Source organism: Panthera pardus, unplaced genomic scaffold, assembly GCF_024362965.1.
Source record: "Panthera pardus isolate Hobbes unplaced genomic scaffold, ASM2436296v1 HiC_scaffold_6, whole genome shotgun sequence".
Classification (NCBI taxonomy): domain Eukaryota; kingdom Metazoa; phylum Chordata; class Mammalia; order Carnivora; family Felidae; genus Panthera; species Panthera pardus.
Genome location: NW_026526991.1, coordinates 61,968,347 through 62,244,986, shown reverse-complemented (window position 1 = coordinate 62,244,986; position 276,640 = coordinate 61,968,347). Strand labels below are relative to the sequence as shown.

The following is a 276,640-nucleotide window of genomic DNA, read 5'->3' as shown; positions in this document are numbered from 1 at the left end:
TTCCCAAGTTCAACCCAAGCAACCTTCATGGAGCACCTCCCAAGGACCTGCCCTGGGAGCTAGAGAGATGACGGCCAGACCCCCTCCCTGTCTTTAAGGCACTACCAGTCTTGGGGAGGGGGGAGACAGACATGCATGCAAACGCCCCCAAAGAGCACCCCCCCACGCTGGGGGTGAGCCTCAGAGGGCTCTGTAGCCCCAGGGGGTCTGTATTTGCATGTCCCCTACCTCACCCTAAGTAGGGCTTAGGAAGCAGTAAAAAGAAAAGGATCAAAGATCTGCAGGTTCTGCAACAGTATTTCCTTCTGGTAAAACTGTTGTTAATTCTATGAGTGGTATAAGGATCAAATCTCAGTAAAAAGTTCAAATGCATGTAAAGGGACCGTCCTTCCCTACTACTCTCTCAACCCCAGACCGGAACTAAGGGTTTTCACAGGTTTGAGAGAGTCCCTCTAGAGCATTTGCCATGCATTCACCCCCACATGTCTATAAGAACCAAGAAGCGGTGTGTAGAAAGTTTATATAAATAAGATATTCACTGTACTTCTTGATTTCATTCCTTAACAACCTATCTTCCTATCTCAGAGATCTTTCCAGGTCAGCCCACTGTTCTTAACGACTGTGGTCTGGAGGTGCCAGTCTTTTGCTCATTTGGTCCTTTACCAAGGGACACTTAGGTTGTTTCCAACTTTTCACCATTACAAGCCAAACACTCTTAACCTAAGCAAACAAAACACCTAACGACCTGCTTTCCACTAACTTGCGTCTGCAGCGACAGACGTTCCAAAAGAACAAAACTGACAAAAATCAAAGTTAAACTCTGAAAACCTCATATTCTAATGCCCACGGCATACAAAGTTCTGAGCCCTTCTGCAACACCGCAAAATTCAGAGGGCTCTAAAGGTCATTTGTAAGCAAACCCATCCCACGATCCAGTCTTTTCCAGCGACGCCCTGTGCTAGAAGTTTGGGACAATAGAGGTGCCATCTTGAACACCTTCAGATATGGGGAGCTGGAAACTCGGGCAAAATGCCTCAGTTTATTTCCCAAGAGTTCTGACTGCACAGGGAGGGGACAAAGTCGGGCCACACATTTGTCTACCTTGTCTCTTCCTCTCTACTCCAAGGCTGATGCTGGAGTTTGACCTACTGATCTTCAGCTTTGGACAGCTGCCCTTGGCGCTGATGACGTGGGTCCCCATGTTCCTGTCCACTCTGCTGGTGCCCTACCAGGCCCTGAGGCTGTGGGCGAGGCCCCGGGCAAGAGGGGCCTGGATGCTGGGGGTGGGCCTGGGCTGCATGCTGCTGGCTGCCCACACCACCGTGCTCTGGGTCCTCCCCGTCCACGTGGCCTTGAAGTATCAGCTCCCGCCTGCCTCCCGCTGTATCCTGGTCTTTGAGCAGGTAGGTGATGGGGTGATGGGCAGGCGAGGCTGGGGTAGGGCCCCTGTGGGGAAGGGGACTTGATACTACAGTATTGGTGGAGGCGGAGCTAGTTACTAGGGGCGGAGTCCATCTGGAAGGATTTGAGGGCACCAGCAGGAACCAAGGATATTTGCTGTTATGCAAAAGTAATCGGATTTTGCAAGGAGTCAGGGGGGTTGGCTGGTTGGAGGCTCCGCCCTGGGGTTTCCTGTACATCTTTACTCCTGATTCATCCCAGCAGCTACCTGTGTTAGGTTAAAAGACTATCCGACAAAAAAATAAAGTATGGGCTTTGATCGTACAGATTTTGCAATCCGCCGGCCTCTCTCTTCGGTAAACAAGTGCACAGAGATGTTAAGTGATTTGCTCAAAGCCACACAGCAACTTAACCTCCCTTCCATTCCTTCTCAGGTCAGGCTCCTGATGAAGAGCTACTCCTTCTTGAGAGAGGCTGTGCCTGGAACCCTTTGTGCCAGAGGAGGTGAGGCACTGCTTTGAACTCAGTCATTTTGGCTGTTTGAATGAAGCCAGCCATACCAGGATTCTCATAAAAGCTCTGACTTCCTAAGCCTGTGTTGCTCCCAAGGCAGAATTCTGACCTCCAACTAGACTCTGTGGGCTTTAGTCATTAGGCATCCTCCGGTCCCACCTCTGAGATATGGTACCTCTGTGGCCCAGGACTTCTGGCGCTTTCCAATTTCCAGGCTTAGTCTGGAAAGACCCAGAGTATGAGAGCCTCATATTAGCAAGTCAGGAGGTACCAGGATGACGGAGTGGTTAAGTGTTGGACTTAAGATCTGATGGACGTATATCCTGGCTCTGTCGGCAGAGCATGTGACTCTTGATCTCAGGGTCATGGGTTCGAGCCCCACGTTGGGTGTACAAATTACTTAAAAATAAAATCTTTTTTAAAACGTGGTGGGGGAGTCAGAGCAGAAGGAGAGAAAGAATGGGCGGTGGAGCTTATAAATGCCAAATGAAACTCTGGCCACAGCAGGTGCTGCACCAGAAAGTTGGGTTCCTAGAATGGAAGCAAAAGAAGGGCAATCAAAGAGCAGCTTCAGCTCCTGCCTAGTTTCACCTTCCCGACTGGACCTCCAGACCCAGTGTCAGGCCCCTCCCACTCCACCCTCCTCCCCCCCCCCCCCACCTCTGCCCCATCCAGGCCTCCACCCACCAGTCCCAGCCTCCACTCCCCCTGCCCTCTCTCCTTCCCCACTTCACTGATCCAAGCCCTCTCCTTCCTCCCCAGGTGAGGGCATGCGGGCCCCCAGTTTCTCCAGCTACCTCTACTTCCTCTTCTGCCCCACACTAATCTACAGGGAGACTTACCCCAGGTAAGACCCTGCTCCTCTTTCCCAAATGCCCAGACCCATCAGGGACCTTGCCTTCTACTTTCCATTCTCTGAGGCCTTTAGCCTCAGGCACTGACCACGTTCTCAGGAAGCATCCCATAATAAAAATGGGAAATAGGTGTCAGACAGACTACGCCTTCTCCAAGCCTTCTCCAAGCACAACCCACAAGGGTGGCCAACTGTCCTGGGTTGGCCCTGGGCTGTCCCAGTGTTAGCACTGAAAATCCTGCACCCTGGGAAACCCATCGGTCTGGAGCAACCTCCCGATGGTTGCACTTTAGTTGACCTTCAAGTTAAAAATCCATTTGCCATGTCTATTGGGGAAGGTCCAAAGTGTTCTAGACCCTTACCTGCCTAGATAATCCTCCCAGGCCCGAGCAATTGAGGGAGCTTCAGAGAGAGGGCCCTAGAACCTGTGTACCAGTGGGTATGGAACAAGCTAAAAGATAAAAAGACTAAAAACATATTGTCCCCATTGCTGCTGCAGGACACCCAACGTCAGGTGGAATTACGTGGCCAAAAACTTTGCCCAGGTCAGAAGATGGGGTAGAAGTGTGACTTGTGGTGATTGAGTGGGGCATTTCTGGAAGTGGGGTCCGGGAGGCCTGGGGAGGAGGTCAGAGGGTGGGGCTAAGGTAAGAGGAGGCAGGTGCTGGGCCAGAATCCAACTCCAGAGTTGAGGGGGCAGCTGCTAGTGACCCCTGTCAAAGTTATGTACCCCCCACCCACCGCCCCCCAGGCTCTGGGCTGCGTACTCTATGCCTGCTTCATCCTGGGCCGCCTCTGCGTTCCCGTCTTTGCCAACATGAGCCGGGAGCCCTTCAGTACCCGGGCTCTGGTGCTGTCTATCATGCACGCCACCTTGCCAGGTATGCCCACCGAAGGCAGGGCTGGGGAGGGCTGCACCCTGGGAAGTCTTAGCGGGGGGCTCCTCCCTCCCCTCACTCCTTTTCTTCAGTCAGATTCAACACCTCCTGCCTCAGAAACCTCTCCCACATGTGTCCCCCGCCTCCTCATTGTTCCATTGCCAGGGTCTCAGTTCATTCAGATGGCCACTCCACTCCCTCTTTCCACATCGGCCTCCTCGCCTGCCTGCTTTCCCTCTCAATCTTCCCACCTTCCCCTGACACTACTCCCCGGTTGAACTTCCCTCCTACAGGTTAATCATTCCCTACTCTGCTTCCAAAACTCCAGTCACTCCCCATTGCTGGCATCTCCAGATAAGATTTGACCCCTTGGCCTGGCATTCAAGACCCCTTCCCCGACAGCCTAGCCTATCTTCTCGTCCTGCCACAAGCTCAGCCATTCCTTGAAAGACATGTACTTTCATGCCTCCGGGCCTTTGCTCATACTGGTGTCTCAGCTTGGAATGACCTTTCCCCATTTTCCAGCTGTAAACTCCAGTCTGTTTCTGGAGGCCCATAACAGAGATGCCCCCTCCTCTAGGAAGCCTGTCAGTTTTAGCCATCAGTCACTATGACCCACCCCTTGCTCTGCATTCCCAAGCACCTCAATGGCCACCCGTGCTTAGCTCCCAGCACATTTGACCTTGACGCATGGTTGGACATGTCTCTGTCCCGATCTCTGCCTCTGTCTCTCTCTCTTTCTCTCTCTCCAACCACTCTGTGAACTGCCAATGGCCAGGGCTTTGAGATTCATCTGTGCATCCCCGACATGTGGCTTGGAGTTCATGAGCAGATGGATGGATTAATGAATGTAAGAATTTGTGAGTGACAAATAATTGGCTGGAAGGAGTTGGGGCCCTGGTTGCTGATGAGGGCCCCTCAGGGCTTCCCAAGGGAGCCAGGTGGGCAGTCTGACATGCAGCCCTTGTCCCCACTCACCAGGCATCTTCATGCTGCTGCTCATCTTCTTTGCCTTCCTCCACTGCTGGCTCAACGCCTTCGCAGAGATGCTACGGTTTGGAGACAGAATGTTCTATCGGGTGGGGCCTGGACCTGGCCACTTGGGAGCTGGGTGCAGGGAGGTCTGGGGAGTGATCTGGGGAGGATGATGGCTCCATTGGATGTCACCTCAGCCGTGCTGTCAAGCTCTCACGTGAGAAATGCGCTCCTCTGGGTGTGGCTCTAATGCCACCTGTCCACCTCTTGACTAGCCAGGGCTAACTGCTTCTGTGCGCATGGTACACTGGAACCATCTTCTCCTGAGAGGGGATGAAGGAGGGAGTGCGGGCCTCAGGTCCTGAAGAGACTGCAGGGAAAGTTCTTGCTGTCCCTCTTCGGCCAGGGCCCAGCCCCTTGTGGGAGAACATTGGGATAGGGTGCAGGGAGCAAGCCACTGGGGCATGGGAAAGTCAGGGCCCTGATGCTCACTTCCTTCCCCTAACCCTGACCCCACTCTTCCCCAGGACTGGTGGAATTCGACGTCCTTCTCCAACTACTACCGCACTTGGAACGTGGTGGTCCATGACTGGCTGTACAGCTACGTCTATCAAGATGGGCTGTGGGTATGGGCTCTGCAGACCCCTTCAGCTCCCACAGTTAATGTAGCCTCCCCAGAACATTCTCCTTCCCTTCCTCTGCATTATCCGCCTTTTCCAGACCTAGGGGCCCCCTGGACTTTCATCTGCTCCTTTCTACCCAACCTAGTGGGCAGAAAATCCTTCTTAGGATCTAACTTCCTTCCCTCTTTACTCTTAACCCCACCCCTCCACAGAGCATTTCTCTCCTCCTTAGACTTCTAAGAAACATGCATGTAGCAATTCTCAGTTACCAAGGCTTTTCACATATATACTCTGCACTGTAATCCTGAGAAGTAAGTATTATTATGTCCCCTTTAAAAAATTGCATGTAAGGCCCAAAGAACTTAAGTAGGACGTATCACCCCTTGAGACCCCCAAATCTCATATTCTTTCCATTGTACTGTATACTTTCTGGCTTCCTTAAGGAGGGGACTCTTTGTGGAAGAGTCTTAGAGAGACTCATTCCACCCTTCTCCCCCGTCCCCTGCCAGCTTCTCGGTGGCCGGGCCCGAGGGGCAGCCATGCTGGGTGTGTTCCTGGTTTCTGCAGTGGTCCATGAGTACATCTTCTGCTTTGTCCTGGGATTCTTCTACCCGGTCATGCTCATGCTCTTCCTTGTCTTTGGAGGTGAGCTTGGCCTCTGTGTGCCACTGGAGGGGGAGCCATCCAGAGGGAGGAAGCCAGGAGTCCTGCTCCTGCAGATTCCAGATGGATGGGGGAGGCCACATACCCTTCTGGGAAGAGGCATGAAAGTTGGGGTGGGGAGGAACTTGGGAACAGGGAGGGAAGCAGCAGGAGGTATCCTGGGGGATGTGAGAGAAGATTTCTGGCTGGAGTGGAGCATCTGAGCAGGGCACACATAGAGGGAGACAAAGGAGAGAAAACTGGCATGAGGCTGGGAGGTTTAGTATGAGATCCAGGATATTGATGTGTAAACTGAGGAATCCTGGTTTTACATGAGCCGCTTGAGACCTCCATGGGTTGCCAGAGCTGGGCTCAAGATCTTCCTCAATGATGCCTTCCTGTTCCATCTCTTCCCAGTACCCTGGGATGGGGGGATGGGGGGCATCCAGGGAGACAAGGCACTGGAATTGGGGTAACAACATTTCCTCCTGCATCAGGGCTGCTGAACTTCATGATGCATGACCGGCACACAGGCCCAGCATGGAATGTGCTAATGTGGACCTTGCTCTTTCTGGGCCAAGGCATCCAAGTCAGCCTGTACTGCCAGGAATGGTATGCACGGCGACACTGCCCCCTACCCCAGGTAAGGGACCACCGCCCTCCCTCAGCTCCCCATCCAGAAGGACACACCTCCCCTCTCCAAGAGCCAGCCCCCTGTTCTTGCCCAATTCAATAGCCATGGTCAGGGGCTAGGCCTGGTTTGGGGGTGATGGGCTCCCATGTCTTGGATGCGTAGGGTGGGGACAGGAAGGAACTCACGCATAACTCACCTTTCTCTGGTACAGACAACCTTCTGGGGGCTGGTGACACCTCGATCTTGGTCCTGCCATACCTAGAAGTCAGAGCACTGTCACTGCCCAGAGGACGCCACCAAGTCCTTCTCTGCCTGCAAAGCCTCGGACCAGAGCACCTCTCCCTGCATTCCTAGATCTAGCTCCAAGTCAAGGGGGCCTGGCAGGCATGACCCCAGCAGGGAATGCCAGGGACTGAGATCTGAGGACCTGTAGAACCGCTAAGCACAAACTCACTGTGGTGGTGGCTCTTGAGCCGCCAAGCCCCACGGATTGGGCATAGAGCCCCCTCCTACCTCATCACTGTCCAGACTTGGGGATACTTGAAGGATCTTATAGATTTGGTGAATGTGGGGTGACTTAGAGAAATGAGGGCCATCAAGGTCTGAGAAAGGTTTGACTCTTTGTACTGCTTCCAATACAATAATAAAGTTTGTATCCCTTTTTATTCATTCATTTGTTTATTCCTCCCTTCATTATTTGTTGAAGGCCCACATTGGACAGGCATGATTGAAGAGTTGTGTCTACAGCAGCAAGACTTTGTGCTGGCAGGGGCTGAGGGTCTTAGGTGGCATCTTGCCTCGCCTTTCTGGTGCCTTGTCCCTCCCCAAAACCCAACCTCGCCTTCCTCCCACCTCTTCCTTCCTCAGTTCATGTTTCCACACCCCTTAATCCTTCTACTCCTGTCAACCTCTAGCACATTTGGAAAGGGCACATAGCAGGCCTCCTTTCCCTCCACAGACCCAGGAGAGGAACTGTCCGTATAGACCTTACACAAGTATTTTCATTTCGTGAGCCACAGTATCCACTGCTATAAAGTGGACCTTAAAATGAAGAGTGTCCTGACTGTATGGGTTCAGAAGGTCAAAATATTCACATTCACAACCATCCCAGAAGCCAGACTTTGTAGTCACTCTAAGGAGAGGATCTTTTTTTCTAATTTTTAAATTAAATTTAATTTTTAAAATGATAGCCTGAGGTGTTTTTTTTTTTAATGCTTATTTACTTATTTTAGAGAGAGAGAGAGAGAGAGAGAAGGAGAGAGAGAATCCCAAGCAGGCTCCATGCTGCTAGTGCAGAGCCCAACATAGGGCTTGAACTCATGAAACCTCGAGATCATGACCTGAGCCAAAACTAGAGTTGTATGCTTAACCGACTGAGCCACCCAGGCGCCACTTGGTTTCATTTCTTATATCATCTTGTATGTTCTTTTTTTAAAATTTTTTTAACATTTATTTATTTTTGAGAGACAGACCATGAGGGAGGGAGGGACAGAGAGAGAAGGGGGGGACACAGAATCCAAAGCAGGCTCCAGGATCTGAGCTGTCAACAGAGCCCGGACTCATGGACCATGAGATCATGACCTGAGCCAAAGCCGGACGTTCAACCGACTGAGCCACCCAGGCGCCCCTTGTCTTGTATGCTCTTTAATCATTCCATAGCAAGTTGCTATCCGTTCCCCTTTCCCTGCTCCCTTGTTATTTTGGAAGTTCTACTAAACCTTTCCATTCCCTTGATAGTTACCTTCTTTCCCAGCACTGATGATCCAATACCTACTTCATTACCATCATTTTTAATATGCCAATTGTTTCTTCCATTAAAATGTTTTATTTCTTGCCAGATGTTTTATTTTCTACCCCAGTAAGAGAGACCTTTAGAATGCTTTTACTGATCTTTCTTATTGTGCTTCCAATTCCTAGGTTTGGCTGAGGTAGCACAGTACTTATGTTCCTAGATATAATTAGGTGTCTGTCAAGCTCCATGAACATTTAACAGTATGATATTTTGCCAACTTTCTTGCTCACTGCAGGGTTTTCTCCTCCCCTTCATCTTCCTCTACCTTGACTTCTCTATTCCCTAACCAAATTTTTTCTTAAGTATTTTCCTCAGGTGAGACAGGAGATTGATATACTCTTTGAATCCTCTATAGCTCCAAATATCTTTCTTTTGCTCTGACAAGTGAAAGCTTTCCAGCTGGGGATGAGGTCCCTGGGCAACCGTCCTTTTCTTTCACTGTCTCCACGTTAGTTAGCTTCCAGTGCTGCCGATGAAGAGTCCCCGGTCAATTGGATTCTTTTCCCTTTGTACAGAACTTGCTCTTTCTGTCTAGAAACTTGAAAATGTTTTTCTTTAATGTTGGAATTCAGGAATTTCATGCTTCGATGTCTGTCTTTTCTTTCTTTTCTTTTTCTTTTCTTTTTTCTTTTTTTGGTCTTCCTGTGCCCTTTCGGTCTACAAGCGCAGATCTTTCTTTCAAGTCACTGAAATATTCTTCTATTTTTAAATTATTGCCTCTCTTCCATCTATGCCTTTTCACTCTTTTGGAGCTAATATATTTGAATGTTAGGACTACTGGATCTGTTCTCCAAGTCTCATGTTTTCCTCGCTATTTCCATCTCTTCGTATTATTTTCTCCATGCTTTGAAATATTTTTTCCACTTCTTCTTCCAAGCCACTAATTTGAGTCTCAGAAGTGACCAGACTTCTCTCTTTCAATACATATACTGACTTTGTTTTGTTGAAAAAATGTTTCTTTAGTTCCAGAAAGGTTTTTGTTTTTTTGTTTTTGTTTTTTGTTTTTGTTTTTGTTTTTGTTTTTTGGTACACTACTTGAATCTCTTTAAGTGCTCCTGATATTTTCTTAAGTTGTCTTATAACTCTTCAGTGGTCCCTATGCTGTCTGGTAGGCAGGAAAACCACCTATGATGACCTCATCCCTGTAAAGTCAAGGCCCTCTGAGTCATGTTCTTTCAAGATCGCCCATGGTCCTGACCTCAGCACAGGGGCTCTCCAAAGCCAGTCTCCAGACTCCTGTGTGGTGAAAATGAAGAAGCTCCTCGCCAGGTCTCCCCACATTAGGCCTTCATTTCACTAACTTGAACTTCAAGCCCTCACTTGCACATCTTGCCCCTGGGCCCAGCAGCAAGATGGCTTAGGAGAGGCATGTGTTTGGAGATGGGAGTGGAAATTCCCTTAGAACTGGAGCATACATTAGAATCACCTCCAGAACTTGCTAGTAGAGACAGTTGAGCCCGGCCGCAGAAGTTTCTGATTCATTCATCCAGGTGGCCTAAGAGTTAGCACTGCTAACCGATCCCCAAGGAGTGTTGGCGCTGCTGGTCTGGGAACCACACTTTGAGAAACACTGCATTAGCGTACACCAAACCAGGGGCATCTGGGTGGCTCAGTCGGTTGAGTGTCCAACCTCAGCTCAGGTCATGATCTTGCAGTTCATGAGTTCGAGCCCTGTGTCAGGCTCTGTGCTGACAGCTCAGAGCCGGGAGCCTGCTCTGGATTCTGTGTCTCCCTCTCTCTCTGCTCCTCCCCCATTCGTGCTCTCTCTCAAAAGTAAATAAACATTAAAATTTTTTTTTAGAATACACCAAACCGAGCTGTCCTTCTTCTTCAAAATTACAGCTTTTGTTTACGGTAAGGAAATTAATCCAATGTCAGGGAGGTATTGTCTACTCACTTTGCGTTGGGTTCTTCAACTTAGTCCTAGTACTAAGGCTTGTATACAATGGGGCTCCATCCAGGACCCCCTGTCCACCAAAGCCCTTGTTGGTGCTTTGCTGCCCTGACTCCTGGCACAAGAACAGGGCAGTGGCACCTAGAGCAGAACACTTTTAGGCTGAACTGAAGTTGAGTAGAAGTGAGTCAGACCAGAAAGTCTCTCCTTTGCACAGGCTCCGGAGCCCTCATGGTACCCTTGTTTTACCCTGGTGCACAGAGGGTGGGAGCAGCACTGCCCCAGCCCTCCCTCTAGGATGTCAGTGGGGGTGGGAAGTGCCTGGAGTGGGGGTATGCATGTGAGGCAGGGGAGAGCTCTGCGGCCACCTTCCCGCCCAGCAGGGCTCTCCTCCTGGGCTAGAAACCACCTTGTTCCTAGAAAGGGTCTCCTCTCTTCTCCCCTATCTGTGTCCCTCAAACTCTGTGCCCATCCTCTGCCTCAAACACCTTCCCTTCACCTCTGTGATTTTGTCCAGTCTTTTATCCAAATCTCCTTGCCTGTCTTGGGACCTCCATATAACACCCACCTTCTCCTGTGGTCCCCTCCCCAGTCTGTGTTGGCCCAGTGGCCTGCGGCCTCCATAACTGCCCTAGCTGGAGTTTCTCCCTCCCATATCGCTCCTCCCTTGCTCTATTGCTTGGAGCCCTCCTCCTATAACACACACTCCGCAATTCTGAAACACAGACCTCAAATGGGCATTTCAGCAATGTCCAATGATCTTCCAATTAATCTGGAGGACTCCCTTCCCACTTGCCAAAACAATTTCATTTCTTCTCTCCCCACCATCCATTTCCAAGTCTACGATCCCCCCAAAACATACAAACATACACTCAGCTTTTCCTCACTCCAAGTCCCTCCTATGAGCTGCAGGAATTCGCCCTCTTTCCATCACAGACCATTCTCTTGCCTCTCACCATCTCCAACACTAAGTCCCTTTTATGAATTCCCGGTGTCAACCCCCTCCTTTCTCCTCTCTACCAAATGGTTCCCATAAGCATCCAGATATGTTCCTCCACTATGTCCCATCTCTAACTTTCTCCCTCTTAGCCCCACATCCTCATGAAGCTCCTACTTCTCAGCTTCCTTCTGGAAAAAGTTGTCTGGGCTCACTGTGGCTGTTTTCTCACCTCCATTCACTTTTGTGTTAATCCTGGGTCTACAAAGGTGTCTCTTCATAGTTTAGTATGGCTTATTACTCCAGTACCCATCCCTTCCTGTCATCTCCTTTTGTGCCAGACAGATTCACTCTAATACATGACACATCTCTATGTATGCTTGAAAAATAGAGTGTTGTACTCTACCTTTTTAATTTATATGAAATAATTTATGCCATAATTCTCATCCCATTCATATTCATCGCTGTTTGAGATACATAAATGGTGCTACATTCAAATATGTACATTTCTGCTGATACCTGTGTAGCATTCTATATATGCACACACTGATTTTTTATGTATGCCTTAACCTAGTAGTGGACATTTAGTGTGGGCTTAAGGAAACAGGGATTCTCTCTAGGATTTCCTAGGAACTAATTTTTAAGATATGTTTAATTCCACTAAAAACTGCCAGATAGTCTCCAAAATGGCTACACCAGGAACCATCTACTTTTTTTTTTTTTTTTTTTTTTTTTTTTTACCAGAAGTGCATGAGGTTTTCAGTTTCCTCACATTTTCAGAGCATGAGGTATTTAGCTAATTTTGCTTACAAACAGCCAATTGTACCACAACCATTTGTCAAAAAGCCTATTCTTCACTGAATTGCCTTTGCACATTTGTTAAAAATCAATTGATCATATATATGTGGATCTATTTCTGGACCCATTTCTGTTCCATTGATCTATTTGTCTCGCACCCTGTCTTGATCACTAAAACTCTCTTTAGGTCTCAAAATCAGGGGTGCCTGGGTGGTTCAGTTGGTTAAGCATCCAACTTCAGTTCAGGTTATGATCTCACAGTTCGTGGGTTTGAGCCCCCAGGTCGGGCTCTGTGCTGACAGCTCAGAGCCGGGAGCCTACCTCAGATTCTGTCTCTCTCTCTCTCTCTCTTTGTCCCTCCCCCACTCATGCTTTCTCTCTTTCTCTCAAAAAATAAACATTAAAAAAAAAGTCTCAAAATCAGGTAGCGTAACTACTACAACTTTTTTCGTTCTTAAATTTGGTTTTGGCTATTCTAGATCACTTGCATTTCCATATGGATTTTATATTATTATTTTTTAAAACAACACCAGTTTAGGGCGCCTGGGTGGCTCAATCGGTTAAGCGTCTGACTTTGGCTCAGGTCATGACCTCACGGTTTGAGTTCGAGCCCCATGTTGGGCTCTGTGCTGACAGCTCAGAGCCTGGAGCCTGCTTCAGATTCTGTGTCTCATTCTCTCTCTGCCCCTCCCCCACTTGTGCTCTGTCTCTCAAAAATAAATGTAAAAAAAAAAAATTAATAAAACGACACTAGTTTATAAAATTTAATTAATTTTTTTAATGTTTATTTATTTTTGAGACAGACAGAGCAAGTGGGGGATGGGCAGAGAGAGAGCAAGACACAGAATCTGAAGCAGGCTCCAGGCTCTGAGCTGTCAGCACAGAGCCCGATGTGGGGCTTGAACTCATGAGCTGTGAGATCATGACCTGAGCCAAAACAGGATGCTTAACCGACTGAGCCACCCAGGTGTCCCTCCATATGGATTTTAGGATCAACTGTCAATTTCTATAAAACCATGCTGGGATTTCTATTGAGATTACAGTCAATCTATAAATCAGTTTGGGGAGAACTGGTGTCTCAGCAATATTAGGTCTTTCAACCCATAAACATTGCATATTTCTCCACATAAGACTTATTTAATTTCTCTTACCAATGTTTTTCGTTTTCAATGTACTGGATTTGCACATCTTTCATCAGAGTTGTCCATACATATTTCTCTCTTCTTTTTTGATGATATTGTACATGATATTGCCTTTTAATTTCAACTTCCAATAGTTTGTTGCTGGTGTACAGAAGTACAATTAATTTTTGTATATTGATCTTATATCTTGCAACCTTGCTGAACTAGGTCTAGTAGCATTTTTGTAGACTCATTAGAATTTTCTACATAGATGATCATGTCACCTGCAAATAAAAACAATTTTACTTTTTCCTTTCCAATTTTTATGTTTTTTTTTCCTCTTGCCTTATTACCTAGCTAGAACTTCTAGTACAATATTAAATAGAAAGAGGGAGTGTGGACCTATCTTGTTCCTGGTTTTAGAGGGAAAGATATATACATATGTAGTATATCACCTTTATTCAAGTATATATACTTTAGCGTTACTCAAATGTAATTTATAAACCATTCAATTCACAAGTCAATGGTCTTAATATATTCACAGATTTGTGTACATTTAATTAATCATAAGTTAATTATGTAAATCACATAAAATTAATCACAATTTTAGTACATTTTCATCACTACTCTCTAAAATCTTATACCCATTAGAAATCACTTTCCATTTTCTTCAACACCCCCCCCCCCCCCCCCCGCAGCTTTGGGCAGTCATAAATCCACTTTCTATTCTGGATATTTCATGAAAATGGAAACATACCATACAGGGTCTTCTAAGATTGGCTTCTTTTTTTAGCATAACGTTTTCAAAATTAAACCATGTTGTAACATATACCAGCTCTTCATTCCTTTGTATGGTCAAATAACATTCCATTGTATGGATATACTACATTTTATTTACTCATTCATGAGCTGATGAATATGACAGTTAATTTTTTGTTCCCACTCGACTAGGCTAAGGGATGCCCAGAGAGTTGAAAAAAAATTTTTTTTCTGGAAGAGTCTGTGGTGGTATTCTAGAAGAGATTAGCATTTGATTTAGTAGACTGAGTAGAGAGATCCTGTCTCGCCAATGTGGGCGAGCATCATCTAATCTTTTAAGGGCCCAAATGGAACAAAAAGGCAAGGGAGGCTGGGCGGCTCAGTTGGCTGAGTGTTCCACTCTTGATTTCAGCTCAGGTCATGATCTCCTGGTTGGCGAAATAGAGCCCTAAGTTGGGCTCCTCACTGACAATGCAGAGCCTGCCTAGGATTCTCTCTCTCTTCCTTCTGCCCCTCCCTCGCTCATGCGGTCTCTCAAAATAAATAAACTTAAAAAAAAAAAAAAAAGGCAAGGGAAGGACAAACTCTCTTCTTGAGCTGAACACCTATCTTTTCCTATCCTCAGAGATCAGAGCTCCTGGTTCTTGGGCCTGCAGCCTCCTGCTAGGAGTGACATCAGTGGCTCCCTGGTTCTCAGGCCTATGGACTCAGAATGTGTTACACTGCTGGCTTTTCTGGCTCTCCAGCTTGCGGATGGCAGATTGTAGAACTTGGTCAACCTTCATAACCAGGTGAGCCAATTACTACAATAAATCTCCTCTTATAGATATCTATATATAGCCTACTGGTTCTATTTCTCTGGAGAACCCTGACTAAAACAATGAACACTTGGATTGTTTCCAGTTTGGGGCTATTATGAATAATGCTGCCATGAACATTTGTGTGCACGATTTTGTGTGGAGGTATGTTTTCATTTCTCTTAAGTACATACCTGGGAGTGGAATCCCTGGGTCGTATGATAACTCTGTATTTAACCCTTGGGGAACTGCCAGACTGTTTTTCAAAGTGGCTGCACAAGTTTACAATTCCACCAGCAGTGTATGAGAGTTCCACATTCTTTACATCCTCATCAACATGTGTTATTCCTCTTTTTTGTTATAACCATTTCAGTGGATACGAAGTGGTATCTTATTGTGGCTTTGATTTCCCTGAGGACTCACGATGTTGGGCATCTTGTTAGGTGTTTATTGGCCATATGTGTATCTTCTTTGGGGAAATGTCTATTCAGATCCCTGGCCCGCTTTTTAAATTGGATAATTTGTCTTTTATTATTGAGCTGTAAGAGGTCTTCATCTATTTTAGATATAACTCCCTTATCAGATATATAACTTGTGGATATCTTCCTCCATTCTGTACATTGTCTTTTCACATTCTGGATAGTGTCCTTTGAAGCACAATTTTTACATTTCGATGCGGCCCAGTTTATCTATTTTTTCCCTTTGGTTGCTTGTGCTTTTGGTAACATATGTAAGGAGGCTTTGTCTGACCCAAGCTCACTAACATTTACTCCTCTATTGTCTTCCAAGAACTTTATGGTTTTAGCTCTTATATTTAGATCTATAATTTATTATGAGTTAATTTTTGTGTATGATGTGATAAAGGGGTTCAACTACATTCTTTTGCATATGACTATCCAGTTGTCCCAGCACCATTTGTTGAGAAGATTATTCTTTCCCCCAGTGAACTGTCTTAACATCCTTGTTAAAAATCAATTGACTGGAAATGTGAGGGCTTATTTCTGGATTCTCAATCTATTAATTTGGTCTATATGTCTATACTGTAGACCACAGTGTCTTGATTACTGTAGTTTTGTAGTAAGCAAAGCTTTCATTGTCCTCAGGACACGTTACTCTTTCGTCATCAACATGTGACAGTATGCACTGAATATGGCCAATCTGGAAAACTCACTTGGATAAAGATTAGAGCAGAAATCAATGAAAAGTAGAAAAACAATTAAGAAACTCAGTAACACCAAAGCTGGTTCTTTAAGAAGGTCAATAGCAATAAACCTCTAACTAAACTGAACAAGAAAAAAAGAGAGGAGACACAAATCATCAGTATCAGGAATGGGAGGTAACAATACTACAGATTCTACAGATATTAAAAAGATAATTAGGGGTGCCTGGATGGCTCAGTTGGTTGAGCATCCGACTCCAGCTCAGGTCATGATCTCGCAGTTTGTGGGTTCGAGCCTTATGTCAGGCTCTGTGCTGACAGCTCAGAGCCTGGAGCCTGCTTCAGATTCTGTGTGTGTGTCTCTCTCTGTCCTTCCCCCACTTGCTCTCTCTCTCAAAAAATAAACATTAAAGGGGCGCCTGGGTGGCGCAGTCGGTTAAGCGTCCGACTTCAGCCAGGTCACGATCTCGCAGCCCGCGAGTTCGAGCCCCGCGTCAGGCTCTGGGCTGATGGCTCGGAGCCTGGAGCCTGTTTCCGATTCTGTGTCTCCCTCTCTCTCTGCCCCTCCCCCGTTCATGCTCTGTCTCTCTCTGTCCCAAAAATAAATAAAAAACGTTGAAAAAAAAAATTTAATAAAAAAAAAATAAACATTAAAAATTTTTAAAAATAATAAGATAATAATAATAATAATTTATATCAATAAATCCTGCAACTTAGATGAAAATAGGCCATTTTTTGGAAGACAAAACTACCAAAGCTTGCTCAAGAAGACACAACCCTCAATAGCCCTCATCTATTAAAGAAATTGACTATGTGGTTTAAAATCTTCCCCCAAAGAAATCCCAGTATCAATACCTGATATATATAACCCTCAAGTCTATCTTTTCTGGCAGAAGGGAACAGCACCAAAACACCTCCGGTTGACGTAAAAACACTTAAACTTCTTATCCAACTTTCTTGGTTACAAGAAAAAAACTAAAAATAACACACTACAAACTAAGGAAATGTGCAAGCTAATTATGTTGGCACCAGAGAATTTGCTAAAAATGAACTTCAGGAATTTTTCAAAACTAGGCCATCAGACCACTGAATTCCTCTAACATGTGGAAACTGGATCTCAACAACTGACAAACTATCAGTCTAGAAAAGAAAGCACAGAATTATTGCTTTGGGGGGATAATATTAAAGAGATGGTGACTTTTACAAACAAATGGAATTCCTTTTCAGAATAAACTATATCTTCTGCTTAAGAGACACTTTTGTGACTTTGTCAAGAACCTTAGCTTTGCTCAGCCTCAGCAGCTGTATTTGTAAAATACAGTGTAAAAAAATCTGCCTTAAGGCCAAGGTTGTATCAAGCGAGTACCTATGGAGGCCTTTCAACTCCAAGACCTATTATTCTATGAAACTTGTAATGACAATGCTAAACCAAGGGTTGCCTTCTTTGTACAAAACCCAACAAGGCACTCTTAACATTAAAGAGTTAAGGTACCACTTAACATTAAAAAACCTCTCTAAAGAGAGACACAGAGAGAGAGAGAGAGAGAGAGAGAAGAATGAAGCACCACAACTCTGTGTTCTGGATTCTCCCCCCACCCCCCACCCCCACCATGCTTGGTTATCAATCCATTTTCTCTGCTGCCCCTGCGATATCTTCCAGGGAAATATCACTCCCCTCTTTAAAGCTCTGGCCTTTTGTTTCCCTTAGCACAGTTAAGATGGGTTGGGAGATCCAAAAGGATGTTAGTTTAAATTTTAGAAGTCCCTAAAATCTACCCAGGAACTATGAACACACCTGGTGCCTAGATTGTGGTGTCTAAATGTTATTCTCCACTAAAAGGAATTAGGGTTCCTTGAAGACATGGCTGATTCCAAGTGGAGCAGAGAAGGCACAAGATAAGCCTGGAACATTTTTGTTGTACCAGGAACAAAGGCAGTGCTTTAAAAACAAAACAAAACAAAACAAAACAAAACAAAACAATCATGCCAAAAGGACATAGGAGCCAGATTAAAGGGGCTTCTCATGGCTAAAAGTGGTACAGTTTGAGCACATTAAAATAAGTAAGCATTGGGTGCCTGGGTGGCTCAGTTGGTTGAGTGACCAACTCTTGATTTTGGCTCAGGTCATGATCCCAGGGTCCTGGGGTTGGGCCCTGCCACGGGCCCGGAATTGGGTTCTGTGCTGTACATGGAGCCTGCTTGGGATTCCCTCTCTCTCTCTCTCTCTCTCTCTCTCTCTCTCTCTCTCTCTCTTCTCTTTCTGCCCCTCTCCCCAGCTCACAAGGACTCTCTCTCTCTCACTTAAATAAATAAATAAATAAATAAATAAATAAATAAATAAATAAAAATAAACAGTAAAATAAGTAAGGATAGAAATGGATTATAACTTATTGAATAAAACAAAGTCCCATATTGATAGTAAATAGATGAACGAATGAATGAGTGAATGAATGAGTGAATTTATAAGGAGAAAGGAGGGTTCTTCTTTGTAACTGAATGCCACATGATAAAAGTGGAGGGAATGTTGGGATTAGAAAATCATCATTTTGCAGCCATTATGATGAAAGTTGGCTTGGGCAAGGATCATGAGTGGATACTAAATCTAGCTGGGGAAGTACAAGCAGAAGAGGATATTGTGTAATCTCAGAATGACTCCACATAGATTGTTTATCAGTTGCAAAGGGGAAAATAGTGACTGTACTGTGTAGAAACCAGACAACATCTTGATCAAATGACATCACCAATAAGCAGATGGACATTGTGGACCTTGGAGAGTACTTCCTTGAAAAGAACATACATGATTTATATCACATTCCAACTCAGAAAGCATAACCTGAATCCAGTTGAGAGGAAACATCAGGAAAAACAAACAGATGAACATTCTTTAAAATGACTGGCCTGTATGCTTTTAAAATGTCAATGCCATTAATGACAAAGAAGGCTGAGGAACTATTTCAATTAAGCTTAGTTCACTTTAGTTTAAGGAAACAGAAATATAACACCAAATGTGATACATGATCCTAGCCTGGGATCTTGTACTGGAGAGGGGAAATGCCACCGTGAGCACTATTGGGACAATTGACAATTTTGGAATATGGACTTTAAAGTATAATGTCAATGTTAAACTTCCTGCATTTGATAATTGTACTATGGCTACTTAAGATAATATTTTTGTTCTTAGGAAATATGCACCAGAGTATTAAGAGATAAAGGGGCATATTGTATAAAACCCATTCTCAGATGGTTCAGGAAAAAAATGTTATAGTATGTATATAAAAGAATGATAAAGAAAATTTGTCAAAATGTGAAAAATTAATACATTTAGGTAAAGAGCATATTGGGGCGCCTGGGTGGCTCAGTCGGTTGAGTGGCCGACTTCGGCTCAGGTCATGATCTCACAGTTTGTGAGTTCGAGCCCCGCATTGGGCTCTGTGCTGACAGCTCGGAACCTGGAGCCTGCTTCCGATTCTGGGTCTCCCTCTCTCTCTGCCCCACCCCCCTCATGCTCTGTCTCTCTCTGTCTCAGAAATAAATAAACATTAACAAGTTTTTTTTTAAATAAAAAAAGAGCATATTGAAGTTCTATGTAACTATTCATGCAGATTTTCTGTAAGTTTCAAATTATTTCAAAATGAAAAGGTTGTTTTTTGTTTGTTTTTTTTTTTTAAGGTACATAAACAGAAGAGAACCAGCCAGATAAGGACCTAAGGTACATAAGAAAAGTTCCAAGTATTGAGTCAAATTCTGACCTTACTGTAGCTTGCTCCTTTTTGTCTACTTTCTTAAAAAGGCTCTTACCATCAACCTCAAGAGCTACCATTTCATAGGTGCCCCACACAGCTTTTAGCCCCTCGGCCCATGACCTCCCTGTGAAGGTACCACTTTTCTTCCCTAGCTGTGTGGAGTCTGGCCGCTTGAACATTTAGACTGCTTTAAACCAAAACCAAAACCAAAACCAAAACCAAAACCAAAACCAAACCAAAACCAAACAAAACCTATTCCAACATTGCAACCCACCCAGGTAGGTATTCTCAACATCCTTATTTGCTGTTTGATGCAAAATACAATTTCTCCAGGCCAAGGACAAGATGGATGTCCGAACCTGTGCATGACTTCCTTCTTCCCACAAGCAGTAAATTCACAGCATATAATTAGTAAAACGGCCCTAACACCCTCACACCTGTGATTTATGTACACACGACAACAGAAGCAGGCTAGGTCCGTGGTGAAGAACCGAAGAAAGATGGCCTGAATTTGGCTTTGACTCCACCACTTAGAAGTTACGTGACTGAGAGCAAGTCGACTACTACCTGGAGCTCATGAGGCATCTGGTAAGTATCAGACTCCATTTTAGGAAGCAGCTCCCAGAGCTTACATTCTAGTCGGATGAGACAGAAAAAAAAAATAAATAAATATATTGATAGAAGATAGATAGATAGATAGATAGACAGACAGATAGATAGATAAACTGAAATATAGACCATGCCAGATACTGACCCATGCCATGGAGAAACATAAGGCAGGTAACAGAATAGCAGATGCAAGAACAGAAGGTGAAAATGTAATTTTTTAGCAGAATATTCAAGCAAAACTTCCTGAAGGAGATGACAACTGAACACAAATCTAAAGTCCACGAGGGTGCAAACCGCGTAGAAAGATGAATTTTGAGGCAAAACGGGATAGCAGGTGCAAAGGCCTGGGGCAGTGACATGCCTCGGGTGAGGGATGACTTCTTAAGTCTCAAGCTCTTTGAAGGCAGCAAAAGGAATTACACATAGCAGGAGCTCTGTATAAATGGTGACGGGAGAGAGAGAGAGCAGGAGGGAGACTGCCATATTGTATCCAGAGATTTAGAGGCTGAATTTCTTTTTTCGTGAACAAATCTAAGTTATTTATTTAAGCCATCTCCTGCCATAAGCAAAGGGATGAAAGATCGGTGTACGGGTCATCATTTGATACAAGTAAGGAAGGTGAGCTAAAGGTACCATATACTATTCTGGTCCGTGTGCAGAGTCATGGTCTGAACCAGGGCTGTGGTCCTCACTGGGTAGGGGTCCTCTTCACAGCAGGTCAGAAGTGGATTCACGTGAGAGTTATGGAATAGAGAGTACAATTACCATCTCCCCATGGAAAGGGCTTGGACCTGATATGGAGATGGGGGTAGGCGACGAACTGGGGTCTCTCGTGTCCTCTGTGATGCGACTTCAGGAAGATGTTCAGCCTGCTCACCCTCATGCCAGGAAGAGCTATGAAGTAGGTGAGGGCTTCCACGTTCAAGCTGAGCCCTCCTCGCCATGGGTGTCCCTCGACATGTACCAACCTAGCAGCACCCCCCAAAAAAGGTTGAATTTTTAAAAAATATGTATTTTTCAGAGGGAGGAAGGGCAGGAGGGGAGAGGATCTGAAGCAGGCTGTGCACTGACAGCACAGAGCCTCATGTGGGGCTTGAACTCAACAGGTGGAATCATGACCTGAGCGGAAGTCACAGGCTTAACCAACTGAGCCACTGAGGTTGAATTTTGGGAATAGGAAAGTAGGGGCACCTGGCTGGTTCAGTGGGTGGAACATGTGACTCCTGATCTCAGGGTTGTTAGTTCAAGCCCGCGTTGAGTATTCTGCTTACTTCAAAAAAAAAAAAAGAGTAGAAGCATTAGCTTATAAAGCTAGTGGAGAAAACCCAGTGACCAACTGATTCTAGGTCTTATCTTTCCAACCTTCTCTTAAAAATATTTCTCAAATGGAAATGATTTAAGGATTTTGAAGTCTTTGTTTTTGCTTTCTAGCTTTGTTTTGAGTTGAAAATAAGGATTTTTTTTTTAGTCTGTCTTTTTTACTAAGTTTAAGACATTTTGCAGATATGTAGAACTCTTTAAGAATAGGGCTTAGAGGGGCATCTGGGTGGCTCAGTCAGTTAAGCCTCCGACTTTGGTTCAGGTCATGATCTCCCAGTTTGTGGGTTCAAGCCCCACATTGGGCTCTCTGCTGTCAGCACAGAGCCCACTTTGGGTCCTCTGTCCCCCACCCCAACCCCACCTCTTGGCCTCTCCTGCACGCTCTCTCTCAAAAATAAATAAACATTTAAAGAAAAAAAAAAAAGAATAGGGCTTAGAGTTCAAATTATTATTTTTTTAACGTTTTATTTATTTTTGAGACAGGGAGAGACAGAGCATGAACGGGGGAGGGTCAGAGAGAGAGGGAGACACAGAATCCGAAACAGGCTCTAGGTTCTGAGCAGTAAGCACAGAGCCCGATGCAGGGCTTGAACTCATGAACAGTGAGATGGTGACCTGAGCCGAAGTCAGACGCTTAGCTGACTGAGCCACCCAGGCGCCCGAGTTCAAATTATTAATACTCTCAAGCAACTTTATTATTTGGAAGAAGTTAAATACCATTTATAGAGTAACAAGTTTATAAGGGAATTATTAGTAATTTCTGAATAGAAAGGCTTTTTCCCCAGGCCAAATTGTCAAGAGAATTGGGTCTGCGATTTGGATGTTCTTTTGCTATGGTTTGTACCATCCGTATTTGCCTCTTCAAATAACTTTGGATGATTTTTACATGACCACATTATTGTTCTCATAAACGGTATTTTTAGGAACTGGAAATCTGTCACTCGTCCTTAATAATTTGGGTAGCGCTGTTTCCTCTTTTACCCAACCTGCCAACATGGGCCGCGTTGGCACCAAAGCCGTGAAGAAGGCAGCCCAGGTCGTCACGGAGAAGTACGACACGGGTAGCTACGTCCGCACCAGCAACCGCATGTGCAAGGAGATGGCCACTATTCCCAGCAAGAGCTCTGCAACAAGAGAGCAGGCTGTCACGCATCAGAAGGAGCACATTCAGAGAGGCCCAGTGAGACGGCTCTCTGTCAAGCTGTTGAGAGAAAAGAGAGAAAATTATGGTCCTGAGGTCTCAGCCCCGGATCAGGAGAGCAGGGAGGTAGATCCTCACACCAGGGAAATATTGAAACCCTTGCACTTTGCCAGTCTGTCCGACCTGCAGGTCACTTGGCCTATGGTTGGGATGCGTTTCAAAACACCACGTGGAGGGGCGCATGGGTGGCTCAGTCGGTTAAGCGTCCAACTTCAGCTCAGGTCACGATCTCACGGTCCGTGAGTTCGAGCCCCGCGTCCGGCTCTGGGCTGATGGCTCAGAGCCTGGAGCCTGCTTCCGGTTCTGTGTCTCCCTCTCTCTCTGCCCCTCCCCCGTTCATGCTCTGTCTCTCTCTGTCTCAAAAATAAATAAACGTTAAAAAAAATTAAAAAAAAAAAAACAACAAAAAACGCCACGTGGAGCCCTTTGAATCTTTCTGCTGGGCTGTGAGATCTTCAATAAACCTTGGACAACAAAAACAAAACAACTTATGTAGCTAATTTGTCTCTTTCCCGAAAAGTGACTGAAAAGCAACAATAGTCCAGGATTGTAAGTGTGAGATGGATGTTTTGTTGCTGGGTTCTTCCTTTCTTTTTCTTTTCTTTTTTTTAAAAAAAAAATTTTTTTTTAATGTTTTTATTTTATTTTTGAGACAGAGAAAGACAGAGCATGAGCAGGGGAGGGGCAGAGAGAGAGGGAGACACAGAATCTGAAGCAGGCTCCAGGCTCTGAGCTGTCAGCACAGAGCGCGACGCAGGGCTCAAACCCACTAACTGTGAGATCATGACCTGAGCTGAAGTTGGACGCTTAGCCAGCTGAGCCACCCAGGCGCCCCTCTTACACCTGCCTTTAGAAAAAAAATTCCCATTCTCTATTATCTGGTTGAAAAGTAACAAACTTCAAAACATACCAAAAAATATAGTTGAAGTTTTAACTTTATTATTTCCCTATTATAAAAGTAATGCATATTCATTATATAATAAAAGGGGGGAGCACAAAAGGTATAAAGAATTGAATTATAAATTACCTATAATCCCATCCCAGGGAAAACTATTAACATTTGGCATATTTTATTTTATCAGTTTTTTCCCTATGTGTGTTTGAACATAGCTCAGCTATCACTATATATAAAGTCCTGTATCCAGCTTTTTCAATATAACATTAAATTAAAATCATTTTTTCTCATATCAATAAAAATCATTTGTAAACATAATTTTAGTGACAGAGTAACATTCCATCATGTGGATGTACTGTAGTTTAAATAGTCTCCTAATACATATATATATATATTTTTTTTTTTTTGTTTATTTATTTTGAGAGAAAGAGCATGAGCAGGGGAGGGGCAGAGAGAGAGAGGGAGAGAGAGAATCCCAAGAAGGCTCCGCACTGTCCGCGTGGAGCCCAGTGCAGGGCTCAAACTCATAAACCATGAGATCATGACCTGAGCCAAAATCAAGAGTCAGATGCTTAACTGACTGAGCCACCCAGGCATCCCAACAGCAAATATTTCATAGAAGAGTCAGTGGGTCAACACATATAAACATTGTTAAGATCACTCTGCTCTTGGTAACACAGGAAGGGAATACACACAGACAGTGAGGGTGAGGGGGGGTGTCGAGGCCAGCAGCAAGGAGGAGTCTCAGAGGTCCTGGCCTAGCCGTTCCAGCTCATTGAGAAGGAAGTCCATATCGGCCCGGGTCAGTGCAGGGTTGGCCACAACCATACGGAAGAAGTTGCCCCGGGTCCCATGGGGCTGGTAGCCAATCATCATGGAGCCCTCCTTCACCATGCGCTCCTTGAGTACTGGGGCCACCTGTGGAAGGGGTGAAGGGAACTTCCAGCTACAGCCTCAGGTCAGGCTCCCCGAGATGTCTTTCCCTCTCACTCAACCACCTTCCAGAGGGAGTCCTCATTGCTCAGCTCCTGACCTTGGCCCCAGTTCACCTCTTCCACTGCATCCAACCTGCTTGGTCTTCTCTAGCTTCTGTATCATTTCCTACCTTACCTATCTCCAAGTTGTCACACAGGCCATTTTCTGCCAAATCCTGATTGTTCCCTGACTCCCAACACTGCTTTAGTCCAACATCTAGCCTTCATCATCTTTAACACCTTCTTCTCCACTCTCTGAATTCCCGGAATGGTTGTGATCTGTACCTTGTGATCTACTGTGTAATTTACAAGATTGCATCAAACATATTGGTTTCAAATAGGCAACTCTAATTTTCGAAATAACTCCTCAAAGGCAAGAACATTCTTGTCCTTTCAGACCATCTGCAGCATCTAGTACCAATCTATCCTTAGGGACCAGGACATGACATATCTCCTTTCCTCTAGGAGGCCTGTCTGGACTGGCCTTATAGAGTTGTTCTGCCCCCAGCATCAGTGAATAAGGCCTCAAGCATCTGTCCTGGGCCTGAGCACCCAGCAGAACTCCCACAGACTACGTACCGCACACTGGTGACTTCTCCCAGAACATCTCTCTCTGTCTTCCTTTTGCCTTCCAAAAACATACCTTATTCCCCATCCCCACCCCCACAGAAATGAGGACAAGCTGGTGCCCTTTTACAGTTCATGTCCCCACCTCAGGAGCAAACTAGCAAAGGGACGTGCTATGCCATTCACAGCCAGCAGGGGGCAGACACACACCAGATGCGTCACCATTCCCTCAACTGGGCTAACCAGAGCCAGAAAAGAGAGACCCTACCTTAGCCAGCCTTTCACTGTAATCTGGGTTCTCCTGCTTCCCCCGCAGGCTGGGGGGCACGAACCAGAAACACACGTTGACAAACTCAGGCTGGGAGGAATGAGGGAGGAGAAGGTGTGGGCTGTGGAAGGGGGGATGATCCCCTCTCACTGCCCCTCTTCTGCATCAGGGCTTTTTGTGTGGGACAGACTGAGGTGGGGAGGGCGGGGGGGGGGGGGGGGGGGGGGGGAGGGGCAGAAGGATGCCAAAGAGCAGACTTGGTCATACCTCTATAACCAACTCAAATCCTTCTCGCTTTTTCAATTCCTCCACCAGGTACCTGGAAACAGAGAGGGAGAAATCACAAATGGAGGAGGAAAAAGCAGCAGAGATACAGGAACAGAAGAGACCCAGAGAATGGGCCAAGAGACCCTGAGGGCAAGAAAAATGTGAGGTGCAGGGGTGAAGGCGTGGGAGCGGGGGTGGGACAGGACAGGACTGGACAGGGACCCCGGGAGAGAGGAACTCAGACTGCCGCCACTCCTACCAGGCAAGGGCAAAGGCCCGGTCCACACGCCGCTCCAGCCCCTGCCCGCCCTGCGCCTTCCACATGAGCCACAGCTTCAGACAGTCCACACGGCGGCCGCACTGCACCACCTTGTCTCCGGTGTCCAGAGCCACGTCGTAGAACTTGTCCTGCTGGAAGAGGTAGCTGGCCTGCGAGCCGTGGCAGCGCCTGAGCAGGTTCTGTCGGTGGGGAGAGCAGGGGGGAGGACTGTCAGACCCCACCCTCCCTACCAAGGCTCCCTCTGGAGCCGCACAGGGGGGCTTCTTAGCTCAGCCCACCCCTTCTGTCCCTGGCACCAGGCAGAACTCCTGAGATGGCTGCCAGCTGACTCAGGCCCCTTTCTCCGGGTGTTCTCCCAACACCCGGAGTTCTCCCCACACTCGGCCCAGGAGCCCTTCAATTACAACCTCAAGCTGGACACATTTTCCTTTGCATGAAGATGCGCCGCAGTGGGGGCGGGGGTGGGGAAGCACTACAGGGGATTCGGGTGGTCGAAGCTACTCAGCTTCAGACGGGACGGTGAGAAGGACACAGCAAGGCCACGACCCTCTCTGACTTGGGACAGGGAGGAAGACAGAGGTCCAGGGTGAGAGGTAGGGTGAGGACAGGGGCAGGGCAGACCCACCGAGGTATCACGGAGAAGAAGAGCTGAGCACTGCAGGCCTGCCGCGAGGAGTTTGTGGGGATTCCAGGCCACGGAGTCAGCCCTGGGGTGGGCACAGCAAAGCCAGATCAGCCGGCTCCTCCTCAAGCTGCCCAACCAGAGCCCCCCCCCCCCCCCCGCCGCTCCCCCCACTCTTCCACATCTCCGGTAAAGGGGCTTTAGTCTCATGCCAGCCCAGCAGTCTGCTCTCCAATCCCCCTTCCCCCAACCCCCTTCCCTCACTCCCATCGGAAGCTCCCTAGTCCAGGACTAGTCTCTGGAGCAAGGATTTGAACGGTGGGATTCAGGAAGTAGGTGGCCGTATGCACCTCTGGATCCCATCCAGGAGATGTCTATGTGTCTGTGACAACAGGACGCTCCCACCCCAGGCAGCCTGTGGAGCAAAAGGAATAACATGGGCCTTGGCCTTGGCTCGGCCCACCCCACCCTCAGGCCTCAGTCCCACTCACATCCACGTGGAGCCACAGCCCATGACGCTGGCACACATCAGCAATTGCCTCCAGGGGGTCAAAGGCCCCCAGCACAGTAGTGCCAGAGGTAGCACTAACCAGGAATGGCACAGAGCCCTGTGGCAGAAAAACAGGGGGGAAAGAGGCTGTGAAGGTATCGCAAAACCTTCCAGAGGGGCGCCTGGGTGGCTCAGTCGGTCAAGCATCCAACCCTTGATACAGGCTCAGGTCGTGATCTCCTGGTTTGTGAGATGGAGCCCCTTGTCCAGCTCTGTGCTGACAGTGTGGAGCCTGCTTGGGGTTCTCTCTCCCTCTCTCTCTGCCCCTTCCCCCACACTCTCTCTCTCTCAAAATAAATAAATAAAAACATTTTTAAAAATTGGGGCGCCTGGGTGGCTCAGTCAGTTAAGTGTCCAGTTTCGGCTCAGGTCATGATCTCACAGCTTTTGAGTTCAAGCCCCGTGTCAGGCTCTGTGCTGACAGCTCGGAACCTGGAGCCTGCTTTGGATTTTGTGACTCCTTCTCTTTCTCTCTGCCCCTCACCTGCTTGTGCTCTCTCTCTCTCTCTCAAAAATAAATAAACATTAAGAGAAAAAAAAAAAGCTACCCAGAGCCTGGTGACGAGGCCATCTCGAAACTCTTATTGCAATGCCTGACCTAGGCAGCCTGTGGAGCAAAATGTTACTGTCTTCCTTAATTTGCAAGTGAGGACACCGAGATCCAGAGCTGTTAAGAAATTTACCCCCAAGCTGAAGCTCCAGAGATGGAATTCAATCCTAGGTCTATCTGCTGGTCTATTTCCAAAGCTCATATGCTTTCAGAAAATGTTAATGTCTTACTGGAAGATCAAAATGATATTTATAAAATTCTAACACTACAAAAGTTCGTGAAGAAATTGAATTTCTATAAAAAAAAAATATTTTTTTAACGTTTATTCATTTTTGAGGGACAGAGCATGAGCGGGGAAGAGGCAGAGAGAGAGGGAGACACAGAATCCAAAGCAGGCTCCAGGCTCTGAGCTGTCAACACAGAGCTCGACGCGGGGCTCAAACTCACAGACCGCGAGATCATGACTTGAGCCGAAGTTGGACACTCAACCGATTGAGCCATCTAGGCACCCCTGAATTTCTATTTTAAAAAAATACCACCAAGAAAAGCCCAGGCCTATATGGCTTCACTGATGAATTCTATAAAACATCTGAAAAAGAACTGATACCAGTTCTTCACAAAAAGTCCAAAAAACAGAAGAGGAACACTTCTGAATTCATCCTGTTACCAAAACCAGATAAAACATCACAAGAAAACCACAGGTGATATCTCTTTGAATATAGACACAAGAACTACAAAACACTAGCTAATCAAAATCAGCAATGTATAAGGGGCACCTGGGTGGTTCAGTCAGTCAGGCATCTGACTCTTGATTTCAGGTCGGATCATGATCTTGCAGTTCATGAGTTCGAGCCTCACATGAGGCTCTCTGCCATCGGCACGGAGCCTGCTTTGGATCCTTGGTCTCCCTCTCTCTCTGCCCCTCCCACGCACTCTCTCTCCCAAAAATAAATTTAAAAACATTAAAAAAATCAGCAACCTATAAAAAATTATACATTATGACAAAATTGATTTGTCCCAGGAGTGCAAGCTCAGAGTAGCACCCAAAAACCAATTAATGTAATACAAGTATCAACAAAATAAAGGAAAAAAATACATCTCAATAGACACAGAAAAACATTCGGCAAAATCCAACACTCCTGCTTGATAAAATTACTCAACAAACTAGAAGGTGATGGGAATGTTCTCAACCTAATAGAGGGCAACTACAAAAAAACCCCAGCTAACATCGTACTCAATGCTAAAAGACTGAAAGCCTTCCCCCCATGATCAGGAACAAGACAAGGATGTCCACTCTCCCCAATTCTATTCAACATTATACTGAGGGTCTAGCAGGGCAATTAGGTAAGAAAATAAAGTAAAAAGCATCCAGATTAGAAGGGAAAAAAGCAAAACTATCTCTACTTACAAATAACATAATATTTATCTAGAAAGTCCTAAGGAATCCACTAAAAAAAACTATTAATAAATGAATTCAGCAAGTTTTCAGGGTATCAATATTAAAAAGTCAACTGTAGGGGCGCTTGGGTGGCTAGTTGGTTAAGCGTCCGACTTCAGCTCAGGTCATGATCTCACGGTCTGTGAGTTTGAGCCCCGTGTCGGGCTCTGGGCTGATGGCTCAGAGCCTGGAGCCTGCTTCGGATTCTGTGTCTCCCTTTCTCTCTGACCCTCCCCCGTTCATGCTCTGTCTCTCTCTGTCTCAAAAATAAATAAACGTTGGGGCGCCTGGGGGGCTTGGTCAGTTAACCGTCCGACTTCAGCTCAGGTCATGATCTCACGGTCCGTGGGTTCGAGCCCCGCGTCAGGCTCTGTGCTGACAGCTCAGAGCCTGGAGCCTGTTTCAGATTCTGTGTCTCCCTCTCTCTCTGCCCCCTCCCCCCCCCGTTCATGCTCTGTCTCTCTCTGTCTTAAAAATAAATAAACGTTAAAAAAAAAATTTAATAAAAAATAAATAAATAAATAAACGTTAAAAAAAAATTTAAAAAAAATAAAAAGTCAACTGTATTTTTATATATTTTCAATGAACAATCAGAAAATAAAATTAAGAAAGCAATTTCACTTATAACACTAAAAGGAAAAAATACTTAGGAATAAATTTTAAAAATTAGTACAAAACATATACTCTGAAAACTACAAAGCATTGTTGAAAGAAACCAAAGAATATCTAAATGGAAAGATATCCCATGTTCATAGATCTACCAATTGAACATAATCCCTATCAAAATCCCAGTTTGCTTCTTAGCATAAATTGACAAGCTGATCCTAAAATGCATGTGGAAATTTAAGGGACCCAGAATAGCCAAAACCATCTGGAAAAAGAACAAAGTTGGAGGGCTCACCCATCTTCATTTCAAAACTTACTACAAAGCCACGTCAGTCAAGGCAATGTGGTCTATAGTATAGACGTGCAGATCAATGGAACAGAACTGAGAATCTGGAAATACCACCTCACATTTACTAAGGTCAACTGATTTTCATCAAGGATGTCAAGATACTGAGTTGGGAAAAAAATATTCTTTTCAACAAATGATGCTGGGACAACTGGATATCCACATGCAAAAGAAATTGTTGTCATACATAAAAATTAACTCATAATAAATTATAGAACTAAATGTAAAAGTTAAAAATATAAAACTCTTGGGGTGCCTGGCTGGCTCAGCCAGTAGCGCACGCATCTCTTGATCAAGGTCATGAGTTCAAGCCCCACATTGGGTGGAGAACTTACATAAAAAAAAAAAAAAAAAAAAACAAAAACTTGAGGCGCCTGGATGGCTCTGTCAGTTAAGCGTCCATCTTCGGTTCAGGTCATCATCTCACCGTTCCTGAGTTTGAGCCCTGCGTCAGACTCTGTGCTGACAGCTCTGAGCCTGGAATCCACTTCAAATTCTGGGTCTCCCTCTCTCTCCGCCCCTCCCCCACTTGCTCTCTCTGTCTCCCTCTTTTTTAAAAATAAATAAACATTTTAAAAGTGTTTTTAAAATCTTAAAAAATGTAAAACTCAGGTGGGCATGCCAAAAATAAAAACAAATTTATAACTCTTAGATGAAAATATAGGAATAACTCTTCATGAGCTTGGGTTAGACAAAGCTTTTGTATACATGACACCAAAAGCACAAGCAACCAAAGAAAAATTAGATAAACTGGACCCCATCAAAATCTAAAACTTCTGGCTTCAAAGGACACCATCAAGGAGGTGACAAGAGGGGCGCCTGGGTGGCGCAGTCGGTTAAGCGTCCGACTTCAGCCAGGTCACGATCTCGCGGTCCGTGAGTTCGAGCCCCGCGTCAGGCTCTGGGCTGATGGCTCGGAGCCTGGAGCCTGTTTCCGATTCTGTGTCTCCCTCTCTCTCTGCCCCTCCCCCGTTCATGCTCTGTCTCTCTCTGTCCCAAAAATAAATAAAAAATGTTGAAAAAAAAAATTAAAAAAAAAAAAAAAAAAAAGGAGGTGACAAGATAACCCACAAGATGGAAGAAGCTATTTGCAAGTCACATATCTGATAAGGGACTTCTATCTAGAACAGATGAAGAATGCTTACAACTGAAAAACAAAAGACAACCTAATTAAAAACTGAGCAAAGGATACAAATAGACACTTCTCCAAAGAAGTTCTACAAATGGCCAATAAGTATGTGGCAAAATGCTCAACATCATTAGTCATCAGGGAAATGCAAATCAAAACCACAGGGAGATAACACTTCACACCCACTAAAATCAAAAAGAGAAAGTAAAAAATAAAAAACAAACAAACAAATAAACCAATTAAATAATGGGCAAGGGTGCCTGGGTAGCTCAGTCTGTGGAGTGTCTGACTTCAGCTTAGGTCATGATCTCATGGGTTGTGGGTTTGAGCCCCACATTGGGCTCACTGCTGTCAGCTCAGAGCTTGCTTGGGATTCTCTCTCTCTCTCTCTCTCTCTCTCTCTCTCTTTCTGCCTCTCCCCTGCACATGCTTTCTCTCTCTCAAAAAAAAAAAAAAAAAAAACAGTAATAATAATAAACATTATAAAGAACTTTTTTTTTTTTTTTAAACGGGCAGTGGGGCACCTGGCTGGCTAAGTCAGTGGAGCATGCAATTCTTGATCTAGGGGTTGTAAGTTCAAGCCCCACATTGGGTGTAGAGAGTACTTAGAAATGAAATCATAGAGGTGCCTGGGCAGCTCAGTCAGTTGAGTGTTCAACTCTTGAGATTTCCATTCGGGTCATGATCCCAGGGCCGTGGGATCAAGCCCCACATCGGGTTCTGCACTAAGCATGGAGCCTGTTTAGGATCCTCTTTCTCCCTCTGCCTCTGCCCTTTCCCCCACCACTGCACTTGCGCGCTCTCTCTAAATAAACATCATAATAATAATAATAATAATAATAATAATAATTAATTAAATTACATTTGGGCAGAGGACCTGAATGGACATTTTTTTCAAAGAAGACAAGCAGATGGCCAACAGACACATGAAAAGATGCTTAACATCATAAATCATCAGGTAAATGCAAATAAAAACCACAATGAGATACCACTCATACCTCTCAGAAAGGCTAGAATCAAAAAGATACATAGAGATCTTGCCATTAGCAACAATGTGGATGGATGTAGAATGCTAAGTGAAATAAGTCAGATAGAAAAGACAAATACCATATGATTTCATTTATATGTGGGATCTAAAAAAAAAAAAACACCAAAAGAAAGAAAAGAAGAGAAAAGAAGAGAAAAGAAAAGAAAAGAAAAGAAAAGAAAAGAAAAGAAAAGAAAAGAAAAGAAAAAAGAAAAAAAGGAAAGGAAAGGAAAGGAAAGGAAAGGAAAGGAAAGGAAAGAAAGGGGCGCCTGGGTGGCTCAGTTGGTTGAGCATCTGACTTCGGCACAGGTCATGATCTCGCAGTTTGACAAGTTTGAGCCCCGCATCGGACTCTGTGCTGACAGCTGAGAACCTGGAGCCTGTTTCAGGTTCTGTGTCTCCCTCTCTCTCTCTGTGCCCCTCCCCCGCTCATGCTCTGTCTCTCTCTACCTCAAAAATAAATAAAACATTAAAAAAAATTTTTTTTAAATAAAGAAAAGAAAAGAGAAAAAAGAAAAGCAAACCAAAGAAGAGAAGAGAAAAGAAAGGGACTCTTAAATACAGAAAACAAACTGGTGGTGGCCAGAAGGAAGGTGGGTGGAGACATGGGTGAAATAGATAAAGGGGATTCGGAGGTACAAACTTCCAGTAATAAAATAAAGAAGTCATGGAGATGAAAACACAGCATAGGCAATACAGTCAACAATATTGTAATAACGCATGGTGACAGATGGTGACTGCACTTATTGTTGTAAGCACTGAGTAATGTATAGAATTGTTGAATCACTACGTTGTACACCTCAAAGTAATATAACGCTGTTAATTATACTTAAATTTAAACAAATGAGGCAAAAAAAGAGAGAAATAACAAGTGTTGTTGAGGATGTGGAGAAACTGGAACACTCACACCCTGCTGGTAGGACAGCTGGTGTAGCCACTTTGAAAAACTGGTGTAGCCACTTTGAAAAACAGTCTGGCGGCTCCTCAAAAGTTAAATACAGAGTTACTGTATGACTCAGCAATTCTGCTCCCGGTACATAACCGAGAGAAATGTAAACGTATGTTCATGCAAAAACTTGTACACAAATGTTCCGAGCAGGATTACTCGTAATAGCCAAAAAGTGGAAACAACCCAAGTGTCCATCAACTGATGAGCAGATAAGCGAAATGTGGTCTATTCCATACAATGGAATATTATCCAGCAATAAAAAGAATGAAGTACTGACACACGCCACAACAAGGATGAACCTTGAAGACGGGGTGCCAAGTAAAAGAAGTTCATCACAAAAGACCGTGCATAGTGTAAGTCCATTTCCATGAGAAATCCAGAACAGGCAAATGCACAGAGACACAGAGTAGCTTAGTGTTGCCTAGTAGGAGGTTTGGGGAAAACGGGATTGATGGCTAAAGGGGGCGAGGTTTCTTTTTAGGGTGATGAAAATGTGCTAACATCTATTGTAGTGATGGTTGCACAACTCTGTTAAAAACCATTGAATTGCAGGGGTGCCTGGGTGGCTCAGTCAGTTAAGCGTCTGACTTCGAGTCAGATCATGATCTCACCATCCTTGAGTTCAAGCCTTGCGTCAGGCTCTGTGCTGACAGCTCGGCCCGTGGAGCTGGTTGCAGATTCTGTGTCTCCCTCGCTCTCTGCCCTTCCCCCACTCACATTTGTGTGTGTGTCTCTCTCTTTTTTAAAAATATTTTTAAATTAAAAAAAATTTTTAATAAAAAATAAAATATAACAAAATTTGTAGAGATAGTGCCACAAGGCAGAGCATAGGGAATCTAGTCAATGACACTGTAATAGCGTTGTTACGGTGACAGATGGTAGCTACACTTGTGAGTACAGCCTAACACAAACTCGTCAAATCACTGCGTCGTACACTTAAAACGAGTGGAACATTGTGTGTCACCTATACTCAATTAAAAAATATATATATATGTCCATGCATGGGCAAAGCGTTTGAACGCTCAACTTACCAAGAAGCTATAAAGAGAGCAAAGAAGCACTTTAAAAGATACTCAACGTCATTAATTCTTAAGGAAACTCGATCACAAAATGATATCACTACGTAGTTATTAGAATAGAAAACCAACAAAAACAAAATTAAAAACCCCTCCAAATAAAAAAAAAAAAAATTTTTATAGAAAGTGCCAAAATGCCCTCCAAGGTGGCTGCAGTGATTCACACGGGCCCCCAGTCAGTGGGGAGTGCTGGGGCCTCCACGGTTCCCACTGCTTGGAGCTGGCACAAGCCTCACCGCTGGTCGCCACAGCTTCCTGGGCTTCTCCCTGCACAGAGCCTCCCAGCTCACAGAAACCTTCCACGCTGCACTTAGGTCCCCAGCATCTTCCTTCTGGTGTCACCCTGGAAACTCCACTCAGTGACTCAGGTCTGCTCCTGTCTCTTCGGGTCCAGTCCTGCCTATGGGTCTCGGCAAAGTCCCTGAGAGCAGCACAGAGTGTCCTCACTCCCACTGATCACTTTAGCCCATGGGGGAGATGGGCACCAAGGTCAAGAAGAGGAAACAACAGGGGCGCCTGGGTGGCTTGGTCGGTTAAGCGTCCGACTCCGGCTCAGGTCATGATCTCACGGTCCGTGAGTTCGAGCCCCGCGTCGGGCTCTGTGCTGACAGCTCAGAGCCTGGAGCCTGTTTCAGATTCTGTGTCTCCCTCTCTCTCTGCCCCTCCCCTGTTCATGCTCTGTCTCTCTCTGTCTCAAAAATAAATAAACATTAAAAAAAAACTTAAAAAAAAAAAAAAAGAAGAAGAGGAAAGAACAGTGCCTTCAGTAGGGAGAGCCCAGAGAACCTTCCAAGAAAAGACCAAGGGGTTCTGCTCCACTGTCCCAGTGCCCCTTACTCACTCACCTCAGCCTCAGCCAGACTGATCTGCCTCTCCAGATCCTCAGGCATCATTTTCCCTCTGGAAAAGAAAACTGAGTGGGTAAAGAAGTATTGGGTTTTCTCAGCTAGGAGGCAGACCTGTTGAGAACAGGGTAATGTGGGGTTCACTATGCAGAGGCCACAATGTTGATCTTTCCCTAAGGGGAGTGAGAGGATCTCAGGGGACAGGGCTAGAGACACTGGTAGACAGAAGTGGCAATTCTGTAGGAACAGTGGGGAGAAAAGCCCACTTGGGGCATGGGCCTGAGCCCAGAACTTCTGGCAGCAGGAAGGTACACTGTGCCACGCTGGGTCTGAGCCATGTGAACGGAAGGACCTTCACCTCTCATCTGTCTTGACTATCCAGACACTGTCGGTGCCAAGTCCCAGAAAAGCAGCTCCCTTCTTAATGGAGTAATGACACTGTGGAGAAAGGCAGAGGGCGGATTAGGCTGGGGGCAAGAGGGCAGGGAGGATGGGAAAGGGAGAGACTGGTAAATGTGCGAGCCCCAGTAAATGAGACCCCGTAGACTGGGGCTTCTCAAAAGTTCCTGTGCCCACAGATCACCAGGATGTCTGGTTCCAATGCAGATTCAGATTCAGTATGTCTGGGCTGGGGCCTGAGATCCGGCATTTCGGACAAGCTCCCAGGTGATCCTGATGCTGCTGGTCCACAGACCACACTCTGAGTAGAAAGGGTGTGGACTATGTCCGCTGCACTCATTGTCCCTTCGCTACCTTCAGACAGAAGGCAAGGTGAACGGAAGCCTTTACTCAGCCCCTTGATTGGAAGGGAGCACCTCTGCCTGGGGGCAGGCTGGCCCCAGAAGAGATGGGTCTGGGCAGGCTGACTCAGCTGGCTGAAGATTAGAATCAGGAGGCCCAGGGTAGGTCTGGACCTCTTCCCACCTCCTTTGATGTGAAGAGCGCCAGGGGTGGCAGTCCCCGGAGGCCCCTCTGCTTGCAATCTGGGTAGCGCTGATAGCGGGCCAGGTTCATGGCATACATGTTGGAGATGGAGCCACCTGTCACGGGGAGAGTGGCAAGAGGGAGGAGCAGTGGGTCAAAACTGGAGCTTGCTGCCCCTGACCTCTCCACCCAGGAGAACTGATCAAAGAAGCACGAGACACTGGCTCCCAGGGCTCTGCAAATGGCCTGCTGACAACACAGAACAGCCCCAGGATCTGCAGATCCCCCTGACTACTCCCCTCCACGTCCTGGGCTGACCCAGGATGGTGCCTCCCCTCCCCAGAGCAGGCACTGGAGTGCTGATCCCATGGACTGCTTGGCAAACATGAGGATACAGAGGACTGGGCAGCTTCTCTCTGGTTTGGCCCAAGCCCAGCTGGAGAGGAAACAAGGAGGAGTCACCCCTCCCTGCACAGAACATGAGAATAGTGGGAGAGGAGGAACCCTCAAAAAGGCCAGAGAGAGGCTTCCTCCTTCTCACATACCAGGACAGAAGACCCCATCCCCAGAGCTCCAGCCCACCAGGGCCCGGAGTTTCTTCAGCACCTCTTCTTCCATGAGTACGAACACCGGGGCAATTTCATAAGTGTACCTGCCAGGAGAGGGAGGGATGAGAAGGGAAAAGAGGAGGGAGGGCTGGCCAGGTCAGACTCTCAGTGGAGTAGAAAAAGGAGGTGGAGACACTGAGTGAGGAAAGGTCCAAAGGGAGGAATGAGCTGGTGACAAAGAGCCAGAGAAGCAAGAATGAAGAAAAACTGGGGTCAGGAGGCATGCGAAAGCTGGGAGAAAGGGAGCCCAAAGGGTACAAGGAGAAAAACTGCCAGTAGAGATGCCAGAAAACAGGGGGCAGGGGGTGGGGAGCAAAACCATTCTCCTCCTTCCCCCAGGGCTATGTCTCCCCGAAACCCAATCCTTTGGAAGGTGGGGGAAGGGGCCTTGGGAAGACTCACTGGCTGGTGTTGAGGCTCTCAGTGATAACGCGCCCGGCCAGAGAGTGGGGATCCAACCCTGAGAAGAGCTGGTTGAAGAAGTGCGGGTGACCTGGACAAGGGGGGCGGGGAGCTCAGAGTGGAGTTGCCGGGGCAAACTCCGGCCACTCCTCCCGCCACGACCCAGGACCCACAGGTCTTCACGCTATAGCGGATCACCGCCCGGCACCGCGCCAGGATCTGCTCTGGTGCCTCGCCCTGGCTGCGCAACTCCAGATCCAGAAGCCGCTTCAGCTCCTCTGGCTCCTTCCACTCGCAGACCTAGCAAGAGAAGCAGGGGATTCTGGGGGCCCGTGGACACTCCACCGACTGGCTGCCCAAGCCACATCTCAACTTGCACTGAAAACGAGTTAGAAATATTTCCAAAGCAACTCATGAACCAGGGTAAAGACGGCGTGACCCAGGATAGAATCCCTGAGGCACCCAGTGAGACAGTGATGAATTCTGGGGAGAAGCCTGGTGGGAGGAGGACAGTTCTGAGCCAGGTGTGATGCACGGCAGGAGGAGGGGGAAAGGACCCACCTTCTCTGAAGCACTGGTCCCTTTCCGAATGACCTCATCCACCACAATCCCAAACACATCCCGGAGCAAGGCTTCGGCAGCCACCGGGTCCCCATCAAGGGAGAAGAGTGGTTTCGAGTCAGCCATCAGGATAAAATCTGTGAGCAAAGCAGGAGTTATTCCCTACTCAGCCTGTGTACTCCACCTGGAACTGACCAGCAAGAATCCCAACCCCTATAACAAGCCTATGGCCCCAGTCCTGCAGTCCAGTCCCAGCCTTCACTGTACAGACAAGGGCAAGTGAGGGCCCAGGGAGAAAGTCAGTAGCAACAGCAGGAAAGTTCGTGGTGGGCAGGTGGAAACTCGTGGCCACTGCCCACGCAAGGCAAAGACGAGAGGCGTACCTTTCCACTCAGGTCTCCGTTCAAGTGAGCCAGAGGCAGGGCACACAACTAACTTTGAGAGTGTTAGGACCAGGACAGCAGAGGGGGTGAGGTATAGGCAGCACTCACATGACCATGAGATCACTCTCATGACCCTTGCCCCAAAGAGAACTTACAGATTTGGGACAGGGACAGCGGGTTAAGTCCCTGAATAATCATTAGCTAACATGAAGAAGGGGGAGATGAGATGACAGGCAAAAACATTAACATCAGGGTTTAAGAGAACAGCCAGAAGGACTAGAGAATGAGAGGGCTGAAGTGGGGCCTGGCTGCGACCACGACCACAGGGAGGACATGGGGAATGTTCAGCAGGGACATGAGGGCAGCCGGGGCAGGAAACTGCCGCAGGTGACCCTGGAGACCGAGGGGGAGGGAGCCTGAGAGAGAGAGACAGGTGGAGGTGAAATGGTTTATCTCTTTGCATCCCAACCCCCAGAGGCTTTTCAGACCCATCCTGATTTCCAAAGTCCTCTCCTAGAGCGGGAAGAAAAAGGGGTTATGTTGAGTAAGCATTTTGTTAAACAAGTGTCATCCTGTGCCCCGCAGGCTGAGGGTGCTCAATACACAGAAAGCCGTTGTTTGAAGTGAGCACCAACTGTGTTCACGACAGGGTGCTGGGGACTGAGAAAGTCCCCCTGTCTGCTGGGAGGACACAGATGCACCTGCAACAGTCACAGCCCAGGGCAGTCTGGATGCGGCCCCCAAGGGCTATTGAGGAAAAGAGGAGATGGGTGGCGGCTGAAGGCTGGGGAAGATGTGTAGTGGGACTGGGGCTGAATCTTGAAAGCGGGCAGGAGAAACGGGATTGGCGAAAGTGGGGGATGGGGGGTGGGGAGAGGCATTCGGGGACAGGGGGCTGCCATGAGCTAACATGGGAAAAGAGTATGGAAGGTCAGTGAAGGCGCCAGGCTGGCTGGAGGGAGGTCTGCAAAGATGATATGGGAGCAAAGGCAGGGTGGGCAGGGCTGCATGATTATGGGGAGGCTTGAGTGCCACCTAGGCCCAAGGATCTGGATTTTATCCTGCAGAAAACAGGAGGCCATTGAAAGACTCTGTGGCATGGAATAATGTGATGAAAGTGACGCTCAGAAGACCAGTATATGGCACAGGGTTGCAGAATTAACAGGGCGTTCCTGTAAACCAGGCAAGAAGTGATCCACATTTGAATAAGGGTGGCGTGGGTAGGAAAGGATAGAGGACTGAGGAGGTCAGCCCAAAGTTCTGATGAACTGCTAGAACAGAAAGCAGATTCAAGAGTCAGGGTACAGCTAAAGCCTTGTGATGGGCTCCATTCCCCATGGGAGAGAATGTTCGGAGAGATGGTCAAGGAGAGAGGGGAAATCCAAGGCTTAGGAACCCTCGCCCCAAATGAGGGGGCGAGAGGATCCAGGAAACATGAAGAGGAACCTTCCTCAAAGTGGGCTGCTCTGATATAATCTGTCAACAGCTGCTGGAACCCCATGCTAGTTGAAAACACAGGTTCAAGGGACCGTAGTGGTCCCACCCTTAAACTTTCCCTCAGCAGACTGGGTTTGGGGAAAATAGGAGAGCTGACCCAGGCCTTGCGAATGAAAGAGTCAATCCTTCATCAATGTCACTTTAGCTCTCCTGACAGGTGGCAGCTGTGGGGTGTTTGGGTGGAGAGACTTGAGGGAGAGAAGCAGAGAAAGACAGCACTTACTATATGCCACACTCTGTACTTAATATGTATTATCATCATCTTTGCAACTGTTTAGGGTAAGTTTATTACCCACATTTAAGGTTTTTTTTAATGTTTATTTTTGAGAGGGGGGTAGGGACAGAGAGAGAGAAGGAGACACAGAATCCGAAGCAGGCTTCAGGCTCTGAGCTGTCAACACAGAGCCTGACACAGGGCTCAAACCCACAAGCAGTGAGATCATGGCCTGAGCCAAAATCAGACCCTTGACCAAATGAGACACCCAGGTGCCCCTATTACCAACATTTAAAGGTGAGGAAGAGGTACCTCTAAGATTCCAGAGGTACTATGTATATCACTTGTTGAGATCACGCAGCCGGCATGTGGCCAAGCTGGGTCTGAACCCACGTGTGTCAGGCTCTGAGGCCCCTGCTCCTAACCATTATGCTCGATTGCCTCTCACGCGGCTCTCTCGGGCACTGAGTTTGCTGTGGTGCAAAGACCACTGGGCCAGAAGTGAGAATGCTTCAGGGCCTCAGTTTCTGTAAAATAAGGGGTTTTCAAGAGAGAACCCCCAAGGCATCTACTGGTGTTCACAGGAGCTCAGTGTGGGTAGAAAACAGGTTGCCAGGTTTGTAAGGAGGGAACAGCTGGTGAGCAACGAGAGACCCCTGCCAGGAGGGAGGCTTTTCCCAAAGCTCGGAAGAGAGGGTCTACAGGGAAGACTGTGTGTGGCCGCCTTCCCAGCACCTGCTTTACCCATTCCACCTCAGTCATGGCTCAGAAATGAAAACTGGAGGTGAGGGCTCTAGCACTCCCAGTGTCCTCCAGGGATAAACGGGGAGATGAGACATCACTACCCTTGTTCCCCATACGCAATCCTGCCCTGGGAACCTTAGAGAGGGAAGGGCCCCTGCCTGCAAAGAGTTTTTCTTTTTAAAAGGAAGAAGGACAAAAGCAAAGAAACATGAATGGAGTTAGGAATAGGGCCTTAGCCCCTAGCTGAGAAGATGGTGGTAGGAACAAGTAGCATTTGTTAAAAAATTCACAAGTTTCTTCCAATTTCATGGGATCTCTAGTCCATCGACTCCTCTAACCATCAACTCCCACACCTGTATTCCTTTCACTTTTGCAACCCAGATTGTATGTTCTGTCGTTTCAACCACTCTTTGTGCAAAATCCTCAACTCCCTGGCCCTTTGGTGCTTCCACCAAATCCACCCGGTGAAACCCCAATCCAATTGGCCAGTCCTTCTCTTACCAAATCCACCAGGACTACTGGATTCTGCTAGTAAAAGCCACCCAACCATTCAAATCAACATCGCTACAAATTCAAGGTCTCCGTGCTCATTCCAATTAAACACAGCAGGTTAAACACCTACGTTTACCACTCTTCCTTCCTGAAACTGCTAAAATTGCATCAGTGAAATTTTAAAGCCGGGAGAATAAAGCAAATGAGAAGAGAGACAAGAGGTGAGAGATGTCATTAATCATAGATGATAGAAAGCAGATGAGAAGTGGTAACTGGTTTAGCAAATGGCAGAAAGTCAAACCAGTGTGTCCGCAGAAGGCCATGCCAATGGGAAACGAGCTGGTTCTTGGGGCAGAAGCCCAGAAGGGCTCAGGAATTAAAAACACCAGCCATCTTGGAAGGCAGGAAGGAGTTGTGTAAGTTTGTGTACCGAACAGTTAAACCCGCACTCTCCTCCCCAACCTGTTCAGCCAGGAAACTCTCCTTCTTTCCCCCGACTTCCAAAGAAAGCAAGAGATTTGTTTTCTAGAGAAAATGAAACAGGTAGGGTGGGACTTAGGGAGGCCAGGGAACCACAGCAGGTGAGTATGAGGCATTGCACTGAGTGGAGGAGGGTGAGAAGGAAGTGACTATCACATCAGCTCCTTTCTTCTAACCAGCATTCAGAACCAGTGGCCAGAGGTGAGCCTTCTAGGGCCAGGAGACTAGAGGATTCCTCTCCAGAGAAACTGACCTTGATAGCCCCAGAGAAAAGACCTCCTGATGCTCTTATCTCAGTCTTCACCTGATCACCTGGTCAGTGGTGCCCACAAGTCAATATGGCCTACCCATGCACTTGGGCCTTCTAATACGCCTGAGTGCCTCCCTCTTCGATGGGAGCGGCCAGCCAGCCAGAGTTACCAGACCCTTGAGAAAAGCCCCTAACCTGAACCACAGACGTAAAAAGACAAACTGAAAAAAGGCATTTGGTGGAAGAAGAGAAATGCAGGGAGAAGAAAGCCTCAAAATTTCAAGAAGATACTGCATTCATTAAAAAATAGGTCGCCCTCAAAAAGGAATACTCAGAGAACATGAAGAAGCTCTAGGATTTTAAAAATATGACAACCGAAATGAAAAATTAGAAATAAAAGGAAGCCAAGAAAATCACACAGAAAGATAAAAATATAAAGAGATGGATAAAGAAAAGAACTTTAGATCAATCCAGAAGGCCCAATAGTCGAGTAATAAAAGTTTCAGAAATAGACGGGGGGAGAAAAGGAGGAAGGAAATCAAAGACATCTGTAAAGAACAGAAAGATTAAATTTTTTTTTTACATTTATTTATTTTTGAGAAAGAAAGTGAGACAAAGCATGAGCAGGGAAGGGATAGAGAGACAGAAGGAGACGCAGAAGCTGAAGCAGGCTCCAGGCTCTGAGCAAGTGGTCAGCACAGAGCCTGATGCGGGGCACGAACCCACAAACTGTGAGATCATGACCTGAGCTGAAGTCAGATGCTCAATCGACTAAGCCACCCAGGTGCCCCAAAACAGAAAGATAGATTAAAAGAATCCACTGAATGACCAAAACAAAGACAGATTATAATATTATTTTAGAACAACGGGGGATCTGAAGACTTCCAGAGATAAAACAAAACAAACAAATACACCAAAACCAGGTCATAGACAAAAGACAGGAGAATCAGACCAAATCAAATACCTCCAACACAGGAGAGAGGTGAAGGGAATCCCAGGGACTGTAATGAAGGCAGTAACCATATTCAGAGGATAAAAGCACTCAGTTTTGTGTTATCTGCCCTCTGGATACCCCCCCCCCCCCACCGCCTCCAACTTCCTCCTTCTCTTCCTCCCTTCCTTCTTTCAGTATTTGTTCAGTATCTAGTACATGCCAAGCACTTTGGTGGCCCCTAGAGGTACAATAGAGAGCAAAAGACCATAGCCCTAGGGGAACCTGGCTGGCTCAGTCAGTGAGTTCAAGTCCCATGTTGGGCATAGTGCTTACTTAATTAAAAGGGTGGGGGATGGAAATGCCATAGCTCTGTCATGAAGCTCACAGTCTAAGCAAGGTCACTGGTGAGCCAACTCTCATGCACAGAGGTGGTTTTGTTTGGTTTGTACAGTATGTTTTGTTTGTTTACATAATCTCTAGGCCCAATGTGGGGCTCGAATTCACGACCCCAAGATCAAGAGCCACATGCTCTGCCAACTGAGCCAGCCAGGTGCCCCTGTTTTAAAACTTTGAAAAGTGATTGACAATACTATAACTTCCAGCTCCTCGTGAAAAAAATCAGAAGGCCTGGCAATCATCTGTAGTTGGAGTTGACCCTTTATTATTATTGCAGTTTTGCATTCATTATGCTTTCTTTCCGATTTTTATTTTTGAGTAAGCACTATATTCAGGTAGTTCAAAAATCAAAATATATAAAAAATATTAATAGTGAAGAGTCTAATCCCCAACCATTCCATGTGCCCCATTCCTCCTTCCACTCCCACAGGTAACCATTTTTAATAGTTTCTTGGGTAATCTTTCAGAGTTTTTACTGTAAATACTAACAAATGTGACTATGTATTCTTACTTTCTCTCTTTTCACACAAATGATAGCATATAATCACTGATTTGTACCTTGTTTTCTTTCAGTTAACAATATATAGGTGACCTTTTATCAGCATATATAGAACTTCTATATTCTTTTTTTAAGTTTATTTATTTTGAGAGAGAGAGAGAGAGAGAGACAGTGCAAGTGGGGGAGGGGTGGAGAGAGTGATAGAGAGGGAGAGAGAGAAGATCTCAAGCAGGCTCTGCACTGTCAGTGCAAGCCCAATGCAGGGCTCAAACTCTCATATCACGAGATCATGACCTGAGCCAAAGTCGGATGCTTAACCGACTGAGCCACCCAGGCGCCCTATTCTTTTTTAAATAGAACAGCTTTATTGAGATATAATTTACATGTCACAAAACAAACCCCTTTACATTGTGCATTTCAGTGGTGTTTTTTATATATACGGTAACAAAATTGTGCAGCCACCATCACTAATTCTAGAACATTTTCATCACCCCAAAAAGAAACTCATCAGTGGTCACTCCTCATTCTCCATTTCCCGCCCCCTTATACCTCCAGCCACCACTAACCTATTTTCTGCCTCTACACACTTGCTTATTCCAGACATTTCATATAAATAGACGCATACAATATATGATCTTCTGTGACTGGCTTCTGTTACTGAACATAATGTTTTCAAGGTTCGTTCATTTTTGTAGCACATAGCGGCTACATATCGGAACTTCATTCCCTTTTACAGCCAAATAATCCATCACATGGATATACCACGTTTTATTTATCTATTCACCAACTTACGGACCTTTGGGTTGTGTCTACTTTTTGGCTATTGTGAACAGCGCTGCTGTGAACATAAATGTACAGGTTTTTGTGTGGGCACATGTTTTCAATTCTCCTGGGTACGTAGCTGGTAGTGGAATCGCTGGGTCGTATGGTAACTCTGTGTTTCACTTTTTGAGGAACTACCAAACTGCGTTCCAAAGTGCCAGCACCATCCTACATTCCCATCAGTATTGGACAAGGGTTCCAATTTCTCCAAATCCTTGTCAGACTTACTATTATCTCTTTTATTTATTTTTTATTTTTTATTTTTATTTAAAAAAAAAAATTTTTTAAGGTTTATTCATTTCTCAGAGACAGAGAGACACAGGGTGAGTGGGGGAGGGGCAGAGAGAGAGAGGGAGACACAGAATCTGAAACAGGCTTCAGGCTCTGAGCTGTCAGCACAGATCCTGATGCGGGGCTTGAACTCGTGAACCACGAGACCATGACCTGAGCCAAAGTCGGACGCCCAACTGACTGAGCCACCCAGGTGCCCCTATTATCTCTTTTATTACAGCCATCTGCATTTGTTATTTTGATAAGGATTGCCAACTTCCGGAGGGTACCAGTATACGAAAGTGCCCGTGATCTTGGCCTCGGTGGCAGAGTATGCCTATCAAACTTCTGAATCTTTTTAATTTGAGTACAATATGATATCTTAGAATGGTTTCATTTTAGTTGAACATCTGCATTAGTCAATTTTGCTGTGGTAACTAACGGCTTCAAAATCCCACGGGCTTGCAACAACAGAAGTTTATTTCTCTTTCATGGTTTACATTGGTGGTGGGGTTGGCTCTAGTCCTGACCCACGTGCCTTTATTCCATGACCCAGGCTGAAGGAACAGCCCCTATCTGGGACACGATGTTCTCGTGGCAGAAGGAAAGGAACAAAAGGCAGAGAAAACCACGCAACGACTCTTAAAAATTCTGCTCATACCTGGCATATGGCACATCCGCTCATATCCCATTGACCAAGGCAAACCCCAGGGCAGCGGGGTGAGGATGTATGTTCCTCTCACAGGGGGGTGCTGCAAAGCTCATGGCGATGGGTGAAGATGTAATCTCTCATCACAAGGTCATGAGACATAGGCCCTTAAAATTTTGCATTCTGTTTCACCTCAGTCCACACCAACCCACCTCACTCATCTACATTACCTGCCTGGCCCTATAGATATCCAAGTTGAAACCACTGGTCTAAATGCTTCCTCTCCTTTTCCCTCAAGGATACCCTCTCGGTTATCCCCTCACTTCTTCAACTCTCCTTCCTACTACTTCTTTCTCACAGCATTTTAAATAGCTTAAACCAAGGGGCGCCTGGGTGGCTCAGTGGGTTAAGTGTCTGACTTTGGCTCAGGTCATGATCGCATGGTTTATGGGTTCAAGCCCCGCGTCAGGCCCTGTGCTGACAGCTCAGAGCCTGGAGCCTGCTTCGGATTCTGTGTCTCCCTCTCTTTCTGCCCCTCCCCCACTCGTGCTATCTCAAAAATAAACATTAAAAAATAAATAAATAAATAAATAAATAAATAGTTTAAACCTCACACATTCCCACTCCAGCTGCCCCCTACCTTCCTAAAAGGGCTGTCCCCACTCCATCTTCATTTTCTCTCCTCTCACGCTTTCCTCAGCCCACCACATAGCTTCCACCTTCAAAGCCACCAAGAACTTCCAAATCCAATGGGCACATATCACCCTTATCCGAGCAACATTTTCTTTCACTGGCTCCATTGGATTACCACCAACTGTTTCTCAGTTCCTTTTGCATTTTCACCTCCCCCTGGCCCTCCCTGAAATGCTGGAGTCCCTCAGGGCTCTGTCCCAATACTTCTTTTACCTGTAATCTGCACCACTCCCTAGACAACTGCATCTGTGCTTTGGGCTACCTCCTGGTAGCTCCTCCATTCCAGACCTCTCTCCTGAGTCCACGTCCAGGAAGCCGCCTGCCCAACTTAGAAGTCTCATGGGCACTTCATACTCAGTACCTCCAAAACTGAACTCAACATCAGCCCTCTCAAATACACTCTTCTTAGGTGTCCTGGTTTGATGAATGGCAACCATCTTCCACTGGTTACTCAAATCTAGATTCTGACTGATCTGCCTCCTCATCCTCGACTGATTTTTTTTTTCTTTTTCATTTAATCCTCAAATATTGTCACATCTTTCTCTCATTCAAAAACATCAGCATCACAGTAAAACCTGGATAAAGCTTCACTTTTTTCCTATGGGCTATGTTGCAAAATTCCTTTCCTTAAAAAAAAAAAACACTTTAAGGGGAAAATGGTGACTTTCTAGTGGAGAAACCTGGTGGACCACCTTACCCAAGATTCAAGGCAACATCACCAATAATGGGACAGACTGACATACCAGCCCTTCTGATGTGAGGCATTGAGAAGCACTCAACATCACTCATGTCACATTTCTGCCAAAAATGCATAACCTGAATTTAACAGGCATATCTAAATTGAGTGTAATTCTACAAAATAACTAACTTGTTATTTTCTCTTTTTTTTTTCATGTTTTTATTTTTGAGAGAGACAGAACATGAGTAGGGGAGGGGCAGAGAGAGAGGGAGACACAGAATCTGAAGCAGGCTCCAGGCTCTGAGCTGTCAGTACAGAGTCTGACATCGGGCTCGAACTCACGAACTGTGAGATCATGACCTGAGCCCAAGTCAGACGCTTAACTGACTGAGCCACCCAAGCACCCCAGTAACTTGTTATTTTCAAAAATGTCAACATCGTGAAAATCAAAGAAATATTGAGGAAATGTTCCAGAAATAGAGACATTACAATCAAAAGGAATGTTTGAGGGGCACCTGGGTGGCTCAGTCGGTTAAGCGGTTAAGTGTCTGACTCCTGATTTCAGTTCAGGTCATGATCTCTTGGTCATGAAATCAAGGGCCATGTCGGGCTTAGCACAGAGCTCCGAGCCTGCTTGGGATTCTCTCTCTCTCTCTCTCTCTCTCTCTCTCTCTCTCTCTCTCTCAAAAAAAAAAAAAAAAAAAAAAATTAAAAAGGAATGTGTGAACTTAAATCGGCTCCTGGATAAGGAAGAAAAAACCTGCCACAAAGACCATTATTGGAACAACTGGTGGAAACTAACTGTGCATGGCATCATAAATATTAGTATTCGGTCAGTGTTAAATTTCCTGAATTTGATCACTGGATTGTGGTTATGTAAGAGAATATTCTTACATATGCGGAAACATTTAGCAGAAAAGGAGCATGATATCTGCAACTTGCTCTCAGGTCAGAAAAAGGCAACACTGTATGTATCTATAAACATTTTTAGAAGAATAACAGCTTTATTAAGATATGACTCACATGGGGCACCTGGGTGGCTCAGTCGGTTAAGCGTCCGACTTCGGCTCAGGTCACGATCTCGCGGTCCGTGAGTTTGAGCCCCGAGTCGGGCTCTGGGCTGATGGCTCAGAGCCTGGAGCCTGCTTCCGATTCTGTGTCTCCCTCTCTCTCTGCCCCTCCCCCGTTCGTGCTCTGTCTCTCTCTGTCTCAAAAATAATAAAATAAACATTAAAAAAAATTTTTTTTAAAAAGATATGACTCACATACCAGGAAGTTCACCCTTTTAAATTGTACAATTCAGTGGGTTGTTGTTTTTTTTTTAGGATATTCACAAAGTTGTACGTCGTTCACACTTTTTAATCCCAGAACATTTTCATCACCCCAAAGAGAAACCCCATACCTGTTAGCAGTCATTCCCCATGCATTTTTAAAAGACTTTAAAAAGATGGAAAAAGCCTTCAAAATATTAATAAGTTATTCCTGGATATTGGAATTATAGATTATTTTCATTTTCTTTTCTAAATTTTTTTCATGTTATTTTGAGAGACAAGAGAGCATGCATGCACAACGGAGGAGGGGCAGAGAGAGAGGGAGAGAGAATCCCAAGCAGGCTCCCACAATGTCAGCACAGAGCCTGACATGGGGCTCGATCTCACGAACCGTGTGATCATGACCTGAGCCAAAATCAAGAGGAGACAAGCTTAACTGACTGAGCCACCCAGGTGCCCCTATTTTGATTTTCTTATACACCTATACTTTTAAAACTTTATATGATAACTTCATATTACATGTGTAATTAAAATAAAGGTTATTATTTTTTTTAATGTTTATTTATTTCTGAGACAGAGGAAGACAGAGCACGAGTGGGGGAGGGGCAGAGAGAGAGAGGAAGACACGAAATCTGAAACAGGCTCCAGGCTCTGAGCTGTCAGCACAGAGCCCGATGCGGGGCTCGAACCCACGAACCGTGAGATCATGACCTGAGCCAAAGTTGGACGCTCAACCGACTGAGCCACCCAGGCGCCCCGTAAAATAAAGGTTATTTTTAATCAACAAGAAAAATTAAGGAATTTAAGGAGCAGTAAGAACTCTAAAATATAAAAAATCACCAGGCTCAAGAATGGCCTTAGTACATCACATGGTTTCCCAACTCCTTGATCCACTATCATTAAAAAGGTCTAACTGGTCACAAAGGTAGCCAGCTATATAGTGCTCATTCTATTACACAACCCAAAAGGCTCTCAGAGAGAGGAACGGGCTCAGCTAGTTCAGCAAACACTGACTCAGTATCTGCTTGGGGGGCTGTGTCTGCCCTGTGAGCTCCAGCTGACAGACCGGTAGGGAGGTGAACAGGTAAAATAAAGGCTCACTTGCCACAACAGAATGGAATGCTCACAAGGAAAGGCAGAGCTGGTTAATTCTGCTCAGATTGGCCCAGGGCAGTCTTCAAAGGGAAAACATTCAGGTCTTAAAGGTGATAAAGAGCTGGTGCAGGAAAAGACTAATCAGGAATCTGTTAGGATACTATTTGAATAACTGATAGGGTGGGCCTGAGCGAAGAGCAGCGCCAAAGAAGTTAGGGAAGTCACGCAGGAGGAGGCCTGCCTGTGGGCAAAAAAGACCAGGGCAGTTTCTTAAAGCACTTTTTGCCAGGCTAATTGTTAGAAAGTGACAACACCAACCTCTGTACTGTCCACCTGCTAACAAATCCCATGGACTCAATACCCACATCCATAAAGGCACCAATTCTCCTTATATGTACAGTGATTTCTCTGCTTCTAGATTGTAAAGTCATGGGGGGTTAAGGTCTTATCTTTAAGGAAAGCACTAAATACAAAACAGGCACTCAAAAAAAAAAAAAAAAAAGATAGTTTTCATCTTCCCAACTCTCCACTCCCTTCCCCCAAGGTCTTGCACAAAGGCACTCAATAAACATTTGGATGAATAGACCAACTATTACCTGATACTGAGGAATAATGCTGCATTCCACTTACATTTTATTTGCATAGACCAAAAATCTGTATTAATGATAACTTAGAAAATTTGCAAAGGGTTTTCTTCTTTCTCAAAGCCTTCTCATCTATGACCTCATTTGATCCTGGCAGTAGAGCCAGAAATTAGCCTGAAAGGTATTTATTTATTCGCCCCAGCTTTCAAGATGAGGACTCTCAGTCCAGAGTTAATTTGTCCAAGATTACAAAGGAGACACAACAGCAAGCCTAGATCTCTGATTGTCTGAATTCTAGGCTAGTACCTCTCCCACTACAGTATTGGTTACTTTTAGGTCTGGCATTTCTAACTACCTCTTACCATACACAAAAATAAATTGCAGCAGAGAGAAAGACAAAAGCTGAAAATATACAACTATAAGAATGTCAGAAGGAACTATGGGGAGAGACTTTTTTTTGTAATGTTTATTTTTGAGAGAGAGACAGAGTACAAGTAGAGGAGGAGCAGAGAGAGAGAGGGAGATACAGAATCCAAAGCAGGCTCCAAGCCGTCAGCACAGAGCCCAATGTGGGGCTCGAACCCACACACCAAGAGATCATGACCTGAGCCAAAGTCGGACACTTAACCAAGTAAGCCACCCAGGTGCCCCAAAGAGACTCTTAACAATAGAGAACAAACTGAGGGTTGACAGAGGGAAGTGTGTGGAGGATGGGCTAGATGGGTGATAGGTATTAAGGAGGGCACTTTTTACGATGGGCACTGGGTGTTGTATGTACATGATGAATCACTGAGTTCTACTCCTGAAACCAATATTGCACTACATGTTAACTGACTAAATTAAAAAAAAGAAAAGAAAAAGAAGGAACTACAGGGAAATATTTTTTTAATCTTGAGATAGCATCAGAGAAACCCAAAAGCCACAGGCAGATTTGACTATGGATAACTTCTAAAATTCTGTATAGAGAAAGACACCATTAAAGTGGTTAAAGATAACGCATGGCTTTATCCACCCCCCCCTCGTTATTTTACCCACTCCATGTTTTCCAAAACAATTTTTGCTCTCTTTGCAATTATTCTTTTCCATCAAAAATTTAAAATCAGATTAAGTTCCATGCAAAGTCCTGTTTTAATTAGAACTTAACTTAATCTAAGGCAAAAACTTATGCCGTTACACAAGCGTTTCTATTCACAGACATGGTAAAACTCTTCATTTAACTAAGACCTTTTTGTCTTTCACTAAGATAGTCTGGTTTTCTTAGTATATGACTTGTAGTTTTCTGTTAAATTTATTTCTAGAAATGTAATATTCTTGGGGGCACCTGGGTGGCTCAGTCGGTCAAGCATCCGACTTCTGCTCAGGTCTCACAGTTTGTGAGTTCAAGCCCTGAGTCTGGCTCCGTGCTGACAGCTCAGAGCCTGGAGCCTGCCTCAGATTCTGTCTCTCCCTCTCTCTCTGCCCCTCCCCTACTCATGCTCTGTCTCCCTCTCTCAAAAAGAAACATTAAAAAATTTTTAGAAATGTAATATTCTTACTGTGAGATTATTTCATTTTTATGATGTTGTTGTTCTTATATTTGATATATACAATTTTTGTTTGTTAACCTCATATCTGGCCATGCTGCTAAGCTCACTAGTTTTAGTATTTTGTCAATTAATTCCCTTTCTAGATGAATATACCACATGAAAATAATGAGACTTCTCAATGGCCAGGAGCTCCAGTACAATATTAGCTTTGATGGTAAACATTCCTGTCTTATTCTTATTTTTGATAGGAGATTTCAAATATTTTCACATAAAGCATAACTTGCTCTAAAAAAGGGGGGGGGCTGAAAGACAACTGAAAAACTAAGAGAAAGGATTTTAAATGCATATAACAAGTAAAAAGTTAATATAACTTAGAAAAGAAGCAACAGAAGTTGTCAACTCCAACATTAGTGACATGCAAGTTTAAACGATGAAATTACTATTTTTCATCTATCAAATTGGCAACTGCACTGAAAATTCATAGTATCCAGTATTGCTATGTTGTAGGAAATGGAGACATTCACACGTGGTTCTGAGTGAGCATGTAAATTGTTACAAACTGAAATTCAATTTTACAGAATTAAAATTTCAAATGCACATATCCTATCTACAAATCCATAAGCACAAAAGGATACCTATATAAAGATATTCCTTATGGCACTGTTTATAAAACAAAATAATGGAACTAACCTAAATGTTCATCAGGATGAGTCTAGACAAATCAAAGTACCAATATAAGTTTCAATTTTATGCAACAACTGTTAAAATGTTAAAGAACTTAGATGTCTACAATGTAGCACTTGTGTCTTGCACTGTAGGTGCTCAATAAATATACTCTGGATGAAAAAAAAAAAGAGAGAAGAAAAGTTTTGTATGAACATAGAAAAAAGCCTGGAGCGCCTGGGTGGATCAGTCCGTTAAGCGTCCCACTTTGGCTCAGGTCATGATCTCACTGTCCACATGTTTGAGCCCCGCGTCGGGCTCTGTGCTGACAGCTCAGAGCCTGGAACCTGCTTCGAATTCTGTGTCTCCCTCTCTCTCTGCCCCTCCCCATTCATGCTCTGTCCCTCTCTGTCTCAAAAATAAATAAACATTTTTAAAAATTATAAAGAAAGAAAAAGAAAAAAGCCTGGAGGTGTATTTGCCAAACTGATAAAAGTGACTATCTCCAGGAGCATAGGATAGAAGAGGAAACTTAACATTTTTTGCCTTTTATTCTTTTGTGTGTGTGGACTTGCCAAAATAAATATGAGCTAATTTTTTTTTTAAATTAAAGACTCATTTCTGATGACGTTTCTCTATGTTATCTCAATTTTACAAGTCTAAGAGCACCAAGGTTTGCGGTCAATGGCTCAAAACATGAATTGCTCAGGGAAATGAAACCTGTATTATACAAATAGTTGGGAATTCCTTTCTTCTTTCGTAATTTTTTTTCTTTTGATATCTCAATTAATTCTTCTAAACACACAACCTGATGGCACCTACAGCAGAAGCTGGGACCTAAATCGAATTGACATTTCCTTCCATTAAGTACACTTGACATAGTCCATCTTTAGTGGGACCTCTCCCGAATAGCTAAAGTTGGGAGATTTTGAAGACAGGCTCCAGTTTCCATTTTCCTAACGCCGGGCCCAGGGGCCACCCTGCATCACCAAGTCTCTAACGAACTAGTCTACTGAGGGGAGTCCTATGGCTTCTTCCTCCAGACGAGGAGACTAGTGTCAGAAGCTGGAAAGTCTGGAATGAAAGAATAAGCGGTATAAGGTAACAAGACTGGCCTCGGGGTGCGCGGTGTGTGTACACGGCAGACCCGTGCAAAGTTAACTCTTCTCCCAGCTGACTGGGCGCCCCCCAAATCTGCCGAGCTGGGCCTGATAGAAAACTCAGATAAGAGGACCTCGGAGCTGGGCCTGATAGAAAACTCAGATAAAGAGGATCTCGGCCGAGTTACGTGAAAAGGCTGGGTACAAACTATTCAGGCTCTATTTGGGGCTCCAGGCTGAGAAGCGACACGGCAAACGTCCGCGAAGAAGGGAGACAGATGGCGCTTTTTCAAGGAGCCCTACTTAACCAGCCCACCTAGCAGAACCCATCAAACAGCTCCCGGAGAACGTCACTTCACTGTCTTCGTTCCTGCCCTCAGCCAAGATGGCCGCCGAGGCGCGCCCGTACCATGGCGCACGCGCCGTACAGCCGGTCTTCCCTCTTCCCGTCCTTCCGCGCGCCGGCACCGCCCACTCACCAGCTGCACCCCCTCCCAGCGTCCTCAGCCTCACCCCCTTTCTGGCTGCTCCCGCCGGTCCAGGCTCCGAGCCCGGAAGTGGATATTGCGGCTCGGCTAAGAGGACGAGGGGGAGGGGGAAGTACTTCCGGGGAAACGGGCCCCGGGTTGGTGTTTGTAAACTTGCCTCGGTCCCGGCAGGGCAGCGACGGCCACGGGGTTGGCACGGTGCGCTGGGACCTGGAGGAGGCGCCGCGCGGCGGGGGAGACTGCGAGAGGCCGCGCCTGGCAGGTAAAAGCACGCCTCAGGGAGCGCAGCGTCGTCCGGGCCGGCGGCAGCGCCTCAGCAGCTCGCAGGCCGTGGGGCGCCGCGCGGGAAGGGGGAGGGGAAGGGAGGAGGGGCGCGTGGCGAAGGGAGGGGGCCGGAGAGGGGAAGGGGCCGCGCGCGCGCGCGTACCGCCCCCCAGGCCCGCCAGTCCGGCCGCGTCGCCCGCCCGGCGGAGGGGGCTTGCTTGGCGGGGACGCGGGCGCGAGCACGCACCTCGCGCGCTTCTCGGCGCTCTCCTCCGGCTTCTTGCGGTGGGGCGCTGCGGCTGGGTGGCTGGCTGGCAGGCTGGAGGAGGAGGAGGGAGGGAACGCGCAGCGCCGGCGTCCGTCCGCCTGCCTGCCTTCCACCTCCGCAGCGAGTTTCCGTACCTTCGGGCGGAATCGGAGAACGTGCACGTGTGGGCCGGCCCGGCGCGCACTGCCAGTCCGGTTGCTGCCTGCCGCTCAAGCGTCCAGCGATAGCCCTCGAGCTGTCCTCTACCCCAGTTCTGGCCTCCTTAATAGAGTGCGAGGTTCGCGGGCCGGCCCACTGGGCACAAAAGCCCCGAGGGGCCTCCGCCCCCTTCTATTCCTAAGATGGCAAATCCAAGCAGTTGGCCCGTTGCGGCTCCTCTATGAGAGGCCCCAATTACTTTTACTCCTGTTGGCAGCTCCTCTTTGCCCAGGAGACCAGTTTCTACTCCTGACCTAGAAAGAAAACTCTGCTTGACTAATGTCCTCTTTCTGAGGTTCACGGAAAGCGCCCAGCAAAAAAAAAAAAAAAAAAAGTTCAACCTACCACAGGTCGTATGTCCTGAGAATGTTGCACCTAACAGCCCTATTTCCTTTCTGGTTTCAGGTTTCTGAAACAGATCGTGAACTTCAACGAGAGGATTCAGTTGGAAAATCAAGACTGGCAAGCTTTTTCTTCAGACCATAGGCAGGATCCAGGCAGAGTCCAGGGATTCTTGGAACACCCATCTTCCCCTTGGAGGACACTAAGCTCTGTCTGAAGACAAAGGCAATTCAATATGGCAGCAGGACTGAAGGGACATGAAGGAGTTGTTACAGTGATTTGGTGACAGTTCTTCAAACAACAGTGTCTTAGGAAAGGTGGATTGAGAAACTCCTGAACTTTTGGGTTGCATAAGTGAGAAATCAGCATGGCTCAGGTAAAAAGCTATAGAATCCTCCTCCTTCAAGATCACTGGGAAGCGTGTTTGCAGTTTCACTCTTGAATGCTGTCCTAGTCAACATATTGACCAACCCAGTGAGCCAAGCTCTGTATTAAGCACCAGGGGGAGATCTAGAGGAAGGAAAGGAGACAGGCCACAGCCCCTGCCTTCAGGGAGCTTCCAGTCAAATGAAGGAGGTAGGCTATTCTGCATCACAGGCACTGATGGGACATTGCAAAACAACTACTCAGCTTACACTTGGTACATTAAGTGCTGAGGGGCATGAGGGAGTGAACAGTCTGGTGAATGCTTCATTTGTTTTTTTTTTTCAACAGGAATTAATTGAACTCCTGTTACATGCAAGGCATTGTGCTGGGGATACAAAGATGAATAAGATTGTCCCTGTCCCCAGCAAGCTTCCAGGCTAGTCGGGGTGGGGCGGGGGGCGGGAAATGAAGAAACAGTCTATTATTTATCTTTATATTCACAATACCTTGCATGGTGGTTGGCTAGCAATCAATGAATCTGTTGATTGAAGGAACATGCAAAAATAGAGGTATGTACGCTGCAGAGGAGAGAAGGGTACCTCTGCCTGGATGGAAAAAAGCGGATGGAGCTTGAAGGATACAGAGGATTTTCCTAGGTAGACAAGCAGAACAGGGCAGTCAGATAAGGAGAACTGCATGGGCAGAGGCCTAGAGGCATGGGAGAATGTGATGAGGTTAGGAGTACTACAGGGTTTGCTGGTTAAGGAGGAAAAGATTCAAATGGGTGAGGGGGATAGGATAGGTAATGCTAGAGGGAAAAGTTAGGGTGAGGGAGTTGTTTCCTAGAGAAGTAAGAGTATAATCCCAGGGCTTTTTATGCCTTGCTAAGGAATTAGACTTTATTCTGTAAGGAATGGGAACTCTCTGAAGAATGTTAAGTAGCAGAGTGATGTCAGGTCAGTGTATTTAGAAAGTAATTGTCACTGTGAGGGTACAGGATGGATTGGAGAGACAGGATGATGTAATAGGTTGTTGTAAGTCTGGATAGCAAAGCCATGTGCAGGCACCCCCAGAGCTGCTCCCAGCTTTCTTCCAGGGACCCTCCCCTACCAGTCTCACCAGGATGGCAGCCTGATTACAGTATAATTGGCTTCCTTCCAGCTGCATGCATAGCTTCCTCCTTTCCATGCAGATTGGGAGCCCTTCAGTTTCTTCTTTCTTTATTTGCAACCCACTTCACAGCATCATGTTCACTCTTGTTTTGAGAACACTGCCTTTCACTAATCACTAACTGGGCCCTGCTAGACATTTATACCTTAGTTTCATTCCCATCAACCATGTGAGAGTAGATACTCTCATAAACATTTTGCATTTAAGGAAACTGAGGCCCAAAGAGGTAGAGTAATTTGCCCAAGATTGTACAGTGTAAATGGCAGAGCTAAGCTTTTCACCTGTAGACTTTTCTATCCAAAGCCCTTGAAGGAGAGAGAAGGGATCCTAGGATATACTAAAAGGAATTTCTTTCTTTCTTTCTTTTTTTAATGTTTATTTATATTGGAGAGAGAGAAAGAGCACAAGCTGGGGAGGGGCAGAGAGAGAGAAGGAGACACAGAATCCAAAACAGGCTCCAGGCTCTGAACTGTCAGCACAGAGCCTGATATGAGGCTCGAACTTGGGACTGGTGAGATCATGACCCGAGCTGAAGTCGGATGCTCAACCAACTGAACCACCCAGGTGCCCCTAAAAGGAATTTCTAAGAGGAATTTTTGTAATAAGTCACTTGTGGAAGTTTGCTGACCGACTATTTTTTTGAAGTGTTTCTTCCTCCTCACCACCCCCCCCCCCCAAAAAAAGGTATTTCTTCAGTAAAAAGAGTAAATTCTCTAGTGCTGGCTAGACTAAGTCAGTTGGAAGAAGGTAGCCATAAAAAAGAAATATTCTTAATCATCCTTTGTTTAAGTATTGTCTAAAGTGTATATAGAACAAAGGATGTGAAAATATATGGATATGCACACAGCTAAATGACTGTGGGAGTCAAGAGAAAGTGATAATTCAATCCTAAAATCCTTCCAAGTGATTTAATTTTTATATCTCTTACAATTGACGGCACATGGGGAGTTTAAAATCCAAAGGGAGAAATGACCTGATTTTACTGATAAACATGTTTGTAGAACCTGATAGAATATATATGTGGCACCAGTGAGGTCTGCCAATCATAAGTGGGCTCTGAATCTGCTGTTGAGAGAAGAAGGAGGCAAGGTCTGCTAGAAATCTCCCCTTTCAGTGAGTCAGCAGGGCAGACACTCATGCCCATTCACAAGGCCTAGAAAACCTAGTAACACGCAGACACACCACACGCTATACCTAGCACTCTATTAATGCCAAAAGTGTTGATAATACCTGGTTATTCACTTGATGTATACCTAAATGCTGATAAGTGACAAAATAAGTAACTTGTTCCTGGTGAGGTGAGTTAGGGAGGACTCTTGAAGGAAGCAGAGTTTCGCAGTAAGAGGGACACTCCCTAGAGAAGCACTTTGTTTGTGGCTGGGTGGAAAAGGTAGTTCTATAGAAGATGGCAGCGTGTTTTTGCCCTGCCCTGCCAGGTGACCTGACACCTCATCTCCTTTCAACTTAGGCAAGTCTCCTGGCTTGTGAAGGCCTAGCAGGTGTGAGTTTGGTTCCCACTGCAGCCAGCAAGAAGATGATGCTGAGCCAGATTGCCAGCAAGCAGGCCGAGAATGGAGAGCGGGCAGGTAGCCCTGATGTGCTGAGGTGCTCGAGTCAGGTACAGCATTTGAGTCTGTTGTGGCACCTGGGGATTGGGTGGCCCAAGCTCTCTGCCAGGAGATGTCGAGTTTTGATTCCTCGGTGCTTCTGTTTAGGGAACTGGGGAAAAAAGGATCCAGCTGGGGAATGAATGAATATGGGTATTTTAGAGAGCTAAGGAAGGTCTTTTCTATACCTACAACCCTTAACACCATAGTACTTGGAGAGGAAATGGATGGATGAGTACCTTCTCTAAACCTTTGGGGCAGGTCGTTATTCTCATTTATAACTTGTCTGAAAGCAGACAAGTTTGGTTTCCTATCTTGTATTCTGAGATAGACTGTGAGTTTAGATTTGATTTGTTTTCAAAGGGCCACCGAAAAGACAGCGATAAGTCCCGTAGTCGCAAAGATGATGACAGCTTGGCTGAGGCCTCTCATTCAAAGAAGACTGTTAAAAAGGCAGGTAATGGGGTAATCCCCAAGTTGGTACTGTTTTGTAATGGGGTAATCCTCCTCTTCTTCCCTCTGTGGTTCAACCTGAAACTTTCCCTAGATGTTTTGGTCACTTAATAGCCAGTGAGTGTGTTGCTCAGATTTCATCCATAGGTCACTTTGGTATTTGATGTCTGCCCTCTCTGGAACATCCTTCGTGAGGGAAGGAGGGTCAGGGAAGCATGGGATCCTGTGCCAAAGAGGCAGGTAGACATTCAGAGTGTTGAGCTTGATGGGGGCAGACAGCTTACCCGCACCCACCTTCTTCCTCAGAGGGTCTCTTAGTAAGCAGTGTGGGAGATGACAGCATCAGAGAGATTATTTTGTCCGGCAACTGGAAATTGACCCAGATTAGAATGGAGGCAAAAAGGAGGCAGAGGGATACCCTTATGACATGCCTGATTGTTGCCCCCAGGTGGTGGTAGTGGAACAAAATGGTTCTTTTCAAGTAAAGATTCCCAAAAATTTTATTTGTGAACACTGCTTTGGAGCCTTTAGGAGCAGTTACCACCTCAAGAGGCACATCCTAATTCATACTGGTAAGTCTTTTGCTCGTATTTTCTGAGGAGAATAGTCTATGGTTTGTATTGTGTGTGTGTGTGTAGCTCTTGTTGGGTTTGTTTTAAAGGCTGGGTATTAGAAATAGAGGAGGAAGGTGAGTGAGTGAGCTAGAGAAATCACATGGCTCTGTTACAATCTAGTGTCACTGAGAACAGCAGCTTTGAGGACCTTTCCCATTAGGTGTCTGCACATTGCTAAAATTTAAAATTTCTGGAAAAATACCTGAAATGAAATCCCTTTCATGTGTACCTCCTTATATTAATTTCTCTCTCCACCTGGGCCAGGTGAGAAGCCATTTGAGTGTGATATATGTGATATGCGCTTCATCCAGAAATACCACCTGGAGCGTCACAAGCGTGTGCACAGTGGCGAAAAGCCCTACCAGTGTGAACGGTGTCATCAGGTAAGCTCACATGTCATCCATCCACCCCACACGTGGATTTTGCCTTCACCAAGAACCAGGGCCAGTTCCCATCCCCTGCCCGACAAGGGACCATCTAGTATTCCTGGCCATGAGAGAGTTAGTACCTCAGTGGGAGGTGTATCTCTCTGGCCTTACTGCTGATTGTAGGGAGGGGCCATAAGACTAATTGTAATAACAATAGCAGCATTTCTTGAGGACTTATTTTGTGCCAGGCACTGTGAGAGCATATTTGACATAGATTATTTTATTTAATCTTCATGTTAACTCCATAAACTAGCTGTGTTCCTGTCATGTCACATGTGGGGAAATTGAGATTTAAAGAGGTTAAGTTTCCTAAGGATACAGCAGATCAAGGGTAGAGCTAAGATTCAGTCAAACTTTGGAGCTGGTGCTCCTGGAAGGAGAAATACAATCTCTGCCCTCGGGGTCATATCTGATCTGATGAGAATGTAAGAGCTTGGACCAAAACAAGACAAGAACAAAACATGAGAAATGATAACAGCTAACATTTCCTGGTTGCTTTGCTCCACCCTCTTAAACTGAATCTCAAAATACTAGAATAAAAACTCCATGAGGCAGAGAATTTGCCCCTCTGGTTCTCCACTCTATCCTCAGCCCCAAGAACTGTACCTGCCTTGAGACAGACATTCAATAAATATTGGATGAATAAAGCAGCCATTCTGTGAGTAGGTACTTTTAGTCCCATTGCAGATGAATGTACCGATTAAGTACTGTTAGATACCATGTCCAAGGTTGCACAGCTACTAATTGGTAGAGCCAGGATTCGGACTTCAGAGCTTGTGTTCTTAACCACTGTGTGCTCCTGCCTTCTGTGTACATGCTGAGGGCATATGGAATGGGACCTGTGCCTCCCGTGTGGGGAAGACAACTAGCCAACAGGTAGCTGAGTTTCTCCTCTCAAGCACTTAATCCTTCCTTTCTTCTCAGTGTTTTTCTCGGACAGATCGATTACTCAGACACAAACGGATGTGCCAAGGGTGCCAGTCCAAGACTTCCGACGGGCAGTTTTCTCTATAGGCGCAAGGGGTCCTGGGTGGTGGGAGTGATCAGAAGAATTTACCGAAGAGCGCACCCCCTCTGGTCTGATGGTCCCACCACCACCCCGTCTGTACCTGTCCCCCTCCTGGAGGAGTGGACCCAGGAGACCAGAAGAGTGCATCAGGGGACAGCAGCCTCAGAGCCTCAGCTCTGTAAATAATCTGAGACTATGAGTATCTCGGGGAAGTTCCTACAGCATTCCTGGGTAGGGAAGCTAGTCCCTGGACCCTTGGCTGAGGTTATAGGTGGGGACTCAAGGTACAGGACCAAGACTGGTGTGGCTCCCACAACCTTGGACTCCAGCTGGCAGCTGAAATGGAAAGGATTGGGGAGAGGGATTTGTTTGTTTGTTCTATTCTTGTTTTTGTTTATTCAAAAGCAATTTTAGCAGGTACACTGTGGATAAAGGTAATATGGAGGCATAGAGCCCTGGTCAAAGCAGGGACTATGGCTGGTCCAGCCCTCCCCAAAACTGAGTTTTTAGTTGCAGTTGATCCTCAGTGTTCTGCAGCCCTGCACCTCACCTCCTGTTTGAAGGAGAGTAGGATCAGGGATGGCAGCTGAGCTTACTTTGGCCTCCTTATACACTGTAGGGACAGAAGGAAGAATGGTGAGAGGAGCAGACGAGGGCTGGGTCCAACCGGAGTGGACAGGTACCTCTGATTTCCTTCGGGAAAGAGCAAGAATTGTGCCCAGGGCTGATGTAATGGCCCAGGCCACACTGGTACCTAATGGGGTCAGCTCAAGTGCCTTTTGGAGGAAACTTGGGTGAGAGTGGCCCATGAAGCCCTTCCGTGCCCCTTTTGGGCACTCGATCTTGGACATGGTTTGTGGCTACCTCGCTGCCATTGACTCCTGAGCCAGACAAAGGTGTCGAGCAGGTAGTCATGGATATCAAAGTGGGCTCTCTCTCCTTGTGCCCTCTTAGGAACAACCCGAGACTAGTCCCAAGTTGGGCAACAACTGTTCAAGAAACAAAGGAGTTTGGTGTCCCCTAACATGACTGTTGAGCAGTGTGAGCTGCTTTCCCTGCCCAGTCCTATCACTGTATTCAGGTAAAGGAGATAGGGGTGTGGCTTTTGGTCCCAAAGAACAAGATCTTGACTTCCTTCTTAATGGCCATCCCTACCCGACAAAGAATGCATGGGAGGGAGGTGCTGCAGAGAAAGGACTGAGGAGGAAACCTTTTGTGGGTTTTATTGTTAACTGTATTCTTTGCTCCTCTCTGCCCCAACACCACCACCTTATCTGCCCCCAAAAAAGTGATCAGGGGTGTATGTGTGTGTGCGCGCGCACGTGTGCATGAGTGTGTTCATTCACATGTGTGCTTGTGTTTGTATGCTTGGAGATGGCATATTATTGAGCCAAACCCTTTTCTGGCCCTCAACTCAGGGGAGGATGACATAAAGCAGCCCCCACCACCACCACCATGAAGGGTGCTTGGGGTCCCAGCAAGAGCTGAGGAACTCGGTTTAGGGGACTGAAGGGCTTTGTTTTGGAGGGAGTTTTTTAGATTGATTTAACAGGCTGGTTAGGGTGTTTAACCCAAGCCAGAGCTTGTGAACATGAATTTTCTAAAGTGAAATAAGAAACCCTTTTCCTGCTATGGAAGGTTCAGGGGGTTGATTGACCCCCACTGTGGCCTGCCCTGACCTGTTGGGGGAGTAATCATGGCGTAATCCTGGATGCTTGGTGAACCTGACCAAGGTGTCAGTGGGGATCTGAGATGGCAACTCCGGGAAGTGTGATTTCATTTCCTCCAAAATGTAGTGAACAGCAGCAGAAAATTCCTAGCTGTTACCTAATCAGGAGGAGATTGGGGCGGGGCGGGGGGGGGGGGTGAAGCGGGGGGCGTCCATACCTCTGAAATGTGAGGATTCCAGGGAAAAAGAAAGGTGTGGCACCTTTCAGATTTTCCCTGATGGCACCTGAGATCCTTTGGGAGAGACACTAGGGAATGTGTTTGCCACCTGTGCTCTTCTAGCTTTATGCCGGCACTTCCATTTGATAGGGTCCAGAACCTAGACCTCGGTCCTTGGAGCTGCCCTGTTGTCCCTGCAAGCAGGTTATCTTCCTCTGTGTGAGTGAGCCCCTTTCCTGTTAGAGGGCTCTGCTGGGGCCAGAGTTGATCATTCACATCTGGCAGTGTATTCTCAGAAGGAGGCTACATTCAGAAAACAGTTGTCCCATGAGCACTTTTGAAAATAGGAGGCTTTGTTCACTGTCACTTGCAGCTAATCTGTGTAGAGTTGGGGTGTGGGTGGCTGGAGTCCCAGGAGTGACCTATGCGCCTACGTGTATGGACGTGTGCTTAGGTCAGAATGTGCCCTGGCCCCCCACAGCCTCAGCCTTTTGCCTGGGTGGGTGGGAGAGAGGGAATGTGTGAGCAGATGTGTGAAGAACCGTACCAGAAGCACCCCTGCCAAGGATTGGGTGTGGGGGAAACTCAGGAGCAGGTGGTTCGTTCAGTTGTCCAGGTGTTGAGGATCTGGGGCCAGTGATGTGTGAGGAGAAAGGAGCAAAGAGGTGAAAAGGAGTGATTCAGCCCCCCCCCCCCCAGAGGGTCCAGGAGCCCCACTTACACCCCAGGGAAACCACAGCCTAAGAGCGCTTGCAGAGGCTCCTGGGCCCAACACCCCAGCCCTCCTTAGCTGGTGGGGCCTAGCACTGGACAGATGCCTCAGGTGCAGGTGGAGTGAAGGGAAAGGGAGATAGGGCAGGCTCTCAGAGACCAGGACATGGAATTTGGGGACCTGGGAAAGAGAGTAGCACCCGTTCCAGGTGGGCCACTGTACCAGGCCCTACTAGCCCTGCCCTGCACCCATCTCTTCTCCGTCCACCCCCCTACAGCCTTTCATCACTTAGCTACTGATTGTGCCCCATGGCTTGACATTGGAGGGTTAAATGAGACATGGGGTCCCACCACAACTTCTAACCCTCTCCCCAGATGCTCTTTGCCTCTGCTGCAGTCCTGGGGCTTTTATCTTAACAATCCCTCCTACTCTTCCTCTTTCCCTCCCACCTTCCCTCCCTCCCCCCCCCAACCCTTTTTTTTTTTTTTTTTTAATATACTTATTTTGCTATTGGGGGAGGGGAATATCAAATGAACAAGATCACTTTTAAATGGTAGTTTTTATAAGATGTTATAAACTTGTATCTTTTTACCATTAAAGTGCAGTGTATGTTCCTTCGTGATATATTTAGGATATTTAAATAAAAAGAAAATGGGGCTTTTCTACATACTCTTTTTTGGGAAACCTTTTCTTTGGGGCCAAAGTGGTTATCCTTTTTTCCCCCAAATATAACCACCCCAGATGTCCTGCATCCGAGAAACCACCATGTAAAACTCCACAGAAGCAACAAGTAGAAGTGAAAACAGGATATCACTTCTGAATAAGAGAAAAAACATGCACAGCAGAACGAAATAAGGTCAGGTACCAGCTGTGTTTCTCCAAGTGTGGTTCTGTAGTCCTACAAATGCATGACCGGAGGATTCACTAGCCCACCCTGACCAGCCACTTCCCAGGCAGCCACATACTGAATCTCCTGCACACCAGGTTAGAGGACCTCTCCCCACCCTCAGGTGGCAGGAGGAGGAATGAGCAAGTTTTCCCGAGGCCCAGGCTCCACAGCCTGCTTTGGCCTTGGGTGAAGCAAGATGACAGCTGTGCTCTGAGGTAAGACTCTTTATTATATACAGGGAGCGGGGGAACTAAGCCCACACTCCTTGTGAGGTAGGGAAGCAAGGTTGCAGTGGGAGGCCGCCCTCGACTGTCACTCTGAGAAGTAGGTGGTGACCATTCCTCAGCAGTGCCCTACTGGGCTGTTGAGAAAAAGAAGAGTCCTGGGATGAGTGTGCCTCTTCCCCCTTCAGAGAAAGGGACTTCTTGCCTCCTGAAAGCGGGGATTGACCGTGGTTGTGATGGCACTTCTGTAGAGAGGATTGCTGTCCTGGGGAAGAAGATGGGAAATGAGGAAAAACCTCCCGACTGCTCCTTTACCTAGTCCTAAGAGGCCAGCCTGGAACTTGAGCAGCACCCCCAGAGCTGATGGAAGTTAGCAGAGGGGTGGGGCAGAGGACGCACAGACCAAAGTGAGGGGGATGAGCTAGGTCGGAGGAGTCCAGGTTGGGGGTGAGGCAGGGAAGCGGAGACCAGCGGTCTTAACCAGAGAAAGCGAGCAAAACCCAGCCCAGTGGGGTAGGACACAGTCTCCCTACCTGCTTCCAGTTGAGCTGCTGCCGCTCCTTCTCAAAGCGGTTATATTCTTGGCGGTCATAGATTTCCACAGAAAGCCGGTAAGCCAGGACCAGCCCCAGTCCCACTGCCACGATGCCCCCCACGCAGCCCAGCACGATGGCTAGGGTGTGATTTACTCCTGTGGGGAAGAAACAACACAGACTTCTGGGGGTTGGGGCATAGGGGTTGATCAACGGTTGCCCACAATGTGTCCAGCTTCCCTAGCCCTGCCTGTCATTGAAAACAAAGGGAACCCAGCGGGGTCCGAGGTTATCTCTGTGGTGCCCAGGGCCTTAGCTTTGTCCACTTGGTCCATCACTTCTGCTTTTGCCTGGACTCACTGCTCTGCTTCAAACCCTACCTGGTTTCCCATTATCTTCACCTGCCCAAGCCCAGAGTTCTGAAGCCCCACCCATCAAACTTGCGGGGCTCCCTCTGGCACGTCTGCAGCATCTCTGCCCACTTACTCTCTTGGGCTCTCACTCTCAGTATGACCCTGCCTCTGGCTTCCTCCTCCACCAGGAAGAAGAACAGCTGGTTGTCCAAGGTCCTCTCTTTGCACCAGCCATCATCCGGGATAGGGTCCAAAACCAGGGTCACGTTGGCATCAGCACAAGCGATACTGCAATTGGTAGCCAGGGGACCGGTCCCAAAGGCCCCACACTCTGCACAGTCCCTGTCCAGTGGACACCAAGAGGTTACCAGCTGGGCAGCTGTGCTCCCCACACCACACGGCAGAAAGAGGTGGGCAGGTGGGAGTGGCTCCGCGACCCCCGCCGTGCCCCTGTTCCCAAGTTGCAAGACGGGAGGCCTCACCTGTGTCTCTCACATGACGTCTTGCAGCCTGGGCACTGCTCACACAGGGCACCGTAGTAGCCATCCAGGCACTGGCAGCGGTTGCACGTGCAGCGTCCATGCCCACTGCAGAGCACTCCCTCAGGACTGACACAGCTGTCCGTGTCCCCACTGCACTCACACGCTCTGCCCGTGCGATTGGCATGACAGTGACACGTTCCACAAAGGCAGCGGCCAAAGCCTGGGACAGAATCACGCTCAGGGTGACAGCCATTCTCCTCACACACAATGGACATCACATGCCACCACGGGATGCCTAGAGCTGAAGTGTTCTGTGCGTCCAATTCCCTCTCAAGTGTGCCAGATAGCTGCAACTCCTACACCAAAGTCTGATACTTGCCCTTAGTGCCATGATGTTCCCAGAGCCGAAATATCCTGGGAGCCACTCTGACCCCACCCTTCCCCCAAAGTCTGCAGGTACCTCCACAGAGGATGCCCTCATGTCGTTCACAGCTGGCATCATCACACTCGCACAGGGGCCCGGAGCTCTGTCCACTGCAGCTGCAGCGTCCACACTGACACCGTCCCTTCCCGCTGCACAAGGGCCCTGTCCCATTGGGGGCCCGGCACCCAGATTCCAGATCTGGGGAGGACAGTTCAGCCTCAGAGCATTCACAGAGTCGACCCAGACGGCCAGAGTTACAGCTGGGAGGGGAAGACAGAGCCAGAGGAGGGAAAGGTGGGTCAGAGAGTTTGACCATCCCTTGACCTATCTTTCCCAGGATCCTCTAAACCTAAGCTCTCAAAAGAACTGGAGAGAGATGAGTGGCTGAACGGATGCCAGTGTATAGTTGAGCACCAAGGAGCAAGAGAGCAGAGGGAGTTCGGGGGGAGGGGAGGGTCCTGGCACATCTGGGAAGGTGCACATGAAAATCAGGGTGGAGTCTTGGGACATCTGGCAAAAGAGGTCTGGAGATGGCCAGTGGGAGGACAGAAGGCAGAGGAGGGATACCGGGGCTGGTCATGTGTGGACAGTCACATGGGTGAAAGGAAGCAGGAATCCTCACCTGCACACCCCGCATTGCAGCAGCCCCTGGCCATCACTGCAGTGGGGAGCCCGGGGCTGGGTGTCACTGCAGTTACAGTCACACAGTGTGTGCAACTCCACGGTCAGCTCCTCTGAGAAGCCAAGGGCTCGGAGCCTCAGAAGATGGGGCTCTGAGAGGCAATGAGTAGCTTGGAGAGTAACCAAAAAATTCACCTGAGGACAGTGCAGGCAGAAATCAGACAAGATCCTGCACCCACATGTGCACATGACACCAAACCCATTGATCATCCAGAAACCTATTCCTTAGGAAATTAAGGGATAAGCCCATGCTAACACCCATCTCGTAGAAGCCTGCTGGAGGAAGCTGCTCATTAAAGCCTTTTAGAAAGGATGGATGGAGAACTACCCCACGCTTTTGCATTGTTCTGTGTCTGCCCCCCATCTTTTCCTGCCTGCTTCAATTTCCCACCCCCACCCCCACTTCCTTCCTTCTGCCTATCTCGGCTGGCTCTCACCGTCTGGTTGATTCGGACCTCGTTGCACTGGCCCCGGTCCCCAGCCTCACGCTCCCTCTCCTCAGGACCCCCACACTGAGATTCATAAGAGATGTGGACCCCAGGAGGGAGTGGAGAGTGTTCGAGGGTCACAGTGGATGATAGGCTCTGTGGAAGAGAGCAAGTAACCACGTGAAGGCAGGACTCCAAACCCCACCTCGTGTCCTCTCCAGCCTTTCCAAATTCTGCCATGACCTGCCCCAGCCTGCTTTGGGGACCCCTTGCATTCTGCCCAGTCAAGAGGCATTTCTGCAGGAAGGGCACTGTGAGAACTTTGGGTGCATCACACAGGAGCTAGAGGCCTCTCGGTTAGCATTTCACTGCGGCTGCAGCAAGGGCCCCACTGTGGAGGGGGGGGGGGCCCTGTCAATGTGCGGTGGCTGCTTCTCAAACCCCAAATGACGACACATAACCTGTGTGCATAAAGGGCAGAGTCTTTAAATCGAGTTTGCCCCGGGAAATTTGGTACCATCTCAAATTTTCTCACCATGGGTTTAGGACATGGTGGTCCCTGTTCTAAGAAGCCTAGAGCATGGTTAGAGATAGGACCTAAACCCAAGAAGCACTTAAGAATCTCTGTGGTTCCCTCTACCTGTAAAACTCTATGGTTCCTGTGAAGAACATCTCTGAATTATTTGTAAGCTTAGTGAAAGTAGGCTCTAGATGTCACATTCTTTCTGTACAGATTGACTGGGGCACGAATGCCAGCCCTTCCGTCCATTAACTATGTGACCTCGGGCAAGTCATTCAGGGACCTGTGTCTGTATCCCCACCTATGAAATAGGGATGATAATAGCAACCAGGGGTTTAGCAGAGTTAAATGAGACGGCAAACAGTATGTGCACTTAGGACAGTGGTTGGCATGAAAGACAAGCTCAGTGAGTGTTCCTTCCCTTCCTTGCCCAGTGCAGGGCTCCATGCTCGGCCCAAACCAGACACTTCAGATTTGAGAATGTAAGATTGAGCAGATGAACTAGGAATGACAGCCACAGGCAAACCGTAGGTAGTTGCTAAAAGTGATCAGTCCCTGGGGCGCCTGGGTGGCTCAGTCGGTTGAGCGTCCGACTTCAGCTCAGGTCACGATCTCGCGGTCCGTGGGTTCGGGCCCCGCATCGGGCTCTGGGCTGATGGCTCAGAGCCTGGAGCCTGCTTCCGATTCTGTGTCTCCCTCTCTCTCTGCCCCTCCCCCGTTCATGCTCTGTCTCTCTCTGTCTCAAAAATAAATAAAAAACGTTAAAAAAAAATTTAAAAAAAAATACTAAAAAAATAAAAAAATAAAAATAAAAAAAATAAAAGTGATCAGTCCCTGATAATTCTGCTGCCCCCCACCTGAGGCCCCTTCCCAGTGCCCGCCCTCTCCATGCTCCCCCGGTCCCAGCCCCTCACATTATAGGCGTCCATGATGAGCTGTACCACGTTGCTGGAGTCCTCACTCAACTCCCCAACTGCGGACTTAGGAATCAGCTTACTCAGCTCCTGAGTTAAGAGGAGTCCAGGGAAATGGTGGGTCACAGCTCTAGGGAAATGGGCTTCTGCAGGTCTTGAAGGAGGGCATATGGGGGGAGTGGTGGAGAATGGGGTCTTTGAGGAAGTTGAGAAAAGCTTGAAGTGGGAAGGTCTGGCATTCAGCCAGCTCTCACCTGGTAGACAGGCAGTGTGGCACTGGTGACGGCAAAGATGGGCTGGATGTTTGCTGCAGAGAGGGCCTGGGCTACCTGACCCACAGAGGGGTAGTCCTGGGCAGGGAGCGGGGAAAGGTGAGCACCACAGGTCTCCCCCATAACATCCAAGGTGCCCTCAGCCCAGGAAATCCAGGAACCAGGGCTCCACCAGCTAGAGGAACCCTGGAGGCTCGGGAAGGCAGAAGGGGCTAGGGAGTGGGGTGGCACAGGGTTCTGTCTGAGCAGTGGGGGCACATGGAGCGAGGAGCTGGTGGGAAAGATGGCAGGGTGGTCACTGGTAAGGACAAGGAGGCTGGGGAGAGGGGGGTCTGGGAGTAGAGGAGGTGTGGCTCGGATGGGGAGGGGTGGAGCCAGGGTGGGGACTCACAAACTCTGGGCTGCGACTATAGAGGCCATTACTGTCCAAGTGGCAGTGCCCGTCGCTGGGCATGAAAATGCCACCCAACTTCCCATCCCCAGCTGTGTGGAATGTGTCATCTGAAGTGAACACCAGCAGTCGGGACACATTTCTCCAGCCAATCTGCTCCTGGAATCGGGGTGGGGGTGGGGGTGGAGGTAGGCTGTGCACCTGGGCTCCATGAGCCAAGGATTGCCAGCCTCATTCTGAGTCACTTTGTCTATCTCCATACCCAGACCCCCCCCTCCGCCATCCCACCCCCCCCCCATTTCCAGCTCCCTGCTTCCCCCCAATCCCCCAGACAGGGCTGCTGCTAGCGGAGGCCTTCTTATGAATTAGAAAAACATGCCTCTTCCTCAAGATATTTTACTCCAATCCACCAGGAAATTATTAAAATAAATATGCAAACTCCAGTGACTATGGTACAAAGAGCACCCCCAGAACCAGGCACTGCATGACCCTAGGTGGCAGTCTTGGCCCCAAAGGGTTCTTCAGACTCAGATCCCCTCCTCGCCTCCTCACCTGGCAGAGCGCAGCCTGGAGAATGGCATCAAAGCCACCTTCAGGAGAGTCCAGGTTGCCAGACACGCTCTGGCGTCCCACCTCCCGCTCGAAGGCCTTAGCATCCGAGGTCAGGGACAGCACGTGGCGAAAGCTGAAGGGAGGCTGGCAGCGCTCCAGCCGGGTAGGGCAGGGGTGGTGAAGTTTGGAGGGCACTGTGCTCACAAAGGGCAGCACCGTTTTGTCCACGAAGGAGCCAAAGCCTGGGGCGGGGGGGGGGGGGGGGGGGGGGGGAGAATGGCGAAGGTTGTCCCCAAAGTCACTGGCCAGCAGCAGGGTGGAAGGTCTGCTGCTGAGGACTCAGAAGGCAAAGGTCCATGGGAAGTGGGGGGTTAGGGGGACAGTCAGAGAGGAGCAGAGGAGATCAAGAGAGCGGGTGCTCCTAGAGCACAGGGACTGAGTACCTGGCAGGGACAAAGGGTTTAGGCCACTGACTCAGGGCAGTGGGGGATGGAGGAGATTAAGAGGAGGATGAGGGGAGGGTCAGGCAGGATCTCTCTCTCCCGAGGAAGAAGGAGAGGGTGTAGGGTGTAGTAGCAGCATGAGGCAAAGGAGGGGATCTTGAATAGGGCAGTTGTGAGTGTGGAAGCCGCAGCCAGGGACAGGGACATTTAGACCTTTTCCTAGAGACACAGACAGGGCTGAGAAAGTGGCATCAGGGCAGTATCTGGGTTGGCAGGTCCAGAGTGTGCTGTCTGACCCCTGGGAGCTGTCTGAACGCGGTCTGGCCAGACTCTGGGCCTCGCTTACCCCCACCCGTAGTCTCTTAAATCCCCTCCAGTTCTGTCCTAGAAGGTGGATGTTCTGGGAGAGAGACGCCAGAAACCCGGGGCCTGGCCAGGTCTGTTAAGAACCGGGAGAGGGCAGGCAGGGCCCCTGTGCGCCCAGGACGCTGGCAGAGACAGAAGCGGCTTTTGCAGGTAGAGGCCGAGCTCACCGATGCGCACGGAGTGGGTGACCTCCTGCAGCCGCGCCAGCAGGTCTTGTCCGAGCTGGCGCACGCGCTCCAGGTCGTCCTTCATGGAGTAGCTCAGGTCCATAAGGTAGTACAGGTCGACGGGGTAGCCCTCTGCCCGGAGGAAGCGCACCCGGAGCTGCTGGGGCTCCCCTGGGGAAGCGGGGTGGGGGATGGCGCGGGTCAGCGAGCGCCATCGAATCTCAGCCCGGACCTCCAGCCCAGCCCGCCGCCCCCTGACTCACCCGGCCGCAGCGTGACCCGGACCTGCTGCGGCGCCAGCTGGATGGCCCCCTCGCCGCGATCGCCCTGGCCGAGCGGCTGGTCCTGCAGCACCTCCTGCCAGCCGCGGGGCTCCTCCAGCTCCCCTGGGGGGCAGCCTTGGGCCAGCAGCTCCTGTCGCTGGCCGCAGCGCCGCGCCTCCGCCACCCCCGACGCGGTGAAGTTCTGCGCCCAAGGGGAGGCGCGTCGGGGACTCTAGTCCTCCACACCACCACCCCCAGCCCTGTTCCCAGACCACCTCTCCCCCACCTCCCCCCGACCCCCCGGGATGCCGGCCGCTCCTAACCCTCCCCTCGCGGTCAGTTCCCTGAGCCCTTAGGATGCCCTCCCTTCCCGGTCCCCCCAACAGCCACCTCGTCCTGTCTTTGTCAGAGCCCGCTTCCTCTAGCACCCCACCAGCCCCCACCTTATCTAGACAACCCCCTTTCCCTAGCCACCTACCTTTCTCCTCCCCCTAGGGCCACAGACTTCCTGTTGAGATCTCAGGGACCTCACTACCACAAGAAAAAGAGGAGCCTGGCCTCCTAGTCCAACCTCCCCTGCATGCTTAGGCCCAAACTGGAAGGGGGTCAGGCTGAGACCCAGGCTAAATTCCTGGGAAGGGGAAGGACAGGGACAGAAGAGGAGACACCCCCTCCCCCCAGTTGGCTGGCACCCCTGGGACTGGCTGGGAAGTGGCAGAGGAAGGAAATAGTTACAATGGCTTCTCAACTGGCCCTGGTGCCAGACTCAGGTCCAGAGATTGAAGGAGGCAGACACATATCTGACTGTCCCCAAAGCCCCTGCCTGGCACCTCTGTTCTCTGCCTCCTGCTGACTCTGAGTCTCCTCTTCCGGTCCTCCCAGATTCCTGGGCTGGCTCAGCTTCTGCTCAGTCACTGTGGCTGTGCCTTCTCCTTCTGGTGAGTTTGCCCTCATCTCTCATCTAACTCTCCCTCTTCCTTTGAGGGAGACAGTTCTGTTCTCACCCTCGCCCCCAACTCAGTTACCTGCCATGCTCTGTCACTCCATGAGCCCTGTCTCTTTAAGGCATAAAGCAAAGAACAGCCTTGTTTGACCAGCCAGGGAGACACCTGCTCCCCAGCATCCTTCCTGGCCACTTAGGCAGATCAAGCCTTTCCCCAAGGTGTACACACTTCTAACTCCTTCCCTTCTACTCCCCCAGCCACAGGCTGCTACATACCTTAGGAACATTATGAGGTACACACACCCCCAACACAGACTCAGAAACCCAGTCACACACTTTCTGCTAAAGACTAACCCCCAGTGTGATGGCATTTGGAGATGGAGCCTTTGGGAAGAAATTAGGGTTAGATGAGATCATGAGGGTAGAACCCTCATGATGAGATTAATGCCCTTGTAAGAAGAGGCACCAGAGAGCTTGTCTACAGCCTGCCTGCAAGCCAAGAAGAGGGTTGCCACCAGAAACCAAATTGGCTGGCATGTTGATCTTGGACTCCCAGCCTCCAGAACAATGAGAAATAAATTCCTGTTGCTTAAGCCACCCAGTTTTGTTATGGCTGCCCAGGCTGACAAACGCACTTCCTCACATGCATACACGTACCACAGGTCCCTCTCCCTGTACACAAGCATGAGTTCCAGCACAGACACACTTCCTCCAAATTTATGGTTACAAGTCTTTTCCGTATATACACAAACGCACAGGTACACAAACATATACACACAGGAAACTTGCATGCTTGAGTATGCACACACACACAACCACACACAGGAGTCCTATGTGCACAAACTCAGTCACGCACAGGACTGCAGAGAGCACCCGGAAAACCACGCAGTTGCAAACCTATCTCCGTCCTGCACATACACATACACAGGGTTCAAAGGCCACAGAGCCATCTTTACCAGTTGCTTGCACCAGGCACAGCTTGGGTGTGAGAGGATGCATTTCTGGCAGGTGGGGGCCGGCTGGCAGGACCCCGGCAGGGACAGATCAGGATCCCCCCATTCTGTGACCTTCTCTGGGGATGAGATCTTGGCATCCAATTCACTCTCACCTCGGCTCAGAGCCAGCAGGAAAACAAGGACCATTGACAAAGCCACCATGGCCTGCAATACGATACAAAGGGGGACACATGGGTCCTTAGGGAGGACCTCCAGGTTCTCAGTCCTCTAAAATTAGTCTGTGGTTGGGGCACCTGGGTGGCTCAGTGGGTTGAGTGTCCGACTTAGGTTCAGGTCATAATCTCAGGGTTTGTGAGTTCTAGCCCCACATCAGGCTTGCTGCTGTCAGCGCGGAGCCTGCTTAGGATCCTCTGTCCCCCTCTCTGCCCTTCCCCCACTTGCTCTCTCTCTCTCAAAAATAAATAAACATTTTTTAATAAAATAAAGTAAGTCAAGGGGCGCCTGGGTGGCTCAGTCGGTTAAGCATCCGACTTCGGCTCAGGTCGTGATCTTCCGGTTTGTGAGTTTGAGCCCCGCATGGGGCTCTGTGCTGGCAGCTCGGAGCCTGCTTCGGATTCTGTGTCTCCTTCTCTTTCTGCCCTCCACAACTTGTGCTCTGTCTCTCTATGTCTCTCAAAAAGTAAATAAATGTAAAAAATAAAAAAAGAATAAAAAATACAAAATAAAATAAAGTGAGTCTGTGGTTGTCACTCTCAAAACTCTACCCCAGGGGTGCCTGGCTGGCTTAGTCGGTAGAGCGCGAGTCTTGTTCATAGGGTCATGAGTTCAAACCCAACCTTGGGTGTAGAGCTTACTCAAGAAAAAAAATAAAAAACCTCTACCCCAAATCTTTATCTCCCTTCATAGTTTCACTTTCCCCTGTGGATTCAGCAGTTTCTTCAAAATGTTGGGAAGGGGCAGGTCCCAGGCCTGGGTAGGAGCCTCAGACAAACCCTGTCCCTCCTGTGTGCAGACTTCCCTAGGGCCAACGTGGGCAAAATGGCCTAACAAGAGTCTGGGGAGTAGGCCTGGAAGCACTAAGGTCTACATCCGCCCAGGTCTATTCACCAAGATTGCAAGCCACAGTGGAATCAGAACCGAACAGGAAACAGACCGGGTTCTGGTCCTGCTTCAGTCCCTCACTGGCTGTATGGCAAATCAGACTTTTTCTCTGGGCCTTAGTTTCCACATCTGTAAAGAGAGAGAGTTGAATAAATAATCTGGCAGTCCTTGCAGCTTTCATAATCTTGGATTCTAAGTACAGGAAGAAGGTCAAGGATTCTAAATAAAGGAGGAAGGTCGGGGAATAGGAATGAGAGGAAGGAAGGCTGGAGCTGATGAAGAAGTGTGTGAAAGAAGCAGGGAAGAGTAGCCGACACGGTAGCAAGAGGAACGAAAATTAGACCATAAGAAAACTTTCTAAAGGTCTGGGATAACGGAGGAAGGCAGGCCATGGTTGACAAAATTTTCTTTTTCCTGTCCTTTGCACAAAGCAAATATAGACTGGAGAAAGAGCCTGTGGCAGGGTAATTCCTGGAATGACCTCTAGGCAAATTTCTGATCTTAAAAAACATATTAATTTTAAAAAATGTATTAATTAAAATTTTGAATAAGCAATCCATAACCATACTTCAAAACTCAAAAAGTTAAATCACAATGGCCTTTTTTTTAGAGGTGGGAAAGCTGATCCTATACGGATCCATTATATGGATTGATTCAATTATATGGAATTGTGGGGTGTCTGGGTGGCTCAGTTGGTTAAGCGTCCAACTTTGGCTCAGGTCATGATCTCGGAGTTTATAAGTTCGAGCCCCAGGTCGGGCTCTGTGCTGACAGCTCTGAGCCTGGAGCCTGCTTTGGTTCTGTGTCTCCCTCTCTCTGTGCCCCTCCCCCTCCTCAAAATAAACATTAAAAAAAAAAAAATCTTGAAAAAGAATGAAATGGGAGGACTCTCACTTCTCACTTGCAAAACTCACTAGAAAGCTATAGTAATCAAGACAACGTGATACTGGCATAAAGATAGGCATATAGATCAATGAAATAGAATGGAGAGTCCAGAAATAAATCCATCCATTTATAGCCAATCGATTTTCAGCAAGGGTGCCAAATTATTTGATGGGGAGAGAACAGTCTCCAACAAATGGTGCTGGGATAACTAGATATCCACATGTAAAAGAATCAAGTTCATTCCCTACCTCACAACATATGCAAAAATTAAGTGAAAATGGACCAAAGGCCTAAATGTAAGCCCTCGAACTATAAACTCTTAGAAGAAAATGTCAGGGTAAATCTTTGTGATCTTGGCCTTGACAGTGGATTCCTAGCTATGACATCAAAAGCGCAAGCAACAAAAGAAAAAAATAGATAAACTGGACTTCATAAAAATATAAAACTCTTGTGCATCAAAGAGCACTATGAAATGAAAAGACAGGCTACAGAAAGGGAGGAAATATTTGCAAATCATGTATCTGATAAGTATCCAGAATATATAGAGAACTCTTACAATTTGACAACAAAAAGGCAAACCACCCAGTTTTTGAACAGCAGAGGACTTAAATAGACATTTCTTTGAAGAAGATAGACAAATAACCAACAAGCACATAAAAAGATTTTCAACACCATTAGTCATCAAGGAAATGCAAATCAAATACCACAGTGAAATACCACCACACACCCAGCAGAATGGCTAGAATAAAATAAAATAAAATAAAATAAAATAAAATAAAATAAAATAAAACAGAAAATAAGTGTTGGTGAGGATGTGGAGAAAATGGAACCATCATACGTTGCTGGTGGCACGGCACTGTGGGGAACAATTTGATAATTCCTCAGTAAATTAAAACAAAAACTGGTACGTGACTGTTCAAAGCAGTGTTATTCACAGTGGCCTAAAGGTAGAAACAGCGCAAACGTCCATCAACTGATGAATAGCTAAACAAAATGTGATCCATCCATACGGTGAAGTATTATTTGGCCCTAAAAAGGAGCGAAGTGCTGATTCAGGCTACAACATCGATGACCTTGAAAACACTAGGCTAAGTGAACGAAACCAGTCACAAAAGACCACATCTTGTCGGATGCCTTTTATGTGAAGTATTCTGATTCCCCAAATCCACAGAGACAGAAAGTGGATGCCAGGGGTTGGGGAGGGAGGGGAGGATGAGGAATAACTTCTTGATGGGCAGTCTTCTTTTGGAGTGAAGAAAAAGTTCCAGAACTAGATGGTGGTGATGGTCGCACAACATCATAAATGTACTTAAGGCCACTGAACTGTACACTTTAAAAATGGGCTAAATGATCAATTTTATGTGTATCTTATCAAAAATCAAAACATTGAGATAGTGAGAAATCTCCCATGCCCATCCTCCTCCTCCCATTTCCACACCTCACCCTAAATGAATAACTGTCATTTTAAGTTATCTTTTGTTGCTGATAATCCTTCTAGAGATTGTTTTATGCATACACAAACTAATGTGAAAAAACATATTCTCTCCAAATGGTAGAATCACATGACAGAAGTCTACAATCACAATTCTAGAATACATGCGGGTTTGTCCCCCTTTTTTCTTTTTTTAAAAGATTTTTTTAATGTTTTTTTTTTTTTTAATTAATTTTGAGAGAGAGAGAGAGAGAGTACAAGCAGGGAAGGGGCAGAGAGACGAGGGAGAGAGAGAATCCCAAGCAGGCTCCGTGCTGTCATCGCAGAGCCCGATGTGGGGCTCGAATCCATGAACCGTGAGATCATGGCCTCAGCCGAAATCGAGACATTTAACTGACTTGAGTCACCTAGGTGCCCCTTTTTTTCTTTTAATTGCTTTTCTTGGAGATCCTGCTACTCAAGAAAATAAAGATCTTCCTTGTTCATTTTCACAGCGGTATACATTTCCGTGGCATGGATGTATCATATCCCAGTTAGTCTCTCAATGGGATTTAAATTGTTTCTAATTGCTCACTGTTAAAACTAATGCTGGGGGCGCCTGGATGGCTCAGTCTGTTAAGCATCTGACTTTTGGTTTCCGCTCAGGTCGTGATCTCACAGTTTGTGGATTCGAGCCCTGCACTGGGTTCTGTGCTGTCTCTGCTGAGCCTGCTTGGGATTCTCTTTCTCTCTCTGCCTTCTGCCCCCTCTCAAAATAAATAAATAAAACTATTGCAGTGAAAACCCATGCATTTATCATTTCACATGTGTGCAAGTGAATCCGGAGGATAAATCCTGGGAAGAGGATTTGTAGGGTCAATAAATTGGCATCATTTGTAATGCTGGCGAGTGATTGCTGACGCAACCGCCTTCGCAACTATGCCAGTTTATATTCCTATTGGCGGTGTGTGTATGAGAAAGGCCAACTAACTCCTTGTCCCAAAACGTCTGCATCCGCCCCAGCCTGGGCTTAGATTCAGAATGGGGAAGGGGTGGGGTGACCTCAGCTGTCCTGCTCCCCACTGTGCACCATTTGGGACCTCAGGTGTAGTATATATATGTATTGGAACCTCCACCCCCATGCGAGGCCGGTTCAGGCTCAGCCTCACTGTAACCTCAGCCCCGCTTGCTCTGCACGCCTGTGGTCGAGGAGGCCTGAGATGCTGTAGCACAAAGCCCAGTTTTGACTCATGTGTTACAGGTGGGGCCCCCAGGATAAGACAAACCAGAGACCTCAAGCCCACTCATGTCCCCCAAAGGGAGCCCCTGGGACTCTCTGGACAGCGTTACCCCACCCCCTTCTCCCAATTGTCCCCCTCATTTCTTACTTGGGGATACATGGCCTGCCACTTGTTAATTTCCCTCTCTCTGTCTCCTTCTCTCTCCCCCACCACCCTCCTGTTCAAAAGTTTGATGACATCCCTCTGCTGCGTTTCTCTTCTCCGCGTCTTTACGGTTCTTTGTTTTACTTCCTTTTCCTCTCCTATCCTAACCAAAGGAAGGCAGAGCTGTCTAACTCAATCCCCTCTTACAAATGGAAACCTGAATCCCAGAGTGATAAGTGACTTGCCCACAGTCACACAATGAACAGGGATGAAGACAGGTCGGGACTCGGTCTGTTTGCCACTTTCCTCGCCTCCAACCCAGGCACCATCATCATCAAAAGCCGTGCCTTCTCCCTTCCAGTTCCAGTGGGCTCCACCTAATCCCCTTTCTCTTCCCTTGATGGGTCCTCTTCAGTCAGTCTTCTTTCCCCCCTGTGGTTGTTCCCTTTTCCTGGGCTCTATCCTGGACTCCAACACCCTAACACCCCCTTCAGCACCTGAGAAACAGAGCATTTTCCCAACCTATCCAGATCTTCCAAATCAAGTGGAATCCTCTGCTGCCCACTCAGTGTCCCAAGGAGGGAAGAGAACCGAGCCACGCTGCCACAGTCTCCCAGGACACCATAGCCAAGGTGCCACTGGCAGATCTGAGCTGAGCACCAGGCACTAGGCAGCAGGGATAGCAGCTGGGGAGTCCTCTTGGGAGAGCCCTACCATGACATAACCCTTGGCACATGGCAGGCACTCAGATGATAGCAGTCATACATCCCCTTCCTTCTTTGCCTCCCTCCAGGCCCACTTTTGGGAAACACATGCAGGAGAGAGAGGTGAGGAGGGTACGGGGTGTGGGGGGGGGGGGCGGGGAGAGAGAGCTTGAGAAGCTGGAGGGAACAGGGATGAGGATCTCAGGAATGCAGAAAGGACTTCAGAGCCTTTCTCGAGTCTCACCTGAACCCTGGGTGTCTTGGGGTCAGAGCCCAGCGTCCTCTTCCCGGGAGATTGGGAGCAGGGGTAGGGGCTGGGCTAGTAAGGAGAGGAGGCTGGAGGGCTGGTGCCCTGGTACTCACAGGTGCGTGCAAAGCAGCCCTTCCTCCAGCCGCGGCGGCCTTTGTGTACTGATCTGGGAGGCTGCAGAGGAGGAAGTGACACACCCTGGGGTGGGGTGGGGGAGATTTCGGGGTGGTGGGGTAACTGATCTAGAAGGTGGGGCCCAGAGGGGTGGAACTGGGCCAAGGGGGTTGACAATACAGGGATCTGAAAGGAAGCACGGAGGCTCGTCTGTCTACTGAGCACCTACTACATGCCGGGCATATCACAATATTGTCATTAATCCTTGCAACAACTTCATGACATATCCATATGTTAATGTCCCCCCGGGGTCAAATTTTACAGATGTAGAGGCTAAGAGGGAAAGGTGGACGTTGAGGCTCAGAGGTAAGAAATAAAAATCCTTGCCCAAGGCCACATAGTAATAACTAACTGGTCTGGGTTTTCAACCCTGGTCTGCCTGCCTGGCAAATCGATGGGACCCTTCCACTTCTTCACACAAGAACACGATAGCAAGGAAGAAATATGGAGGTAGTAAGTCCTGGAATGAGGGGGAAATCAGTGGCGACAGGCTCTAATTTTGAAAAACGAGTGCCCACTGTATGATGGTGGATGCTTAACTCCATGGGCTCTGGAGCCAAACTGCCTGAGCTCCAATCCTGGCTCTATCACTTACAGCGGTGGGAACTTACGTAGTTGCTTAACCTTCCTGTGGCTTCTTCTCATCTGTCAAGTGGCACTCAGGATTGTTGCGGGAATCAAATGAGGTGACTCCTACCAATTGCTTACAAGAGAGCCTGGCACAACCTAAGGGCTTGAAAATAGACTCAGTAACACGGTGAGAAGCGGAGAGGCTGAGAAATCCAAGGTTGGGGCACTGGGAACTTGGAGAAAGACACAGGGCCGGGCTCAGAGAATGAGACTGGGAGGCCACTGCGCAGAGACAGCAGTGGCGGCTGGGAAAGGCGTAGAGGAGGCAGAGAGTGCGGTAATGGCAAGGATGAAGCCTGTCTGGAGAAGAGGGTGTGGAAAATACCTGGCCCTGGCCCACACTTGACCACAGGGAACTCAGAAGGAACTGGATGTGAGATCTGTCACAGGTCTGTCTTATCTGCCCGAAGGGGCACTCTGGGCAGCAGGGACTGACAAGCGAGGCACCGAGCCAGGTGCCCATCTCTTAGTGGGTGCACAGGGAGCATCAGGTGGGTCTTAGGAGTGTAGCCGCTGGAAGGAGCAACTGGGGACAGGGGTGGGGGGAGGTGGGCTTCTTCGGCTGGCCTCAGGCTACCGGACCTTATACCCTTCCCCCACAACCAGGGGTTACCATGGTGATGACCCCTTCTTCCCCACAGGCCCTGTGGTTTCCTCTAGAGCTTCTTTCACTTTCTTCTTCTGCTTTTCCTCAATCTTCTCTCTCCCCTACTCCCACATCCTCAACCCCTCTCTCTCCCACAAGCACAGGTCATTCTTGAAGGTGGCAAGGTACAAGGTAGGCAGGGTGCTGTCCCAGGGAAGAAGGTGGGCCCCAGGGTGGGGGGAGGGCAGCGTGGAGGGGGAGTCACAGAGGGAGGGGGGAGAGTCCAGGGGCACAGTGGGAAGGCCTGAGCGGGCTGAGGATGGGAGCTGTTGCGGAGGGGAGGCATGGAGGGGCAAGGATGTTAGTACAGAGGGTAACAGTGGGGTCATGGGGATGAGGTCACGGGGTGGGGTGGGGTCAGAAGGGGCAGCGGGAGTAATTTGTAAGGTGAGAGTGGGGTCGTAGAGTCAGGGAGCTCATTAAGTAAAGGGAGGGGTGGTGTAAAACAGAAACACTGTAACTTAGATGCAGGCTGCAGTTCTTTTCTTCTGGGGCCAGAGACCCTCACGAGAACCAAGTGCAGCTTCCATGAACCCCTTCCCCAGAGATGGGCAGATATGCACATACACATAACTGGGGGTGGGGACAACTTAAAAGACCTCCGGGCCCATTCACACCTCCCCAGAGGCCCACCGCATCCAGTCTAAGAACACACACACCTGGTGGCTGCGGAAGGCCCAGACACCCGCCTCCCGGGGTAAGCTCCTGGGGGCTCCCTTTACCCCACTTTCCCACCACCGCCATCCAGGCACATTTCATCCAATTTCCTTGGTTTCCATAAGAAAGCTGCAAAATCCGGTAGATTGGGAGCTCACCTTCCTCACCCAGTCCCTCTCCAGGTCAGCTAGTCATGTCCCCTGCCACTTCCCAGAGGGAGCCACATGCCATGAGTTTCCATCACTTTATTTTGCAAAAATAGAAAACTCAGCAATATGCGATACAGCGGGGAAGGGGAGATGTAAACAGAGGGGAGGGAACAGCACCCTGACCCCCCAGAGAAAAAGGGGAGCCAGTGGGAATCTTATTTGGCAGCTAAATACAAACTGGGGATTGGAGGAAGAAGGGAGGGGTCACAGGGGCCCTGGGCTCCCCCTCCCAAGACCCCTGGAGGAAGGGGTCAAGTCCAGGGTGTAAACAAAAGCTAATAAATAAATAGAGGTTTCCTCTGGGTCAGGGAAGGACCAGCTAAGCAGCGCCCACCCCCCACTCCCTGGGCCAAGCTGCTCTGGAGATCAAGGGGGGTAAGGCACTAGGGGGAGAGGGATCCCCTGGCCCCTCTGTAGTGTAGGAGCGTCCCTGCCCCGGTGGCTGAGATGGGAGGCAGGGGAAGCCCAAGGCACATGACAGGGCTCGGGGAGGGGCTTATAACGGAGGGCACAAGGTCAACTCTGGGCCCAAGCAAAGAGGTGCCGAATGTACGTGCATCTGTCCCTTTCACCCTCTGGCCCTCCACAGAAATGCAGGGCCCAGCCTGCCCCAACCTGACCTGGCACGAGGATGGGGCACAGAGGGCAGTGTGAGCCCGGCAGGTGCATTACGCAGCATGAGGCACCAAGGGCAGGGGCAAGAGGGTGGGCTCAGCCCTCCCCCTGCGCCCCTTTTTTGGTCTCTAGTGTTCCTGTTTGCTCCCAGAGGCCTAAGCACCTGGCAGAGAAAGGGGCTTTGGAACTGGCAGGGTCTTCCTCCTGCCCTGGGGAGCCTGGGACCCTGGTGTCTGAGGGGCAGCGCCGAGATTTTAGAGTCCAAACCCAGGCTCACCCCTCTGCCCTCTTTCCTGGTGGGAGAAGGGCAGGCCCCGAGACAGGAAAGGGAGCCAGTTAGAACAAGAAGGGGATGAACACAGAGGCACCCCTGGAAACTTTGGCAAAAACAAGGAGCTCACTGGAAGGGGTGGAGAGAGGGCAGAGCTCGTCCTCCCCCAGTCACTGGTGGTGTCTGGGAGATGGTCAGTCTGCTGCCTGGAGCCCCAACCCCCACGGCAGGGGAAGTCAGGGGCCCTGGTCAGGCTGGGGGCTGCAGGCCCCTTTGCCCTGACCCCGGGGAACCTCATCCTCGCTAGAGGCCTTGGGATGGGGACCAGGCTGCGAGGAGTCGTCCTCAAACATTTCAGGGTTCTCCAGCATTTCTCGGATTAGGGGAGGCATCGGGCCTGGAATCTCCATCTTCAGGGTAATGGCCCTTTCTGCTCCTGCAACAGAGGAACAAAGGTTCAGGGGGACAGAGGCCCATGCCCCTTGAGGCCAACTCGCTAACCTTTCTTGGCCTTCCAGGGGCTCCCAGCACAAGCCTGCCACTTGTCTGTCTCAGATTCACCCTCTCCCTTCTGCAGAGTTCCTGGGGGCCACTCCTCTGCCTGCAGCTTCTACCTGCCTTCTCTGCCAAGCCCGTTGCCATTCTTTCAAGCCATCCCATTTTTCAGACCATCTCCTCAAAGATCACACCGAGTCCAACTGTCACCTCCACTCCCCAGGCACTCCATCCTCCCATGTCCGCGACTCGCCAATTGTTGCTAGGCCTGTTCTTACTCACATTCATAACAATAGCTAGTATTTATTGAACACCTACTATCTGCCAGGCACCCTTCTGAACCATCAATGTCCAACAGAACTTTCTGCGATGATGGCATTATCTGCTTCGTCCAGTACAGTCATCACTAGCCACTGAGCACTTGAAATGCAGCTACCGCAACTGGGGAATGGCATCGTTAATTCAGGGCGGTTCTAAGCCCGTTGTGTTAACTCGTTTAGCCTTCTCGATAGCTTATGAGGTAGATGTAAGTATAGCCCGGTTTACAAACATGAAAACAAGGTACCAAAAGTAAAGGAATTTGCCCAGAGTCTCCCCACGAGCCCGTGGCAGAGCTAGGATTCCAGAGCGTAGGCCGCCCGGTTCGCACCCACTCTGTTCTTGTCTCTGCTTGTCTGCCTGCCTGTGCTGGGAGACCAACAGCTCCAGGGAGAGAGAGGGGAGGTTCCCTCATGACTAACCCTTGGTGCTGATGCCCCGGAGGTCAGTGATCTTCATGAGCATCCTTGGGAACATGTAGGGCTGGCTGGGCCGCCGCCGGCGGGCATAGAGCCTCAGGGCTTCCAGCAGTGGCTCCTGCAGCTTGTCTACTTTTTCAGGTTCCTCCAGGTCCATGCGGTCTACAGGAACAAGCACAGTGCAGTGAAAGAGAAAGAAATGGGGGACACAGTGACAAGTGACTGATCCCCAGCTGTCCCTGACCTATGGCACTCCAAGCCCCAAACTCTGTCCTATCAGCCCTTTGCCTTATTGTTCCTGGGCCTACCCAGGCCACTTCCCCTGCTCCACGCCCTGTACCTTCTCCCCTCTGGTAAATCACTCCTGCCCACACCCCTCTCTCAGCACCAGTATCTGGGACCTCCTCAGCTCTCTCTGGCTCCTCTCTCCTTTTTGTTCTATGCTCCAAGGTGCTAGAGGGCCTGTCCTGGGTCTGAGAAGTCTGTGGATGGGGCAGGTGCAACAATCCCAGGGAGAGGGACCAAGGTCTCCTGCCGGGTCAGAGATCAGGTGTGGGCTGTGGTGGGAAAGGAGTCTGAGCAAACGCCAGGGGGCGCCCCTGCACCTCCGCAGATGAGGCAGATGGCGCTGAGCAGTCCTGTCTCGGTGTCATCCATCTCCAGTGGCAGGAGCTGCCCAGCAAAGGCAAAGACGAGGTCTGTGAGGGGCCCAAAGCCGGCGTTGTGCATCTGTGTCCGGTTCAGAGTCAGCCCATCAGAGAAGGTCATGGTGTCCTGCTCCGGGGTGTACCTTGTGCAGATCCGCAGCATCTGGAGGTGGGCAAGGGGGAGGGTTAGTGCTGTTTCTGGGGAGGACCACATGTCCGGTGGGGAGAAGAGGCAATGGGATGTACGTGGAAGGTGAGGAGGTTAAGTCCAGAAAGAGGGCAACCTGCAGCAGGCATGGGGAGGAAGGCAGAGGTGGAGAATCTGAAGTCTGGGGAGGGAAGGGGAGTCAGAAGGAGGCAGAGCATCCAGAAGCGTAGGATCAGGTCTTGGGGAGGGGAGTTAAGACGAAAAAAAAAAAAGCTTGGGTTTAAAGGCGATCTGGGGAGTCCCAGAATGGAGGGGGAAGGAGAGATAATGAAATCTTTGTGGTAAACCAACTCCTTGGCCTCACATGAGGGTCAGGCCTAGTGGGAGACATGCCACAGGGCTTAACTTACCAGGATGTCTAGGCAGGCAGCCTTGAGCAGAGTGATCTGGTCAGCAATGCTGAGCCCTGTAAAGCCAGGCAGCCGCTTGGCAAACTCCACGATCTTGATGATGCACTTGGTGGCCAGCTCACTGAACTTGTCCCACAGCCCCAGATCCAGCTGCACCCGGTGGTCTGCACTGGAGTTCTACAGGGAGGGCAGGTTGGAATGCAAGCTAAGCCCCGCCCTGGGGGCTATCTTCCTTCCACCCAAACCCCCAGCTCCCCCCTCTGCATTCTGTTGCCTTTCCTTGTCCCTCAGCACCAGACCATGGCCTCAATACAACCCGTATCTAGTCCCCAAAGCGAACAATCCCCTGACCTCACTGGACTCACCGTGGTATATTTGCCCAGCTGGCAGAGTGAGGGGAAGGTCTCCTGATGAGCTTTGCTGACCTTGGTGATGAGCTCTTCTAACTGAGGGCTCAGCTCATAGCTGTCAAGCGACCCTTCTTCCTTCACCTCTTTCTTCTTCTTATTCCGGTCATTCCGCACAGCTTGGGGGCAAAGGCACGGGAGGGTCGGGACCCTCAGAACCTCCCTCTGGGTATCCCCTCTCATCCTAATATCATGCGCTCAGTCCTTATCATGAACATCTATTCCCCGGGACCCTAACCACTGCCTCAGTTTCCCTAGCTCCTACATTAGCTCCCATTCCCAGGCTGGCTCTCTCCAGCCCCACCCAGGGCCTGCAGCCCCTGCTCCCTTCCAGAGCCATTCGGCTCCATCCTGCCCTTCCTGTCACCCCTCAGGAGCTAGGGAGGGGGGGCAGGATATGCGGGCGGCAGGATATCCACTTATAGCCTTGGCAGCACAATGGCGCAGGGGAGGGGACTGGCAAGGCCCCCCCCCCCCCCACAACCTCCCCATAAAACAGGGCAAAGTGAGCCGGTAGGTAACCCCCACTCACTCATTCAGAGGAAGGATTAAGCTCTGAGAGGGGAGAATGGCAAGGGGTGGGGCCTCCTAGGTGAATGGCACTAACCAAACAGGACTGGCCAGGGAGGAGGCAGCATCCCAGGGCAGGCCAGGTCTCAGAGGTCAGAGAAGTGGGGGTGGCCAGTGGGAAGAGGGCAGCAATGACAGGGGAGGGCGGGAGGGCTCCTGCTCAGGCCAGCGCTAGGGACCTACCTTCTTTGGACATGCCCACTTCGAAGCACTTCTGGAGCCGGCAGTACTGGCAGCGATTCCGCGTCACCTTGTTGATGATACAGTTTTTGTCGCGGTGACACGTGTACACCATGTTCTTCTGGATGCTGCGGCGGAAGAAGCCCTGGAGTTGGGGGTGGGGGGTGGGCAGTGAAGCAGGATGCTGGGAGTACCAGCCTCTCTCACAGGCCCTTCGGGTCGCCCCAGGCTGGACCCAGCCTGCGAGCCATGTGTGTGCAAAGCAGCTCCTCCCCACTCCGCGGGAATGGCCACCCACGCACAGCGTCCTGCCCCTCTGGTCTGGACCCGGAGGCCCAGCGCGCCCCACCCCCACTATGCACACACCTTGCAGCCTTCACAGGAGCTGACCCCATAGTGGTAGCCAGAGGACTTGTCATTGCACACGAAGCACGGCTTGTAGACCCGAGGAGGTGGAGGGGGCGAGGGCGAGCTGGGCACCATCTCCTCTGAGCTAGTGCTCTGCGTCTCCACCGCTGAGGGGGAAAGCAATGACATGAGGGTCGGGGGAAAAGGACCCCTCAGATCTCCCCGGCATCCTCACTACACAGGCACACCCCATTCCCACTTGTCCCTCCAGCTCAGAGATGACAACACCATCATCACCACAGCGGCTTAAAGTCCCAACAACCACGCACAGCCCCATAGTAAACACTTCCAGAAAGCCCCGAACGACGGCTACCAGTGCACCTCCCGCCGCAGTCTGGCCGTCTCCCTGCACAACAGTGCCAGCCCGAGCCCTCAGATACTGCCAGCCCTCATGACACTGCGAGGTTCCTCAAATTCCAGGCCAAGTCCATCTTGGAAGTTAACTTCTGGGCCTCAGTCTCCCCAGCTGTGAAGTGGGTAGGTGGAGGGATTATGGGCTGTGGCTCTGCACCCTTCAGTCACTCTCTGTCACATCGGTACACCTTGCTGGGTTATCTACTTCCCATCATCCTCCTCTTCCTGAGGCAATAGATTTGGGGCTGGGTAGGCAAGCACCAGCCACCTGTAGCTCGCGCCTGGATAAATGACTCAGTACCCCAGGTACCCCGAGGTCAAAGAGGACCTTGTTCTCTCTCAAGTAGTACGGGGTAAATAATCCTCCAACTTCTCCCTCTCATACCCGCACCCCCCCCCCCCCGCCCCAGATAACGGCCAATGTGCTTTTTCCCAGAAACCACTGAGGCAGTGGAGCAAAGGGGACACAGGTATCAAGAAAAGTAGGTTAGCAGATATGCAACAGCCTGATTTTACACCTGAAGGAACTGAGGCCAAGGGGGGGAAGTGACCAGCCCAGGGACACACTGCCAATTGATGGTGGAGCCCAGGCTCTCAGGTTCTCTGACTAGACCTAAGTGGCCAGGCAGGGAGTCTGAGAAGTCAAAAAGTCGGGGAAGGAGAGACTGAGGTATTTGCTCAGAGCCTCAGGTTGAGAAGCGGTTGGGGGTGTAGCAAAGCGGGAAAAGTCAGGTGACAGTGGGTAAACAGGGCTCCTGGGGGAGGGGGAGGGGAGCTATCTCTGGACCCTCTCTGAGCCTATGTCTTCACTCCTAAACTTTCCCCACAAATACCCAATCGCAGCTCAAAGGGGGCCTCGGCCCACGCCACACAGAAGGGGTGGGAGTGGGCACCCTCTGTTCAGGAGGCTGCTCAGTAAACCTTTTTCGGTGTTGGCGGGGGGGGGGGGGGGGGTTGGGGTCTGTGGTTCATCTTCAGAGGCAGAAAAACCTAGAAATTATTCAACCTGTAGGACCCGCTGCCCAAACCTAGAGGGCCCAAGTTAACGCAAGAAAACGCTAAGACCCTCCCTAAGGAGAGTCCCACGCACCCACCTCAAGAGCACCTTCTTCCTTCTAACCCGCTGCAGCCCACCTGGTCAAAAGTCCGCCCCATACAGCCAGAAGGGCAGAAGGAATGCCCAGGATGCCGGGGTTCCGGGCTAGCTCCACCCACCCCACAGGAGGGAAGCCCTCCCCACCCCCCAACACACACCGACACGATTAGCATAAGAATCCTGCTGGAGTGAGATTCCCCAATGGAAAAGGGCAGAGAAGAGGGGAGGAAAGAAGGTGCCTCGAGTCTATTCAGGCCCCAGGGCGGGAGACTCCAGGAGGGGCACTGAGAGACGTGGGGCTGGCTGGAATGCCTTTCAGGACCCCTCCTGGAGTCCTAGGAGGGCACACGTGCTGCCCGCAGGCCAGTGCGTGGGGTGGTGCTCACTCAGGCGCTGACGCCCTCCCTGCCCGCAGAGCGCTGCCTCATTTCCTCTCTTGCGAAAGGGCCCTGGGTGCGGTCAGACTGGCATAGGGCAGTGCCAGGCAATTATAAAGACTGGGGGCCACAAGGAGACAGGCCTGGGGACAGCTTTTCCTGTCTGAGTGGTACTGTCACCCCTTCTGGGCACCCTTCTGGCACAACTCGGCCCCCTGAACCCTCGAGTGCGCCCCAGTGGCTCTGGTCAATCTGAGGGTGAAGGGCACAAGAAGGCTAATTGGGTCAAGCCTGCTCAGATTCCCTTCTTCAGCCCTGGGCTGAGACCCCACTATCGGGATGCTGCTCCCAGGCTAGGCAGGGGCCCCTGCTGGGGAGGAGGGGGGTGGGCTCTGGGTTTTTCTCCTTTTAAAGCCCAAATTGCTGAAATTGAGGAAATTCCTGGCCAGGCTGAGCGGAGCTTCAAACAAACTCTTTATAACCGGCTGTAAACGCTCCCAGCTGCGAGGCGCAGGACTGAGAAGCCCAGACTCACAATCTGATACACACCTCCTTGGAGACACTCTCACACATCAACAACAGTCAGGGCACAAAAGTAGACATACTACCAATGGCTTCCTATATCCCAACAGGCCCCTGGCACCGAAGAGCACACAGGCGGGCGTAAAGGCACACTCACTCCAGCCACACTGTGGAAGTGAATGCACAAATCATAAAGCTGCCCCCCAACATCCAGCTTCCCATTTGCAAGACAGCAGCTCAGCTACCAGACAAACACCCGGGCCTGCCAGCACAGCACCAGGACACCGCCAAACACCCGCAAACACACCATGTGGCCCTCCCCTCAAGGGACCTCTTTCCTTCCCTGCTTTAGACACAGGTCTCAACTACTTTCTAAAAGTGTGTGGAGCAGGCCTGAAGCCCACAGAGACCCTAGAGGCCAAATTAATTGGTCCAAATTGAAATGCAAAACCATACTGCCAGCCAAGTGGGGGGGGGGGGGAGGGGCTGCCATGCTCCTGGAAAGGGCTGGATCCCTACCCAGCCCCCACAAAAAGCCCTCCTGAGAGTCTCTCCACCTCAGCACCCCTCCCAACATACCCCAATTCCCCTTTCTATTGGACAGTGAAAGGAAGGTTAAGAATTCACCAGGATTTGGTGCAAAGCAAGAACAGTTCCATGCTTTCTCCACCCTATAAATGCCACACTTTTACTTCTTGCCGCACCCCACCCCAAAGTACGTCTCCTGTTTGCCACCTCCCTCCTTCAGTCTCGGAGTTGTTAAATCTGAGCAGCTCTGCCCTGGAACCAAAAAAAAAAAAAAAAAGAAAAAGAAAAAAAAGAAAGATAGAAAGAAAAAGAAAAGAAGAAAAGAAGAAAAGAAAGAAGGAGAGAAAAAGAAAAAAAAAAAAAAAAAGCCGAACTCGTAAACAGCGCTGCCGAGTGCCAAGCAGCGAGGCGCGTTGGCGGGGGCTCGGTGACCCCGCGAGCGCACTCCCCCAGCGCCCGCCGCCCCGCCCGCCACCCGCCCCTTCCCAGCTGCCCCCAAGCCCCTCGCGCCGGCGTCCGCACCGGGCTACCAGCGCGGTCCCAGCCCGGGGTAAATTTGGGGGGTGTTCCAGGCTCCCCTCTCGGCTCCTCCCTACGCCCACCCCCGCCAGGCACTTCGGCCCAGGCTTCAAAGCCGCCTCTCATCTGGACTTCATTTTTACTGCCTCTCAGTCCCCAGCTTTTTATTACCGCTCTGGAAAGGGGTTCCAGGGCCCCAGGCCTGGCATCTCCCATTTCACAGAGAGGGGAAGATGGATATTTGGGGACCCAGTAGTCTTACTCTCCGTGCCGCTGCCTCCTCCAGGCCACCGCCCCCCACCATAAACAGGTTTTGCTTTAAACTTTACGCTTCCTACTGAAGTTGTGTGTGTTGGAGCCCTAGGAAAAAGTCATCTCTCTGCATACAATCCTATACACATTACCACACAGTGCTTTTTAAGATGGGGGAGGGGGCGCCAGAGCCGAGCCTTCTCCTGGTTGTGTGCACAACCCGGTGCACCCCGCACGAAGAACACACAGGATGAACTCTCGAACGCAGCACTTTCCAAAACCGCCCCCGCAGCCACGCAGGGGCACCCGCCTTCCCGGCCTCACGCCACAAACATCCCTACTTAGGGCCGTGCGGAGGACCTGCCAACGCTGTCGGAGGGCGACACTGCGTGGAGAGACCCCCTACCCTCACACCCACACCGCCGACGCCAGGCGCCGCACACTCCAGGGATTCACACGCTCTGCAAATATTTTTTACGCTCTCAACTTCCCACATGGACCCTACTAATGCCACCCACGGCCCTGGGTGCTGTATCTCTCCGGGGCCACGGACCTGAGGGCACAAGCTACCAATAACACCTCGGTTTCTCCCTATCCCCAGGAATTCTGGAGTGGCATCAACCACAGCTCCTACCTAAACACCCACCATAAAAACCACACACACTCCAAACACTAATGCACACACCCAAAGGAGTCGCTGAAGTCCCACGTTTAAAGGGCCAGTACCTCTCTTTCGTACACACCCGCCCCTCACATAGAGAGGGTGAGAATCTCCGCTTGCACCCCAGTTCCACCTTCTACACACGGAAAGAGTGAGCCGCTGCTTCTCCTGCACCCCACCCCCCACCCCTGGGCTCTGGTACCTACATTGCAGGCTGGCGGGTTGCGGCCAGGCAAAAGACTCAAATCCGGCGAAACAGGAGCTGCCCGTGGCTCTGCGCAGCAAGCCGGCCCCGGGCCCCGACGCCCCGTACAGCCGTCGCGGACCCGGGGCAAATGTTTCCATGCAGTCGTACATCGCGACCCGGCTTGGAGGGAAGCTGGGTGCTAGGAACACCAAGGACCCGCAGCCGATTCCCCCTCCTCCCCCGGCGGCGCCCCGCTCCTGGAGGGGGGGAGGGGGAGGGCTAGCATAGGGCGCCAGGCTGCATGGGGGGTAAGGGGTGGGCGGGGAAGAGGGGGATCCCCAGCAGGGGAAAGGGACTGGGCGGGGCGCAAAGCCAGGGCCGCCGCTTCGGCCGCGGGCCGGCTCGCTCTGGGCGCCTCCGCGGCTAACACTGGGGAGACCTTTTGTAAAAGCGAAGCCCGGAGGGGTGGGGGGTGGGGCTTGGAGAGCGAAGGGGGCCGGGCACTAAGACGAGCTGAGCTGGGAGTGGAGCGCACACTTACACACACTCGCACCCGGCGCGCGCGCTTGCTTAGACACATACCCGTGCATGCATTTATCTAGGCAGGCGCCGCATATTTGCAAATATGCAATAGTGCGCATGCATTTTTTCTGCACGCACATAAAATCACAGAGGCACACAGACATTTATGCAAGCACATATTTGTGCAAGCACATCTGGCTCGGGAAAATGCTTGCAAGCATTCTCTCTCCACAGCCCCGAGGCTTTGCACGCATTTGCACTTCGGCGCGTGCCCTGGTCCGGGATGGGGGGAAGGAATAGAGGAACCAAGCACACGCATTTCCTTTTGAGGTTTCCCCCTATCCCTCCCAACACTCTTTGCACACCAGTCATTACAGGCTGGGGTGTCAGGGAAGACGGAGGAGAGGGGAACATGCAGGTTCCCAGCGCGGGGCAGTTCTCCCGGGCCCGGGGACCTGCACTACCTCCACCCCCTCATTCCCAGGCCTGGCTCCTCCCTCTCCCTCCGCGCGCGCGCTTCGAGGCCGAACCGTACATTCCTGCGGCTCGGCGCGCGCGGCCTCCTCCTTCCTTCCCGTTCTCCCCACCCCCGGTCGAAGGGCCGGAGCGCGCTCCCGCCGTGAACTCTCCGGGAACCCCCCTCGGGGCGGGTGGCCGGGCGCGCTCACCTCCTCCTGACCCGGCCCCGCCCCACCCCGCCCAGGCCGTCGCCAGCGCCGCCGCGGAGTCCCCCGCCCCCTCCTGCGCTGCCTGGAGTCTACTCCTCCTAGCCCGAGCTGTCCTCCCTCCGCCGCGGCCCGGGCTGCCTCCCTCCCCAGTCCCCGTAGCCCCGTCGCGCGACCGACGCTCCCCAGGCGCTCCACCGCGTCTCTCACTGCCCCTTTCTCGAACCTGACTTCACTTTCAGAGCACAAAACTCCCACCCCAAACTGCCCCTACGGTGCCAACCGCGCCTCCGACGAAGCTGCCCTGCTGAGTGCCAACTCCCCTCCCCCAGGCTTTCTACCGTGCCAGTTGCCCCAAACTGCCAAGGGCCCCTCTCGGCTGTAACTGCGGGTCCGGTCGTCAACTGTTCTCACAGCCATTACACATCCCCCCCCCTATTGGCAATAACAGCCCCTTCTCCCCTTCAGTGCCACACTGAGTGCCCTTCAGATCTCAGAGGGCCGCCTCGCTGTCCCCTCGGTAGCCCCTTCCGGGCACTGAGCGCCCTCGCCCGGCGGAGCAGGGGGTGAGGGGGGCGGGGGGTTGGCCACGTCAAGAGTTTGCCCTAGCCGCCCGGCCGAATCGGGGACCCTGGCCCCGGGACAGCTCCAGCGGCGGCGACTCCCGGAAACCGCCCCCTCCCCCGCGCCCCGCCCGCCCGGCCGCCCGGCCGCCCGGCGGGCCGGCCCAGCCGGCTCTGTCAGCGCGGCTCACACGGGGAGCGCCGGGGGAGCGGGAGAGGCGCCCGGCCGGCCCCTTCCCCCGCCTGGCGGCTGTGGCTGGGCCAGGGCGGGGCGCGCTTTTCTAAGAATCTGTTGTACCGGGTGGGGGGCGCACTGGGGGTGCTGCAGGAGTGGGGCGCCAGTTTGGAAGAATAAAAAGCAGGAAGGGGTGCCAGAGTAGGCAGGGAAGGGAAGGCGGGCGCGGAGGAGGGGCCGGGGTGGCGGCCGGGTACGGGGAGGGGGGGGGGGCAGGGCTGGGAAGGAGGGCCAGGCTTGTGGATGCGGGGGGCGGCGCGGGGTGCCAGGCCTGATTGGGGGGCTCGAAGTAGGGATGAAGCGGGACTGCGGTGTTCTTTCCAACCCAGTGTGAGCTCCCTGCTGTTGCCCCCAACCTGAAATACCCCATTTCTGAAGCCAGTTCCCCCACCCCCAAAAAAGGGGGGGATGATAGATTTCTGAATCAGAATCTGGGCAGTGGTAAAAAAAAAAAAAAAAAAAAAAAAAAGTTAGGTACAAAATGGGAAATACCCCCCAACCAGGGGGAAAGAGCCCTGATTAGTCAACTCCAGGCTGTCAGTACCCCCCCTCTCCTCCCAAATCTGAAAGGTCCCAATTAAGTCAAGCCTGCCTGGTTGGTAATTAGAACCAGAAGTGGCCAGGCCACAGGGAGGGGGGTTGGGAGTGGGGCACAGGAGGGGGGTGGAGGGCTCCAGGAAGTCATGAGTCCTCAATAGCCCCCCCTTTCTCTTCACCAGATGCACCCCACTCCTCATCACCCCATCTGTGGTGCTTCCCAGGCATTGCAGGGAGAGGGGGCCTTTAAGGGACAAGGCATTAGAGTGCCAGGCCCACCCTTCCCGTCAACCCCAACCCCCCATTCTAGGCAGTCTTAGTACAGCCTTGAGGAGAAGGTAAGAGGATGGGGGGGATCTAGTGCCCCCTCTTATCCCCAAAGTCCCCCCAGCCCTTATTGCAGCAATTAGACCCATTAGCCTTCTAGCATTTCATGGGAACCAGATGTTCTCCACCAGCCTGCTGGGAGTATGAGGGGGGGTTGCTGCCTGACTCACCCCTGTCCCCATCTATGATCCCCACCATCACAGTGCACCCCTCCCCGCTAGAGCCCCACAAAGTCAAGACCCCGGAGGCAAAGAGAAGCATACCCCTCCCCCACTAACAAGGCCATTAGCACTGAGAGTCTTGTATGGTCACCCCTCAGAGCCTCTACAACCCTGGCAAGGATGAGTTTGGCCAACGAGGGACTGTGGAGGGAGGAACAGCTAACTCCTTATGCACCCCTCCTTTTCCCCCCCTCCTGCCACCTTCTGGATGGGGCTGGAGGATAACTGGCTCTGAATTCCTCCCACTAAATTCTCCTTTTCTTCCAAAACCTTCCCTCAAAAAGGTGAAGAGGGGGCATTTCAAAGCAAGAAGCCCCGCCCCAAGGGTAAGTCCTAACTTAGGAGTCCCACCTGAAGGGCGGTGGGGAGGGGTCTCTGGAGGAGGGGGCAGCAGAAGAGAGAAGGGAGGTGTGAATGGGGGACGGGGCCCAAAGCAGGGGTGTAAGGAGCGCTGGGCAGGATGGGGGCTGGGACTGGGTAGGGGGCCAGGAGAGGGGGGTGCAGCCTGGGCCCCAGCGGCGGCGGCTTGCCCAGCTCCCCCCGCCAGAGAGGTTTCCTGTTGCAATCAAAGCCCCGTTTGTGTAGGCCTGGAGTTGGAGCCCGAGCCTGAGCGGTGGAGACCGGGGAGGGGAGGGGAAGGGAAGGAGGCAGTCGGCTGGGGTTTTTTCCTGGAGGAGGCCTCACTGCCGCCTGCTTGCCACCCTTACCCGCCTGCTTGTTCTGCTGGCCTCTCCCAGCGTCTGGGTTCTCTCTGTGTCTGTGCCTTTTGGCCTGTGTAGTGCTCTGTCACCTTGCTTAGGTCTCTGAGTCTCTCTTTTTCAGTTGCTTTTAAGTAGAACTCTTTTTCTTCCTGTGCCAGCCTGCCCTCAGTTTCTCCATGTGACTTAGTGTGGTGCCGCCTGGGCTCCTTGCCCCAGGGACACCGTCACCAAGTTCAGAGGATAAACAGGGCTAGGTCCTCACCACCACAGACATCTCCTCGAGAGGGGGAAGAGGGAAGTGGGTCCTTCCCGACCCACTCTGTTCCCTGTAGTCTTGTCAAAGCAAACAGAACACATCAGTGTTCATAAGCACGGAGATACAAAGAGACACGGACCCCAGGGTTTCATGCACACGTGTGAGCACACGCACGTGCACACACATACACACCTCTGCTCTCCCATGCACACAGGCCTGTGCTTGTCTCTGCAGCACATGCCCCTCCTCCTGCCGTCCCTCCTCTCCTCCACCACAGGGTTCTGAGATGCCTGCCTTACCCACTCAGGCCCCTGGAGAACCCCAAGGGGTGGGGCAAGATTTCCCTTCTCAACGTGGATGTCTCCAAGGTGCTAGGGACCCAGCAGTAGGATCCTGGAGGCAGCCTCAGGGAGAAGTTGCAGGTTCCCTCATGGACCACCCTCCCTCCCATAGACTAAGAGAGAGACACAGACTCAAGGTGAGTGTGGCTTTGGCATCAGACTTAGGCCTCCAATCCCCCTCCATTGGGTGGCTCCAGGCAAAAAAGGGACAGCAGGTCAGAGAAATGAGAGACTAGACCTTTTCACCCCTCAGCTTCTCTCCCACTGTGGGAGGTCTCCCAGACTCCAGGATCCCTTCCTCTCCCCTCTGCCTCCTCATTTACCACTGGGTGCTGCATGCCCCACTCTCGTGCAGGCTGTCTGGACCCAAGCCTTCCCCTCCTCCCCACCCCACCAACATCTCTCTGCCCGGGCCTGTCTCCTGCTGCCAGCCGCACCCTCCCCAGCTACCTGCCTTGGTTCTGGCTCCTCCCTTGGATTTCTCCTTTTGGCCCCCACCCCCTCCTTCAGGGCAGCCTTGGGGGATAGAGCCCAGGGTGACCCCTTCCCCAGTCTTGACCTTACTTTGATCCCTGACCTTGATCTCCATGCGTCCAGGGCACAGGGGCCCAAGGAGAGCTTCCCTGGGGGCTTGGCCACTGGCTCTCAGCATTCCCCCACTACCATTCTTTTTCTCCTCTCCCACCTTCCTCCCTCTGCTTTAGTGGCTTCTCCCACAACCTGAGAAACTCAAGTCCCAAGGGACCGAGTTGTGTGGTTCTCTGCAAGAAGTGCATTCATGTGGGAGGATGGTTTCTTCCTACCTCCCCAGGCCCTGGGACAGATTCATGGGGTGTAAATGAGGTAGGGGAAGCCCAGCTGAGGTTTCCAAAAAGGGGGGCTTTGTGCTCTCCTGTTCACCTGCATGCCACCCAAATAACCCCTGTTGGGCTACAGACATGCCACTGGCAGGTCTCACCAAACACCAGACACACCGTCAGCAGCCCTATTAAATACCGCCTCACTCCTCACACTGACTCTTTGTTGCACACACTGGAATTTTGTATATGAGCAGAGTCTCGGGGACATGCTGTGCACACACAACTGCATGTGGTCTACACACACACACACACACACACACACACACACACACACACACGCCTTCTCCAGATGAGCACAGTCTTTCCACTAAAGCTGCCAGCCCCATCTAGTCACCCCTTTCTTTGCACATACACACGACCCTCCAACTGCCCCTCCTGAAGGCAGGGCCCCTTTCTCCCACCTCCCTCTCCCTGAGCTTGCGGAACTTATAAAGGATGTCTTTATCTTTTTGTCTTTTTTTCTCCATCTCTGTTTCTGTGCCTCTGGAGCTGCCCTTCTCTGTGTCTCTCCTCCCATCACCTCTCTTTGTTTCCAGGTGAGGGCTTCTCACATGTTCACCCTTTACCCCACTGAACCCGGCGGTCCAGCCCTCCAGCTCATGGGCACCCACGCCTGTAATGGCTTGGTCAAGAAGACCAACTACCAAGTGGGAGGAAAGGAGATCCAGAGGGAAGAGGAGAGGCCTAAGGCTTGTCTGCTGTCAGCACTCAAAAGCTTAACCCAAAGAGGGCAGGCCTGAGGGACAAGTAGGGATCTGCAGCACGTGGGCACCATGCCAGACCTAGAGGGAGGGGAGGCATCCAGAACACACATGGCTGGAGGAGAGGATGCTTCTGGAAACACCCCCTCCACCTCCCTGGATTACTTATGGTGCAAGAGCCACCTTCTTTGCAACTGATTCCACCCTCCCTAGCACCAACAAGAGACTTTCCTGACCCCACACATCTTTGGGCACCTGGCTCCATTTCATTTCCTTTTTGTGCTGCCTGCCCCTAATTCAGAACAATATCACCTCTCTATCACAGTCAGCTGGTTGGCCTTCCAGACTCCTCCATTCCCCAGGGTGCTTCCTGGTACCCACCAATGCATGCAGGCAGAAGCCTCAGACTTCACCAGACCCAGCCTTGGCTGCCCATGCAAAGTGTTTCCCACTGCCGGTTGACTCAGGAGGCGATTGTAGACCCCAACATTCTAGACATCTTGGGCAAGAGAACTCTCATTTGCAAACAATGCCATTTGCTCCACATCCAAACTCCCTCCTGTCATGGCCACCCCTGTCATCTACTCCATTAGATCAAACCCCCATCCCTGACAGTCTCGCTAACTAGGGTGCCAATTTTCTATAGCACCCACCCTCCAAACGTCTTCCTACTGCCACCTGCCCTCATCCCCCAAGGCCCCTGAGACTCACACAGAGAGGCCATCTCCTTGGGGAGGTCAGGCTGGCCCAGGCCCCGGAAGCTAGGACTCAGCATCTCGAAAGGTGGAGACCCCCTGAGAGCCCCTGGGAAGGCAAAGGGGAAGCCAGCCCCTGGGTAGCCAGATCCAGGCCCCAGGACACCAGCCGCTGTAAAGAGTCGTTCCTTATTGGTGGCCATGGCAGCTGCGCTGAGGGAGGCTGAATCCCCTGGGGTCTGCAGTGGGCAGGGGAGGTCTTCAGCCACAGCCCCCGCCCATGCCCACTGCCCCAGCCTGGGAGGCTCCGTGCCCGCCCTTCCTGGCCTGCCCACTGGGTCTCCAAGAGTCCTAGGGAGAAAGAGAGGAAAGGGAGGGATGAGAGAATGATCACCCTAAGGTTCCAAGCCCCATGGCCCTCTCTCACTTGGAGCCTTTTCCCAGTATGCTTCCAGGGTCTGTACTGCCCTGCCTCAGGGCCCTCTACCACATGGTAGAGGGCAGGGCAGGAGCTAATACAGGTTGAGAAAAACTCCCCAGGTAAAGGTAGACTGGTTTCCAAAGTGAATAATGGTCTTAGGACTCCTGGCAGAGAGGACTCCCAAGCTGAGAAGGGACCATTAAGCACCAGTGGGCTAGACACTTGATTCAACCTTCACATTAACCCTGTGAAGTAGGAATTATGATTCCCATTTCACAGAGGAGGAAACTGAAGTTAAGTGACTGGCTTAAGGTCCCATGGCTGTAAGTGGTGGAGCCAGGATCCAAACTCTCAGGGCGCGTGGCTGGCTTAGTGGTGGAACATGCAACTCTGGATCCTGGTGTCGTGAGTTCAAGCCCCATGTTGGGTGTAGACCTTACTTTATTTAAAAAAAAAAAAATATATATATATACACACACACACACACACACACACACACACACACATACATGTGTGTCTATACACATATATATGTGTGTGTGTGTGTATGTATATATATTCAAATTCTCTATTACCCCAGGAAAAGCAAACATCTCTGTTGTAAATTTGGGGCCCTACACCTCTCTGAAGAGGAGTTGCAGTCCGGTGAGTAGGAACACTGACTCTGGAGCCAGGTGCCCTGAGTTGGTCCCACCACTTGTTAGCCGGACCTTGGGCGTGTTACTTAATCTCTCTTTGCTGAATTTAGTTTCCTCATTTGTCAACAGGGAATAATAATAGGGCCCACTTCATAAGGCTGTTGCGAGGATTAAATGATTTAACATATGTAAAGTGTTTTGAATGATATAGGGCAAATATTACATGCTGTGTGTCTCATGTTATTTCTCTTTGTACCTTCTCTTCCTCAATACCTCTCTTGTAATTAGCATTTCCTTCTGTCTCTGTCTTCCTCAATACTCCTCTCCCAGTTTCCTCTCCCAGTTCTCTGTCTCCAGTTACCCCTCCCTCACTCCCTAACCGGTCTTGCATTCTCTCCTTCAAATCCATAGATGCTGATGGCCACTGTGTGCCAGGTATGATGCCAGGGAGTTCCTCTCCTTGTCCTCTCCTTACTTTGCTTCTCCATCTCCTTTTCTCTGTCTTCTCTGAGCCCTCTGCTTCCAGGAAGACCTCCCTACATCCTATCCTCCCTCCAATGTAGCCTGCCCCTTGAGATTTTAAACCCGAGCTCAAGGGAGGGAGAAAGGAAGGAGGAAGAGAGGAAATGGGAATCCTAGTGCTAGGCAGGTGGTTTCTCTCCTGCTGTTCTGATAAGGGAAACGTTGGCTTTCTCAGGAGCCCCAGAACCACCCTCTAGGGAGTGAGGGGTTGGGGAAAGAAAGTCACCCCAGTCTCGGTAACTCCTCTATCAGCCAGAACCATAATGGATTGAGATGCAGGACAGAGAAGGACTAAGAATGAAACATAGAGACCATGGCATGGGCAGGCCCAGAGGTAGGTGATAAGCATTTCTGTATCTCCTTTTATTAGTCTTTGCTTCTAGAATCAATATATCTCAGTCTTTGTACCTCTGCTTTCCTTTCTCTCCCTTCCATCCTCTTTTCTTTTTTCTTTTCTTTTCTTTTCTTTTCTTTTCTTTTCTTTTCTTTTCTTTTCTTCCTCCCTCCCTTCCTTCCTTCCTTCCTTCCTTCCTTTTCTTCCTTTTCTTCCTTTCCTTTCTTTTCTATCTCTCATCTACTTTGGCCTTCAAACTCCTGAGGGTAAACTATCAAGGAGGTTACAGGAACTCAGACTCCAATCCCACCACGCTTCACTCAGTCCCCATGTATGAAGCTACCCCTGTTCCTCACCGGGCATCACCCATATCCCCAGCACCCTCAGACTCCTTACCCCAGTCTCTCCCTAGGCCCTGAAAGTCTGAGCCCCAAGCCCCCAGGGTCCTTCTCCTTTTCCTTCCTCTATTCCCTCAAGTCCTCATCCCTGGTTAAGCCCAGGTGGAGCCAGGAGTCCGGGCCCCAGAGGCCCCTGGGCCATAGCTCAACAGGCTGGGCCACATTCCAGGTGGATTAACCCCTCCAATGCCAAGGGTGAGAAGCTACTAAAGTCCCCCCATCTTTTTCAGACTGCCTTAGACAGGACCTGGGATCTGTCTCCAGCACCCACTGTCTTTGCTTCTCACTTACGGGTGGGAAACAGAGACCTGAGGGTGGGGTGGGAGGACTTCGGGGTCCCAGAGAGGGATGCTCAGACTCCTGGTCCTTACCAGAGAATGAGGCTGTAATGAGTGAAGGGCAGCCCAGCTCTCCCCCAGACTTCCTCCTAATTTCCCTCAGAGAAGGGACTTGAGAGTAGAGTGGAGAGGGGAAGGAGACAGAGAGGCATCCCATTTCTGAGCCTTGCTTCCTATCTGCCCTGGCTGGGAAGGGAAGGGGAGGGTCTTAAGTCCTGGGTGGAGGAAGGGACCAAGGGATTGAAGACAGTGGTACAGAGAGTAAAAGGCAACCCTACACTAGGGACCCAGATGCCTTGGTTCTTTGGGGAACCTGTGGAAGGAAGAGAATCCTTCTTTCCTCCCAAGATGCCACCTCAGATGGAGGTGGGGCTGACTAGGGGAAAGGGGCCCTTACAAAGCTGCTTCTCTTAGGGCTGAGGTGGAGTTGAGGGAGGGCATGGATGAAGGGGGCTGCCGGATGGGGGGGGGGCGCGTCTCCCTGCTGCCCTGCCTGCTCTAGAGCCTGGAACAAAGCTGCTCTTGTCGGCTGCTCTCCACCCGCTGCCCCCCTCCCCTCTGTATAAACACGACCACCTTTTTCCATGACCCCATCTCCAGCCTGGGCGGAGAACCCAGGCATCCTCTGCTCTAGCCTGGGCCCCCAGCCTGCTCCCCAGGAGGCAGCGGTGGCCTGGGTTTCCCTGGCCTTGTGCCACCCTTGGGGGAGTCCAGACCCTTGAGCTCTCCACCTCTCATCCCCAGGTGCCCTCCCTCCACCCCACTGGCCCCAGGGAGGGGCAGTGCCCAGGAGGCAGGCAGGCAGGCAATGCCAGTGGAATGTGTGTGGGCAATGGAGGGCACGGGCAGGGTGGGGCAGAGGGGGGAACTGGAGGTGCCAGTTAGGTGGCTTTCTGAGCCAGGGGTGGGGGTGTGCCGGGGCGGGGGTGTGTGCCCTATGCTGCCTACCAGACTTTAAGCTATAGCGTGCATGTGTATGGGTGCGTGCACGCGTGGGCATGTACGTGTGCATGTGTATGTCCATTTGGGATACCCAAGCTCCAGGAGCCCTGCATACACTGCCCCCTGCCCCCTCTTCCTTCCTCTCTTTTCTTGCCTCAAGGGTATGGGACCCTGCCTATGGTCCTCAACCCCAACTCAGCATCTGAGGAGTAACAGTAAGGGCAGGAGTCTCAGACCTGATCTGGGATTGCAGCTGTCCTGGACATGCCCTGCCCCCTTCAGGGGGCACAGTCATCTCAGCTTCTTGCCTTACAGACACCTCCTCAGGCTCCCCTGCCCCCCCCCCCCCACACACACCCATGCATACTCTTACCCTCTGGCCACCTGCAGAGATCCCCTCCTACATACTGGGTCAGGCTGAGGGGACTGGGCTGTAACTGCTGAAGACAGAGAGGCATGTCAATGGGGCTCCCAGACTACAACTCCTAGGTCTTCCTGCCCTTCCTTTGTTCCCTTTGGGCTCCCCTCCTGAATACTCCTGAGGAGCCCCCATCCTTGGCTGGAAGGAACCAAGACTCACCCCCTACCTGGGGACAAGTGAGAGGGAATACAGAATTGAAGGTTTAAGGGACCTTCACAGACCCCTACCCTATCCACTTGTCTCTGCAAATTTCTGGACCCAGAGGGCTAGGAGCGCTTGCCTCTGGATGCTTTCCTTGCTTTTCTGATGTCCAAACTGGGCCATTCCACTGGGGAAAGAGGAACTTGGACCAGTTTGGACCAGAAGGCCACCCCTCAGACTCCCCTGGGGGAAGCCTGACCAAGGGCTGGCCAAGGTCTTTCCACACGGGAGGGAACCCTGGCTTCCCTCACACTCCAAAGCACAAAAGTAGGCTAGAACCCCTCTGGCTGAAGACTCGTCCCCAAGTGCTCTCCCCACTATTCACCGAAATGCAGCTTTGCTGAAGCCCAGCCCAGCCTCAGCCTGTCTAAATCTTCCCCAATCCCTCCGGCATCGGGGCTGACCCCCAAGTCGGGCAGGAAGCCCCTCCAGCCTTGTGGACCGCCCGAGCAGCCCCGGCAGGGACTGAGCGGCGTCGCTCCCCAGCGCCCCCGCCCCCAGCCCACCTCGGCGGGGACCCAGGCGTCCGCGGGCGGCGGCGAGCCTGCTTCCCCGCCTGACTCACCTGGAGGGGAGGGAGGGGGAAGGGAGGCCGCTGAGCCCCAGGTCCCGGCGTCGGGCGGTCGCGAGGATGCGGCGTCGCGGTGTCAGGGGCTCACGGCAATGGGGGGCTCTGGGCGGGGGGGGGGCACGGGCTCTAGGCTGGGACTGTCCCGGGGCCTCTCGGAGCCCGCCCGCCCACGTGACCGCCCCAAAATATCCGACACATTTTCTCCCAAACCGCACACTGACTCTGCAGGCGGGGACACGGAAAATATTTTCTTTCTTTTTCTCCCTCCCCACCCCCCCCACCTCCCTCCCAGCCCGGCTCCCTCCTCCCCCTCCCGCCCTCGCTCCTCCCTCCCCTGCCGCCTGCCCCTGCCCGGCTCCCTCCTCGGTGCCCTGGGGCTGGGGGGCGGGGGTGGGTGGGAGGGGGACTGGGCGGGGCAGCCCAGGACGCCTGGGTCTCTGCCCCTCCCATTTGCTGGGCTTCCGTGGCTCCATCCCCAGGAGGCCGGGCAAGGCTGGCAGACGAGGTCAGTGTCCTGGGCCCATGATGCCACCCTTTCTCTTTGGCACTTTTCCTCTTCCTGCCATTTAGGGGGACTGGTTGAGTTCTCTGGCCAGGCTGTGTGGTTCAGTGTGGCCAGTGTCTGCTACCTCCCGAAGGGAGGCGATGGGAGCTGTAGTCTCACCATCCCCCGGGTGGAATGATGGGGCAGGGGTATGACAGAGCAAACGCCACAGTCTTTACCCTTTGCTTCGCCTCCACCTGCAGGTCAAAGTAGTCTCTACTTCCCCTGGCCTATCCCAGATGGTCCTTTGGTCCCAGGAACAAACTGGTTTAACTAGTGGGATTGGAGGGTGGCGGTGCTGAGGCCCCCTGCCTGGAAGACCTCGTCATCTCACCCTGCCTTGAGTAAGCTCAGGACTTAGGGTGCCTGGGTCCCTGGCTGCCAAAGTTGTCCCCACCTTTGGGCTTGGATCTGGAGAGGGAGAGACTGGCGAGCAGGGAAGGAGGAACCTTAGCTGGGAGTGGGAGGGGCCTCTGGCTGGGTGTGAGGGAGAAAGCCCAAGCAGAGGGTGTGTGTCTGCCTTAACCAGCGCCTGCTTGCCTGGTAGATGCGCCACGAATGTTGTTGACTCTGGGTGTGTGTGTGTGTGTGTGTGTGTGTGCACGCGCGCGCATGCCCAGAGTCAGTGTCAGTGTCTGATGGGGAACACTCTCTGACTTCAACATGACCACCAAAGACTGTTAGCCCTAGAGTGGGAACCCAGGGGTTTATTTCCATTCTACTGAAGACAGAAGGGAAACGGTAGCAGGACGGGGCTGGACGGGGCTGGAGAGATGCGCCCAAAGGACCTTCCCCCAGCAACAATCCCAGGGTGGCCAGCATTGGGGATGCGGACTCCTGATCACATCATCACATTTTCCATACAGAAATTACTCTGCTCTGTCCTCACTGCCACCCTGAGGCCCAGGTGTCCTCCCTCTTAGGAAAGGCCACTTTTGGTTAACCAGAGTCAGCTGATAGAGAGGGCAGAAGAAGGGGCATGCTGTGGCTATCTCTGGAGAACAGAAGGCGTCGATGGGGGTGCAGACAAGGACCTCTCTTTCACTCCAGGGGTGGAAAGAGCTGGGAATAGGTACTCCAGGGTCCCGTCCCCAGGTGGCCTGGCTGCTGTTGACTTTGCTTGGTTACCCTGGGAGCAGCTCTCAGCAGCGTGGGAGGGGCAAGTGTCAGGGAGTTGGACCCAGGCATCCAGGCTGGGGTGGGATAGCACCCGCCTGTGTGGCAGGGATCCTGCCAGGAGGCTGCAGAATTAACCCCTCCAGCCCTGCTGCTGGTGGCTGGTGCAAGGAGGGCAGGCCCAACTGCGGTTTGTGAATGTGGCCCTAATTCCTCCTCCCTGTCCCAGCACATCTGTACTTGGTTTACAGTGAATGAGTCTCCTGTCCTCATGACCGGGCAAGGGCACCACTCCCTCCCTAGCCCTTGGCTGGGCATCCTGACACAGAACCAGGCACCACCCCCGTGACACTCTCCCTGCTGGGTATCTCCTCTCTCAACTCCCCCCCCCCCCCAAGTCCTTAAGGGGGCTCAGGGACTGGTCCCCAGGCCAAGAGCTAGAGCTCTGAGACTGTGCAGCTTGAGTGGCAGATGGGAACAGGGAAGCTAAACAGGGGACCAAACACTTGTGGTAAACTGGAAAGAGCAGATCTAGAATTCTCTCCCTCTCTGCCCTTCTCTTTGTTTTGGTTTGTCTGTCTGTCTGCCCCTGTCTTTGTCTCTGGTGGGTGTTTGTCCATCCATCCGTCTTTGGTAACTGTGGCTCCTCCCTTCTGGTGGCCTGCTGCGTCCCCAGCCGAGGACGGCAGCCAGGGGGCGATGCCCAGGAAGCCCCGCCCAGTGCTGGCCCCTCCCCTCAGGGTTGCCGCGCCTCCGCCCCCGCCCCTCCCGGGGACCCAATGACTGGGGTCTGTTTGGAAGTCAAACCAAACCGCCAGGCCGACTGGGGATCGGGGAAGTGGAACATTGTGAGGGGTTCAGGTTCTTCTCTCCCTCTTGCAGTAGAACCGGTGTTCTGTCCAGGGATTCCAGGAGGAAGCTTGGAAAGAGGGCCTTCTATTCTGGAAGCTGGTGGAGAGAGCTCCCCTCATTTCTCCTTCCCTTCTGTCATCCCTGTTTCTAGCCTTTACCCTGTTTGTGATTGTTCCACTGGGTCACCCGGGGCAACTTGGAGAAATCATTTCTTGGGGGCCCTAGGCCCATACCAGGCTTCCTTGGCTTTCCTCATCACAAAGACCAAAAGGAGAGATTGTGAGGACAGGACATCTGACCCACCTGCCCTGACTGTGCTATTTTGCACCACCCCCCCACCATTGTCACCCTCACCCCCTCCCCACCAGAAGGAGGACATTGAGTAGGTGATTGTCCCATGCCCACTCTGGTGCTGGGGAGAATGCCCTATGCCGCTCTCGGAGGTGGCTGGCAGATGTCTGTGGGAGGTGGGAGAGCTGTGTTACAGCCCCCAAGGACATCATTAAGGCACCAAAGTGCCATGGGAGCTTGGAGCCCAGGGCACCCAGGGAGAGTGTGATGAAAACATGTTTTGTACAACACGTGTCTTCTCTTTTCCTTTCCTCTTCTCCTCTCTCACCTCCTCCCCCTCTGCCTCCTCCGTGCCAAGGTTGGTGCCAGCCCTGCCCCAGGTGCTTGCTCAATTCCACCCCTTTGACCAGGCCTATTTTCACTTTTTTTTCTTTAAGTTTATTTATTTATTTTAGGAGAGACAGAGACAACATGAGTGGGGGAGGGACAGAGAAAGAGAGAGAGAGAGAGAGAGAGAGAGAGAATCCCGAGCAGGCTCTGCACTGTCCAACACAGAGCCTGACGTGGAGCTCGAACTCAGGAACTGTGAGATCATGACCTGAGCCAAAACTGACTGAGCCACGCAGGTGCCCCAATGACCAGGGCTATTTTGCCACTTGCCCGTTTGTTGGCTTTCCTAGTGAATGAATTTGTGTGTAGAAGGTCCTCACCAGCCTCGGTACCACCTAGATCCCCATATAGAAAAAGGCCTTGATTTTGAAACACAGGATTTGGGGACTAGCCTAAACAATCCTAGGAGTTTCTTCCCTGAACATCCATTATTCATTATCTCAACAAATCTTTTTTAAGTATCCACTGTGTGCCAAGCAAGTACTAGACCCTGGGAATGAATACCCAGGTATGGTTCCTGCCCCTGCAGGCTCAAAGTCTGGGGGAGGAGTCTGATGTTAACCAAATAATCCACAAAATTGCAAGTGATCACTAGTATACAGACACATAAGGTATACAATGAGAATGGATAATAGGAAGATTTTTCCTCCAGCCAAGGAGATCAGGAAAGGCTTCTGGGAAAAACTGAGGAGGAGAGTAAAGAGAAAGGAGGGCAACAAAAGAATATGTGCAAAGGTCCTGTGGAATCAGGGCCCTGTTTCCCAGCCACCCTGCTCCCCTCAGAAAGAAGAGGATCCCCCGCCATGTCTGTTCCCCTCCTGGATTTTTATATGGTACAAGGGAGAGGTGATAAGCACCTCATAATGGCCAAAGGGGGACCCTGGGACACCTGGTGACCCCACCTTGAAATGATTCCAGCCATTCCTTCATTTCCTCCTCCGGAAAGGGAAATAGAGGCACAGATAGGGAAGAGGAAACCACAGGCTTAGGCCTCAGATTATACACAGAAAACAAGGCCCCACGTTGTTGGCAAGTCCCCCAGAGTGCGGGATTCCTACGTTTGCCTAGCTGGAGCTGGAGCTGGAGCTGGAGCCTCACCAGACAGAAAAGCCTTCTCCTAAGAGCTGTTCTGCCATGCACCTTCCCCCTTCCTGGTCCAGCCCTGACCTGTCCCACTCCCTGGAACTAGGAGCATGTCTGCCTCCACGGTTGCCTGGAGTATGTGTGAGGTGAGAGCTCCAGGTGTCTGCCAGTCGTCACGTGGGTGGGTGTAGCAGTGTTTAGTACAGAACCTCAGTCCAGGGGTTAAAGGGTTGTCTCTCCTCGGTCCACTGGGGGGCTTCCACTTCCTCTAGCCCAGACACCTAGGTGCCAATGTTCTTCCTTTCTGAGAAAAGGAATCGAAGGCCCTTTGGAGCAGGGAGCAGGCTTCTTTGTGGCTTTGCCGCCTCTGGAGCTGGCAAAGAGGTCATGGGACCAATGGAGTTAAGTTCCAGCCCTGCTCTGACCCACTTTCCTCCCTGTGTCCACATCCCCTGGAGCAAGGGTGTTGGGTGGGGCCAGCCTGGCACCCCCGCACCCACACCTGGGACTTCCCCTGGATGGAAACTCCCAGAACCTTGGTGTCCTACCTCATCTGCCAACTCCCACCAATTGCCTGGGATCCGTTCAGCTTCAGTTGGATCTCGCCGTCTGCCAGCTCTCTACCAGACTACAGTTCCACTTTAGCCTCAGGGGCCTCCCCCAAAGATGTTGTCCCACCCTCTGGGCCCATCTTTGAAGTCTGGCTGCCCCTTCCAGCAGACTCCTTTGAAGAAAAGATGTGGGGCTGGGGCCAGGGGGTTGGGAAGCTATCCTTGGTTGAGCACTTACTGTGTTCCAGGCACTGTGCTACGCATGTACCTTACTCAATCCACAAAGCAGTGCAGAGAGGTAGCAGTTATCGCCCCATTTCACAGAAGAGGGAGCTGAGAACCAGAGTGGTTAACAGCAACGTGCCCAAATCACACAGCTAGGAAGTGCCAAAGCTGAGATGGGAACCCAGGTCTTGGTGGTCCCGAGGGCTCTTTGCCATAGCCAGCTCCCTCCTCTTCTGTAGCTTCCCCTCTCTCTATGGGATGAGAGACTTGGGAAATTCAATTCAGTCCAATTCAGCAAACATTTATTATCTGCCTCATGCCAGGCATGGAGAGATGCCAAAAATACAAGGAAGGTGGCTGTCCTTGAGATCTGGTTGGAAAAGTCAGGTATAGGAGACTAGGCAGTATCTAACTTCAGCATAACGATCTGAGCAAGGTGGCGTGGACCAGAGGGAAAAAAGCAGTACTTTATTTTCTCTTTCTATACAGAATATATAAATATGTTATGAACAGTGTATGAATAAGCTGGAATACAGCAAATACCTATTTAACTGCCGGGCAAGTCAAGAAGTAGTATTTCCTGCACTCCAGAAGCTCCCATGTGTTCTTCCCATAATTCCCTGCCTCCCCTAAGAAGTAACCACCATCCTGACTGTTGTGATCACTATTTTCTGGTTTTTCTTTATAGTTTTAGACCTATGTATGCACCCCTAAATACTATTGCTTAATCTTGCCTGCTTTTGTAAAATAAATGTTGCTTTTGTTTTATTTTATTTTTTTCAGAGAGAGAGAGAGAACAGGGGAGAGAGGCAGAGGGAGAGAGAGAATCCACACTCAGCGCGGAGCCGGGTGCAGGGCTCCATCCCACAACTCTGGGATCATGACCTGAGCTGAAATCAACAGTTGCATGCTCCACTGAGCCACCCAGGCACCCTAATCTTGCCTGCTTTTGAGGTTTATGTAAATGCAATGATACTGTATTACTCTTTCGTGTCCTCTTTTGTTCAACTTCCTGTTTGTGAGACACATCCAAGTTTTCGCATATTAACTGCCTTTTTATTGTTTCATGGTATGCATGAATATATCACAATTTATGATTGACGTTTTTATTCTGTTGGTAGATGTTTGAGTTGTTTTCAGTATGCCTACCATAAACAATGGTGCTAAGAACATTCTTGTACATGTTTCCCAGTACATACATGCAAGAGTTCTTCCAGGCTATATAACTAAGAGTTATGGGGCGCCTGGCTGGCTTAGTCTGGAGAGCATGGGACTCTTGATCTCGAGGTTGTGAGTTCGAGCCCCACACCGGGCATAGAGCTTAGTTTAAAAAGGGATGGGGCAGGGGCGCCTGGGTGGCTCAGTCGGTTGAGCGTCCGACTTCAGCCCAGGTCACGATCTCGCGGTCTGTGAGTTGGAGCGCCCCCCGCCCCGTCCGTGAGTTCGAGCCCCGCGTGGGGCTCTGGGCTGATGGCTCAGAGCCTGGAGCCTGCTTCCGATTCTGTGTCTCCCTCTCTCTCTGCCCCTCCCCCGTTCGTGCTCTGTCTCTCTCTGTCTCAAAAATAAATAAACGTTAAAAAAAAAAAAGGGGGGGGGATGGGGCACTTGGGTAGTTCAGTCAGGTGAGCGTTCACCTCTTGATTTAGGTTCAGGTCATGATCTCACAGTTCTTGAGCTTAAGCCCTATATACTCTGCACTGACAGTGCGAACCCTGCTTGGGACTTTCTCTCTTCCTCTCTCTGCCCCTCCCCTTCACTCTCTCTCTCTCTCTCTCTCTCTCTCTCTCTCTCTCTCAAAATAAATAAACCTTAAAAAATATATTTAAAAAATTAAAAATAAAAGGGGGACGCTTAGGTGGCTCAATTGGTTAAAGCATCTGATTCTTGATCTCAGCTCAGGGTTTTTTTTAATATATAATTTTTTAAATGTTTATTTTTGAGAGAGAGACAGAGAGAGAGAGAGAGAGAGAGAGACAGGGTGTGAACAGGGGAGAGGCAAAAAGAGAGGGAGACACAGAATCTGAAGCAGGCTCCAGGCTCTGAGCTGTCAGCACAGGGCCCAACTCAGGGCTTGAACACACGAACATGAGATCATGACCTGAGCTGAAGTCAAACGCTTACCCGACTGAGCCACCCAGGTGCCCCTCAGCTTATGTCTTGATCTCAGCTCAGGGCTTGATCTTGGTCATGAGTTCAAAGCCCCATATTAGGCTCCATGTGGGGCATGGAGCCTACTTAAAAAATACAAAAAACGGGCACCTGAGTGGCTCAGTCGGTTGAGTGTCTGACTTTGGCTCAGGTTATGATCTCACGGTCTGTGAGTTTGAGCCCTCAGCATTGTCAGGCTCTGTGCTGGCATCCTGGAGCCTGGAGCCTGCTGTGAATTCTGTGTCTCCCTTGGGACGCCTGGGTGGCTCAGCTGGTTGAGCGTCTGACTTCTGCTCAGGTCGTGATCTCATGGTCCGTGAGTTCGAGCCCCACGTCGGGCTCTGTGCTGACAGCTCAGAGCCTGGAGCCTGCCTCGGATTCTGTGTCTCCCTCTCTCTGCCCTTCCCTGCTCATGCTCTGTCTCTCTCTCTGTCAAAAATAAGTAAACATTAAAAAAAAATTTTTTTAAAGAAATAATGGATTCTGTATCTCCCTCTCTCTGCCTCTCTCCCACTCACACGCTCTCTCTCTCTCTAAAGAATAAAATAAAAACATTAAAAAAAAAACAAAAAACCTAACAGTCAAAGTGTATGTACAGGCAATTTCAATTTATCAAATAATGCCTGACTGTTTTCCAAAGTGCAGTTTTCCAATTATGCAGGAAGAAGAACATTCTAAACAGGGGCAGGCGTAGGACCAAGAAGAACTGTACACTCTGTTGCCTAAAACCCTCAGCGTTTTTCCCTTTTACTGGAACAAGATCCAAGCCCCTGCTGTGAGTGCCAGGGCCTTGCATGTTGAGGCCCCTGCCCTGCTCTCTACCGGTGCCATTATGACTCTGCCCCTCACCCCCAGTCCCATGGTCATGTGTGACTGCTTAACCCCACCTCTGCCCCAGTGTTCTTCCACTAGACATCTCCACAGCTCTTTCCCTCATTTCCTTCAGATCTTTGCTAAAATATCCCTTCTCAGTGACACTTTCTCTGACCACCCAGTTTTAGATGGCAACCTCCCACATTCCTTACCCCCTCCTCAGCTTTGCTTGTCTCCACAGCCTGGCCACCTGGGTTCCATTCAGTCTCAGGCAGCTCTCCCCTGGTCTGCTAGGACTTGACACTTTATCTCCCCCCAAGCCTTAAGTGCCAGCATACCTGACTGTTGGGGGCTGGCTACCTGGCCCTGCTGATGGACTGGCCTCTCGGAGCCACTTTTGATCCGGGCAGCCTGCGTTTCTCACAGTCGTTCTCATGCTCTGAAAAAAAGCTCATGTATTTTGTTTATTTACCTGTTTGGTTTTGGTCCCCACCCTGCCCGAGCCCTCACTTTTATGGGAGCTCTAGAAAAGAGGCAACCTCGCTGCCTTATTCACTACCCGATATATGATAAGTCCTCAAACAATAACTGTCCAGGCTGGTTGTCAATCTCCCAGAGACATCTGAGCACCCCTACACCCACACCTGGGAATTGCCCTGTGTGGAAATCCCCAGAACACAGGCATCCTCCCTCCACTGCCAGCTCCCGCCAACTTCCCTGGTTCGGTGTCAGACAGCTTCTGCTGGGGGCTGCTGCTGCTGCTGCTGCTTCCCTAAATCCCCTCTGGAGACTGTCTGGGAGCTCTGGCTGCAGCTTTTCTGGCCATCAGGGCACAAGGGTGATGGGCAGGGGTCCTTAAACAGGCAGGGGTCAGGTGCCTGGAGCTCGAGAAAAACATTTTGATGGAATAAAGTGGAAGACTTCAGAGATGAGAGGACCTCACCAGGTGGAGAAAAGAAAAGGGCACGCTGAGCAGAGCAGAAGGAACAGTGGGAACAAAGGACTGGAGGCATGAGAGCGCATGTCGTATTTGAAGAACACGTTCTGGTCTGGTGCAGCTGGAGGGTTTTAGGTGGAAGGGAGCGTGGCAGGAGAGCATCCCTGGGCTGGCCTGGAGGGGGAGGGCTGGCTGGGGAGGTCTGAGCTCCCAGCAGGATCAGCAAAGGCTCAGCAGTGTCTTAGGTTTAATCCTGCCCCCACCCCTGCCTCTGTCAGTCTGCCCCTCCTACTTCACCCCTGCCCTTCCCTTCACCCAACCCCCAGCCTGGCCGCTCCTGAAGCTGAATGGACTTCTCCCTCGGCCTACGCTTGGGGCCTCGGAACAAGAAGGCCACCCACCAACAGCCCCCTACACCCTCCGGGCACGCCGCACCAGCTGCCGCCCCTTGTCTGTCCTGTCCCCCCTCCGCCTGTTTTTGCCCCTGCCCTAGCTGTCGTCCTCCCACCTGCTCCTGCACTGCCTATCCTTCTCATGCAGCTACCTGTCCCTCCTGCCCCAGTCTTCCTGGCCCACCCTGTACCTGCTCCTGCCCCCCCTGCCCTGCCTGTCCTCCCCTGACTTGTCCCCACAGCTCCTGTGTCTTGTGCGCTGGTCCGCACGTGACCTGCTGCCACCCCTCACCTTGCCCAATTTACCCTTGCTCCAGAGGCCGAGCTGCCTGTCCCAGCTCCTGCCTGGGCTGCAGTGACAGCTGTGGCTGTGGCCCAGGGGCTCCTCCAGGCTCCGCTGGCCGCTGCAACCGCTGCTTCCGGGGACAACGCACCTCTCAGAGGCACTGTCTCATAGTCTAGCTGGACTGCTGCCCCGCTGAGAGGTTGTCAGTCTGGTCTCCCGGAGCACTTCTGCCAGCTGCTTCCTCTGGGGGGAGGCAGAAGCTCTGGAGTGAGGAGAGGCATCAGCTAAACCCCTCACCCAGACAGGTAGAGGCAGAAGACTGCTCAGAGCCCCCGCGCATCCCCCATAGTCCCTGAGAGCAGGGCATCTGCTTTGATGTTATTTTCTGGGCCTGCTCCCGCTGTTTCCAGAACCTCCTCTTCTGCAACTTCTGAAATGGAAAGCATGCTTCTCAGAGCCTCCCTCAAGGCCTCAGAAGGTGAGGAAGTTGGCCATTTTCTTCCTGTAGTCAGCCTCTGCTGGACATCCTTCTTGGCTCATCTTCTCTGCAGTTCTCATGGATAAGGTACATTCCTCCTCTAGAGGCAGTAGGGGGCCCTTTGTCCAGGGGTTGCCTCTTGCCACTTGGGCCTCCACCCGTATCCCTTACTGACTCAAAAGTCTGTGGACCCCTTACCTCTCATCTTGAGTTAGGCAAAGAAGGTCAGTGGCTCTTAGACCAGAGGAGAAGGCTGAACAGAGGGTTCTTGGCTCTTCCCTCCCCTTGGATATCATGACATCCTTCATGGTCCTTTGCTTCTAGGAACCTGGCGTTCTCTGCCTGGATGTCTTGTCTTTCAAATCTCGGAGTGCTCGCGCAGTGTCATGACCTCAATCTTCCAGCAATAATCCCCTCTGTTACATCCATGCTCATCTGGCATGGGGATAAGGGAAGCTGGGAAGTCTGGTCTCAGTGATCCCATCCATATAGCTAAGTCAAAATACCCTGTCCCTGTGGATAGGACCTGAGTTTGGAGAAGCCACCAAGAGGAAGCTGGAAGTAAGAGCCCCAGGTATCTGCTCAGGACTGGACCCTAAGCTAAAAGCCCCTAAGCATCCCTCCACACTCAAGTCCTCTGACATCAGTCTGTTTCAATGTTCTCTTTCTCGGCCTCCTTCTCTGGGACTCTTTTGAGCTTTCCTTTCTATCTGTTTATCTTTCTGTGTACCCTTCCTTCTGTCTTTCTACATCACTCTCTCCATTTCTATTTCCTTCTTTCTGTCATTGGGAGGTCCTACCTTCACTTAACTTTGCCTCCACATCAGCCTTCCTCATTTTCTATCCTTCTATTTCTCCCTCCTTCTATTTCCCCATCTAATGTAAAGTCTATTTAACATATATGTCTTTTTCTTTCCCCCTTCCCTGTCTCAGTTTGTGTCTTCACCTCTATTTTCTTCCTTGGTCTTTCGATCCACCTTCTCTTTCTCTTTTTCTAAGCAAGCTCTACGCCCAACATGGGGCTCGAACTCAGGACCCAGAGATCAAGAGTCGCACGCTCCACTGACAGAGCCAGCCAAGCTCCCCTCTCTCTGCTTTTCTATCCTGTTCTGCTTCTGGTGCATTTCATTCTCAGTCTCTTCCATTTCAATTTCCCTTTCTGTGCTTGCCTCCCTTCCAATCTTCTGGGTCTAGCTGTGTATTCATTTCCTATCTCTTTCTGCCTCCCCCAAATCTGGCTTTCTCTCTCTCTCCCTGGGTCCTGCAGGTGCCTCTACACCATGCCTGTGTCATGCCCATCTCATTACTGCACAAGGTCCAGGACACTGAGTCCTCTGATGTCTGTCTGTCTCACACACACCCCATGCCCTGGAGTGAGCAGAGCTGGACACAGCTACCAGAATTGTCCTTCCTTTCCCCACCATCTAGGCCATCCATCTCAACTCAGCTCCAAGCCCAAACTTTTTAAAAATGATGCTTCTCCCAATTTCTTATTCTGAAAATTGGCAATTAAAAAGAAAAAGAATTGGGGTGCTTGGCTGGCTCAGTTGGTGGAGTGTGTGACTCTTGATCTTGGGGTTGTAGGCTCAAGCCCCACGTTGGGTATACAGATTATGTAAAAATAAAATCTTTGGGAAAAAAAACCAATTAGGTATTTATGCTGCCTGTGCTGTATAAACTATATTTCAGGGTAGCCAAATAGCTCTTAAGAAGAATTCCAGCTAATGTGGAAGGAATACGGAATTAGAAAAATCATTGTGCAGCCCTTGATCAAATAATTGATCAAAGCAAGAATCATGAATGGATGAAACCAAAGATGATGGTTGATGGTGAACTTTACAATGGAGGAATCAAGCCGTGACCACCTCACCCCACTGAGGAATCTTATCATCACTAAAAGGGATATAACCCCTCTACTGTGTACCTCCTGGGGTGATGCAATCTGAAGCACTCAGCGCCACCCATGAAAGACTCTTGCCAAACAAAGGAACAAACACACATCACAAAACTGAACATGATTCTAATCAAACCTCTAGAACCAACCTCCATTTAACAGGAAATATAAGGAATGGAGGAACAATTTAAATGACACAACGAGGAAGTAAGAAGACACATCCAGAGAGTGGGAACTTTTCAAGGAAATGTGGCTCAATTTCTTCAACTAGTCAATGGCTAGGGGGGAAAATTGAGAGGGGACATAAAAGAACTACTATTATATGGGGCATGTGGACTTTTTTGGTTCCTGATTGGACAACCCAATTGTAAAAAGACAGTTTCAGACAGTTGGAGCCTTTTACTTATGGACTGGAGAATGCCAAGGAGTCAGTATTGATTTTGTTAGACATAAAATGGCTTCGGGGTTTTGTAAGAAAAGGGCCTTATTTCCTAGGGGTGCATATTGAAGTATGGAGTGAAGTGACATACTTACTTTTAAATATTTGGGCAGATAAAAAAGGACGGAATTAAAGGAATAGAAGCAACAAAGTGACAGAATTATATTATTGAATGAACTATGTAGGGGTTCATAGAACTCTGCTCTCTACCTGTGTGTATGTTTAAACATTTTCATAATAAAAGTTTTAAATGTTGCTCCTCTGGTAAGCACAGTTCCTCAATATTCCCAGACCACCCTCCCACCTTCCCTGAAAACTAGGACTTCCCCTGTGCCTCCCCAATACACAGACCTCAGCCCTCCCTGCAGTCTGCTAGAAGCATCTTCTAGAGATATGTTGTATTCACAGGCTGCCTTTTATCCCCTCCAGTCTTCTGCTGGCACCTTTCCCATGTTTAGGAACTTTCCCAGCTGTTTTTCACAGTTCTGAGGGGACAGAGAAGCCTTAAGACTAAACATATTTTGGGGGCGGTTGGTTGGCTCAGTTGGGTAAGCATCTGATTCTTGGCTTTACCTCAGGTCATGATCTCATGGTTCGTGAGTTTGAGCCCCACATCAGGCTCTGTGTTGACAGCACAGAACCTGCTTGGGATTCTCTCTCCCTCTCTCTCTGCCCCTCCCTTGCTTGCTTGCTTTCTCTCTCTCTCAAAAATAAATTTAAAAACTTTAAACCATTTTTTAATGTTTATTATTTTTGAGAGAGAGGGAGAGAAAGAGAGAGAGCCTAGGAAGGGCAGAGAGACAGGGAGACACAGAATCCAAAGCAGGCTCCAGGCTCCAAGCTGTCGGCACAGAGCCCAATGCGGGGCTTGAACCCACAAACCGTGAGATCATGACCTGAGCCAAAGTTGGACACTCAACTGAGCCACCCAGGTGCCCCAAATTTTAAAAACTTTTAAAAGTTAAAAAAAAAGACTACCCATATTTTGGGGGTGTCTGCCTGGGTGGCTAAGTCAGTTAAGCATCAGACTCTTGATTTTGGCTCAGATCATGATCTCACAGTTCGTGGGTTCAAGTCCCACACTGGGATCCCTGCTTGGGATTCTCTCTCTCCCTCTCTCTCTGCCCCTTCCCCCACCCTCAAAAATAAATAAATAAACTTAAAAAAAAAAAAAGAGTAAACATACTTTGGGGCCCCTGGGTGGCTCAGTCAGTTGAGCGACCAACTTCAGTCCAGGTCATGATCTCACGGTCCATAGGTTCCAGCCCCACATCAGGCTCTGTGCTGACAGCTCAGAGCCTGGAGCCTGCTTCAGATTCTGTGTCTCATTCTCTTTCTGCCCCTCCCCTCCTCACTCTCTCTCTCTCTCTCTCTCTCTTTCAAAAATCAATAAAAAACATTTAAAAAAGACTAAACATATATATATATATTTTTAAATGACATGCTTATTTTTTTTTTTCCAACGTTTTTTTTTAATTTTATTTTATTTTTGGGACAGAGAGAGACAGAGCATGAACGGGGGAGGGGCAGAGAGAGAGGGAGACACAGAATCGGAAACAGGCTCCAGGCTCCGAGCCATCAGCCCAGAGCCTGACGCGGGGCTTGAACTCACGGACCGCGAGATCGTGACCTGGCTGAAGTCAGACGCTTAACCGACTGCGCCACCCAGGCGCCCCTAGACTAAACATATTTTTAATATGTCCCACAATAAACAAAAATAATCCAAAATAATGTAATCTTGCTGTAAGTCTCTTCCTGCCAGGTGCTTCTGAGCAAAATGCGATTCAACAATGGGGGAAAACTGGCCTCCCTCCTGGAAAACAGAAGGCCAGGAATGCAAGGCCATCCTGTCCCATTCCTGCCTTCATTCAGGATGACCTCCACCCCCAAAAGAAATGGGTGACATGAGTCCAAGGAGCTTCAGTCCGGGAATGGGATGGAGAGCATTTGGGTTGCCTTTGCCCTCACTCACTGAATGACCTTGGAGAAATCATGGTTTTTGAGGCTTTGTGTTTCTAGATGAATGCATGGGAACCACTTCCCCTAGGAAGCCCATGGGGGAAGCCCTGGGTTCCCTGTGGGAACCACCCTCTGTAGGAGGGTGCCAGTTAGGAATAAAGGCACTTTGGAACTTGTAGATATAAATCTTTGCTGTTTACCTTATCGTAAGAAAGTATTTCTCAAGATATGATCCCAGACTCTCCCACCCTCTACCCTCCAAACTTTAGTATAAAGGAAACCAACACTTGCCAATCACCTGTGCAAGTGAGTGAACTCATTTAATCTTCTCAGAAACTATGAGTGTGGAATTGGAAAGATCTGGGTCCCAGTTCTAACCCTACCTCTTATCACGTGACTCTGGGCACATTATTTAACCTTGCCAACTCTCAAGGATAATAATAGTACCTACCTCATGGGTTGTTTGTGACAGTTAAATAATTCATCTGCAGCAGACAGCCCAGGAATTCTTAAAACAGAGCTTAGGTACATGATAACTGTTTGATGACTGTTCCCAGCTAATATGGGCCAATACTTTTTAGAGTAACTTATCTGGATTAACTTATTCAGTCATCAAATATTTACTGAATCCTTTGTACTTACCAATAACTGTTTCTTAACTTTCTTAATTTTTTTAATGTTTATTTATTTTTGAGAAAGAGACAGCGTGCAGGAGAGGGAGGGGCAGGGAGAGAGATAGAGATACAGAATCCGAAGCAGGCTCCAGGCTCTGAGCTGTCAGCACAGAGCCCGACCTGGGGCTCAAACCGACAAACCGTGAGATCATGACGTGAGCCGAAGTCGGACGCTTAACCAGCTGAGCCACCCAGGAGCCCCACTTTATTTCTTTTTTATAGTAATCTCTACACCCAACTTGGGGCTCAAACTCACGACCACATGTTCTTCCAGATGAGCCAGCCAGGCACCTCCCCAATAACTGTTTTAACTACTGGGAATACAAGTGAACAAATAGATAAAAATTTGTAAGGAGAAGAGACGGTAAATCAGTAAAACACATAGTGTGCCAGATGGTGTGAAGTATGGGGAAAATGCAGCAAAGGTGAATAGAGGCTGGAAGGATAGCAGGTGGATTGCTGTGGTGGATGTGGTGGTGTTGCTATTTTAAGCAGGATGGCTCAGGAAGGCCTGATAAGGTGACATGTGAACAGAGAACTGGAGAGGCCGAGGGAGGGAACCATGTGGGTATTTGGGAGAAGAACCAGAACCTTGCAGGCCACAGTGTGCAAAGGCCTGGGAGGTAGCCAGTATAGACAGAGTAGAAAGACTCTAAAGGGAGAATTGTAGATGAAATCAGAGAAGTAGCAGAGGAACAGAGGATAGAAGGTTTTGTAGGTCATTATAAAGATTCTGACTTTTACAGTTAATGAGATGGGAAGCCACTGGAAATAACAGTAGGACAGGAGACGGGTTAAATAATCTTTCCAATGTAACACAGCTTAGGTAAGTGGCAGAAGGTGGGCGTTCAGCACCAAGGCTGAACTTGAGCCTTTTTAATTTGTGCACTGCTCTCCTGTGACTGCAGACAAAGGAATTGGGACACTGAGAAGTAATGTGGCTTGCCCGAGGCCACGCAGTGATAAGTGACAGGGGTGCGATTTGAGCCTTAGCCCGGCTGCAAGCCCGAGTCCAAAGTCCTTTACACCACACTGCCTCCCTCAGGTGTCTGGGCCATACTGACGTCGGGCCTGGCGGTCGCTACTGTGAGAAAGAGGGAAACCGAGGAGCCGGCTCGGCTCGGGGTAGCGACATTTCTTAGGAAGCGCCAGCCCGCGAGTCTGCGGGACTGCGGGCATTCTCCATGTTGCGGAGGGAGAGAAAAAATGGATCCTTATTTCAGGGCGGCCCCACAGTCACCCGGGAGTCGAAGAAGCGGGTGTCACGGGAAAACAGCGAAGGGGGCAGGAGCGACAGTAGCAACTACTACTGCCTCTACTCTTTACTGCGGGCGTCGAGAGTTGGGATCCTAGCAGAGGTTGGGGGGGCAGAAGGCGGAGCAGGGGCGGAGCTTGAGCGCCGCGCCCCGTCACGTGAGGGGGCTATCATGGCGGCGGCCAGCGGCCTACCCGGCTCCCGGAAGCAGGCTGAGAGGCGGGCAAGCTGCTGGAACCCGAACCGGAGCCGGAGGTAGAGCGGGCAGGGCGTCCGGGCGGCCTGGAGCCGGACGTGTCCGGGGCGTCCCCGTAGACCGGGGCAGCAGGTGAGACGGGGTCTGGGCGAGGCGCGAGTGGGTGTGGCGGCGACGGGGCGCTGGGCGGGGGCTAGGGGGCGCAGGGGGTTGCCTAAGACCTGGAGGAGGGGGAACCCGAGATGCACGCGCGTGACCCTGAAGCAAATCGGGAGGACCGCGCGGGCGGGAGGGATGCCCTGGACAGATGGAAAGACTTTGAGGGCTAAAACGAGCTCTCCAGAGGGAATGGGAGGTAATAGAAGTATGCAGAAGCTGTCGTGGAAGAAGAGGGCAGCATCCCTTTAACTCGTGGGGCCGGAATTATTGTATTGAAGGGACTCCCTCTTTGCTATGCCAGGCAAGGGTGGGGCGAGTGCTCAGTCTTCTCCCCTCTCCTCTTACCCCTCCTTGCCCCACCGTGTCCTAGGAGACGGCTCTGGCGGGCCACTCCTCCCACCCACCCAACTGGTCCCTCCGGTCTGAGCTCTAGAGGAGTGGAGTTGAGGGGTGGGGAAATGCAGTTGGCAGGGGGGGGTTGGGTGGAACTGCCTTCTGCTTAGACACCCAGCCCCTTGACAGTGCTACCTGGGCAATGGATGTGACTCTAACCCCACCCCCACCCCTCCTTCTCTAGGTCGTCCGGGGGGCCCGCCATGCTGGTGACTGCTTACCTTGCCTTTGTGGTCCTCCTGGCCTCCTGCCTAGGATTGGAATTGTCAAGATGCCAGGCTAAGCCCCCTGGAAGGGCCTGCAGCAACCCCTCCTTCCTTCGGTTTCAACTGGACTTCTATCAGGTCTACTTCCTGGCCCTGGCAGCTGACTGGCTCCAGGCCCCCTACCTCTATAAACTGTATCAGCATTACCACTTCCTGGAGGGTCAGATTGCCATCCTCTATGTCTGTGGCCTTGCCTCCACAGTCCTTTTTGGACTGGTGGCCTCCTCCCTTGTGGATTGGCTGGGTCGCAAGAAGTCTTGTGTCCTCTTCTCCCTCACTTACTCTCTATGCTGCTTAACCAAACTCTCTTGGGACTACTTTGTGCTGCTGATGGGCCGAGCACTTGGTGGGCTGTCCACCGCCCTGCTCTTCTCTGCCTTTGAGGCTTGGTACATCCATGAACACGTGGAGCGCCATGACTTCCCTGCTGAGTGGATCCCAGCTACCTTTGCCCGAGCTGCCTTCTGGAACCATGTGCTGGCTGTAGTGGCAGGCGTGGCAGCTGAGGCTGTGGCCTGCTGGATGGGGCTGGGGCCTGTAGCGCCCTTCGTGGCTGCCATCCCTCTTTTGGCTCTGGCTGGGGCCTTGGCCCTTCATAACTGGGGAGAGAACTATGATCGGCAGCGTGCCTTTTCAAGGACTTGTGCCGGAGGCCTACGCTGTCTCCTGTCAGACCGCCGCGTGCTACTGCTAGGCACCATACAAGCCCTGTTTGAGAGTGTCATCTTCATCTTTGTCTTCCTCTGGACACCTGTGCTGGACCCACATGGGGCCCCGCTGGGCATCGTCTTCTCCAGTTTCATGGCAGCCAGCCTGCTTGGCTCTTCCCTGTACCGCATCGCTACCTCCAAGAGGTACCACCTTCAGCCCATGCACCTACTCTCCCTTGCTGTCCTCATCGTAGTCTTCTCCCTTTTCATGTTGACTTTCTCCACCAGCCCAGGCCAGGAGAATCCAGTGGAGTCCTTCATAGCCTTCCTACTTATCGAATTGGCCTGCGGGCTATACTTTCCCAGCATGAGCTTCCTGCGGAGAAAGGTGATCCCTGAGACAGAGCAAGCTGGCGTACTCAACTGGTTCCGGGTGCCCTTGCACTTACTGGCCTGCCTGGGGCTCCTAGTCCTCCATGACAGCGATCACAAAACGGGCACTCGGAACATGTTCAGCATCTGCTCTGCCGTCATGGTGATGGCCCTGCTAGCGGTGGTGGGGCTCTTCACCGTGGTAAGGCACAATGCTGAGCTGCGAGTGCCCTCGCCCACCGGAGAGCCCTATGCCCCTGAGCTCTAGCCCTGCTCCAGGACGAGGAGGCTGGGAAGGACTCTTGAATCCCACCTCTCTAGAATTGTACAGATCTCTCTGTGACTGACTTCGCAGCTGTTTGGGCCCTCAGCCTGTCCCGGGGCCCCTCCCTCCAGTGCTTTGAGCTGGAGAGCACGTGGGAGTGATGGCTTGGAAGGAAGATGCCAGAAGTTGCCTCTGTGTTACTCCCTTTCCATTTAAAAATAAACACTTTTAATTGATCATTGATTAGATTCACTTACCCTCACCTGTACCCACGTCAGTAGTTTCTGGTGAGTAGGCAGCTGGAGAGTTTGAGGATAGAGATGGGGTTGCCAGCAGACGGTATTTGTATTTCTAGCCTCTCTAAGACTGTCTCCAGTTTAAACTGAGAGCCGTAGCATTGCCTCGTAGCAGAAATGGGTGGGAAATGCTTGAGGCCTCTAGATCTTCTAGATCTTGTTGCCCTGGAGACAGGTACCCTTTCTAGTTGCCCAGCAAGACCCTTGCTCCACATCCAGGGTGAGACCGTGTCTGGAGGATGTGGGGTGAGTGCCCACATCACTGAACAAAGATTCCAGAGGTTTGAGTTGCTTCTATGACCACCCCCTTGGGACAATCTGGGACCTTCCTGCAGAAACAACTTGGAGCTCAGCCCGTGTACGCTACCTGGCAGAATGCACCATTTGTCCAGCACCACCGGGGCTCACCAGGTCCTCTGTCCTGTATCCTTGCATGCAACCTAGTGAAGGGCATGCCAAGGGGAGAGAACAGTGAATGGCTGAGGGACTGGGACATCTTGTCTGTACCTGACTCTTCCCCACCCAGCCTGAGTGAGGGTGAGGAAGCCATCAGGGCAGGAAACAGTACCAGTGGGAACACCAGTTTGGTGGGCCCCTCCCTGCCTCACCTGATGGTATCTGCCTTTCCTCCTCCCACCAAAACCCAGGCTTCTCAGAGGAAGCAGAGCCAGCTTTTAAAAAGGTGGGGATGAAGGGAGGGTAGGCTCAAGGTTATGTCCTGGAATGTGCTTGAGCCAGGCATGGGGGACCCACCCGTTTTGGAAAGGGATTGACAAAATGTCCCTGGGTCCCAGACTGCTTTCCAGACAGGAAGATGCAAGATGGACCAAGACCTGCAAGTTCCGACCTGTGCGGAGAGATAACATCAGCTGGTGCTGTAGGAATTCGGCATAGATGGGCTTCTGCAGGGTGAGGCTGAGGGGGGAGGAATGGGTGGTGGTCTCAGGTCCCTATTCGGTAAAGAAGAAGAAGAAAAAACAAGTTCCCTCACCCAGACTGCAGGGAACAGAGGTTAGGTACAGAAAAACAGATATCTTTTCCGTCCCCTATCTTGAAGCAAAGACAGAATCTCTTGCAAAACTCCACTTCCTCTTTCTGCCCTGTTGAGCTGGGCCTACATATATTTTATAGGTATTTGTAGACTTTCCGTCCCTCTCCACCGTAGTATGGTCTCCTTGAGGACAGGCACAAGTTGTGGCTTACTTGCCTTCGCGTCCTCCGTATATACACACCAGTGGGTGCTTTGCCCGTGGCTGTGCTTAGTATGTATCTGGAGAGGAAACAGGCTAGCCCAACCTGGCTTTTTAAGAGCTGCCCATTTGGGAAGTCTACGAGACTAGAATCCAGAGCCTAGTCAATGATTGGTTGTTTTGGATAGCAGTAATTTTTTTTACTGATGGAAGCACGAGGAGGTCTCACATTCCTAAGTGATCAGGAAATAGGGAGGAAGAGGAGACCGACTAATGAGGTTCCTAGCTTTGTCCCCGTTGAGCTTTCTCCAAAGGTGCTGGTAAAAAACTTTTTTTACGCATGAGGGAAGTCCACTTGAAAAGCACGTAGCACGTGAATGGCAAAACCAAAGCCAAACTGCTTCTTGCTGCCTGCCCAGTGCCTCCTCTATGCCATGGACTGCCTGTGTCCCCTGCCTTTCCCCCTCTAGCCTGGCTCCCTCATCCCAAGCCCTGTCCTGGGAGACGGGCAAGCGACCGGGAGTGTTTAGCCTTGGCCATCCGGTCCACTTTTTGGTATCTGCCCATCTAAGTCAAAGGAGGGATGGATTCACCAGGTGCGCACTGCCTGCAAAACACTGCTTTTGATGCTCTGCTGAGGGGCAGCGTAGGGAACTGGTTAAGAGGATGGTGCCAGAGCCTGACTGCCTGGGTTCAAATGTGTGCCTTAGTTTTCTCATCTGTAAAATAGGGATGATAGAGTCATTCCTACCCCCATAGGGCTCCTTTGAGGATTAAAAACATTATTGTATATAAGGGCTTGGAACGGCACTTGGCCCACAGTGTAAGCACTACAGTGGTGTTTGCTTTTATGTTTTATTTTAAAATTCTTCCAATCCAGCTGAGCTGAACCAGATTTGGGTGTGAGAATGAATGGATAGGGCTGTAATGGGGGTATAGAACTTTCCAACGCATCCCAGTGGCTGGGTGATTCCCAGAAGTGTTTATCCTTGGTCCCGGCCCAGATGGAAGCATCAAGCAATTGAGAGGCCTTCTGCTCTGGGGTATGTGAGCAGCTGAGTAGGGTGTCAGTGTGTTCCACTTGAACTCATTTCCTCTTCCTCAAGTGGGAAGGTCAGCTTGGTGTCAGACTCGATACACACCACTATCTTTCACTAAGAGGCTCCTGATTTTCTGACTTCCCCTCCAGCTGGACACATGATTATTTGATTTGGAACTTTGAAGTGATCCTGAGGAGAGCAGAAACATCCCAAGGAACCAGGAGCCAGTGGACAAGAAGGCAGGAGAATTGGAACATGAGGTCAGCACTGGGTTCTGAGACCTGGAGGACTATCTCTTCCTGGAAATTCAGTCCCTGCTCAGGGAGAGGGGGAGCTTTTCCCAGCTAATGGCCATGGCCCTTTGGCTACGTCTAGGTTCCACTCCCCATCACTGTTCCCCTAACCCCAACCCTGTGGTTCTCTCCGTCCCTTTTATTATTTTTTGCCACCACTTCCTCACAGAACCACAGAAGAGAATTATCTAACAAAAATTTGTCATGCTTGGGATTAGATCTAATGTAAAAATACTTCATGTTTGCTTTAAGGTGTGTGTGTGTGTGTGTTTTTACAATAAATTAAATGAGCTCATTGTAAGATCATCAAAGGCAAATACATATATATGTAAATGTATTTGTATATATACATATATATATGTATATATACATATATATGTATGTATTTGTATATATACATATATATGGAGAGAGAGGGAGAGGCTCCCTAAATCCCACTCTTCATACTGCTGTTTGGAGTCTAATCCACAGATTTAATATTAGTTGGGGTTTGTCATTTTTTATTTTTTTTATAAATGGGTAGGGCCCCATTTGTTTTTCAAAGTTTATTTGTTTATTTTGAGAGGGAGAGTCGGGGAGGAGCAGAGAGAGAGAGAGAGAGAGAGAATCCCAAGCAGGCTCTGCACTGTCAGTGCTGAGCCCCACATGGGGCTCAAACTCATAAACCGTGAGATCACAACCTGAACCGAAACCAAGATTCGAATGCTGTTTGGTTTTTTTAAAGTAAACTCTATGCCCAACATGGGGCTTAAACTCATGACCTTGAGATCAAGAGTCCCATGTTCTACCGATTGAACCAGTCAGGTGCCCCAGTTGGTTTTTGTTTTGTCTTTTAATAAAAATTGAATCAACGTGTTGAATCATGCTGTTCTGCAACCTTTTTTTACCTAACAGTAATCTCGTTTTTCACTCTTTAAAACCATTGAAATCCTCAGGAAGACTATAACAGTCATCCATATGTCTCTGACATCTTTATATGGCAATACATATAAAATGTCTATGTAACATTGTTAGGGCCTTTGGAAATCATTTCAAGGCTATTCTATTTGAGGCTGGCAGAACCCCTGGGAAGTAGTGAGGCTTGATGCTTCTATCCCCGTTTCACAGATTAATAATACAATGAACTGGGACTAGAATCCAGTTTCTCTGTCTAGACTCAAAGTGCTTTCCACTATCCTGTGCTTTCTCTTTAGAAGCTGGGCATTCAAATGAGGGATTGAAATTTGTGACTAAGGTTCATAAATGGTCAGAATTTATCAATCTCTTAGTACTTCAGGAACTTCCTATTTCTTGTAAGAAGTAGATGAGGAATAAAAAGGGGTGCCTGTGTGGCATAGTCAGTTAAGCACCCAACTCTTGATTTCGGCTCAGGTCATTATCTCATGGTTCGTGAGATTGAGCCCCGAGTCAAGCTCTGTGCTGACAGTGTGGAGCCTGCTTGGGATTTTCTCTCTCTCTCTTTCTTTGCCCCTCCCCTGCTCACAAGTGTCACGCTCTCTCTCTCTAAAAATAAACATTAAAAAAAAAGAAGGGTGCCTTCTGACACCAGTTGAGCATCTGACTCTTGATTTTGGCTTAGGTCATGATCCCAAGGTCATAGGATTGAGCTTTGCATCGGGCTCTGAGTTGAATGTGGAGCCTGCTTCAGATTCTCTTTCTCCCTCTGCTCCTCCCTGGCTTGTGCAGGGGTGTGAGCTTGCTCTCTCTCTCTCTCTCTCTCTCTCAAAAAAAAATTTTTTGAAAAAAATTTTTTGAATGTTTTTATTTATTTTTGAGACAGAGAGAGACAGAACATGAGCAGGGTAGGGGCAGAAAGAGAGGGAGACACAGAATCTGAAGCAGGCTCCAGGCTCTGAGCTGTCAGCACAGAGCCCAGACGTGGGGCTTGAACTCACGGAGTGTGAGATCATGACCTGAGGTAAAGTCAGACGCTTAACTGACTGAGCCACCCCGGCGCCCCCCCCCCAAAAAATTTTTTTTAAAAAGAAGAGGAGGCGGCCTGGATGGCTCAGTGGGTTAAGCATCCAACTTTGGCTCAGGTAATGATCTCATGGTTTGTGAGTTCGAGCCCCACACTGGGCTTTGCGCTGACAGTGCATGGAGCCTGACTGGGATTCTCTCTCCCTCTCTCTATGCCCCTCTCTCGTGCTCTCTCTCTCAAAATAAACTTTAAAAAAGATATATATATAGATAGATATAGATATATATATAATTATAGATATATATAATTATAGATATATATATAGATATATATAGATATATATAGAAGAATAAAAAGGACAAATTCTCTCCCCTTGAGTTTAGAATCAAGTAGATGTAACAAAACACAGGAAAATAGTTCTACAACACTTGCTACACAACATGTAAATAAATGAGTAGTGATTGCTAAGATGTAAGCAAGAGGAAATGAGCAGTATGAGAGTTGATACGTTCACTGATCATTTACAAACACCTCTGTTGGGTCCTCTACCCTACAAGAGATATGTATGTAATGTCTACAACATATACTTAGCAGCTACATTAATATTATCATTCCAACACTGAGATTCTTTGGAGATGTTCTCGTTCTTGTCTTTGTTTTTAAAAATAGTCTCTGCTAGAATCTCAGCTCCTAAAAGAGGTGGATGATGATGAAGAAAGACGATGATGATAAGGGCACCTCGCTGGCTCAGTCAGAAGAAGATGCCACTCTTGATCTCAGTGTCCTGAGTTTGAACCCTGCACTGGGTGTAGAGATTACTTACATAAATAACACCTAGAAAGAAAGAAAGAAAGAAAGAAAGAAAGAAAGAAAGAAAGAAAGAAAGAAAGAAAGAAAGAAAGAAAGAAAGAAAGAAAGAAAAAGAAATTAAGAAAGAAAAAGAAGAAGAAAGAGAAAGGAGATAGATAAGGATGAGTTATCCAATAGAATTCATCAGAGAAAAGCTAACTGGAAGACCAGAATTTTGAACTGAATTCTTTGGTGGAGGAAGGAAAGAGAAACAGAACCAATTGAATCTGCACGTTTGGGGATGTAGTTAGTACTTAGCAAACGTTAAGCCATTAATGACTGTGAAATATCCCAGTGAAGTGAGTTTTCCTGGTTCTTCCCTTAACCCTCCCCTCTACCCTCTACACCCCATCAAGGAGCATTAGATCCTCTGTCTTCCTCATACAATCCAGTTGATGCCGTTTATGTAAAGAGCAAGGTTGGGGGCGCCTGGGTGGCTCAGTCGGTTAAGCATCCGACTTCAGCTCAGGTCACGATCTCGCGGTCCGGCTCTGGGCTGATGGCTCAGAGTCTGGAGCCTGCTTCCGATTCTGTGTCTCCCTCTCTCTCTGCCCCTCCCCCGTTCATGCTCTGTCTCTCTCTGTCTCAAAAATAAATAAAACGTTTAAAAAAAAAAAGAGCAAGGTTGGAAGGCCGAGGGAGGGAGAGAGAGAGAGAGGGAGAGCTGGAAGTCATGGTACTCCTGTCAGTGCCCTCAGAAAATTACATTTTTAAAGAACTCCAGGAAAGGCTACGCCCTATTTTCCCAGTAACCCAAACCGCGTGAGTTTCCAAGTAAGTTCTTTTTGTTGTCTACCCTATTTCTCTTCTCTTGAAATTTAAACTCTGAGCGCTGAAGATAAAGGGGAGAAGGAGGCAGAGGCCTGGCTCTCCCGATAGCGACTAAGCAACGGGTAGCTAAGGATCTCCGTCTTGCCGTAAATGGGGAAACCCGCGCCCCCAAGAGGCCTTAACGCCCACAGCAGCTCGACCCCGCCGCTGGTATCACGTGATGGTGCGGCGCGGCGGGTAGACTACAACTCCCACTGTGCCGCGCGGCACGCCGGCGTTACAAAGCTCTCGCTCATTGGTCGCTGGAGATATTTGAAAGGGGGGGCTGGCGCGGAAAACGAAGGTTGAGTCTTGGGTTTTTGCAGAGCTCTTCTTCTGGCGAGTAAGTCCTGGACCTGGTGGGGAGGCGACCTCTGGGGCGATAAAGCCCAGAGGAACTCGTGAACGTGTGTACGTGCCAAGGTGAGGTGGGGTCCCGGCGCTGACTTGAGGGGAGGGGCGGCTCTGCGAAGGAAGGTTGGGAGACCTCCGGATGTCCTGGTGAGCTCCGAACTCAGTGGAGGCCTCCCGGTATGGAGCGTTGGGGTGGTGGAATGGGTAGTGAGGCTCCGGATCCCCCGAGAGGAAGGAGAAGCAGAAGCGTCCGTTTATAACGGGAGCCTGCTGTCCTGACATGGGCGTTTTTCCCGAATAGGGTTTCTTTCTTTCTGTCTGTCTGTTTTTCTTTCTTTCTCCTTCCCTTCCCTTCCCTTTACCTTCCCTTTACCTTCCCTTCCCTTCCCTTTTCTTGTAATCTCGTAATCTCTACAAAGTGGAACTGGAAGTGACGACCCGGAGATCAAGAATCCCACAGCTCCAATGACTGAGCCAGCCAGGCGCCCCTCCCGATAGGATTTCTCATGGGATTCTTTGCAAACACCACCCCCCCCCCCCCCACCGCCCCTCACTTCTGCAGCCTTCAAGCCCTTCTCCTGCCCTCCATTATGAATCTTCTCCGCCTACTCTAATCCTTCTCCTTTTCCCTAGCCCTCCAACGCCATGAGGAGCTTCAAAGGAATCAACTTTGGGACCTTGCTAAGCAGCGTGAAGGAAGCTGAAGAGTTGCTGCCTGACTTGAAGGTAGGATTGTGTCTGGCTCTGGATACACCTGGCTTTCCAAGATGAGCTGGGGGTTTTTGTCTTATATGAAGAGATAGGCTAATAGGGGATCCTCTCCTGAGAAGCCCCCTTTCTAGTTATCTTTCCCTACTTTGGTGGTCCCAATCACATCTTCCTCTCCTCTTAGGAGTTCCTGTCCAAGCTTCCAGCTGGTTCATCCAGCTGCCGATCTGATGCCGAGAGGAGACAAGCTTGTGATGCCATCTTGAGGGCTTGCAACCAGCAGCTGACTGCCAAGCTGGCTTGCCCTAGGCACCTGGAGAGCCTGCTGGAACTGGCGGAGCTGGCTTACAATGGCTACTTGATGTCTACCCCCCAGCGCCCACCCCTGTACCTGGAACGAATTCTCTTCATCTTTTTGCGGAACATTGCCACACAGGGAATCCCAGAGGCCACACTCCGATTCGCAAAACCCCTTCATGCCTGTTTGGTGCATTGCTCTCGCCAAACTGCTCCCCAGGATTATGATGCTGTGGTGCGAGGCAGCTTTTCTCTGCTTTGGAAGGCAGCAGAAACCCTGGAGGAGCGGCGAGCTGCATTATCAACTCGGCTGAAGGCCTTGAGCTTTCTTGTACTCTTGGAGGATGAAAGTACCCCTTGTGAGGTTCCCCACTTTGCTTCTCCAACAGCCTGTCGAGTGGTAGCTGCCCATCAGCTATTTGATGCCACCGGGCACAGTCTGAATGAAGCCGATGCTGATTTCCTAGATGACCTGCTCTCCAGGCATGTGATCAAAGTTTTGGTGGGTGAGGGAGGGGGTTCTCCTGGTCCTCTTTCTCCCCAGAGGGCCCTCTGTCTCTTGGAACTCACCCTGGAACGTTGCCGTCGCCTCTGCTGGAGTGGCCACCATGCCAAGGCCACAAGAGTAGTGGAGAAGACCCATGATTACCTAAGGAACACCAGTCTGGCCCCCAGCCTCCAGTTATGCCAACTTGGAGTTGAACTGCTACAGGCTGGGGAGGGAGGATCCCAGGCACTGGCCGAGCTTCTGATCAAGGCATCAGCTGTCCTGAACAGCAGTGTGGAGGCACCATCACCCCCATTGCGGGCATTATGTGACAGCTGCCAGTTCTTCCTCTCAGGACTGGAGCGAGGCATCAAGAGACGCTATGGACTGGATGCTGTTCTGGGCCTCTTTGCTTTTCTTGGCGGGTACTGCTCTCTCATCCGGCAGCTGCAGGATGGTGTGAGTTAAGAACCTAGAGGTAGGGTGGGAATGTGGTTCTGCAGACTATCAGGCTAAGGTCTTTGGTAAGATCTGGAAGCCCTGGCTCCCTCCTCAGTCAGCTGCTCTCTGGATTATGCCTAGTGCAGCCACCAGCAGCCTAGTCTACTCTGGGAGGGCCATGGCCCCTCCTAATGCCCTTCTTCCTACTCCCTGGGCTGAGTCAGCTCTCCAGGACTCTGGACCAGTCTTCAGTTTGGAGCTCATCCTGTATCTCTGCCTCTCAACCCAACCTTCCCCTTCCTTCCTCAGGTCTGTGGGGATTCCTCCAAGCAGCAGCAGTCTCTGGTTCAGATGCACTTTCAGGGACTTCACCTCTACACTGTGGTGGTTTATGACTTTGCGCAAAGCTGTCAGGTACAGTCTGGGAATCAAAAGACCTGGACAGGTCCTGGGGTCTGGGGTTGCTGGACTGCCCTGGTAGAGCTTTGGAGTTGCTTTGGGTTTGGGGTGGGGTAGATGTCACCTTGGACCTATTATGTCTCTTCTCACTCTCAAGACCTTCTTGTCCCTTTAGGTAGCTGATTTGGCTGACCTGGCCCAGCTGGTGGAAAGTTGCATATCTACTGTGGTCTGGATGCTGGAGGCCTTACAGAGCCTGTCAGGCCAAGAGCTGACTGACTACCTGGGCATGACTGGTTAGTGCCCTGGGGCCCAGATGCAGGGGGGAAGGTCATCACTCACTAGGCAGACAAATAGCACTTGCTGGATGGTTCTGACCACCTTGGGGGCTCCTTATGGTTTAAGGAGGCAGTGAAAAAAATGTTCTTAAGTGACCCTCATCACTTGTACTTATAAACATTTACAGGGGTGCCTGGGTGCTCAGTTGGTTAAGCGTCCACCTTTGGCTCAGGTCATGATCTCGTGTTCATGGGTTCGAGCCCCATGTTGGGCTCTGTGCTGACAGCTCAGAACCTGGAGTCTGCTTCGTGGATTCTGTCTCCCTCTCTCTCTGCCTGCTGCCCCCCGCCCCCACCGCTTGTACTCTGTCTCTCTGTCTCTCACAAAAATAAATAAAACATTAAAAAACATTTTTTTAAACATTTATAGGGGCGCCTGGGTGGCTCAGTTGGTTAAGCGGCCGACTTCGGCTCAGGTCATGATCTCACGGTCCGTGAGTTCGAGCCCCGCGTCAGGCTCTGTGCTGACAGCTCAGAGCCTGGAGCCTGTTTCAGATTCTGTGTCTCCCTCTCTCTGACCCTCCCCCGTTCATGCTCTGTCTCTCTCTGTCTCAAAAATAAATAAAACGTTAAAAAATTAAAAAAAAAAACTTTTATAGTAGTAGAGAAGTGATAAGGCTAACTTATGATAGCAGACACAAGTTTTTTGTCATTGACTTTGAAACATGATTTGGTGTTTCTTTCATGAAAATGTTTGTACCTGATATGCAACTTTATGACCTTTTTTTTTTTAAATGTTTTTTTATTATTTATTTTTGAGAGAGAGACAGAGTGCAAGCAGGGGAGGGGCAGAGAGAGAGGGAGACACAGAATCCGAAGCAGGCTCCAGGCTCTGAGCTGTCAGCACAGAGACCAATGTGGGGCTTGAACTCACAAACCACGAGATCATGACCTGAGCCAAAGTCGGATGCTTAACCAACTGAGCCACCCAGGCGCCCCTATGACCTTTCTATAAGTTTTATTTTTTTTAATGTTTACTTTTAATGCTTATTTTTACTTTTGAGAGAGAGAATCAGAGAAAGAGGGAGACACACAGAATCCGAAGCAGGCTCCAGGCTCTGAGCTGTCAGCGCAGAGCCCGACATGGGGCTCGAACCCACGAACCATGAGATCATGACCTAAGCCGAAGTCAGACACTTAACCCACTGAGCCACCCAGGCACCCCAAGTTTTAAAGAATATTTATAACTTAAAATTTTTTTTTAGAAACCAGGTAAAAATGCTTCAACAATCAAATTGCGCATAAAGGCATGTAGTCTAAAGTCTCTCTCTCCTAATCCTGGTCACAAAGTTCCCCTCTACTGAGACAACTAATACGATCAATTTCTTACGTATCATTCTGGAGATGTACTATGTATAAATAAATTTGCATATATACTTCTCCACACCCTTTCAGTTGAAACGTGCATACAGAAAAGTACAAAGTACAAAGTGAACATACTTTTTAGCCAACGTCTAGGTCAAGTAAGAGCATGATTTAGACCTTGGGGAAACCCCTCCTTCTGCCCCCCTCCTAGTAACCCCCCTCCTCAAAGCAACCATTATCCTAACAGCATACTTTAGTTTTGTCTATTTTTGTATTTTATAATACGTTTTCCCTTCAGTTTATAAAAAGGATGGCCCCATTAAATTATACAAACCCAATGAGTTCAGTCACTGAAAAGTTTTGGAGAACTTTTTTTTTCTTTTTCTTTTTTTTATGTTTTTCTTTTATTTTTGAGACACACACACACACAGTGAGAGCAGGGGATGGGGGAGAGAGAGAGAGAGAGACAGAATCTGAAGCAGGCTCCAGGCTCTGAGCTGTCAGCGCAGAGCCCCACATGGGGCTTGAACTCACAGACTGCAAGATCATGACCTGAGCCGAAGTCAGATGCCCAACCAACTGAGCCACCCAGGTGCCCCAGAACTTTTCATATTTATATATTCAGTAGTTGAACCTACCCATTGAGATGAAAATATCATCAGCAGTCACAAAAATTACTAGTTTGAAAATTCTTCCCGGAATATTGAAGCCTGACTTAATTTTTTCCAGCCATCTGTGTGGATAGCCAAAAAGCTGCATAAACTAGAGTTTAGGGCAAATTTTGTTCATTCAACAAATATCTATTGAGCACCTACCATGTGCCAAGCACTATTGTGAGGACTTGGGTATATCAGTAAACGAAACAAAGATCCCTGCCCTCACGGAGCCACAGTCTGGTTAGGGGAGAATGATAATAAGCAACAGAATAATTGAATTATCAATATGTTAGAAAGTGATAAGAAATGTGGGGGTGGGGGGGAAGGAATATAGAGCAGGATAAGAAAGGGAAGTAGGAGTTCAGGGTGGGTGAGGGGGCAAGTTACCACTTAAAATAGAGTCAGGATAGGCCTGCTTGGGAGGGTGACATGAGCAAAACTTGGAGGATGTGATGAAGTTGGCCATGTAGACACCTGCGAAAGGACATCCTTGGCAGAAGAAACAGTCAAGGCCAAGGCCCTAAGGCAGGAACTATCCTGGCGTGTTCAAGAAACAGCAAGGAGGCTCCTAGTGTGGCTTTCGTGGAATGAGAGAAGGAGGAGATAAGGGATAGGCCAGAGCGTTAACCCCAAAATGCTGCCCTTCGGAGGAAGATGAAGGCAAAAATTGGCATGTGAGGAAATGGGCCCTGTGTAGGAGTGAAGACTCAGCTTGCACTTGTAAAACAAGTGCAAAGGAGCCGCTGGTGTGGGTGTGCCTTGTAGGAATGGACGTCATGGGCTGAGTTGGAGCAGGTAGGGGAGAGCTGCCCCTATCTCATTCCCTAGCAGTAAGGCTTCCTGTCTGATCTGGAAGGTACTGAGCCGGCCACAGGTTGAGCTTCTCTCTACTGCCTCTCCAACAGGAGAGCGGCAGTGGGAACTATTTCCGCTATCAACTATTCTCTCTCTCACTTGCAGCCTCTTACACCAGTAACTTGGCCTACAGCTTCTATAGTCACAAGTTGTATGCCGAGGCCTGTGCCATCTCTGAGCCCCTCTGTCAGCACCTGGGATTGGTGAAGCCGGACACCTATCCTGAGGTGCCTCCTGAGAAGGTACGAGGGCAGGAAGGGAGGTTATGTTGGAGGCCTGAGTAGCATGAAAGGGCCTGGCCAGGACCCTGCCCTGCAGTAGCGTGTTAAGAGCCACGTACCTGGGACGGTGTCTTCCACACCTCACTTGTACTATTACTATTTTTTTTTTTTTTTTTTTTTATGGTCTCACTTTTTATATTTAGCCACGTTCAAGCTGGTGGTTCTCAACCTGGTTGCACGTTAGAATCCCCTGAATGTACTTAAAAAAATTCATTCTGATGCCTGGCCCAAGCTGATTGCATCAGAATCCCTGGTGCTAGAGCCCACGTATCTGGTTATTTTAAAAGTTCCCCGAGGAGGCCCTTTAAGTAACCAGAGTGAGAACCATCGCAAGGAGACCCATGAAATGATGGGTTGGCTGGAGTGGCAGGTGAGATGGGTTGTAGAGGGCTTTGGTTTTCATCTTGAGTGAGGCAGATGAGCCTCTCAAAGGAAGGCATGACATCATCTTGGCATTTTGAGTTTCTCTGGCATCACTATGGTGAATGAACAAGATACCAGGACAACAGTGGGCACCCCCACTGCTCTTGTAGCCTGGGCCAGAAAGGGTGGGTATCTGAACTGAAGTAGCGTCTTGCGGGATGGGAAGAAGGGAATGGGTGTAAGAAGCCCAGGATTAATTTGTTAAGTGACTGGCTGTGATGGGGTGGGGGGGTGGGGTGCGGAGGGAAGGTCAAGGATGGCCTGGCATTTCGGACTGAGAAGATGCCGACTTGTGAGAGAGGGGTTACAGGAGGAGAAACGGGTTTCTAGGGCTGTGGACATAAATATGTGGGTGGGGTGGATTGAAGCCTCAGATTGAGAACCCCTGGGGTGTTTAGTGCTTTGGTGTCTTCTGCCTTGGGGCAGGCTTGGGGGCTGGCGGACCACCTGGTGGTGTATGTACCTGTGTGGCATGTACTCCCCCACTATTACGGACTCGGTGGTTCCTCTCTGCAGTTTGGTCTCTGCTTTCTATGGTCAGTTGCACAGGTGCTTCCGGCTGCATGGAGAGTGTTTGAAGAAACTGGGTAAACAGGCCCAGGGTTGTGAGATGGTGACTTTGTGGCTGACAGCCCTGCAGCCCTGTGGCCCCCAACACATGGCTGAGCCTGTCACCTTCTGGGTTCGGATCAAGATGGATGCAGCCAGAGCAGGAGACAAGGAGCTACAGCTGAGGTGAGTTGGCGGGGAGGGAGACAACCATGTTTGCTCCCTGGCTAGGGCTAGCTTTTGGTACTGGTGGTCTCATGTATCCTTCTGTCTGAAAAAAGGCACTGATTCCTCTGTTCGTTGTTATTTATCAAATGCCTACTATATGACAGTCACTGTGCTAGGTATAGGGGAGCAGTGGGGACAGGCAATGCCCTTGCTTTAACGACGGGGAAGTCAGTGACCTCTCAGCAAGCCAAGGCTGGGACTCCTTGGCACGGGGCAGAAGCTCCATGCTTCACGGACTCCCTGACATGGCGTTGGGCCTGCCTTCTCTTAGGACTCTGCGAGACAGCCTGAGTGGCTGGGACCCAGAGACCCTGGTCTTCCTGCTGAGGGAGGAGCTGCAGGCCTATAAGGCTGTGCGAGCGGACACAGGGCAGGAACGGTTCAATGTCATCTGTGACCTGCTGGAGCTGAGCCCTGAGGAGACACCGGCTGGGGCCTGGGCTCGAGCCACCCACCTGGTGGAACTGGCTCAGGTGCTCTGCTACCATGACTTTGCCCAGCAGACCAACTGGTGAGGAAGAATAGCTGGGGAGGCCACTCTTGCTTCTCACCCTAGGTCGTCTTACCCTTTTCAGAGGCCGTTTCCCTCTCCCAAGTCCCTGAGCACCCACTTCAGTTTGTGGCCATGGGCCCTCATTCAAAGGGTGGGGCCGGCTATCCTGCAGAAGGTCCTTCCCAGGGCACTATGGCAGGTACTCGTCATGGGCCCAGCTTAAGTCCATCCTCTCCCTTCAGCTCTGCCCTGGATGCTATCCAGGAAGCCCTACAGCTTCTGGAGTCTGTGAGGCCTGAGACCCAGGCCAAGGATCGGCTTCTGGATGATAAAGCACAGGCCCTCCTATGGTTCTACATTTGTACCCTGGAGACCAAAATGCAGGAAGTAAGTGTGGCTTCTGTGGGGCTCAGCAGAACTGGATTATTTCCCCCAGGCCCACAGTAAGCTGGTGCCAGCCCTGTTTTTTATCCTGATCCCCCCCCCCCCCGCCATCTAGGGTATCGAGCGGGATCGGAGAGCCCAGGCCCCTAATAACCTGGAGGAATTTGAAGTCAATGACCTGAACTATGAAGATAAACTCCAAGAAGATCGTTTCCTATACAGTAACATTGCCTTCAACCTGGCTGCAGATGCTGGTGAGGGTTGTGAATGTAGTGTGCTAGATGGGGTCTCCTCTGTGTCTTCCTAAGAGCAGAATGGGGACCCCAGGTAGGGGAAAGGAAGTAGGGTGGGAGGTGGGCACAGAGGGCAGAGGGCGTTACGAAGAAGGCTGCATTGTCCCCAGATGGCCCACACTGAGAGAATGGCCGGTCCCTTTCTTCTGACTTCTAGCTCAGTCCAAATGCCTGGACCAAGCACTGGCCCTTTGGAAGGAGGTGCTTACAAAGGCACAAGCCCCCGCTGTACGGTGTCTCCAGCAGACAGCAGCCTCACTGCAGACCCTAGCAGCCCTCTATCAGCTGACGGCAAAGGTAATGGGGCAGGGCGTTAACACACACCAGAAGCCCACTCTTTCCTCTTCTTTGGCCGGTGTATCTGCTAAGAAGCCATGTAGCCTGTTGTGGCCTCTATCACCAGGCTTCCTAAGTTGAAATACAAGCTTCGTCCTTTATTTTAACTCACCTTGGCAAGTGACGTAACTTCCTAAGCCCAGGTTTCCTTGTGTCTAAAATGAGGACAGTAATAGCACTACCTCATGGTGTCCTTAAGTGGCATATTCAAATGTCAGATATAGTTATTATTAATTCTTAGGTAATTTGAGCTGTGTATATTCTGAAACATACATAGATGCTTATAGGTTTAATTTTACATTTTTACATGCAACATCAGGACATTTCACAGACTCCCTGAAGCTCTTCCCTGGACCCCACATTAGGAACCTCCGAAAAAGAACATGGTACATAAAAAAGATCTTTGTTGCTGTGGCCATTAGGCCATATTTCTAGCATGAGAATTGAGGGAAGCTGCCTCAGCACTAGGTCTGAGTCTTGGCTCTCCCCCGTACCTGTGATGTGAATTTGGGCAAGCAACTTAACTTGCGTGAGTCTTAAGCCTCTTAGTCTATAGTCATCTGTAAAATTGGGGTTAGAGTCACTATGAAAGATTAAAAGAGCTGATGCACATGAACACCCTCTTTTTGACAATTTGATATTTTTATTATGACTTTTGAAGTTTCACTTCAAATTTTATTTTTCAGTAATCTCTACACACAATGTGGGGCTCAAACTCACAACTTTGTATGCCCCCCTCACTGAACCAGCCAGGTGTTCCTTCAATTTTTTTTTTTTTTTTAGATCTATGAATTCTTTTTTTTTTTAAGTGTATTTTTATTTATTTTGAGAGAGAGAGAGAGAGAGAGAGCAAGCAGGGTAGGGGCAGAGAGACAGGGAGACAGAATCCCAAGCGGGCCCCGTGCTATCAGCGCAGAACCCCATGTGGGGCTTGAACCAACTGGGTGGCTCAGTCGGTTGAGCGTCCCAACTTCTGCTCAGGTCATGATCTCACAGTTCAGGGCTTTGAGCCCCACATCAGGCTCGTTGCTGTCAGCACAGGGCCCGCTTCAGATCCTCTGTCTCCTCTCTCTTTCTGTCCCTCTCCTGCTCAGGCTTTCTCTCTCTCAAAAGTAAGTAAACATTAAAAGGAATTGAAGTATGGTTGACACACAATATTATATTAGTTTTAGGCGTGCAACATAGTGATTTGGCAATAGCGTGCGTTACTCAGTGCTCACCATGGTGAGGGAAGTCACCATACATTATTATCACAATGTTATTGACTGTACCCTCTGTGCTGTACTTTTTCAGCCCCGCGACTTACTTATTTTATAACTGGAAGTTTGTACCTCTTGATCCTCTTGCCTGTCTCGCCCATCCCCCTGCCCTGATGTAAACCTCTCAGCACAGTGCCTGGCCCATAGTAAGCTTTCGGTAACTCCCAGCTGTCGATGCTGACTGGTACCTAAGCTTTCACGCGGGAGGCTGGATGGTGGTAGGCTCCCTCTCTGCTCTTATCTCAGGCTTCTTGAGGATGGCAGGTGGTGGCCTTGTCTGTAGCCACACCTCATCCAGGCTCTGAAGTCAGACCAAGGTCTCAAAGGGCTGAGGAGCAGAGGGTAGAAAGGGAGGTTCGAGCAGGAGCTGGGTAAACTTCCTGCTCCTGGCTGACCAGCCCCTGCAGGCTCTGGAGGTCCTCCTGCTCGTACGGATCGTCTCCCAGAGACTGGAGGACCACGCGAAGGCAGCCGGCTCCTCCTGCCACGCCAGCCAGCTGCTCCTGATGCTCGGCTGTCCCAGCTACGCCCAGGTGAGTGCCCAGCCAGCCAAGCCCGGAGCTGCGGGGGGACCTGGCTTTAGTGACCCATCTTTTCTCTGAGAAGACAAGATACTGAAGGGGCATCTTCCCTGCCTTCTACTGCCACATCCTGCTGGAGAGTCGTAAAGTGTGGAGTGGTTGGGAGGCAGCTGTGGGAAGAGGAAGCGTCTTTCCTTCTCACTGCAAAACCATTGTTTCCTAAGTCTTATAGATCCTGCACCAGAAATACACCACTAATCCTGTATTTCCCCACCATTTGCCCTAGTCGCCCTTTCTCCACTCACTTAGGACTGCTCCAACACCACCTAGCTGGTCTCCCTGCCTCCAGCAGGGAGGCCCCTTTTGTCTTCTAACATGATCTTTTAAGGCACAGATCTGATCTCATCTTTTTTCCTGCTTAAAGGATTTCATTGGTTTCTTCATTACCTGTAGGATGATACTGTCTAAACACTTTACTTGGTATTGCACACCTTCTATATCCTGGCTCATGCTTTTTCTTGCCACTCCCCACCATGGAACTTCTGTCCATCCACGCCAGTTACTTTAGAGCCTTGTATGTGCCTCCCTCCCTTTGGTTCTGTTAGCCCCTCCACCCTAAATACACCTCCTCCACCCACCTTTTTTCTACTTTCTTTTCAAGGCCTAGCTCAATTGTCCTCTCCCTCATGAAGTATTTTATACATCTTCTTCTTCAAGGGCAGAATCACCTACTTTCCCTGGGTCCCCATACCACTAATGGCATTGTGTCACGATTACACAGGTGTGTCTGCACCCCCACTGCATTGCAAGCTATTGGATGGAAAGTCTTGCTTATTCCTTATTCAGCTATGTCTTTCTAACATAGCGGTTAACTGAAAGATATTAAATGAACATTTTAGCAAGTGATTGAATAACTCTCATGTTGTAGATTATAATATATGAAATAATTGAATACTTAGTTGGAGGTGTTCTGCATTTTACTTGCAAGTGTTTTAATCCACTTTAATTTGAAAAGTCTGGCTGCCTTTCCTCACCAGCATGTTCAGGAATCCCATGATTGTTTTCTTAGCTATACCTGGAAGAGGCAGACTCAAGCCTGAAGCTTCTGGATCACAATACTGACACGTACCTGCTCCTTTCGCTGACCTGTAACCTACTTCGAAGTCAACTCTACTGTGTTCACCAGAAGGTATTTCTCACTTTCTTAACCCCTAAAGTTCCCAGGTATTGGAAGGATTTTTAGGATTTTCGGGATATTTTTCAGGCTTCTGAGATTTCCCTGGAGCTAGGAAGAGTATTCCCGACCGTGAGAAGCAGTGCTGTTTCCCAGCCTTGTCCTTTCTATTCTTTCCCAGTTGCCTCAGTCACACTGTCCTGTGACTAGAGACTGAGATGACATTGATCCCAGGAAGGCAATGGAGCCCAAATTGGAAATCAAGTGAGATGCAGAAAACCTGAGTTTTCTCACAGCCTAACTGTGTGACTTGTCTGCGTCTTGTGCCCTCTCAGGCTGCCGTTTTCTCCACAGCTTTTATCATTCTCAAAAGCAGGGGCTGGGCCAGATGATCTTTAGGGGCATCCTAAGCTCTGAATCGCTGCTCTGACCTCACTCACCACTCTTCTCTGGCCCTCCCTGTCTCCCAGGTGGCTGAGGGTGCCTCTCTGTTGCTGTCTGTGCTTCGGGACCCTGCCCTCCAGAGATCATCCAAGGCCTGGTACTTGCTGCGTGTCCAGGCCTTGCAGGTGGTGGCATCATACCTCAGCCTCTCATCAGACAGCCTCTCAGCCTCCCTGCGGGAGCAGCTCTGTGCCCAAGGTGAAAGAATAGGGTGGATGATGGCCCTTTGTGGTCAAATGGTGTGGATCGTCCACTCTCAGCTCTTCTCAAGCCCTTGTCCCCTCTGCTGTCCCAACTGTGTGGACTAGCCCACTGAGAGGCTGCACAGAGTAGGCCTGGGATAGCATATGAGTCTCTGTTTGTCTGCCGCCTGATTGATTGCTTAGTACCTGGCTGGAATGCTATACTAACAAGGGTTCTGAGGCCCCACGTGGTCTGAGGGAAAGAGTTCTGTGATTGATTCGCTCTGTCTGCCTTAGGCACAGAAGAACAGCGGCAGCACGTTTTGCATTTGCTATCTTAGTAGGTGAAGGTGGTGGCAGTTCTGGCGGCATCATCTCCCTTCTTGTCCCCCCGCCACTCCCTGCACAGGCTGGCAGACGCCTGAGATTGCACTCGTCGACTCCCATAAGCTCCTCCGAAGCATTATCCTCCTGCTCCTGGGCAGTGACGTGCTCTCGATTCAGAAGGCGGCTGTGGAGACCCCATTTCTGGACTATGGTGAGTCTGAGGAAGAGAGCGAGGCCCAGTGGGAATGAACAGGCCAGATGGTGGGGCTGCCAGCTTTGCCTCCAGAGGATCCAGGCTGTGACTGAGTGACGGTGGTCTCGTCTCTCTCCTTTGTACCAGGTGAAAATCTGGTACAAAAATGGCAGGTTCTGACAGAGGTGCTGAGCTGCTCAGAGAAGCTGGTCTCCCGCCTGGGCCATCTGGGTTGTGTGAGCGAAGCCAAGGCCTTTTGCTTGGATGCCCTGAAACTTACGACGAAACTGCAGCTACCACACCAGTGAGTACAGGCCAGAGGAGGCCATTCCAGAACCTGAGTGCCCACATCCTGGACTCTGGGGTCCCAAACTCTTCCACAGATTTACGTGTTATGTTTGGAGGGGTTGGGAGAACGTATCCCATGGCTCAGTAAGTAGGAAATGCCGACTTAACCAAGCTTAGACATTTTTATTTCCTGTAGGACTTCTCACATCCTTCAGTACACCGATCCACATTGTAACTCTCCAAAAGGGAGAGCTGGTGTTCCATGTTTCCCTAAGTCCCTTTGCCCACAGGATCTTTTTTCTTTGGGTGGGAATGTGGTTTGGGAAATCCTGTCCTCATGCACAAAGATGACTGGGGATGAGGGAGAAGTGTAGAGAGTTTTCCCAGGGTAGACTTGAAGTCAACTCGAGAGAGTAGAGGTCCTCCAGAGGCTAGGAGCCTGCCCCAGTGCTGCCAGTGAAAGGGACAGGAAGATGGACTCAGGAACACAAAGACTTGCACGAGTTGCTTGTCATCTCCTCTCCCAACAAGGTGTGCCCTGTTCCTGGTGCTGAAGGCGGAGCTGGAGCTGGCACGCACTGACATTGACCTCTGTGAGTCGGACCTGCAGCAGGTTCTGTTCTTACTGGAGTCTTGCACAGGTGAGCAGCCATGCCCCCACACCCACGGACAGTGGCGGGAGTGGCACACAAACACTACGACACATCTTTGTATGTGAAAGTATGGGTTCCTTCTAAATCAGGGACCTTTTTTTTTTTTAATTTTTTTTAATGTTTTAGAGAGAGAGAGACAGACAGAGACAGAGTGCGAGCAGGGGAGGGGCAGACAGAGAGGGAGACACAGAATCTAAAGCAGGTTCCAGGCTCTGAGCTGTCAGCACAGAGCCCAATGCAGGGCTCGAACTCACAGATCGCGAGATCATGACCTGAGCCGAAGTCGAACGCTTAACCGACTGAGCCACCCAGGCGCCCCTAAATCAGGGACTTCTAACTCTTCTGCTTCAATCAGACCACTGGTGTCCCTCCTTCAGATGGCTTGCCCATCTGACTAACCCAATGTGGCTCTACTTTTCAGCACTGCCTAATACATTTTGGCTATTTAAATCTAAATAAAATTTACAATTCATTCCTCAGTCACTTGCCACATTTCATGTGCTCAATAGCCACATTATGGCTTAGTGGCCACTCTATTGGACAGCACAAATGTCGTGTCCTCAGGAGGGCTTAAATTAATAATAAAATAGTGTATTTATGGTACATTTTTTCTTATCAACCACTTTTCCCTCTCGTATTTCCTTTGACCCACACAAAACCCTGGAAAGTCAGGTGGACACGTGGATTTTTTTTCTCACTTGTAAAATGAGGAAGTTGAGAAATTCAGTGTTTTGGACCAGGATCATGGGCCTAGTTGGGGCCCAGAGCCAGGATAAAGACGTGGGCCTCCTGGTGCCCACCTGCTTTCCTGAGCTATGCAGCCGTCTCAGGTGCAGGTATGGGGGTTTTGCGGGTTGGGTTTATCTATTATGGGATGGGAAGAAACATTAGGGATTTTACTGAAAACAAAAATAAGCCATATTAATATTTAGTCCGATCAGACAGTAATCCGTACAAGCAGTAAGTAAATAACACCTATATTAAGGAGTTGGGCCCTGGGGTAGCTCAGGAAGCACTTGGTATCACTTCTCCCAGTTTTGTAATTCTGGCTCCACTCTCCCCAGAGTTTGGCGGGCTAGCCCAGCACCTGGACTCCGTGAAGAAAGTCCACCTGCAGAAGGGCAAGCAGCAGACCCGGGTCCATCGTCCTCCAGAGCTCCCTGAAGAGGAGCCCTTCCTAAGAGGCCCTGCCCTGGAGCTGGTAGCCACTGTGGCCAAGGAGCCAGGTCCTGTGGCACCTTCTACTAACTCCTCCCCTGTCCTGAAAGCGAAGCCCCAGCCCAGCCCCGGCTTCCTGACCCACCTGCCCACGTGTGACTGCTTGCTCTGTGCCAGCCCCGTGCTCTCGGCAGTCTGTCTGCGCTGGGCATTGGTCACAGCGGGGGTGAGGCTGGCTTTGGGCCATCAGGCCCAGGGTCTGGATCTGCTGCAGGTCGTGCTAAAGGGTTGCCCTGCAGCCACTGAGCGCCTCACCCAAGCTCTACAAACTACCCTGAATCACAAAGCACTTCCCTCCCCTGTCCCGAGCCTCTTGGATGAGATCTTGGCTCAGGCCTACACACAGCTGGCACTGGAGGGGCTGAGCCGGCCATCACACAAGAGTCTGGGGAAGGTCCTGGAGTCGGGGCTGAAGTTTGTGGCAGCACGAGTACCCCACCTGGAGCCCTGGCGAGCCAGCCTGCTCTTGATTCGGGCCCTTGCAAAGCTGGCCGGCCTCAACTGCTGCACTACCCAACTTTTTGCAAGCTCCTGGGGCTGGCAGCCACCATCAGTAAAACCCTCCCCAGGCTCAGAGCCCTCTAAGCCGCGAAGCCAAAAACTTTCTGGAAGGGGGCGTCAGCGGGCAGCCTCATCTACCCAGCCCCTCCATAATACCTCTCTGAAAAGTCTGGAAGGTGGAGGACTGCCCTGTACACCGAAGCCTCCAGGCCAGGTCAGGCCAGCAGGCACTCGAGTCCCTTTTACTGTGTTTGAGGAAGTCCTCCCTACAAAGAGCAAGCCTGAGGTTCCCAAGGCCCCTAGAGTACAACAGAGGGTCCAGACGCGCCTCAAGGTGAGGTGGGACTGCGGCTGGGTGGTGTTGGTGTCAGGTGGGGTGGTTCTGGAGAATTCTGCAGAATAGGTGCCTTTCCCAGGGCCTGGTGGGGCCTTCAGCTCTACTGTTAACCTGCACAGAAAGACAATTCTATCTTTGTTTCAAACAGAAGGTGCTTTCCTTTACTCTGTGGTTCCTCTTCCTTTTCATCCTTTGTCCTTTTGTTCCTCCCTTCTCTCCCTCCTTCCACACCCAAGAGTCCTGGCCCTTGATTGAGCTGCCTCAATTGGAGAGGTTAATTTTTAAATCTTCCCCCAAAGGCCTCTGAGAGTGTGCCTCTGCAGCACCACCTGCTGGCAGATGTCTTATCACTGAAGGCCCCTTGGCCCTTCTCCCTTTCCCACCCATCCCAGGTGAACTTCAGTGATGACAGTGATTTGGAAGACCCTGTCTCAATTGAGGCACAGCCTGCAGAGGGGCCCAAGAGACGGGGCACTGCTTCCCGGGGCCGGGGCCGGGGCCAGGCCAGGAAGAACCCGACCCTGAAGACAGTTGCAGTGGCAGCCTCAAGTAGTGCCCCTGGGCTCCCAGGCCTGGGTGGTAGGAGCCGGAGGGCCAAGAAGGTGACATCAGGACACTGTGAGGAGCTGGGCTCTGAGATCATGAGGACCATCCCTGAGGAGGAAATGACTGAAAACCAGATGGAAATGAGCTTTGAGATCCTCAGGGGCTCTGACGGGGAAGACTCAGCCTCAGGTAAGATGGTAACGGTGGGAGGTAGAAGGTGCATACATCTTTGGGGGTTGGGGTTGCCCTGGGACCAAAGCACAAGAAATAACTGATGCCAAAGACAGTACAGAAATACAACTTTGTTCCTGGCTCCGGGACTGGATCCTAGAAAGAACAAAGGAGACGACAGGAGGAAGAAACTACAGAAAGTCACGTTCTCTCCCTAGGTGGGAAGGCACCAGCTCCAGGACCTGATACAGCCATAGGAGAATGTGAAGTGTTGAGACGTGATTCCAGTAAAGAGGAGCTGCCGGTCCCATGCCCAGACAAGGAGAGAGACAAGGGTCTTGGTCCTCGGCTCCGACTCTCCTCTGCCCCTGTAGCCATTGGTGAGGCTAACCACTGAGGTCTGGTCACTAGGAGAGGTTGCTTGATCTGATGACCTTGTGGCCTGCCCATGGTTCTGTCTTCGGATCCTCATCTAGATCTGGTCGCCTTTGAACCTGGGTTTGAATCCCATCACTCTCTTCACTAGATGTGTGCAAGTTACTCAGCCTCTCTGAGCCTTTATTTACTTACCTATAAAATGGGGTTAGGGGGGATGGGGTGAGTTGAGGTAAGTTGCATAGCATCCCACCTGGCACATTGCCCTGCATTAATGGTAGCTTTTTTTATCCAAGTGGGAGATGAGATAGAACCTTGGAAACTTGGAACTTTCCATAAAAGTTTTATGAAAAGTTGGGACTTTTATGGAAAGTTCCATCAGCTAAACAGTATGGGACTCATCTATAGCAAGTATCTTCACCTTCCTCTAGGTCTCTCTACCCTGGATTCCATCTGTGACTTACTGACCATTGCTTTCCGTGGGGTTAGTCATTGCCCTCCTAGTGGACTTTATGCTTACCTCTGCCGCCTCCTGGCTTTGTGCTTGGGCCACCGGGATCCCTATGCCACAGCCTGCCTTGTCACTGAGTCTGTGTCCATCACCTGTCGCCACCAGCTGCTCACCCACCTCCACAGGCAGCTCAGGTGAGTTTCCCCAAGGCCCATGCAGGGGACAGACTGGAAGGAAGGTCTAGATTTTGAAGGAGGGAGAACTCACCCCTACTTATGTTATCTGCAGCAAGGCCCAGAAGCACCGGGGATCACTCGAAATGGCAGACCAGGTGCAGAGGCTGAGCCTGCAGGACAGGCCTGGAGATGTCCCCCTGGCCCGCATCCAGCACCTCTTTTCCTTCAGGGCTTCAGGATCTGGTCAATTCCCTGAGCCTGAGAAGGAGAGTTTCCAGGAGCGCCTGGCTCTGATCCCCAGCGGTATGGCAGCAGACTTCAGCTGGCTCTCCTGTCCTTTTTTGTATCTTCTTACTAAGGAGTTAGGGGAAGGAGTTTAAGGCATTAGTTAACGTAGATTTATGACCCTATGGAAGAACATATCCTCCCTTTTCACTGATTGTCATTTTGTTACTCTCACCAAAGAGAAATACCCTAAATTTGGAAGTCTTGTGCTTTTTTTTTTAACCTCCACTCTGCGTTACTAGCAGATTCAGTGTCTTTTTTCAGGGGTAGGTTCAGATGTCCAGAGTCTCCCTGCACTAACACAAAACACATTAACAGATGATTTGAGTGCCTCCCTCTGTCCAGGAACTTTTGTTAGTTTCTGTGAGGGACACATCGAAGTACAAGATGTGGTCTCTCTCCACAGGGGGCTGTTCCGGGAGAGCAGCTTGAACTCCAGTGAGCAGAGAAGATTTTTTAGAATTGTCTTGAGTGATGGGTAGGATTGAGTGCAGAAGATGGGGAAGGGAGTTCCTTGTAAGAGCTGAAATGATTCTGGGTATGCTCTGTGTGTCAGGGGTGACTGTGTGTGTGTTAGCTCTGGCCACGCTTCAGCCTGGAACCGTGGGCAACACCCTCTTGCTGACCCGGCTGGAAAAAGACAATCCCCCAGTCACTGTGCAGATCCCCACCGCCCAGAGCAAGGTAGGTTTCCTGGGCCAGCAAGCAAAGTTGGGCTGGGGTAGGCTTCTGGTCAAGCTGCTCATATCCCGCGGCTGGGGGGATGGAGAGGTGGTGATCACGTGGACAAGCAGAAAGCTCACAGTCCCATCTCCCAAAGCTTCCTCTGAGTTCGGCCCTGAAAGAGTTTGACACCATCCAGAAGGAACAGAAAGAGAACAGCAGCTGTACTGACAAGCGAGAATGGTGGACAGGACGGCTAGAACTGGACCATAGGATGGAGGTGTGTGCTCCCAAGGTGGGGTGGGGTCAGGCCTACCCTGGGAGTGACCCTGTGTGTCACTGTCCTCTCTCTCAGGAGTCCCGGCTAGTGCCGAGTTACCTCAAGTCCTTTCTGGAAGCATAGCCTAAATAAAAAATGATGTTACTTGAGAACGACTTCAAAAAAGAGCTAAAAACTTAAAGGGGTGATGCCAACAGAATGTTTGAGGATACATACAAGAAAAAAGATTTAAGCCCAAGTATCAGCTTCCCAGGTTTAGCTTTCATTGCCCACCTGTTTGTATTTGTCAAGACATAGTGATATGTGATAAATCATCTTATCTGTACTCCCCCAGAGTCTCAGCAAATGAAGTCTCTAGCTTCTTGCCTTTTTAACTGGCGGGAAAATGTGTAAAACAAATATATACGTTGGAAAACCCATTTCCTCAGCTCCTCTCTGACCGAACATTCTATTCTTCCTCATTCAGGCTCTCATCATTTCCCTAGAGAAGCATGTATTGGGCTGCTGGAGGGGACTGTTGCTGCCATCCAGTGAGGACCCTGGCCCTGCCCAGGAGGCCTCCCGCCTACAAAAGTTGCTGCAGGAATGTGGCTGGGAATATCCTGATGCAGCTCTGCTGAAAGTGAGTTGAGAAATCTGGGAGGGGGAAGAAGCTGGACTTAATTCTTACCCCACTGCCATTGTGAGTAGAGATGGGAGCAATGGCCCTCACTGACCACTGTTCCCCTGCAGACCATGCTCAGTAGTGCCAGTACCCTCACCCCTCAGGACATTGAGACCTTGGCCTATGGGCTGTGCCCAGCCCGGCCAGAACGAGCCCAAGAGCTTCTGAGTGAGGCAGTACGACGTCTTCAGGGTCAGACAGTACCAAGCAATAGGCATCTTGTCTTAGTGCTAGACAAGGTAAGGAGCTGGGGGCTGGAGGGACCGTATCTGGTGGGCAGTGGGCACCAGGTCACCCCTCTGCCCCCTTCTGATGCTTGTGGATGCCTGGCTGGGGATGGTAATCCCTGCGTGCTTTTTGTCCAGGACCTGCAAAAGCTGCCATGGGAGAGCATCCCCAGTCTCCGGGCACTGCCTGTCACTCGGCTGCCCTCCTTCCACTTCTTGCTCAGCTATTCCATCATCAGAGAGGTGGGTTTCAGGGAGTGGGGGAATGATTAGTAATTGAGGGAGATCTGGGAAGACAGGAGAGGGTCTTAGGGATGGGATGGTTCAGTCGTGGAAAGGGGTTTGGAGTTTGTTGAAGCTTGGGCTCTCTGGCCAGACCAGGATCCTGATCACCAGTGTCTTCTCCTCAGTCGGGGGCCTCGGCAGTGCTAAGCCAAGGGGTGGATCCACGCAATACCTTCTACGTCCTGAACCCTCACAATAACCTGTCAAGCACAGAGGAGCAATTTCGAGCCAATTTTAGCAGGTCAGGGGGAGAAGAGTACGAAAGGGGGTGGGGGAGGGTAGAGAGGGGCAACATGTCCTTTTCCCCTGAATCAAAGCTTGCAGCCCACCTTCTGCCTAGTATTCCCTCTGCCCTCTTTACCAGCTGACCCCAGTTCTTACTCCTACCTTTTCCCTGCAGTGAAGCTGGCTGGAAAGGGGTGGTTGGGGAGGTGCCGAGCCCAGAACAAGTGCAAGCAGCCTTGACAGAGCATGACTTATATATGTGAGTGCTCAGGGCAGGGAAGTGGGGAGGTGGGGTGGGTATCACCATAGTTTGTTTTGTGGCTTTCAAGCCACTGGCTGACTCAGGACGCCCCTGGAGACACGGCAGAGGCTGGCTACTGCTGGGTCAGATTCATCTCACATCCTTTTGCCTTAGCTATGCAGGGCACGGGGCGGGTGCCCGCTTCCTGGATGGACAGGCCGTCCTGCGGCTCGGCTGCCGGGCAGTGGCCCTGCTGTTTGGCTGCAGCAGCGCAGCCCTGGCTGTGCATGGAAACCTGGAGGGGGCTGGCATCGTGCTCAAGTATATCATGGCTGGCTGGTGAGTCTCGAGGGCCTAACCTAGGTCCCCACCCCAGGTTCTTTCCCAGGTCTGAACACTAAATCCTTCCTCATGTATTTTGTTTTAGAGCCCTCACTTTGTAGTTCTTTTTTTTCCCCAGTCCCCTGTTTCTGGGTAACCTCTGGGATGTGACTGACCGTGACATTGACCGCTACACGGAGGCTCTGCTGCAGGGTTGGCTTGGAGCAGGCCCAGGAGCCCCTCTTCTCTACTATGTCAACCAGGCGCGCCAGGCTCCCCGACTCAAGTATCTTATTGGGGCTGCACCTGTGGCATATGGCTTGCCTGTCTCCCTGCGGTGATCCCTTGGAGCTGTCCTATCACAGATAGAAGCCATGTGACTGTTCTACCTCCTGTTCTTAGATTTAACCCTTAGGATAAATATTTTAAATGACTTTTCCGGTGTTTTATATGAAATATTTCCTTTTGATTTAACCTTAATATAATAAAGATGTAACATTTAAACCCTGTGTTTTGTGTGGTTCATCTGAGAACATTTGAAGACAAATTATTGCTCCCTCCCACTATATGGTACTGTAAAGAGGTGAGAATAGCTTGCAGGAGTCCAAGTCTGAGAGTGTTAGGAAGAAAGGAAAACCACAGGACAAAGGTGGGCTTGGCTTGGCCTCAGCAGACAAAGCTGAAGGGTATCAAAATGCTCTTAAGTTGGGGGTGCCTGAGTGGCTCAGTTGGTTGAGCATCTGACCTTTGATTTTGGCTCAGGTCATGATCCCAGGGTCATGGGTGGAGCCCCAAGTCAGGCTCCACACTGAGCATGGAATCTGCTTGTGAGTCAGTCTCTCTGTCTCTCTCTCTCTCCTTCCCCCTCCCCTCCCTCTTTCTCTCTCCTCCCACCCCCCACCTCCCCCGAAAATGCTCTAAGTGGATACAAAGGCTTCAGGAAGGATAGAGATAGACCCATTGAGAGTGTCTTGGCCAGGTCCCATCATGTCTGTCTTGTCTTCCTGTGCTCAGGTATCCTGGGAGTAACACTAGCTTTAATGCCTCAGCTGCCGTGCCCTGCTCCAACGTGGGTGCTAGAGGCTCTTGTTCTCTCCCCCACATACACCTGTTACACTTGTCAGGACCGTACACGTCAGCAGTAGATTCTCTGGAATTCTATTTACATATGTTTTTTCTCTCACCAACTAGATTGTTAAATTCCTCAGAAGCACATTATCTTACACTCTTGTGTATCCCTCACATCTAACACATGGTAAAACGTCATTTTGATTAATAAACCTTGTACTGTACTTATTGGTTGATAACATGTCTCCTTATTCTCTCCATCACCAGACTCTTGGTGATCCCAAAGCACCGCGTTTGCGATGCTATTGACCCGCGAACTTCCCAGGCTTCTTGCTTGCCTGTCATTCACTATGTTTATACGACCCACGTGGAGTAGCATACATTGCTTTGCAATATTGTTATGAACTGGATATTTTTAAGATTTTTATAAGTTCCTTGAGGGTAGGAAGCCTGTTTGCTACAACTTTGTTATGCCAGGCGGGCGAGGTTTTGTGAAAATCACGAGACGCTCTACAATCCAAGTTAAAGACTCCAGTCCTTCTTTCTCTTCCGGGATGGAGGATCATAGAGATGTTCGGCGCAGCGAGGCCTCCAGGCGCATCCATCGAGATGCGCAGAGGGCGGCTAGAGCGTTGCTCGCCGAGGCGGCTTCCGCTTCGTTAGTCCTCCTTCCCAACATGGCGCAGTCAGTTAACATCACCGAGCTGAACCTGCCACAGCTAGAGATGCTCAAGAACCAGCTGGACCAGGTGAGGACGGGCGGCTGACATCCCTTTCCCGCCTCACATCCCTTTTGCCCACGCGTACTCCCTCGCCCCCGTTCCTCCCCGCTTTGGGATGCTTGCCTTCCCCTGCGAAACCCCCACACCATCCCAGGACGAGCCCCCTCTCCGTCAGTGCTTCCCCTCTTTCTCCAGCTCCCAGACTGACCCTGTCTACCGTCCTCCCTAGGAAGTGGAGTTCTTGTCCACGTCCATTGCCCAGCTCAAGGTGGTACAGACCAAGTATGTGGAAGCCAAGGACTGTCTGAACGTGCTGAACAAGAACAACGAGGGTATGGGGTAGGCGCGTGAAGGCGACATGGGGGATGTGGTGAGCCGGCTACTCTCGCCCCGCCTTCTAATCCAGTTGTCCTTACCTGAGAAGAGAAAGCAATCCACTACGTATTGTATGCCGCTACGTGAGCCCTTTGCATGTTGCCTGCCTAGAATTGAAACGTACAGGACATTCCTCTGCTCCTGTTGTCCCTGTTTCCGTCCTTTTCTTACTATCTCTGTGCTGTGCCTATTGGAACTCCCTTTAACGTCTTAACCTTCCCTGCGTGTTTGTCTTAATTGCTTTCACAGGGAAAGAATTACTCGTCCCACTGACGAGTTCTGTATCCTTTCGACAGAAACTGCTACCCTGCTGTCTCTTTTTCTCTCTCACCTGTCTCTCTCGAGGAAAAAAAAAAAAAAAAAAAAAAAGGTGGGATTAGTTTTGATTACTGCAGAGTGTACCCATGATTCTGAGAACACTCTTATTGTACACACTTTATACCTCTCCTAGCCTGGGGCCAATATCCAGCTAATGCTTTGTGAGCACAAAGGCATATATAGAATTGAGGTGTGATTATTTCCCTTTGCTGTTTGAGAATATCCTCTAATATGAAGACAAAACAGGTGTGTTTACACTTTTACTAATAACTTAGAAGACATAAACGATAGAAGGATAGGATATAGAAACAAGGGGGTCGGCTCTGTGTGTGAATCCTCAATTTTGGTTTAACAGTGGCTATTTCCAAACTGTTGTTACTAAGAAATCTGGATTGTTTTACTTGAATGAGTGAGTTGTGACAGTAGGGCACCTGGAAGCTGAGAACTGACAGGCTGAAAAGAAAACAACAGAAGTAGTGTCATAGGGATTGGCCACTTAGCATTAAGTCCGTCGGGAATTAGCTAGTGATTTTGTGATTGGGGCTGTTGAGGGAAAGTGGTCTGGCTATTTTTTTTTTAATGTTTTTTTTTTTTTTTTATTTTTGAGAGAGAGAGAGAGTCTGAGCAGGGGAGGGGCAGAGAGAGAGAAGGAAACAGAATCCGAAGCAGGCTCCAGGTTTGAGCTGTCAGCACAGAGTCTGACGCAGGGGCTCGAACCCATGAACTGTGAGATCAAAACCTGAGTGGAAGTTGGACCTTTAACTGACTGAACCACCCAGGTGCCCTGAGGCTGGCTTTTCACTTTTACTACTCCACAGCAGTAGGAAAACACTGTATGTAGTCCTTCTAGAGGGGCTAGTGGGAAGAATTATAAGAACTGCTTGGAGAATGGGAGGGCCAGAGAGTGTTTCCAGCATATGTCCTTTCTCCATAAGGCACCGAGTTCTCTGTCCCTCCCCATCTGGAGTGTATAGGTATAGTTCTAAGGCCTCCAGATCCTTCAGTCCTTGTGCCTTGTAGCTTTTTAGAAAAGGCCAAGCAGGTTAGCTGACAGGGAATCATGACTCCTGCTGGGCTAGTTTTCCCTTAATCCTTACTTCTCAGATGTATGTCCCGGGGAAGCTACATGATGTGGAACATGTCCTCATCGATGTGGGAACAGGCTACTATGTAGAAAAGGTGAGTGGAAGTAACCACATGGATGCCTCTCTGAGCAGGGAAAGGAAGTTTAGGGGACGAGCTAGAGTGCAGCATGGGGTCTTTTCTTAGCCCTTCATTCACCTCTGGCCTTGCAGACAGCTGAGGATGCCAAGGACTTTTTCAAGAGGAAGATAGACTTCCTCACCAAGCAAATGGAGAAAATCCAGCCAGCTCTGCAGGAGAAGCATGCCATGAAACAGGGTAAGGTTGGCCTGGAGCATCTCTTCACTCTTTCTACCTCCATGATAAAGAACGTGGATTCCAGTGTGAACTGGGGACATCCCCTTTGCTAGACTAAAGCCATGTCTTTCTGTTTGATGTCTAGATGTGTTATTGTCTAGATTCTGTGCATTAAAGATTCACTATTTGTGGATTCCTGGGTTGGGTGCTTGAGAATTTTAGAAGAAGGAAATTATATCTTTGTTCTTGAAGAGTTCCTATCTAATGGGATGGAATGGGGGAAATGATATGTGTAAATGAACACACAGGAAAGAAATACAGCCCTAACTAAGGACTAGCCGTTGCAACCCTGGTTACACATTAGAATCACCCAGGAAGTTTAAAAAGGAAGCCCGAGTCTGATCCAAACCAATTAAATCAACCGGAGGGTGGGGGAGTTCTGGGGGTCAGTGTTTGTTTAAAAGCTCCCCAGGTAATTCCGTTACACAGAATTGAGAAGCACTGTTCTAAAGGCAAAACTCTCGTCCACAGTATAATTTTCTGGTTATGTTTCAATCATTTAGGACTGTATTTTGTTCATTTTTATGTCCCAGTGGTTATCATATTTAGACACATTGTAGACTCTAAATTTGTGTGTGTCCCCAAGTGAATCACTGTGTTAAAAGTTTTATTAACTGTACTTGATTGTCCACCTGTCCTTAATTTTTTTCTCACTTCCTGAACTCTGGGTTCTCCCCTCTAGCTCCAGACCAGGGTCTGAACGCTTCTTTTTTTCCACAGCTGTCATGGAGATGATGAGCCAGAAGATTCAGCAGCTCACAGCCCTGGGGGCAACTCAGGCTACTGCCAAGGCCTGAGAACTTGTATCAGAAATGGGACAGAGGGACCCTGCTTCAAGGAGCCTGGGACTTTGTGGGCGTGGCTTCCTGGGGTCAAGGAAGGGAAGGGTCTTATTCATGTTAATAAATGTGCCAGCTGGGCAGAATGTTGGTCTTTTCTTGCATTAAGCAAAGGACTGGTGGTGAGACCGGAGGGCGGTGGTCGAGACGCTGTGCCCCTCCCTAGAGCCTGCTCTGTAGGGATGGGGCGGTGCTTATCTCGGAGGCTCCACCCTGAGCCTCGGGGAGTTGGGGAGAAGTGCCGAGCGGACCTGGTCTTTGCGGATGGTTGCCATGGGAACCGTCCAGCGGAAATGGAACTGAGCGGGCTCTTCCTCTTCCGGGTCGGCGACCAGCCTCCCCACGGCGGGGAGGCTGCATGGGCCACCGCTCCCTGCGTGGTCTTCTTCCTCTGCTGCTGCTACGGCCGCCACCCTCCCGGGCCGGGCCCCGAACGCTCAGCCTGGAGTCCGTCCCGCCGTCCAAGCGACCCCGCGGCAGCCGCATGGCACCGCCCCGGATCGGGACGCACAACGGCACTTTCCACTGCGATGAGGCCCTGGCGTGCGCCTTGCTGCGCCTCCTGCCCGAGTACCGGGTACGGTGGGCCGAACGTGCCTCCGGGGCGGGCCGCGCCCGTGCGCCCCTCCTCCCTCGCGACCCCGGCCGCCCCCTCACCTCCTGTGTCCCCTGCAGGACGCAGAGATCGTGCGGACCCGGGACCCCGAAAAACTGGCCGCCTGTGACATCGTGGTAGACGTGGGTGGCGAGTACGACCCGCAGAGACACCGATATGACCATCACCAGAGGTGAGCTCCCAGATACCATTTCTTGAACTCCTTTGACTTCGGCTCTCCTCCGCTCCGAGGCAGCCGTCCGTCGCGGTGGTCTGGCCCGCGTCAGCGAAGGGGACCGCCTCATCCTTGAAAGCCAACCCCCGAGTCCCGCGGGACGGCAGCCCGCCAGCCCTCCGCCCTCTCTGCACCCGTCCATCCTGCTTCGGGCCTCCCTTGGCTCCCGGGCCGGCCTCTGGCCCCTCGCGACCGGCTGCCTTCCTCCGCTCAGCCAGGCTTTCCTCCCACTGGCGCCGTCCTCGCCCCCGTCAGCACCCCAGCCCAGGGTCGTCCTTTCACGTGTCCGTGCCGCTTCAGACAGCTGGGCCCACGCGGTGGCGGTGGTTGGTGGCCGCTCAGACGTGTGTGGTCTTCCGCTTCGTTTATACTCTTCCACTGGGAAGTCTTTTCCGAGGCCAGCCCATCGTCCGCAGGACCGTTCCAGCCCTTTTCCCCTCTCAAGGCCCTGCCTCCTCCAGCTCCCCCGGGAAAAGCTCTCCCACTTTTCCAAGGAAATTGAGCCTCTGCGGGCACACCCTCAGATTCCCACTCCCAGGCATCCTCAGCTCCCTCCGTCCTGTTCAGGAAACTCATTCCCTTCTCTTCACCCCTTTCCAGATGTTATTACTTTTAACTCTGGGGGCTCACACCGCCATTCTCCAGAACCCCAGCCCTTCTGCTGCTTTTTGCCCACCCCTCCCCTCTCCCGCCTGGAAATCAAAGGAGTAACCGAAAAACAAAACCCTCCTTCATATACACCACACTGTTGAAAGTGGTGATCTCCGAGAGATTATGAGGATGTTTTATTTTAATTCTAAGTATTTCTCTCCCTCGCTTCCTTCCCAAGTGTACATATTACATTCATAAATGATGTGGTGTGGGAACCCTCTATTTATAGCCTCATCTCCTCCCCTCCCTTCAAACCTGTCTTCAAAAGAAAAGCGGACCCTGGCTCCACCTCCCTTCCAGTTCATTCCATTCATTCATTTAGCTGGTCCTCTCCCAATCTCTCCACTGGCAGTACTCATGGAAGGGGCACCGGTGACCTCACCACCAAACTCAGTTTGCTGGCTGAAGGTCTCACTTCAGTTGACCTCTTTGGGACATTTGACAGTTTTGACTAATTTCCTTTTTTCTCATGATTTTATGTACTTTTTTAAAAATTATGCAGCATTTGATACATAAAAGAATGTACGTTTTCGGAATATAAAACCTGTAATGAACACCTAAGAACCAATCTCCCAACCTAAGAACTAGAACATTACCATTACCTTTGCATCTGTGCCAAGTACTTCTTCCCTGTCCCATCCTCCTGTGTCCCCAGAAGTAAGCAGTATCCTTAATTTTGTGTCCATCATGCCCTTTATCTGCCGTGTGGTTCAGCACATGTCTGTTTTCCATCAACAATTTAGTTTTGCTTCTTTTTAAACTTTTATCTGAGGGAGTTACTATGTTAGTCTTTATACCTTATGGACATTTTATAAATATTTTTGTACTAATAATAACACTAAAACAAAAAATGAGCTCCCTAGGGGATTATGATGGACTGGTGGTTAGAAATTATAGCTGTGGTTGGTTTCTGTTTCCCTGAGAACTGCCGTACCTTTTCCCTATTCTCTGTGCCACTGAGAATTCAAATTTCTGCCTTCCTCACTCACCTACACCGCTGCAGGTAATCTTGCTTTTTTTTTTTTTTTTTTTTTTTTTTTTTTTGGTATGCCAGCCAGCACAGTGCTCTAACAGGCACTTATCCACTAAAGTCTCTCAGTGGCTCCCCACTATGTATACATCAAGTCCAAGCTCCAAAATACAGCGGAAGGGCCTCCCATGATTTGGTCCCTGCTGACCCTTCCAGCTTTATTTTTTGCCACTCCTCGCATCCAAGCTTGCCTTTCTTGCAGTTCCATGAAAAGATCTCTTAGCCATCGTACATGTTGTTCCATCTGCCTGGAACGCCTTTTCTCCTTCACTCTTTGGCTGGCGACACCTACTGATTCATCTTTTGGCCTGAACGCACTCCCTCCCCCTTCCCTCCTTATCTTTGTTTATAACCTAGCTAGAGCATTCACTTGGTCGTTTGTGTGTTTGTCTACCTTTTTTTTTTTTTTTTTAATTTTTTTTAACGTTTATTTATTTTTGAGACAGAGAGGGACAGAGCATGAACGAGGGAGGGTCAGAAAGAGGGAGACACAGAATCTGAAACAGGCTCCAGGCTCTGAGCGGTCAGCACAGAGCCCGACGCGGGCCTCGAACTCACGGTCTGCGAGATCATGACCTGAGCTGAAGTCGGCCACTTAACTGACTGAGCCACCCAGGCGCCCCGCTTGTCTACCTTTAATAGATGAACTTGAAGGCAGGGACATTGTCTTAGGTCTTTTTTTTTTTTTTTTTTTTTTTTTTTTGTAATCCCTAACGTCTAAAACACAAAGCCTGGCATGTAGTAAGCATTCAATAAACCATTGTTGAATGCGTGTATGAATGGGGACTCCAAGCTGACGTCCATGTTGAACCCCAAGGAAAAGCTGAAGCCTTCACAGCTGGGCTTCCTCCTCCCAACTCCTGACTATTCTCCAGCGTCCTCACCCACTCGTGTGTGCACATGCACACGCACACTGTGGGTTTCCTGGGGCAGCTCTGCCTCAGCCCCACCTCCCTGTGCTCCTCAGATCTTTCACAGAGACCATGAGCTCCCTGTCTCCTGGGAAGCCGTGGCAGACCAAGCTGAGCAGTGCGGGACTCATCTATCTGCACTTCGGGCACAAGCTGCTGGCCCAGTTGCTGGGCACTAACGAAGAGGACAGCATGGTGGGCACCATCTATGACAAGGTGGGGACCCGAGGACAGAGATGACCCGTATATGCATCTCCACCAGCTGGGAGTGGGCCTCACACAGGACTGGGCCTCAGGTCAGGATTCCTGGCCCAGAGCTAGCTGAGCACCCTCTCCCTCAAGCTCATCTTCTCACAAGGAGATGGTCAGTCTCTCTCATCTCTGTCCTGGGGCAGTTGTGAGAAGTGGATGAGGTGGTGTTTGGAGAAGGGCTTTGAAAACCGTAAAGCAGCATTTCCTGGTCCTTTTCTTGACCTGACATGCATTAACAACTTGGTAATAGAGGTGGCTGCTTACGTTTGGAAGCATTAAGGCTTAGAGGTTCTGGCTGCCCTGAAGGGGGGTCGGGGGCAGATCTCGGACGCACGGATTGGGAAGCTCAGCTGGGAAGGGTTTGATTATGAAAACATCTGCAGGTTCCATCAGCACCCCCTGCCAGCGGCTCAACATGTTCCTGCCGTGGGGAGGGGATGGGGCCACTCACCCTGGCACACGTGTCACATCAAACAGGGATTCTGAGGACACCTACTTGACCCCACTCCTATGAAGCTCACAAGTCAAACTTCAGGAGTGCCTGGGTGGCTCAGTCGGGTGGGCGGCAGACTCTTGATTTTGGCTCAGGTCATGATCTCACGGTTCATGAGATTGAACGCCGAGTCGAGTTCTGTGCTGAGCTTGGAGCCTGCCTGGGATTCTCTTCCTCTCTGCCTGTCCCCTACTCGTGCATGTGCACTCTCTCTCTCAAAATAAGTACATTTAAAAACATAAGTCAAACTTCAGATTTAGTCAGCTCTGGTCGTTGCAGAGGCCGTTGAGTTCATTTCTGTCTCCTCTTGCCTGTCATCTGCCCCTGTGACACAGGAGGAGTATGATCCAAAGAAGTGAAGAAATATAAATGGTTGAACTGGAGTTTTTGGAATACTAAGGTTTTTAGACTGCTGGAGTCCGTTTTCCCTTTTGCTGAGGGGTTTCTAAGCAATTAAAGGAGGTTGTACCAAGTTTTAACTGAGCATCATGTTGGGGTCCAGACCAAGAGGTGCTGGGCACAGAGGAGTATATCGGCTCTCCCCAAGAACAGCACTTTTCTGCAAACCGCAGACATAGTGATATAGTAGGCCTGTGTGTCGGGCAGTTTTGCTTTAAACATTGATATCGCATATCATTTCTACCCCCCAGGCTCTCGAGGCCCTGCCCTGCCATTTCTGCAGGCTCAAGAGGTACAGCACATGGCACATTCTGGGCTTCCCTGGGACCACATCCCAGCTTGTGTCTCCTCCAGCCGTCTCTCTACCTGACTCGTATTTGGCCAGACCCCTCTGTACCTCATTCACCAGGTCACTGAAGAGCCCATTCGGCCTCCCTGGAGACTCACCCACTCTCAGCCAGAGATCCATCCACTTCCACAGAGCCCCTCATGGAACTTGTTCTGAAGTCAGCAGCCCCCACCCCACACACACTGGCCTTGACTCAGGCTCCACACAGTAGTGGAGGGAGTGCTGGATTAGAAGTCAGGTGATCAGAATTCCAGCCCCAGCACTGTTAGCTTGACCTTAAGCCGCTGAACGCCCCAGTTCCCCCTTTCCTCGTCCAATGAATGCCGAGAGGCTTCACAGGACTGTCGTGAAGATTCAATGAAAGAGTATGTGTGTGCATACTTTGAAACCTAGACAACTATATGCGAGTGGTAGGTACCCTCAAGAGCATTTCTCCCGCTGCTGCCTTAGATGTACGAGAACTTCGTGGAGGAGGTGGATGCAGTGGACAATGGGATCTCCCAGTGGGAGGAGGGAGAGCCTAGATATGTGCTGACCACCACACTGAGCGCCCGGGTTGCTCGGCTTAATCCTACCTGGAACCAGCCCAACCAAGACACCGAGGTAAGGAGAGGTCCAGGGGAAGGGACTGTGAGGCACGTAAGTGCTTCGGGGGAGGAAATGAGAGTGGTTGCCTCTTCCAGTCTTAGCAAAGTCAAAAGTTGGGGCCGGCACCATGGTTCTGATTCCCACGATTCCCAGGCCGGTTTCAAGCGTGCAATGGATCTAGTTCGAGAGGAGTTTCTGCAGAGAGTGGGCTTCTACCAGCACAGCTGGCTGCCAGCCCGGGCCTTGGTGGAAGAGGCCCTGGCCCAGCGATTCCAGGTACAGGCCTGGGAGGAGGCACTGTGGTTCACGAATTGGTGACTACTGGTAGGCTGCCGGTCGGCAGGGGCTCCCGCTTTCATCCTGAACCTTCCAACCATGCTTTCCTTTCAGGTGGACCCAAGTGGGGAGATAGTAGAACTGGCCAAAGGTGGATGCCCCTGGAAGGAGCACCTCTACCACCTGGAATCTGGGCTGTCCCCTCCGGTGACCATCGCCTTTGTTATCTACACTGACCAGGCTGGACAGTGGCGGGTACAGTGTGTGCCCAAGGAGCCCCACTCATTCCAGAGCCGGTAAGACCCTTAGAGGACCGCCCTGCAGACCTTCAGGTCTGTTTCAGCCCTTTATCAGAGGGAGCCACTAACCTTGGCCTCTTCTGTGCTCCCTCTCTCTCTTTCTCAAGGCCTCCATTTGCTCCCACCAACTTCCTCTTTCTGCTCACTTGTAGGCTGCCCCTGCCAGAGCCATGGCGGGGACTTCGGGATGAGGCCCTGGACCAGGTCAGTGGGATTCCTGGCTGCATCTTTGTCCACACCAGCGGCTTCATTGGTGGGCACCACACCCGAGAGGGTGCCTTGAGCATGGCCCGTGCCACCCTGGCCCAGCGCCCAGTGCCGATGCGTCCCACAAGTCCCCTACCCTAATAAAATGCCATCTGTCTCATATTGATCAAGTCCTTGCTCCATTATTGCCCTGCACCCTTTTGGGAACCTGCTGAAATTTGGGAAAAGTGAAATGTTTATTATATGCCAAAGTCCATGGTAGGTACTTTCTCAGCTTTGCTTTCCAAAGCATTTGAAAACCACCCAGTTCTTAAAGTTAAATAATCTGACCCAATTCATGAAAAGTGACACAGCCATCTTAACCCAAAGTCCACACCTTCTTTTCTTCACTAAACCCCAGCGCAACTCTCTGGAAAAAAGTCTCATAACTGAGTGGAAAACAAAGAAGGGAATTTATTATTATTATTATTAGAAGTGGGAGTGAGGGGAGTGGGGCTGGGCAGGCGGTGGCCCAGGGAGAGGGTCCCATGGAGCAGAGATTGGGGATGTCTCAGTAAAGAGGGGCAGATCATGAATAGAGCCTCCGCCCCCAGCTGGGGGCTCCTGGGTTCGGCCAAACACTGGGCTGAAACGTGGAAACTGGGCATTGACAAAGTACAGAGGGATGTGGGCAATTCGGCCTGTGGACCAGCACTGCAGAGAGGGACAAAAAAAGTCTATCAGAGCCTAGGCCCAAAGAAGGCCACACAGCAGCCAAAGCCCTGGGTTCTTCCGCCCCGCTCCCGAAGAGCCCAGTAGCCTGGCCTACTCACCACACTGAGCAGAGCCCCTTTGTTGAAGGAAGGATGGAAAGCGATGAGCTGTGCCTGGGCCCCGGGCTCCCCCTGGATAACGCCACTAGGGGGAGAAGGTGAGCAGGCATCTGGAGCCGGGCAGTGGAGTAGGATGTGGGTTCGGTGTGGGAAAGCTGGTGGGCGTCCAGACCTGATGGGCCTACCTGGCACTTACCAAGGAAGCAGCTCAAACACGGGGCTGTTTCGAGTGCGAAAAAGGAGGATGACTGGTTTACCATCCTGGACGCGTGGATTTCCTGTAAGAAATGGATGTGACAGGAAGGCCCCCTGTAGGCAGAATCCCAGGGCAGGGGGGAGACCTGCAGCCAGGACGTGGACACCCTCCATTAATGGAAGATGGCTGTAGCCGAACAAAGTCCTTCCTCCCCAACTCTTACCTTTCATAAGCACAGCCAGACGTTCCCCACTGGGGTCCCAGACCATGGAGTGAGCCTCTCCCCCAAGTCTATGGGTCAGAACAGTAGGTTGGGAGGGCTCAGCATGGCCCCTCCACCTTTTGACTGCCCCTCCCTCACCAATCAGCTCACCTTTCCTCTCCATCTGGTGTCTGTACTGTTGTCTCAGACAGATCCGCCACAATGGTGGCTGACTTTGCACCTCCAACGCGCCCCTTTCCCTCCCCTGCAAGAAGGGCAGAGGCTCTGAAGTACAGGAAAGGGCCTCTCACTGGTCTCCTGCCTCCCACCTATTGTAAGCATCAACACCTCTCAAGTCTCCCAAGTTTTACTTCCCTTTATCCTTCAGAGTAGCATATTCCAGGGGGTTCTTGCCTTCCTCTGACTGCCCCAGATATTCTGCATCCGGAGCCATTTCCCCTGACTCACCGCAACGTTCTGGGAATGACAAGGAGTAAATGAGTGGTTCCCCCAATACAGTGAACAGCAGTCGGTTTCCATCTGGGCTCCAGCAGCCAGCCTGGGGTCAAGGAACAAAAGGTAGAGGAACACTGGTCTGTAGGGGGACACAGGGAGACAAGCTGGGACAATCTGGGGCCCACCTGCTCCCTGGCTGTCTGAATCACAGTCGCCTCTTACCTGACACCGCCCTGACAGAGTAGGCCACCTCTCGCACGTCCACATCTGGGCCTCCCAGACTCTGCACCGGAAAGAGTCAGGTCACAGCTTAGGACCTCTAGGTTCCAAAACTTGTACTTCCCTCCCTCTGCCGGTCTCAGGGCCAGGTCAGAGAATGGTCACAGAACTTCCTGCTGGAAGTTCCAGGAGCCAAGTGCCTTTCTCTGGGTCATTCCTGTCCTTACCCCTTCCCCTGCTCTCCTCCCACTCACCGAAAGACAGCTGAAGGAGTGGTAGCCAGAACTTTGCTGCCATCCGGAGACCAGAGCAGATTGGTAACCCCACCGCCACGAAACCAGGGAAGGGGAACACAGGTCTCCGTTGAAACATCCCATACCTAGGCAGAAGGAGCAGGAGTGAGAGGAAACTCCAGCATCCCCAACCTGTTACGGGGGCTGCCCTTCTTCTAGGTAGAAAGACACAGAAAGGGGAGGAAGCAAGAGAGGGGCTGTTAAAACAGGAGAATAGGTTTATACGTACAGGGATAGCAAGCAGAACTTTATTTATTTTGAGACAGAGAGCAAGCAGGGGAGGGTGCAGAGAGAAAAGGAGAGAGAATCCCAAGCAGGCTCCACAATGTCAGTGGAGCCCCCAGGATATTGTCCACCACCAGAGAAGAATGCTCTTGCCTCACGTCTGAGGGGGCTCAAATGGCCAAAGGAGGGGTGGGGATCACTCACCAGGATAGCAGCATCCACAGGTGAAGCTGAGAGCAGTCGTCCCCCACTGGGTGCCCAGGCCAAGCTGGTGACAGGTGTGTGCCCAGGGTGAGAGAGCACTTGTGCACAGCCAGAAGAGGGTCTGCCGAGGGGAAACGGTATCAAGTCAGAAGGCGACAAAAGGAATGCCCCCGACTCTACTTCCTTGCCTTCCACTAAAACTTCCAAACCCAATGGCCCCTCAAATCCAAGTTAGGAGACATGAATAAGGGTCAGGGAAGTTAAGGAAGGAAGGGAAGGAAGGGAAGGAAGGGAAGGAAGGGAAGGAAGGGAAGGAAGGGAAGGAAGGGAAGGAAGGGAAGGAAGGGAAGGAAGGGAAGGAAGGAAGGAAGGAAGGAAGAAAGGGCAGAGTCGCCACCATGAGGTCCATGGATGAAAGTGCATGAAAGGGAGGAAGCTTGTATCATGGGCCTCCAGGAGGCAAGAACTGACCAGCAAAGCTGGATGGTGCTGAGCAGGGGAGAGGCCGCGCTCTGCCCCAGACCAGAGCCCTCTCCCCGCCACATCGCCCGGCCTGGGGCCTGGGATCATCTATGACTCTACCTCAGGGTTGCAAGTTCTCTTCCAGAAATATCTGCTGCTGCTCCCCAGAACTCATCCCGTGCTGCAAACCCTGTCTTTCTGTCTTTCCTTGTCAGAATTAGTCTTCCTGTCTGTGCTCCCGCATTGTTTTCTGCTTGTCACAAAGGTGCTGCATGTGAGGTCATCCTCCACCACGAGGCTGTGACTTCGTCAGCTCTGTACATCCAGAACCACATACTTGGCCTGGCGGGTGCAGGCTGTGACCTGAATCAATGCCATCCTCTCCCTTTTCCACCAAACTGTAACTACCTCTAGTGCCAGTGAGATCCTAGATCATAGAACACAACTTATTCTTGAACTTTACATTAAGTCAGTTATCTTTTCAGGTCCGTTCACAGAGATCCATCTCATTCTTTTCAGTGGCTCCACTGTCTCCGTTCCCCTGAACAGATAAACTGTAATTCATTCACTCATGCCTCCACCAATGGAGATTTCACAATTGTTTACAATGTAGGGTTTTTTTTAAGTTTCTTTATTTATTTTGAGAGAAAGAGAGCACACACGTGACCAGGGGAGGGGCAGAGAGAGGGAGAGAGAGAATCCCAAGCTCCATGCCGTCAGCACAGAGCCTGACACAGGACTCAATCTCATGAACCGTGAAATCATGACCAGAGCCGAAGTCGGACGTTTAATCAACTGAGCCACCCAGGCACCCCCGGAATGTTTTATTACAAACAATGCGGAAAAAAAATTCTCTGTATCGATATCCTTATATACTCACGTTACTATGAGTTCAGAATTTGGGGGTAAAAAAGGCTGGCACTTTTTAAGAAATAGGGGCGCCTGGGTGGCTTAGTCAGTTAAGTGTCCAACTCTTGGTTTCAGCTCAGGTCATGATCTCACAGTGTGTGAAATCCGGCTCCTTGCTGAGAGTGTGGAGCCTGCCTGGGATTCTCTCTCCCCTCCCCTGCTCACTCTGTCTCTCTCTCAAAAATTAACTAAGTAAATATAAATACACCAACAAATTATTTCGTGAAAAGTTTGTACAATATAGTCTTCTCACGAGAAAAAAAAAGTATCCACTTTCCTGGTCTTGCTAGTACTGGATATTATCAAACATTTTAATTTTAATAATATCATTCTGAATAAGAAATATTCTGTATTTTCTTCTAGTCCCTTATTTCTATGTTTAGTTTTTTAGTCTGCTTGGAATTTACTTGTAAAGTATAAAGCAAAGACTACCTTTATGATTTCCCAAAAGGATATAGCCAGTTATCCCAACACTACTAAACTACTAAAACACACACACACACACACACACACACACACACACACACACTAAACTTCTTTATTGTAATAATAAGCCAAATTTATCACATATTCAATTTTCATATATTCTTAGATCTGTTCCGTTATTCAGTTATACTGATCTGGTTTGTTTATCCAGACAGTGGTAACTTTCCATTACTGTAACTTCATAAAATATTTTAATACTGGGTACGGCAAGTCTCCCCTCAATATTCTTTCTTTTTTTTTTTTTTTAAACTCCCCTCAATATTCTTTCTTTGCAAACTTTTCTTGGCAATTCTTCCAGATTTATTCTTTAATAAAAACTCTGAATATCATTTTGCCCAGTTCAGAAAAACAAAAGCCAGAAGAATTCTGGTTGCAAGTCCACTTAATTTGGTATTTTTGTGATTACACTTTCCTGTCTGGGCATATAGTATGTCTCCCCATTTAGTCAGCTCTAGTTCAAGTTTCTTCCACAACTTTCTTCAGATGTCTGGTAGATTAAATACATTTAATAATTTATTCTTAGTGATTCAGTAAGTGTATGTACTGTAAATAGAATATTTTTTCTCCTTCAATTTCTCAATAATTTTTATAGGTATAAAAGAAAACTATTAAGTTTTTGGTTTCTTGGATCCAGTCACCTTACTACATTTAGGTGTATTAGATCAAACAGTTTTTTTAGTTGAGTCTCTTGTTTTATCTAGGTATGAAATCCTACCTTCAAAGAATAATAATTTTCCCTTCGTTTTCAAGGCATCACATTTTTTTTTGTTTTAATGCATGCACTAGAATCTCCAAAAATAATGTTGATTAACAATGGTGACAATGAGGGACGCCTGGCTGGCTCAGTTGGTAGAATGTGCGATTCTTGATCTTCAGGTTGTGAGTTTGAGTCCCAGTTTGGATGCAGAGATTACTTCAAAGAATTAAATCTTTTTTAATGTTTGTTTGTTTGTTTGTTTTTTTAATGTTTCTTTATTTTGAGAGAGAGAGAATCCCAAGCAGGTTCAGTGCTGTCAGTGAAGAGCCCAACACAGGGCTTGAATCCACGAACTGCAAGATCATGACCTGAGCCGAAATCAAGCGTCACACACTTAACCAACTGAGCCACCCAGGCACCTCCAAAAAATAAAATCTTTAAAAATATAAAAAAGAAAAGAAAAATAACAGTGATAATGGTAACTGTCTTTATCTTCACATTACTGAAGAAAATACCTTTAATATTTCCTATTTCACTGTCTAACACGAGAGCTACTGATTCTGAGTAAATACTTTTTTTTTTCCCTCCTAAATAAATTTTTATGTTAGGTCATCTCTTTGTATTTTATTTGACTTTCTGTTTTCACCTGGAATGTCTGCTTTTTAAGAAGAGCATTTATGGACATAAATATTTTTCTCCTTTAACTTGCTAGTGCAATAAATCATATTAATAGATTTCCTAACAATGAATAGTCTTTAATTTCTGAAAAATTCTACATGGTTAAGATTTTTTTAATATGCTTTTGGGGGCACCTGGGTGGCTCAGTTGGTTAAGCACTTGACTCTTGGTCTTGGCTCAGGTCATCATCTTGCAGTTGGTGAGTTCAAGCCCCACATCAGGCTCTGCTCTGGCAGGGTGAAGTCTGCTGGGGCCTCTCTCTCCCCACCCCCACCCTGCCCCTCTCCCACTCACGTGCACACACTCTCTCAAAATAAATTAATAAACTTAAAAAATACATAAATAAATATGCTTTTGGACTCTATTTGCTAATATTTTCTTTAGAACTTTTAATATTTTTCTTAAATGTTTATTCATTTTTGAGAAAAAGAGAGTATGAGCAGGGGAGGGGCAGAGAGAGAGAGGGAGACACAGAATCTGAAGCAGACCCCAGGCTCTGAGCTTTCAGCAAAGTGGGGCTCAACCTCACGAACTGTGAGATTATGACCTGAGCCAAAGTCAGACACTTAGCTGACTGAGCCACCCAGGCAGCCCTATTTAGGATTTTTGAATCTATGCTCAAATATCTTTCTTATACTACTTATTGTCAGGTTTAAGTTTTAGGATTTAGCTTCATAAAAATAAATCAGGATGAATTCTGGGACACAAAGAGGACATCAATGGAAAAACTGGTAAAATCTGAAGAAAGTCAGAGCTTAGCTAGTCATGTACAAACATCAGTTTCTTAGTTTTGACAAAGGTAACATGGTAACATAAGATGTTAACAATGGGGGAAACTGGGTGACAGGTGTACCATGACTCTGTACTATCTGCAACTTTTCTAAACATCTAAAATTATACCAAAATAAAGTTTATTAAAAGGGGAAAAAATCAGGAGGCTTTCCAAATTTTTCAATGATCTGATCTAATTCAAAAAATATGGAAAGGTGCCTGGCTGGCTCGGTCAGTAGAGCATGAGACTCAATCTCACGGTCATGCCCCAATCTCAAAGTTCAAGCCCTATGTTGGGCATGGAGCCTACTTTAAAAATAAACAAACAACATCCAAATTATCATAGAACTCTCATAATGCCATCTCATTGGCAAAATTGCCTGGCATTTTTTTTTAATGTTGATTTATTTTTGAGAGAGAGAGAGAGAAAGAGAGAGAGCGCATGAGTGAGGGAAGGGGCAGAGAGAGGGAGACACAGATCTGAAGCAGGCTCCAGGCTCTAGGCTGTCAGCACAGAGCCCAACACGGTGCTCAAACCCACTAACCATGAGATCATGACCTAAGCCAAAGTCAGACACTCAACTGACTGAGCCACCCAGGAGCCCCGTAGCCTGGCATTTTTTTTTTTTAATGGTAGAGCTCATCTGTTTTAATTTCTTACACAATCCACTTTGGTTAAATTTTGCTAGGGAATCAAATATTTCCTTTAGATTTTCATTGGTTGGTCTAAACTTGTATATGATATTCTCTAATAGTTCTTTTATTTTCTTCCATGTCTGCTGTTATCTCTTCTTTCCCACTTTGAAAATACTATACTTTGATGTTTTCTTTTACCCTGATAAGGCTGGCCAAAAAGTTTTCTTTCTTTCTTCATAATTCAAAGAATCAGTTTCTGGTTTTATATTTACTTAGTTCTCGTGGGTATTCTTCTTCAAATTTCCTTGATTTCAACTTCTGTCTACATTAATTCCCTCCCCCACTTCCTTTAAACCCTACATCAGACAGTCCTCTGAAAAAGACAAGTCTTTCCACTCCACAATCCATGGATACACACTCCCCACAATTCCTGAAGTTCCTAGTTTCGTCCCTTTCTCTAGATTATGGCATTCTCAGCACCTTGACGCTGACCTTAGGTCTGCTTCTCCCACAGCCCTGCGAAGCACTGTGAAGACAAAGAACTTCTTCCAGACCTCAAAACCCACCACCACTGGCCTGGCCTCAACCCTCAGGCCAAGGTAAGACAGAGGCTGCTGGGACTCACCGGGTAGACAAAGAGGTGGGGTCCAGGGTCCAGATGAGAATGCAGGTCTGGCAGGCCACAGCCAAGACAGAGGCACTGAGGGGCTTCCAGGCCAGAGCCGCCACATTTCGCTGCAGCCGATGCTTCAGGGAGGGGACTATAGTGCTGTGGGGAAGATTAAGGAGCTGAGTCAGAGCAGGGACACTATAGCTCAGGGGACCGGAGTTCAGTTGAGGAGGGAAAGCCAAGAGAAGAAAGCTGATCACACGGAGCCCAGGGGTTTTGTGAGACAGAAGGCTAGGATAAAGATTAGACCCGGAAATAGGACGTGTCTAGCTGTAGAGCCTCCCTGACACGATTCTGGAAGGGGTCCTGTGGACCAGGCCCAGGAACTACAGGACCCCTGGAACCAAGGCTAGCGGGGATAGGGAGATGACTCATGGACATGGAGACTGCAGAGTCGGGGCCTGCCACATACCTGCTGGCATTATACACGCGGACTGAGTCATCTAGCAGGGCCACCGCAAACTTGTTGGTGTGGGGGTGCCACGCAAAGACCCGCAGGCAGCAGCTGGACCTGGCGCAGGAGTGAGCATGAGGAAGGGGAACCTGCACCTTCCCGTCCCCCAGGCCAGAGGCTCAGATTCCCTTTCCCGGGAGGGCAGTATTGTTTTTCCCTTTTCATTTCTTTTGTCGGGAAGTAGGAGGAAGGAGAATGTGGGTAACAGTCAGGAAAGCAGTGGGAGGGGTCTCTGCTTTGACTACCCTCTCCCTCAGAGAAGTTCCAAGGTTCAGGACTTCCTTCCCGCAAAAGCCTTGGAGCTCGTACACTCACCAGTTTGTGACTTGGGCAAATTCGGCAATCAGATCTTCACTCTTGAGCTGTAAGAACAAAGCGGATAGAGGGGGTGCTGGGACACAGGGATTTTATCCCCTCAATGGGAGCTGCACTGCTCCCACCCTCTGCAGACTCCCACCCCACCCTGACCTTAAGGAATGGGAAATGGAAGGGGGCAGGAGTGAGGGAGCAATGGCTGGAATGGGTGGGGTTGGGGGGGAGCCAAACTTACGGACAGGTGGGGGAACAGGGACCCGTGGAGGGAGGAGGCCCATCGACAGAGTGCCAGGGCCCAGCTGGACGCCGTCTTCACCCACTCAAACACTGTGAGGTTGAGGAAGCAGCTCTGGTTAAACCATTCACAGGGCTCTCAATGTGTACCCTAAGATGAAGGATGAGCAAGGACGAGCATCCCCCAGGTCCTTCCGCCTAGCAAATGCTTGGGGTACCCACTCTGGGGGATGTGAGGTAGGCAGAGGGGAGAAAAGATGGCACGGGCACAGCAATGCGGCAGGAAAAACAGGGCTAAAGGGAAATGGGCTGGGAGAAGTTAAGAAAAATATGGAGGGGAGATGCCAACCATAAAACTAGAGAAGGCTGGAGGGGAAAACACTTACCCTCTTCTTCCGAGTTCGCAATTTCATTCAGCACCCCAAAAAGGCCCATATCACGCCTGGTGAGAGAAAGCCGTGAGTCAGATTATTCTGATGCCTTCAGTCTCCCTCCACAAGTTATATTCATTCAATAAACATGCGTTAAAAATAAGAGCATTCAGGGGCACCTGGCTGGCTCAGTGAGTGGAGTGTGTGACTCCTGATCTCTCGGCTGTGAGTTCGGGACCCGCATCGTGTGTAGAAATTACTTAAAAATGAAATGTTAAGGGGGCCTGGGTGGCTCAGTTGGTTAAGCATCTGACTTCAGCTCAGGTCATGACCTGGTGGTTCATGGCTTCAAGCCTCACATCAGGCTCTCTGCTGTCCGTGTGGAGGCAGCTTTGGAACCTGTCTCCCTCTCTCTCTGCCCCTCCCCCGCTTGTGCATTTGCGCTCTCTCCCTTTCTCTCTGTCAAAAATAAATAAACATTTAAAAAAATTTTTTTTAATTTTTTTAATGTTTTATTTATTCTTCTTGAGAGAGAGAGAGAGAGAGAGCGCGAGCGCATAAGCAAGGAAGGGGGACAGCGAGAGAGGGACACAGAATCCAAAGCAGACTCCAGGCTCTGAACTGTCAGCACAGAGCCCGACATGGGGCTTGAACTCACGAGACATGAGATCATGACCTGAGCCGAAGTTGGACACTCAACCAGATGAGCCACCCAGGCGCCCCTAAAAAAAATTTTTTTAATAAAATCTTTAAAAAAAAAAAAAAAAAAAACATGCACTCACATTTTAATGAGTGCCAAGTATGTGCTAGGCACTTTATATATAATCCTTTCATTTAATTATCACATTCATCTAAATGGCATTCTGCTCATTTTACCAACAAGACAACTAAGGCTCAGAGGTCTTTCAGGGCCTTGTAAGCAGATCGAGGGATCAAGACTTGCCCTAAGCCAGCGAATGGAAGACCAAGAAAAGATTTTTTTTTTTAAAGTAATCTCCACACACAACATAGGCTCGAACTCACAACCCTGAGATCAAGAGTCATGCTCTACCAACCAAGCCAGCCAGGCTCCCCACGATGGAAGGATTTTAAACAGAGGAATCAACTGATCACATTGGCATTTTAGAAAGATCAATCTGGGGCACCTGAGTGGTTCAGTCGGTTGAGCATCCGACGCTGGCTCAGGTCATGATCTCACAGCTTGTGGGCTGGAGCCCCGTGTCGGGCTCTGTGCTGACAGCTCGGAGCCGGAGCCTGCTTCAGATTCTGTGTCTCCCTCTCTCCCTCTGCCCCTCCCCCACTCATTCTCTTTCTCTCTCTCTCAAAAATAAACATAAAAAAAAAAAAAGAAAGAAAGAAAGAAAGAAAGAAAGAAAGAAAGAAAGAAAGATCAGTCCAGCTACAAATTAGAAAGGGACAAAAACGGATTGAAGGAGATGGGGTAAGAGGCTATTTCACAAATCTGGAAAAAAGGCCAAAGTGCTCTGAACCAATAAGGTTGGAGAAAAGCAGACAGATTTGAGAGGCTGAAAAGTAAAATAAACAGAATGTGAAAGCTTATAGACATTAGTAAGAGTAATAGCAAAGGAAACACCTATGTAATACTTATGGCAGCTAATACTGCTTACAGTATGCCGGGGGCTGGGCTAGATGCTTCACACTCATTATCTAATTCAGCCACCATCACAACCCTACAAAATCGGTACTGTTAACATCTGCATTTTTATTTAAAAATTTTTTTTTAACATTTATTTATTTTTGTGACAGAGAGAGAGAGAGAGAGAGAGCATGAACAGGGGAGGGTCAGAGGAAGAGGGAGACACAGAATCTGAAACAGGCTCCAGGCTTTGAGCTGTCAGCACAGAGCCCGACGCGGGGCTCGAACCCGCAGACCGCGAGATCATGACCTGAGCCGAAGTCGGACACTTAACCGACTGAGCCACCCAGGCGCCCCAACATCTGCATTTTTAGATGAGAGAACAGAAGCCTGAAAAATTAATATGGTCACAGTGACCTAGGTAGGAAGCAGTAGCATCAGGATTCAACCTGTCTGCCCCAGAGCCTACCTTCGACCCACTTGCTCCTGAATGAGCAGTAAGGTAACATTCCCTGAGACGAGAAACACAAGGTAGAAGCAGGTTTGGAAAAGGAAATGAAGAGATCGGCTTTGAACATGCTGAGTGTCTGAAGCCTGTGTTAGAGCCAACCGAGGGGGTTTGGCAGACAAGGCAACACCCGGTATGAAGTATCAATTTTAGATCCAGCCCAGGACACCAATATTTAAGGGACATCAGGAAGAGGGGGCACAGAAAAAGGCGGGGAGAAGCAGCAGCTGCTCGTGAGAGTACAAAGGAACACTCCCTTTGAACCCACCTATTGGATTTGTAGGAATTTATCCTACACATGACAGTGATAATAACTAACCCTCGAAGGGATTAATGTGTGGCCAGGCACTGTTCTCTAAATGATTAATGAAGGGCCAGGCACTGTTCTCTAAATGCTTTACATCCATTAATTCATTTCATTGTCACTACAACCTTGTAAGATAGGTTCCACTTTACAGATGAGGAAAGAGAGGGACCAAGTGATTAAGTAACTTGCCCAACATCACACACCTAAAAAGTGATACAGCCAGGAACTGAATCCAGACAGGGAGATGCACCAAATGAATGACCTAAATAGGAGATTATTTATTCACTGCAACATAATACCTACACCTAAGCTTCAGACAAAAGCTCAGAAAGTGGTAATGATGTGAAGAGGGGGCAGGGAGCAGACTCACTTAATCAAATCAGAAAGCAAGGCAAGTCACTGGAGATGAAATGAACTACTGTTGACTTAGGTTTCTCAGTAAGGGCAGCTAATTTGTTATGATGGATGATATCCAGCCCTAACCTAGAAAGAGCTTGTCAGCCCAAGGCAGAGGGACAGTGACCCCATCTTCTTCAGGATCTGCAGACCACCGCCCAGGAGACCCTTTGCCACCTCTCACCATATGTTGATGCATCTCTTCCACACCTGCTCCCGGTGGTGGATGAAGGCAGTTCTTGTGCCATGGTCCAGCCTCCCAGGGGTCTTCAGGGGATCCTTAGTCAGGTTCAGAACAGGAAGATTGATCCACTATAGGCCAGAAATAAGTGGTGTAATAATGAGTCAGTCTCCCCCGGATCTTTGCTGAACTCCCGGTCAATCTCCAAACCATGTCTGGGCTAAGAGTAAGAGGCTCCAAACACCTGTTTCCCATTCCCATACATGTAACCCTGGTGGGAAAAGGAAACTGAGCTTAGCTCCCTTATCTGGAAAACTAGAGTATTTCATAGGATTGCTGTGATTATTAAATCTTATAATATCTGTGAAGCACATCTGACTCAGAGCCTCTTTCGTACGTAGCAAATGCTCAGTAGGTGTCAGTTTCTCTCCCTTTTCCTCCCTAGGAACGCTGTGGGTAAAAAAACGCTCCAGGTTGTGCCTCCGCAGCGTAGAGAACTACCGAACTTTTCGGTAGTTCTCCTGCACCCTCACATCCCCTTAAGTTCTCCCTCATTCTCTCCATCCTCTCTAGGCCTGCCCCCACAGCTCCTCGACATCCCTCACTCTCCAATCCCAGCCCTAAAATACATTCCAGCCCTTCTATTCTCAAACCTGGGCCAGGCGGTTTCCAGTTCGTCGGACTGAGGACAGCTACCCAGTCCCCGCTACGCTGCCTCCGGTTCCCCGTGCCCCGTGCCCCGCCCCCATGTCTGTAGGTCCCCTCCCTCCTCGCCCCAGCCACCTGGCCCCGGAAGTCAGGAGGCGGACTCTCATAGCTATTGCCTGTCACCAACTCGTTATTGTGCTCGTAGAGGGTGACTTGACCCCTAGGCGGCGGCGGAGGGAACAATCCCAGGGAGCACATCTTGCCGGTCGCGAGGCCGTCCGGAATCGGTAAACTCGCGGATCCCGCTCCTCTAACTCTTAGTTCCCGGGCTAGATTCGGATCCGTACGGGTCGCCGTCTGGGACAAACAGCGTTGCAAAATTCAGCGGAAGTGAGGGGAAGAGTAAGGCAGAACACGAACGCGTGCGCAGTCCGGGGCCGACTTCCAGAGCTTCCTAGCGCGCCTCCTGGCGGCGGGAGGGAGAGCGGCGCGGGCGTGTCGCGGGGCCAACCCCTAGTTAATGGTCGGAGCGGGTTTTGTGTGTGCGTGTTTGTTAGTTTGTTTTATGCGAGACTGCTGTTTTTCCCAGTTCCAGACTCCACGACACAGTTTCCCACTCCCCCTCTCAGCGCTCGGAAAGCCCAAAATAAGCCACGTTCAGGGAAGTATCTAATTAAACTCTCCCAGGACTGTGGATCATCCAGAGGAAAATGCGGACTGTCTGGGGCAGCTGGCTAGAAAGCTGAGGGAAAAGCCTCTGAGAGGAGTAAAGTCAGGGGAAACCTTGGGAGGGAGAGGGAGAGGTCCGAAACCTCAGGTCCCCAGGGTTAGGCGTGGAGGGCGGAGTGAGAACAATTAGAAAACCGTGACCTTTCCTGAGCACGTATTACACAGTAAGGTGCTTGTATAATCTTTACAACAACCCCATGAGGTGGGTACTGTTCTGTCACCAAGAGGAAAGTGAGGCACAGAGAGATTGGACCTAAAAATATCAAAACCAGGCATCCTAAAAATTGAGATAGGGGCGCCTGGCTGGCTCAGTTGGTGGAGCACGCGACTCAACCTTGGGGTAGCGAGCTCGGGCCCCAAGTCGGGTGTAGAGTTTACTTAAAAAATAAAATCTTGGGACGCCTGGGTGGCCCAGTGGGTTAAATGTCCCACTTCAGCTCAGGTCATGATCTCACGGTTGGTGAGTTGGAGACCTACCTACGGCTCTGTGCTGACGACTCAGAGCCTGGAGCCTGCTTTGGATTCTGTGTCTCCCTCTGCCTCTGCCCCTCCCTCGCTCGTACTCTGCCTCTCTCTCTCTCTCTAAAATAAATAAACATTTTTTTTAATTTAATAAGTAAATAAATAAAATATTTTTTAAAAAGAATAAAAGTGAGATTGATTTTATTCTAATTCCAAAGGATGGAGCTAGAATGCAGAATTGGAGCTCCTCTTCTTGCAGCTGTGTGACTTTGGAAAAGTCTTTGAATTCTTTGAGCCTCAGCTTCCTCACTTTTGCACTGTCCTCATTATTTCACATGGTTGTTTGCCATACAAAATAATGGAAATGAAGCCATTTAATAATTCATAAAGTACTAAACACTTGATTAGCCATAACTCTGCCATGAACTTGGTGACCTTGGCTTTGATTTATTGATTTTTTTTTCAATGTTTATTTCTTTTGAGAGAGAGCGAGAGCGACCAGAGGAAGGGCAGAGAGAGAAGGAGAGAGAATTCCGAGCAGGCTCAGCGCTGTCTCAGCACAGAGCCCAATCTAACAGCAAGATCACGACCTGAGCGAAATCAAGAGGCGTGTGCCTGACCCACTGAGTCACCCAGGTGCCCCTGGTTTATTCATTTAACAAAGGTTAATGAGCAATTCCAAGGACCGTGTTCTGGGGACACAGAAATGTATAAGGCATAGTCACTGCTCCTAAGAGTTGCCAGTCAAGTTGGAGAAACTAGGGGGCGTTCTAAGTTTAGCATTTGTGGACTCTGTCTGCCCCTTCCTTCTACATGAAAAGTTGCCCCCAAGAGAGTTATTCCAGGGTCAGAAAACAAGAAGTCTCCTCTGAAAATGCCCTTAACAAGGAGAAAGCCATGGGTCTCCTCCACTCTAGTACTTTCCAAATGTTAGTGAACATAGACCCACCAGAGAATCCTGCTAAAAACGCAGATTCTGCGGTGGAGCTTTTAAGCTGTATTTCCAAAACGCCTCCCACGTAATACTGCACAGACCAAATTTTAAATAGCCTCAGTTTAATTTGCTAGGTTAGTTCACCGTCACCTGGAATGTTACAGAAAACTTAAAGGATGTAGAGAAAAGCCGAGGGTAGTTGGGGAAACTGGTTGGAAAAGCTCTCCTTGAGAAGGGGAAGCAGTACAAGCTTTGGAGGAAAAGAGGGAGTCAATGACTCTGACAGTTAGTGGGGAGCACTAAGAACCCGCCGACAAAGTTTTTGCTTGAACCTCAATCATGGCACCATCCAACCCATACATATCCCCCAAGAAATCACTGCGGACTAGGCCTGCAACTTCCACCTCCTTTTGGTGAAGCCTGAGTTTCACCAACAGGTTGTGTTGTAATTACGGGTTAGGGGCCTTCCTCTCACCCTGTAATGTGAACTGGGGAGGAGGAACAGTGCGCCGTGTATTCACATCGGACCCCCGCCTGCCCGGTGTTTAAGGTTTGTCCAGTGTTTTTCACGAGTTGCGGATTCTTGGGAGGCCGACCTCCAGGCCTAGCGCACTTCCCACTAACTTCACCAGGGGGCGCGGCGGCCCCGGCAACACAGAGACTGTGACCCACCGCCCCCATGAACTCCGAGAGCTCAGCGGGCGGTCTCCAAATGGGAGGGGGGGGGGGTCCTTCCCTACGACCTGGGCGGGAAACCGAGGCAGCGGCCCTGCCCGAGGCTTTTAAAGGGGCCCTCGACTTTGGGAGGCGGGAGGCGCCGCTGGAGCCTGCGTGCCCGGAGATCGGCCCGCAGAGGCCCGGCGCCCCGGCTCAGGGCCGGTAACCAGGCGCACATGGCCCGCCGGGCCCTGTTTGTCCTGGCAGCGCGCCGCCGCTATTTGAGGCGGTTTTTATCTCCCAGAAACCAGCAAAACCCCAAGCGGAGTCTAGGGAAGATGAAAGGGGCCGAGGGGCCGGGAGGGAAGGACCGCGAGGCCGCGGCGGGTGGGGGCTGGCACCGGACAGGCGGGGACAGGGAGGCGAGAGGGCCAGGCCCCGGGGGGTCCCGGGGAGCCTGCCCGGCGGGATGGGGGCGGGAGCCCGGGACCCCTTCCCCCACCCCGCGTCTCTTCCGCCGCGGCCCCCAACCCCAGTCCGCGGGAGGAGCCCTGGAACGCGGCCCTCTTCAAAGCCCCTTTGAAGCGGCGCGCCCCGCCTGAGGGCAGGAGGGTTCGCACCTGGACGGGGCGGCCGCGGCGGCCGGCTGAGGAGGGGGCTGGCGGTCCGAGCCCGCCCGCAGCGCCTCCCGAGACGGCGGGAGTGGGGGGGGGGGGTGACGGTCGCCGGGGGCGCCGCCCGTGCGCCCCCTCAGCCCAGCGGGGGAGCCCGGGGGCGGGGGCCGCACAAAGCCCTATTGTGGCTCCGGGCTGGCCGCCACAGAGTGGCTTTTGTTCGTCCGCTAACTCGGCGGCGGGCACGGCTGATTGCAGGCCCGGGGCAGGGGGCGGTTACGTGCCAGGCCGGGGCCGCCCGCCGGGACCGGTTCGGGGCGGCGCAGTAGTCAGCGCGGGGATCGCGGGGCCGACGCGCCGGCCGGCTCCCTGCCCTGGCCGGAGTCCGGAGGTAGAAGCAGGAAAGAGCCGGGGAGGAAACCTCCCCGCCTTCCCGACTCGACACGGAGAGCTCTGGGCGCTCGAATACTGACCTCCGCCCGAGGGCCTGGCTGCCGCGGGCACAGTGTGCCAACGGGCACGATAGGATGCCCGTGGGGAGTGCCCAGTTTGCCAAGGAAAAATCCTGTGGTTCACTCTTCTTCCTTCCTCTTTTTCTTTTCTCACCAGGACAAAAGTTAAAATCGAATTTTTTATTAAATAATAATAATAATTAAAAAAAAAAAAGACTCCATGAGGGCATGATCCTTTCCCTTCCCCAATATTACCCTCTCCCCAAGCTCCAGAGGCTTTAACCCTTTAACTTGGGGCCTTGAGGAAGCAGGAGACAGAAAAGGAGGATCCAAAGTCACAGGAAAGGCATTCAAAGGCACGAAGCGGCTTTAAAAGTCACCAGAGGTGGAGTTGGGAGCATTGGAAGTCCCAGGTTGAGGGCCCTGTGGACGCAACCCCAAATCAGCTTGGGGACCTCTGTCCTCCTAGCTCTATAAATTCTTTCTCATGGCTTTTAGGCACCGGCCTAGTAGTGCCTTGTACAGAATAGGCACTCAATAAATACTCGATTTACTTGAATCTGATCCCAGAGAAAGCCTTCCCCACCTATTCTTTAGGAGAGGCACATCCAAACCATTGTGCTCCTCCTGTTAGGTGGGCTTCCACAAAAAAGCGTGTCCGGGATGGCAGCTGCAAGCTCTCCATAACCATAGCAACAAGGGATTAGCCTGCCGGGGTCATGGTGTCAGGGGAGGGGCAGTGGAAGAACCTGCTCTGGGGTCAAGGAAGCTGGGGTACATTCCAGTCCTCCCCTCCATAGGGCTTGAGGTTTCACAGCTTCTGGCTGGGGCTGGGAATACTAGGGATCCCTAATTGAGAGACACCCCCCCCCATCAACTCTTTAACAGAGATCTAGCTAACCAACCCTATTAGCAGAGATTCCATTAAAAGAGAAACCCCATTAACTGAGACCCTGATGATAGAAATTCTATTAACAAGATCTCCACTAACACTTTTTCTAAACAGAGATACATTTAGCTAAAATTTCCATAGCAGAAATGGACCTCCTTCCCTCCCCAGCTCACTCTACCTGACCTGTCATCATAACTTAGATAAATAGAATTATTATTATTAGTATTCATTTCTCTTGGAACATAGGGGTTAAATATACAGGCCTTGGGGCAGCCTCCCTGACCCTGGGGTCACCCCATCTCTGGGATCAGATCCCCACTGGTCTGCCCCACTTTTGGCACCCTGCTCCCTGCCAGGTCACTAACCCCAATCCCCCTAACTCTGGTCCCTAATGAAGAGGCCACCCGGGGGACAATAAATTATCATCATCATCATCATCATCATGTGTTTGTAAAAAAAAACAAAAACAAAAACAAAAAACAAACAAACAAAAAAGAACGCTCTGGAGCATGGAAAGCTAGTGGAATAAGAAATTGGGAAGACTGGAGCCTGGAAGCTAAGTGATAGTGGGAAATCAGCCTGGGAAGCTGATCTTGACAAAGGATTTTGTTAAGGAGTTAGTGAGATGGAGAAATAAAGCGTTGAGAGCCCAGATGGAAGGAAAATGAGATGATGCTGTGAGAGCAGAGGAGAGGGAAGCCGTGAGCAGAAGCGAGGGAAGAACTTAGGAAGCCAGAGTGCAGAAATCAGGCACGAGGTGAGGGCCTGAGATGAGAGTTTGCACTACAGGCTCGAGGCATAGGGAGGGGTGAGCTGAGGAGGCATGCTGGGAGACCCCCAGGCCCAGAATGGCCAGGGGGGAGCCGGCAAGAGCCCCAAGGGCAGCATGCAAGGGGCAAAAGGGGGTGAGGGACAAGCAGTGGTCCACGAAGCCAGAAGAGGCTGGCGAGGCAGCCCTGGGGCTGGAGACCCTCCACCCAGCTCAGATCTCCAGCAGGTTGCTCTGCTCTGGGCTGCCTTCAGGGGCTTTCTCTGGGGGGGCCGGCGAAGCCGAAGGTCGGGGCGTCTGACTGGCCTCCTCTTCCCCCGCACTGCGGCCCTCCCCCAGTTCCTTGGGGCCGCTGGGAGGGGGCCCTGGGCCGGGCTCGCCGTGGGTACGCTGGTGCTTGCTCAGGTGGTCGCTTCGGGTAAAGCGCTTGGAGCAGAGCAGGCAGGTGAACTTCTTCTCCCGGGTGTGGGTGCGCACGTGGCGCTCCAGCTCGTCCGAACGGGTGAACCTCTTGCCGCAGAAGAGCCAGTTGCAGACGAAGGGCCTCTCGCCCGTGTGCCAGCGCAAGTGGGCCTTCAGGTGTGAGGCCTTGCCGTACACCTTGCCACAACCGGGGATGTGGCAGCTGTGGATGGGCTTCTTCCGCAGCCCAGCTGCCGCTGCCCCCAGGCGCTCTAGCTCCTGGCAGTTGGGGCAGTCGCAGGAGGAGCGCCCCGTTCCACTGCCTCCGTATCCGCCACTGCCCCCTGTGCCTGCGCCCCGAGGGGGTTTGGCCCCACTGCTCCCCTCCAGCTGCCCGCTGTTGCTCACTGCTTTGGGTTTATAGACATCTTGGGGCAAGACGTGCTGGGGCCCTGGTTGCAGGAGGTGGGGAGCTGGGTAGGGAGCTGGATTAAGGGGGGCAAAGTCGGATGGGTAGGTGGGCAGCTGGGGGTTCAGTGGAGGCTGAGCAGGGCCTGTGGGCAGTGTCCCTTGCAGCCCATCACCCTGACCCTGCCCACCACCTAGCCAATTGCCCCCAGGATGCATGTCCCACCAAGGAGTAGGAGCATTGCCTGGGCCCGGTGAGATGCCTGCGTGGATGCCTGCCTTGTACCAGGAGCCGTAGGGGTGTGCCATGTCCAGAGAGGTGTAGACACTGGGCAGGCAGTCAGAAGAGCTGTGGCCCTTGGGAACTAGCAGCCCAGGGTCCTGGGTGCCCGTGGGCCCAGGGAATGAGTGGGAAAAGGGAGGGTAGTCATTGGCATAGCCCGAGGTGGGTGCCGGAGGACTGCCTGCAGGTGAGAGGAGCCCATTGGTGCTTGAAAAGGGGGCTGGGTAGGCATCCCCCATGGTTTTGGGGGCTGAAAGGTCACTGCCCACAGAGTATGGCTTCTTTGCGCCTGCTTTGCCCAGTGTCGTTGAGTCCCGCAGAGGGCTGGTGCCACCAAATTTGCTGCACGCCGCTGTCAGCATGGCCAGGGGACTGGAGCCATAGTGAGCTTCCTCCTGTGGACAGAGGGGAGCGCTGCTTAGGGAGAGACGAGAAAGTGTAGAAGGAAGAGCAAAACCCTGGGGTGAGGCCCGGAGGCCTGGAGAGCAGAACCAAGGGGGTTCCAGGAAGAGTTGAAGAGGATGGGAGGTGGAGGGGCCAGCCAAGAGCCCTGGGCCCCAGGGCAGAGCTCAGATGGTTTCACAGAAGGAGAGAGGTCCAGACTGCAGCCTAACAGCCCGACCCAGGAGGCAGGAGGCCGAGCTCACTGTGGAGTTCCTGGGGGGTGCCAGGGACTCAGAGGAACAGGAGACACTTCTTAAATAGCAACGAGAAGAGCCTGGGATGGACGCCGCACCTGGGTGAGGTGAGAATTAGGGGTCCTGCCCCTGGAAGTGGGTTCAGAGTAGAGGTCATGGTCCGAGACTTGGAGAGGAAAGATAAGTCTCAAAGAGACACATGGGGAGAAAGAGAAGTATTAGGGGACTGCAGTCACCCCCCCCCACTCCAGGTTTTCTCAGCTTTACCCCCATATTCCACTTCCTGTCTCTGCTTCAGCTCTTTTTTTTTTTTTTTTTTTTAAGTTTTTTTAATGTTTATTTATTTTTGAGACAGAGAGAGACAGAGCATGAACGGGGGAGGGTCAGAGAGACAGGGAGACACAGAATCTGAAACAGGCTCCAGGCTCTGAGCTGTCAGCACAGAGCCCGACGCGGGGCTCGAACCCACGGAGTGCAAGATCATGACCTGAGCCGAAGTCAACTGCTCAACCGACTGAGCCACCCAGGCGCCCCTCTGCTTCAGCTCTTGACGAAGGCAGCGAGTGCCCCGGTCTCCCTGAGGCCACAGCCTCATGTAAGGAATAAGGAATCTCTTGGCAGGGACTCTGGAGCTGGGGAGCAAGAGGAAGCGACGCGGAGACACTGGGACATTGAGAGGGAACAGGGCTGCCGCCAAGCCAGGACTGTGGCTGAGGCAAGAATGTCTTTCAAGCGGGCAGTGGGCACCCTCCTGCTTTGTGGAGCCAGCTGGTACCCCTTTGGGAAAGCTGGAGGAGCCCGAAGTCCTCACACTCCTCTGGGGCTGGGAATTGGGATGGCTAAGATATTGGCTCATGGCCATGCCCCTGCATGTCCAGTGTCCCCTAACATGTAGCCCTCATGTAGCTGATCTCTCAACACCCTTCCAGCCCCGTGAGTGAAGGAAGATATATAGATGTGAGGCACGGGGCTCTTTTCCCAGCACAAGATGCCCTTAATACCCATCATGCTACTGCTACCTGGCCAAACCACCCTGAGATTCCCATCCCTCGGGAGCTCATGGTACCCCTCCCTGGGTCAACCTCAGGACACCCCAGGAGGAGAAGATCCCCTCCAGAATCTCTGACTGGTACAGACATCCATACTGAGAACCCCACCCAAAAAGATGCCCTCAAAAGCTGGCCCTGTACAGTTCCCCGATTGGGGTCCTCAAAAGCTGATGTACCTGGTGCTTTCCCAGGAAAGCTAAAAAAGAACCCAAGCATCTAAGTAAGACCTGCCCGGTCCCTCCGAGCATGCGGTTTGTGTGTGTGACACCAATCCTACAGGTAGGTCTGGGGTTTTAAGGTTGCAGTGAGGGGTGTGTGCAGTCATCACCCCTGTGCTGCTCCCCAAGTGCAAACCTGAGGCCCCCGCCCTGCCCAGTTACCTCTCTCTGAAGTCCTGTTGACCCCACGGACTCCTCCCAAATTTGAGCCACCAAAACCTTCCTCAAATCTGGCTACAGGAAAAGCCCTGGATCCTCCCCAGCCAAAGTTTCCCTGGAGTCTTCCAAGCAGAGGGTAGGCTGAGGCAGGGAAGCCGGCAGGAGTCAAATCCTAGCAGAACGAAGAGGGAAAAACATGCAGTGCCAAGGGGAGAGGCAGAGACCCAGAGCCGAGAGGAGCAAAGGACCCTGCACAGGGTGAGGCACAGACATAAAAGCCACCGGGGGTGGAGGAAGGGGAGGCAGAGGGGAAAACTGGCATCAAGGGGCAGAAATGGGCAGAAACCCAAAAGAGCAGGAAGGTGAAAAGACAAAGGGCAGGGAGAGAGAGGAAAGGAGAATAAACAAAGAGGTGATGGAGAGAGACTGGGCTCAGAAGGCAGGAAGGCGGAGGAAAACAGAGGGAAAGAAAGGAGGAAGAAAAAATAAAGTGGAAGGGGGAGGAGGAGGAGGAGGAGGAGGAGGACAGATCTCCTACCTAAGAGAAAACCACCATGATGCTGGGCCCCAGAAAACCCCCAGACCAGGCCACTCCTCCCTCCTTCTCCCCCTGACCGCTTCTCCCCCTCGGCCCAGCCCGGCTCCGTTGGTTTCCCTGCGGTCGGTTTATTTTTAAAAACGCCGACGCCGTCCCCCCCGCCCGGCCCTCACACTGTGGCCACAGGGGCCTCAGCCAAGCCCAGGGACCCCACCCAGCTGGGGAGAAGGAAGGAGGGGTGAAAGAAGGCTAGCAGCCCCAGGCCAACAGGAGACCCCAGCCCTGGAGTGGTGGCCCCCAGGGCCCCTGAGGGCAGAGAAGGGGGAGCAAGGCACCAGACCCACTCGGAAGGTTCTGGAGGCCAAGAGCCGGGCACCTGGCTAGGTTCATCAGAGCCTCAGTTTCCCTTCTGCGGCCACTTGCGTGCTCCTGAGGAGGTCCTACATATGCACCCCCATACCTGATCAAATGTATCACCTTCCTGGGCGCCCAGGGGTCCCACCTTCCGGTTGTTTTTCTTCCGACCTCTGCCCCCCCACCTTCCGCTAAAACAATAAAAGCAGGCTTCAAGTACTGAAAAGGAGTCTCCAGAGAAAGAACAAGGAGCTGTCCCAGCTCTCTCACTCCTACATGCAGCCAGGGAAGGGGGCTCCCTTTTTCCGGGGAGCTCACAGTGCCGGGCTGACCTACTGCTGAAGCTCACGCTACATCTGAGGACCAGCTGGCCATCCACTCTGGGCACACACGGTCCTGGGTTCCAGTTCTCCATTTCAGCCACCGCCATGTTGTCTGGTTCTCCCCACTTGCAATTCTCCCTGCCCACCTAGCCCGCACCCCCATTCCTCCCTCTGGCCTCTTCCCCTGCAGTTCATTCAGCCCAGGTGATCCTCTCATCAGACAGCAGCCGTTTCCCTCTCTGAACCTCCAAGTTCTTCCCACCACCAGAGAGCCCACCTATACCAGGCAGAGGGCTTCCTGGGTGGGGGAAGGGGACAATTGAGGGCCCCCGTGCCCCAAGAGTAGGAGAAACAGACAGAAGGACTGGAGTGCCTTTGTGTTGGGGGCATCTCCAGCTCACGAGGAGTGAGGGACATGAAAAGCCCAGAAGTGCTACCCCGATCCTGTGTCTTTCCAACAGGCCTCTGGGCCAGCCCCTCCCCCCAGGCACCAGTGCCACGCTGGCAACCTGGCATGGTGCCCACGCCCACTGACACTGCCCCTGCCCTGGATGGACCCAGGATCCCCACACACCTTGGTCCCGGAACTTCCTCAAGACCAACCGCAGTGTTTCAATGACGGCTCAATATAGAGTCCAGCGGGAAAATGGCAGGGTCAGCGATCTGCCCTCGTTGCAGCAGGAAGTAGAGCACGACACCTGGGGACCCCAACTGGATACGGAGCCATGACGAGAGACATCGTGTCCACACCACTGGCTTGCATGCCATTCCCTCAAACTCAGTCACAAACTCACCATTCCCGGTCTTACACACACACACACACAATTCTTCACTTGGACGACCAGATGCTCAGATGGCCCAGCTGATACACATACACACACACCTGTGCTCGCACAGAGCCAGCCATGCATATGCAGGCACGCTGGTTTCCATCCTAGCACTTCCGCCCAGGCCAGTGAACACAGGTGTTAAAAAAGATTTTCGCTCGGGTCTCACACACATCTCTCCTGGAGGCTGAATGAATCCGCTTCCTGGTCAGCCCATCACCCCTGGGACCTGAGCTAGGGCACTGAGAGCAGAAATGGGGGCTTCTGAGGGGCCTGAGAATATGGAAAGTTCAAGGCTATTGAAGGTGGCTGACCTGAAGGGTGGGCTGTCGGCCCCAAACTCCTGTGGAGGGACCCAGAAAACAGGACAGAGATGATGACAGAGGAACAGAGTCAGAGACCCAGAAGCCAGGAGAACTCAGGACATTCTCAGTGGCTTTGAGTGGCTATGAGTCCTTCCTTTCCAACTATGCACCTGGAGTCTCCCCCTGCCCCCCGCTGGTAGAGTCCGTGATTTCTCAAGACCCCCAAACCTGACCTCCATGGTACCCTAGCGCCCTCCAACCCCAGTGCCGAAGGCAAGGGATGCCGGGGTCCCAGCCTGTAGGGGAAGTGGCCCAGTCCGCCCTGGAGCCTCCCACTCCCAAAATAGAGCTGAGTTTGTCTTTGGCTGAAAGCTAAATATTTGTGAGCCGGGCAGGCGGCCTCAGACCCTGGCCCTCCTCCTTGCTTCCCTCTCAGGCCCAGGCCCAGTTCCTCTGGTCAGCCCCCCCACATGCACAGGGCTGCCCTTCTCCCTTCTCTCATAACTCACCTCTTCCCCTACACACCCGGGCCCCGAGGCCCAGCCCCTGCCCACCTACAAACCAGACAAGCTGCGGCCCAGGCTCAGGCCAGGAGCTCCTGGATATGGGACCCCCAAGGCACTAATACCAAGTGTAGTGCCTGGTGCCCACCGCACCAGCCCTCTCACTCTCTCCCCCTGTCTGTGAGGGCTGACTCATCTCCTACCCCTCCTCTTCCTCCTTTCTCCATCCCTGTCCACTCCTCGGGGTTGGCGTGTGCTGTGGACCTCAGAGGTCCATGCCTTCTTCTGACCTGGCCCCTCTCATCTTCCTTTGACAGCTCTCTGACCCCTGGCCCCTCTCTCTCCAGCCCTTCCTCCTGCCCTCTGCTCCCCCCTCTGAGCCCTGTCCTCTCTCCTCATCAGAGGGTCCCTGGAAGTGACAAGCACCACAGCCACTGTCTGTGTGAGTTGGGAGGCAGGGGGCGGGGAGGGATTAGGACCATTAGGACCGTTGCTGGTGTCCTGGGGGGAGGAGGGGGCAGTTACCTCAAGCAGGGAGGACGCCATCCTGAGGCTGGGGAACGGGTCCCAAGGAGCTAGGCAGATGGAGAGAGCCAGCCGAGCCGGAGAGAGAGGGAGAGGGAGAGGGAGGGAGAATGGGAGAATGGGAGAGAAGAGATCTAAAGTTAGAAGGGACTGGGGGGTGGGGGGTGGGGGGGGCTGCTCTCTGTCTGTAGGGATCCACCCTCTAATTACAGCTTTCCCAGCGGAGAAGGCTCCAGATCCAATGAGCAGGGCGAGAGAGGGAGGCAGAGGGTCCAAATTTCCTGCTCCATTTGCTGAGCTCCCCAAAGAAGGGATCTGGGCGGGAGAGGACAAACAGGGCTCCAGGGAAGGGGTGGAAGCAGGAGGAGGGTAGGACCCTGGGCAAGTTGTCAAGTGTCTGTCCTGGGGGGGGGGGGGGGTTGCTGAAGGGGAAGGGTGGAAGGGACGGTGGGCCTAGGTGTCCCACACCCTGCCCCCAGCAATCCCATAGACCTCCGCGGGAACCCCTCCCAGGGCTGCCCAGTGTCATGTACCTGGGGGCTCTGGGGCTGGGTGTCCTGGGTGTCTCCTCCTTGGAGGTCTGGCAGTGGGAGTGCAGGCAAGGGGTGGCCTGAGGGCCCCAGGAGGGCTCCGCTCCTCTCCCAGGCCAGCTCCACTCCTGCTCCCACTCGGGCTGCGATCCTACAATCCTACTCTGACTCCAGAGTCCTGGCTGCTGCTGCTGCCGCCGCTTCTGCTGCCGCCGCTCCTACTGCTGCTGAGGCCGCCGCGCCGCTGAGGGAAGGAACAGGAGGGAAAAGGAACAAACCCCAAACCACTAATTAGAGATCCAGGGGGGGGATGGGGGATTGGGGACGACACTCACACAGAGAGACTGGAACACATTGACATACGCACTCACAGACAAACACAGGATGATACATGCACACGTCCGCACACACAGCACTGCCCACACGGCCACAGCCGCTGTCATGAATGAACACAGGCACACTCACACTCAAATGAGCCCAGGGACATGGCTGGAGGTGCACACACCACACATACACCCGAGCTGACCACAGAGATGCTTGCGTCCCCCGTCACCCACCTCTAGATCAGGAGAACAGTGTGTGTGCGAGCGTGTTGTGAGAGACAGGAGGGGGGCCGTGCTCTGGGTGGAGGCTTCAGCTGCCCAAACTTTTAGGGTCACTGAGGCAGGTTCCAGAGCAAGGCCAGGAGGAAGGGGTGAAGAGTGGGAGGAGGGCTTGGCACAGGCTCAGGGGTTCCCCAATCTTCTTCCCAATGCCTCAGTTTCACTCCTAAGAAAGTATCACCTAGGCCTACCTCACTTTGTGGGGCAGAACCTGGATCTTCCGATTCTAAGAAAATTTCAGGTGGGAAGGAGTGAGGGCGGAGGTAGAAGTTCATTGGATCAACTCATCCATACTCGAACCTTGCCCCTTTGGATTAACTCCCAAAAAGATAAGCCCTAGCCTTCATCATTCCTTGCCAGTTACCATCCCTAAGCTCCTCTTGGCCACACGTCAAATCTCTATGCTTTGCTGGATAGTTCTTCTGAGTGATCATGCTCTCCTGGGAGGGAGCTCCCAGTTCTCTGTCTCACTGCCATGCATCGGTTCCCTCTGCAGCAGGCAGACTTGAAGTTAGAGCTTCGGCAGGACTTCCCAACTACGACTTCTCATCACAAAGGGAAGAAAAGAAGGAAGGTCAACTAGGTTGGGTGAGGGAAACCCAAAAAGTCTTAATAATTGAAACCTGGGCCCTAAGGTAAGTTTATGAGAGAGAAGGGACTGGGCAGCCAATCGGTAGCATCTCTCCCACAGCGGGTTCCATGTCCATCAGTGAAAAGGACCACCCCCCCCCCCAACTCCCCAACCCAGTTCTCTCACTTTCTCCCCTGAGTGCCCACTGCCTAGCTTCTTTTGCTCCCACTGAGGAAAAGGTGGGGAAGAGGGAGAAGCAGACTGGAGGTTCAGGGAGGGTTAAGTGCAGTTTAATTAGCAGGCAGAATCAAAATTCAGGACCAGGACCAGGCATTTGGATTCCAGCCCCTTGATGTGAATTACCCCAAGCAACCCTGGGGGCTCAGCATTTGGAGAAAGGGTTTAGGGAAACAGAGTGTCTGGCAGACAAAAGAGAAAGAAACAAGAAAACAAGAAAGAAAGAGAAAGAAAGAGAGGAAGGAAGGAAGGAAGGAAGGAAGGAAGGAAGGAAGGAAGAGCGAGTGAGCAGAAAGACCTAGAGATACACAAAACAAATAAAACAATCCAAGAGAATCAGAAGAGACGCTGTGGGACATAAAAGAGAAAGAGACAAGAGGGAAACAGAAGGCCAGGTGCTTGGCTTTAAAAAAACAGAGAACAGAAAAAAAGAAAAAGGAAAAGAAACAGGCTCAGAGGAACAAAGATAGAGACAATGGCTTGGAAGGACAGGACAGAAAAAATAGCTGGAGGCATGGCCAGGTCTGGAGGAGGCAGAGGGTTAAGCGGCCAGGCAGGTGGGGGGCGGGGAGGGAGTATAAATAGCGCATAATTGTGTCCGATGATTACACATGGGCCACCCCACCCGTCTGCCCAAGAGGAAGTGCCCGTGGTGGGGTGTCCCCTTGACCTCCCAGTCTCCCCCTGGTGGGGGCATCCGAGGCTGAGGTGCCAGATGGACTTCTGGGGCCCCCCACTCAGAAGCTGGGAATAAGAAGGGGAAGCTTTGGAGAAATTACTGCACAGCCAGTAGAAAAGCCTGAGACTAGTTAGATCAGGCAGGCAACTGAGGCAGAGGAGAAAAGTGTAGACTCCAGAACCGAGAAGAGCCGTGGCAGGTGAGAGAAGAGGTTGGGTCTCAGCCTACATTGGGGAAGAAAGGAAAGGACTGAACAAGGAAGGATGAATAGAGATGCAGGGTTGGGGAGAGGAGATGGGGGCAGAGGTCAACCTTCTCCACTTCCCTTGGGGGCTTTATCCCTAATTGTACCTGGGGAGGGACTGGAGTGCTAGGGAAGGAAAAGGAAGGAGCAAGTTTCCCAGAAATATGTCAGTCAGGGTCCCTGATGCATCACCCCCAGTAGGATAGCGCCTGGACACAGAGCCCCCTCCCAAAGGCCGGTGCCAAAGCCAGGTAGAGGGGTTGCCTGAAGCCCCAGCTGCCTCCCTTGGGACCCTGGGTTCTGACTTTTTCCATACTCATTTAAAAGATAGTCCTACTGCCCAGCCGGGGCCCTGGTATTCCTGGGTCCAGACCCCTAACCCCCTTCCCAGTGCCCCCAGGGGGTAGGGGCAGCGACTGGGAGCCCTGACCAAGGACCTGCCTCCACCCTTGCAGGCCTCCCTCAGCCCAGCCTCCCAGGGGGTGGGGCAGCCCAGGCAGAGGCGCCATGTGGCAGGGGCGGGTAGAGGCTGCGGCTCTGGTCCTTCCAGTATAAACCCCCTAGGCATCTGGTTTCTATCCACCACCCCCCCACCACCCTGGGGGCCCCTCAGCCTCCGCCCATGGCCACCCAGATGCTGAGCTCTGAGATGGACGCCCCTGAAGGAAGGGGTGGGATGGTGCCTTTCTGATCTCTCAACCCCAGGACTGGGCTGAACCACAGGACCGCTCCCTTCCCTCCCTCCCCTGGAAGAATCAGGGTGGGATTTCTAGGTTAGAAGGGTTGAATCCGGAACCTGCCTCAGTTCTCTCTAATGGTTTGGGATCTTTTGGAAAGACTGGGGGGTGGGATGGGGTGAGGTGGAGAGAGAGTGAAAACTGGGCAGAGTGGAAGACTGCTTATCCCCCTACTCCTTAAGGAAGCTGCCTCCTTCCACACCCACTCCCCGCTGCTCACCCTCCTAGACCGGGCTCCCTCTGACAGCCGTAAGCCAAAGGGACTCCTAACCCTTTCCTGTTGTTGTTATAGAAGGTTTGGCTACCCTAGAATCACCCATGAACAGCTAAAAGAGCCCCTGGAATACATCCACATACCCTAATACATACCTAATGAGTGACACACTTTTAGATACATGCTCACACACATGCTGAGTTATGAACATATACTGACCCTTGAACAATGCAAGGGTTGGAGGTGCCAACCCCCTCACAGTCGAAAACCAGCATATAACTTTTGATTCCCCCCAAACTTAACTACCGATAGCCTACTGTGGAACCGGAAGACTTACCCATAACATAAAGTCAGTCAACACAGATTTTGTATGTTATATGTATTATAGACTTGTATGTATTCTTACAATAAAGTAATCTAGGTGAAGAAAATGTTATTAAGAAAGTCATAAGGAGGGGCGCCTGGGTGGCTCAGTCGGTTGAGCGTCCGACTTCGGCTCAGGTCATGATCTCGCAGTCCATGAGTTCGAGCCCCATGTCGGGCTCTGTGCTGACCGCTCAGAGCCTGGAGCCTGTTTCAGATTCTGTGTCTCCCTCTCTCTCTGCCCCTCCCCTACTCATGCTCTGCCTCTCTTTCTGTCAAAAATAAATATTAGAAAAATTTTTAAAAAAAAGTCATAAGGAAGAGAAAACATACTTTTGTACTGGGCTGTAAGAAAAATGGGTGTATAAATGGACCCACACACAGTGCAAACCCATGTTGTTCAAGGGTCCACTGACTACCCCATAGGCACCCACACTGATACACACCTATATATCTAGCTCTATATAGATGATGTTTGTACCAAGACACCTACCCTAACCCCCAATCACAAGAATGCGCACACCAGCGTACATACATAGGGACAGACTCACAGTCACCTAGAACACCTTCCCAACTGGGGACTCCCACCCACTCCCATCAGTACACACATTTACATATATGGCAAGCGTCATACACATACACACAGGCCCATCACCACAGCTGTACAGCTCTAAAGGTCCCTGAAGTCTCCTTGGGAGGATTTAGGAACCCCTCTTCCAGGAGGAATCTGAGAATAAGGGTGATGAGGAGGGCGCTGCCAGTCCTATTAACTGCTGTCTGCAGCTCCTACTAGTGTAGCCACCTCTAGTGAACCTTTTGGGGAACCAGAGCTCCTTGACTCCCCATATCCTCCAGAGATGAGAGACGGAGATGCCCCAGCGAACTCCCTGGCCCTGGGGAACCCCGGCATCCCCACCCCCACCTAGACCCCCCCCCCCCCCTGCTCTGCGGGCCCGCTGACTCATCTCTCCCTCTGTGGAGCTCCCCAACCACAGGGGCCTGGAAGAGAAGCTTGGAAAGTTGCGCTCATGTCCCGGGCCCCTGGTCTGGCCGCTACCCCCCACCCCCATGCACCCAGGCCCAGCCCTTGTCTCCAGGAGAGACACCAGCGACAGAGAACACAGAGGGGATGGGAAAGAAAAAGGCACCTAGAGACAGGAAAACAGGAAGATGAATGGAGAGAAACAGGGGAAAACAGAGATGGTGGGGCTAGAGATAAAAGGCCCTGAGGGACAGCTGCTAATCTGGTAGGGTCCTCCAAAAGCAATGGAGCTGGTGACCAGGAAAACTTGCTCCTTGGGTTGAGGGACAATCCACTCAGGACTTCTGGATGTGAGCACTTACCTGTGCTTTGATGGAGCATTCTGAGCCTAGGCTCAGGGCCCTTGGTAAAAGGATCCAATTCTGGGAGGCAAAGCTGAGAACACAGGGCAAAAGGGAAGCTTTTAAGAAGCCAGAAACCTCTGTATAGGAGAGCTTGGAAATGGGGCTCCCCTCACCAGCCCATAGGTATCCACACTTACATGTTATATGTATAGCCCAACTCCCTCACTCTCTGCTGGGTCTCCCCATTCCTTCTTCCGGCATCAGGGCTGCAAGGCAGGACTCCTGGTGCTGGCCCTTGCTCCCCTCTGCTCTGAGCCTTGGCTTCTTTAGTGGACATTGGAGTCCTGAGATAATATAGTGATTCCAGGAGAGGCTGATCAGAATCAGAAAGAGAAGTCCTGGGGCACCTGTCTGGCTCAGTTGGAAGAGCATGCAACTCTTGATCTCAGGGTCATGAGTTCAAGCCCCATGTTGGGTGTAGAGATTAAATAAATAAAACAAAAAAAATTTTTTTAAATAAAGAGAAGTGCTATGAAAAGGGAAGGAGCAAGGATGGCAGGGGACAAAAGGAAAATGGAGGAAAAGACTGAGGCCTGATCCTGGAATAAGGGAACCTGCCATGGGTGTCTCGCATGGGTCAGCACTGGATTAAGACTCTATTCATGCCCAGGAAGTGCCTCTTTGTAAAAATATATGCCCTGGAGTCTGATATATGAAATATATTAGTGTTTTTATTATTTTTAAAAAAAATTTTAACATTTATTCATTTTTGAGAGACGGAGTGTGAGTCAGGGAGGGGCAGAGAGAGAGGGAGACACAGAATCCCAAGCAGGCTCCAGGCTCTGAGCTGTCGGCACAGAACCCAATGCGGGGCTCTAACTCATGAACCACGAGATCATGACCTGAGCTGAAGTTGGATGCTCAACCGACTGAGCCACCCAGGCTCCCCTGTATTAGTGTCTTTAAACAAGATAACTTGGAACGATGGGGCCCTGATCCCATCTTCTATCCTTAGGAGTGAACAACGCAAGGGAACGGTTCTTCAAAACCCTAGACACACATTTCCCTCACTATCTCTGACCTGCTCCACTTCTTCTTGGAAGCACAGTTTTTGTTTTTGAGATGTAGACTGGACCGGGGGAACATTCTTTCATGCAGTAGATGCTCAATGAGCACCTAGCACAGCGACCTAGACTCAGGCGTGCAACCTGAACAACAGTCCTAGCCCTTTGCCTCACAAACCAGCAACTAACATAAAGAGTAGGAAGTATCTGGAGAGAGAAATTACTAGATGTTACTGAAGACAAGAGTGAAGATAATCCTGTGTTTGGGGAATCAAGGAAGGCTTCCTGAAAGAAGCAATGACTAGGTAAAGAAAATGAAGAATAAATAGCCAGGTGAAGAGAGGAAGAGCATTTACAGGCAAGGGGGAGAGTGTATGCAAAGGTCCAGAGGTGTGAGAGATTAACAACAGGTTTTTGTTTTTTTTTTTTTAATGTTTATTTATTTTTGAAAGAGAGAGACAGAGTGCAAGTGGGGGAGGGGCAGAGAGAGAGGGAGACACCATCCGAAGCAGGCTCCAGGCTCTGAGCCCTCAGCACAGAGCCCAATGCCACCCGAACCCACAAACCATGAGATCATGACCTGATCTAAAGTCGCAGGTTAACCGCCTGAGCCACCCAGGCGCCCCAACACTTTCAAAATGCTCAACGTTGAGTGTGACTGAGCACAGAGTAGAGGCTGATGTAGAAGTTCTAACCAACTGTGCAAGGGCTCTGAACCTGGTCCTAAGGGCAACATACGGGAATATTCATATATTAGAAAGATAGTCCCCGCAGCAGCAGAGAGTAGATTGGAATAGGGGCTTAGAGCCAGGAAGTTCTGGGTAAGTCAGCCATTTACTATGGTGTAAGCTTGGCCAGGCGATATAACCTTTGATGCCTTAGATTCTTCTACTTCAGAATGGGGAAACATAATACAGCAACCTCCCAGGGTTGTTATAAGGATTAGGAATAATACATGTGGAACTCTTACCACAGTGTCTGGCACTTAGTAGTTTTTGCATAAATGGCACTTATGAGTATTGTCAGAGTTTGAAGGAGGGCAAAATTAAGAGACACGGGGACCAGAGTGTGGCAGTCCAGGTAAGAGGTGAGATGTGGCCTGTAGCAGCAGAGGGGATGCCTAGAAGTGAAGGGAAGGGTGGTGTGGAGGAGGCGGTGCAGGCAGGACTTAGTGCCTGACCGGATGTGAGAAGGGAGGTGGGGGAAGCAGTCAAGAGGGACTTCCCTTGACGTGTGTGTGTGTGTGTGTGTGTGTGTGTGTGTGTGCATACGCACACAGGACACGCAGGCATTTTACCTATTCAGTTCTGAGAACGGCCCTTGACAGCCACTGGATCTGGTCAACAGAAGGAAGGCACCATGCTGTGTCAGAGGACCTGGCTTCCAGTCTGGCAGGAGGACTCCCCTCCCCCGCCCCGTCCCCAACACAATGCCCTAATCCCTCCTTAACTATTTCCTTTCCCGTTTGACACCCATTCCTGCCTCTCCCCACCGACCCTCCCCTCCCCCTACGAAGGAACTCTCTAAATTCACAGTCAGCCTAGGCCACCCTTCTCCATCCTTCCTTTTTCCAGGGCCCGGGTTAATGCGATTCCTTGGGACTCAGCCATCACCACTACCACCTCCTTTCTACACACCCTCAATCGGGCGCCCCCCTTTGGATCTCAAAGCACTGCTCGACCTTTTGGGCGTGGAGGTTTGAGGCCCGGCGAGCGGTCCAGCGAAGGCGGGACTGGGGGCGGGGGGTCTCAGCCCCAGTTCCAGCTGCTTCGGGGATAGGTGTCCCCCCCCTCCCCCACCAGACGGACGGATCGTGAGGTCTGGGGACGTGGGGAGAGGGCTCTCAAGTCTAAACCCGGCCGTCACCGGCCAGGCGTGCCTCAGTGTCCCCGCGCGGCCGGAGGCAGAGGGGCGGGCCGGTCGGGGGGCGGGGCGCGGGCGGGGTCGGCCGGGCCGGGCGCCCGGGCAGGAGGCAGCTGCATATCTGCGGTCCCAACCACAATTGCTGGGAGTCGCGTCCCGGAGACTGGCGGCGCTGACTCTGCCCGCTGCGGCCGCCGCGCCGATTAGAGCCCGAGAGGGAGCGCCAACCGGGGGGAGGGGGGTAGGCGGCGGCGGCGGCGGCGGCGCTCTGAGTGCCCCTGTCCCCTCCGCCCCAGCCAGCGCCCCCAGCGGCCCCGCCCAATGCTTTCTCTGCGGCCTGAACCCAGCATGGGAGTCCTGCCTCCCCAGCCCAGGCTGTCTCGAGACCTGGATCGCAGGCGTCCTCCTCTGGACCCTAAGTGCCTGAGGTTCCGACGGTACTAACGCGCCGTCGACCCTAGGCTGCCAGCCTCTGGTGCCGGTCTCCTTCTCACCCCCATATCCCCGCAAAGAGGAGTCTGAATCTCGGGGCTCCCCGTTTCCTTATCCCCCGCTCCCCATAAGCACTCTCTAAGCAAAAGTAGTTCCCAGCGAAGAAGGGGTCCCACTCGAGAGGACAAGCATCCAGGGGCCAGAGCACCCCCTGCTGGCTGGCCCGAAGCCCCTGCCCCTCCCCCTCCAGCTGTGACCTCCAGCTGTGGTGGTTGGGAAGAGCTGGGCTCTTTGATCTAGGAGCGTGGCCACCCCCTCCAGGCGCCCCATTAACCTCCATTATCCCAATTAGGCAGCCCTCCCAGTCCTGGATCCAAGCTTCAAAGCCCCCTCAGAGGGGAGAAGAGGGGACTGAATCCTATGCACCCCCTCCCCCCCCCCCCCCCCCCCCCCAGCTACACTACTTTCTGACAAGACCCAGGTGTCCTAATCCCCAGCTTGGATACATGCTAGCAGGGCCAGAAAAGGAACACAAGGGCCACCCAGATCCCAGTCCTCAAACTTCACCGGAAAGAGAACCAGATAAGAAAAGGAACCTTCTTTTGTTGGCTCTCAATTTTCCTGCATTAAATGATTCAGGTAGCAGCCTCCAGGTTCCTGGGTGACCTGAGCTTCCCATCAACTTATCCTGCTTTATCCCATGGAAAGGGGAGCCAAGAGCCACCCCCCTCCCTTAATCCTATCTCGACACTCCCTTCCCCCTCCCGCTGGAACAATTTCCGCTGGGGGAGCCGGAGCAGGGCCCGCACAGTGGCCGCTTCCTGGAACATTTTCCTGCATCCGAAACCGCGACTCTCTCCCCAGGGACCGGCTGATCAAGGCCAGATGGGAGCAGGGGTGGGGGAGGAGGAGAGGGAGGCAGGCTCTCACTATCATCCCCTCCCAACACATGCGCACCACAGGGAGCCCCTACCCTGACACACAAAGGCACACACCACATGCGACAGTCACATAGCCATGGGCATTCATGGTGACACTTCATGAACCACAGGGGCCAGGTGTTAGAGGACATACAAAGTCACATAAATACATTCAACAAACACCTAGGTGACCTCTCTCTCTATGTATATACATATAGTCCCTTACCCCTCTAAAGTCTCCTTGGGCACTGGATTTTCCTTGCCAGCTAAGGAGAATTTAGGAATCCCAGAATACCGGAGAAGGTAGGACAGCAGGGAGACTTTAGCTAATAGAGGGACAGACAGACACACCTAAGGCAGCCTGTGCCCTGCCAGACAACACCTACCATTCCATTCGACTTCTGGATGGTTCCTAGGCCTGACCCCTTTCTCCAGGATCCTGGGGACCAGGGTAGAGAAAATTTGTGATGCTCCCCCTTGGTGCTAGCCTCAGAGCACTTTCTAGTTGCTTCCAGATTCCTAGAGAAAAAGCATATGGTGTCCGTGGGCTCATTCATGGCAGTCAAAGGACAAAGAGGAGGCGAGAATATGCAGCTCCACGGAGCTCTGGGAACCTGGGACCTGTGGTCTCACTGGTGACCGCCCACCCTCCACTGCTCCCCCAGATCCCTTATCTCTTAGAAGGGTGATTAAAAAGAAGAGTGTAGGTATTGTGCCTCCTGCTCAACCCATTCTTTTTTTGTTTGTTTGTTTAATGTTTATCTATTTTTGAAGGAGAGAGAGACAGAGTGTGAGCAGGGGAGGGGCAGAGAGAGAGGGAGACACAGAATCCAAGACAGGCTTCAGGCTCTGAGCTGTCAGCACAGAGCCCGATGCGGGGTTCGAATTCTCAAACTGTGAGATCATGACCTGAGCCAAAGTTGGACAGACTAAGCCACCCAGGCACCCCCTGCTCAGCCCATTCTTTGGCCTTATCCTCTTCTGCCCACTGCCTTTCCAGTATGGGGGCCTAATTCTTTTCTTTTCTTTTTCTTTTCTTTTTTTTTTTTCTTCAGGGATCTAATTCTTACATCTGGCATATTTGTCTTTTGCTGGGAAGGGTACAGATTTCAGCATGGACACAATACGGGACAGAGCACTGGAAAAGCTAAGGGTGGAGTAGTTGGCTCTTTTTTGGAACATCTTACTGGTTTGGGAGAAATATTTGGTTATTTTTATTTTTATTTACTTACTTATTTTTATTTTTTTATTTTAAAAATTTTTTTAACGTTTATTCATTTTTGACACAGAGAGAGACAGAGCATGAATGGGGGAAGGTCAGAGAGAGAGGGAGACACAGAATCTGAAACAGGCTCCAGGCTCTGAGCTGTCAGCACAGAGCCCGACGCGGGACTCGAACTCACGGACCGCGAGATCATGACCTGAGCCGGAGTCGGTACTTACTTATTTTTAAGTAGGCTCCATGCCCAACGTGGAGCTCAAACTCATAATGACCCCTATACTTTTTTTTTTCAATATTTATTTTATGTTTGAGAGAGAGAGACCCAGACAGAGTGTGAAGTGTGAGTGGGGGAGGGGCAGAGAGAAAGAGAGACTCCGAATCTGAAGTAGGCTCCAGGCTCTAAGCTGTCCCCACAGTGTCCAATGAGGGCTCGAACCCATGAACTGTGAGATCATGACCTGAGTCCAAGCCAGATACTTAACTAACCGAGCCACCCAGGTGCCCCATCAAACTCATGACCCCTAGATCAAGAGTCTCATGCTCTACCGACTGAGCCACCCAGGTGCGCCTAGAAATATTTGAAATTGTGGAGTTCTGGAAATTCTAGGATACAAGATCACCATAGAGGGATAAGGAAATATGATAATAATCATAAGAACCACAACTAATCATCCTGACCAAAAGTCATTGTGTTCTTTCCTTGGTCTTGTGGCCTAGTCAGAAGGCATAGCCTCCTCTTTCTCAAGCTTTCACCTGGTAAGGGAATGACTCAAGCCATCTTTACTCACTTACTTGATAATTTCCTTCTATAAATACATGGAAGTCCTTTATTTAGTGCAACCATCATCTTCCTCCATCTAGCCTATGACTTCTTGCCATAGTTCCAGTGTAAAAGTCCTTTTTTTCATCTTTGTTTTTAATTTTTAAATTTATTTATCTTTTTAATGTTTATTTATTTATTTTGAGAGAGAGAGAGAGAGCGAGTGGGGAGATGGTTAGAGAGAGAGGAGAGAGAGAATCCCAAGCAGGCTCCAAGCTGTCAGAGCACAGCCCAATGTGGGGCTTGATCTCATGATCCAGGAGATCATGACCTCAGCTGAAATCAAGAGCCTGCCACTTAACCGACTGAGCCACCCAGGCGCCCTAAAATCTTTTTTTTTTTTAAATTTTTAAATAACTATTGTTTTAATCTTTTTTTAAAAAAATATTTGTTTAGTTTTGAGAGAGATCATGTGTGAGTGGGGGGGGGGGGGGGGGAGGAGCAGAGAGAGAAGGAGATAGAGATAGCTTCCCAAGCAGCTCTGCATTGACAGCAGAGAGCCCAATGCGGGGCTCGAACTCATGAACCGTGAGATCATGAAGTTGGATGCTTAGCTGACTGAGCCACCCAGGCGTCCCTTAAAGATTTTATTTATTAATTTTTTTAATGTTTATTTATTTTTGAGACAGAGAGAGACAGAGCATGAACAGGGGAGGGGCAGAGAGAGAGGGAGACACAGAATCTGAAACAGGCTCCAGGCTCCGAGCTGTCAGCACAGAGCCCGACGCGGGGCTCGAACTCACGGACCGTGAGATCATGACCTGAGCTGAAGTCGGACGCTTAACCGACCGAGCCACCCAGGCGCCCCTAAAGATTTTATTTTTAAGCAATCTCTGTATCCAATGTGGGGCTTGAACTCACAACCCCCAAGATCAAGAATCACATGCTCCAGTATTAAAGCCTATTAATCAATTCAGTGGTCAATTCCATTTACTTTTATTAGTTTTTTGTAATTTTTTTTTTAAGTAAGCTCTATGCCTCATGTGGGGCTTGAACTCACAACTGTGAGATCGAGTCACCTGCTCCTCCAACTGAGACAGCCCGGCACCCCGAAAGGCAAAATCTTATAAAAGACAACAACCCTTGCCCTCAGGTAGCTCACAGACTTACATTAGGAAGATTCTGTCACCCAAAACAGGGTCCATGGTGTACTACCCAGCATTACGTTAGTGCTTAGTGCGTAGGACAGCAAAGCAGGGGCACTAAAACAAACAGAAATGTTGAGATAAATACTTTGTATTTTATATTTTAAAAAATAAAGGCATTCCAGTAGTAATCGTAAGAGAAATCAGAATTTTGTGGCACCTTACTTGTACTTATTTTTTACTTTTAGTGTCGCTTCTGTCTTGAAGCCCTTATAGTGGAGGTGTACAACACAATGTTTCCAGAATTTAGGATCTTTAGGGGTCTTAACTTCATCCAGCTCAGTTCAGTGCATTGGAATAGCAGGAATGTTGATGTGTGCTGTGAATGGGAAGGGATTCCAGAGAAAGCAAAACTCCTGGACTGAAGAGCAGTGTGCAAAAGCTTCCAGACTTTTTCAGACAAGACCTTCCTTGGATCTGCAAGGAAGATTGAGCAAGGCTCCTCCGTACCACCAGGTGGCAGGAGTGAGCTGCTCAGTGACTCCCCCTATCCCTCTCCCACCGGGGACTGGTTAGGGGAAAGAGGTTGGCGCATTTTTGCTGGGGACAGTGGCAGAGCTATCAGCACTGAGGCAAGGGCTCGGGTGGGAAGAAGTCTCAGAGGCCTATGGTACTGATTCTGCCCCTTCCCCCGATCTTGGCTCAGAGAGGACAAGGCACTTGCCAAAGGTCCAAAGGTGTCCTGTCTCCTAAGCCAGAATTCAGCAAGCAAGGGTCTATTTCCTGCCCCACCTACCTGCCTGCCCTCCTTTCACAGATATTTCCTGAGCATCTTTTGTGTTCCAGGTATATGCTAGAAGTGTCCAATACAGCATTTAACAAGAATCTAGTTGTGCAATCTAGTAGAAGAGAACCAGGTAAATAGCTATGTTCCTATGATACCGGGAGGCAGTTTGAGTAGTGGGTAAGTGCATTATCTTTGAAGTCAAACAGACTAGAGTGTGAATTCAAGCCCCACCACTTGCAATTTGTGCAAACTCCGTGAGCCTCAGTCTCCTTATCTGTCAATGGGAGTAAATGACCTTCACAGAAACCAACAAGATACTTAATATTTTATTAAGTAAAATAAAGAAAATTCACTGCCTGCTGTGTAGCTGTTATGAGTGCTGAATGCTAGGGGAGCAGCACCCAGTTCAGACTTGAGGAGACTTCCTAGAGGAGGGTTCCACTGTTGTAGAAAATTGAAGGATGGATGGAAGATACATATGACAGGGGTGTGGGGAGAGAAGCCATTAAGGTGGTGGGGAGGTGGACAGTGAGGAGTAGACAGACAACTCTGGGGAGCATGGAGGCGCACCCCCTGGTTCACCAGCAACAGGGACAAGGACAAGGCTAACTTCCCACATTTGAGCCTGGCATAGTCCGGATTCTCTCCACCAATCAATATACATTTAGTAAGCATCTACGATGAGCCTTTCTCGAAGGTTATAAGACATAACAAAGATAAATGAAAAATATAAAAGCCTGATCTTCATACTCAGATGCCTACAGAAACTGGGAAGGAGAAGGGGCAGGGATCCAAAACCCCTGCCCTAAGCCTCACTAGCCTGATCCCCTTGCCTCCAGCCTTCTCACAGTCCCTCTTCCCTCACTGTATTAACACCAGGCCTGGGTGCTGCCAGGAGAATCCAATGAGTGAACCACCCACTCCCTACCACCCACATTTTTACATCACTCAAGTCCGGCTAAAATAAACATGAAGCCTACCTCTAAGGGGAAGAAACATATTAAAAGACATTCTATTAATAAAACCGACATTTCTATAGTTTTTTACAGGCTACAGTGGCACTTCCCCTACATCAACTGATTTAGACTTTACAAGTGCCTTATGGGGGCGCCTGGGTGCCTTGGTCGGTTAAGCATCTGACTTTGGCTCCGCTGTGATCTCGAAGTTCCTGGATTTGAGCCCTGTATTTTGAGCTGACAGTGTGGAGTCTACTGGGGATTCTCTCTCTCCTTCTTTCTCTCTGCCCCTCCCCAACTTGTGCTCTCATGGGTGCGTGCTCTCTCTCAAAAATAAATAAATAAACTTTTTAAAAAATCTGCACTGATAATTTAAAAAACAAAACAAAACAAAAACAAGTGTCTTATGGATTAGGCAGTATTGGTAGGTCATCTTAGGAAGGAAAGAAACACACAGAGATGTAAAATGACTTGATTCCTTTTTCATGCTAAGAAGTCTGTGCTTTCCTGGCAGCTGGGTGGCTCAGTCTCGGTTAAGTGTCTGACTTCAGCTCAGGTCAAGATCTCACGGTTCACGACTTCAAGCCTGGCCTCAGGCTCTGTGCTGACAGCTTGGAGCCTGGAGTCTGCTTTGGATTCTGTGTATCCTTCTCTATCTGCCTCTCCCCTGCTCTTGTGCTCTCGCTCGCTCTCTCTCTCAAAAATAAACATTTGGGACACCTGGATGGCTCAGTCGGTTAAGCGGTTAAGCGTCCGACTTCAGCTCAGGTCATGATCTTACAGTTTGTGAGTTCAGGCCCCACATCAGGCTCTGACAGCTCAGAGCCTGGAACCTGCTTCAGATCCTGTGTCTCCGTCTTGCTCTCTGCCCCTCCCCCGCTTGCACTCTCTCATGCACACTCTCTCTGAGATAAACATTAAAAAAATTTTAAAACAATAAACATCAAAAAAAAAAAGTGCTTTTTCCTAAGGAAATGAGAATTATTGAAGGGTGTGGAACAGGGGGGTGAAATGGCCAGATTTTTATTTTGGAATGATCACTATCATGGGGCACCTGGGTCACTCGGTTTAGTGTCTGACTCTTGATCTTGGCTCAGGTCATGATCTCATGGTTTGCAGGATCAAGCCCTGCATCAGGCTCTGTGCTAAGAGCACAGAGCCTGCTTTGGGATTCTCTCTCTCCCTCATTCTCTCTGCCTCTACCCTGCTCACACACACCCTCTTCTCAAAATAAATAAATAAAAACTTCAAAAAATTTTTAAATAAAAGAAAGAAAATACTGTATAGAACTGTAGGAGAACATGCATGAGGATATTTATGACAGCTTTGTGGTATAAGGAAGTTAATTCTCCATCATCAAGGGACTACTATGCAACAGAAATAACGAACTAGATATATCTATAAGAACATGGATAAACCTTTTTTTTTTATTTTTTTTAAGTTTAATTATTGGGGTGCCTGGGTGGCTCAGTTGGTTAAACGTCTCTTGGTTTTGGCTTAGGTCTTGATCTCATGGCTTCATGGGTTTGAGCCCCACATCGGGCTCAGTGCTGACAGGGTGCAGCCTGCGTGGGATGCTCCCTCTCTCGCTGTAGTAGCCTTCTTTCCTGAGGAACTTATAATCTTTGGGGGAAACAAAAGTTGGAGTAACTACAGGGTTATATGAGACCTAAGGCTCTTTTAGGAGTTGGGGGAGGAAGGGTTCCCCAAGGAGATGATTGTTAAACTGAGTCCAGAAAGATGCATGGAAGTTAGGTGGGGGTGGAAGATCGTGGCACACTGGAAGAACATGTACAGACAGGGAGGAGGAGACCATAGCCAGACTTGAAGACCAGATGACTCAGAGCCTTGCAGGCCAACTTAAGGTTGGAGCACCTTGTCCCCAGGGTACTGGAAAGCCTTGAAAAGATTTAAGTGGGGGAGTGTAATACAAACAGATGAGAGTTTTTAAGAAGGATCAAGTAGGTGCTCTGTGGAGCACAGATTGGATTTGGGTGTTTCCAAATCTCATCAGCCTCTCCTTTGCAGATAATACTTTGGGGTCTTTTACTGACGGTTAAATTTATCGCCTGTGACCTGTTTGTGTTAGCCAAATGATCAGAATATGACCCTATTTACAAATTTCTAGGGACAGCAGAATTCCTCACTGCTGTTGAGTCATTCAATAAACACTTATTGGGGCTATTTTGTGCCCAGTACAGGTCCAGGTACTGGAGATACGAAAATAAATGAGACCCACCTCAATATGCAAAGAAGAGAAATGGATCTGATTCATAAAAAAATAAGTTTTATTGCATAGATAACAACATTGAAATTAAAAGGCAACTGACAAGGAGACGGGTGCCTGGGTGGCTCGGTGGGTTAAACGTCTAATTTAGGCTCAGGTCATGATCTCACAGTTTGTGAGTTTGAGCCCCACATCAGTCTCTGTGTAAACAGATCAGGGCCTGGAGCCTACTTCAGGTTCTGTGTCTCTCTGCCCTCCCCTGCTCACGCTCTGCCTCTCTCTCTCAAAAATAAATTAACATTAAGAAAAAGTTTTTTTAAAAAGGCAACTGACAAGGAGGAAATATTTCCAGTATTTTTTAAAGAATGAGTATCTAAGGGCGCCTGGGTGGCTCAGTCGGTTAAGCGTCCGACTTCAGCTCAGGTCACAATCTCGCGGTCCGTGAGTTCGAGCCCCGTGTCAGGCTCTGGGCTGATGGCTCAGAGCCTGGAGCCTGTTTCAGATTCTGTGTCTCCCTCTCTCTGCCCCTCCCCTGTTCATGCTCTGTCTCTCTCTGTCTCAAAAATAAATAAACATTAAAAAAAAATAATAAAAAAAAAAAAAGAATGAGTATCTAGTATTTATGTATATTTAAATTTTTTAAATGTTTATTTACTTATTTTGAGAGGGGGGAGTGCAGAGGGAGAGAGAAAATCCCAAGCAGGCCCTGCACTGTCAGCTCAGAGCCCCACGCAGGGCTTGGATCCGAACCACAAGATCATGACCTGAGCCAAAACCAAGAGTTGGACGCTTAACTAACCGAGCCACCCAGGCACCCCAAGTATTTATGTATATTTAAAAATGTAAAATAGTATAGCAACTTTGGAAAACAATTTGACAGTTTCTTATAAAGTTAAACATACATTTACCATGAGACCCAGCCACTCCAATCCTAGGGATTTACCCCAAGAGAAATAAAAACGCAGAGACATATATGGGATTCATAGCAGCTTTTTTCATAAAATCAAAATATTGGAAACACCTCAAACATCCATCAAAAGGTGAGTGGATGAGGAATGCCTGCTGGCTTACTCACTGGCAGGTGTGACTCTTGATCTCAGGGTTGTGAGTTCAAATCCCATGTGTAGAGATTACTTAAATAAAACTTAAAAAAAAATAGAATGAAATCTAATCAGAAGGCACATCAGTGGTTGTGTGTGGGCTGAAGGCTGGCAGGGATTGGAACAATGGGGCACGGGGAACCTTTTAGGGCAATGTTCTATATCCTGATTGTTGTGATGGTTACACGGGTATATATTTGTCTAAACTGATCAAAATATACATTTAAAATGGGTGCATTTTATGTAAAAATTATACCTCCCTGAAGTTGATTTTATCTCAAAAAAAAAAAAAAAAAAAAAGAAGACAATTGCCAGGGAGAAAATATTTGACATCTTTTAACAAATAATTTTGGGGGGCTTTTTAAGTTTTTAATTCCAGTTAGTTAACATACAGCGTTATATTAGGTTCAGGTGTGCAATACAGTGCACACACACACACACACACACACACACACACACATCACCTTCCACACATCACCTGGTGCTTATCAGGACAAGTGCCCTCCTTAATCCCCATCATTCATTTCACCCATCCCCCCACCTCGCTCCCTTCTGGTAACCGTCAGTTTGTTCTCTATAATTAAGAGTCTGTTTCTTGATTTGTCCCTCTCTCTTTTTTCTCCCTTTGACTCATTTATTTTGCTTCTTAAATTCCACATTTGAGTGAAATCACAGAGCATTTGTCTTTCTCTGACTTGTTTCACTTAGCATTATGCTCTCTGGCTCCATCCCTATCCTTGCAAATGGATTTTTTTTTTAAGATTTCATTTTTTTTTAAGCTATCTCTACACCCAACGTGTGGCTTGAAGTTACAACCCAGAGATCAAGAGTCACGTGCTTTACTGACTGAGCCAGCCAGGCGCCCCTCATTGCAAGTGGATTTTAACAAAGAATTAATATCTAATACACATAAAGAACTTCTTTAAGTCAAACATTTCAGTAGAAAAATGGACAAAGGAAATGAAAGGACAATTCACAGAGAACAAAATACAAGTGGACAAAAACAGAAAAGACATTTGTCCTTATAAATTTTGGTAAATCAGGAAAAAACAAACGTCAAGTATGGAATTGCCAGATTGCCAACAATTTTGAATTTAGGGAAATGACCACATTCACAGTGGGTATGAGTGTAACTGGGAGTGCTTGGGGAAGATAATTTGGCAGTGTATCAAAATTTTAAATGTGCGTAATCTTTACTCAGCCATTCTACTTCTGGGACCGTATACGGATACTATATATTGAGTGTTTACTATGTGCCAGGATTCTGACCATACCTCAACTATTCTATGGAGTAAATACTCTTATTTCTGCATTTGACAGAGCAGGTAAGTGAGGCAGATAGTTAAGTGACTTGCCCAAGGGTCACACAGCTAGTAAGTGACAGAGTCAGGATTCACAGCTACAGTCTGTCTCCAGAATCTGTGCCCTTAACCGCTCTGTTATACACAGCTCCCCACTCTGTCCTAACGGCCACCCGTGAGCCCAAATGAAGATATTTGCTGTGGGAGAGTTTGAAATATTAAGAAAGAATGAAGTAAATTAACATGAAAAGATCTTTAACAGATTTTGTTAAGTAGAAAAAAGCAAGCTATCAAATAATACCTATACCCACCTATTGACACACACAAAAAACCAACAACAAAGGTATGTGTGAACATAGCAACTACACTCAAAAGAGTGCAGGACTTTTCTATTTTGTTCACTGTCGTGTGTCTTCATTACCATACCAAAACAGTACCTGGCACATAGTAGGCATTGAATAAATGCCTGTTGGATGTATATAAATATGTGTAAATGCATGTAATTAACATATGCATAGAAAGGCTACAAAGCAACTATTAACTGGTGAAGGTGGGAAAAGAGAGAAAGTTGTGTGCAAGATAGGTTAATAAAGGGAGGTGTGCATGTACTTTCCAAAACTACTGGCTGTTTGGATCTCTTTTTTTTTTTCTTAGAGAACACGCACAGAGCTGGACAAGAGGGGCAGAGGGAGAGAAAGGAGCTTAAGCAGTTTCCACACTTAGCACAGAGCCCAAAGTAGGACTCCATCCCACAACCCTGGGATCATGACCTGAGCTGAAATCAAGAGTTGGCCGCTGAACTGTCTGAGCCACCCAGGTGCCCCTGGCTGTTTGAATCTTATACAAAGAGATACTTCTCTTTTCGTGTGTTACCAGAGTAATAAAAACAAACACCAAACAGATTACTGTGGGTGGGGGGATGGGGGAAATAGGTGATGGGGATCAAGGAGTGCCCTTGTGATGAGCACCAGGTGTTGCATGGAAATGTTGAATCACTATATTGTACACCAGAAACTAATATTATACTGTATGCTAACTATTTTTAGTTTTTTTTTTAAGATTTTATTTTTTAATTTTTTAATTTTTTTTAACGTTTTATTTATTTTTGAGACAGAGAGAGACAGAGCATGAACGGGGGAGGGGCAGAGAGAGAGGGAGACACAGAATCGGAAGCGGGCTCCAGGCTCTGAGCCATCAGCCCAGAGCCTGACGTGGGGCTCAAACTCACGGACCGCGAGATCGTGACCTGAGCTGAAGTCGGACGCTTAACCGACTGAGCCACCCAGGCGCCCCTTAAGATTTTATTTTTAAGAAATCTCTACACCCAGTGTGGGGCTTGAACTCACAACCCTGAGATCAAGAGTCACAGGCTCCACTAAGTCAGCCAGGCACCCCAAGTTTTTAAATTCCAATTAGTTGTGGCGTCCCTGGGTGGCTCAGTCAGTTAAGCATCTGAGTCTTGATTTTGGCTCAGGTCATGATCTCACGGCTCCAGGTCGGGAGTCTGTGCTAACAGCACAGAGCCTGTTTGGGATTCTATCTTCCTGTCTCCCTGTCTCTCTGTCCCTCCCCTGCCTGAGTAGGGCTCCATGCTGACAATGCAGAATCTCCCTGGGATTCTCTCTTTCCCCGCTCTCTCTCTCTGCCCCTCCCCCACTCGTGCTGCCCTCTCTTAAAATAAACTTTAAAAATATGAAGGGGCCCCTGGGTGGCTCAGTCTGTTGGGTGTCAGACTTTGGCTCAGGTCATGATCTCACTGTGGGTTCGAGCACCACATCGGGCTTTGTGCCCACAGCTCAGAGTCTGGAGCCTGCTTTGGATTCTGTGTGTGTGTGTGTGTGTGTCTCTCTGCCCCTCTCCAACTTGTGCTCTGTCTCTGAAAAATAAAATAAAAACATTTTGAAAATTAAAGTTAAAAGTATGTACATAAGTAAATTTCAATTAGTTGGGACACCTGATTGGCTCAGTTGGTGGAGCATGTGACTCTTGATTTCAGGGGTGTGAGTTTGAGCCCCACATTGGATGTAGAGATTATTTAAAAAATAAAACCTTTAAGGGGCGCTGGGCTGGCTCAGTCGGTCGAGCATTGGATTCCTGATTTCAGCTCAGGTCATGATCCCGGGATCATAGGATCAAGACCTGAGTAGGGCTCCACGCTGGGCTTAGAGCCTGCTTAAGGTTCTTTCTCTTTCCTCTGCCCCTTCTCTGCTCATGAATGCTTTCTCTCTAAATAAATAAATAAATAAATAAATAAATAAATAAATAAAATCTTTAAGAATAAATACAAACTTAAAAAAATATTTTTTATTTTATTTATTTATTTATTTTACATTTATTCATTTTTTTTGAGAGACAAAGAGCAAGAGGGGGTATGGCAGAGAGAGGAATAAACAGAATGCGAAGCAGGCTCCAGGCTCTGAGCTGTCAGCACCGAACCCGATGTGGGACCTGAACCCACAAACTGTGAGATCATGACCTGAGCTGAAGTTGGATGCTTAACCATCTGAGTCACCCAGATGCCTCTAAAAAAAAAGATTTCTTTTTCACACACACACAAAATGAAACAGATTAACAGATTAAAAAACAAAACAAAACAAAAACAAACAAACAACACAACCTCACAATGAAAGCAAAAATGACTTGCCACTTTTTCATTTATTTCTCTACAACCCTTCCAGACAAGTAATACTATCCTCACTTTATAGATTAGGCAACTAAAGCTCAAACAGGTTAAGTAACTTGCCTCATGTTGCACAGTTATTAAGCCTGGATGTGAACTTTGACCTGTGACTCCACAACCCAGGTTCACTTTACTCCACAATGTTTATAAATGTACAGACAATTAAATGCAATAAAGTTTGGAACCTGCAAAGGGGAAGAACAGCAGAGGTCGCCATGGGGGCACGTGGAGAAGTATGGCCAATTCTAGGGACAGATGTGATATTTCTGGAAAGGATTCCAGAGATGAAGCTTGATCTAAGACTTGAAAGGTGAGTTCTTGAGCTACTATGGGGGAAGGGCAGTCCAGGCACATACTTGTGTATGCATCAGAGGGATGTCACAGAGGAAATCACTTGGCCTATTTTGTGAAGGGTAAATAGTTGAATGGGCATGGCTGGAGCTTTATTTACATCTTTAGATGAAAGGTAGGGCCTGGAAAGATGTGATCCCACTTTGCATCGGATGATGAGATCTCTGTTGGGTAAGATAAGATGCCAAGGGGGCAGTGGAGCCTAGTTTGAGGAGGGTCAATCTATTCTCTATGGTAGCATCATCAAGTAGGTAGTGATGGGGATGCCTAAGAAGGCAGTGACTAGGGATATGAAGAGAGAGGTGGGGATAAATCTGACAGGTATTTGTGGAGTAGGACTGATGGGGCTTGTGGCTGATTACTGCTGTGTGGGGAACGGCAGGAGTCTGAAGACAGAAGTTTGAGAGAAGAAGAAAACTGGGCATCAGGCCCTTTAAAAAGGGATCACTTGTGTATGCATTTCCTTCATTGCACTAAAGCAGGATATTATAATTAGCTGTGTGTGAGTCGGGCCTCTGTGAGTTCCTTGAGGGAGGACCCTGTTCATCTCATCTCCTGAAAAGTCTAACCCCTCTATCACATGGAGCATATTCAACACTGAATGAAAGGGGACGAGGGACAGATTGGCTTTGGTCTGGGATGGATGGGAGGAGATGGGAATGGTGGGAGATAAAAAAAAAACACAACAAAAAAAAACACACAGATTTGGAGGCAGGAAGTTCCCCAGCCTACTGTCTCACTCCTGAGCCTTGGTCAGAAGCCTGCCCCAGGGGAGATTGCCCAATTTTCCCTGAGTTCTTTTCGGGCTGGCTGAGAAATGTATGGCTTCAGGTTGGGGGGGGGAGTGTCTCCCCCCAGTTCTGCTATCACCACCCGGAAACTGATTCTAAAAAGGTGCTATAAACGAAGCCTCAGACTTCTACTTCTGTCCTCTAAACCACCAAATCTTGAGCTGTGTGGCAAGAGGTGGCATGTCTTTGGCACTGGGCCCGAAGCTGATGTGGCAAGGGGAAACGAGGAGAGAACGGGAGAGAAGATGTGTACTCCAACAGAAAGAAAAGGAGGCCACGGGCCTGATACTGGGGATGCAAAGGAGAAAGAAGCCAATGGGTATTTTAGTTATTATGAGTATTTAATTTAAAAATGTTAACCATTTTATTATTTAAAAAATTATTTATTTATACATAAATTTTACTCATTTTTGAGAGAGAGAGAGAGACAGACAGACCATGAGTGGGGGAGGGGCAGAGAGGGAGAGAGAGGGAGACACAGAATCCAAAGCAGGCTCCAGGCTCTGAGCTGTCAGCACAGAGCCCCATGCGGGTCTCGAACTTATGGGCAGTGAGATCATGACCTGAGCCAAAGCTGGTACACTCAACCGACTGAGCTACTCAGGTGCCCCTATTTTATGTATATTTTTAATGTTTGCCCTTTTTTTTTTGTTTTTGTTGTGTGTGTGTGTGTGTGTGTGTGTGTGTGTGTGTGTGTTTTATTTTTGAGAGAGCAACAGGGGGAGGGGAAGAGAGAGGAGACAGGATCCAAAGTGGGCTCTGCGCTAACATCAGTGAGCCAGATGTGGGGCTTAAACTCACAAAGCTCAAGATCATGTTCAACCGACTGTGCTATCCAGGCGCCCCTTAAAAAATTCACTTAAATCAGAATAGAGGAGAAAATGAATTTGATGTAAATATCATCTGGACTTAACAATTATCATATTTGCCATATTTAGACAAATATTCAGTTATTCCTTTATTACTTTTTTCTTTTGCTTTCCTATCCCAAAACTGCTTCCTCCTCTACCTGCCACCAGTTATTCTTTTTCTTTTCTTTTCTATGTTTATTTATTTATTTCAAGAGAGCGAGTGAGCAAGTAAGCGACCAGGGAAGGGGCAGAGAGAGAGAGGGAGAGAGGGAATCCCAGGGGGGCTCTGTGCTAGTGGGGCTCGATCCCACAAACCAAGAGATCATGACCTGGGCCAAAATCAAGAGTGGGAAGTTTAAGCAACTGAGCCACCCGGGTGCCCCTCAGTTATTCCTTTTTAAAAGTATTAAGATAATTTACAGACATGAGGGGTACCCGGGTGGCTCAGCTGGTAGAGCATGTGACTCTTAATCTCAGGGTCATTAAGTTTGAGCCCCATGTTGGGAATAGAGTTTATTTAAATAAAAAAAAAATTTTTTTATTAATTTACTTTTTTTTAACGTTTATTTATTATTAAGAGACAGAGAAAGACAGAGCATGAGCACGGGAGGGGCAGAGAGAGGGGGAGACACAGAATCGGAAGCGGGCTCCAGGCTCTGAGCTGTCAGCACAGAGCCTGATGCAGGGCTCGAACTCACAAACTGTGAAATCATGACCTGAGCCAAAGTTGGATGCTTAACTGACTGAGCCACCCAGGTGCCCCATAAAAAAAAAAAAAAAAAAAAAAAAAAAAAAAAAAAAAATTATGTACAGACAGGACATTAAATCTTTAAATATTAAAAAAAAAACCTTAAATATTTCAATATGCATTGCTAATAAAAATGTCCTTATATAATCCCAATACTATTATCATGTCCACCAAATTAACAATCATTCCTTAATATGTAATACCCAGTCCTTATTCAATTTTTCCCAACTGTCCCCAGGACGTCTTTTTACAAGTCATTTGTTCAAAACAGGATCATGTTGCATGTGACTGTTTTGCCCCTTAACTCTCTTTTTTTAGCAAGAACAGCCCTTCTTCCTCTTTTTCCAGGCCATTGACTTGTTGAATAAACAGTCAATGCCCTGTAGAATGTCTTACCTTTGGGATTTTTCTGATTTGTTTCTTTCTGTTTCCACTTACTTTGTTCCCCCAGCCTTCCTATTTTCTGCAAACCACAGATTAGATCTAAACACTTCTTTAGGTTTAGGTTCAATATTGGAAAGAATACTGGTAGGTGATGCAGTGCTCTTCAAATTGCACTACATCAGGGACACATAATGTGCATGGCTGGCGGCCTGACTCCGTGTTTTTGAAGCTGGGAGGAGGCGAAGCCTAAGGAGATCTAGGCAGTCAACCCCCTATTGACCTGGGAGCTGAGCTCTGTTTGAACCCCAACCTCTGTGGCTGCTGGTATGTACCATCACAGAGTGGGTGAGGTCAGGGAGGAGGCACAAAAAGGTTAGGAGACTAACCAGGCAAAATTCCCCAGGATTGGGGGTGGAACCAATCTAGGACCTGTTCACTGTGTCCTGCATTCTCCTCTGTGAAGAGCAAGAAGCCTTCCTTTTTAGCATTGAGCCCTTCCGTGGTGAGCCTGGTGATGGTGTGGCTCAGAGAAAATTCCTGACTCTACTAGCTCAGTTTTTCTTTTTCCCTGGCTTCCAGATCCTGACTTATGATACTCTTTAACTGCTGTTAAACTTTAGAATGGGAGTGCTGGAAGGAGCCTTGTGCATCCTCTAAACTAGCCCCTCACCGAAGAATTTCCATTCTTCCTTAGAAACAGCTGCATACTAGATTGAAACCAGGATGTACAGTTTATTTCCCCAGACTTCAATCACTTATACTCCATCTCCATAATTTTTGACATTATCAGGTTCCCTTGTTCCATAGTATACCATTAATTTTTATTTTTTTCTTAAAAAAAATTCTTTTTTAATGTTTTTATTTATTTTTGAGACAGAGAGAGACAGAGCATGAGCAGGGGAGGAGCAGAGAGAGAGGGAGACACAGAGTGTGAAGTAGGCTCCAGGCTCTGAGCTGTCAGCACAGAGCCCGACTTGGGGCTCCAACTCAGGGACTGTGAGATAATGACCTGAGCTGAAGTCGGACGCCCAACCGACTGAGCCACCCAGGCGCCCCAATTTTTTCTTTATCGTAACAATAACACCTGTGAAATGATAGGTTTGATACATAATTCAATTTCTTTGTCAAGTTCATTCCAAGAACACATACAGAAAAGTTCACATTCCATCAGTAGTAGGTGCACCACACTTTGGGAAAATGCCAGAGAAGTAGAATTGGTGTCTGGGAGTTTCACTCTGCCTTGAGACCTTAGTTGGGCCCACTTCTGAAGTTCTGAATGTATTTCCTAATCATTAAGAAGGAGATATACTATCTATAGGTGTTAGTCACTAGTCTTGTGAGTGACTGAGTAAGTTCTTCCTGAAAGACTCCCAGGGACCTTTGTCCGGGCAAGTCTGAGCACCTGCAGTGGTGGGGGAGGGGAGAGCAGAAAGAAGGCAGGCGTTGGTAAAGGTTACCTCTAAGCTGGGCATCAGCATCAGGACAATGGTGGGAAAACCCCTCTTAGAGGCAAAAGTCTGTGAAGCTCCTGCCCTCTCCCACCTTTCCCTCTCCACCATCCTCCAGCCACCTCAGGAAGGAATGAACAGGGTGTTCTAGGGCCTTGCTCTCACCCCCCCCCCTCCCTCCAGGAGCCACCCACTCGCCCTGGGGACAGTGCAAACTTCCGGAAGAAGAGAGAAGTGAGGTGTCAGGCCTCTGCGAACTTCAGCTGGCTTCTGGGCCCAAGGGAGGGAGGGCAAAGCAGGAAGGAGGGGTTTGCGGTTGGGGAGAGCCAGAGGGTCCACCCCTCTCCGGAAACTGGGGGTGGAGAGGCCCAGCCCGGCCCACACCAGACATCCAGCTCCAGGCTGGGCCCGAGAGGCCGGCAAACCCCACCCCATTCCTCTGGGCACCTCGTGGCCCAGGCGAGTTTGTTTATGAATCCGCCTCCCTCCTCCCCCAGCCCGGCCCTCCTCCCGCCCTCAGGGTGGCCCCAGTTCTGTGGGAGGGGGAAACCGGGCCAGCCCCCCTGCCTTCTCCTCCTCTTCCTTCCTCCAGCTTCTGTCGTGGGTGCCCGGGTAGGGCAGGCCTTTTTTTCCAGTCCTCTTGCGCCTGTCGGGGCCATTTTCCTTTCTGGGAGTGGAAAGCCGGGGGTGGTGTGACTTTCGAATCTGGACTCTGGAGGGGACTCAGGACGATTTGTCCCAGGAGAGGAAACTGCTTCATTTTTGCTGAAAGAGTACTTTTTCCTTTAATTCTCTTTTAGTGCTGAACTAACTGCCAGGCAGGACCCCAGCTACCCTTGGGGTGCAGAGGTCTGGGTGGGGGTGGGGGTGACTGGTGGATGAATTGGCATTAAGCACTGGCACCCTTCCAGGTCTGGTGAGCTGAGGATCCCTGAGGAGCCTGAAGGGTTTGGACATTTTAGGAGAGGGAAGTGTTTTGATTATGTGTTTGTTTTAAGTCTAAGGAGTCCGTAGGGGTCAGATTTATATGTTCAGAAAAGCTCTCTGTTTGCTCAATTTGGGGTTTAAGCTCCTCTCTGAGCCTTCCTGGTACCTGAGCCTGCCTTCTCTAGCTTTCTAGAATGCAGATGGATTGTAGAATTTAGTCTCAGCCATTCCTCCTCCTCTTCCCCACCACCTCAAACCACCTCTGCTTTTATTTGCCAAACTGTCTTCAAGCTCCAGTGACCATCAGCTGGGTTTAAAGTCAGGCCTGTCATCTTACAGCCCTCTTCAGAAAAGAGAATGCTCAAGAAGTTTGGGCCAGAGCTTAGCTCTAACAATAACTAAATTCTTTTCTTGACCATGCCTCCCAACTCTCATTCCCTCCAAGCCTTTCTTCCTCCTCTAGGGCTTTCAAGACCACCAGAGCCACTGACAGGTTGCCAGACTGAACGGAGGCCTTCCTAGTACAAGCTACAGACTAGGCAGGGGTGAACCACAATGCTTCTCAGACAAGGAAATAGACATAGCAAAGGCACAGAATGAATCCTTTTAAATAATGGTAATAATAAATTTATGGATTTCTTATCAACAGGTTCTGGGCATCCCAAAGAAATCACACTTGTTATAGTTCTTTTCTTAGGTGTTTTTTGTTTGTTTGTTTTTGTTTTTGTTTTTTGCCTTTCCAGGGCCTTGAAAAGACTGAGGGATGTGTGTGATGATCCACCCAGCTTCTCCAGTCACCATTGCACTTCAGATGACCTTAGATAGCATGATGCGAAAACTCTAGGCTTGTTTTCTTGCTCAGAGAGAAGCTTTCTTGCTCAGAAGACTGTTGATACTTTATTATCTTATCAGGGACTCTCTCTTACTTTTTCTTTCCTAAGCTCCTTTATCCTAGAGTAGGCACAACAGGTAAAAAAAAAATTGAGTCTGGTTTGTACTTAATAGCTGTAGTCGAAAGCTGACTTACGACTTGAGAGGGAAGCTTACAATGATGGTGTAAAAGGAAGGTTTTGAAATATCTGTGTATTTTAATTTGTAAAATGTTCCCAGTTTTGCTAAGTAGGAATTCTTTTTTAAGTTTGTTTAGTTTTTTTAGTAATCTCTACACCCAACGTGGGGCTCGAACTCATGACCTGGAGATTAAGAGTCCTACACTCTCCACTGACTGAGCCAGCCAGGCACTTAGAGCGGGAAATTGATGAAAACTAGAGTGACTTCAAAATCAGGAAGAATGATTTAGCTTGTAAAAGGCAAACAACTAAAGGTGGAAGGTCAGTCCTTGGCTATGTATTATCTGGAGACCTATTCAGGATTTTGGGGACTAGGCTTCTTTCACTTAAGTGTTTTTTTCCTGGGTATCAATTCTATGCTAGGCCCTGAGGATACAAAATGAAAAGGTATATGGCCTCCATGTTGGGGTGGAGCCTGCTTAAGATTGGCTCCCTCTCCCTTTGCCTCTCTCCCCCCAAATAAGTTAATTTAAAAACAAACAAATCAATTAATTAAATAAAAGCAAACCTGGAGGAAAAAAATTCAATAGTAAAACAAACAAAACGGGTGCCTGGGTCGCTCAGTCAGTTAAGCATCTAGACTCTTAATTTTGGCTCAGGTTGGTGAGATCGAGCCCTGCATCAGGCTCTGCTCTGACAGCGTGGAGCTTGCTTGGTGTTTTCTTTCTCTCTCTCTCTCTTTGCCCCTCCCCGTTCTTGTGCTTGCACGCACGCACACATGCTCTCCCAAAATAAATAAACATTTAAAACAAAACAGAAAAACAGACAAAACAAAGTAAAAAGGCATCATCCAGGCCCTCAGTCAGGATGCTTTATCTAGTTGGATAGATATCTAGTTGGAAGAGATTGGATATTTAGATACCTCTAATGGAGGTATGTAAAAACAGCATAGTGGACAGAGTATCCAATACCTGGGGGAAGTAGGAAAGACTTCATAGAAGTCGTTCTTATTGAAGAGAAGAGAAAAAGTTTTGGTAGCCCAGGAGGGCAAGCTGAGTAAATTGTGTTTCTGGACATTGAAAACCCAAGGAAGAATGCTTTGCGGGAAGAGTCCAACAAAGAACAAAATGAAAGGTAAGACTGCAGTGGACAGTAATGGAGGATGAGCCTGAATAAGGGCAGGCAGACCACTAAGAGTCTTGACTGCCACCCTGGAGTGTTACCACTTAGTACATGTACTATTGTGATTGATTTTGAAGTAAAGCATCTCTCAAATGACCCATCCGTGTCGCTTTTCAAACACAGTCATTAGGAGTTATTGGAATGATTTCACAAATGGTTATGTAGACTGACATTGGCATGCATGGGATTTGAGAAACCTTGAAATAAGTTATTCATTTGAAAAAATGTATTTTAGTTTTAGAAAAAATAGAAATTATTTTAGTTCTGTTTAAAGAAATTTTGTTCAGGTTTTCAGAGATGAATTGGACGAGATGGATCATACCCCTTTGTTCTCTTTTTAAAAATTTTTAATTTTAGAGACCAAGCAGGGGAGAGGGGCAGAGGGGGAGAGAGAGAATCTTAAGCAGGCTCCATGCTCAGTGCAGAGCCCAACATGGGGCTCAGTCCCAGGACCCTGCGATCATGACCTGAGCTGAAACCAAAAGTCCTATGTTCAACTGACTGAGCCACCCAGGTGCCCCCCCATTTTTTCTCTCATCAGTAAACAAGCATATGTGTAAGACATCTCTCACTAGCCAGATTGGGAATTCTGTCTGGTCCTGAAGAAGCAAAAAGAGTGAAAAGGATGAAGGCCCTTGAATGTCTGAGTCTAAATCTAGACGTTTCTCTCAGTAACTCAGAATCAAACTCTAGTTCCCATTTCAGGCATAGACCAGATTTGAGTCATGGGGAAAAACACAGTCTTTGGAACTAAATAACCATCATAATTTAACGTAAGTACTGGAGCCTCAGTTTTCTCATTTGCAAAAGGGGATGGCAATTTAAATTAATTGAAAGGATTAAGCCAGAGAATACATACAGTAATATACATGAAATGTTCTGAAGACTGCTCTCTAATGTTAGTTCCTCCCCCAGCCCCTTCAGCAAGTTTAGGTGTGGTCTTTCGATGAATACACTAAACAGCTGTTAGAATCTCCAGAGCTTGGTTTACAAAGATGACTAATGCAGTTTCTAACCTCCAGGAAGTTTCTTCCCTTCTGGAAGTTTCTTCTCTTCCAGTTTTATCCCTTAGTGTTTCTTAAACTCTGGCTTAGGGACTAATCACTTGAAAGAACTAGTTTTTAGTTTAAAAGAATCACTTTTAAAGAACTTTAAAAATACATATTCTCAAGCCCATTCCAAAGAATCTGATTTGATTAGTCTGAGATGGAGACTAGGAATCTACCTTAATATTAAAAAAAAAAAAAAAGTTTATTTGAGAGAACAAGAGAGAGCTCGCGCATGACTGTGTGTGTGCAAGGGAAGAGCACAGACAGAGAGAAGGAGAGAGAGAGAGAGAGTGGGAGAGAGAAAATCCCAAGTAGGCTTCATGCTCAGCGAGGAGCCTGACACGGAGACCGTGACCTGAGCCAAAATGAAGAGTCTCATGTTCCCCCGACCCCCGACTGAGCCACCCAGGCACCCCCAAATCCACCTTTTTAAACAAAGCAGCCCAAAGGATTTGGATAGAGTCTGTCTGATATATTTTGAGAATTTTGATCTAGAGGGATGCTATTAATTGTAATGTAATGTGATGTTTTATATAAAGGTGTGCAAGAGGATAATGCCATCTGAGCTGTCATGGAAATTAGGGCAGGAATTTTTTTCAGGAGCTAGAGGAGAATACAAAAGTGTTTTTGAAAAAACTGTGTATATACTCATATATACATATGTAAGTGGTTAGAGCAGGCATGCTTTATTTGTTTTAAAATCTACAGTAGACTTTTTGGGGGGGGCGCCTGGGTGGCTCAGTGGGTTAAGCATCCAACTTCGGTTCAGGTTATGATCTTGCCGCCGTCTGTGGGTTCGAGCCCCGCCTCGGGCTGTGTGCTGGCAGCTCAGAACCTGGAGCCTGCTTCGGATTCTGTGTCTCCCTCTCTCTCTGCCCCTCCCCTGCTTGCTCCCTGTCTCTTTCTCAAATAACAAACACTAAAAAAAATAAAAAATAAAAAATAAAAATCTTTGTGGGATTGTTCCGGGTTGGAACCTGGCGCTACAACTTACTAGCTTCGTGACCTTGGGCCAGTTATTTCCCAGCCCAACTTTCTTATAAAATACGTAACATCCTACTACTATCATCTTCCTTGTGAGAAGGACAGGAGGAATGGGAAAGACTAACTGACCTTAGGCCCCTAACACGGTAGGCATTCAACAACCGCTTCACCTTATTCAGGGCCTATCCAGAACAGCAGAGGCCTGTTTTAGGGAGATCCAGACCTTAAAACATGACAACGTATCGCGAAGCGCTGGATTGTAGATAACGAAGTGACAACACTAAGTGCTACAGAGAATGACCTCCGTGGCAATGACAAATCACCCAGGCCGCCTCCACCGAAACCAGGAAAAAGGAGGGGTGGGATGGAAGGCCAGAAACTCAGGTGCCTCGGGAAAAAAATCTCCTTTAACTTTGTGGTTGCGAAAGCAGGAGCTCTTTATGCTTGGATGGTATTTGCAATGAAGGGGAGAAAAAGGAAGTGGTTTGCAGGGCATTCGCTCTAGGTGGTTCTCCAATGCGCTTCGCCTCAGACCAGCTCCTGGAAGGTTAACCCCACACCAATCAAGTAGTTAGCACCTTTGGCTGGGAGAACTTAATAAAATGGCGTTAGTTGGGAGTCTCAAAGCCCTCGCGAATGGTCAGTTCAGTATTAACTGGGAACGCGTCGCCAGATTTCGTCGCGCCCGCACCCACAGGGCTTACACCCACATTCAGAGGCATCCGCCCACCCCGGGAAGGAGTAGACTTGAGAGGCACTTTTAAGAGCGGTTAAGCGAAGACTCAAACGAGCCGTGGTGGCGAGGCAAAACCGAGCACCGAATGTCGTGGCCCTGACACTTGTGGAGCAGAAGGGCTCCACTGAAGCGTGCCACCTAATCACTGCGAAAAACTCCCCTGAGGAGGGCCAAAATGGCGACGGACTCCACTTGGCACAGCCCTGCTCCCTCCCCCACGTCGGGAGGTTCCCGTAACGCCCATTGGCCAAGTTGGAGGCGGTGCCTGGCTTCCTTCGCCGCCTCATTGGACTGAGTGACTGAGGGAGACGCCAACGCTTCTCTGCCCACTCCAGAATCCCGCCCTCAGAGTTCATTCGGCGTTTAATTGGCTTTCCGTTCGCGTCAATTTGCGTCCTATCTTGTCTTTTTTTCAGTGTTAATCCAATCAGAACTTTCCTAGCTGCCCGCCTGATTTCTGATTGGTTTTGATCAGCTTCATCCTATCCCATTTCTGCCTACTTCTTACCACCTCCCACCAGGGACTTTGCCCAGGCATGTCCAGGGTTCTGGTTGGTCGTTATTCTGTCATTCCAATCAAAGCTCTTCCTATCCCTACCGCTCAGAGAGCCCGCCTGGCGGCTGACTGGTTTCTTTCCAAGCCTATCATCATCAGCTCCCGCCCACCCTCACTTCCTGCGTCTTTCATTGGCTTTTAAAACTGAGAGGGCGGCCTCCTTGGGCGGACACCCGGCACGCAACTTTGTCTTACACGCCTCAGAGAGCAAGCGAATCTTGCCATTGGACAGCCTGCCCGTCCTTCTTCTTCATGTCCCTCCTTTCTCCCTCCCTCATTGGGCGGGGCAGCAGTGAAGGGGCGGGGCCGAGGCCGGGCTTGTGGCGCGCTGCTCCCTCCTCCTTACCCCCCCCCTCCCTGTCCGGTCCGGGTTCGCTTGCCTCGTCAGCGTCCGCGTTTTTCCTGGCCCCCCCCAACCCCCCCGGACAGGACCCCCTTGAGCTCGTCCCTCAGCTGCCACCATGAGCGGTAAGGATGAGTCCACTCCACGCTTAGGGGTGGGAGGGGAGTGAGGGGGCGCGCGCGAGGGCCGACCGGGCGGTCCCCGCCGTGAGGGGGGGCGGGCGGGAGGCGGCGGCGGCGGCCTTGGTCCCGCCCGGGGCGGAGGGAAGGGAGGGAGAAGGGGCAGTGGCGGGGCCTGCGAGAAAGAGGGGGATGGGCCGCCCGCCCCGGGGGAGGGGGCAGCGTGGCCTCGCCCGCCCCCTGCCCGCCCCGGCCACGGGGGACGGGCCTTACCCCCCACTATTCGGCGGCCCGCCTGAGGCTCCTCCCGCCGGGGGCTGGAGCCGCGGGGGCGGCCCGAACAGTGCAGGCCCCGCCCGGGCCAACCGCCTCCCTGGTCCGCCCTCTGGTCGCCGCCTGCCCCAAGGCCCTCCCCTCCCCCCGTAGATTTCCCCTCCCCCCCACCGTCCCGCCCTTTCCACGCCCCTCACCCCGAAACCGCCCTTTCCCTCTAGGGCCCGCCCTCTGTCTTCCCCGAAAGCTCCAGATTCTTAACCTCTGGACCCCTTTAGCCCCTTTAGCAGTATTCACAAATGTTTCCTCACTCACACTTTTTGTTCTTTTTACCTTGCCCCTCTTCTATTGTTGCTTTTTACACTTGAATTTTCTTTCTCCATATCCTTTGACCCTAATTTTAGCAAGATTTCCGTCCACCCACATGTTGTTTTTTGCCTTACCTATCTATCCTTCTCCTTTTTTTCCCCCCGGGATACTTTTTTATATTTTGAAACTCTTTGAGCATGTCCACTGCTCCTCATATTTCCTATACCCAAAGCACATTTTCAATGTTTTAGGAGTTTAATTTTGTGCAAGGGGGAATTGAGGCCCAGTTTTAGCATCACCCAGCCTAGTTTATGTTCTGTATGTCCTACAGCTGTCCCTTTTCCAAGCCACTTTTTTTTTGTTTTTTACGTTAGTGCTTTAAACCATACTGATGTTTCTGTTTTATCATATCATTTTACCTTTTTTCTTTCTCCAACTTTAAGTTGTTTGTCTCTAATTTTTAGACCAAGATCACTCCATGGATGAAATGACAGCTGTGGTGAAGATTGAAAAAGGAGTTGGTGGAAATAATGGGGGCAATGGTAATGGTGGTGGTGCCTTTTCTCAGGCTCGAAGCAGCAGCACAGGCAGTAGCAGCAGTGGAGGAGGAGGAGGGCAGGTAAGTGATAATCAGGACAGACGGGGACATGTTAAGAGAATGTAAATTTTCCTGGATGATTACTGTTTCACAGAAACATTTTTAGGAAGGGGCTGAACCATTTTGTAGCTAGGGACACAGATGATTGGGAGATCCCCTCAGATGAGAATTTCAACAGTGTAGATGGGGCAACTTTTTGTTTCTGTTATTTTTCCCCATTCTTTGCACCTTTTGGCTGTTTATTTGTTTTATACTGCCCCCTGGGCTGGCAGCTGGGTGTCAGTGAACTAACTCCTTTCCTTTCCTATCCTTTCCTTTCCTTTCTTTTCTGGCCAGGAATCCCAGCCATCCCCTTTGGCTCTGCTGGCAGCAACTTGCAGCAGAATTGAGTCACCCAATGAAAACAGCAACAACTCCCAGGGCCCGAGCCAGTCAGGGGGCACAGGTGAGCTTGACCTCACAGCCACACAACTCTCACAGGGTGCCAATGGCTGGCAGATCATCTCTTCCTCCTCTGGGGCTACCCCTACCTCAAAGGAACAGAGTGGCAGCAGTACCAATGGCAGCAATGGCAGTGAGTCTTCCAAGAATCGCACAGTCTCTGGTGGGCAGTATGTTGTGGCTGCCACGTCCAACTTACAGAACCAGCAAGTCCTGACAGGATTACCTGGAGTGATGCCTAATATTCAGTATCAAGTAATCCCACAGTTCCAGACCGTTGATGGGCAACAGCTGCAATTCGCTGCCACTGGGGCCCAAGTGCAGCAGGATGGTTCTGGTCAAATACAGATCATACCAGGTGCAAACCAACAGATCATCACAAATCGAGGAAGTGGAGGCAACATCATTGCTGCTATGCCAAATCTACTCCAGCAGGCTGTCCCCCTTCAAGGCCTGGCTAATAATGTACTCTCAGGACAGACTCAGTATGTGACCAATGTACCAGTGGCCCTAAATGGGAATATCACCTTGCTACCTGTCAACAGCGTTTCTGCAGCTACCTTGACTCCTAGCTCTCAGGCAGTCACTATCAGCAGCTCTGGGTCCCAAGAGAGTGGTTCACAGCCCGCCACCTCAGGGACTGCCATCAGTTCTGCCAGTTTGGTATCATCACAAGCCAGTTCCAGCTCCTTTTTCACCAATGCCAATAGCTACTCAACAACTACTACCACCAGCAACATGGGAATTATGAACTTTACCACCAGCGGATCAGCAGGGACCAACTCTCAAGGGCAGACACCCCAGAGGGTCAGTGGGCTACAGGGGTCTGATGCTCTAAACATCCAACAGAACCAGACATCTGGAGGCTCTCTGCAAGCAAGTCAGCAAAAAGAGGGAGAGCAGAACCAGCAGACACAGCAACAGCAGCAAATTCTTATCCAGCCTCAGCTTGTTCAAGGGGGACAGGCTCTCCAGGCCCTCCAAGCAGCACCATTGTCAGGGCAGACCTTTACAACTCAAGCTATCTCCCAGGAAACCCTCCAGAATCTCCAGCTTCAGGCTGTTCCAAACTCTGGCCCCATCATCATCCGGACACCAACAGTGGGGCCCAATGGACAGGTCAGTTGGCAGACTCTTCAGCTGCAGAATCTCCAAGTTCAGAACCCACAGGCCCAGACAATCACCTTGGCCCCAATGCAGGGCGTTTCCTTGGGGCAGACCAGCAGCAGCAATACCACCCTTACACCCATTGCCTCAGCTGCCTCCATCCCTACCGGCACAGTCACTGTGAATGCTGCTCAGCTCTCCTCCATGCCTGGCCTCCAGACCATTAACCTCAGTGCATTGGGTGCTTCAGGAATCCAGGTGCACCAGCTTCCAAGCCTGCCCTTGGCTATAGCAAATGCCCCAGGTAAGCCTCCAATCTTTTACATTAATTTCCAGAGCTAAATAGCATCTTAACTGCAACCGTTGGGTCTAAGGAAGGAAATAGACACTTTCGTGGGTAACAGTTTCTTGAGAGCGAGTTGATTAGAGAAATGGCAATGATTCTGTTTAAGTCATTTGGAACTGACTTAACGGAAACTTTTTTTCAGTTAATCTCATGAGAAAGGAGCACTTCTGGGCAGCGTCCCTGGGGTCACTGTACTTCCAGTGCCTTTGGTGCTACAGAACAAGGGTCGGCAACTTTTTCTGTAAAGGGCCAGATAGTAAATATTTTAGGGCTTGTGAGACATGTAGTATTCTTTTTGTTTTGTTTTGTTTTTGCAACTTTTTAAAAACGTAAAACCATTCTTACCTCAAGGGCTTTATTTGGCGTACAAGCCCACCCCTTTGTAAGATAAGAATTGATTATAAACTTGACCTCTTTGTATGACAGTTACTAAATAATCAGATATTTCTTATGAACTGTAAGTCTTAAGTGAGGGAAAAGTGACGTAGTGGATTCCGGAAGAATTTTTAATGAAATAAATTTCACGGTTAATTTTTAGTTAGCTAGAGTATCCTATTTTCTGAGCAAGCCGGTTAATTAAAGTTTAATTTTTTAAACTTCTGGTTACCTTAAAAGTGGAATCTGTATGCCTCCCCTTACACTAATGTATATTTTCAGTAAGCTTGCTGGGTGGTTCTGGTACTTCCTAGATGAGAAAACCACTTCCTAGACTGCTTTGAAAGTAATGTATGGTTGAGAAGGGAGGGTAGAGAAAGGGAGCATGGCCTGGAATGGAGTGGGGAGGTGGAGTTGAGAGGAGTTAGGAATAAGGAGAGCATTGAAGGGAAAAAGAGTCCTCGGGGAAGAGGTATGTATTGGAATGTATGTTGAATCAGTTGACCACAATATTCAATTATTCATTTTGAACAGTGTTTCACTGTTGGTTAATTTGAAATTTGAAACGTGTCCATTTAAAAAAGTGAAAGTCTGTTTAGAATTTTGTCATTTTAAATTCTGTGGCAATAGAGCTAATCTTTAATAAGGTACAAGAAAATGATTCTATAGATTTTTATATTCTGCCATGATATATAAAAATTATGATGGGAAATAGTTTAATGTCACCAAACTTCTAGTTCTGTTGGAATACATGTGGGTTTATGAATTGTTTACTTTTATTAGAGTTCTCAGTTCATTTTTTTAAAAAGTTTTATTTAAGTAATCTCTACACCCCACGTGGGGCTTGAACTCATGACTCTGAGACCAAGAGTTGAATGCTTTTCTCACTGATCAACCAGGTGCCCCAAGTTCTCATTTCATTTATACTGGTTTTTACATTAAAGAGGATAATAAATAGACAACCATATTTCCTGTCTCCTGCAGTTTTGGAAAATGGTGATGGGGGAGGGGGGGATCTGTTCAAGTTCCCTAACTTTTTTACATTCTTGAGGTCATGTTTAGAATGATGACATTTTGAGCCTTAAGATAACAATTTTCTTAATAAATTGGAGATCTTGGAATAGAAAGTTAGAGCTGGAAGGGGCCTAAGAAATCATCTAGTACAACTGCCTTATTTTCTAGAAGAGGATGTTGAGGTATGAAGAAGCAGTTAAGTGGCCAGACTACAGCCAGAGCTAGGGCTTGTGGTTAGTTTTAACTTAGGACATGAGAAATCTTTAGATTGTTAAAAATGTTTTAGAAAAGCTGTCTTTGCTTCTTTGAAATTTAATGTTCTAGAGTTGGCCAAGTGTTTTATAGGCTAAAAATTATGATAGTAGAAATGGGAAAAAGTTAATGAAAACGAAATTCAGCAGCCTGGAAAATTAGACACTTTGCTGGATAACCTTTACTAGCATGTTTGTTTTCTCTTTGCTCTTAGGTTGTTGTATCCAGCAGTTTTGCTCTTTGTCAAAGGAAGGCAAAACTGCGAGATTGTTCCAGTTAGTAATAATTTGGATCCTTGCAATTTTTAAAAGGTTTATAACTTAGGCTCTGGAGAACAGTTATGAGGTACTCTCATTGCTAAATCATGCTCTGGGGAAGCCTGCCATTTAATATGTCATAGGATAGGGCTACCTAGCTATTATTGATGGTCTCTGAGCTCAAGAAAATGCATGCCTTTCTGTAAAGTAGCAGCAGCTTGACATTCACTAATGAAAGAATGAGCCTCTGAAAGGCCATTTTGTGAGAGTTGGGATTGGTTGCTTCATTAATAGTGGTTTCTGAAGAGAAAAGTTTCCTTCTTTCTGGTTAGTCTTCTGCAACGTTTTTTTCCCCTTCAGTTGATCTAACTTTATCCTTAATGAAAGCTAATAAAATCGTTTCCTAGAAGCCTTAATGCTGTTCAGCAGTTGCCTGGCTGCTAAAAATGGCTCATTTTACCCCCTTACTGGTATATAGTGATTTTACTGGAAAAGCTCAATCTCTTGCCAGTATAATGTAGTAGAAAGAGCTTTGAATGTGAAGTCCTGTTGTGAGGTATAGCTTGGTGGATAGATACATAGCATTCTACAAAATGAGACTTTATTACATGGTTGTGGAAGCCTGCAGCCTCCTTGGTGTTCACTTTGTTTACTTTTATTATTTTTAAAAATCATCTTTTAGAAATCATTTAAGCTCCCCTGTTGACTTTCACTGTTTATTTTTGTTTGCTGAATACACAGGCAAAAGCACAAACTTAGAACCAAAGTAAGCCACCCATCTCAATATCCTGTGTTTTTTATGGCTCAGCCCCTGGTGGGTGGTAGTGAGGAAGGGACCACCCAGTAAACTAAGTTTAATTTCTAGACAGTGAAATGATCTATGGGCTCCGAGGGGTTTTTGTTGTTGTTGTTGTTTTGTTTTAAGTTATCTGCAGCTTGTTTTGTTGTCTTTTAAATCAACACCCTTTCCTCTCATTTTGTAGTTACACTCTCACAGATCTTGTGTTTTTGTTTTTTTTTTTTTCCAGTTTAAAGCTTCAGGTTTTTTCTCAGACACTGCTATGTCCTGAAAACTCTTCTACCAGGTTGGGGGGTGGGGGTGCAGCTTTGAAAGACAGTTTGTATGACTTCGTGGGAGTTCTGCCTAATAAAGAGTTCAGGGCTGGTCTTTGGCAGGAGAATAGAACATATTTCCTTGATGGCTATAATTCACTCAGTTAAATTTCAGGCACTAAAAATAAAAATCTCACATCTGCTTGGTTTTATCGGGGTCAGGAAAATGTCTTCTCTTAGAAGTTAAGTTAAATGTGATACCAGAGTTAGTTTGCCAACAGTGTCGCTAAACTTGCGGTCAGATTGCCTAGACCTAATTTGTTAAAAAGTTGCATTTTAGACTAGGGTACCTGAACAATGTAAATGGGTTTAGCTGATTTGAATGTGTTTAGAATTATTCTAGGGCAAAAGATTAAATGAGATAATTTTCTTTTTTAAAATAATATACTTTATCAAATATAACATCACATGTTTCTGCATCGTTTGCCTTTTTTATCTAATGTTATATTTGTTTCTGAAGGTGATGTTAGTGTTTTTAAGTGATTTCAATTTAAGTAGAAAAGGTCTCCTTTAAAATCTAGGTGCCTTCATTGATTTGAAAAGAATGAGAAGACAGTCCTCAGACCTTGTCAGTTGCTCCTATTTATTCATTCCAGTGGCTTTCTGTAAATGACGTCATTGTTAAATCACGTTGCATTGTGTAATGTGGCCATTTTAGTTCTTAATTAAATAACAAGAGCACAAGGGTGCCTAGTGTTTCAGAAAAGTTTAATATCTATTCTGTTCTCATATCTCCCTTTCCTTTTAACTGTTCCACTTTGTAAAGTAGCATTTAAATGTTGCCACTAATAATTTAGTTTTCCTCATTCCTTGCTTCTAATTGTTTTGTTTTCTCTCCTTGAAAATGTTTTAAGATGTAAAATGAACATCTGTGGAAAAGCTCTGTTACATAATGCTTTGTAAGTTATTTATCAGATGTCTAACCATTAATGGATAATATTAGTTGAACTTTTTTACTTTGATGTTTATTGTTCTTCATATTTCCTACAGAAGGTGTGTCATAATAATGCTATTCCTTTCTCTAACATTTAGCATTATTATTCGGGCTTGTGTGCCTAACCATTATTTTAAAGTGTATATGCCCTCATTATGATTATATTATTAATACCATGCTAGGTTTTAAGAATTGTTTCCCTTAGAAGACCCTGAAAAAGTTTCTGTAGAAAGATTTATTTTTTTATTTTTTATTTTTTAGAGTTGGTTGCAAATTTAAGCTGGAAGTTGAATTGTACTTTTGCTTCAGTGTTTTTAAAACTCTGAATAGCTTATGGAGACTGGGCAGTATTACTTGTTTGACAACTTTGGATGTGCCTTTCTAATTTACTGTAAATCGTCCTATGTACAAAATAAATAATGACTTAACAATTTTGAAGGAGTTAAAATATAAAATCCCTATGTGAAGATAGAGACTTGACCGTTAAATGATGAGAGAACTAAATTAAAAATCTATACATCTCTGAAAATGTAAAAAATATTATTTTTATAGGAAAGCAAATGTTTGCTGCAAATAATCTAAAAAAGGTTAAATGCTGTTAAGGTGGATCTTTTCATATTATTCAGTATGTTCTTCGTTGAATTTGACCTTTTTTGATGGATTAAAAATTACAGCTCTTTGCAAACAATACAATTAAGCCAGACTATCAATGGTAGTAGCAACTAAACTGAAGACTGTTAGAGCTGAAAACCCTCAACCCTTCCAGTACCCCCATTTTGACAGAATGTGGAGTAGTTTCAACGACTTGCCAGAGGTCACTGTAACAGATCTTTTGAATTCAGATCAATATCTTTTTCCACTATATTACACTAGTATTTTTTTGTTTTAAGATTTTTATTTTTTAAATGTTTATTTTTGAGAGGGAGAGAGAAGAGAAAAGAGAGGGATGGAGGGGCAGAAAGAAGGGGACAGAGGATCCAAAGTGGGCTCAGTGCCGACAGCAGAGAGCTGGATTGGGGGAAGGGTTCAATCTCACCAGCCGGTGAGATCATGAGCTAAGCCAAAACCAAGAGTCTGACGCTTAATGGCCTGAGCCACCTAGGCACCCCAACAACAACTTCTTCATAAACTTTTTGTTATGAATCATGATTTGTTGTAATCAGATTAATTTGAATTTAATTAAGCAAAATATAAATAGTGATGTGATCAAAACATAAAGGAGGAGCAAGATGGCAAAAGAAAAATCAAAGACATGTCGTTACTTTGAAAACATGAAGGTCAGCTATATCATATAGAGATATGTGTGTAGAATGGTGTTATCCCCACCCCCTTTTTCCTTTTTACAGTTAAGGAGATGCGATGTGTTTTCCCTGTTACCTTTCTTATTTTTTTTCCTGATATGCTTGAGACATTTTCATAGCAAACTTTATCTCCTTATTGTTCGTCATCTATTGTTTTCCATGTTATCAGGAAATTCCCTTTCAGTGCCTGCCTTCTCTACCCACCACATTTCTGATTTAAAAAAACAAAAAAACTATCCTGACATACTTGTTGGGGATATAGTTTAACAACTCTTTGAGAGACTATATAGGCCCCAATTTTGTCCAGGCCTTTACATAGACAATGTATAATATCTCTTATGGTCACTGGTGGTATCTGAAAAGTACTATGCCTAGAATTTCTTGCACTCATGTTTATTTTGTTTTAAAGAAGGTAAAAAGCTCTTAACTCTGAAAACTGTATTTGGAAATTTTCCATATTATCAAGAAATTTCTTTGGTTTGGCATTCTCTTAACAGATTATCTTGTTGGTATTATCATGTTTTGAATGGCTTCCTTGTTTAGCATTAAAGGCTGTTAAGAAATTCAGTAATACTCATTGTTAGGTTAACTTACATAGGCATTTACTGAACACCAGTATACTTAGTAATATAATTGCCCCCAGCAGACTTAAGAGTTAGATACAAAAAGTGTAGCAGTGAAAATAGATTCATGCTTTATTCATAGACAAATTTAGCAAAATTTATTGAATATTTACTGTGTGTCAAATGTGCTAGGCTCTCAGAATTCACTGAAACAGATGATGGTCCTTGGCTTTCATGGAGCTCCAATTATTGTTGTGCTATAGTTATCTACTCTTAGTGCACTCCAGAGGGGACAAGTTTTCACACAACGAATACTGACAGTTGCAGAAAATGTACGAAACAATAGGGCCACACTATTTTGGATTTACAGTTTTCTTTTACTGTGTTATATATTGTCAGGTATGTATGTATGTATATATGTATGTATGTATGTGTGTATTTATTTATTTATAGTATTTATTCATCTTAGAACAGGGGAGGGGCAGAGAGAGAGGGAGACACAGAATCCGAAGCAGGTTCCAGGCTCTGAGGTGTCAGCACCTTCATGTTTTCAAAGTAACGAGATGTCTTTGATTTTTCTTTTGCCATCTTGTTCCTCCTTTCTTAAATTTACCATCTTAATCATCTTTAAATGAACAGTTCAATAGTGTTAATTAAGTATATTCACATTGCAGAAGATTTCCAGATCTTTTTTACCATACAAAACTGAAACTGTACCCATTGAACTCGTTTCCCCTCCCCCACCATTCCCTTGCAACCATTATTCTACTTTCTATAAATTTGACTACTTTAGACTACTAATTTGTCACATAAGTAGAATCATAGAGTACTTGTCTTTTTGTGGCTGGCTTATTTCACTTAGCATAATATCATCGAAGTTCATCTATATTGTAGCATATGACAGGATTTCCTTTGTATGGCTGAATAATATTCATTGTATGCATATACCACATTGTCTTTATCTGTTCATCTATCATGGACATTTGGGTTGCTTCTGCCTCTTGGCTTTTGGGAATAGTACTGCTGTGAACTTGGGTGTATAAATAATCTCTTTGAGATCCTGCTTTCAACTCTTTTGCATATATACCCAGATGTAGGATTGATGGATCATATGGTAATACTATTTTTCATTTTTTGAAAAAATATGCTTACTTTGGTAACTTTGCTTTTACCTTCTATAAAGAAACTTTATTTCCATTTATTTAAAAAACTTGTTTTAATGTTTGTTTATTTTTGAGAGAAAGAGTGTGAGCAGGGGAGGAGCTGAGAGAGAGGGAGACACAGAATCTGAAGCAGGTTCCACGCTCTGAGCTATCGGCACAGAGCCTGATGTGGGGCTCGAACTCATGAGCCGTGAGATCATGACCTGAGCTGAAGTCGGGTGCTCAACTGACTGAGCCATCCAGGCGCCCCTCTATAAAGAAACTTTAAAAAAAAAAAAGAAAAAAACCCTCACATTTTTGTGCTATGTTTATAGTCAGAACTACATTTTTAACTTTTCTGAGTACTTTTCTCATAAGATTATTTCCAAATTTCCTAACTTAATGGAGCAAGATCATTAATATATACATAATAGTTATTATCCAGCTGCTTTTAGGTTACTTAAATCTCAGATGTTTGTAAAGTAAAATGCTTAAAATGGAACTCAAGGGTTGAGATTTGAGACAGGAATTATTGCTGGTTTGGATTGTATAAGAAAAATTGTCATGATATACAATGTGAGCATGCTTTTAATGATAAATCATTCTTAGGTAACTGGTAATTGCTTACCTCTTTATTTTAATTACTTTCGCATAAAACGCCACAAAAAGTAAAGATGGCTTGTTGCTGGCAAACATTTCCCTTTATGGAAATAATTCTGTGATTCCCCCACCCCCCAGCCACAGAAAACTGTTGTCCCAGACAATTGGATATTCTCATCTCTAGCTTATATACTTACTTAGGAAACTGCAGCTTGGCCAGACATCTTGGTGTAATGGTAATTAATCTTTTAGTCAAATGCCTGGTGGGAGCTGTCTTAATAAAAGCTCTAACATATCATCACATTGTATTATTTTTACCTGCAATATGAAGCAAACTCAGATGCATCCAGACTTAAATTACTCGTGGTTCTTTGATTTACTTCTGAAAACGTTTTGACAACTAATTGGTTTATTTATTTTTTAATGTTTTATTTATTTTTGAGACAGAGACAGAGTGTGAGCAGGGGAGGGGCAGAGAGAGGGGGAGACACAAAATCTGAAGCAGGCTCCAGGTTCTGAGCTGTCAGCACAGAGCCTGACGCGGGGCTTGAACTCACAGACTGCAAGATCATGACCTGAGCTGAAGTTGGACCCTCAACCGACTGAGCCACCCAGGCGCTTCCAATTGGTTTGATTCTTTTTTTTTTTTTCTCTTAACATTTATTTATTTTTGAGACAGAGAGAGACAGAGCATGAACAGGGGAGGGTCAGAGAGGGAGGGAGACACAGAATCTGAAACAGGCTCCAGGCTCTGAGCTGTCAGCACAGAGCCCGACGCGGGGCTCAAACTCATGAACTGTGAGATCATGACCTGAGCCGAAGTTGGACGCTTAACCGACTGAGCCACCCAGGCGCCCCTTTGTTTAATTCTTAAAATGTTATTTCGGTAACTAAAATGGAGGTATTGAAAAATATTATATATATTATATTACTTAGGTGTGCCTTACCATAAAAATTTAAGAAATAAACATTTCAACTTAAATAGGCGCATGTTGAAAACATGGGTGGCTCAGTCGATCAAGCAGCCAACTCTTTTTTTTTCTCTGTAATGTTTATTTATTTTTTAACTTGTTTATTTTTGAGAGAGTGCGAGTGGGGGAGGGGCAGAGAGGGGGATGGAAGATCTGAAGCAGGCTCTGTGCTGACTGCAGTGAGCCCAATGTGGAGTTGAACTCACAAATGGAATCATTAGATGACAACCTGAGCTGAAGTCAGATGCTCAACTGAGTGAGCTACCCAGCCCCCCACCATGGATGTTTATTTTTATTTTTTTATTTTATTTTATTTTATTTTATTTTATTTTATTTTATTTAAAAAATTTTTTTAACATTTATTTATTTTTGAGACAGAGACAGAGCATGAACGGGGGAGGGTCAGAGAGAGAGAGGGAGACACAGAATCTGAAACAGGCTCCAGGCTCTGAGCAGTCAGCACAGAGCCTGACGCGGGGCTCGAACTCACGGACCGCGAGATCGTGACCTGAGCCGAAGTTGGACGCTTAACCGACTGAGCCACCCAGGCGCCCCCATGGATGTTTATTTTTGAGAGAGAGAGAGAGAGAAGAGAGGGAGGGAGGGAGGAGGAGGGGCAGAGAGAGAGGGACAGGGAATCTGAAGTTAGCTTCATGTTGACAGAAAGCCGGATGTGGGGCATGGCCAACTCTTGATTCCTGCTCTGATCATGATTTCCAGTTCATGGGATCGAGCTCTGAGTTGGTCTCTGTGCTGACAGCATGGTGCCTGCTTGGGATTCTCCCTCTGTCTCTCTGCCCCTCCCCCGCTCATTTTCTCTCTCTCTCTCTCTCTCTCTCTCAAATATTAAAAAGTAAAAAACATAGGGACGGAAAATTGTGTAAAAAAATTTTATACTCCATGGACTATTCAGTTTTAAAGTTTATATGTTTATTTTGAGAGAGAGAGAACACATGCACAGGAGGGGCAGAGAGAGAGGGAGAGAGAGAATCCCAAGTAGGTCATGTACTGCTTTGCTAGCCTGACTTGGGTTGGAACCCATGAACAGTGAGATCATGACCTGAGCCAAAATCAGGATTCAGACATTCAACCCACTGAGCCACCCAGGTGTGCCCCTCCTAATTATATTCTTTTCTTTTCTTTTTTCTTTTCTTTTCTTTTTTCTTTTCTTTCCTTTTTTCTTTCTTTCTTTCTTTCTTTCTTTCTTTCTTTCTTTCTTTCTTTCTTTCTTTCTTTCTTTCTTTCTTCTTTCTGAGAGAAAGGGCACTAGTGAGTGGGAAGCAAAGAGAGAGGGAGAGAAAATCCCACAAGGGACAGAGAGAGTGATAGAGAGAGAAGCAGGGCTCACCCGAAGCAGGGCTTGACCATATTTTACCCAAAGTGGGGCTTGTGCTCACAAACTGTGAGATGATGACCTGAGCCAAAGTCAGATGCTTAATGACTGAGCTACCCAGGCATCCCCCTAGGTATATTTCTAAGAGAAAAAGGAACATATGGCCCCACAGAAACTTGTATACTAGTGTTTATGGCAGCATTATTCATGGTTATGGAAAGATGGAGACAATCTAAATGTCCAGTGGATAAACAAAATGTGATATATCCATGTGATGGAATATTATTCAGCCATTAAAAGGAATGAGGTATTGATAAATGCAATGTGAGTGAGCCTGGAAAACATTCTGTTGTTGGTGTTTTTTTTTTAATAATGTTTATTATTTACTTTTGAGAGAGAAAGAGACAGAGCACGTGCCGGGGGAGGGGTAGAGAGAGGGAGACAAAGAATCCCAAGCATGCTCCAGGCTGTCAGCATAGAGCCTGATGTGGAGCTTGACTTCATGAACTGTGAGATAGATCATGACCTGAGCCAAAGTCAGACGCTTAACTGACTGAGCCACCCAGGTGCCCCAAAACATTCTGTTAAATGAAAGAAATAAGCCAGAGAGAAGAGGTCACATATTTTAACATTCTGTTTATATGAACTATCTAGAATAGGAAAATCTGTAGACACTGGTTGCCAAGGCATGGGGTGAGGGGAAAATGGAGAATGATTACTTAATAGGTATGGGTATTTTTCTGGGGTGCTGAAAGTTTGAAAGTATAGAGAGGTAGTGGTTGCACAGCATTGTAAATGCACTAAATGCCACTGAATCATACACTTTAAAATGGTTAATTGTATGCTAATGGTTAATGGTATGCTATGTGAATTTCACCTCAATTTAAAAAAAAATTCTAAGAGGGGCACTTGGCTGGCTCAGTCGGTAGAGCATGTGGATCTTGCTCCCGGGGTTGTGAGCTCAAACCCCACGTTGGCTGTAGAGCTTACTTAAAAAAAATTCTAAGCATCAGTGGGTCAAAGGTTTTATACATTTAATATTTTGATATTTACAGTTAAATTGATTTTCTAAAGCTAACAATTTATATTCCCATTATTATCAGTCTTTGCCAATAAGAAGGGGAAAAAGATTCTTGCTTTAATTAGCATTATTTGAGTATTAGGGAATTAAATATATTTTCATTTATTATTTGCATTTTTTCTTTTCTGAGTTGCCTGTTTTTATTTTTTTCCTAGTACTTTGTTTTAATATATCTTATAAAAGCTTTAATATTTTCCCTCATTACTACTTAAACATTTTTCCTGATTGGTCTCTTATTCTTCCAGGTGAATTTGACACATTTTGTCAGGTTCCCCAAATAAATACTTCTGGGATTTTTATTTTACATTTGATTTTAGCCAAAAAGCTGAGAAGTGATGGGAATTTTTATTTTGATTGATTCATTATGTTTTCATTATTTTCTTATTTGTCCTACACATTTCTTGCTGGTTAAGCTTAGTATTTTATAGTTTTTGCTGTTCTTATGAATAGGACCTTTTCTTCCTTTTTTTAATTAATTAATTTTTAAGATTTGTTTTCCATTTTTACTTTTTTTTAAATGTTTGTTTATTTTGGGTTGGGGGATGGGGCAGAGAGAGGGAAGAGAGAATACCAAGCAGGCTCTATGCTGTTAGTGCAGAACCCTACTTGGGGCTCGAACTCATGAACTGTGAGATTGTGATCTGAGCTGGAATCAAGAGTTGGATGCTTAACCCACTGAACCACCCAGGCACCCCTTCTGGTTTTTACTTTTATTTGCATTTATTTTATGCAGAATTTACTTCCAGGCCGTAAATTTTTTTTTTTTTTTTTTTTCAGTTTCTTCTGGGATATTTTTTACTTCTGTGCAACTTCCTCTTCTGGTTTAGGAACAATCTGCTCTTTTTCAGTAAAGATCATCTCCATGTGCCAGGGAGAGCTCATGTATGGATTAATCTGACCCTGAGCCCTGTTAAGTTCTGTGCCGCATCTTGGGGACTTTGTTCACCTGGATGTGCTCAATGACCAGGGAAATCTACATCTAAACCCTTAAGGTCAGCATTACTCTCTGCATTTTTAAGCATGTGCAGTAAAAATTCAGCACTCTTTTTGGGCCACCAACATTGTGTCCAGCCCCACTGTTTGGCCTTGGGCACACCTACCAACTCCACCATTGTAGCGAAGAATGGCACACATTGCTTCTGCAAAGTGACATCTTTCAGATGCTTGGTCCTTTTCAGATATGCATGTCCTTAATGGCCTGAGTAGTTTCACCAGTATTCTTTAAGCGAGCATGAAGATTTGAACCTCTTGATTTGCATGATTTTCTTGGGTTCTCTGGGCTAAGTGAATAGCGGACCATTTTCAGAGATCCCCTCAGGCTGCTTACGGGAAGAGCTTTAAGATTTTATTTTTAAGTAATCTCTACACCCAACACGAGGCTCATACCCACAACCATGAAATCAAGAGTCGCATGCTCTACCAACTGAGGCATCCAGTCACCCCTCTTCCATTTTATTTCTTACAGATTCTTAGTTTGTAAATAGGAAAGCTATTGACTTATGGGCATTGATTTCATATGGCTTACTGTAATCTTACTGCTTTCAATAGTTTTAGTGATTTTCTTTGGATTTCTAGGTATACTCCTGTGACCCACAAATAATTTTACCTACTCCTTTCTAGTATTTATACTTCATTCTTGTTAAGTAATAGTTGTAATAGTAAGGATCCTTGTTTTATATCTCTTTCTAAAGGGGTGGTTTTTAATTACTGTGTCCTATTCTATCAAGTCATTTGCCACAATTTATTTCTCTTTTGTCAAATATTCAGGTAGTTTCAAATTTTCCTGTGTTTTAAATATAGAATATAATGGAGCATACAGCTTTGTCTTTTTTTTTTTTTTTAATTTTTTTTTTTAACATTTATTTATTTTTGAGACAGAGAGAGACAGATCATGAACGGGGGAGGGTCACAGAGAGGGAGACACAGAATCCGAAACAGGCCCCAGGCTCTGAGCTGTCAGCACAGAGCCCAACGCGGGGCTTGAACTCACGGACCGCGAGATCATGACCTGAGCTGAAGTCGGCCGCTTAACCGACTGAGCCACCCAGGCGCCCCAGCTTTGTCATTTTGAATCATAATGTACTTAGAATAAGTTGTTAGGAGTTTATTGGTGATTCATTCATTATGTAGTATTAAAGGAACAGAAAACCTAAAATATATTAAATATGTCTGAATTATCCATTGCCATATCAAGCAAAAGTTGAAGGAAACCAGTATAAGAGAAGGAGTACACAGATGCATAGATGAGCACCTGTATATTTTCATGGAGTAGCATTTCTGTCTCCCATCCTTTTGTGATACTGTCATTGGCAGTTTAAAGCAGCAGTGTGTTTTTGCAACACTAGGTATAAATGAGAATATTTGCTTTTAGTACTTACCTAGTAATCTAGGTAAATTAAGACAAGATGAAGTCTGGTTCTCATATTAAAAAGTGACTGTAGAGTTTATGCTTAGGGAGCGGTTGAAATATTAACTATAGTACCTCAGATTATATAATTGTACTGCAGGCATTACTCATGCATAAACTTTAAGAGCTCTATCATTAAGAGGTACTCAGCACGTAGGTGCGTATTTGGTCACTGCAGGGATCTCAGAATGGTGTAGATGAAGAGTTACTTCTTTATTTCAGACTTTTATGTATAATGTAACTATTATCACAAATAGGTAAAGTGTATTGTGCCTATGAATAGTATTGGGAAAAGATGGAAAAGTGATAATGATTTGATGGGATGGTAGGATTTTGGATGTTTCCATATCCTTTTTTGGTTTCCGTTACTCTTATTAGTACTATTTTTAAAAAATCTTACCACAAAACATGATAGATGACTATTACTATTCATTTTTCTTCAGGCCCTACAAGCAAAATTAATCTGGTCTTGTTTAGGGGAGAGTCTCTAGGATACCTGAGTTTAAAGAACTTATCTTCCCTATGTACATTTCTACTTCAACATGCTTTCATGGTTTTATTATCACATAGCATCTCATTACTATATTTTATCCAGAAAGTTTTCTGAAAACATGAAGTTTAATCTGTACTGTTTCTCCTTTCAAGACAACACTGTGTATTCAGAATGGTTATTTCTGCATTACTAATCAACACCAAACTACTTTTAATGGGAATCAAATATAATTTGAAGACTTTGATATGATTTTCCTTTTTTAATGGTACATCCAGTGGTTAGAAGCAAAATATTAATGTGCTTTTTATTTTTTGTTTGTTTTACAATATTCTTTTATTGGTGCTGTTTTAGAGATACTGATGATTGAGTTTTTTTCAAGAGAAAAACTTTAATTAATATAAATCTTATTTTGTGGGGAGAAATGTGAGAAGAATACATTAGTCACAGTAGATTCTTCTTTACTGAAAACCTTTAGAGAAGAACCAACCTGTAGCTTTTTTTTCCCCCCAAGGAAAAAAAAACACACCGATGATTGAATTTGATATTATAACTCTTCTAGATAAGTTCAAAATAACATACTGTGAGTAGTAGGGGTGCACATATAGATGGGAGGAAAAAAACATTAAAAGTCACATTCAACCCTTTTATTTTCTTAATATACAGTGATTTATTGAGTGCCTCCTATGTGTCAGGAACGATGCTAAGTATGCTTTATATTAATTTTTTTTAATGTTTATTTTTGAGACAGAGAGAGACAGAGTGGGAGCAGGGGAGGGGCAGAGAGAGGGAGACACAGAATCTGAAGCAGGCTCCAGTCTCTGAGCTGTCAGCACAGAGCCCGATGTAGGGCTTGAACCCACGAACCATGAGATAATGACCTGAGCCGAAGTTGGACACTTAACCAACAAAGCCATCCAGGTGCCCCTGCTTTACATTAATTTTATTAGTCCAGTATAATTATATCTTTTTTGCTGATGAGGAAAGTAAGGCTCAGAGAGGTTACTCTGCTGGTAAGTGGTGAAACCAGGATTCAAACCTAGGTTTGTCAACTGCACCATTATAGTGCATTAATAGTGTATTTAATGTCCTTGTTAATTTTAATCATCAGAGCCTCCCGGTAATTTAAAAATATCAGTTTATGGATATGAAAAGTCCAACTGTCAGTCAAAATAATCTTGATTTAGGGCACCTGGGTGGCTCAGTTGGTTAAGCATCTGACTTTTTTTTTTTTTCCAACTTGTTTTTAATGTTTATTCATTTTTGAGAGACAGGCAGCGCGTTGAGCAGGGGAAGGACAGAGAGAGAGGGAGACACAGAATCTGAAACAGGCTCTAGGCTGTCAACACAGAGCTTGACATGGGGCTCGAACCCACAAACCATGAGATCATGACCTGAACTGAAGTTGGACACTTAACCAGCTGAGCCAGCCAGGCGCCCCCATGCATCTGACTCTTGAGTTCAGCTTAGGTCATGATCTCATAGTTTGCAGGATGGAGCCCTGTATTGGGCTCTGTGCTATGTGTGGAGCCTGCTTGGGATTCTCTCACTCCCTCTCTCTTTCTGCCCCTCCTCTGTGTGTGTGTGTGTGTGTGTGTGTGTGTGTGTGTGTCTCTCAAAATAAAAACTTTAAAAAAAAAAAAAAAAAGAACCTGATTTAAAAACCAACAAGAGAGGAGAAGATATGCTTATCTCTCCTTTATTTTATTTTTTTTGGTGCAGAAAAAGTGGTTTTATTAAGCATGGAGATAGGACCTGTGGGCAGAAAGAACTGCCTCATCTTTCCTTTAATCAGGAAAGTGGAAGCATGAATTAAGTCCAAAATTAATTTTATTATTCTCCTGTTCATCACTTTCTTGCTCTTAATAAACTGAACCAAATGACTATATTCTCTTAATCTTTATATCCTTCTCCCACAGCTTTCCTCTGTGTGTGTGTGTGTGTGTGTGTGTTTAAATAAATTACAAATTATTATATCATTAAATTAAATGATTTAAATAAATCATACCAGTTTGAATAATAATAGTAATTACAGCTAGTTTGGGAGGGATGTTAAAGTGAGACCCCTTCTCCAGGAAACTATCACTGTGCTGAGAGTTGGGGGGAAGATATGACAATTCTTACTTATTTTCTCTTTCTTGAAAACCAGTTTTCATTGTGGAATGATGTTGATAAAGGTGGGAAGTAGGTGAAAGTCTTGGAATTTAGTAGGAGAATTTCAGTATGTTACTAATAATCAAATTTTGAGATCTTTATTTTTTGGACACAAAAAATAGGGATATCTGTACTTTTGAATTCATGTTGGGTAACATAAAACTACAGTGTTTAGTAAAGAAGCATTACTGGGGCGCCTGGGTGGCTCAGTGGGTTAAGCTTCCAACCTCGGGTCAGGTCATGATCTTACCGTTCGAGAGTTCGACCCCTGCATCAGGCCCTGCACTGACAGCTCAGGACCTGGAGCCTGCTTCGGATTATGTGTCTCCTTCTCACTCTGCCCCTCCGCACTCACCGCTCTGTCTCAAAAATAAATAAATGTCAAAAATTAAAAAAAAGAAAGAAACATAACCAAAGCTGGAAAAAAACAATCTAGTTTTGATGGAGAGACCTCTGAATTATACTTCCTCAAATGATCCCAGTTAAAATTTGTGGATTGCTTTTCCCTTTTTTTGCCCCCCTAAGCCTCTTTGCTGGGAGGGTGGACTTTAAAAACTCCTCCATCATTTAGTTATAGTGACACCTACTGGTAAGAACCTTTGACATCGTGCAGATTGCTCCATACTTCAAGAAAACTACCCATTTACTGAGATGTGAAGAATCAGTTGTTAAATCTATAAAACATGGTTAATAATAAAAGGGTGAGATGCACAGGCTGATTTTTTTTTTTAATTTAGTTTTTTGCTGTCTAGGTGTTTTTATTTTATTTATTTATTTATTATTATTTTTTTAAAGTAGTAAGCCCTGTGTGGGATTGGTACAGTGCTTTCTTTTTTTTTTTTTTTAATTTTTTTTTTTTTTTAACGTTTATTTATTTTTGAGACAGAGGGAGACAGAGCATGAACGGGGGAGGGTCAGAGAGAGAGGGACACACAGAATCTGAAACAGGCTCCAGGCTCTGAGCTGTCAGCACAGAGCCCGACGCGGGGCTCGAACTCACAGACCGCGAGATCATGACCTGAGCTGAAGTCGGACGCTTAACCGACTGAGCCACCCAGGCGCCCCCTGTGTAGGTGTTTTTAATGATAAAAGTTATATAATTATATTACAGAAAATGAGAGAAATTGAAAGGAGAAAAAACTAATAACTACTCCCCATCACAGTCACAAATTTTGGTGTGTTTTCTTCTACTTTATTTAAATTTGAATGTATTTAATTTTTTTTGTTTACTTATTTTGAGAGAGAGCATGAGCACAGGAGGGGCAGAGAGAGAAGGAGAGAGAGAAAATCTCAAGCAGGTTCCGCACTGCCAGCGCAGAGTCCGACATGGGTGCTTGAACTCACGAACCTAAGAGATCATGACCGGAGCCGAAATCCACAGTCAGACACTTAACCAACTGAGCCACCTAGGTGACTCTTCTTTAAAGCATCTAAACTGAGCTATAGCTCCTATACCATATAATTCACCCATTTAAAATGTACAGTTCAGGGGGCAGCTGGGTGGCTCAGTTGGTTACACGTCCAACTTTGGCTCAGGTCATGATCTGACGGTTAGTGAGTTCTAGCCCTGTCAGAGCCTGGAGCCTGCGTCAGATTCTGTGTCTCCCTGTCTTTGCCCCTCTCCCACTCATGCTATGTCTCCCTCTCAAAAATAAACATTTAATTTTTTTTTATTAAAAAATTTTTTTTTAATTTTTTTTAATTAAAAAAAATTTTTAGTGTACATTTCAGTAGATTTTAGTATATTCACCCAGTTGTGCAACTACCACCAGAATCTATTTGAGAACATTTTCATCACCCTAAAAAGAAATACCATGTGGTTCATTAGCTGTCCTTCTCTGTTCTCACTTGTCATTGCCAGTCCAAGTCAACCACTACTTGCAGGCTCTATGGATTTGCCAGTTCTGGACATTTCATATAAATGGAATCATGCAATATGTAATATGTAGTATTTTGGGACTGACTTCTCTCGTTAGCATAATGTTTGCAAGGTTCATCTATGTTGTAGTATGTATCAGTATTTCATTGTTTTTTATTGCCAAGTAGTATTTCATTGTGTGGATATAACACATTTTGTTTATCCATTCATCAAATTGACACAGTTGGGTTGTTTTTGCTTTTTGACATTATGAATAATGCTGTTAATGAACATTTGTGTACAAGTTTTTCTATGGACATATGTTTTTATTTCTTTTTGTTACATACTTAGGAGTGGAGCTACTGGATTAGATTCTAAATTTTTTTTAGTGTGCTTTTATTATTTTTGAGAGAGAGCGTACATGTGCCGTAGCGCGCACACATGCATGCAAGTGGGGGAGTGGCAGAGAGAGAGAGGGAGACCTGAAGTGGGCTCTCTGCTGTCAGTGGGGCTCGAACTCATGAATTGTGAGATCATGACCTGCGCTGAAGTTAGATGCTTAACCAACTTAGCCATCCAAATGCCCCTCAAATTTTTTTAAATATTCATTTTTAATGTTTGTTTATTTTTGAGTGTGTGTGTGAGTTGGGGAGGGGCACAGAGTGAGAGGGGGACAGAAGACCTGAAGCAGGATCTGTGTTGATAGCAGAGAGCCCGATGCAGAGCTCAAACTCATGAACTGTGAGATCATGACCTGAACTGAAGTTGGATACTTAACTGAGAGCCGCTCAGGCGCCCCAGTTTTAATGAGTTCCTTTGTGTGTTTTAAAGTTCTTAAAAATACAACAGCCTTACCTTATCTGCTGGGGATACTATCATCCTCTAGTTGATGTATGAAACTGTGGATAGTACTGAATCTTATATATTCTATGTTTTTTCCTATATGTGCATATCTATGATAAAGTTTAGTTTATAAATTAGGCACTATAAGTGGTTAACAACTAATAATAAAATAGCAGTTACAACAATATATCATAATAAAAGTTATGTGAATGTGGTTCCTCTCTCAAAATATCTTATTGTAAAGAATATATATGTATTATTGTACTTTACTCACCTTTTCTGTGATGCTGTAAGATGACAAAATGTTTACGTCATCTTGGACGTAGTGAATCCATCTTGGATGGAGTGAATGATGTAGGCATTGTGACATAGGGTTAGGCTGTAGTTGACCTTCTCACAATAATGTCAGGAGGATCATCGGCCTCCAACTGTGATTGACTGTGGGTAACTGAAACTGTAGAAAGAGAATCTGCAGATAAGGGGACACTACTGTATTTATTGCCTCTCTTTTGTTCATATCCCGTGCAGTCTTGCTGTTTCATTTATCTCCCAGAAACTTTGAAGTTCCCTGTACTGAGCTGTTAAATCCTGACTGTTTTTACTCCTAAATATTTATTTAAAAAAATTTTTTTTTATGTTTATTTTTTTTTTTTTATGTTTACTTTTGAGAGAGAGAGAGACAGAGCATGAGTCGGGGAGTGGCAGAGAGAGAGAGAGGGAGATACAGAATCTGAAACAGGCTCCAGGCTCTGAGCTGTCAGCACAGAGCCTGACATGGGGCTCAAACTCTGAAACAGCGAGATCATGATCTAGGCCAAGGTCGGACGCTCAACCAACTGAGCCATCCAGGCATCCCATCTTAATGTTTATTTATTTATTTATTTATTTATTTTATTTATTTATTTATTTTAATGTTAATTTATTTTTGAGACAGAGAGAGACACAGCATGAGCAGGGAAGGGGCAGAGAGAGAGGGAGACACAGAATGTGAAGCAGGCCCCAGGCTCTGAGCTGTCAGCACAGAGCCCGACGCGGGGCTCGAACTCACGAACTATGAGATCATGACCTGAGCCGAAGTCGGATGCTTAACCGACTGAGCCACCCAGGCGCCCCTTAATGTTTATTTTTGAGAGAGGGAGAGACGCAGCATGAGTGGGAGAGGGGCAGAGAGAGAGGGAGACACAGAACCCGAAGCAGGCTCCAGGCTCCAGGCTCCAGGCTCCAGGCTCCAGGCTCCGAGCTGTCAACACAGAGCTGGACGCGAGGCTCGAACCCACAGACTGGGAGATCATGACCTGAGCCGAAGTCAGACGCTCAACTGACTGAGCCACCCAAGGCACCCCACTCCTAAATATTATCTGTGCCTTTCTCTTCATTGGAACCACAGCCCTACTTTAGACATTTATTATCTTCCACAATTATCTAATGGGATAGCCCATAATATTTCACTTTTTTTTCTTCTAATACTCCCCCTCCCAATTCTTATGATACTTATATCAGAGCATTTTATTAGTACTTTATTTTATAAATTATAGGGCAGATATTATAGTTGATTTTATTTTATATCTTCCCAGTAAGATAGAAGCTTTATAATGGCCAGGATTATATCTGACTATCTCCAGAGCTTAATACAATATCTGGCATGTGTCCTTATTCCTAGACTTATACTTACTGGGTTAAAAAATAAGTCAGGGGCACCTGGGTGGTTCATTCAAGCATCCAACTTCAGCTCAGGTCATGATCTCACTGCTCGTGAGTTCGAGCCCCATGTCGGACTCTGCGCTGACAGCTCAGAGCCTGGAACATGCTTTGGATTCTGTGTCTCCCTCTCTCTCTGCCCCTCCCCTGCTCTCTCTCTCTCTCTCTCTCTCAAAAATAAATAAACATTAAAAAAAGGTAACAGGGCACCTGGGTAGCTCAGCTGGTTAAGTGTCCGACTTCAGTTCAGGTCATGATCTCACGGTTTTTGGGTTCACGCCCTGCATCAGGCTCTCTCCTGACAGTTCAGAGTCTGGAGCCTGCGTCAGATTCTGTGTCTCCCCTCTCTGCCCCTCCCCCGCTCCCACTCTGTCTGTCTCTCTCAAAAATAAATAAACATTAAAAAAAAAAATAAAGATTAGTCAGATTTTAAAAACTTGATGTACATTGGGCCATAATGCCCTATGTACACACACCATGCTGATTCCCTGCTAAATCCTTTTGTGCACTCATGCTGCTGGGAGTTGTATGAAAGTGCTTACCTCCCCATGCTCTCTCTACCATAACTTTTCAAAACCTCAGTCATTTGAATATCTGTCTTGGATCTGATGATATCATCTATTTTGAAGTTCATCTCTCTATATCCGTCTTCTCCCTTTACTCAGCCATCATTCTACACCATATTCCACTCCTCTTCATTCCTTCACTCTACTCGTAATGTTCCCTCTACTTGGGAACCCCTCCCTTGCCAACATTTTTCACCTGGCTAACTCCTATGCATTCTTTAGAGTTTGGCCCAAATATCAGCTCCTCTGGGAAGTAAGCCTTCTCTGAAGTTCCAGAATGGGGAATTTACCCTTTTCAATACCAGAACATCCTTGGAATGGCTTTTACTATAACATTTATGTTACTATTTTGAAATTATCGGTTTCTCTCTTCTCTAGAGAACTACAAGCTCTTCACAGCGAGAACTATTTGTTTGAATCCCCAGAGCTTAGTATAGTACTTGGAACAATAGACAGTAAATAATTGATAAACATTTCTATAGTCTATTCTTAGGGAGTCCACATGGCATAGGGTACTATAGGGATAAGCCCTAAAGGAAGTTCATATATAGTAAAGTCTGTAAATTGTGTGTGTGTGTGTGTGTGTGTGTGTGTGTGTGTGTGTGTGTGTGTGTGAAAGAGAGAGAGAGAGAGAGAGAGAGAGAGAGAGAGAGAATAATATGTTGTAGTAATTCTATAATCAGGAAAGAATTAATGTGGAAAAAATGAATTTCAAACTTTTTTTTTCCTTTTTGAGCTGGGGAGAGGGGCAGGGGGAAAGAGTGAGAGAATCCCAAACAAGCTCCATGCTCAGTGCAGAGCCCAAGCTTGATCCCTTGATTCTGGGATCATGACTTGAGCCGAAATCAAGAGTTTGATGTTTAAGTCACTAAGTCATCCAGGTGCCCATGGAAAAAATGAGTTTAGAAGCAAGGTATATGGATTTGTATCGAGCACAAGTTACTAATGAATTAGCAAGGGCTTATGTTCTGTCTCAGGAGGAAGTAAGTTTCTGGTGTCTGTTCTCTATTCTTGTGTGGTCTAATTTAATATAAATTAATTAGAATTTTTTGTTAGATGTGTACCCACTTACAGTTCTGGGAGCTGGACAAAAAAAAAATAAAATAAAGGCTCTTACCAATTTGACACAAAAAATAGTGACACAAAATACTTGTAGGACATACTGAAGTGTAGACCATATAGTCAAGAAAAATTAATGGGCCCAGCAGAGTTATGACTTACTTAAAAAAAAGAAAAAAAACATATATATTATTATATATATTATATACATACATAATTTCTTTTTTTTTTCTTTTTCTTTTTTTTTTTTTTTTTTATAGTTAGGGAACGTATATTTAGCTGGATATACCAGGAAACCTATTATGACTTAACTAGGTAGGGGCTTATTTTTATGTAACATGAAGTCTGAAGGGTGAGTCCAAAGTTCTTGCAGCAACTCAGGGAACCCTGGTCATGTTTACTTTTGCCTGAATGTGAGACAGTTGCCATGCTTGTAAGGCAGCTGCACTAGCTTTGGGCATTGTCACTTCTTTCCAGACAGGATAAAGGAGGAAAAAGTGAAGCTTGATAAAGGAGGAAACAAGCTTAGTTGTTCCCATTTAAAGAGCTTTCCTGGGATGGCGTGGATGGCTCAGTCATTTAAGTATCCAACTCTTGATTTCAGCTGAGGTCATGATCTCATGGTTCATGGTTGAGATCAAGCCCTATGTCAGACTCTGCTCTGATAACGTGGAGCCTGCTTGGGATTCTCTCTCTCCCTCTTTCTCTGCCCCTCTTGTACGCACGCTCTCTCTCTCTCAAAATACATGGATAAACTTAAAAAAAAAAAGAGCTGGAAGCCTTACCCAGCAATTTTGTTTTACACCTAATTGGCCAAGACCCTGTCACTTGACTGCTTCTCATCTGCAGGGGTATCTGAGAAGGGGGATATTTTTTTTTTTTTAACGTTTTTATTTATTTTTGAGACAGAGAGAGACAGAGCATGAACAGGGGAGGGTCAGAGAGAGGGAGACACAGAATCTGAAACAGGCTCCAGGCTCTGAGCTGTCAGCACAGAGCCCGATGCGGGGCTTGAACTCATGGACTGCGAGATCATGACCTGAGCCGAAGTTGGCCGCCTAACCGACTGAGCCACCCAGGCACCCCGAGAAGGGGAATATTTTTAACCTGGCACAGTGTTAACCTGAAAAAAAAATCAGGTGGCTTTTGGGCAGGAAGAAGGAGTGAATGGAAACTGGAAACATGTGGTAGTATCTACTTTTGAGCCCCATAGCCTAATGCACATGCATACACATACCACTGAAACAACCACAAATAGAGAATGAGGAGTCCACTTAAATAATTACTTTATGTATGTATGTATGTATTTAATTTTTTGTAAGTGTGTTTATTTATTTTGAGAGAAAGAGAGCATGCAAGCGGGGGAGTGGCAGAGAGTAGGGGAGAGAGAATCCCAAGCAGGTTCCACGCTGATAATGCAGAGCCCAGTGCAAGGCTCAGTCCCACAAACCATAAGATCATGACCTGAGCCAAAATCAAGAGTTGGACACTTAACCAGGCGAGCCACCAAGGCACTTATTTAAAAGTGTACTTAAGTACACTTAAGTACAAGGTACTTATTTAAAAATTTTTTAATGTTTATTTTTTGAGAGAGAGAGTGTAGGCTGGGGAGGTGCAGAGAGAGAGGGAGATATAGAATCCGAAGTAGGCTCCAGGCTTATCATGACCTGAGCTGAAGTCAAATCAGATGCTCAACCAACTGAGCCACCCAGGTGCCCCTATTTATTTTTAAAAATAATCTCTATGCTGAATGTGCAACTGGAACTCACAACTCCTGAGATTGAGTCGCGTGCTCTCCCAACTGAGCCAGCAAGATGCCCCCTAAGTAATTACTTTAAAAGACTGAATCTTTATTTCAAAACTTTCAAAATATGACATACTGAAAATTGTGGGAAAATAGTGGTAGTTGTCTGTTTTTTTCCTTCTTCCTCCCCCCCCCCTTTTTAAAATTTTCCTGAATCTCCCTTCTAAAAACAGTATGTTGAGCTTGCATATCTCCTAATGTGGTGTGATGAGAATGTATTGCCCTGATATGATATTCTTCTGCAAAACATATAAGTCTAGTCTAATGAGAACCCCCCCCCAAAAAAAAATTCAAATTATGAGATATTCTACAAAATACCAACCAATATTCTTAAAAACTGTCAAGGTCATGAAAGGCAGAGACACATAGATCTGAGGAGCCTAAGGAGACCTGGCAACTCAATGCAGTGTAGTATCCTGGATGGGATTCTGGAAGAGAGTAAAGACATTAGTGGAAAAACTGATGAAATCCAGATAAAGCCTATTGTTATTTACTAGTATTGTATCACTTAATTAGTTTTGACAAATGTACCTTGGTTATATAAGATTATTAAGGGAAGCTCATTGAAGAATGTGTAAGAACTTTCTGAATTATCTTTATAGTGTCCCTGTAAGTCCAAAATAGTTCCAAAACAAAAATTATAATAGCTACAGAAACTAAGATAGCAAAACCAAAAACTCTATAGTGAAACCTTATTATCTATAATGAACTGTAGGGTACCTTGGGTGGCTCAGTCAGTTAAGCCTCTGACTTCGGCTCAGGTCATGATCTTGCAGTTGGTGAGTTTGAGCCCCACATGAGAGTCTGTGCTCAGTGAGGAACCTGCTTCAGATCCTCTGTTCCCTTCTCTCTCTGCACATCCCCCTCTCATGCGCATGCGTGCTCTCTCAATAAACATTTTAAAAAATGAGTTAAAAGAATTTAAGGTAGAAGTTATGAGAGAAAGTATAAATTCACATTAGGGGTGCCTGGCTGGCTCAGTCAGTAGAGCATCTGACTCTTGATCTCAGGATCTTGTGCTCAGAGTTGTAAACTTGATTTATTTTAAAGTTTATTAAGTAATCTCTCCCCCAACGTGAGGTTCGAACTCATGACCCTTGAGCTCAAGAGTAACGTGCTCTTTTGACTGAGCCAGCCAGGCACCCCAATAAACTTGAATTTTTAAGAAAAGGAAGGGGCGCCTGGGTGGCTCAGTCGGTTAAGTGTCCGACTTCGGCTCAGGTCATGATCTCACGGTCCGTGAGTTCGAGCCCCGCGTCGGGCTCTGTGCTGACAGCTCAGAGCCCGGAGCCTGTTTCAGATTCTGTGTCTCCCTCTCTCTATGCCCCTCCCCTGTTCATACTCTGTCTCTCTCTGTCTCAAAATAAATAAACGTTAAAAAAAATTAAAAAAAAAAAAAAAAGAAAAAATTCATCTCGTCACTTTGCAAGGATTCTAGGAAAGCTGCTAATTGTTATGCAAACTAGTAATTGACAGAATCAAGCATTAATTTTTTCTCTTATGTTAAATTGTATCTCAAGCATAACCAAGTAGTCAATGTAGAGATGAATTTGGAGGCCATCTATATGAATTTTTTTGTAAATGTTTTGTAAAAATGTAAAATTTTTACATTTTATCACTCCCAATTGTCAGCTTTTGTGTCATTAAAAAGTACAGTCCTTCTCTACCTTTTTCTGATTTGCTTGGACTGGGAAACCAGATTAATAAAATTATTATTATTTTGAAAAATAAAGTACAATGTATTGTGAATTACTATTTCTGTTACTAAAGATGCTTTTATTTCTTGATTTAGAGCTATATTCTGGATGTTCCTACCGCTTAGATGATGTGTTACCTATATTGTGCTTGAATGTGGCTGAACATACAAACACTTCCTGGACTGAGATTTGATTCTTCAGATTAAATCTATTGTGTAAAATGAAACATGTTCAGAAAACTCATTGTATGCTTAATATAGGTATAGTTTTGAAAGTCAGTCATACTGTGTTAATACTTACTGAATTAAAGAAGACCGTGTTCTCCAAATAATTCCAGAGACCAGGTGAATGGAGAAGGGTGTGGGAACTACCCTTTTGAAAATTATTGAGGAGTTTCTTATTTTAGTATTGCCTGGGTCTTTTATCAGAGAAGAATAAGTTATTTGACTTGTCATGGTGGTCTTCTTAAAAGTTCATGACTTCAGCACACTTCTTCCCTTTGAAGAAACTGAAAAAGTGTGTTAACTGCCACAGCTATTACAATAACTGATGCTAGAGGCAACCCTGGGTTGGGCAAGACTGTCATTAAACTGTGCCTTTGGTTTACTTGTTATTTTCATCATGGAAAGGAAAATCTTTAATTTATTTCATTGCTTAACTGATGCCACATTCTAAGATAAAACTGTTCTTTTTCTAAAACTGTTATTAAAAGAGGCTGGAAACAGACTCTGGTTTGATGCTGATGCTTTGTTAGTATTTCATCCCTTTTTAAAGTTAAATGAAACTCATTTAACCCCATTTCCAGTTTCATATTTAAAAAAATCCTTTGCAGTCATAGCAGGGGTCAAGGAGGATATTAGCTTTGACTGTCCATTTTGTTTTTAAAATTTTTTTTATTTTTTATTTTTTTATTTAAAAAAAATTTTTTTTAATGTTTATTTTTGAGACAGAAAGAGAGCATGAACGGGGGAGGGTCAGAGAGAGAGGGAGACACAGAATCTGAAGCAGGCTCCAGGCTCTGAGCTGTCAGCACAGAGCCCGACGCGGGGCTTGAACCCACGGACCGCGAGATCATGACCTGAGCTGAAGTCGGATGCCTAACCGACTGAGCCACCCAGGCGCCCCTTTAAAATTTTTTTTAAATGTTTATTTATTTTTGAGAGACAGACAGAGCATGAGCAGGGGAGGGGCAGAGAGAGAGGGAGACACAGAATCCGAAGCAGGCTCCAGGCTCTGAGCTGTCAACACAGAGCCCGACGCTGGGCTTGAACTCACCGCGAGATCACGACCTGAGCCGAAGTCGGACGCTTAACCGACTGAGCCACCCAGCCGCTCCTTGACTGTCCATTTTGTAAGAATTTGATAGAGGCTTAGAGATACGGTTTTACAGAGTCCTAGTATCTAAGTATTTCTTTGTTTCCCTTTTTACTGAATCATGCCATGTCCTGGATGTTAGGCTTATGTCTCAATAAAATGGAGAAAAGTTTGCTTCTTTCTACTTGATTGTGACAGTAGAGAACTTTGGGGTTTAATGAATTGCTTCTCTGATTTTAATGGAGTTAGATTAATTTGGAAAGTAGATCAAAGATGATTTGCTTGTATGGATCATGGTTTTGCTTATTTTGTTTCTAAAGACCCATTGTAGATAGCTGAATCTACAGGTTCATAAATATCTCTTCTGAAGGTAATTTTTGGTAGGTAACTACTGGTGATATTAACTAACATTCTGTCTTACCTGCTGAGCTTTTTGGGCTTATTTCAAGAGGAGAAATTATCCATCCCCATCACAGGGAGTTTCTCCTCAGTTTCATATATAGTTTTTAAGGCAAATTGATTAAATAAAATAGTGGTATATATCTTATTCCATGATTTCTCACAGTTGTTTTCCCACAAGATATTTTCCTAATAATATTAGCTACAGTGTGTTAAATGTTTGTTATGTGACAGATACTGTGCTAAACATGTATTATTTTTCACAACTTTATGAGATTGATAATGTTTCATCCCAGTTTTACTGAGGGAGAAACTGATAACTAAAGAACGGTCACATATCTACATCTGTCCTACTCCAAAACCTGTTCTTAACCTTGTACTCCAGTCCTTCCTGTTAAGCTCTGCCAAAATCATGAACATCTCAGAACACTACAATTTATTTTAATGCCATAGGTTGATGCTTAGAAGTGATGCAATGAGAAGGAAAGCACCAGGAGAACTTATTATTAGGCATTGTAACAAAATTATGTTGATGAGCTGAAAAGAGTGGAGGTTAGGTGCAGAAGTAAAACCAAGCACTGAGATTTGTAATGTTTCTTTTTTTAAATCTTTATTTTCTTAGAGAGTGAGAGAGAGAGAGCACACGCGCATTCGCAGACACACATGCAAGCAGGGGAGCAGAGAGAGAGAGACTGAGAATCACAAGCAGACTCTACACTGCCAGTGCAGAGCCCCAATGGGACTTGAACCATGAGATCATGACCTCATGTTTCTAGTTTTTTGTTGTTACAAAGCTATAGAAAACATTATCGTCGCTGTGCCTGAGTGGCTCAGTTAGGTGTCTGACTCCATTTCAGTTCAGGTCATCTTTCAGTTTGTGAGTTTGAGCCCCATGTCAGGCTCTGTGCTGACAGTGTGGAGGGTGTTTGGGATTCATTCTCAAGTGCGCGTGCGCGCTCTCTCTCTCTCTCTGTCTCGCTCTCAAATAAACTTTCTTAAAAAAATCATCACATATTTTTGTATACTCAGGAGTATATCCATAGGACATTGTTGATTCAAAGTGGAATTACTTTGAAGATGTATATTTAAAATTTTTTTTAATGTCATTTTATTTTTTAAAATAAACTCTGTGCCCAACATGGAGCTTGAAATAATCACCTTGAGATCAAGAGTCACATGCTCGAGGGTGCCTGAGTGGCTCAGTCGGTTGAGCCACTCACTCTTGATTTTGGCTCAGAATCCCTGAAAGATTCTTTCTCTCCGTCTGCTCCTGTCCCCCACTCGCACTCTCTCTCTCAAAATAAATATTAACAAAAATTGCCAAATTGGCCTTCAAAATGTACTGATTTATCATCACCTATGTATAAAAATGCCTGTTTCCCCATATCCTTGCTAATTCTGTGCATTATTAGAGTTTTAACTTTTTGTGATCTGATAGGTGAAAAATTACAAAAGTCCACTATACATAGAATTGCATTTTAAAAATTAAATGAGAATGGGGTACCTGGCTGGCTCAGTTGATAGAGCATGCAACTCTTTTTTCTTTTTCTTTACACTTATTTATTTTTGAGAGACAGAGTGAGACAGAGCGTGAGCAGAGGAGGAGCAAAGAGAGAAGGAGACACAGAATCTGAAGCAGACTCCAGGCTCTGAGCAAGTGTTCAGCACAGAGCCTGATGCGGGGATTGAACCCGCAAACTGTGAGATCATGACCTGAGCCAAAGTTGGACATTTAACCAACTGAGCCACCCAGGCACCCCTAGAGCATGCAGCTTTTTATATCAGAGTTGTAAGTTCGAGCCCCACATTGGGTATACAGATTACTTAAAATATTTTTAAAAAATTAAATGACATTGATCATGTTTTTATATATTTGCTAGCTCTTTGTATTTTCAATGATGGTTTTTGAGATTTCAAGAATGGATGGCAATATCAGTAAATGTGGCTTCAAAGCTTTGAAGAAATGGTGCTGTAAATGTAAAGTGTCACTGAAATAACTGCAACTTGATGACCTCCCTTACTTCACCTTAACCCTTTTGCTCTCTTAATTTCAGGTGATCATGGAGCTCAGCTTGGCCTCCACGGAGCTGGTGGTGATGGAATACATGATGACACAGCAGGTGGAGAAGAAGGAGAAAACAGCCCAGATCCCCAACCCCAGGCTGGTCGGAGGACCCGGCGTGAAGCATGCACCTGCCCCTATTGTAAAGATAGTGAAGGAAGGTAAGTTGACCCAGCCAGTGTCTTAAGGGTATAAAGGAGAAAAATGAATGGATTTGGAGGTAAGCAGAGGAGGGTTAATTTTTTAACATTTAAGACTTGGCAGTGTTGCAGAGGGACCAGAGATAGAGAGTACAATACATTTGATTGGGTTATATTATAGGATTTTAGTTCCAGCTCTGAGCCTTTCATCTACTCTAAGACCTGGGGCCTTAATAGGTGTCTGCTTTCTCCAGAGATAAGGTAATCAGATGCAGCCAACTGGTCTGATGATTGTTACCATATGTCTGTTTTGAGATGGTTTTAACAAAGTTGCTTGTAAAATAGTCTTGCAAAGAAAAAGAAACATACCTACTGTAATGATTTTTTTAAAAAAAAAATTTTTTTTTTTCAACGTTTTTTATTTATTTTTGGGACAGAGAGAGACAGAGCATGAACGGGGGAGGGACAGAGAGAAGGAGACACAGAATCGGAAACAGGCCCCAGGCTCCGAGCCATCAGCCCAGAGCCTGACGCGGGGCTCGAACTCACGGACCGCGAGATCGTGACCTGGCTGAAGTCGGACGCTTAACCGACTGCGCCACCCAGGCGCCCCTGTAATGATTTTTTTATAGTGGCTATGTGAGAGTCATAAGGGTTTTCTGAGTCTTCTTTTCCTTCAAAACAGACAAAAAAATACTACTCCAGTTAGAAAATTCTTCCAGGGGCTCCTGGATGGTTCAGTCGGTTAAGCTTCTGACCTCGGCTCAGGTCATGATCTCACAGCTTGTGAGTTCGAGTCCTGCATCGGGTTCTGTGCTGACAGCTCAGAGCCTGGTGCCTGCTTCAGATTCACTGTCTCCCTCTCTCTGCCCCTCCCCGCTCACACTCTGTCTTTCTCTCTCAAGAATAAATAAAAACATTAAAAAAAATTTTTTTTAAAAAAGAAAAGAAAATTCTTCCATCATGGAACCTAATATGTCCTGCAGAGCAAAGTTCTGACAAATTTTTCTCATTAGTAGAATATTCTATTTTATTCAGTATTATTTCTGGAGAGTACCAAGTTCTATTCTTTTTCTACAATTCATTGCTTTTGAAAGAAAATACAAAGTCATATAGATTTTTTAATGCCTTAAAAAATCTTAACACCTTAAAAATCTGTTAAGCTTTGGTCTCAAAAATAAATACAACAATGGGCACCTTGAGTGGCTCAGTCGGTTAGGTGTCCAACTTTGGCTCAGGTCGTGATCTCATGGTTTGTGGGTTCGAGCCCCTTATGGGGCTGTCTGCTATCAGCACAGAGCCTGCTTCAGATCCTCCATCCCCCGCCCTGCTCCTCCCCTGTGTGGTGCAAGCTCGCGCGCTCTCTCTTTCTCTCTGAAACATTTAAAATAATAAATAAATAAATACAAAAATGAGAAAAGCACCAAAACCAAAAATAATTTGAGTTCTTTGTAGGTTAACCATATGTTACAGGAAAAACCTGCATCAAAAGCACACTGAGGGTGCCTGGCTGGCTCAGTCAGTGCAGTGTGTGACTCTTGATCTTGGGATTGTAAGTTCAAGCCCCACGTTGGGTGTAGAGATTTCTTAAAAATAATAAAATCTTTAGAAGAAAAAAATAAGCACTGAGTACAGTAGTTTCCTTCTAACAAAGCTTAAAGTGGATTTAAATTTTTGAAGTAAGTTCTCTGATTTCTACCTACATGTGATTTCATTTCCGTTATGGTTTTTTCCCCTCTGCTAATATGTGTTGTTAAAACCCAAGAAAAGTCCCTCCTGGAAATCTCCCCAATGCCCACTAATGGATCACACATGGAACAAATTGGTTTGGCAAAAACATTTCAGAACTGATTGCTGAGAGAAGCTTAGGAACTGCTTCATATTGGGTGTGTGGGTGTGTGTATATGTATGTATGTGTGTATGTATATACATATATATATGCATACGTGTATATATATGTGTGTGTGTGTGTGTATATATATATATATATATATGTAATGCTTTTTTTTTTTTTTTTTTTTTTAATTTTTTTTTTCAACGTTTTTTATTTATTTTTTTTGGGACAGAGAGAGACAGAGCATGAACGGGGGAGGGGCAGAGAGAGAGGGAGACACAGAATCGGAAACAGGCTCCAGGCTCCGAGCCATCAGCCCAGAGCCTGACGCGGGGCTCGAACTCACGGACCGCGAGATCGTGACCTGGCTGAAGTCGGACGCCCAACCGACTGCGCCACCCAGGCGCCCCTGTAATGCATTTTTTAAAATATACCTTGAATTAGTTAGGATTTTTTTCCCCCTGTTTTAACTTTTATACAGCCCATCTTTCTCTCCCACTGAAGTCCCTGATAGTGCTCTAGCTTTCCAGCTTTTAATATTTACCATTTGGCTCTTGAGCTTTATTTTAGGAGATAAGTTTATAGTTATAAACTATTATATTTTCTTTAAAGTTTTCCACTAGGTGCTTTGCTCCTTAAGTAATTTCCCAGCCAAAAATATCACCATGTTCACAGTAGTTCCCATGGAAAATGCTTGTATTGAGACTTAAACTTCCTGAAAAATACAGGAAAATGCCTTACAGACTTTCCAAGTCACCCACAAACATCAAACATCAAAACTGATTAAGGAATAAAAAACAGGGAAGAGTAAATATCCAGTAGAAAGGAAACTTAAAACTTGAATTTTGAGTATTAAGAATCAGAATCAACCAAAGGTTTTTCCTTTGATACTAAAGAGAAGCCTTTTTTTTTTCCTTTTTTCTTTTTAAGTTTTTTTTATTTTGAGAGAGCGTGCATAAGTAGGGGAGGGGCAGAGAGAGGGAGAGAATCCCAAGGAGGCTCTGTCCTGACAGTGCACAGCACTAAATCCCACAAACCGTGAAATCATGACTTGGGACTCGAACTCACAAAACCATGAGATCATGACCTGAGTCGAAACCAAGAATCAGACACTTAACCAACTGGGCACTTAACCCAGGCGCCCCAAGAAGCCTTTTTTTAAAATAAAAATTTGGGTTAGTTTTTGAGGGCATCAGGTTGACACCTTTTGACACTGGGATTCTTTAATTTTTCTCTCTGGAATGCATGATGAATAGTTGTGTTCTTATTTTCAGGGGCTCTGGGGATCCTGGCAAAAAGAAACAGCACATTTGCCACATCCAAGGCTGTGGGAAAGTATATGGCAAGACCTCACACCTACGGGCACACTTGCGCTGGCATACAGGCGAGAGGCCATTCATGTGTACTTGGTCATACTGTGGGAAGCGCTTTACACGTTCAGATGAGCTACAGAGACACAAACGCACACACACAGGTGAGTAGGAGCCCAGAGAAATAGTAATAGATCAGAATAGAAAGACACAAAATATATCTATGAAATAACTAAAATTTCTGAACAGCTTAGTTTGAAAGTGAATGTGTGGATCATAAATGGAATTAGAGTTAATCTGGAAAACGTTTAAGGAGGAAGAAGTTAGGTTTTCAGTGGGATTTTCTGCCTTATTTTTTGCTACGTTCCTTCCTTTCTGAGTACTGCTTGACCTTTACCTGTTTTTCTTCCCCTTCCCCAAAAAGATACTTAACAGATTTTTATTGTTTTTATCACCTTCTTAAGATTGCCTAATATTCTAATATAGTTTGAAAGCCATGAATTGGACAAGGTAATCCTATTTCCTAAGATGTCTGTTTCTTATCTTCTTTTCTTTTACCAAGGTGAGAAGAAATTTGCCTGCCCTGAGTGTCCCAAGCGCTTCATGAGGAGTGACCACCTGTCAAAGCATATCAAGACCCACCAGAATAAGAAAGGAGGCCCAGGTGTATCCCTGAGTGTGGGCACTTTGCCCCTGGACAGTGGGGCAGGTTCAGAAGGCAGTGGCACTGCCACCCCTTCAGCCCTTATTACCACCAATATGGTAGCCATGGAGGCCATCTGTCCAGAGGGTATTGCCCGTCTTGCCAACAGTGGCATCAACGTCATGCAGGTGGCGGATCTGCAGTCCATTAATATCAGTGGCAATGGCTTCTGAGATCAGGCACCCGGGGCCAGAGACATATGGGCCATACCCATCAACCCTGGGATGCAAGGTAGCATGGGTCCAAGAGACATGTGGGAGAGAGAGCCATGAGGCATTAAAATGCATGGTGGTGGGAAGAATTTGGGGGAGGGATACAAGAAAAGAGATGGGGTCCTGGCACCCACCTATATCATCAGTACCTCCTTGAAGTGGGAAACATTAGTGAAAATTCTGTTGGTGCCACCCTTTGATGGGCATTTGTTTGACCCCAAACAGTTTCTTATACTTCTTACCCCAGCCTCCCCTTCCTGCCTTTCCCTTCTCAGCTCCCCCATGATGGATCCCCCCCCTTTCCTAAAGCCATCATGCCTTGATAAATATATATGATCATTGAAATACTTTTTAACAAAAAAAAAAACCAGATTCTATATTATATATATATACATATATATATATATATATAAAAGATATATAGAGATGCATTTGCAGGGGTTGGCTGGGAGGAGGAAGGAGACCATTCTCTGACCAAAATACCTTGGTCATTTTTTATATTGCCTTATTTCCCTATGGCTGAGCCTTGTTGTGACACATCAAGCTTTTCTAGAGATGTTGTCTTGGCTTCCCACCAGATTAAGCATTCATATGCTCTGCTTTTAGTTTATATACACATACATAATGTTTTTCCTTTCTTAATTTTGTCTTTTTATTTGGGATCAGCTTCTTGCACTCCTTTCTTGACTCAACCTTTCTGTCTCCCTTTCTCTCACCTGATTGCTTCATATTTTGTAATGATCCCTGGATGAGGCACTTCTGTCAACCTTTTAAGGTTCTTGGTCCCAGCAGCAGAATGGAGAGCCTTGAAACCCAGGTTGATGCTTGAGGTAGCTGTGGAGAGAGTGTTCAAAACTACTACTGACGCAGGCACCCTCTTGGCGCTGGAGAGTCAAAGGCACCTCTTCTCATCAGCTGCTGTAAGCATCAAGAGTCAGAAGTCTTTCTGTGGAATTGTACAAGAGACCCTTTAAAGGTTATAATCTGGGATCAATTTGTATAAACTGTCAAAAGTGGTCAAATAATATGTAGGGGCTTTCAATAGGAAAATGATGCGCTCAAAAGTGGAAGTGACTCACAGTAGTCCAGTTCAGGAATTAGTGGAGTATTTGGACTTTTGTACAGCTGTCTTCCAAAGTAGGTCTAAGCTTTGGTATGGGTTTCTGAGGTCACATTCTGAAAGGAAATGCACTTCCTCTTTTGAACATCCCTGGTAGTTTCTTTCTCATGTTATTAAGGAGCATCAGCCAATAAATCTGTTCCAGGTTTCCATTCTGCAGAGCTCCAGAGTCTGTACCCGTGGCAAGGCAGTGGTTCTTTGATCTTTTCTCTTAATTCTTCCTTGGGTGGTTCCTAAGGGAAAAGGAAGCACACGATCATGGGAACAACAGCCCAGAACAAAAAGAAATCTTGTCTTACCACTGTGGTTTATAGGAGAGATTGGGAGACACCATCCTGCTTTCTCCATGGCCTGATTCTTGAAGAGACTGATCCAAAAATTATAGCGGCAGGGAACTCTTAGTGCATTTGGCACTGAGACTTAAATGCAACCAGAGTTGTCCTCAAGGCCCAGCCATTAAAACATTGTCTCTCTTGACCTTCTGGTATCTGTCAGAGAGCTTTTCACTGTGAGGAAGTGTGGAAATGGCTGTGTGTATGTGTGTAATCTGTTAGATTGGGGATAGGTTTTCTGTTAGCCTATACTAAAAGAGACCTGCAATAAAAAATTGCCCTGATCTGATAGAAAATGAAGTGTTTGTGTATGACTGTGTGTGAGTGTGTTTTGTGCCTGTATATATCTACACACAGATGAGAAATTATATTTGAAATTGTTGGAAAATAAATCAAATTCAGCTCAAAATGCCTTTCAGGCCCATTACCTAGAAATCTGTCTTAAAACCTGGGTATGTTCCTGAGGTCATTTCTTTGCTTATGCTAAATTAGTTACAATTATGAATGGGGGATATTCTACTGCACTTTTTAAAAAGAAACTATTTTTGTGTTTGAAAGGAAACCAACATCCAGATCTATAGCAGAGTCCTAGTTTCTTTCATAAATCTTTTTACCTTGACTACAAATAGATAATGCTATGATTCTATATATTTTATATAAAATCTATCCAAATTAGTGTCTGGGTAAGCTTGTGTTGTTGTTTAACCTGAAATACAATAACTGTTAATATCCTGAACAGTAGTTCACTCCATTTGGTCCTTCCTCTCCAGACTTAATACACTCAGGAACTATTGCGAGAAACTTTCCCCAGATCAAATTCTGTTAATACTGAAGTAAAAGTCATCCATGCCCCGCCACTTATCACACACCCTTTATTCCCACTGAAAGCAGAACTCAACTTATTATTTTATATCTGTAATCATGTATATAGGCATCTTTTGGAGGAAAAGGGCAGTATAACTCACTGGAGCGTGCAGTATTTTGCTAGAGCATTTCAAAGAATGGAATCTTCCCCAGTATGAAATTATTTGCTATAAACTAGCTTAATGATGCTGAGGACTTATAAGCATTTAGAAGGTTATTTGGTGATGATTTTCTCTGGGATGGAATGCTGGTTTACCTTCAGTCCCTTTCATTAACCTTGTTGTAAGTGAATTCATAGTCCGTTCTTTCCACATACCCTTTTGGAGGCTCCAGATCCAGTATCTTGTTTGGCCCCCAAACTGAAGCAGCTTCTGCTCTTGTCTCCCAGTAGCAGGGAGCTGCTCAGTCTTTTCCACAGGGAGTGAGGAGCCTACATTCCTTAAGACGGGAGCTTACTGCTGAAAATCCTTTCCCTGAACTTTTTGGCCAGCAGAAATCAATGTAACTGACAGGTATATTCTCAAATACCTTTCATGAGTTGCTCTTTTATTTAAAAATGTTAAATGACCAAGCCTGTGAGGCAGGAGATGCCCAGAGGACTGGTAATATTAAAGCACTCATTCCCTTGTCCTTTCAGGTTGCCCATACACATTCATCTGTGTGTCATTTGATTGTCTCACTTTTAACCCATAGCAGTAACAACCCACACCATCTTCCTTCAGGGACCTCCCAGCTAGCACCCTGTTTGTGGGTGCTATGCAGAATGCAATTTAATGGATATTTCTCAGCCTGATTCAGAATAAATAGAACACAGAACCCTTGATCCCAGAAAATATAGACTGAAGTGTGGGGTAAAGATTATGATTGGGGGAGGGTTAGAGACAAAAGCTGTAAATTACTATGGCTGATTGATTTATTTCTACTATATACATATATATATATATATATTTTTTGCTTTTGTATATCCTATATAGGAAACTAAGCATTGTATTTTTTTAACAAATCTGAGAAAGCACTATGAACTGCAGATGTTTGACTTTCAGAATATATTTTGTATTGTTAATATCTTCACACTGTGTGAATACTGGAAGCTGCAGATCTTTGCTAGGACGCAATAAATTTATATACTTTTTGAGGGGTTCTTCTGGGGGTATTAATCAGGCCCCTGTTACACTTCGGGGGAGCCCTGGTGCTACTCGCTTAGAGTTTCATTCAATTGTAAGTACCCTGATGCCTTTTGGACCTTGGGATCAGACCAAACAAGTTTTGGAGATCCCAGTACCAAGGAAATGAGGATGGTCTAGCTGCCTCAAGTGAGGGGCCCTTAGCATAGCTCTCCTTCCCCCTATTCAAAGCTGGGTAGCCTCTTAGGGTTGGGAAGAGAAATGTGAAATCTCAGAGTTTCATCTCCCTTAGAAGAGAGCCAGTAACTTAATATGCAAGGATGAAAGGTGGCAGCAGTAGTTTTGGGGAAAGGGAGGAGGATATGGCATTTCTCCAACCCCGGAAAACATTGCTTTTGAAAACTGCTGATAAAATGTGGGCAGGTTATTACTTTTGTTTGGGAGCATGTGTTCTCTCTGGTGCCTCTCTTGGCTCTCCTCCTGGGGTACAGACCTTTTCTAGGAGGATGAGCAGACCAGCTTTGAGGTTGACCTGTTTCTTTTCTTTGTCTGCCTTCCCTAAACACCAGCCCCCGGGAGGACATTGAACAGCCTTAAGCTTAAATTCCTACTCCCTCTTTCCAGTTTGGCTCACTTGCCTTAGATTGAAGGCTAGGCAAGGGGGAAAAAAGGGGGTCCCTGGCTTCATTCCTCCCTTATGTCTTCTCCAGTTTGACGTCCCCAAACCCAGAAAGATTTCCTCTACCACGTTCATTTGAGAGAAATGAGTACATTGTCCTATTTTCCTCTGTCCTTATTGTCAGACATCCCCAGTCTTCTTTGTCCCTGCTAAGTGAGAAGAGGTGTAGTGATCTGTCCCTCAACTCCCTTCAGTATCAAAAAAAAGCATAACAAATGGGGTTAAGCTGGGGCTGCAGGTGATGAGGACTCTGTTGATACCTCTCCTGGGGTGTGTGTTTTCCTCTGTCTCACCTTCAGGAATTACACTGTGCCTTCTCCACAGGGGAATGGGCTTTATCTACGCTGCCCTCCACTCTCCCAGCAACTGCTCTTGAACTGTGTGGACTAGGGCAGACCTTCACCTTTTTCTCCCAATGACGTCCTGTACCCTCACCTGGAGTCTAGGGTACAAAGACTCTGGGGGGAAGATGGGGATAATATGCTGAGATTGACCTGAGGAGACCATCTCTACACACACCAATGGCAGCTGCCCCAGGGCCTGCTTCCTCTTCCCGGGTCTGTCATCCTCTGGGAGGGAGGGGCAGTGCTCCAGTCTCCGGTGCCTACAACAGGTTTCTCTTTCTCAACACTGGCGATAACCAGTCTCCATACCACTGTTGCCTTTTTAAATCTCTTAATATTCTCATGCTGTGTTTGTTGTTGATTCCAATCTGATTATCACCAGGGCTGTGTGGGGAAATACTTCTAAATGCGCTCTCATCTTTCTTGCTCTTTTTTCCCCCCCTGATCTTATGTATGTATGATGCTAATCTCTTGTCTTTCAGTTTCTTCCTGCTCTTTTGTATCTTCCTTTCTTGTCTCTCCCCCTACCTTTTGTCTCTGGGTGTTTTGGGGCTTTTTTTTTTTTTTTTTTTTTTTTTTTTTGCCTTTTTTGTACAAAGATTAGTTTCAATGTAGTCTGTAGCTCCTTTGTAAACCAATTAAAAAAAAGTTTTTTTAATAAAAAGCCACGTCTCTGGTGTGTTGACAGGGTGGGAATGGGGAGAAATATGGTTATAATTTCATATACTGAACCCAACAGAAGTTTCCAGGTACACCATTGTGCTGTCATACATGTTAATACAATTGCCCTACACTTAACTCCCAGGCAAACAATTTCATGACCATATCAATGTACCATGAGTACATAGAAATGTGGAGGACCAAGAGAAACGGGGCAGGCCCAACCTCTTTTTTTTGTTGTTGTGTATAAGCTTTTTATTTTGGAATACGTTTAAATTTAAAGGAAAGTTGCAAAGATAGTGCAGAGAGATTCCATGTACCCCTTACCCAATTTTTTTCTATTGTAAATATACTATTCTGTGTTGTCAAATCTCAGAAACTGACACTGGTACATTCTGTTACCTAACCCCTAGGCTCTATGGGTTTCACATCTTCTCATTGATGTCCTCCTGTTCCAGAATCCATTCTGGGATGCTACATTGCCTTTAGCTGATACTCTTCCCAAGTCTCCTCTGGTCTGTGACAATTTCTTAGTCTTTTCTTATTTTTCATGACCTTGACAGTCTGGGAGTATTGGCCAAGTGTCTTGTAGAATATCCCCCAATCTGAATTTTTCTGATGTTTTGTCATTATTAGATTGAGCTTATAGGTTTTTGGAAGAAACACCACACAGGTGAAATGATGTGAAATGTCCTCATCACATCCTATCAAGGTCATAGCCACATGACCCTACTGATGATAGTCTTCATCACTTGGTTAAGGTAATGTTTGTCAGATTTCTCCACTGTTTTTCTTTCCCTATTCTTTGGAAGCAAGTCAGTAAATCTAGCCGACCCTTAATGGAGTTGGTAGGAATTAATTTCCCTTCCTAGTGGAAATAGTATCTATGTAGAGTATTTGGGATTCTGTGAGAAAACGGTCTTTTCTCCCCTCACTATTAATTTATATTGGTATGTACTCAATGTATATTTATTTTAGACCTGGTCTATAATTCGGTACTATATTATTTTCATTGCTCAAATTGTCCCAGCTTTGACCATTGGGAGCTCTTTCAGGTTGGCTCCTGTGTCTCTTTGACACATCTACATCCTTTTACTTTTTTGAGCACTTTTTAAAGAACTTTCTGAAGTACAAGATGCTTCATGTTTATCTTGTATTTTCCCTGTCCTAGCCTTAGGATCAGCCATTTCTCCAAGGACCCTTAGTTCTTTATTGGAGAATGGTATTTAGAAACTAAGATGTAGTCCCAACGTATTTTACATCAATTAATACCAGTCTGTGTCTAACATGATCGAATCTAGATTATGGCCCCATCTGAAACTGAAATGGAAGTTATTCTGACAGTCTTTCCACTTTCCAACAGCCTATGGCTTCACTTCCCTTCCTACCTATCCAAGAATCCTTGGTCACTTGTTTATACTGTGGCTACCAGCATTCTCAGTCAATTGTGTTCATTCGACTACCTTTGCTTTGTCAGTCACTCAGCCATGGCTAAACTCAGCCATTGGATTTCCTTATGTAGCCACTAGCAATACAACATTTTAACATTTGACTTTAATGATGCGGGGGAGGATTTTTTGGTTTTGGGCTCTTGTTTTGGTTTTGTAGCTCTAAACGGGCCTTTAATATTTGTGTCATCTATGCATTCAGTAAACATGTATTGGGCCCTTACTGTGTCCTGGGTACTATCCTAGTTTGAGGCTAAAAAATGACAGGTCCTGCCATCAAGTACTTCATAGTCGGGTGAAAGAGAGACACCATTAATTGCAGGTTTCCCAATCCTGACCCCATTTTTTTAGCAGATGATTTTCTTCCTATTACACGGAGATGATGAATTTCTTTACTTCCCTTTCCCTCCATTTATATAGTCACTGATACTAGTTTACCTCCTTATCTTTTCTTGGGAGTGAGTTTGCCTTTGCAAGGCCAGCACTGCCATTTGTGCACTCAACCTCACTTGTTTTGATGATATTTTCCCCTTTCATCTTCAGTCTCTCCTGGGTTCCCTTTTGTCACCCTGTAAGCATGTTATCTGTCCCTCTGTCCTTCTGCTTCCGCTTGTAAACTTCAGATCTAGTCTCTTTTGATTGCCACAGTTAGCGCAAGTAGTTTACACTTAGTTCTTCTCTTTTATTCACCCCTCAGGCCACTTTGTTCAGCACCTATCAGCGATCTGGTTGCCAGCTCCAGTGGTCTTTCAGTCCTTTGCCTCTTAGACCTTACTAAGAAGCAACCATGTGCATCTCAGAGCTCTGGTCCCTTGGAGTGTGAGGCTAATAACTCCTCGTTCTCCTTCAGCCTTTCTGACTCTCTGTCTCCTTCATAACTACTTCTGTCCCTTAAGTGTTGGGGTCCCTGTCGTGTGTCCTTTCCCTTACTCTGCCTTTCACCCCCTTAAACAAGTTGTATCCACTCTTCAGCTATCCCAAATTTTAAGCCCAACCTTTTCTCTCAACCTGGCAGACTGCTTACAGGACATTTTCATCTGGATGTCCCACAGATAACTCAAAATGAACATGTAAGACGGGGAAATAATCCTTTATATTCCCCATCCCACTTAACAGTGTTACTACCCCTTGATCATTTATACTTGAAACCTCAGAATCATCTTTCAATTCTCTTTCAAATACCAACATTCATTTGATTACCAATCCTGTCAATATTACCAATACAGTGTATCTCAACTTTTTCTCTTTTTATTTCCACTGTTCTAGTACTCATCTTGGCTAGTGCTCAGGTCTCATAACTGATCTCCCTGCTTCTAGTCTCCCCGAGCCAATCATCCATCTTCCGCACTGCCACCAAATCCCTCCCTAAAATTTTTTGCTTTTAGGAGAAGTCTAGTCTCCTTGATAGAAACTTGAAAACCTTTCCAATCTAGGGTGCTTTTCTTCTTCATATCTCATACCCCTTTCTCCTGCTTACTCTCCCTGCCCCCAACACACACTCTCTAGGTACTTTTCTTCCCTTGTCTGCCCTGGACAGAATTAGCCTATTTGATCTTTCTCCTTATATAACTCCTTGCCCATACCCCTAGTCTGACACGTAATTTTCTGGTTGCTTGTTGATGTATCTTCTTGCCTTTCTAGACTCTGAGATCCTGGAGGGCAGGAATCACACATCTCTTTGTAGACCCAGCACCTAGTGAAATTCCTTTTTAAGACTGAGACCTAAGGGCGCCTGGCTGGTTCAGTTGGAAGAGCACGAGACTCTTGATGTCAGGGTCGTGAGTTTGAGCCCCACCTTGGATGTAGGGATTACTTCAATTAAAAAAACAACACAACAGAATAGATATTTCTGAGTTAAATGAATAAACAACTCACTTTAATCCTGTAGACATGGGGGTCACAGGTAACTTACTGGGCCACTGCAGACTTGAATCGGGATCCTGATGAAGATCTTTGTGTATGTGGAATCCAGGGAGACTTTATTTCTATACTGAGGTTCTTTCTCAGGACCTCCCTAATCCCTCAGCTCTCAGATTCTTACCCCTTCTATCACCACCTCACCTCATAAACCTGGCTGGAATGTTTCTGTCTTTGAAAAGGAGTAGGTTATCCAAGGCTTTGGGTGAGGAGACTGCCTTCCTGCCTGATCCTTGCCTTGTTCCCCTCTGGAGGAGGTAGTCTCCTGAGACACTCCAGACATAAGAAGTTATTTGATCTTCAACTCCTGCCTGCCCACCTCCCCACTCCCACCCCCAGACTTATCTGATCTGGGAGCTGGTGAAGGAAGATCGCTGTAACTAAGTACAACATTCCATCTCACTGGCAGGGCCCTGCAGACTCCCAGAAGGTCGGAGGGAGGGATGGGCAGCTGTCTATCTGCCTCTGGCCCTTGTCATTCCTCCAGTTGCTCTTTCACAACTACTGGAACTTTTACTCTTTCCTTCCTTCATGCAGGGTCCCCAGGAGAAAGGCTCCAGAATCAAAGAGTTGGGGCACCTGGGTGGCTCAGTCGGGTAAGGCGTCCGACTTCAGCTCAGGTCATGATCTCACGGTTTGTGAGTTTGAGCCCCGCATTGGGCTCTCTGCTGTCAGTGCAGGGCCCGCTTTGGATCCTCTGCCTCCCTCTCTCTCTGCTACTCCCCTGCTTGTTCTCATTCTCTTTCTCTCTCTCTCTCTCTCTCTCTCTCTCTCTCTCTCTCTCTCTCTGTCACTCTCAAAAATAAAACATTAATAAATATATTAAAAAAAAAAAGAGTTACAGCCTCATTCCTGGTCTAAGCCAGACCATTGCCAGAAAGGGTTTCTAGGCAGCCACCAGGGGGACAGAGGCTAGGAAAACAGGGAACTGGTCCCCTCTGACTCTAATTCTCATGGGAGCCAACTGCTCACAGATGTGGAAATGATTACCTATTACTGTAATGTCTTACTCTGGGGAAGAGTCTGGTGGAGCTGGACTCCTGTCTCCTATTGCACCACAAACCATAGACTTCTTCCATCTCCATGCTGACGTTCCCACTGTATACCCTGTGCTCTCCCTTCACGTTTTACAGTCTCTGCAGTTTAGTAGATACAGGTGATACTAGTCCTCATAGGAGGCTGGCCCTTTTTGCCCCCAGGAAGCATCCTGAGTTTCTCCTATGTCTGCTGACCTCTGGTGGCGATAGTTTGAACTGGACCCTCCTTGTCTAGTTAGTGCCTGCTGGCAGGTAATGAATGGTGTACATTTTCTCAGCCATCCAAATTCAAATATTCAAACACTGTATCAAATGGAAATATTTTTTACTGCTGAATTTTTTGTTTTCAGGCCTCATGACATAATGTAAAGAACAGAGCCTGGGCTTTGAAATCAGACTTACCTAGGTTCAGATCCTAGCTCTGTTTCCTAGCAGAGTGACTTGGTCAAGTTACCTAAGCTTACCTTTCTTACCTGTAAAGTGAAAATAATAATAAATAGCTCAATGGGAAAATGAGATGATTGTAAAATGCATAGCCCTAGCTGTGCCATAGCACATAGGTGCTCAATAAAAGTTTGTTACCTTCTCAATAATAGTGATTTTGTTCAGTGTATGACTCCATATGATTTTAAAATTTTTGGTAACATAAAATTTACCATTATTCCCATTTTTCAATGTGACTTTTTTAAACTCTGAGAAGTTTTATATAACTGCTTTCTGATTCTTGAGTTTGGAAACTGAGGTCAACTTTAGTATGGTCTGTGAAGCCTGCCTCTGCCCGAAGAGCTACAGATCCGAGCCCTGAAAATAAGGGTTAGAGAGATCTTGGGCACAGCCAAATGGTTCAGTTGACCTCACTCTGGTTTCCAGCCTAAGAAGGACTGACAGGATCCAGCACTTTCTTCCAGGGTCAGCAAAGGGCAGAGGTCTGAAGTCAGGCATCACAGGGTTCTCAGCTGGGCCTCCAAGACCCCCTCCTCCCACTTTGCAGAGAAAAGAGGAGGTGGCTGCAGAGAAGAGGATATGTGATTGCTTCTCTGCTCCTCCCTCTCCCTGCTTTTCCCTACACCCATCCTCTCCCCCACAGCAGCCATCTCCCCCGCAGCAACTGGAAAGAGGGAGGGGGGCGGAGTTGGGGACTGAGGGATCAGAAGACCCACAGCGTCCTGTATCTGAACGAAGCTCTTGCCGGGGGCAGCTGTGCTGGTTCATGCTCCCCTCTCCATGCTGCTTGCCTCCTCCAGCATGATGCTGGGGACTCTGGGCCTTTGGGTACTCCTCCCCATAGCTGTGCAAGGTAAGTGTCTACAGGGTGGGGCAGGGCCTTTCCAATCGCCCATTGAGGGAAAGCGGGACTTGAAGCAGCAGCCATCCCTTTGGAAGAATCAGTGGGGTGGGTGAGTGAGGGCAAAAGGTACGTGTCCCCATGGTGGGGTCAGGTTCCAGGCCTCTGCTGACCCTGTTTCCTCCTGTGGCTTTACCATGCTGGCCCTGGGATATGAAACATGTTCTGTCCCTCCTTTTGGCTGCTGCTTTTGCCCCTGCGTTCACTCCCATCATGAACCCTCCCCTCTCCCCACCCTGGGCCACAGCACCCCCAAGCAGGCGGACCTGTGTGTTCTTTGAGGCCCCTGGAGTGCGGGGAAGCACAAAGACACTGGGGAAGCTGCTAGATGCAGGACCAGGGCCCCCCAGGGTTATCCGCTGCCTCTACAGCCGCTGCTGTTTTGGGATCTGGAACCTGACCCAACACCAGGCACAGGTGGAGATGCAAGGTGAATGGCAAAGTATATAGCAGGTGATAGCTATGGTGGGAGACAGGTACATCCTGGGGTGGGGGTTATAGCAGTGGGAGAGAAGGAGAAATGGAATGTGTGGAGGGAAAGAAAAGCCCATATGAGATGGAGGGGATGTCTTTGATAGAGGACGGGGTTACCCTCTCTGTTCCTAGACTCCATTATGCTCGCTCGCCCTCTCTCTCTCTCTCTCTCTTTCTCCCTTTCTCCCCTCTTGTAATTTCCACCCCATCAGGATGCCGAGACAGTGATGAGCCAGACTGTGAGGCCCCCCACTGTGAGCTGAGCCCCCGAGCCCACCCTGGCCCCAGGTCCACTCTCTTCACCTGCTCCTGTGGCACTGACTTCTGCAATGCCAATTATAGCCATCTGCCTCCTCCAGGGAGCCCTGGGACTCCTGGCTCCCAAGGTCCCCAAGCTGTCCCAGGTAGCCCCTCAGGGTGCTGCGGCCTGGTGGGGGCTGGGGCCCAGGTTAGGATGAGTGGTAGAACCAGGGCCAGTTCTCACCCTACCCCCATCCTAAGTTTTCCTCCTCCTGGCCTTGAGAAGTTGGTTGCCCTGGTGACTGGGAGATAAGGGGCTTGTGACCAAGGTGGGGGTGGATCCAGAAGCAAGTTCTCTGAGGAGGGTGAGAGGAACGGAGCAGATTTGGGACAGGGCTCATCTAGGCTGCATTCTTGCCTTAATGTCCAGGCGAGTCCATCTGGATGGTGCTGGTGCTGCTGGGGCTATTCCTCCTCCTGCTGCTGCTGGGCAGCATCATCTTGGGTACTAATCTACCCCATTCCTCCCTTGTGACCCCAAGTCACTGCCCCAAAGCTCTGACCCCTCTCCACGTTTCCCTGACCCCATGGTTCTGAGATCTCTACACCCTGAGCCCATTACCTCCCACAAAACCCCCTTCCCAGTCTCCATGACTGTGCACCCTGACACAAGGGCTTTTTTCTGCCCCAGCCCTGCTACAGCGAAAGGCCTGCAGAGTCCAAGGTGGCCCAGAGCCAGAGCCAGAGCCAGAGCCAGGCTCAGGCAGGGACTGGAGTGCTGAGCTGCCCGAGCTGCCCGAGCTGTGTTTCTCCCAGGTGCCCGGGGAGGGGTGGGGGAGGGTCCTCCAGTCACCCCCAGAAGGTGGTCTGGGGAGGAAGCCTGGCCCTGACGCTAGCTGAGGCCCACCCCCGGCACCGTGTCCCCACCAGGTAATCTGGGAAGGAGGTCACACAGTGGTGTGGGCTGGGCAGCTGCAAGGCAAGCTGGTAGCCATCAAGGCCTTCTCCCTGAGGGCCGTGGCCCAGTTCCAAGCTGAGAGAGCACTATACGAACTGCCAAGCCTACAGCACGACCACATTGTCCGCTTTATCACCGCCAGCAGAGGGGGCCCTGGGCCCTTGCCCTGTGGGCCCCTGCTGGTACTGGAGCTGCACCCAAAGGTGAGGACCGAGGGACATCTCTATGTGTTTGCATGTGTGTGTATGTGGGTGCATGGCTGGATGGCTTGTGCTTATTCTTCTTCAGACTTCTTCTTCTCCACATTAAAAATGGTTTTTTGGTTTTTTCTTGGTTTTTTATTACACAAGCAATACTGCTAATGTTTTTAACTCATAAAATACAAAGAAGAGGAGATTTCAAAACGATCATATTCCCATCCTTAAAGAAAACCATTGTTAAAGAAATATCTCAAGGCACGGCCCTCCAAACTCATTTATATATTCATTCAACCAATATGTATGAATTATATGTCACACCTCCTGTGCTAAGAAAGACATCTTAGTCCCTGCCTTTGTAGACTTTATTTTATTTTATTATGTTTTAAGCTGTTTAAATGTGTATTTATTTATATTGAGAGAAAGAGAGAGCATGAGCAGGGGAGGAACAGAGAGAGAGGGAGAGAGTGAGAATCCCAATCATCCTCTGGTACCATCAGCCCGGAACCAATGTGGGGCTCGAACTCATGAACCATGAGACCATGGTCTGAGCTGAGGTCAGGGGCTTAACTGACTGAGCCACCCAGGTGCCCCTGCCTTTGTAGATTTTATAGAGTAGTGGGGGAGACAGGGTGGGTCAGGTAAACACAAAACTGAGTTTTGTCAAGCGCGTTAAGTGCTGAGAGAGGGGGTACTGTGAGAGAAGAAGAGATGTGACTCGAGGGGAGGGTCACGGACGGGAAAGAGGAAGAGGAAGAGGCAGGCAAGGATCAGACCCGGCCTGGCCCTGTGGGCCTGCTAAGGACTTAGGACTTTATTAGCACCTGCAGTCCTCGATCTCTGACATCTTGAATTCTGGGAAGTCCCCTCTTTGTGCCTTAATGCCCAGCTCAAAAATCTCTGCTTTCTTGGTTTTGTTTGTTTGACTTCCCTGGCACACTGATGGCACTTGGTAATGTTTGTTGAATGAGGGATGCTGTGACTCCTTTGCCTCCCAATTTCCACCTGCCCCCCACCTGCTGCTCTTCTGCCCAACAGCTGTCCCCATCGGCTGGCTATCCTATACAGGCCTGACACTTCAGGCCAGGAGGTTCACAAAAGGTACCAGTACCTAGTTTGCCTTGCCTCTTCTTTTTCTGTTTTTGTCTCAAGTCCCCAGGCAGTAGAAGGTGGTTACTAGTGAGCGACGCTAGAGTCAGACCGCTTGGGTTCAAGCTCTGGTTGTCTCTCACCAGGTGACTTCCAGCAAGTTTACCTAGCTCTCTTTCAAGCTCCTCATTGGTGAAACGTGAATCACAGGAGCACACACCTCCTAGGGTTGTTGTGAGGATTACGGGAGGGCTGGCACATCGTAAGAGCTCAGACATTTGAAGTAGGGTTACTGTTTTTCCCGTCAATCTGACTGATGTACATTCTCACTCCTCCACTGCCTCTTGTCTCAGCCTGGATGGATCAGTGTGTCAGTCTGCTAGGGGAGGCAGGGGGATGTCTGTCAATTGATCTCTGCTCCCTGGGGTAGATCAGCCACCTCCAGCTTATCATGTGTCTTCCTCTTCTCTCTGCTTCTCCCTAGGGATCCCTGTGCCACTACTTGACCCAGCACACCAGTGACTGGGGAAGTTCCATGCGGATGGCGCTGTCCCTGGCGCGGGGCCTGGCATTTCTCCATGAGGAGCGCTGGCAGGATGGTGGGTGAGCTGGGAGTAGGAAGCCATGGGAATCAGGAGCCACACTGCTGTTTCTGATTCTCCCTTAGCTAGAGATGGGAAGAACTAGGGTCAAGAGAAAGGAAGAAGATCCATACCCCTTCAACCTTGGCTTCTACCACAGGCCAATACAAACCAGGTATCGCCCACCGAGATCTGAGCAGCCAGAATGTGCTCATTCGGGAGGATGGGTCGTGTGCCATTGGAGACCTGGGCCTTGCCTTGGTGCTCCCTGGCCTCACCCAGCCTCCCACCTGGGCCCCAACTCAACCCCGAGGCCCAGCTGCCATCATGGAGGTGAGTACTCCGGATAAGGGTGAGGCCCAGAGATGATGGCAGTGTTCCTGATGAAGATGTGGCCTTTGCTGTGGCAGCAGTGTGGCAGTACCTGTAGAGTTTGGGACATTGCTGAGTCTAGTTGGGGGGATGTCGCGCGTACCAGTGTTGCAGCGAGGCTTGCCAGTGAGATGATTCTTGGCCCTCCATGCCTTTCCCTCTAGGCTGGCACCCAGAGGTACATGGCACCAGAGCTCTTGGACAAGACTCTGGACCTACAAGACTGGGGCACGGCCCTCCGGCAAGCCGATGTTTACTCTCTGGCTCTGCTCCTATGGGAGATCTTGAGCCGCTGCCCAGATTTGTGGCCTGGTAAGGATGAGTGTGACAGTGCCCCCTCTCCCCTCCTCTCCATGTCTCACTTGCCCATTCTAGATCCACTTGCCTCCTGACGCAGGAAGCTCTGCCCTTCTCCCTCTCGGCCTTTCCACAAGGAGACACCCTAGGGCTAGCTGACACCTAGCCCCCTGTGCCTTTCCCCAGACAGCAGACCACCACCCTTCCAACTGGCCTACGAGGCAGAACTGGGCAGCACCCCTACCACCTGTGAGCTGTGGACCTTGGCCGTGGAGGAGAGAAGGCGCCCCTACATCCCATCCACCTGGCACTGCTTCACCACAGTAAGAGGCCACCTGCTGGTGGGCTGGGGACCTGGAGGGTGTGGGACTGGGCTCCAAGGACTTGACTACCAGGACCAGCCCATCTGCTCCTGTCTCCTCTCATCTGCCACCACTCCTGGCTCATGTTCAGCTGGAGCTGAGCAAACTTGCCCTGTACCTCAGCTCATCCTCTTCTACCATAAGTCTCACACAGCCATTCCTGAGACAGGCACCTTCCTCTTGCTCAGACTTGCTTGGTCTGTCTCTCTTGTCTCCACCATCCGTAAGACCTGTGTCCCAGTCCCCTCTTCCAGGAAGCCTACCTTGGCCTTGCTTCTGCCCTGAGCTCTGCTCCCAAAATGGCTCCACTCCTGGTACCCAGGAGCCCAATACTCCATCCAAAAATTCCTCGCCCTGTCCTACACATCTGGGTTTCTACCATGACCCAATAAAAGCCAGCCCTGGGTATAAAGGGTTAAAATAGTGGCCAAATGGTGAAATTGCAGGGTCTGTATAAATAGTTTCCTAACAGGAAGCCCCTTTCCCTGCTACCTGGCCTGAAATTTCCACTGCACAAGTATCTGTTGGGTTAAGCAGTGTTTGCCTAAGACCCTGGTTGCCTGAAAGGAAGGAGAGTAATTTCCCATCAGTGTGTTAAGTCATTAACCTGAATTAGCTTCTCAGAGGAAAAGTTGGTCCCTCTGGAAGGCACCCAAAGAACCTGTCTCATAGGAAGCAAGATGCTGAGGGCTGGGTCTCATTTGGGGCCGGGAGAGGGAGGCTCCAGGGAGGGTCAGAAGAGGAGTGTTGAGAACAGGGTAGCGGTGGGCACCTTTCAACTCTGGGGCTGGTCAGGGGGCCACTCAGGATCCCGGGATTAAACTTGCCTCCCGGTCCTTCTTGCCAGGACCCTGGTGGCCTGAGAGAGCTGCTAGAGGACTGTTGGGACGCAGACCCAGAAGCACGGCTGACAGCTGAGTGTGTACAGCAGCGCCTGGCTGCCCTGGCCCGTCCTCAGGAGGCCCGCTCCTTCCCAGAGAGCTGTACCCACGACTGCCCACCTCTCTGCCCAGAAGACTGCCTCTCACCTCCTCCCCACTGCCATTCTCCCTTGTAGGCCTCCACTGAATGTCTGCTGCTTCAGCATTCAGCAAGGCCCTGGTGCCAGGAGTCCTCCTGTACCATCTCTCACCTGTAAATATGCAGTTTATGTATAACCTATGTACATGCAAACATAAATACGGTGATCAGATACCTGTCTGCTCTGCCTCACCACTGCCTTTCCTACTTGCTGAATGCTTGGATCCTTCTGTGGCCATCTAGTACACTGCAGTCCCAATGAGTGACTAGGGGTGGGTGTGCACAGGAAGGAGACGAAGTCAGCATTATCTCCATGTCCTGGGGCCTTCCTTCATGTGATCCTGGGGCTCCTCCTGTCTGTTGTCTTTTCTTTCTCTTCCCCAAGCCTTTATTTGGTGCGATCGCATGGCAGAGCACTGGGGAAAAAGGGGTGGATGTGATGAAACCAAATTGCTGCTCTGAAGGTGCTCAGAGAGGCACAGCTCACTTTGTGGGGCCTGCACAGGGTCCTGGGGGTGTCCTCTCCTGAGGCTTGAGTGGGAAGACCTCACAGGGCACGGGAAGCTTGGGTTTTGAATGAGTGGTTTTCCAGGAGTGGTGAGGGCAGTATGTGTCGTGTCATGTGGTGCAGTAAGAAACCACAAGGAACCTGGGAAGCAAAAGCGCAGGGTGTGTTGTGGAGAGAGAGAGGGGAAGTTATGTGGAGATTGTAGGCAAGGCCTTGTGAGCTCTGCTGAGATGTTCTTCCTTCATTCCCACATTGGGTGTAGAGATTACTAAAAAAAGAGAGAGAGAGATGGAGAGAGAAACGGGGTGCTCTTGAGAGCCAGGGAAGAGGGTAGGGCAGCCCAGCTGGTGAGGGGGAAGCAGGATCTTGGATTTTGATGTGTTTGGTTTCAGGTGGTGGCTGCCTGTTCACACGATGATGTCTTGCAGAGAATTAGAGTTCTGAAGGGAAGTGAAGTCTCAGGGCTTAAAAGTGGACAGGCTCTGCACAGGCTAAATCCTGGAACTCTAGAACACCCAAGCTAGAAAGGGACGAGAGATCATCTCAATGTTCAGTCACAACTGTTCCCATTTATAGAGTGTCCACTGAGGTCAGGTGCTGCACAGGACCTGTCACCTCTTCTTTTTTACCCTGAATCAACTCTGCAATCAGGGTGGGCATTTTTATCCATACTTTACACATGATAAAACAGATTCTAGGGTTAAGTAACTTGCTCAAAGACATAGGGCTCAGTCACTGAGCAGGAATCAATCCTGTTGTAGTGAAGTCAGAGCCGTCCCAATCGTCTACTGGAGTTAGACCAGAAGGCCTCCAACCCCCTGATTTGGCAAGTGAGAAACTTGAGGCCTAGAAAGAGAAAATAACTTGCCCAAGTGCACTCAGGTAGTTAGAAACTAAACTAGGGGGGGCTCCTGGCTGGCTTAGTTGAAGGAGCATGCAACTCTTGATCTTGAGGTCATGAGTTCCCCACACTGAGTATAGAGCTTACTTAAATAAAGTTTAAAAAAAAAAAAAAAAAAAAGATCAGGTCATGATCTCATGGTTCATATGTTTGAGCCCCGCATCAGGCTCTGTGCTGGCAGCTCAGAGCCTGGAGCCTGCTTCGGATTCTGTGTCTCCCTCTCTCTCTGTCCCTCCCCTGCTCGCACTCTCTCTCTCTCTCTCAGGAAATGAATAAACATTAAAAAAAATAAAAAAAATGAACTAGTGCTATAAACCAGGCACCCATTGTAACATGTCCCTGAAGGGCACCCTGTGTGAATGGGGTCTGGGGTGGGAAAGAAAAGCCACTAGAAATCACACATACACACACACACACACACACACACACACGCACACAGAGCCTGCTTTGGATTATCTCCCCCTCTCTCTACACGTCTCATTCTCTCTCTCTCCCTCTCTCTCAAAATAAATAAATAAACTTTAAAAAATCTTAAATGAAAACTAGAACCAAAAACAAACAAACAAACAAACAAACAAACAAACAAAAGAAAGCCTAAAAAACTGTCACAACGAAGAGGAGCCTAAGGAGACATGACGACTAAATAAAATGTGATATCCTGGGTAAGATTCCAGAATAGGAAAAGGACACCAGGTGAGAACTAAATAAATCTGGATAAAGTATGGTTTAGTTAGTAATCATGAATCTGTACTGGATCATTACATTAAGGTAACAAACATACCATAATAATATAAGGTGTTAATAATAGGGGGCTGGGGGTGGGGGATATGAAAACTCTGATTGCCTTCTCAATCATTCTGTAAATCTAAAACCGCTCCCCGCAAAAGAAAGCTTATTAAACAAAAGTATGACCATCTCCAAAACTCAGAGCAGCCACAAATACAAAGAACAATGGCAGGGTTGTCGTAAGCATGACAATGCACACTTGCGGTATTTTTGAGTAGGTGTGTTGTAATATGTTGTATTGAAGGGATCACTAACATAAAACCCAGAAAACTTAAGATGATAATCTTGGCTCTCCTAGCTGTGAACTCTTAGAAACGTTTATTTGTTTAATTTTCTCAGCAAGGGGAGTGCATTATTCTCTAAGTCATTTACAATCCTATGATTCCCTACTTCTGTGATAAAATATTAGAGTCCCACTTGTGAAGATTACTTCGCCAAACCCAGTGTTTACCTCGTACGATACTGCTGATTAGTGACCCCATGCTCACAGAGATGCGTATTATGTCATGGAGATGCAATTTTGGGGGGAAAAATTGTATTCCTCACACCCAGTTCCCCCTATTATTAACATCTTACATTAGTATGGTATATTTGTTACCTTAGTGATCCAATATAGCCTCGTGATTACGTGATTATTAACTAAACTCCATACTTTATAAGTACACTTTTTAGAGAGTTGAAAACATAAATCTCTGAACAGAGATGGGCTCATGGGAAGGAAGCTATGTGGCTGAAGACAGGGGCAGTGGTCGGTGAGAAGAAGACGGATTCGTCACTATCCAACTTTTTTTTTTTTTTTACCTCTTGGATTTTGAACTATTTGCATGTTCTATTAAAATTAAGTGTTTACTTAAAAAGTTCATGCCAGAAAAAAAGGAAATATGCCAAAGTATTAATAGTAGCGATTCTGTTTGGGTAATGGGACCTCAAAAACAATTTTCTTTTTCTTTCTGCTTTTCTGTTTTCCAAATTTTAATTCTCATGAATTACTTATAGAATTTATTGAAAGCACGTAAACAAATTATCATCAGGAAACATTCCTTGAAAAGCTACATGTGACTTTACATTGTCTCCCTTTGGTACTTAGGAACACAACTTGTAGCATATTTTGTGCCTATTGTTATGTTGTTTGCTGAAATTATTTCATATGTGAGCATCACATTCTCACCTAGACTGTAACTGAGAGCATAGAGGGTGTGGAGGAACATAGTTTATACTCCTTCCGGTTCCTTTATAGCACTCAGTTCAGGACTCTGCATACGGCCTGGGGGACTGGATAGAGTCCCGAATTCCTGACCTGAATTTGTTACTAACAAGGGTGAAGCCTGCACTAAACCATTTCTGCTTTCCGAGCTTGTTTTTCCTCATCTGTGCAAGGAGGGTGTCGTTCACTTTTGATGTACTAAATTTCTTTTCAATAAATGCTTTTTGACCAACAGACCTAGTAGGAAAAAGATAAAGAGCCTATAGAGTAACACATATTGGGTTCTGGGATAAAGTTTTATGCCTTCGTCTACCTGCCATAGGCCTACCTGAAGTTCTTAGAAAGCAAGTGAAAGGTGTCTCATGCTGCTTGTCATTTCTACAGTGCCTACCTCGGGTCTAGGGAAATATCTACAAAATCTTCTATATCTTCAACCTCTTCTCTGAATGTCCTTTTCACTTTCTCCCACCCATGAAAATGAACCTTGCTTTTCCCAGAGTGGTAGCTTTTTTTCTTTTGCATACTCTGGAGGATGGTAGATATTTTCCTTTCTGTCTGTGGTTGCCTCCAGATCATTTCTCCATCTTTCTCCTCCAAAAACCCAAGCATCTCTGAAATACATGCCATCAGGGGCAGCTGGGTGGCTCAGTTGGTTAAGCACCCAACTTCAGCTCAGGTCATGATGTCACTGCTCATGAGTTTGAGGCCCGTCCCAGGCTCTGTGCTGTCAGCTCACAGCTCAGAGCCTGGAGCCTGCTTCAGATTCTGTCTCTGTCTCTCTGACCCTTCCCTGCTCATGCTCTGTGTCTCTCTGTCTCTCTAATATAAAAAATAAACATTAAAAAATTGATTTAAAAAAGTGAAATACATGCCATCAGACCACACCACTTGCTACTTCATCTGTTGTGATCATTTACAGACCTCCTGGTCACTCCTCTGTATTTGTTGAACATTTCAGCAACTGGCTCAAAGTCTCTTTTTATCACTACTTTTATCATCATTATATACATTCTATACATCACTAGCAGATAAATCTATTTAATCTTTTCTTCTTTGACCTTTTCCTTCCAAGGAGATTTTCCTCCACCAAGAACTCTTTCAAGCATTCCACTTTCTGGATACCACCTTCTACCTATTCAGCTCACTCTAGAGAGCCTCCACTGAGACATACAATCCATTGACCTGCCACTTTGTCACTGTCCATCACATCCTTGTGTCTTTCCTTCCTTCTTCAGCTTATTTTCCATCATCTATCGTCATAATCACTACCATGCAAGCACACTTAACTGCCTTGCCCTCTTTTCCCTTTCCCCTTACTTGTATTTTCTAGGCAAACCCTAGTCCAAGTTAAATCCAGTTCTATTCCACAGCTGTACCTAAGCATTGGAGTTTTACTGCAGGAAACCACCACCTGTGCTGAATGGTCTCACTTTATATACTTGGCTCACAGACCTCAAGTGGGCCCTTCATGCTGCCCAGCAACCCTATTACAGTTCCCTAATCAATTCATTTGCCCACTTTCCGAGATGACTATTTCTAACCTTTTCCTCCTACCTCCCTGTCAACTGACAAGCTTGCTTTTTACTTCCGTGAAGAAAAAAAAAAAAAAAAAAAAAGAAAAGAAAAGAAAAGAAAGAAAAGGACAGCAATCAGCAAAGAATGTTTACATCTTCCCACCACTCCATCTACCAATGCATTTGCATTTGGACCTGTAGACTCTGATTTCCCTCCTATTACAATAATAACAGCCAACACATATATAGGGCTTACTGTATGTCCAGTGGTGTTCTAAATCTTTCATGTGTATTAAGTCATCTAAACTTCTCTATATGCATTGGGCTCTGTGCTGACAGCTCAGAACCTGGAGCCTGCTTTGGATTCTGTGTCTCCCTCTCTCTCTGCCCCTCCCAGCTCTCCAGAAAGAGCTCTGTCTCTTTCTGTCTCTCAAAACTGAATAAATGTTTAAAAAAATTTTTTTAAAAACTACTAAACCTCACTATAAATTAAGTATTATTATGATCCTTTGTCTTATAGATGGGAAAACTGAGGCCTGGAGGTTTCTTTTTTTTTTTATTAATTCTTTTTTTTTGTTTTTTGTTTTTTTTTTTTTTTTTTTTTTTTTTTTAGCAGCAGGCAAAGTTTATGAGAATATAAGATTAGAAAGGAAGAATAGTAGGAAACTCTCTTTACAGAGAAGGGACATTCGAAAGTGGATGCCCAATTTTTATTTATTTATTTATTTTCAGAGAGAGAGAGTGAGGAAGGGGCAGAGAGGAGGCAGAGAGAGAGAATTCCAAGCAGGCTCCACACTGTCAATGCAGAGCCTGACACGGGACTTGATCTCATGAAACTTGAGATCATGACCTGAGTTACATTCAGAATTGGACAGGTGTTGGGGGGAGGGCACCTGGGTGACTCAGTTGGTTAAGTGTCCGACTCTTGATTTCGGCTCAGATCATGATCTTACAGTTGCCGGGCCTGAGCCCCTGTCTCTTCGCTGACAGTGTGGAGCCTGCTTGGGATTCTGTCTCCCTCTCTCTGCCCCTCCCTCCCTCCATCTCTCTCAAAATAAATAAATAAACTTTAATTAAAAAAAAAAAAAAAAGAGTTGGACGCTTAACCAACTGAACCACCCAGGTGCTCCTGGAAGTTTCTTTTTAAGTGCCTTGTCCAGAGTCACAAAGTAAGTAGTCTGGCTCCAGAACTCATTTTCTCAACCACTGAACTGTACCCCGTGAACTGACCTATCTAAGGTCAGTCCCTCCATCCATGGACTGAAACCTTACTCTTTCTGGTCACTTTGTTCTTTCAATGATCTCTTCTTTCTCCAGCAATGTCATTTTTCCTCCCTACTGGATTATTCCCATCAGTTTACAAACATGCTTTAAGCTCTCCTATTTTAAAAAGCCCTTCCTAGGGGCTCCCGGGTGGCTCAGTCGGTTGAGCATCCAACTTTGGCTCTCGTCATGATCTCACAGTTTGTGGGTTCAAGCCCCACATCAGGGTTACTGCTGTCAGCCTGTCAGCGTGGATCCTGCCTCAGATCCTCTGACCCCCTCTCTCTGCCCCTCTCCCATTTGTGCTTCCCTCTCCCCCCCCCCAAAAAAAAAGCCCTTCCTGGACTCCCCACCCTCTTCTGATTACTGCTCTACTTCTCTGCTTCCTTATTTACCAACACTCCTTGGAAGAATTGCTTTTATTTGCTGTCCTACTTCCTCATTTCTCATTTTGTCCTCAATTTGTTTCAGGCAAAATTTCATCTCTACCATGTCATTAAAACTACTCTTAAAAAGTTCATTATCCTTGGGGCACCTGGGTGGCTCAGTTGGTTGAACGTCTGACTCTTGATTTCGGTTCAGGTCATGATCTCACGGTCATGGGATCAAACCCTGTGTTGGGCTCTGCACTGAGCGTGGAGCCTCCTTGGGCTTCTCTCTCTCTCTCTCTCTCTCTCTCTCTCTCTCTCTAATAAAATAAAATAAAATAAAATAAAATAACATAAAATAAAGTGTTAAAAAAAAGTTCACCATCCTTTCAAAATCCAATGGCCAATTCTCAGATGGTGCCCTACATAATTTATCAGCAACATTTGACACATTTGATAGCTTCCTCCTTAAGTGCTTCATTCATACTCTCTTCTGATTTTTCCCTTCCTCATTCACCACTCATTCTGTATCTT

The 276,640-nt window shown here is 48.1% G+C and overlaps 15 protein-coding genes and 3 long non-coding RNA genes across 35 annotated transcripts in view; 13 read left to right on the top strand and 5 right to left on the bottom strand.

Annotated features, from left to right (window-relative positions):
- Positions 1–7,188, top strand: part of SOAT2 (sterol O-acyltransferase 2) — a 10,815-nt gene extending 3,627 nt beyond the window's left edge. For 2 of the 3 annotated variants that reach the window (XM_019419488.2, XM_019419486.2), the window contains exons 6-15: positions 1,127–1,403; positions 1,836–1,905; positions 2,677–2,761; positions 3,267–3,312; positions 3,519–3,648; positions 4,627–4,724; positions 5,148–5,246; positions 5,753–5,888; positions 6,383–6,528; positions 6,731–7,188. In XM_019419488.2, the coding sequence (XP_019275033.1) occupies positions 1,127–1,403; positions 1,836–1,905; positions 2,677–2,761; positions 3,267–3,312; positions 3,519–3,648; positions 4,627–4,724; positions 5,148–5,246; positions 5,753–5,888; positions 6,383–6,528; positions 6,731–6,781 (1,138 nt within the window). In that variant the 3' untranslated portion in view covers positions 6,782–7,188. Of the gene's footprint in view, positions 1–1,126; positions 1,404–1,835; positions 1,906–2,676; positions 2,762–3,266; positions 3,313–3,518; positions 3,649–4,626; positions 4,725–5,147; positions 5,247–5,752; positions 5,889–6,382; positions 6,529–6,730 lie in introns of those variants that run through there. The other variant, XM_019419489.2, reaches the window with a different exon arrangement.
- Positions 7,189–22,442: 15,254 nt separating this feature from the next.
- On the top strand, positions 22,443–23,189 carry LOC109249189 (40S ribosomal protein S17-like). Its single transcript, XM_019419495.2, has 2 exons — positions 22,443–22,818; positions 23,170–23,189. Exons 1-2 carry the CDS (start codon positions 22,443–22,445, stop codon positions 23,187–23,189), a joined length of 396 nt encoding a protein of 131 aa, XP_019275040.2.
- Positions 23,190–23,566: 377 nt separating this feature from the next.
- On the bottom strand, positions 23,567–40,645 carry CSAD (cysteine sulfinic acid decarboxylase). Its single transcript, XM_053895940.1, has 15 exons — positions 37,917–40,645; positions 37,534–37,670; positions 37,146–37,272; positions 36,973–37,063; positions 36,508–36,614; positions 35,963–36,078; positions 35,397–35,476; positions 35,039–35,093; positions 27,014–27,130; positions 26,873–26,937; positions 26,526–26,607; positions 25,880–26,079; positions 25,621–25,672; positions 25,354–25,443; positions 23,567–24,462 (listed from the first exon to the last, which is right to left on the bottom strand). Exons 1-15 carry the CDS (start codon positions 38,044–38,046, stop codon positions 24,289–24,291), a joined length of 1,623 nt encoding a protein of 540 aa, XP_053751915.1. The 5' UTR covers positions 38,047–40,645; the 3' UTR covers positions 23,567–24,288.
- A 12,651-nt stretch (positions 40,646–53,296) lies between these two features.
- ZNF740 (zinc finger protein 740) lies at positions 53,297–63,245 on the top strand. 2 transcript variants are annotated; one of them, XM_019419494.2, is made up of 7 exons: positions 53,297–53,524; positions 54,398–54,910; positions 57,339–57,488; positions 57,841–57,930; positions 58,379–58,502; positions 58,809–58,927; positions 59,897–63,245. In XM_019419494.2, exons 2-7 carry the CDS (start codon positions 54,902–54,904, stop codon positions 59,984–59,986), a joined length of 582 nt encoding a protein of 193 aa, XP_019275039.1. In that variant the 5' UTR covers positions 53,297–53,524; positions 54,398–54,901; the 3' UTR covers positions 59,987–63,245. The 2 variants fall into 2 exon arrangements, with proteins under 2 accessions (XP_019275039.1, XP_019275038.1); XM_019419493.2 differs by having other exon boundaries at positions 53,300–53,524; positions 54,398–54,710.
- Positions 63,246–63,678: 433 nt separating this feature from the next.
- Positions 63,679–78,295, bottom strand: ITGB7 (integrin subunit beta 7). 5 transcript variants are annotated; one of them, XM_053895935.1, is made up of 16 exons: positions 78,231–78,293; positions 73,535–73,611; positions 72,382–72,585; positions 70,483–70,684; positions 70,220–70,390; positions 69,244–69,485; positions 68,692–68,850; positions 68,283–68,378; positions 68,029–68,118; positions 66,604–66,750; positions 66,108–66,301; positions 65,522–65,745; positions 65,062–65,281; positions 64,713–64,921; positions 64,227–64,384; positions 63,679–63,958 (listed from the first exon to the last, which is right to left on the bottom strand). In XM_053895935.1, exons 3-16 carry the CDS (start codon positions 72,580–72,582, stop codon positions 63,878–63,880), a joined length of 2,394 nt encoding a protein of 797 aa, XP_053751910.1. In that variant the 5' UTR covers positions 72,583–72,585; positions 73,535–73,611; positions 78,231–78,293; the 3' UTR covers positions 63,679–63,877. The 5 variants fall into 5 exon arrangements, with proteins under 5 accessions (XP_053751910.1, XP_053751912.1, XP_053751911.1 ...); XM_053895937.1 differs by lacking the exon at positions 78,231–78,293 and adding an exon at positions 78,112–78,224 and having other exon boundaries at positions 73,489–73,611; XM_053895936.1 differs by lacking the exon at positions 78,231–78,293 and adding an exon at positions 78,112–78,224.
- A 2,159-nt stretch (positions 78,296–80,454) lies between these two features.
- On the bottom strand, positions 80,455–101,458 carry RARG (retinoic acid receptor gamma). Of its 4 annotated transcripts, XM_053894967.1 has the most exons (10): positions 101,222–101,264; positions 100,408–100,474; positions 96,458–96,792; positions 85,280–85,428; positions 84,917–85,058; positions 84,122–84,282; positions 83,757–83,933; positions 83,157–83,361; positions 82,555–82,713; positions 80,455–81,755 (listed from the first exon to the last, which is right to left on the bottom strand). In XM_053894967.1, exons 3-10 carry the CDS (start codon positions 96,642–96,644, stop codon positions 81,556–81,558), a joined length of 1,380 nt encoding a protein of 459 aa, XP_053750942.1. In that variant the 5' UTR covers positions 96,645–96,792; positions 100,408–100,474; positions 101,222–101,264; the 3' UTR covers positions 80,455–81,555. The 4 variants fall into 4 exon arrangements, with proteins under 4 accessions (XP_053750942.1, XP_053750940.1, XP_053750941.1 ...); XM_053894965.1 differs by lacking the exon at positions 100,408–100,474 and having other exon boundaries at positions 101,222–101,458; XM_053894966.1 differs by lacking the exons at positions 96,458–96,792; positions 100,408–100,474 and having other exon boundaries at positions 101,222–101,309.
- A 229-nt stretch (positions 101,459–101,687) lies between these two features.
- LOC128774968 (uncharacterized) lies at positions 101,688–107,449 on the top strand. The gene is made up of 2 exons (XR_008419543.1): positions 101,688–101,732; positions 107,065–107,449. It is a non-coding gene; the product is annotated as an uncharacterized LOC128774968 (long non-coding RNA).
- A 2,547-nt stretch (positions 107,450–109,996) lies between these two features.
- Positions 109,997–111,151, top strand: LOC128774967 (sperm mitochondrial-associated cysteine-rich protein). The gene has a single exon (XM_053895213.1). It carries the CDS (start codon positions 110,525–110,527, stop codon positions 111,029–111,031), a length of 507 nt encoding a protein of 168 aa, XP_053751188.1. The 5' UTR covers positions 109,997–110,524; the 3' UTR covers positions 111,032–111,151.
- Positions 111,152–111,173: 22 nt separating this feature from the next.
- Positions 111,174–113,921, top strand: LOC109249192 (uncharacterized). 2 transcript variants are annotated; one of them, XR_002072471.2, is made up of 3 exons: positions 111,174–111,420; positions 111,658–111,907; positions 113,023–113,921. It is a non-coding gene; the product is annotated as an uncharacterized LOC109249192 (long non-coding RNA). The 2 variants fall into 2 exon arrangements; XR_008419542.1 differs by having other exon boundaries at positions 111,658–113,921.
- Positions 113,922–117,692: 3,771 nt separating this feature from the next.
- MFSD5 (major facilitator superfamily domain containing 5) lies at positions 117,693–120,092 on the top strand. The gene is made up of 2 exons (XM_019419506.2): positions 117,693–117,882; positions 118,487–120,092. The coding sequence occupies exon 2, from the start codon at positions 118,506–118,508 to the stop codon at positions 119,856–119,858; it is 1,353 nt and encodes a 450-aa protein (XP_019275051.1). The 5' UTR covers positions 117,693–117,882; positions 118,487–118,505; the 3' UTR covers positions 119,859–120,092.
- Positions 120,093–126,107: 6,015 nt separating this feature from the next.
- ESPL1 (extra spindle pole bodies like 1, separase) lies at positions 126,108–147,592 on the top strand. Of its 3 annotated transcripts, none has more exons than XM_019419509.2 (31): positions 126,108–126,597; positions 127,242–127,334; positions 127,501–128,559; positions 128,851–128,955; positions 129,116–129,236; positions 132,200–132,336; positions 133,340–133,533; positions 133,847–134,086; positions 134,311–134,455; positions 134,568–134,706; positions 134,903–135,042; positions 136,739–136,873; positions 137,931–138,050; positions 138,506–138,677; positions 139,071–139,199; positions 139,329–139,485; positions 140,001–140,110; positions 141,187–142,175; positions 142,571–142,913; positions 143,114–143,275; positions 143,702–143,915; positions 144,010–144,200; positions 144,739–144,866; positions 145,003–145,125; positions 145,592–145,747; positions 145,858–146,028; positions 146,155–146,259; positions 146,427–146,542; positions 146,702–146,785; positions 146,942–147,106; positions 147,228–147,592. In XM_019419509.2, the coding sequence occupies exons 2-31, from the start codon at positions 127,254–127,256 to the stop codon at positions 147,427–147,429; spliced, it is 6,333 nt and encodes a 2,110-aa protein (XP_019275054.2). In that variant the 5' UTR covers positions 126,108–126,597; positions 127,242–127,253; the 3' UTR covers positions 147,430–147,592. The 3 variants fall into 3 exon arrangements, with proteins under 3 accessions (XP_019275054.2, XP_019275055.2, XP_019275053.2); XM_019419508.2 differs by having other exon boundaries at positions 126,519–126,677; XM_019419510.2 differs by lacking the exons at positions 146,942–147,106; positions 147,228–147,592 and having other exon boundaries at positions 126,518–126,677; positions 146,393–146,542.
- Positions 147,593–148,772: 1,180 nt separating this feature from the next.
- On the top strand, positions 148,773–151,936 carry PFDN5 (prefoldin subunit 5). The gene is made up of 6 exons (XM_019419518.2): positions 148,773–148,905; positions 149,108–149,210; positions 149,503–149,534; positions 150,676–150,750; positions 150,867–150,972; positions 151,732–151,936. Exons 1-6 carry the CDS (start codon positions 148,834–148,836, stop codon positions 151,806–151,808), a joined length of 465 nt encoding a protein of 154 aa, XP_019275063.1. The 5' UTR covers positions 148,773–148,833; the 3' UTR covers positions 151,809–151,936.
- A 244-nt stretch (positions 151,937–152,180) lies between these two features.
- Positions 152,181–158,297, top strand: MYG1 (MYG1 exonuclease). Of its 2 annotated transcripts, XM_019419516.2 has the most exons (7): positions 152,183–152,427; positions 152,526–152,638; positions 155,329–155,488; positions 157,216–157,368; positions 157,507–157,629; positions 157,744–157,925; positions 158,081–158,297. In XM_019419516.2, the coding sequence occupies exons 1-7, from the start codon at positions 152,209–152,211 to the stop codon at positions 158,274–158,276; spliced, it is 1,146 nt and encodes a 381-aa protein (XP_019275061.1). In that variant the 5' UTR covers positions 152,183–152,208; the 3' UTR covers positions 158,277–158,297. The 2 variants fall into 2 exon arrangements, with proteins under 2 accessions (XP_053750766.1, XP_019275061.1); XM_053894791.1 differs by lacking the exon at positions 157,507–157,629 and having other exon boundaries at positions 152,181–152,427.
- A 245-nt stretch (positions 158,298–158,542) lies between these two features.
- AAAS (aladin WD repeat nucleoporin) lies at positions 158,543–171,463 on the bottom strand. Of its 4 annotated transcripts, none has more exons than XM_019419511.2 (16): positions 171,198–171,459; positions 170,418–170,545; positions 167,441–167,496; positions 167,056–167,147; positions 166,821–166,867; positions 166,464–166,562; positions 166,007–166,150; positions 160,743–160,863; positions 160,275–160,399; positions 160,024–160,084; positions 159,814–159,904; positions 159,517–159,610; positions 159,367–159,434; positions 159,144–159,225; positions 158,948–159,032; positions 158,565–158,828 (listed from the first exon to the last, which is right to left on the bottom strand). In XM_019419511.2, exons 1-16 carry the CDS (start codon positions 171,318–171,320, stop codon positions 158,604–158,606), a joined length of 1,641 nt encoding a protein of 546 aa, XP_019275056.1. In that variant the 5' UTR covers positions 171,321–171,459; the 3' UTR covers positions 158,565–158,603. The 4 variants fall into 4 exon arrangements, 3 of the variants coding, with proteins under 3 accessions (XP_053750764.1, XP_019275056.1, XP_053750765.1); XR_008419425.1 differs by having other exon boundaries at positions 158,790–158,828; positions 158,948–159,057; positions 171,198–171,461; XM_053894789.1 differs by lacking the exon at positions 158,948–159,032 and having other exon boundaries at positions 158,543–158,828; positions 171,198–171,463.
- On the top strand, positions 165,337–170,785 carry LOC128774920 (uncharacterized). The gene is made up of 2 exons (XR_008419426.1): positions 165,337–165,980; positions 170,375–170,785. It is a non-coding gene; the product is annotated as an uncharacterized LOC128774920 (long non-coding RNA).
- A 3,675-nt stretch (positions 171,464–175,138) lies between the features above and the next one.
- Positions 175,139–183,202, bottom strand: SP7 (Sp7 transcription factor). Its single transcript, XM_019419520.2, has 2 exons — positions 183,104–183,202; positions 175,139–178,059 (listed from the first exon to the last, which is right to left on the bottom strand). Exons 1-2 carry the CDS (start codon positions 183,122–183,124, stop codon positions 176,785–176,787), a joined length of 1,296 nt encoding a protein of 431 aa, XP_019275065.1. The 5' UTR covers positions 183,125–183,202; the 3' UTR covers positions 175,139–176,784.
- A 33,239-nt stretch (positions 183,203–216,441) lies between these two features.
- SP1 (Sp1 transcription factor) lies at positions 216,442–254,854 on the top strand. Its single transcript, XM_053895668.1, has 6 exons — positions 216,442–216,548; positions 217,589–217,743; positions 218,059–219,574; positions 248,896–249,064; positions 252,152–252,351; positions 252,750–254,854. Exons 1-6 carry the CDS (start codon positions 216,542–216,544, stop codon positions 253,061–253,063), a joined length of 2,361 nt encoding a protein of 786 aa, XP_053751643.1. The 5' UTR covers positions 216,442–216,541; the 3' UTR covers positions 253,064–254,854.
- A 7,585-nt stretch (positions 254,855–262,439) lies between these two features.
- On the top strand, positions 262,440–269,734 carry AMHR2 (anti-Mullerian hormone receptor type 2). The gene is made up of 10 exons (XM_019419524.2): positions 262,440–264,402; positions 264,659–264,850; positions 265,117–265,191; positions 265,378–265,502; positions 265,617–265,847; positions 267,415–267,529; positions 267,672–267,844; positions 268,048–268,195; positions 268,367–268,503; positions 269,390–269,734. The coding sequence occupies exons 1-10, from the start codon at positions 264,054–264,056 to the stop codon at positions 269,597–269,599; spliced, it is 1,755 nt and encodes a 584-aa protein (XP_019275069.1). The 5' UTR covers positions 262,440–264,053; the 3' UTR covers positions 269,600–269,734.
- The last annotated feature ends 6,906 nt before the right edge of the window (positions 269,735–276,640 follow it).

Bases quoted from the DNA above. Each gene is read 5' to 3' on its own strand.
- LOC109249189 (XM_019419495.2), top strand. From the start codon at position 22,443: ATGGGCCGCGTTGGCACCAAAGCCGTGAAGAAGGCAGCCCAGGTCGTC. The intron at 22,819-23,169 runs GTGGAGGGGCGC...TTTCCCGAAAAG, and splicing joins GATGCGTTTCAAAACACCAC to TGACTGAAAAGCAACAATAG.
- CSAD (XM_053895940.1), bottom strand. From the start codon at position 38,046: ATGAGAGTGATCTCATGGTCATGTGAGTGCTGCCTATACCTCACCCCC. The intron at 37,273-37,533 runs GTGGGTCCTTTC...TTCTCTTGCTAG, and splicing joins GGACCAGTGCTTCAGAGAAG to GTCTGCGAGTGGAAGGAGCC. The intron at 25,673-25,879 runs GTAGGAGTGGCG...CTCTGTTTCCAG, and splicing joins CGGGCCTTTGCCCTTGCCTG to GTACCTGGTGGAGGAATTGA.
- ZNF740 (XM_019419494.2), top strand. The intron at 57,931-58,378 runs GCAGGTAATGGG...TGTTGCCCCCAG, and splicing joins CAAAGAAGACTGTTAAAAAG to GTGGTGGTAGTGGAACAAAA. The intron at 58,928-59,896 runs GTAAGCTCACAT...CTTTCTTCTCAG, and splicing joins AGTGTGAACGGTGTCATCAG to TGTTTTTCTCGGACAGATCG.
- ITGB7 (XM_053895939.1), bottom strand. From the start codon at position 72,582: ATGGTGGCTTTGTCAATGGTCCTTGTTTTCCTGCTGGCTCTGAGCCGA. The intron at 68,119-68,282 runs GTGAGAGCTGGC...CTCTTAACTCAG, and splicing joins CCACACTGCCTGTCTACCAG to GAGCTGAGTAAGCTGATTCC. The intron at 66,751-68,028 runs GTGAGGGGCTGG...TCTCTTCCACAG, and splicing joins TCATCATGGACGCCTATAAT to AGCCTATCATCCACTGTGAC.
- RARG (XM_053894965.1), bottom strand. From the start codon at position 96,644: ATGGCCACCAATAAGGAACGACTCTTTACAGCGGCTGGTGTCCTGGGG. The intron at 85,059-85,279 runs GTGTGTGCATAG...CCCCAACTCCAG, and splicing joins GCTCCTGTGAAGGCTGCAAG to GGCTTCTTCCGCCGCAGCAT. The intron at 83,362-83,756 runs GTAAGTTAAGCC...GCCCACCTCCAG, and splicing joins CTGCCTGCCTAGACATCCTG to ATGCTGCGGATCTGCACAAG.
- LOC128774967 (XM_053895213.1), top strand. From the start codon at position 110,525: ATGGACTTCTCCCTCGGCCTACGCTTGGGGCCTCGGAACAAGAAGGCC.
- MFSD5 (XM_019419506.2), top strand. From the start codon at position 118,506: ATGCTGGTGACTGCTTACCTTGCCTTTGTGGTCCTCCTGGCCTCCTGC.
- ESPL1 (XM_019419509.2), top strand. From the start codon at position 127,254: ATGAGGAGCTTCAAAGGAATCAACTTTGGGACCTTGCTAAGCAGCGTG. The intron at 129,237-132,199 runs GTTAGTGCCCTG...TCTCACTTGCAG, and splicing joins TGACTACCTGGGCATGACTG to CCTCTTACACCAGTAACTTG. The intron at 135,043-136,738 runs GTAATGGGGCAG...CTGGCTGACCAG, and splicing joins TCTATCAGCTGACGGCAAAG to CCCCTGCAGGCTCTGGAGGT.
- PFDN5 (XM_019419518.2), top strand. From the start codon at position 148,834: ATGGCGCAGTCAGTTAACATCACCGAGCTGAACCTGCCACAGCTAGAG. The intron at 149,211-149,502 runs GTATGGGGTAGG...TTGCTTTCACAG, and splicing joins GCTGAACAAGAACAACGAGG to GGAAAGAATTACTCGTCCCA. The intron at 149,535-150,675 runs GTATCCTTTCGA...CTTACTTCTCAG, and splicing joins TCGTCCCACTGACGAGTTCT to ATGTATGTCCCGGGGAAGCT.
- MYG1 (XM_019419516.2), top strand. From the start codon at position 152,209: ATGGGCCACCGCTCCCTGCGTGGTCTTCTTCCTCTGCTGCTGCTACGG. The intron at 157,369-157,506 runs GTAAGGAGAGGT...CACGATTCCCAG, and splicing joins AGCCCAACCAAGACACCGAG to GCCGGTTTCAAGCGTGCAAT. The intron at 157,926-158,080 runs GTAAGACCCTTA...GCTCACTTGTAG, and splicing joins CCCCACTCATTCCAGAGCCG to GCTGCCCCTGCCAGAGCCAT.
- AAAS (XM_019419511.2), bottom strand. From the start codon at position 171,320: ATGTGCTCCCTGGGATTGTTCCCTCCGCCGCCGCCTAGGGGTCAAGTC. The intron at 160,085-160,274 runs GTGAGTGGGAGG...TTTCCGGTGCAG, and splicing joins ACTCCTTCAGCTGTCTTTCG to AGTCTGGGAGGCCCAGATGT. The intron at 159,435-159,516 runs GTGAGCTGATTG...TCTGACCCATAG, and splicing joins ACACCAGATGGAGAGGAAAG to ACTTGGGGGAGAGGCTCACT.
- SP7 (XM_019419520.2), bottom strand. From the start codon at position 183,124: ATGGCGTCCTCCCTGCTTGAG. The intron at 178,060-183,103 runs GTAACTGCCCCC...CTCTGTCCACAG, and splicing joins TGGCGTCCTCCCTGCTTGAG to GAGGAAGCTCACTATGGCTC.
- SP1 (XM_053895668.1), top strand. The intron at 217,744-218,058 runs GTAAGTGATAAT...TTTTCTGGCCAG, and splicing joins GTGGAGGAGGAGGAGGGCAG to GAATCCCAGCCATCCCCTTT. The intron at 249,065-252,151 runs GTAAGTTGACCC...TCTTATTTTCAG, and splicing joins TGTAAAGATAGTGAAGGAAG to GGGCTCTGGGGATCCTGGCA.
- AMHR2 (XM_019419524.2), top strand. From the start codon at position 264,054: ATGGTGGGGTCAGGTTCCAGGCCTCTGCTGACCCTGTTTCCTCCTGTG. The intron at 264,851-265,116 runs GTAGCCCCTCAG...CTTAATGTCCAG, and splicing joins AGGTCCCCAAGCTGTCCCAG to GCGAGTCCATCTGGATGGTG. The intron at 265,848-267,414 runs GTGAGGACCGAG...GCTTCTCCCTAG, and splicing joins TACTGGAGCTGCACCCAAAG to GGATCCCTGTGCCACTACTT.